The sequence below is a fragment of the Melanotaenia boesemani genome, chromosome 17, assembly GCF_017639745.1.
Source record: "Melanotaenia boesemani isolate fMelBoe1 chromosome 17, fMelBoe1.pri, whole genome shotgun sequence".
NCBI classification, from domain to species: Eukaryota; Metazoa; Chordata; class Actinopteri; order Atheriniformes; family Melanotaeniidae; genus Melanotaenia; species Melanotaenia boesemani.
In genome coordinates, this window is record NC_055698.1 from 2,172,359 (window position 1) to 2,430,552 (window position 258,194).

At 41.6% G+C, this 258,194-nt stretch overlaps 6 protein-coding genes and 12 non-coding genes across 22 annotated transcripts; 2 read left to right on the plus strand and 16 right to left on the minus strand.

Annotated features, from left to right (window-relative positions):
• Positions 1–15,344: 15,344 nt before the first annotated feature.
• Positions 15,345–15,416, minus strand: trnac-gca. Its single transcript has one exon. It is a non-coding gene; the product is annotated as a tRNA-Cys (tRNA).
• Positions 15,417–15,877: 461 nt separating this feature from the next.
• trnac-gca lies at positions 15,878–15,949 on the minus strand. Its single transcript has one exon. It is a non-coding gene; the product is annotated as a tRNA-Cys (tRNA).
• Positions 15,950–16,908: 959 nt separating this feature from the next.
• On the minus strand, positions 16,909–16,980 carry trnac-gca. The gene has a single exon. It is a non-coding gene; the product is annotated as a tRNA-Cys (tRNA).
• A 985-nt stretch (positions 16,981–17,965) lies between these two features.
• trnac-gca lies at positions 17,966–18,037 on the minus strand. Its single transcript has one exon. It is a non-coding gene; the product is annotated as a tRNA-Cys (tRNA).
• Positions 18,038–19,022: 985 nt separating this feature from the next.
• Positions 19,023–19,094, minus strand: trnac-gca. Its single transcript has one exon. It is a non-coding gene; the product is annotated as a tRNA-Cys (tRNA).
• Positions 19,095–23,675: 4,581 nt separating this feature from the next.
• On the minus strand, positions 23,676–23,747 carry trnac-gca. The gene has a single exon. It is a non-coding gene; the product is annotated as a tRNA-Cys (tRNA).
• A 461-nt stretch (positions 23,748–24,208) lies between these two features.
• On the minus strand, positions 24,209–24,280 carry trnac-gca. Its single transcript has one exon. It is a non-coding gene; the product is annotated as a tRNA-Cys (tRNA).
• Positions 24,281–25,239: 959 nt separating this feature from the next.
• Positions 25,240–25,311, minus strand: trnac-gca. Its single transcript has one exon. It is a non-coding gene; the product is annotated as a tRNA-Cys (tRNA).
• Positions 25,312–26,270: 959 nt separating this feature from the next.
• Positions 26,271–26,342, minus strand: trnac-gca. Its single transcript has one exon. It is a non-coding gene; the product is annotated as a tRNA-Cys (tRNA).
• A 461-nt stretch (positions 26,343–26,803) lies between these two features.
• On the minus strand, positions 26,804–26,875 carry trnac-gca. Its single transcript has one exon. It is a non-coding gene; the product is annotated as a tRNA-Cys (tRNA).
• Positions 26,876–27,834: 959 nt separating this feature from the next.
• trnac-gca lies at positions 27,835–27,906 on the minus strand. Its single transcript has one exon. It is a non-coding gene; the product is annotated as a tRNA-Cys (tRNA).
• A 985-nt stretch (positions 27,907–28,891) lies between these two features.
• On the minus strand, positions 28,892–28,963 carry trnac-gca. The gene has a single exon. It is a non-coding gene; the product is annotated as a tRNA-Cys (tRNA).
• Positions 28,964–71,548: 42,585 nt separating this feature from the next.
• Positions 71,549–76,465, plus strand: tac1 (tachykinin precursor 1). Its single transcript, XM_042011754.1, has 5 exons — positions 71,549–71,960; positions 72,771–72,873; positions 72,966–72,989; positions 75,823–75,879; positions 75,955–76,465. The coding sequence occupies exons 1-5, from the start codon at positions 71,847–71,849 to the stop codon at positions 75,999–76,001; spliced, it is 345 nt and encodes a 114-aa protein (XP_041867688.1). The 5' UTR covers positions 71,549–71,846; the 3' UTR covers positions 76,002–76,465.
• A 2,185-nt stretch (positions 76,466–78,650) lies between these two features.
• asns (asparagine synthetase) lies at positions 78,651–90,528 on the minus strand. Its single transcript, XM_042011753.1, has 12 exons — positions 90,420–90,528; positions 86,607–86,863; positions 86,251–86,488; positions 85,986–86,171; positions 85,806–85,907; positions 85,546–85,673; positions 84,875–85,001; positions 81,156–81,262; positions 80,192–80,292; positions 79,727–79,808; positions 79,488–79,643; positions 78,651–78,869 (listed from the first exon to the last, which is right to left on the minus strand). The coding sequence occupies exons 2-12, from the start codon at positions 86,853–86,855 to the stop codon at positions 78,660–78,662; spliced, it is 1,686 nt and encodes a 561-aa protein (XP_041867687.1). The 5' UTR covers positions 86,856–86,863; positions 90,420–90,528; the 3' UTR covers positions 78,651–78,659.
• Positions 90,529–94,209: 3,681 nt separating this feature from the next.
• Positions 94,210–112,705, minus strand: anln (anillin, actin binding protein). Of its 4 annotated transcripts, none has more exons than XM_042011751.1 (24): positions 112,542–112,705; positions 109,848–109,998; positions 109,345–109,770; positions 105,622–105,935; positions 103,002–103,320; positions 102,735–102,937; positions 102,541–102,642; positions 102,192–102,297; positions 100,732–101,039; positions 100,497–100,645; positions 100,261–100,402; positions 99,038–99,173; positions 98,631–98,813; positions 98,372–98,498; positions 98,229–98,277; positions 97,558–97,611; positions 97,430–97,474; positions 97,119–97,151; positions 97,011–97,029; positions 96,801–96,913; positions 96,199–96,285; positions 96,011–96,118; positions 95,473–95,645; positions 94,210–95,386 (listed from the first exon to the last, which is right to left on the minus strand). In XM_042011751.1, the coding sequence occupies exons 1-24, from the start codon at positions 112,557–112,559 to the stop codon at positions 95,272–95,274; spliced, it is 3,480 nt and encodes a 1,159-aa protein (XP_041867685.1). In that variant the 5' UTR covers positions 112,560–112,705; the 3' UTR covers positions 94,210–95,271. The 4 variants fall into 4 exon arrangements, with proteins under 4 accessions (XP_041867685.1, XP_041867684.1, XP_041867682.1 ...); XM_042011750.1 differs by having other exon boundaries at positions 94,212–95,386; positions 100,732–101,036; positions 102,192–102,303; XM_042011748.1 differs by having other exon boundaries at positions 94,212–95,386; positions 102,192–102,303.
• A 2,128-nt stretch (positions 112,706–114,833) lies between these two features.
• si:dkey-222b8.4 (uncharacterized protein KIAA0895) lies at positions 114,834–129,714 on the plus strand. Its single transcript, XM_041967199.1, has 7 exons — positions 114,834–115,147; positions 116,103–116,782; positions 118,267–118,410; positions 121,515–121,647; positions 122,300–122,605; positions 122,697–122,794; positions 128,879–129,714. Exons 1-7 carry the CDS (start codon positions 115,123–115,125, stop codon positions 129,035–129,037), a joined length of 1,545 nt encoding a protein of 514 aa, XP_041823133.1. The 5' UTR covers positions 114,834–115,122; the 3' UTR covers positions 129,038–129,714.
• Positions 129,715–135,550: 5,836 nt separating this feature from the next.
• On the minus strand, positions 135,551–172,204 carry eepd1 (endonuclease/exonuclease/phosphatase family domain containing 1). Its single transcript, XM_042012141.1, has 7 exons — positions 170,842–172,204; positions 153,676–153,727; positions 140,654–140,764; positions 139,676–139,810; positions 138,373–138,505; positions 138,035–138,229; positions 135,551–135,918 (listed from the first exon to the last, which is right to left on the minus strand). The coding sequence occupies exons 1-7, from the start codon at positions 171,687–171,689 to the stop codon at positions 135,728–135,730; spliced, it is 1,665 nt and encodes a 554-aa protein (XP_041868075.1). The 5' UTR covers positions 171,690–172,204; the 3' UTR covers positions 135,551–135,727.
• A 15,410-nt stretch (positions 172,205–187,614) lies between these two features.
• sept7a (septin 7a) lies at positions 187,615–225,820 on the minus strand. Of its 2 annotated transcripts, XM_042011567.1 has the most exons (15): positions 225,661–225,819; positions 222,628–222,629; positions 216,453–216,555; positions 209,219–209,325; positions 200,922–201,022; positions 200,692–200,826; positions 198,651–198,768; positions 198,023–198,115; positions 197,829–197,925; positions 194,120–194,171; positions 192,395–192,520; positions 192,059–192,079; positions 189,199–189,334; positions 188,977–189,122; positions 187,615–188,433 (listed from the first exon to the last, which is right to left on the minus strand). In XM_042011567.1, exons 1-15 carry the CDS (start codon positions 225,713–225,715, stop codon positions 188,397–188,399), a joined length of 1,329 nt encoding a protein of 442 aa, XP_041867501.1. In that variant the 5' UTR covers positions 225,716–225,819; the 3' UTR covers positions 187,615–188,396. The 2 variants fall into 2 exon arrangements, with proteins under 2 accessions (XP_041867501.1, XP_041867502.1); XM_042011568.1 differs by lacking the exon at positions 192,059–192,079 and having other exon boundaries at positions 225,661–225,820.
• Positions 225,821–258,194: the final 32,374 nt, after the last annotated feature.

Consider the following 258,194-nt stretch of genomic DNA (forward strand, 5'->3'; position numbering starts at 1 on the left):
CCAGGCAAAACCACCGCGGGCCATGCCAACGCAACAACAAGGCTAGGCACCCCAGGGACAAGAACATGTCCGCAGGTCCTCCCCCCCCTTAAAAAAAAAAAAAAAAAAAAAACCTCTTTACCCCAACCCTTACCCATTCACCCCCCACCCCTCCCCACCCCCTCCTACCCCCACCAGGGGCAGCCCAGGGAGTCTAGGGTCTGGTGGGCCCCAGACCCAACCCTTTCCACATACACACACCCACACAACCACATACATTCTCCCTGAGGTCTCACCAGCTGCCCGATGCGGCACCGAGGGCAGCCCCCAGGGCAAACGGCGCCCAGTAGCACCCCGCACAGGACTCCAGGCAGGCACCGAACCACCACCCCCCGCAGCCCCGAGTGCATCCCGGGACATGAGGGCGTAGGAAGACCCCCCCCTGCCCCCCAGCCTCAGTTGTGTGTGCATGAGTATGGGCTATTTATAATGCAATTAAAAACTGGAAGGAGCCATGAGATGGTGGTGGGTCCCACTGCTGCCAGGCAGCAGGACCCCCTCAGGATTCCCTCAGTGTGTGTGATGTGTGTTATGTGTGTAGTGCAGTACTGTTAAATGTGGTAGTGTCTAACGTGTAAATAAAATCGGGGGAAGAGAGGTCACAAGGGAGGGGATGGAGGAAGGGCCACCTACAACCGCTGCAGGTACAGGTTGGTATCAAACCCCAGTCACCTGCTTGCCAGGTAAACAGGTTTTCCTCTGGACCAACATGACCAACTGTGAGAATACAGGACTGGTGAGTGAACAAAAGTCCAGGAGACGACAACAGGATAATGTAAAACTGTTTTAAGTGGGTGAGACTCACTGTGATTCAGCCGTGATTCAGATTGATCCAGAGATTGAGCAGGGCTGAGAAGAAAGGCAAGGTCAGAAACAGGCAGGGTCGGAACCAGGGAATCAGACACGTATTCAGATTCAGGACAGAGCTGAGCTGCGAGGTGGCGGTCAGGAGCAGGCAGAGTCGGTAACAGGGAATCAGTCCAGAGATGAATGCCGGAGAGTCAGGTCAGGCATGGGAGCAAAGACAATCTAAGTGAAACAGGACCAGTTACATAGGGAGACTGATTAGGTAATAATTGGCAGGTGGAAGTGGTTGAGTTGATGAGTGAATGGCAGAGCCAGGGAGTAGGAAGTCCCAGCAGAGTGTGACAATTTCCAAAATACTTTGAGTCCATCATTGTCTACAGAGAGAAGTGGAAAACATTTAAGACAGCTGACAACCTTGGCAGGAGTGGAGGCTGTACTTTCCTTTGCACATGACCATATTCCACTCCTATCACCAGCTAGCTGACAATTTGCTTTCCTAAGCATTCGTTTTTTTAGATAAGTGTACAGATTTTGCTTTTGAAATGAAAGGGGAGTGTAAGATGCTTATTACCACTGATAAATGTTTTTCTAATATTTATTTAAAGTATGCTAACACATGCACTTTACAGTCTCTGTGAATTACAAAGTTTACATGATTAATTCAGATTAATGAGCCTTACAATACATCTATCCTCGCAAGTATTTTCAGATCATGTTATTCCTTGTGATAGGCTGACTGTGCTGGACTATATTTGACATTAAGTGCCATGGGTTGGTGTCACGATCATGGGCTGTGTGGGGCTGTGTTCGTGGGTTGTGGTTCTGGTTTTTGTCATTTGTTTCTGTTTTGAGGTCATGGTTTGGGATTTTGGTTTTTGTTAGTTTTTTCCTTGTGTGCTCTGTGGTTTCTGTTTCTGCCTCGTTAGAACACCTGGTCTGATTATTCATCCATTTCACCTGTTCCCCATTACTCCTTCCGTGTATATATGTCCCTGGTTTTCAGTCATTCCTTGTCAGATCCTCTTATGTTGTCATTTGTGGTTTATGTTGTTTGGATTATCCCTGTCTTGTGTGGTTCCCTGTCTAGAGTCTTGGAAAATAAACCTTTCATCTGCACCGATTCTGCCTCCTGCTCTGACTGCCTGCACTTGGGTCCTCACCTCCACCGCAAACTGTGGCAGTAGGATTTGACCAAATATGGACCCAGCAGGCGGTATGATGACCTTGCATGAATACTTCAGCCGTGAGACAGCTAAAAGCCTCCCGACTATGGTGGACCCAGACCCACTGTTTCCTGAGCCTCCTCCCACAAGGTCCAGAAGGAGGAGGTCTTCCAGGCACCAGGGGCGGCGGCCCCCCGTGTTCATCTCCTCGAAGAAACTGGTGGGAAGGCTCCTTGGACTGGACATGGAGCTAGAGCCGCTGGCGTATCTGGATTGGTCTCCAACTTGGGGGTCCAGATTGGCGATGAGCCCAAAACCTCTTGGGTGGGCCACATCTCGGGTATCGAAACCAGCTCCACAGTCCAAGTCACGGGTCCCCAAACCAGCTCCCAGGCCCACGTCTCTGGTGTCGCCTCCAGCTCCAGTGCCTCAGCACCCCACGCCGGCTCCCAGGCCTGCTCCAGTTCTTCAGCGTCTGACACCAGCTTCAAGGTCCTGGCCAGCTCTTCGGCGTCCCACGCCAGAGCCCAAGTCCTGCCTGTCTCTTCTGGTCCCTGTTCCTGAGAGGGTCCACGAATGTGACGCCTCTCTTCTGGTCCTTGTTCCTGAGGGGGTCAACCGATGTGACGCTCCTCTTCCTCTTCTGGTCCCCGGCACCGAGGAAACTGCTCCTACCTCGCTGCCAGAGGTTGACAAGTTGACTATGCTATGCCCTCCGGAAATGTCAGTCCCAGCCAGTTCGCCTTCCAGAGGCGCAGCCTGCAGAGAATCCGTCTGCTCAGCCTCCAGAGATCCTGCCTGCTCAGCCTCCGGAGATCCTGCCTGCTCAGCCGCCGGAGATCCTGCCTGCTCTGCCTCTGGGGCCCCGGCCGGCTCAGCCTCCAGAGCCCCTGCCTGTTCGGCCCCCGGAGACCCGGTTTGCAGAGACCCGGCCTGCGGAAGTCTAGTCTCCGATGCCTGCTCCATGGTCTGTTCTGGCTCTGCCTCCGACACCTGCACCCCGGTCCTGCCTGGCGTATCAGTGTTCGATGCCAGCTCCCAGGTTCACGCAGCCTCTGGTGGTTCCTGTGTCCGAAGAAGTCAATAGTCACGACACACCTCTCCAGCCAGTGGCTCCAGTCACCGGGGGGGGTCTCTGAGTGGGACGCTCCTCATCTTCTGCTGGCTCCGCCCTGTCCTTTGGATACCGGCCCCGAGGGGGTCTCTGTGAGAGATGCTCCTCCACTGTGGTCGGTGGTTTGACCTGCCAAGAAGATGGCTTCTCTTCGGCCTCTGGCACCTGGGCTTGCTACGAGGTGGACGATGCTGAGCTCCCCAGTGCTCCCGTAGGTACAGCCGCCCAGTTGCCCGCCAGAGACGGGTCGCCCGCTGGAATTAATTAATTGTGCCTGTCTTCCAGCATTTCAGCTTCAGTCAGATCTCTTCCCTGTGTTCCAGCTCCAGTCAGCGCGCCTTCCAGAGATCCAGCTCCTGTCGTCAGCGCGCCTTCAAGGGGGAGCAACAATAAAACATTACATGGTTCACAGCATGTCTACCAAAGATAAATAAACCCAAACAGAACATTTTAAGTTGTATTTCATTCATTTCTAAATGTCGTTAACTAAACATGTTTTACAAACGGAATACATTGTATTAAAAACCGTCACACTTGACTCTCGTGAAGTTCATTAATATGTCCGCCTTTTCTAACCAGTTCTACCAACCTAATAGACGCGTCATTACTTCTAACCTTGCGGTGTAAATCATTTTTTGCCATATCGGTTTCTCCACGGGTGTTTGTTAACTCCATTCCTTTTCTTATTTCAATTCCGGCAGTGAAGCAGCGGCCGGAAAGCAGTGTTGGCTTCTGGGTAGTGTAGTTCTTTTTATACTTGGTTACAGTGTAGGTTTATTGAGCAAAAACGACAAAATGGCGGCTGTCTTTTTTTTTTCGTTTGGTTCCCGCTCCCGTCTGCTCCCATTAACTTTTTATCCTGTACCGTCCCAATCATGTGATTAATAGTAACATTGACTCCCATCCCGTGGGAATCCCGTGACCCATTGGATTCCTGAAAAACATGTCAGCCCTTAATAAACACCTATGTCTTTGCACACTCCCGCTCACCCTAGCACACACACATACACACACAGAGTATAAACACACACATCATACGAACCTCCCAATCTCACTCCCCAGCACCTCCCCCTCCCTCCCACCATCCCCAGTGGGAGATGTCCCTGGCGGACCAGAGGACGGCAAGCCCCAAATCCGGCCTCTATTACCAGCCACTCCCCATCACCTCCCACCCAGATGCGGCCAACCGGGCATTGCCCAGAACCAGCAGCCTCCCATCAGCACAACCACCCGGGGTCCTGGCCCCCGGGGCAACCACCTCTCCCTGCCCACCCCCGGCGGCGGCCCAGGAAACATGGGTGTGAGAGGTTCCAAATGCCCTCACCCTTCCCACTCACGACTGTTTGTGGTGTGTGTGTGTTGTTTGCAAGTAAAACTGAGGGGCAGTGACCGCATTGAGCTGGGAGCGAGGCCATATTAGCAGCCCTGCCCTCCATAAACTACATGGCACGCCCCCCAGAAGTTGTTTATGTGTTGTGTTTTGATGTCTAAGTGTAATTAAAACCGAGAAGCAAGTCGCCACAGGGTGCAGCCAAGGAGGCCACTTGGGCGGTCCCCTCCACTATACCCCACACAACGTGCATGCTTCCCAAATCCATACGTGTGTGTGTGTGTGTTAATGAGAGAGAGCAGGGAAGAAGAGGGGTGTGGGGGTGTAGGTTCAGGGGGAAGTGAACTTCCCTCTGGATGGTGAGCTGCTAGCAACACTAGGCATCCCCGCTCCCCGGGAGGCCCCCCAGGGCAACACAGGCCAGGAGCAGCCACTCAGCTATGGTGTGAAATACCTCTTGATCTGCATGGGGAGATTTTAGAGTCCAGCAACAATTTTTTTTTTTTTTTTTTTTCAAATTAAAACCTTTTTTTTTCCTTGTGGGAGAATAAGGCAGAACACAAAGACGTGGGCAGAAAGGGCTGATATAATATCTGAATTCCCCCATAAGAGCTTCCTACATCACATGGGAATGATTTCCACAATGCTGATGCTTTCACATGGGTAGGCGGTCACTGACACGGTTGCATGAAAGTGAAGGGAAATGGAAAAATTTTAACTTAATTCATAATTTGTAAGTTTTCCTCCAGGTCTGTCACTGGTTCTTTTTAAACATCTCGACACTGTCAAAACATGCCCAAGGATGTGCTCCTTCTATCAGCAAAACCTTGAGGGGCTTTCTACTTCCACACTTCTAATGTCAATCCCACACACTCACTGAGTGAAAGCCATCTGTGCTGCTTTTTATACAAAGACCACACAGCCTTGATCCCTGCTGTTGTAAATGGAAAAGGGTGACGGTATCAGAAACAAAATCCATTCATACAGAGGTACCTCTGAGGGCTGGCTGCCTGTTTTCAAGCTAAAATAAATTAAATTCTCTTGAGGGGATGGACCAAAATAAGCGGTTGTGATGCAACAAACTATGTAGTCAAAATATTTGCTAAAATAAACCTAACTCAGAGAGAAACACAAACTTTTCTTATTACCAACAGCTTTAAAAGGATGAACTGTTATTATAAATGCAGATCATAAGTTCAGTTAAAGACTCAGTACCATAAACAAATCAACATGATGCTGACCAGTCCACAGGCTGCTTTGTGTGTTCTGCTTTGTCAAAAGCTGCAGATTTGACGGCTGCAACTTCAGCACGGTTGCATTTAACTGGCATTTATTTTAATGCAAACTAAACCAGACAAGATCTGTCATTGTTTTTGATCATTGATTACTATTACTGGCCCGCACTGAGAAAGTGCAGATAATAATGGCATAATTACAAATACTTGAATAGACAGTTATATAAGGATTAAATATATCAGACAGTTATCATATGATTTAGGTTTCATTTTTGAATTCCTGACTGAATAACACCAACTAAACTTCGTCATTATTTCTTAACTCTTAACTTATGAATAAAATTGTCATGGAAAAAACAGTTTAACAGGACTAAATAGGATTTTTGCAGCAAGTTGGTTCCCAAAGAGCTGTTAGCTGAAAACTTGACATAGCTCAATGTGGTGTGCAGTGTGTCTATGAAACATTTGAAGAAGTAGACAATAATCCTCTGCTGTCTGGAGAACTAAAGAAAGAACAGCCCATGAGACACTTTACAGCAACATCATATTAATGTTCTGAGTAAGCCTACAGGAAATAGCCAAAACATGTCCAGGTAAGCATAGACCTTATTTTCTTAACTGTCTTACAAACTGCAAATTTTGTATGAGGATCTTAAATTGATATTGTAAATAAGCCATTGCAAATCCAGCAAAGAGCTTAGGCCTCCAACTGGACCCTCAATTCATTTGGTAAACATGTCAATCTTCTAAGGGGGACTCAAGCAACAGATGGGGCGCTTGGAGTTGAAGAATCTGGTCAGCCAAGCAGCTGTTAGTTTAAAAACAGTTTCCTGAATTTTTATGATTTCAGGAGAGGCTGAGACCTGTTGACATGTATAGGATTGAAAAGAAAATACTTTCTTTCTCTCAAGATGAACTTTAGGGACATAGAGGGCATGGAGGAACATGGAAGCATAGGGGAGTCTAATGTGAGATTTCAAGTCCCAAGGAAATTAAGAATATGACCTGAACAACCTTGGGCCATTTGGATATCCTGACTATATCAAAGTGGCTAGCTGTTAAAAATGATAGAAAATGATCAAGTGTAGGACAAAAGAAAGTATGACTAAAATCAGACTAAACTGCTATTTAAAGCAGATTAACAGAATTTGAAAGTGATATCCTGAAGAAATAGAACAAAGCAGCAACGATGGATATGGAAGTTTGGCTGATCTGTTGTCATTTGACTGAAACCTTTGTAGAAACAGAGATCTTGGACGTTAGGCGCATTCGGACAGAGAGGTTCTAAGAACCCCGTTCTAAGAACTGTCCTAGTTCTATGAACTACCTTGCACAGGGGAACTGTTTCATGTTGCGTTTGCACGGGAGAACTGATGTGATGCAACCATCGGCGACAATGACGTGTGACTTTAGTCTTACACAACAACAAAACAAAACCTGTGACAAACAAGGAGTGTGTCTCAAACCGCGCACTTACATGAGTGCACTGGAAGGTAGTGCGTAGTGCGCACTAAGCACTACCTTCTGTAGTGCACACTATCGTGGGTAAGTCCTGATCCAAATTGAGCACTAACGTTTTGCACTTACCGGTAGTGACGTACCAGCTTAGCAGCGCCGCTCTGTTAATATACTTTTTTTTCTTCCAAAATCCAAAATCACGTCAACATACGTGTTTGCATGTCATACTTTTATGCTAAAACAGCTTTTAAATAAGCAAAGATATCTTAACTGAATTAAAGTACTTTACATTATACATTTGTTTTCATTGGTGTTTACACTGATACGTTCACGTCTGCAACAGGAAACCGATTATACTAGAAATCATCATTTAAAATATGAAATGCAGTAATGAAGACGCTAAAACAGGGATGCAGAAAACATTTTATTTAAAATTTTTATTAAAACATTTCTCTCTTGCCACCTCCTCTTCTCCACAGCAGCGTCCTAGCCCGCAGGTGGTAAATGCCTCAGTGCCACTGCTGGCTCGGTAGTTTGATGCCACAGTGACCTACGGTGAACACAGAATGGCAGTTTATATAAAAGCAAGCAGTTTTATGTACTTTATGGGTACTTTGTACATCACTTTAGATAAGCGTCTGCAATCAGCGATGGCTTCGTCAGCGGTACCATGGACACGGGCCGGTGTTCTGTCAGTTTAGCATACGCATCAGAGTAGCATACATTACGTTAATGTGCATGCGGGTTAAGGTTAGGGTTAGGGTTAGGGGTTAGGGTTAGATGCAGTTAGTTTGCACTATGCGTATGCTGATCTGACAATGTATGCTAAACTGACAGAACACCGGTTCTCTAACCAGCGGTGTTTCCTAATCAGTTTTCAGATCAAGGACCATTTCGTTTACGCCAGAGACCCCGCAGTGCTTAATTTGGAGGTTCAGCAATCATGAATAAACATACGGAACCTATAGCATTAATCATTTTTAACACTTATAGCCCATCTAGATCCGCGAAATCGACTATAAAACTGCTAACATTTACGTTGCTAACTCTACTGCAGCCTCCAACAAGTGATCAGATCCATAACTGTCATCAGGGATTGAAGAGATAAGAAGCATGCTGCAGTTTATATTAGAATTATGATCAAATATCTTCATACTTACAACAGTAGAAAACAGCCTCCGCCTGCATCGGTACCGCTGAGTCGGTGGCTGCAAGCTCTGAAAAACTGGTTGAAAGTCCCTCCCCTTCCGCTACGTCAGCAAGATGGCGTCCGTTTAGTGCGTGTAGTGTCCATCGTTTCACACTAGATTTTTGGCCGAGTTTAGGGCAGCATCCGGGTACTTTCAGTGCACTGAGCTTTTACTGAAATTTCTGTGTCAGCGCACTAAGCACTTAAATGTAGTGTTCGAAGTATAGAAGTGTGCGGTTTGTGACACACCCAATGACAGCACAAAGCAACACCACCAAGCTAATATGGAGAAGGAAGAGATTGCCGTGTTCATGCTCTGCTTGATGGAGATGTTACTGATGGGTGATAAAATCAGACATCTCACGTCGAGGCTGGAAGGCTCCTGAAAGTCAGAAGACGAAGAATCCAGCGGCAGGAGCTACGCCGCAGACAAAGGAGACGACGTGTCAGTTTCACTTATTAAACATGCAGCGATTGTATGTGTGTTGTACGAGTGAACCTGTCAGACAGTTTTCTACTGTCTGCGTTGAGCAGATTACAATAAGTGAATATTTCAGACGGCAGGTTTATTGTAACTCGTGTTCTGTTTCAGACGTTGCAGTGGGTCCTTAAACAACCCTCCTCACCATCCGGCTGGTCCGGAGTAAAGCTGATGATGGTGGGAAAAGGTTGTTCCCAGTTTTACTGATGAGAAGTGGATAGAGAATTTCTGGACGTCCATTTCAATATCATCTGTGGCCGCCTGGAGCTGCACTGGAGAGAATGGACACAACCACCTGCTGCAGATACTGAAGTAGCTGGAGTGTGTGCAGCCTTGATGCTTTACCTCCCACCTTCCAATTAATTACAACACACCTTTTCATGATAAGATCCTGATCTGGAAGTTCAACAGACAGAACGTACATGTAGACATGATGTACACATTTAAAGAGAAAATGTTCCATAGAAAATGTAATAATTTGTTCATTTTTTTATTTGCAAAATAAAGATCTCATCACCTTTAAGCTTTGTGTGCATTATGGAATCATCAGTAGCATAGGTGAAGGAGTAATCCGTCACTGGAGGGGTTATTTGTGACTGACTTATGGTTTAGAAGAATTATGAGGACATAGTCCCACAAAATTAGCAGTAGATGAAAGTTAAAATGTAGAAAGAGGTGGTGAGATGTTTACAGGTATGTACTTTTCTAAGTGTCCACAAGTAGTTGGTGCCAGATCTTCGTTAAACATGATGAACTTCATCCTGAGATATGCTGCATTTTAAAAAGTTGATAAACTAATGTAAGCACACCCCAGGATAAAGACGTAAAATGTTGCTACTTAACTACTTAATATCTTTATTAGCTAATATTTCATAGATGTGGCCAAACCACACCTAACTGACAAAAACTGAATACTTCTGACGCTTAACAAAGTCATTTATTTGTGGTGAAGTAGATCAGCTATGCTATTTGGGTGGTATCTCAGAACAACTCTTAGGTATACAAAGGCTTAAATGCTTCTTGTCCATTTTACTAACCTTCAAACTCATGTGAAGATGCAATGTTTTCAATTTGGATGATAGCCTCCAGAAGCGACATGCATGCATCGCATGCTCTTTTGTTGTTGTCCATGGCTGCAACCATGGCTTTTTAAATATGGCAGGGACACAAGATGCGAAAATCTGGCGCGGGGCGTAGCTAACAGTCATGTAGCTGTGGAAAATAAACAATTTCAAAGGGATACCTTGTAGAAATAGAACAAACCACCAAAGGCAGATGTGGAACTTTCACTGGTCCATTGTAGTTTTACTCAGACTTTTGCAGAAATGCAGTCCTTGGACACTTTTACCAGAAGATAATCCATTTCTCTCAAGGGGAACTTTAGGAACATAGAGGAGGCCCAGATTGGAACCAACGACATCTTGACATACAGTCAAAGACTCAATCGCTAAGCATCATCCCTATTACATCCTGTCTAATGTGACATTGAGATTCACTCTGAAATTCAGAATGTGACCGCAGCGACCTTGGGCCGTTTGGACATCCTGACTTTATCAATGAGGCTAGATGTCAAGAACAACTTCTTAAGAATATGACACATGCAGAAAAGGTATGCCAACACAGACTTCTTCAATCTTGCTGCTTCGCAGCATGGTGTGCAGTGTTTCCTCAAAGCAACTGAGGAAAATGAACAAGTGGATGACAGAAGAAGATAGGGACACACTAAAATGCTATTTAAAGCAGATGAACAGAATTTCAAAGGGATACCTTGAAGAAATAGAACAAACCACCAAAGGCAGATGTGGAACTTTCACTGGTCCATTGTAGTTTTACTCAGACTTTTGCAGAAACGCAGTCCTTGGACACTTTTACCAGAAGATCATCCATTTCTCTCAAGGGGAACTTTAGGAACATAGAGGAGGCCCAGATTGGAACCAACGACATCTTGACATACAGTCAAAGACTCAATCGCTAAGCATCATCCTTATTACATCCTGTCTAATGTGACATTGAGATTCACTCTGAAATAGAGAATGTGACCACAGCGACCTTGGGCCGTTTGGACATCCTGACTTTAGGCGCATTCCGACAGAGAAGTTCTAAGAACGCAGTCTTAGTTCTAAGAACGGCTCTTCTCCAGGGGAACTGTTTCATGTTGCATTCGCATATGAGTTGGGGGCGGTAGCGGGACTGATGTGATGCATACGTCTGCGACAGTGACGTGTGACTTTAGCGCCACATAACAACAAAACAAAACCAGCTAAAAACAGAACAACACGGCAAGCTAATATGGAGAACGAAGAGATCGTAGTGTTCATGCTCTGCTTGATGGAGATGTTACTGATGGACGATACAACCAGGCGTCTCACTTCGAGGCTGGAAGGCTCCTGAAAGTCAGAAGATGAAGAATCCAGCGGCAGGAGCTACGCTGCAAAGGAGACAACGTGTAAGTTTAACTTATTAAACATGCGCTGATTGTATACGTGTCTTAGGAGTAAACATTTCAGACGGCGGGTTTATTGTAACTCGTGTTCTGCTTTTCAGACGTTGCTGCAGCTCATTGAACCTCCTCACCGTCCGGCTGGTCCGGAGCACAGCTGATAACTAGCGGGAAAAGGTTGTTCTCAATTTGACCGATGAGCAGTGGACAGAGAATTTCTGTATGTCCAGGGAGACATTTCAATACATCTGTGGCCGCCTGAAGCTGCACTGGAGAGGATGGACACAACCACCTGCTGCAGATACTGAAGGAGATGGAGAACAGCCTGGATGCTTTACCTCCTGCCTTCCAGCTAATCACAACACGCCTCTTCATAATAAGCATCATGTTCTGGAAGTTCGACAGACAGAACATACATGTATACACGATGTACACATTTAAAGAGAAAATGTTCCATAGAAAATGCATCTTTTCATTTTTTTTTTTTTTTTTTTTTTTTTTTTTTTGGTGTGTGTGTGTTATGTGCAAAATAAAGATCTCATCACCTTTAAGCTTTGTGTGTTTTATGGAATCATCAGTAACAAAGGTGGAGGAGTAATCCGTCACTGTAGGGTTGGTTGTGACTGACTTATGGTTTAGAATTATGAGGACATAGTCACACAGATATAGCGTACATGAAGGTAAAAAAAATATAAAATGGGGTGGTGAAATGTTTACAAGTGCGTTATTTTGTGTCCACAAGTATTTGATGCCAGATCTTGGTTAAACATGATAAACTTCTTTCTGTGATATGGAGCATATTATAAAGTTGATAAACTAATGTAATTTACACCCAGGGATAAGACTTAAAATGTAGCGACCAAAGATGGATTATTTAATATTTCATAGCTGTGATAAGTTAATAACTACTCAATATTTTTATTAGCTAATATTTTATAGATGTGGCCAAAGCACATCTAACAGACACAAACTGAAAACTTCAGACTCTTTACAAAGTCATTTATTTTTTTATAGTGAATACAGCAGAGCAAAAGTAACGTATACATGTGTGTATATACTCTGCGTATCACACTGGCTTTTCCTGCCACACGCAGGAGTCATTTGCTGCAGCGTTGCCCGAGTAAATATGTTGGTGGTACACGCTGTCCAATTTACTGTTTTATCAGTTCGTCCCACTCCGGTTGTCGTGGTCCTTAATTTATTTGTAGTCTTGTGTGAGTTTTCTACGTGCACTGCTTCACGTTATCCCGCGTTCTCTGACTGAGAGCTGATCGTCAGGAATATTTTTTATATTTCGCTGCGAACATTCAAAACATCTCAGAAAATCCTCTGTGGCGTAGACGGTCAGAAGAGCTTCGACCTCCTCGTCTGTCCATTTATCGCTTGCTCTGTTGTTGTTTTTGTCCGTATGTGCAACCGTGTTTTTTAATGTGGCGGGGACACAAAATGCGGAAATCTGGCAAGGGGCGTAGCTACCAGTCACGAAAAACCTACGTCATGAGGGTTCCTATAGAACCCCGTTCAGACCCTGCCTCGGAGCAGTAGCTAAAATGGTTATAGGAACTGGGGGCTTTGGTCCCTAGTTCCTGTATGTCGGAATGAGCGAAAAAACGGCCTGGTTCCTGAAAAGGTTATAGGAACTGCAAAAGGTTCCAACAGTCGGAAAGAGCCTTTTGTCAATGAGGCTAGATGTCAAGAACAACTTCTTAAGAATATGACACATGCAGAAAAAGTATGCCAACACAGACTTCTTAAATCTTGCTGCATCGCAGCATGGTGTGCAGTGTGTCCTCAAAGCAACTGAGGAAAATGAACAAATGGACGACAAAACAACATAGGGACACACTAAAATGCTATTTAAAGCAGATGAACAGAATTTCAAAGGGATACCTTGAAGAAATAGAACAAACCACCAAAGGCAGATGTGGAACTTTCACTGGTCCATTGTAGTTTTACTTAGACTTTTGCAGAAACGCAGTCCTTGGACACTTTTACCAGAAGATATTCCATTTCTCTCAAGGGGAACTTTAGGAACATAAAGGAGGCCTAGATTGGAACCAACGACATCTTGACATACAGTCAAAGACTCAATCGCTAAGCATCATCCCTATTACATCCTGTCTAATGTGACATTGAGATTCACTCTGAAATTCAGAATGTGACCGCAGCGACCTTGGGCCGTTTGGACATCCTGACTTTGTCAAGGAGGCTAGGTGTCAAGAACAACTTCTTAAAGATATGACACAGGCACAAATGGTATGCAAACACAGACTTCTTCAATCTTGCTGCTTCGCAGCATGGTGTGCAGTGTGTCCTCAAAGCAGCTGAGGAAAATGAACAAGTTGACCACAGAAGAAGATAGGGACACACTAAAATGCTATTTAAAGCAGTTGAACAGAATTTCAAAGGGATTCCTTGAAGGAATAGAACAAACCACCAAAGGCAGATGTGGAACTTTGTCTTGTCCATTGTAGTTTTACTCAGACTTTTGCAGAAACGCAGTCCTTGGACACTTTTACCAGAAGATAATCCATTTCTCTCAAGGGGAACTTTAGGAACATAGAGGAGGCCCAGATTGGAACCAACGACATCTTGACATACAGTCAAAGACTCAATCGCTAAGCATCATCCCTATGACATCCTGTCTAATGTGACATTGACATTCACTCTGAAATTCAGAATGTGACCGCAGCGACCTTGGGCCGTTTGAACATCCTGACTTTGTCAATGAGGCTAGATGTCAAGAACAACTTCTTAAAGATATGACACAGGCACAAATGGTATGAAAACACAGACTTCTTCAATCTTACTGCATCGCAGCATGGTGTGCAGTGTGTCCTCAAAGCAGCTGAGGAAAATGAACAGGTGGACGACAGAAGAAGATAGGGACACACTAAAATGCTATTTAAAGCAGTTGAACAGAATTTCAAAGGGATTCCTTGAAGGAATAGAACAAACCACCAAAGGCAGATGTGGAACTTTCACTGGTCCATTGTAGTTTTACTCAGACTTTTGCAGAAACGCAGTCCTTGGACACTTTTAACAGAAGATCATCCATTTCTCAAGGGGAACTTTAGGAACATAGAGGAGGCCCAGATTGGAACCAACGACATCTTGACATACAGTCAAAGACTCAACCGCTAAGCATCATCCCTATTACATCCTGTCTAATGTGACATTGAGATTCACTCTGAAATTCAGAATGTGACCGCAGCGACCTTGGGCCGGTTGGACATCCTGACTTTGTCAATGAGGCTAGATGTCAAGAACAACTTCTTAAAGATATGACACATGCAGAAATCTTGCTGCATCGCAGCATGGTGTGCAGTGTGTCCTCAAAGCAACTGAGGAAAATGAACAAATGGACGACAAAACAACATAGGGACACACTAAAATGCTATTTAAAGCAGATGAACAGAATTTCAAAGGGATACCTTGAAGAAATAGAACAAACCACCAAAGGCAGATGTGGAACTTTCACTGGTCCATTGTAGTTTTACTCAGACTTTTGCAGAAACGCAGTCCTTGGACACTTTTACCAGAAGATAATCCATTTCTCTCAAGGGGAACTTTAGGAACATAGAGGAGGCCCAGATTGGAACCAACGACATCTTGACATACAGTCAAAGACTCAATCGCTAAGCATCATCCCTATGACATCCTGTCAAATGTGACATTGAGATTCACTCTGAAATTCAGAATGTGACCGCAGCGACCTTGGGCCGTTTGGACATCCTGACTTTGTCAATGAGGCTAGATGTCAAGAACAACTTCTTAAAGATATGACACATGCAGAAATTTTGCTGCATCGCAGCATGGTGTGCAGTGTGTCCTCAAAGCAACTGAGGAAAATGAACAAGTGGACGACAAAACAACATAGGGACACACTAAAATGCTATTTAAAGCAGTTGAACAGAATTTCAAAGGGTTTCCTTGAAGGAATAGAACAAACCATCAAAGGCAGATGTGGACTATTGTAGTTTTGACAGAAACCTTTGTAGGAACCGAGATCTAAGACCTTATTCACCATGATAGAAGACGTTGGACAATGTTACACCTGTATCTCTTAAAGGGAGTTGGTGGAACAAAGGGGGTGCCTCGATTTGAACAAGGGACCTCTTGATCTGCAGTCAAATGCTCTACCACTGAGCTACACCCCCACAGATTGATAGCAATGTTTGAATTTGTGGCCACACTGCATAGAAGTCTGCAGCCTGAATCACCTTGGCCTGTTTGGACATCCTGACTTTGTCAAGGAGGCTAGGTGTCAAGAACAACTTCTTAAGAATATGACACATGCAGAAAAGGTTTGCCAACACAGACTTCTTAAATCTTGCTGCATCGCAGCATGGTGTGCAGTGTGTCCTCAAAGCAGCTGAGGAAAATGAACAAGTGGACGACAAAACAACATAGGGACACACTAAATCGCAATTTAAAGCAGTTGAGCAGAATTTCAAAGGGATTCCTTGAAGGAATAGAACAAACCATCAAAGGCAGATGTGGACTATTGTAGGTTTGACAGAAACCTTTGTAGGAACAGAGATCTAATACCTTATTCACCATCATAGAAGATGTTGGACATTGTTACACCTGTATCTCTTGAAGGGAGGTGGTGGAACAAAGGGGGTGCCCGGATTTGAACCAGGGACCTCTTGATCTGCAGTCAAATGCTCTACCACTGAGCTACACCCCCACAGATTGTTAACAATGTTTGATTTTGTGGCCACACTGCATGGAAGTCTGCAGCCTGAATCACCTTGGCCTGTTTGGACATCCTGACTTTGTCAAGGAGGCTAGGTGTCAAGAACAACTTCTTAAGAATATGACACATGCAGAAAAGGTATGCCAACACAGACTTCTTAAATCTTGCTGCATCGCAGCATGGTGTGCAGTGTGTCCTCAAAGCAACTGAGGAAAATGAACAAATGGACGACAAAACAACATAGGGACACACTAAAATGCTATTTAAAGCAGATGAACAGAATTTCAAAGGGATACCTTGAAGAAATAGAACAAACCACCAAAGGCAGATGTGGAACTTTCACTGGTCCATTGTAGTTTTAGTCAGACTTTTGCAGAAACGCAGTCCTTGGACACTTTTACCAGAAGATAATCCATTTCTCTCAAGGGGAACTTTAGGAACATAGAGGAGGCCCAGATTGGAACCAACGACATCTTGACATACAGTCAAAGACTCAATCGCTAAGCATCATCCCTATGACATCCTGTCAAATGTGACATTGAGATTCACTCTGAAATTCAGAATGTGACCGCAGCGACCTTGGGCCGTTTGGACATCCTGACTTTGTCAATGAGGCTAGATGTCAAGAACAACTTCTTAAAGATATGACACATGCAGAAATTTTGCTGCATCGCAGCATGGTGTGCAGTGTGTCCTCAAAGCAACTGAGGAAAATGAACAAGTGGACGACAAAACAACATAGGGACACACTAAAATGCTATTTAAAGCAGTTGAACAGAATTTCAAAGTGATTCCTTGAAGGAATAGAACAAACCATCAAAGGCAGATGTGGACTATTGTAGTTTTGACAGAAACCTTTGTAGGAACCGAGATCTAAGACCTTATTCACCATGATAGAAGACGTTGGACAATGTTACACCTGTATCTCTTAAAGGGAGTTGGTGGAACAAAGGGGGTGCCTGGATTTGAACAAGGGACCTCTTGATCTGCAGTCAAATGCTCTACCACTGAGCTACACCCCCACAGATTGATAGCAATGTTTGAATTTGTGGCCACACTGCATAGAAGTCTGCAGCCTGAATCACCTTGGCCTGTTTGGACATCCTGACTTTGTCAAGGAGGCTAGGTGTCAAGAACAACTTCTTAAGAATATGACACATGCAGAAAAGGTTTGCCAACACAGACTTCTTCAATCTTGCTGCATCGCAGCATGGTGTGCAGTGTGTCCTCAAAGCAGCTGAGGAAAATGAACAAATGGATGACAAAACAACATAGGGACACACTAAAATGCTATTTAAAGCAGATGAACAGAATTTCAAAGGGATACCTTGAAGAAATAGAACAAACCACCAAAGGCAGATGTGGAACTTTCACTGGTCCATTGTAGTTTTACTCAGACTTTTGCAGAAACGCAGTCCTTGGACACTTTTACCAGAAGATAATCCATTTCTCTCAAGGGGAACTTTAGGAACATAGAGGAGGCCCAGATTGGAACCAACGACATCTTGACATACAGTCAAAGACTCAATCGCTAAGCATCATCCCTATGACATCCTGTCAAATGTGACATTGAGATTCACTCTGAAATTCAGAATGTGACCGCAGCGACCATGGGCCGTTTGGACATCCTGACTTTGTCAATGAGGCTAGATGTCAAGAACAACTTCTTAAGAATATGACACAGGCACAAATGGTATGCAAACACAGACTTCTTCAATCTTGCTGCTTCGCAGCATGGTGTGCAGTGTGTCCTCAAAGCAGCTGAGGAAAATGAACAAGTGGACGACAAAACAACATAGGGACACACTAAATCGCAATTTAAAGCAGTTGAACAGAATTTCAAAGGGATTCCTTGAAGGAATAGAACAAACCATCAAAGGCAGATGTGGACTATTGTAGGTTTGACAGAAACCTTTGTAGGAACAGAGATCTAAGACCTTATTCACCATCATAGAAGATGTTGGACATTGTTACACCTGTATCTCTTAAAGGGAGGTGGTGGAACAAAGGGGGTGCCCGGATTTGAACCAGGGACCTCTTGATTTGCAGTCAAATGCTCTACCACTGAGCTACACCCCCACAGGTTGTTAGCAATGTTTGATTTTGTGGCCACACTGCATGGAAGTCTGCAGCCTGAATCACCTTGGCCTGTTTGGACATCCTGACTTTGTCAAGGAGGCTAGGTGTCAAGAACAACTTCTTAAGAATATGACACATGCAGAAAAGGTATGCCAACACAGACTTCTTAAATCTTGCTGCATCGCAGCATGGTGTGCAGTGTGTCCTCAAAGCAACTGAGGAAAATGAACAAATGGATGACAAAACAACATAGGGACACACTAAAATGCTATTTAAAGCAGATGAACAGAATTTCAAAGGGATACCTTGAAGAAATAGAACAAACCACCAAAGGCAGATGTGGAACTTTCACTGGTCCATTGTAGTTTTACTCAGACTTTTGCAGAAACGCAGTCCTTGGACACTTTTACCAGAAGATAATCCATTTCTCTCAAGGGGAACTTTAGGAACATAGAGGAGGCCCAGATTGGAACCAACGACATCTTGACATACAGTCAAAGACTCAATCGCTAAGCATCATCCCTATGACATCCTGTCAAATGTGACATTGAGATTCACTCTGAAATTCAGAATGTGACCGCAGCGACCTTGGGCCGTTTGGACATCCTGACTTTGTCAATGAGGCTAGATGTCAAGAACAACTTCTTAAGAATATGACACAGGCACAAATGGTATGCAAACACAGACTTCTTCAATCTTGCTGCTTCGCAGCATGGTGTGCAGTGTGTCCTCAAAGCAGCTGAGGAAAATGAACAAGTGGACGACAAAACAACATAGGGACACACTAAATCGCAATTTAAAGCAGTTGAACAGAATTTCAAAGGGATTCCTTGAAGGAATAGAACAAACCATCAAAGGCAGATGTGGACTATTGTAGGTTTGACAGAAACCTTTGTAGGAACAGAGATCTAAGACCTTATTCACCATCACAGAAGATGTTGGACATTGTTACACCTGTATCTCTTGAAGGGAGGTGGTGGAACAAAGGGGGTGCCCGGATTTGAACCAGGGACCTCTTGATCTGCAGTCAAATGCTCTACCACTGAGCTACACCCCCACAGATTGTTAGCAATGTTTGATTTTGTGGCCACACTGCATGGAAGTCTGCAGCCTGCATCACCTTGGCCTGTTTGGACATCCTGACTTTGTCAAGGAGGCTAGGTGTCAAGAACAACTTCTTAAGAATATGACACATGCAGAAAAGGTTTGCCAACACAGACTTCTTCAATCTTGCTGCATCGCAGCATGGTGTGCAGTGTGTCCTCAAAGCAGCTGAGGAAAATGAACAAATGGATGACAAAACAACATAGGGACACACTAAAATGCTATTTAAAGCAGATGAACAGAATTTCAAAGGGATACCTTGAAGAAATAGAACAAACCACCAAAGGCAGATGTGGAACTTTCACTGGTCCATTGTAGTTTTACTCAGACTTTTGCAGAAACGCAGTCCTTGGACACTTTTACCAGAAGATAATCCATTTCTCTCAAGGGGAACTTTAGGAACATAGAGGAGGCCCAGATTGGAACCAACGACATCTTGACATACAGTCAAAGACTCAATCGCTAAGCATCATCCCTATGACATCCTGTCAAATGTGACATTGAGATTCACTCTGAAATTCAGAATGTGACCGCAGCGACCATGGGCCGTTTGGACATCCTGACTTTGTCAATGAGGCTAGATGTCAAGAACAACTTCTTAAGAATATGACACAGGCACAAATGGTATGCAAACACAGACTTCTTCAATCTTGCTGCTTCGCAGCATGGTGTGCAGTGTGGCCTCAAAGCAGCTGAGGAAAATGAACAAGTGGACGACAAAACAACATAGGGACACACTAAATCGCAATTTAAAGCAGTTGAACAGAATTTCAAAGGGATTCCTTGAAGGAATAGAACAAACCATCAAAGGCAGATGTGGACTATTGTAGGTTTGACAGAAACCTTTGTAGGAGGGTTTGCTATCCATAAAGCAATTTATTTTCAGGAAAAAGCGAACGAGCCAAAACCTGTCTCTGTGACATCTGGTCCAGTGGTGCCCGGGGATAAGGTGTACATTAAGGAGTTTTGAAGGAAGTGGAACACTCCTAGACGCCGAGGTCCTTACACGGTGGTCCGTGCCACACCGACTTCGGTCCAGGTCGAAGGGAGCGTTGCTTGGCATCATCTGAACCATTGTTCGTTGGCACCTACGACCAACAACTGCAAAACGGACCCTGGGGACTGGTCGGATTGTACAGTGTTCTCAAATGACCAGTCCCCCAAAAGGGGAAGTATCGCCTCGCATGCATCTGACGAAGATTGTCCTGTCAGGGCAGATTCAGAGTTGCCGCCCGATGATGTTGAGTTTGACATTCCTTTGGTTTCTTCTTCTGGGCGGGACAGGGATCTCGGCAGGGCCAATTCAACCAATCCGGACCCAAAGCAACAGCCACCACGTCGTCCCATCACCAGGGCCTTCTCAAGGAAACAGAGGGGCAACTGCGCAACGAGGGAGCGACCTCAGTGACCAAGGGGAGTACGACTCACATGCCAAATGTCATTATCAGTCAGGTCTCTTGCCGGCATGCACCCGCACACGTCTACACACTGCCCGTGACTCAGTATTTCGGACAGATGTTGCCCTTTTGGCACAACATAGGCGGAAAGTAAGATCAATTAAGGAACAAGATGTAGAGGGGCATAACATTCCAGTAAATCCTGGAATGGATGATGAACACGGTGCACAGGGAGGAGAGGCTTTGGGGTCCAGGCTAGACCCTCTGGGCTCAGACTTAAGTGTTTATGTTACCACAGCTGCAACTGCCAAGAAATGGGGAGTTCACTTTGTAAAGGAGGAGCCCACTCCCCCTCCAGCTGCGGCTCTGGTCCAGGAGCTGGATAAGGTTGGTCTTGTAACAATCACTACTCCACGCCCACAGGCAGGAATAGGTAACCATCAGTCAGTACCAGGAGGACTGGGGTATGAACACTTAGCACGTATAACATCCTTAATGGTTGACCAGGTATGGGCTGCTGCATGGAACACACTGGAAGGTCTATTAGAGATTGGGAAGGTTGTAAGTTCTTACCAGACCACAGTTAACACCCCTGTTGTGAATAAAGTTGATTTTACACCTGAACCGCAGCCCACCGTGGTTACTGATGGCCAACCAGACAATGGGGTGGTTGAGTCATTCACCCTTCCCCCTCAAGGGTTAGATACTTTGGTAAATAGTTATCATGATAAAACATTAAAGGGGGGGGAGGTCAAGAATGTAAAGGGGCAACCGGAAGTACGAGGGTTTAGACCTAGTAAAGATTACTTATGTAAGGAAGCGATGGCCAACACTTGGTATCGCTGGGCTTGGCTGTCAGTAAAGGAAATGACATCGGAAGAATGCATATGGTGCTCAAAGGCGCCTGGAGCCCCTCCGGTTGTTGTCCCAGATAAGTACAACTCTTGGGAGTGTGCCCAGGAACAACGCCGAGTGTGTGAAGAGGAAGCGTTCAAGTCTACAACGACGAATGCTTTCTTCGGGCTCCCGATGTGTGGTATGAAGTGTAGATTACTTTATGGGGCCCAGAGGATGCATGGTTATTTGAATAAATATAGGGGTTACAAAATCCAGGAATTGTGTGAACCTTACCAGGTGGCAAATACCGCCATGGCCCCTCCCACGGTTTACGAGGTGGACTATAACGCCGCATACGAGTGTTTTGCCAGCGGAGGATTTCTCCAGCAAAATGGGATAATGGTGGGGAACACGACGGTAAGATGTAATGTCACATGGGTATTATCATGGTTCCCAGAGTCTGGTATGTCTCCTCTCTTCATAACTAAAGCAGTATGGTTTGAAAACCCGGAGCCCCCACATCAGGACTGTCAGAATATGTCTATCACGGTTCCAACCCTACTTAGGTTCGGAGACCAATCACACGCGGTCGCTGATAGCTTCTGGTTATGTGGAAATAATCTGCTACGTAGCACCCTACCCCCCTCTTGGGTGGGGTTGTGTGCTACTGTTCGCTTAAAGGTGCCAGCTATGGTAGTATACAATGGTGTAAATAATATTCTTCACTTAAAACGAGACAAGGGCGCGCTGCGTAGGAGTAGGCGTCAGGTCTCGGGTTCTCATGGGGTATATCGGGATGCAATTGGAATTGCTAAAGGGATTCCTGTGGAATTTTCGGCCAGGAATGAAGTAGTGGCCGGCATAGAATCTATACTACCATGGATAACTGTGAATAAAAATGTTAACTGGATAAATTATATATATTATAATCAACAGCGGTTGTTTAACCACACCATCGAGGGACTAAGTGCGCTAGGAGAACAGCTGCATGAGACTAGCAGACTCGCACTACAGAACCGGCAAGCACTAGATTGGCTTCTGGCGGATAAGGGTGGAATATGTCAAATGTTCGGGGAAGACTGTTGTACCTTTATTCCGGCTAACACAGCGCCAGATGGTTCCTTTACATCGGCCATGGATGAGATAATACGGGTGGGAAGGGAGGTGCGAGAGCATGCTGGGAAGAGCGACTGGTCCCTTGATTGGTTGGACCAGTTAATGGCTGACTGGAAAAATGTATTGATAAAGGTGGGAGTTGGGTCAGCTTTGGTTCTGATCCTTCTTTTCTTGTTTGGCATGTGCATCGTTCCCGCCCTGAGGAGAGCATGGAGTACGAGTCTCAAGAGACAGACATCCTTCATCATGGCTGCCCAATTGGTCCGTACTGAGTTGGACCTGTGACGTCTCAATAGAACTACAGTCGGAGGGACAAAGGGTCGGCAGCCTGTGACGAAAGGCTGGTGACCCAACACTCCTGTGTGCCTCCGGACTGGAAAAAGACTCTATCTTGTGTTATTCACGTGTGGTTTTTTGTAGTCAGAAATCTTCTGTAATAGGTTATCCTTGTGGAAACAGATTGTAATGGAGTTTCTTTGTTGTGTGTGTATGGTTACTTTCTGTCATAGTACTTAGAAGGTCTCATGCAGGGGTCCACTGGCCTACCCGTGCCTGAGTGTCAAGTAAGATCGAAAGTTACCGGTGCTCGCCCAGAGGGGGGGCACGGGGGAATTTTTTCTCCCTTCGGGGTTTTTTCGCCCTCGTACGGGAGGTTCAGATTGGCTCCTATGTTATGCTTGAGACCTGCGTGTGTGGACAAGTGTGCGTGAAAAGGTTTCCCTATTGTAAGTTTCAGAGTATCGTCTTAGGGACGATTACTCTGAAATATTTGAAAGGGGGAAATGTGGAAGTATTAATACATCAGAGTTGAAAAACAACAGGTGCAGTGGCCCTGGTCAGCACAATATTAATAGTATGACATTATAACATGATATCAAAGTGATGTCAACTAATTACCAGTCAGCCCTAAAAGGCTGTGTGTGTGTGTACAGAAATAGTGACAGGCAGGCTATATAAGCTTGGAGAAATGAATGTACGTGGTCTTTTATCCTGAAGGGGTGTCCCCCTGGTCGGCCGAATAAAGGATCATTAGAGACCTCTGTCTGCAGACTCTTAATATCAGCAAGCCCTTTTGATAAAGAATTTATCTACAATAGGAACAGAGATCTAAGACCGTATTCACCATCATAGAAGATGTTGGACATTGTTACACCTGTATCTCTTAAAGGGAGGTGGTGGAACAAAGGGGGTGCCCGGATTTGAACCAGGGACCTCTTGATCTGCAGTCAAATGCTCTACCACTGAGCATCATCCCTATGACATCCTGTCAAATGTGACATTGAGATTCACTCTGAAATTCAGAATGTGACCGCAGCGACCATGGGCTGTTTGGACATCCTGACTTTGTCAATGAGGCTAGATGTCAAGAACAACTTCTTAAAGATATGACACAGACACAAATGGTATGCAAACACAGACTTCTTCAATCTTGCTGCTTCGCAGCATGGTGTGCAGTGTGTCCTCAAAGCAGCTGAGGAAAATGAACAAGTGGACGACAAAACAACATAGGGACACACTAAATCGCAATTTAAAGCAGTTGAACAGAATTTCAAAGGGATTCCTTGAAGGAATAGAACAAACCATCAAAGGCAGATGTGGACTATTGTAGGTTTGACAGAAACCTTTGTAGGAACAGAGATCTAAGACCTTATTCACCATCATAGAATATGATGGACATTGTTACACCTGTATCTCTTAAAGGGAGGTGGTGGAACAAAGGGGGTGCCCGGATTTGAACCAGGGACCTCTTGATCTGCAGTCAAATGCTCTACCACTGAGCTACACCCCCACAGGTTGTTAGCAATGTTTGATTTTGTGGCCACACTGCATGGACGTCTGCAGCCTGCATCACCTTGGCCTGTTTGGACATCCTGACTTTGTCAAGGAGGCTAGGTGTCAAGAACAACTTCTTAAGAATATGACACATGCAGAAAAGGTATGCCAACACAGACTTCTTAAATCTTGCTGCATCGCAGCATGGTGTGCAGTGTGTCCTCAAAGCAACTGAGGAAAATGAACAAATGGACGACAAAACAACATAGGGACACACTAAAATGCTATTTAAAGCAGATGAACAGAATTTTAAAGGGATACCTTGAAGAAATAGAACAAACCACCAAAGGCAGATGTGGAACTTTCACTGGTCCATTGTAGTTTTACTCAGACTTTTGCAGAAACGCAGTCCTTGGACACTTTTACCAGAAGATAATCCATTTCTCTCAAGGGGAACATTAGGAACATAGAGGAGGCCCAGATTGGAACCAACAACATCTTGACATACAGTCAAAGACTCAATCGCTAAGCATCATCCCTATGACATCCTGTCAAATGTGACATTGAGATTCACTCTGAAATTCAGAATGTGACCGCAGCGACCTTGGGCCGTTTGGACATCCTGACTTTGTCAATGAGGCTAGATGTCAAGAACAACTTCTTAAAGATATGACACATGCAGAAATTCTGCTGCATCGCAGCATGGTGTGCATTGTGTCCTCAAAGCAACTGAGGAAAATGAACAAGTGGATGACAAAACAACATAGGGACACACTAAAATGCTATTTAAAGCAGTTGAACAGAATTTCAAAGGGATTCCTTGAAGGAATAGAACAAACCATCAAAGGCAGATGTGGACTATTGTAGTTTTGACAGAAACCTTTGTAGGAACCGAGATCTAAGACCTTATTCACCATGATAGAAGACGTTAGACAATGTTACACCTGTATCTCTTAAAGGGAGTTGGTGGAACAAAGGGGGTGCCTGGATTTGAACCAGGGACCTCTTGATCTGCAGTCAAATGCTCTACCACTGAGCTACACCCCCACAGATTGTTAGCAATGTTTGATTTTGTGGCCACACTGCATAGAAGTCTGCAGCCTGAATCACCTTGGCCTGTTTGGACATCCTGACTTTGTCAAGGAGGCTAGGTGTCAAGAACAACTTCTTAAGAATATGACACATGCAGAAAAGGTTTGCCAACACAGACTTCTTAAATCTTCCTGCATCGCAGCATGGTGTGCAGTGTGTCTTCAAAGCAACTGAGGAAAATGAACAAATGGACGACAAAACAACATAGGGACACACTAAAATGCTATTTAAAGCAGATGAACAGAATTTCAAAGGGATACCTTGAAGAAATAGAACAAACCACCAAAGGCAGATGTGGAACTTTCACTGGTCCATTGTAGTTTTACTCAGACTTTTGCAGAAACGCAGTCCTTGGACACTTTTACCAGAAGATAATCCATTTCTCTCAAGGGGAACTTTAGGAACATAGAGGAGGCCCAGATTGGAACCAACGACATCTTGACATACAGTCAAAGACTCAATCGCTAAGCATCATCCCTATGACATCCTGTCAAATGTGACATTGAGATTCACTCTGAAATTCAGAATGTGACCGCAGTGACCTTGGGCCGTTTGGACATCCTGACTTTGTCAATGAGGCTAGATGTCAAGAACAACTTCTTAAAGATATGACACATGCAGAAACTCTGCTGCATCGCAGCATGGTGTGCAGTGTGTCCTCAAAGCAACTGAGGAAAATGAACAAGTGGATGACAAAACAACATAGGGACACACTAAAATGCTATTTAAAGCAGTTGAACAGAATTTCAAAGGGATTCCTTGAAGGAATAGAACAAACCATCAAAGGCAGATGTGGACTATTGTAGTTTTGACAGAAACCTTTGTAGGAACAGAGATCTAAGACCTTATTCACCATCATAGAAGATGTTGGACATTGTTAAACCTGTAACTCTTAAAGGGAGGTGGTGGAACAAAGGGGGTGCCCGGATTTGAACCAGGGACCTCTTGATCTGCAGTCAAATGCTCTACCACTGAGCATCATCCCTATGACATCCTGTCAAATGTGACATTGAGATTCACTCTGAAATTCAGAATGTGACCGCAGCGACCATGGGCCGTTTGGACATCCTGACTTTGTCAATGAGGCTAGATGTCAAGAACAACTTCTTAAAGATATGACACAGGCACAAATGGTATGCAAACACAGACTTCTTCAATCTTGCTGCTTCGCAGCATGGTGTGCAGTGTGTCCTCAAAGCAGCTGAGGAAAATGAACAAGTGGACGACAAAACAACATAGGGACACACTAAATCGCAATTTAAAGCAGTTGAACAGAATTTCAAAGGGATTCCTTGAAGGAATAGAACAAGCCATCAAAGGCAGATGTGGACTATTGTAGGTTTGACAGAAACCTTTGTAGGAACAGAGATCTAAGACCTTATTCACCATCATAGAAGATGTTGGACATTGTTACACCTGTATCTCTTAAAGGGAGGTGGTGGAACAAAGAGGGTGCCCGGATTAGAACCAGGGACCTCTTGATCTGCAGTTAAATGCTCTACCACTGAGCTACACCCCCACAGATTGTTAGCAATGTTTGATTTTGTGGCCACACTGCATGGAAGTCTGCAGCCTGCATCACCTTGGCCTGTTTGGACATCCTGACTTTGTCAAAGAAGCTATGTATCAAGAACAACTTCTTAAGAATATGACACATGCAGAAAAGGTATGCCAACACAGACTTCTTAAATCTTGCTGCATCGCAGCATGGTGTGCAGTGTGTCCTCAAAGCAACTGAGGAAAATGAACAAATGGACGACAAAACAACATAGGGACACACTAAAATGCTATTTAAAGCAGATGAACAGAATTTCAAAGGGATACCTTGAAGAAATAGAACAAACCACCAAAGGCAGATGTGGAACTTTCACTGGTCCATTGTAGTTTTACTCAGACTTTTGCAGAAACGCAGTCCTTGGACACTTTTACCAGAAGATAATCCATTTCTCTCAAGGGGAACTTTAGGAACATAGAGGAGGCCCAGATTGGAACCAACAACATCTTGACATACAGTCAAAGACTCAATCGCTAAGCATCATCCCTATGACATCCTGTCAAATGTGACATTGAGATTCACTCTGAAATTCAGAATGTGACTGCAGCGACCTTGGGCCGTTTGGACATCCTGACTTTGTCAATGAGGCTAGATGTCAAGAACAACTTCTTAAAGATATGACACATGCAGAAATTCTGCTGCATCGCAGCATGGTGTGCATTGTGTCCTCAAAGCAACTGAGGAAAATGAACAAGTGGATGACAAAACAACATAGGGACACACTAAAATGCTATTTAAAGCAGTTGAACAGAATTTCAAAGGGATTCCTTGAAGGAATAGAACAAACCATCAAAGGCAGATGTGGACTATTGTAGTTTTGACAGAAACCTTTGTAGGAACCGAGATCTAAGACCTTATTCACCATGATAGAAGACGTTAGACAATGTTACACCTGTATCTCTTAAAGGGAGTTGGTGGAACATAGGGGGTGCCTGGATTTGAACAAGGGACCTCTTGATCTGCAGTCAAATGCTCTACCACTGAGCTACACCCCCACAGATTGATAGCAATGTTTGAATTTGTGGCCACACTGCATAGAAGTCTGCAGCCTGAATCACCTTGGCCTGTTTGGACATCCTGACTTTGTCAAGGAGGCTAGGTGTCAAGAACAACTTCTTAAGAATATGACACATGCAGAAAAGGTTTGCCAACACAGACTTCTTAAATCTTGCTGCATCGCAGCATGGTGTGCAGTGTGTCCTCAAAGCAACTGAGGAAAATGAACAAATGGACGACAAAACAACACAGGGACACACTAAAATGCTATTTAAAGCAGATGAACAGAATTTCAAAGGGATACCTTGAAGAAATAGAACAAACCACCAAAGGCAGATGTGGAACTTTCACTGGTCCATTGTAGTTTTACTCAGACTTTTGCAGAAACGCAGTCCTTGGACACTTTTACCAGAAGATAATCCATTTCTCTCAAGGGGAACTTTAGGAACATAGAGGAGGCCCAGATTGGAACCAACGACATCTTGACATACAGTCAAAGACTCAATCGCTAAGCATCATCCCTATGACATCCTGTCAAATGTGACATTGAGATTCACTCTGAAATTCAGAATGTGACCGCAGCGACCTTGGGCCGTTTGGACATCCTGACTTTGTCAATGAGGCTAGATGTCAAGAACAACTTCTTAAAGATATGACACAGGCACAAATGGTATGCAAACACAGACTTCTTCAATCTTGCTGCTTCGCAGCATGGTGTGCAGTGTGTCCTCAAAGCAGCTGAGGAAAATGAACAAGTGGACGACAAAACAACATAGGGACACACTAAAATGCTATTTAAAGCAGTTGAACAGAATTTCAAAGGGATGCCTTGAAGGAATAGAACAAACCATCAAAGGCAGATGTGGACTATTGTAGTTTTGACAGAAACCTTTGTAGGAACCGAGATCTAAGACCTTATTCATCATGATAGAAGACGTTGGACAATGTTACACCTGTATCTCTTAAAGGGAGTTGGTGGAACAAAGGGGGTGCCTGGATTTGAACAAGGGACCTCTTGATCTGCAGTCAAATGCTCTACCACTGAGCTACACCCCCACAGATTGTTAGCAATGTTTGATTTTGTGGCCACACTGCATGGAAGTCTGCAGCCTGAATCACCTTGGCCTGTTTGGACATCCTGACTTTGTCAATGAGGCTAGATGTCAAGAACAACTTCTTAAGAATATGACACATGCAGAAAAGGTTTGCCAACACAGACTTCTTAAATCTTGCTGCATCGCAGCATGGTGTGCAGTGTGTCCTCAAAGCAACTGAGGAAAATGAACAAATGGACGACAAAACAACATAGGGACACACTAAAATGCTATTTAAAGCAGATGAACAGAATTTCAAAGGGATACCTTGAAGAAATAGAACAAACCACCAAAGGCAGATGTGGAACTTTCACTGGTCCATTGTAGTTTTACTCAGACTTTTGCAGAAACGCAGTCCTTGGACACTTTTACCAGAAGATAATCCATTTCTCTCAAGGGGAACTTTAGGAACATAGAGGAGGCCCAGATTGGAACCAACGACATCTTGACATACAGTCAAAGACTCAATCGCTAAGCATCATCCCTATGACATCCTGTCAAATGTGACATTGAGATTCACTCTGAAATTCAGAATGTGACCGCAGCGACCTTGGGCCGTTTGGACATCCTGACTTTGTCAATGAGGCTAGATGTCAAGAACAACTTCTTAAAGATATGACACAGGCACAAATGGTATGCAAACACAGACTTCTTAAATCTTGCTGCATCGCAGCATGGTGTGCAGTGTGTCCTCAAAGCAACTGAGGAAAATGAACAAGTGGACGACAAAACAACATAGGGACACACTAAAATGCTATTTAACACTAGAAGTCCCAGGAATTTTGATGTCTCCCTAAAGTCCCAGAGAAGGGTCGAAAGACCTTTAGTCCAAACTGACGACTCTGCTGGCAAAAATTAGCATCTCTTCATTTGTAAATGCAGCCATTACCTGAGGAATGCACCCATTGCATCCAGCCCCTCCTTGTTACCTTGAAACGTCTGGTAAATTCTGTGGCAGTGGGGGATGGTGGGCTGAGGGGGATAAATAGTAGCTAGCTTCACCTCGAACAAATAGAAGGAAGCAAAATGCAGAGGCGGCTTACAACTCAGCAGGCATTGGACCTGATCCTCAGCGATACAAACCCTTGTGACTCAGATGGAGAAGAGATACAAATTCAGCTGGATTCGGACTCTGACTCTGAGCAGTCTTCAGGTAAGATTTGAAACTATTATTGAACTTTTTGGTATGACAAATTTCTTTCTTTCTGCTTTGTCCTGTACTGTGAGTTGCAACACTGGAATTTCTCCATTTTGGTACAAATAAAGGATTTTTTTAATCTTATTTCCAAAACATCCTATTTTCGTCCTCTGAAATTGTGAAATTGTTTACCTTGCAGATGATGAGACTGCTCCACTGCCAGAAAAGAGGGCTCGGTTGGGAAGTGAGAGGACAGAGATGGCTAAAGATGGCACAGTGTGGCATGAAGAACAGCTGGGGACATGTCTCAATTTCACCCCAATAGAACCATACGGCACAGATGGAGAGCCAACTGCTAAGGCCAGAAGAAGTATCCGGACTCGTCTTCAAAGCTTCTTCTGTTTTATAACACTTGAAATGCTTCGTAGCATTCAAGAATGGACCATTCAGCATGCACGGCAAAAGGAGCAGGCAGATTGGTTCATGAACCTCCCAGAACTAATGGCATTTATTGCAATTATTATCTTGCGGGGGGTGAAGAAAGTTCCATCACTACGTGACAATTGGTCAGCAGAGCTGGGAAACCCACGAATCATTGCTACTATGGCCCGAAAGCGCTTCCAAAACATCATGCAACACCTACGCTTTGATAACATGTTCACACGCAGTGAGCGAGTGGAGACAAATAAGTTTGCTGCAATTTCTAATCTGTGGGAATCTTTTGTCAATAACTGCATCAGATCTTATAACCCTGGTCGACACATCACTATTGATGAACAGCTTTTCCCGACAAAGACTCGCTGCAGTTTTCTGCAGTACATTGCAACAAAACCGGACAAATTTGGCATTAAGTTTTGGCTGGCTTGTGACTTGAAATCAAAGTACATTTGCAATATCCTGCCATATCTTGGCAAGGACCCCAGTCGTCCCAGTGGAGAGAGACTCTCTGAGAGTGTAGTGATGAGGCTGATGGAGCCGTTCATGGATAAGGGCAGAACTGTAACAACAGACAATTTTTTTACATCGCTGTCCCTTGCGCAACGACTGCTTAGCCGGAAAACCACCATCCTTGGCACAGTCAACAAGATTCGCCGGGAAATTCCTCAGTCAACTAGACTGAAGGACCACACTAAATTCACCACTCGAGTGTTTTCCACCACTGGTGCAACACTCACAGTATATGCGCCGAAACGGAAAAAGACTGTCTATCTTCTCAGCAGCATGCACAATGTGGTTGAGACTGAGAATACCACCAAAAGGAAGCCAAACACTGTCACACAATACAACACCACAAAGTGTGGTGTGGATGTGATGGACCAGATGGTGCGGGAGTACAGCGTGCGTGCAGGAACACGGAGATGGCCAGTCGCCGTGTTCTACAACATGATCGACATGGCGGCACGGAACGCTCATGTTCTTCATAAGGAATGCACCGGAGTGCAGGAGAGAAGAGTGGACTTCCTGGTTGAGCTCGCGAAAGAGTTGGCCAACTCTCATGTGAGTCAGAAGAAGGCACATAAGGAGCAACTGCTTCAGCAGCAACCTCCCACACCTAGCCCTGGGAAAAGGGCAAAATGTCAGGTCAACCATCGATGCAAGAACAATTGCGCAACTGTAAGATGTGTTGACTGCTACAAATACACATGTGGCAAATGCAGGATGGAGATACCATGGAAGTGCCAAGCATGTTTGGACTTAGCACAGACGGACTGCTGAAAGAGCAGAAAAGCCATTCACACAAGGGCATGCCACTGTAGCCTTGTGTAAATATTTGTGAAATTGTTTCATTACTTGCATTATTTTAACTGTTTTGTTGTTTTTTTTATGACAAAAATAAAAAGCATTGGAAAAAATTCACAGTTGTTCTTTTATATCTTTGTCATGTTGACATTTATGCCCTCTTGACTTAGACACTAATGCTTCTGGACATTTTACTCACAGACCCTGCCTGTACCACCACAATCAAAAAATGTTCATTTTAAATATTCAAATTGTTCATTGCTTGGGCTTTTTGGACATAAGGTACATGAACATTGGGTTAGAAAGTTTGAAAAATTGGTAAAAAATTCTGAAAAATTTGTATTTTTTCATTTGTATGAAAAGAGGAGAGCTGGACCTTTTAAAGTGATTTTTTTAAAAAATATGAATTCATCATTTTGTCATATCATTCTAAATTGTTTGCTTTTTTATTGAAGGCCCACAATGATTATCTTTTTTTTTTTCTTCTAAAAGCACACAAATGTGTCGAGGAGGTATATATCATATATCATATCAAATATATTTTTAATTATTTGAAATATACTAGAATGCAGGAAAACCTTTCTGAATCTGTTTGAGGTCTACTCCAATCTCATACTCAGGGGACCAAGCAGTGTCTCAAGCCAAGCTTTGGGCAAAAGTTGACAGTCCAGTTTCAAGAGTCTACAGTGTCTCCCCTAAGTATGCGCCCTCCTGGGGTGTGCCAGTAATTGACTCGTCTACAAACAAAAGAAGCTGTTCGCAGCTTAGGACAGGATTTTAGCTAAAATCCTACTGGTCAATCGACCCATCTCTGGGTTGTAAAGGTAGAAAGGTCAATTGACCCCTCTCTGGGACTTCTAGTGTTAAAGCAGATGAACAGAATTTCAAAGGGATACCTTGAAGAAATAGAACAAACCATCAAAAGCAGATGTGGAACTTTCACTGGTCCATTGTAGTTTTACTCAGACTTTTGCAGAAACGCAGTCCTTGGACACGTTTACCAGAAGATAATCCATTTCTCTCAAGGGGAACTTTAGGAACATAGAGGAGGCCCAGATTGGAACCAACGACATCTTGACATACAGTCAAAGACTCAATCGCTAAGCATCATCCCTATGACATCCTGTCTAATGTGACATTGAGATTCACTCTGAAATTCAGAATGTGACCGCAGCGACCTTGGGCCGTTTGGACATCCTGACTTTGTCAAGGAGGCTAGATGTCAAGAACAACTTCTTAAGAATATGACACATGCAGAAAAGGTATGCCAACACAGACTTCTTAAATCTTGCTGCATCGCAGCATGGTGTGCAGTGTGTCCTCAAAGCAGCTGAAGAAAATGAACAAGCGGATGACAAAAGAAGATAGGGCCACACTAAATATTCAATATCATATTCAATCCTCAGAACCAATCCATTTGCAAAAAAGCAAGACAGATTCCCCCAAAAATTGAATGAAATAGCTTACTGATGCCGCTTGGAGTGCACACTGACGCATTCAAAAAAGGATTTAGGACAATAACAAGTATGATAAACAGCCTAAGTCCACACTTCACAATTGTAATAGCTCAAATTATATTGGCCCATAAATCATTATACACTATAATGTGAAACAACCATGATGAATACGAACAGAAATCAGTGTTTGCAAACAAATTCAAACCTATATTCACTCTTGGAGCATTTCATCACCGCGCTGGCAAACCCTGCCACAGAACAGGAGTGCAGGTTCAACACAATGGAGCTTCAGATTGCTGAAGGGCAGGTGGATGTGTCTCAGACCAGTGGGGGAATGCTGCTGTACTCTCCCAATAATGTCTGCAACATAATTCTGTCCTGTGCAGTCCTGCACACCAAGCTCTGGATGCCTGGGGAAATGGGCACACCACAGCCTCCTCTGGGGACTATATGGAGGAGACAGGAGCTGATCCAAAAAGTAGGAGCTGTCTCTAACAAGTATATATCTCTAAGTATATGTCTCTAACATGATATATTTTTAAATGAGCAAAGTAAAGAAATTTGACTTTAGTTACCAGGCATGGGCTATTATCCAAATTACAAATAAATAAAATTAATAAAACATCATGGGAATATATAGGCTACATATTGAGAATTGTATTCATACCTCAGCCAGAGTCGATTCAGGCTTATAACTGCCTCCGTGATCCTCTTCCATGTAACATTTGTGCCTTTGATTCCATTTTTATGCTGCCAAACAGCACATCTATTCTCTTCCACCTCATAAGTGAGGTTTTTTTCTCAGTCTCTGAAAAGTTTCTTTTTTTGGCAGGACGTCTCCTTTCCTTGGTTTGACCTTACTGGGTGAGGCCTCTGGACCACGAATAATTAGGAGCGTAACATGTAAATAACAATGGATTTCAGCTGCTGCATCTATCGAGACCTGATTATTCGTACGCTGGAATAGATCAGATACAAACGTTTTATGAATCACAGATGGATCCAATTGTAAAATTGTTCCTGCGATCAGATGTGCTCTCATTTCCACATTTTATAAATGAAAAACTTTCCCTCTCTGTCCAGTAAGGCATTGTTCATCTGAAGAGTTTGTTGTGGTTTTTTCAAAGAAAACTATGCCTGATTTATTTCTTATCATTTGGATAAGAATGGTTTCCACATTGTCCAGAACTTGAGCAGGTTTTGTCTGCTTCAGACTTTTTCCGGAAAGCATGTGATTTAACCCATAAGAACCTGACGTGACATATTTGTCACATACAGTTTCTGAGACATTTTGCTTCAATTTATGGTATAAACTTTGATTAAAATCCTGTTGAACACAATCTGATACTTGTCTTCTGTCCCCTAATAGATACCCAGAAGCAGAAAACCACTATTTTCTTATCATTTTTTCATGGGTCAGGCCTTTCTGGGTTAATTCAGTCACCATTCATGATAAACTCTGCAAATCAAAACTGAACATGACAGAACCCATCAGTTACACAGTAAGAGACGATTCAGGAATGAAAATTGGTCGTTATTCTTGTGTTTCAGTCACACATATGTTAAAAACAAAAAACAACCACTGTCAGGTGAAGTATGTGTGGGAACCGATTGTTTTGGATAACCACAGAAATCAAAATCATGATCTGACCAGTCAGTGATGGCATGTTTTTTAAGCTTTCATTTTCCAAAATAATCACTCTAAGACTTGAGGATGGAGATGAGTTTTTAAATGTGAACCCACCTGGTGCTAAAATAAGTACAAAATCTGTGCTTTTTTATTATATATGCTGGGAACATGAGTACAAATATTGCTCAAAGTTGAGTCACATTAATTTAGCTTTAAAGGGGCAAAAAGCTAAATTGTTTCACTGCAAGGTTTGCTGTTATACACTGCCTGTAAACGAAAACAAAGTGTGTTGTGCTCCACACCTCCCGCTATCTCTCATCCCCACTCTCAACTCGTCTCGTCTGAAAATTAATATGCAAAGTGCAAACACTGAGCAAAACAATATACTATTTTGTGGAATATGTCCAAGTAACTTATAACATTTATGCTGTTCGTACCTGTCCCAGAGAAGAGCTAAATCTGAGTCAAATTGTAGCCTCTTTAGCTCTCCGCTTTGAAAATAGCAGGCCAATGTTTATCCACGTTATTTCTCTTTTATCCGGCAACTTCATCAACAACCATAGTTTATAGGCAATGTCAGATCCTGTTTGTCTGCAGGTGAAGGGGGGCGTATCAAGGCTAAATAAAACTTATCGTTTTTGTACTGCTAGCAAAACATGAATATATTTGTGAAAGTACCACTGGGCCATTGGTCTGAGGTTGGAATCCGGACTAAGATTGATGGATGTACCAAAGCTCTGCAGGCCTTTCATACCTGTGAGATGACTTGGGGTCCTTGGTCTAAGTGTATAGCTGCAGGGATTCCATGAAGACAGAAAACAAACGCAGTGGGCAGCTTAGGTTTCGCCACAAAATGGGCTGCTTTAAAAGAAATCTGTCAGTGATGGTAAGGATGGTGGTATTATCTCTGAAAGGTGGTAAGCTGGTGACAAAATCCAATACAATAATGGACAAAGGCCTTTCAGGCACAGGGAGCAGGCAAAGAAGTCTGACTGGGGCCTGAGTGGAGGTTTTTCTTCAAGTACAAGTAGGACAGCCTGCCACATATTCTCTAACATCCTTTTCCATCATGGACCACCAGACGCATCTCTGGGTGAGTGACATGTTGCTGCTGTTCCAGGGTGACAGCCAACTCGGGAAGTGTGGCCCCACTGGATAACCTAAGAGCGGACAGTATCAGGCACGAACATTCGATTTGGTGGGCCTGGACCTGGATCTGGGAGGTTTTGAAAGGCCTCTGACATCTTGCTTCACCTCGCAGGTCACAGCAGCCACCAGACATGAAGCAGGCAGGATGAAGTCTGGATCATCAGGAGGTTCTTCAGGGCTAAACTGTCTGGCTTGACATCCGTGGTACCTGGCCTGAAAGTAATAGAGAAGTTAATGCGACCAAACAACAGTGTCCACCAGGCCTGTTGGTGGTTTAGGCTCTTTGCTGATTTAATATACTCCAGGATCAGTCCCTCTAACCAGTGTCCATTTCTCAAAAGCTAACTCTATTGTCAGAGGCATCCACCTCCACTACCAACTGTTGCGAAGGATCCAGTTGTTGGAAACTCAGGAAAAGAGGTGAACCAGTTCTTAAGTTCCAGGAAAGCATTTTCCGTGCTTTCGGACCACTGAAAAGGAAACTTAGGAAGTGAGTTTAGTGAGAGGTGCTAATCACAGCGGACCAGAAAGAATGAAATTCATCTAGCTGATGTTCTGAGGACCATGACTGATGTACAGATTTCTGAATTTATTAATGCTTAGGTTGTTCTTTTGCTTCTGATTCATGAGAATAATTTTCTTTGCGATACATAAGGCAGTAAAGACAACATGTGCCGTGTCAATTTCCATATTAATATCACCCAGGTGACCTAGTATGGATAGAGTGGGGTAAACTGGAATTGTACATTTGAGCCATGTTGATTATTTTTTGCATACCTCAAGCCATAATTTTTGTACTGGTGAACAGAACCACAGAGCAAGCATGTAGTCATCTGGTTTGTTTTTGATAGTAACTTGAGGGTGCTGAAATTAAGACATCTGCTATCCTAATAGGAAGATGCAAATCTGTTAGGTTCAGATTACATTTTTTAGTTATTATAAACTTGAGTTGTTGATATTCTAAAAAATTGTTGCTGCTGATTCCATATTGTGTAGGGAATATGTCTAATAAAATTAATGATTCATTTATAATTATATCCTCCAAGTACTTTTTTCCGTGCTTGTTCCATTGAGTAAAGTTCAGCATTGTTTTGTTTTGCAGGATGCCAGGATTGTTCCACATGGGTGTGAAGACTGAATCTTGATTACTGTAACCTTCCTATAATGGAAGTCAGGCAGATCTTAGAGTTTTTAAGCTAATACATGGTGGTTTGTTCTTCCAAAGAAACTTAGAGATGTAAAAGTCTAATGACTTAAACCACATAGGGGATGGTTTTATGGGTACCATGATTGATGTAGGGAGTTCCAGCATGTGAGATCGTCTTTGATAGATTTTAAAAACTGAACGTAGTTTAGTTTTGTTAGCTCTGACAGCCTTGAGAAAATGTCGATACCTAAGTTTCTTATATCATAATCTGGAAATGAGTTAATTGTCATTGGATGCCATTAATATCTTTATTTAGCCTGATAGCAGCAGCTAGAGGGTGAATAAAAACTGCAAACAGTGAAGGGATAAATTATGAACTTCCACTTATTGCCCCGTTATTGGGTCACTACTCACATTTAAAAGAGTGTGGGTTTGAAACTAAACTTCAACCCTTGATAACTAAGCTGAAGATGCTATCCACAGAGGGTTTCACTTTGATGAAGAAGAGCGCACAATTCACGCTTCTCTAGCAGCCATTTCATGTGACGACCTCTGTGCTCATGTGATATCTCTTTCAATACTGGCTAAATATCTGTTTTGTATGGCTTCACATTCAGAGACACAACCAGCGTTTTGTGAGGACCTTAAGTACATAAACACCACACAGACTGTGTGAAAAATGACTGCTGCTTTGTACGGAGTTTATAGTAACTGTACATTTGATGCACTGCCTTACTTTGATGTGGAAAAAGTGTGTTCCTCCAAAGGTAATGCATGACTTGCTGGAGGGAGTTATTGCTCTTGTAATGAAGTTGGTCATTTGTAAAAGCTCGTAATGAAAAGCACATAACCATACATGAAATTAATGATGAGCTGAAAACATGTAAACAATGGGATGAATGACAAACCAAACAAATCAGAAATTATTTGAAATTCTAACATAGATGGATCAGCCAGTGAAAAATGGTGCCTATTCAGACTTTTGCCATTTTTAACTGCTCACCATAGTCCACCTGGTAGTCCGTACTGGCATGTGCTCTTACTATGTTCAGAAATCGTTGATTTCATAATGACTACAAACAAGAGAAAACATGAGCTTGCTCATTTAAACTTGCTGATTCAAGAATTCCTTGATAAGACTATGGAAGTCTCTGGAAATGTTTTAACACTCAAGTGCGACTGATTCACTATCCTAGACTGATATTGGTGTATGGTCTTCAAAATTCTCATACTCTGGGAACATAGGAGTGTTTTATTCTTCTAGTTTTAAGTCCTGTGGTTCTGTGGCAGCCTGAGGGAAGCAGTTCAAAGTCTTTATGCAGAGGATTGTTTTCAGTTTTCTATGATGCCTTTAGCTTTCCACACCACCTGCTGCTCATATACAGCAGGTAGGGAGGACTGTGGGAGGCCTCCAAATATTTAAACGTAATTTTTCTGTCCCCATTAAAAACCTGTAACTTTGACTTTGAGGGCTTTTTTAGACAATGCCTCCTCACTGGCATAAAATTTCAGCTTATTATCTAAAACCATACCAAAGTATTTGTACTGTTCCACTAACAATAATCCCAGGTGTTTGTCATAGCCCAGCCATAACCTAAAGCTTTCTCCTCCCACTGCACATACGATTAATGTTGATCTTAGTATCTGAAGTGCAACGCAGTAATAGTTCCACCATTCTTTTTTTTTTTTTTTCTTATGAAAATGCAAAACAAAGCAGATTATTTGTATAGCTGTGTTCTTGTCTTGGAGATTCAGACAATAGATACTATAATTTTCTGCTGCAGAGCTCCACTAAAATCATTACAATTACAGCCCTAATACAGTGGTACATTTTGCTCTGACAGAAAAAGGGCTCTTAAAGACTGCATGCTCTCCACAGCAGGATAATTACTGTGACAAGAAAACATACTGGAGCACCGTGACATTTTTGGCCCTATTGTCTGCAAAAACATTTTACAGTAAAGGTATTTTAACATCACTGAAGCTCCTTCAAACATGTTCACACAACTAGAAGGAATAAACTGGCATATCCTCTCTGAGAGCACAAAAATTAACTTTTGGATAATTGTAATTGAAAAATTTCCTGTCTCTGCAGGTATCTCATTCATTATAAAATGACTCCTTAATCCACTTACTGTTCAGTTTCTGCAGTGACTCCCTCTTCTTCCAAAGACCATTATCGTCCGATGTAATTTAATCTAGTGTAATTCTTTTATCACAATTTGAGTCTGAATAGCAATGATTACACTCACAAGATCAGCTCATCCTACTCTGAAATTAATTTCATGCTAATAGTTTTTGTACATTGAGGTCTTAACATATGTTTACACTTGTATGAGTTTTCTAACAACCCAGTAAAATTAGATTAAAGTCATTTTATTTCTGGATGTCTTCATTTCAATCCAAAAGCAAAAGAATCAACATTACACTAAAATAAAAACTCTCAGATTAGCAGGTAAGTTGATGGACTGGCTCAATCAGCTGTTTAAACACCAGTCCCTCCTTTTGGTCCCTTCAGTTGTCCAAAAAACAAAAGAAAGTCAGCTCAGGACTTTATTTCCTGACCGCTGGCCCATGAAACACATTGCTCAGCAGCCCATTGGTTAAATTTTTTTAACTGACACAGGCTGATCCAGTTAGATTAAACCACTTGTAGCTGACTTTGTGCTGGTGGATGCAGGTATGTCAGAAACAAGACGAGAGGAAGCAAAAAGCAGCTGTGAAGAACATATGATGAAAAAAATAAACCACTGCAAGCACACGCTGGTAAATGTGCAAAACCCACTGACATGTTTTCCACAGCAGAGCCTTCATCAGCTCCAGTGGCTGTTGACGATGATGATGATGATGATGATGATGAATGCAGCTCTGAATCACAGGAGAAGTTGTGATGAGCTGCACAGCTTTCAGATCACTGAGTTTGTCTCATTCCATGAACAAATTCGGGTGAAATTAGTTCATAATGACGTCAATGTTGCCACCAGGAAAACAGCTGGTTAACACGTGTTCACTGGTTAAAACTATGGTTTAATATAGTTTTTAAATTAATCTAATTTATCATCATCAACATTAACAGTGAGTCAGCTGGCTGCTTTCTGACTTTATTATTTATTATTGACTGGATGATAGATTTTAGTCTAATAATGATGTTAGAGGCAGCTTGTGTGTAGGTGTTATGGACAATATGCAAAAAGGAAAGACTTTAAAAATGTATTTATCGAGATTTTTGTCCATATGTCAATACAGAAATGTGCCTTGTTCTCTGAAAATCATTCACTCTGGATCTGATTGGATCATTATCTAGAAAGAAAAAGGAAAGTCCCCCCAAAGCCTAAATGTATATTTTATCCATTCTGAACCTTCGATGTTACAGAACTTTCTGGATCACCCCCGCCACCCCCCATTACAAAATGCCGTGGAGGTGGAGGGGGTATTCACCTGTAGAAATCTAACCAGCAGGAAATGGCTCATATTCTGTAAAAGACCTAAAACTTTCTCTCTTTTTTTAGTTTTGTTGTTGTTGTTGTTATTGTTTTGTGTGTATAAGGGAGCTGAAAGATGGGTGGTGTGATGGTCCATGTGGTGGGTTGGTCTGGGTTAAAACATGAGGGCCACTCTTTTTAACCAGCTAGGTTGAGCTTCTACACACATTTTCTACATTTAAAAAATGGCTTGGGGTTTAAGGGTTAAGGTTTGAGATTTAGGCACATCAGTAATCACACAATCAAATATTTTTTTTCTAATGTATAAAAATTCATATGCAAGAGATTTTTGCATTCACAGAGGAGACACTCACTCTGGTAAACACACTTTTAAACACTTTTAAACACATCAAACTGAACTTTATTTATAAAACACTTTCCATACAAAAGCAGCTCAAAGTGCTTTACATAATAAAAACAACTTTTGAACATATAAAAAGAACATATAAAAACCCACAAACCTTCACGTACTCAAGTATTAAACATCAAAGTTCAAGAACACACAACGGATCACGTTCTTTTTCACGCATACATTATCACACTCACACCCACACAGCACACATATACACCCCCACCCCACCCCTCTCTGCACAAACACGAACTCTGACTTTTCTGTCTATGACTCAATATAAATCATCAATATAAAAACAGAACTGGAGATAAACATCTGGCTTGATGCTGAGGTGAGGAAAACATATCTTGGGGATCTATCCAGACCAGTAGCCACCTCACCAAGAACCACAGAGGGCGTCACCACAGGAACCGCCCAGATCAGGGCGGTCCGGGGCCCACACCACAGCCAGGGCTGCAGTGCAGAAACACCGGACCAGCGCAACCTCCACTGCATCTTTAAAAACTTTAAAAGTAACAACAAGATCAAAATAAAACTAAAAACAATGAAAACAATAAAAATAAACTGATGGAAAAATCTTGTATTGATGATATTGTGACCATTTGTGAAGACACAGCTCTTCATTAAAGATTGTGATCAGAGCTGTTTTTGCAGGACTGTTATCTTGAGAGCCCCTAGGCATGAATACAGTTATAGAAACACATCAAGGGACTTTATTGCTTCTACTGTGGTCAGTCAACATGGACGTCACTCCAGGGGTCGAGCACCAGAGGCCAAGAGGGACCATTGTTCCCTGAGAGATGGGCTATATGAGGATGTGTCCTGGACTTCAGTTCAAACATAATCGGCTGGCCTGTGTTTTTACTTGTCTTCTGGTTGTGTTTGAACTCCTGTGATGGCAGCAACTATCTGTGTCTTTTAACCAATCTGAGTGTCTGTCGTTCATATGAGAATCTGATTTCAGAAATCAGAAATACTTTATTAATCCCTTGCAGGGAAATTCATGTTTTCAGTACAACCCATCCAAGACTAGACAAAACAACATATGACACAACAGGAACAGGCAGACTGACGGAGCAGCCGTTTCTACAGCGCTCCTTGACTTAGATATAGGTGAAAGGTAACATTAGGGGAGTAAGATGAAGCTGGAGAGGATAAAAAAGGCATCTCCACACTGGGCCTAAGGGCCCATTATTGAGATACAAAAACACTCCTCAGTACATAAAGAACAAAACTCATACAATCACAACATCAGAAACACGTGGCGGGAGGGGGGGGGGTCTCCCATCACAGCAAGTCCGGACGCAGCTGACACGAGCGCAGTCCAGTCGACCCGCCGCCAGGGAGTGGAAGGAGCGGGGTAAGGAGCAGCCCAGGCAGTGAATCACGGGGGAATGTATCTGTAGTGGTGTACTTGAGTGTGGTGCATGTATGTGTGTGCGTAGAAGTGGGCATATGAACTTTGTCCCAGTTCTCCCTCACAGTCTCTGCCACCTGATGATAGTGGGGCATCCTTGAGGGCTGATCCAGGTTGAAGTCCATCGCCCGTGAAGAGGGTGAGGGGAGGGTGGGGGACTGAGCGTCCATCAACAAAACATTCCAGGGAGCTTTCAACCAGCTCCCTTCATACTTTTATGTATTTATTTACTGTTCTTTATTTACTTTAATGAACATTTTAACATAAAACACAATAGCAATTATCAACTGTTGCACATTTGCAGATTTGGGCAGAAAAATGAGCATGTTTGCCTTTTCAGGAAGGATGCGAGCTCTTTCAGGACTGAAGATGTCTCCAGCTGTGGTGGCTAGACGGGGTGGAGGATGTTTCAGGTCTGAGGTCAGACTGCTCTTTTCAACCTCATACCAAACAGGAATCAAATGGTTGGTTAAACTCTCTCTGCTTTGGGGGTGGTATATTGAGTTGAGCATCTTTGTCATCTGCCCATAGAAATGTCATGGAAATAAATAATGGTTAAAATAATATTTTGACAATTCCAATTTTCAGTTGAGCCAAAATATCCTACCGAAACTCACAGGCTTCCACTATTGCAAAAGGGAGTAAACCTTTCACCACCTATCTAGTAACGGCTCGGTGACATTCATTTACTCTGGCAGTCCTCATCAACTAAATATAAATGTGAGATGGATGTCATTCATACAGTCCAGCTCTAGCATTATTACACCCAGCAGGACCTGGAGGAGGTTTACGTTACCTGTGACATTTCAGACAGAAGACGCTGTGCTGTTAGCTCCCGCTTCAGCGCCGCCGCCGTTGCTAAGCAGCATATCGAAGACGCTGCTTGGGAGGTGTGTCCCCCTTTGTTGTGATCGAGGCTCTGCTTACCCTAGGATCGTCTTTTTTGTAAAATACATTCATACTTTGGAGTATAATTTTCATGAACTGGTTTAATGAACACAGTTATCATGATCTGGACAATGTGGGCCATAAACTGAACTTGATATAATTGGATTATAATTGGATTATAACTTTGATGGCTGCTCGGTGGTGTGGTGGTTAGTACCGCAGCCTCACAGCAAGAAGGTCACGGGTTCCAGCTGAGGGGAAGTTCAAACAGAGGCTTTACTGGTGGAGTTTGCATGTTCTCCCCATGTAAGGGTGTGTTTACTCTGAGTGCTCCTGTTTCCTCGCACCGTCCATAGACATGCATGTGAGGTAAATTGGTCACTCTCTCTCTATGAGTGAGTGTGAACGGTTGTTTGTCTCTCTGTGTTGGCCCTGCTGGTGACTGGTGACCAGTGTCTACCTGCCTCTTGCCTGCTAAATGTGGGGGTAGGCTCCAGCTTCCCCAGTACAGAAAATAAATGAATACAAGGAATTGGACTGAAACTTTTTTTCTTGAAAACTGGGATTAATTTTGTAGAGATTGTGGAGATCTTGGCTTTCAGACGCCTGTTGGGCCTCACTGTCCTCGTGCCCACTGGGGATGACTGCCATGGGGGGAGGGTTAAGTATGATGTGGGTGTGTAAGAGCATGTTTGTGTGGATGTGTGTGTGTGTGTGTTTGGGGGGCGAGTGAATGATGGTGGCTTGGTTCCCAGGGTGTGCGACTGGAACATTCATGTGAGTGCTGGTCCCCACCAGGTGGTCCTTTAAGGGATCCGGTCCTCCTGGGCGTGGTGTGGGCCTTCTGCCTTGTAGGGGAGGGGCTGCTTTTGGGTTCTTATGGCCCTGTGCCCTGAGCAGCGGGATCAGCAGTTGTTGACCTTGGTCTGCCGAGGCCTGTGCCCAGTGACCACGGGGGCTCTGGCTGGGGTCTTCCTCTGCCACCTTCTTGATGGTTCCAGGATCGTCTTCATGGTGGGGTGGCTAGGGTATGTGCTCTGGGATTGGTGCTGATCGCCCGGGTCTCTGGGTCTGCCTCTAGCCTTTTTGGTGGTGGCATTTATGTGATCACACTCGTCTTCAAGTCCTCATGCTTTGCATGCTGGCACAGTCACTGCGTTGTCCTGTGGGTTTAAGAGATATTTTTGTTTTGGTTTGTGTGTGTGTGTGTGTGTGTGTGTGTTTCTGGTATTCTGGTTTTTGCTGTGATACATGTTTGTTTTTTCAGCTTGCTCGTCTCTTATAGGAGTTCATGATGATTGTCATCATTGTTTTCCTGTAAAAGTTATTGGAAATTCTCTGTTGTGTTTCTGTGCAGGTGTCGCAGCAGGTGTTTGTTTGGGTTGAAGGGCCTTTGCCTGCTATCTGTATCTCTCCTCTTTCTTTTCTCTACTCTCCTTTTTTATTTCTGTTCACGCTTCTCCTTTTTTCCTGTCCCCTCCAGTCAGGTCCAGCAATATTATTTAAATTCTGTAATTCAACACAAATAAACAAACAATCATTTAAATTAAAAAATCCTATTTTAAGAGGAGCCTTAAACCCTTGGCAAATTTGTTCACACAACACAGCAGCCAGGTCATCATTCAGCTGCTACCCTGCTGGACAGGACAAAAAAAATCTTTACTATCATCGTTGTTATTATTATTATTATTATTATTATTATTATTATTATTGTTATGATTACTTTTTAGTTGTTTTCAAACTGCATCTCAACCTTGGTGGATAATATCTGCATGGCCATTTGTTTGTGTAGTCTGGCTGTAAACAGTAAATTTATCAGTCACATAGAACCAGATGTTTACAATCCATGGATGTTAATTCTGTGGTCATCATAATGATCCACATAAAAATAAATCCATAATTGACAAGAACAGTAATTTCCGTAGTGACATGATAAACTTTTATGGGCCCTTGTAGTCCTCATTATAACCAAAGCTGAAGTCTCCACTCGGCCCTCGACCCCTGTTGTCCATATAAAAATCATTTGGCCATAAAGTCAGTCTGTTTGATTAGTAGGTCTGACTCCTGCCTTCTGCTCCAGCCACAATCCAACCAGGAAATGAACTTTTTTTATGTCAACACCCACAAGGAAAACCCCCAGAAGCCAACAGCACTTCATGTTAGAGCTGTAGTTTATGTCTGTGGCCTCCCGTGAAGCAGCGCCATTTAGTCCACTCAGTCATGGCAATCAGGTCACCAAATGAAAACTCATTTCCTGTTGATACTGTTAACAGGAAGTAATGGAGGTCATTTGATAAAATACACAGTTACTAAATTATCACGAGATGCTTTGTTTCGGTAAACAGTGAAGTACCAATGGAAGGTGGCCCAGAACCAGTTAAGTAAGCAAGAAAATTGTTGAATTGTTTTTACTGGAAGCACTTTGAGAGGTGTTTCCCAAATGTAAAGTGCTTCATAAATAAAATGGATTATCGCTATAATTATTGTTGTTGTTGGTATAAATCCTTGGCTCTATCTGTAGACCATCATTAAACTGTGGTGAGGCATAAAACCCCTGCAGAGGTCTTCAGTGTTTAGAAAGTTTGGAAAATATGTGTGACATGAATATAGTTTCGAGCCAACACAAAAACAACCAGTCAGGCCTGATGGTTGAATTGATGGATGTCACTCAATGACAGCTCAGTTCTCTCATCTGATAAAGCAGAACAAACACTGAGCCACCATGTGTCTAGATGATCTGACAGATGTGAATTCACCCAGGACATGTCAACACAGAGATCACTCACTGTGGCATCATCTTGATAAGCTTCTGCAATGTCACAGCTTTTAATTTCCATCCAGTGTGAATTAATTTTTCTCTAACATCTTGTATTGATGATGGAAAGTCCGACCACTGTGCAAAGCCTTCTCCAGCACATCCCAGAGATTCTCAGTGGGGTTCAGGTCTGGACTCTGTGGTGGCCGATCCATGTGTGAAAATGATGTCTCCTGTTCCCTGGGCCACTCTTTCACGATCTAAACCCCATGAATCCTGCATTGTCATCTTGGAATATGGCCGTACCATCAGGGAAATCCTGGTTTTCTGAATTAGTACACACTGAGTAAGTCAAAACTGTTACGATTGTATTAAATCATTCTATCATGTAAACACACAACTGACCAGATCACTTTATCCGTCATCCATGTAAACATGTCAGCTGGAATTTCTGATCTGATTGATTTCAGTACGATAGAATAAAAATGTGTCTTCACCATGAATCTGTCTGAAGAATCTGTCTGAAGGCCGGTCAGAACCAGGTCTTTGGCTGTGCGGATTGTGTCAACACGTCTACATCTGGTTTGAAAGCTCTTTTTTAGTTTTACCTGAGGGTGTGGAGGAGGCTGACCTGTGTTTCAGACATTCTTGTTCTCCACAGCTTGTTTGCAGCTAAGGTGGTGCAGCGGATTGCACATGTTGAGAACTTTATCATGACATGAGTTTGGTCCACATCCAATCTTTTGAAACCAAAGTGTTTCTAGACAACAGATTCTTCGTCATGTCCAACATCTGCTACAGCTTCACTATCTGAACTTTCTCTGTCGATTTTCCCCGCTCAGCATCTGCAATAACGCAGCTGCTCCACTGCAGGTTTAGTGGTGCGACAGTGAAAAAGGTCCCCCCTCAAACAGTTTCCTTTTGCTTTACGTTCCCAACATTGTTTAGGTGGTTTAAACTGGTGTTTGGGGTAGAAGAAACATTTATGATGAAACAACCATCAGAAACTATGTCTTCTAATGCTTCAGCAGGTATGAATTGATGTACCTGTGATTGGATTATATTCTTCACTGGATGCCTGCAGAGGAGCAGCATCTGTCTAGCAGGTTGTTTTTAGATGGAAATTAAAAAGAAAAAACATATGATGACGAAACATAAAAGGACAACTGCTTAAAAAGTTGTCTAAATGTCTGCACATCAAGTAAAATAGCTGCTAAAATAATCAAGCATGAACAATAAAACTGTTCATTGAATAAGAGATGGAGTTATGCTTCAAATCACAGAGCAGCCTGAGTAATGGCACATTTAAAACCTTCAGTCATGAAGTGGGCACAAGGCCTTGAAAGATGAACTCAGAAAAGAAAATGTTCTGAACAGAAGGTGGACAATTCACCTTGAATGAAATGTTCACATTCAAGGCTAAATTTCTTAGAGAGGAAATCATGGTCTGTAGATACACGAAGAAAAAGGTAGTATGAGGATATCACCAATGTGATGTTCTCTGTGTTAGTTTACATTCTCCATTAAGTCTATACTTTAGATTGCTGTGATTTGAGTATGTGAATCCATCCACTATCATCTGTCAATTTATTCAAGTTACATGTCTGAAACCTGGGCCAAGGCTTCATTATCTGTTTGCAGATCATTGTTTACATAAGTATCAGTTTAAAAACATTAATAAAAAGCTAAATCATAATCAGACAGTGTCCAATGCTCTCTGGTTTGTGTTTTGGTTCCTGTTTGCATTTTGCTCTCAACACAACAGTTAACTAGCAGGCAAACAAACGCTGAAACAGGAGTGGGCACGACGTTTCATCACCTCCCTGCCTGTATGTATGCCTGTAAATGTCTGTTTTTACAAAGTCTTCAAATTCAATAAAATTTTTTTCCAGCTTTGAAACGTCTGACTCTTTCCAAAACACAGTACTGTCACAATTCAGGGTTTACAATCATGAGATGGTAAAGCAAGTAGTTACTAACTAAGTATACATTTTCATACAACCCTATCCTTAAACATTAAAATATATTTGACAAGTGAGAGAAAATTAGAAAAGTGAAAGGACTGTTGAAATCTGTATGTCAATTAAGTTTAATTCACTTTTATTCGTACTGCCCCACTTCACAACAAAGTCATCTCAAGGCACTACAGACACTTAAACCAAATCCATCATATGTGAGTGAGTGAAGTGTTCTGTTGGGAAAATCTGGAACTCTGAGATCTTTCAAATTTAATGGAGTTCGGTCACTAAGAGATTTATCCTCTCTCTCCTATCCTCCACCTATCCTATAGATGCTTTGAGTCAGGGCTCAAAGCACCCCTATGATGACGAAAACCTATGGACCCAGGTTTCCCTTGCCCAGACTAGGATCATCCATGACCCACCTGGAGGCCGGCCTTTGCTCATGGGACCCGGTCGGGCTCAGTTAGAAAGGGTGACATGGGCCCCCTCCTGTGGGCTCACCACTTGCAGGAGGGGCCATAGTGGTCAAGTGCAGTGTGAGCTGGGCAGCAGCCAAAGTTGGGGACCCTGGTGGTCTGATCCTCGGCTGCAGAAGCCAACTCTAGAGACGTGGAACATCACCTCTCTGGCGGGGAAGGAGCCTGAGCTGGTGCACAAGGTTGAGCGGTACCAGCTAGATATAGTTGGACTCACCTCAACACATGGCTTGGAACCACTGTCCTTGAGAGGGCTGGACCCTCTTCCATTCTGGCGTTGGCTCTCCTATCACTGGGGCTGAGGTGGATAAAAAGCTCCTCAGTGGCAGGACCACCGGGGTAGATGAGGTCCACCCAGAGTTCCTTAAGGCTCTCGATTCTGTAGGGCTGTCTTGGTTGACACGCCTCTGCAGTATCGCATGGGCATCGGGGACAATTCCCCTGGACTGGCAGACTGAGGTGGTGGTCCCACTCTTCAAAAAGGGAGACTGGAGGGTATGCTACAACTACAGGGCAATCACACTCCTTAGCCTCCCTGGTAAGGTCTATTCAGGGGTGCTGGAGAGCAGGGTCTGTTGGAAAGTCGAACCTCTGATTAAAGAGGAGCATTGTGGTTTTCGTCCCAGTCGTGGAACAGTGGACCAGCTCTACACCCTGTTCAGGGTCTTCGAGGGGGCATGGGAGTTTGCTCAACCAGTCTACATGTGCTTTGTGGACTTGGAGAAGGTGTTCGACCGTGTCCCCCCGGGGACTGTTGTGGGGGGTACTCGGGAGTATGGAGTGCCGGACCCGCTTGTTCGAGCTGTCCGGCCCCTGTACAACCGGTGTCAGAGCTTGGTCCGCATTGCCAGCAGTACATCAGAATCATTTCCAGTGAGGGTTGGACTCCGCCAAGGCTGCCCCTTTGTCTCCAATTTTGTTTATACAGTGCCTTGCGAAAGTATTCGGCCCCCTTGAACCTTGCAACCTTTCGCCACATTTCAGGCTTCAAACATAAAGATATAAACTTTAAATTTTTAGTCAAGAATCAACAACAAGTGGGACACAATCGTGAAGTGGAACGAAATTTATTGGATAATTTAAACCTTTTCAACAAATAAAAAACTGAAAAGTGGGGCGTGCAGTATTATTCGGCCCCTTTACTTTCAGTGCAGCAAACTCACTCCAGAAGTTCAGTGAGGATCTCTGAATGATCCAATGTTGTCCTAAATGACTGATGATGATAAATAGAATCCACCTGTGTGTAATCAAGTCTCCGTATAAATGCACCTGCTCTGTGATAGTCTCAGGGTTCTGTTTAAAGCGCAGAGAGCATCACGAAGACCAAGGAACACACCAGGCAGGTCCGAGATACTGTTGTGGGGAAGTTTAAAGCCGGATTTGGATACAAAAAGATTTCCCAAGCTTTAAACATCTCAAGGAGCACTGTGCAAGCAATCATATTGAAATGGAAGGAGTATCAGACCACTGCAAATCTACCAAGACCCGGCCGTCCCTCCAAACTTTCGTCTCAAACAAGGAGAAAACTGATCAGAGATGCAGCCAAGAGGCCCATGATCACTCTGGAGGAACTGCAGAGATCTACAGCTGAGGTGGGAGAGTCTGTCCATAGGACAACAATCAGTCATACACTGCACAAATCTGGCCTTTATGGAAGAGTGGCAAGAAGAAAGCCATTTCTCAAAGATATCCATAAAAAGTCTTGTTTAAAGTTTGCCACAAGCCACCTGGGAGACGCACCAAACATGTGGAAGAAGGTGCTCTGGTCAGATGAAACCAAAATCGAACTTTTTGGCCACAATGCAAAACGATATGTTTGGCGTAAAAGCAACACAGCTCATCACCCTGAACATACCATCCCCACTGTCAAACATGGTGGTGGCAGCATCATGGTTTGGGCCTGCTTTTCTTCAGCAGGGACAGGGAGGTTGGTTAAAATTGACGGGAAGATGGATGGAGCCAAATACAGGACCATTCTGGAAGAAAACCTGTTGGAGTCTGCACAAGACCTGAGACTGGGACGGAGATTTATCTTCCAACAGGACAATGATCCAAAACATAAAGCCAAATCTACAATGGAATGGTTCACAAAGAAACGTATCCAGGTGTTAGAATGGCCAAGTCAAAGTCCAGACCTGAATCCAATCGAGAATCTGTGGATAGAGCTGAAGACTGCTGTTCACAAACGCTCTCCATCCAACCTCACTGAGCTCGAGCTGTTTTGCAAGGAAGAATGGGCAAGAATTTCAGTCTCTCGATGTGCAAAACTGATAGAAACATACCCCAAGCGACTTGCAGCTGTAATTGGAGCAAAAGGTGGCGCTACAAAGTATTAATGCAAGGGGGCCGAATAATATTGCACGCCCCACTTTTCAGTTTTTTATTTGTTATAAAAGTTTAAATTATCCAATAAATTTCGTTCCACTTCACGATTGTGTCCCACTTGTTGTTGATTCTTGACTAAAAATTTAAAGTTTATATCTTTATGTTTGAAGCCTGAAATGTGGCAAAAGGTTGCAAGGTTCAAGGGGGCTGAATACTTTCGCAAGGCACTGTAACTTTTATGAAGAGAATTTCTAGGCATAGCCGAGGTGTTGAGGGGATCTGGTTTGGTGGCCGCAGGATCTGCTCTTTGCAGATGATGTGGTTCTGTTGGCTTCATCGGGCCGTGATCTTCAGCTCTCACTGGAGTGATTCACAGCTGAGTGTGAAGTCACTGAGATGAGAATCAGCACCTCCAAATCTGAGACCATGGTCCTCAGCCGGAAAAGGGTGGAGGGCCTTCTCCGGGTCGAGAATGAGGTCCTGCCCCAAGTGGAGGAGTTCACGTATCTCGGGGTCTTGTTCAGGAGTGATGAAAGGATGGAGCGTAGGTCGACAGGTGGATCGGTGCGACGTCTGCAGTGATGTGGAATCTGCACTGGTCTGTCAAGGTAAAAAAGGAACTGAGCCAAAAGGCAAAGCTCTGGATTTACCGGTCGATCTACGTTCCTACCCTCACCTATGGTCACGAGCTGTGGGTAGTGACCAAAAAAACAAGATCGCGAATACAAGGGGCCGAAATGAGTTTTCTCTTCAGGGTAGCCAAGCTCTCCCTTAGAGATAGGGTGAGAAGCTTGGTGATCCGGGAGGGGCTCAGAGTAGAGTCGCTGCTCCTCCACATAAAGAGGAGCCACATGAGATGGCTCGGGCATCTGGTTAGGATGCCTCCTGGACACCTCCCTTGTGAGGTGTTCCGGGCACGTCCCACCAGGAAGAGGCCCCGGGGAAGACCTAGGATGCGCTGGACGGACTACATCTCTCGGCTGGCCTGGGAACACTTAGAACAGAATCCTCCCGGATGAGCTGGTAACTATGGCCAGGGAGAGGAAAGTCTGGGTTTCCCTGCTGCGGCATCTCTGGATAAGCAGCATAAATAGGATGGACAGAAGAATTTTAAATTCTATTCGGAAGCCGATTAAGATAAGATAAAACTATAGAAATATGATCTCTGCTGATAATTCCCATCAGAACTCTGGCTGCAGCCTTTTGGATCAAACAGAGACTTTTCACAACATTTCTGGGACAGGATGCTGCTCATTCTGGGAATATTCTGTGGGTAGAAGAAGATGGTCCTGGAAACCTGTATAATGTGGGTCATAGGACAGATCCTGGTCTAGAATAACTCTAATGTTCCTCACAGTCGTACTGGAAGCCAGGGTAGTAACATCCAGAGTAATTACATAGCAGTCCTGAGGTTCTCATAAACACGACATACACAGTTTAAAGTATTTCATATATGAGTTTCATGTTTTCCTTCCTGGAATTCCTCCTACGTGTTTGTTAGTAGGTGGGCTTAATTAAAATGTCATGTCTGGATTTTTCTCCCACATATACAGTCCTGATCAGCTCAGCGTTTGACTGTTCAAAATATTCTTCAGTTAAAGCAAAAGATTAATTCACAAATGCTAAATTTAGCTCTTTGGTCCAGTCAGAAATATCTTCTCAGCCAAAAGATGGACTGCTTTCAAATGTGTTTATGGTTTTGCACAGAGGATGACTAATCGTGGATTTGTGGATCATGTTTTTTTACATCTTGTCCTGAAAAAAACCGGCTAAAACATGGGTTTCCACAAAATGATATACAGTTTACTTTTTGGTAGTCTAATTATAATTTGATATTTCCCTGTGATGAAACTGTACAAGAAACCTCTGAATCTCATCACCATGGAAACGCAGCCTGACATGTATGTTCCCTCCATGAAGGGACCAACTTTTCTCTGCAGCTTTAACTTGGTTTCCTAAGAAAATAACCAAATAATTATTTTAAATAAATGCATGTCTTCTTAGGTTCACCTAAAAAGAAAGTAATTTATTGTTTTCAACTTTATACCTTATTTAAAAATAGTTTAAATTACTCAGTCATTTGAAAGATTTTCTTTTATTTGGTTGATCAGTAATTTCCAAGACAACTAAAGAAGTTGAAAAGGATTTCAATGAGTGGTAAGAGATTTGAACTATATAGTTGTGTACATTTACCAATCACAAAACTAAAATGTCTCTAGAAGTTTTTCTTCTTTTTTCTTCTTGTTTCTTAGTGTGATACTTTAATAAATCAAACCGAGTTATTTAGGAAGAATAAAATTTAAAAAATTCATCATATTTCACCTCTGACAGTCACTACCTCCAAAGGTCCGCATGAGGAAAACACAATACAGGTGTGGAGTTTGCATGTTCTTCCCATCGGGGGTGGAATGGGACAAAAAAAAAAAAAAAAAGACCCAGACCAGCTCACCACATGGATCACGTCCACAACCCATCTTTGAGCTCCCTTATACACACAAAACAAAACAAAGCTTTGAGCCTCTTCCACAATATGAGCTGTTTCCTGCTGGCTCCCTTTCTACAGGTGAAAACCCTCCGCACCAGCATTTTGTTGTGGATGGTGATCCAGAAAGTTCTGGAACAAATGGGGTTCAGGATGGATAAAATAATCTGTGTCCTTCTAGTTCCTGCTCTTCTCGCTGACGAATAGATTGTTTTTTGTTTGTTGGTTTGGGGGGTTTTTTGTTTGTTTTTGTTTTTTTTTTGTTTGTTTCTTTTTTTATTTTTTTAAAATAATGATCAGGTCCAGAGTTAATGTATTGTCTGAGAATGAGGCATAATCTGCATTGACATAACCAATGGACAAAAATGTAAATAAATAAATCTTTAAAATCTTTCTTTTTTGTATATTGTCCATAAACACCGACAAGCTGCTTCTATCATATTTATTCAGTAGGGCGGTAGATAGTATCGATACCAAGGCTAGTATCGTTATCATTTCATACCAACGTGGTGAGATGGATCATTTTCTCACAGAAGACGTTGGGGGCAAAAAGCCAAAGAATGTGAATGAGAGCCAACCAATAGTAGGTTTTGCTTCTGTTTAGCTAATTTGCACATTTTCTCAAACAATTGTGCTATAAAAAGAAATGTTATTTTATTATTTTGTTACATTGTTGATGTTATTTTATGTAGTTTACAAACAAAAAATATAAAATATAGTTATAACAAATAATATTCAATTGAAATGTATAGTTTCTGTCATTCAGTTTGGTAATAAAACATGTTTTGACAAAACTCTTTGTCCTGTGGTTCATTGTGATCATGATTATGATCAATAATTAAGAAAAATCGTTAAAGCTAAATGTATCGGTATCGTGTTGGCGATACTTGTTCTAGATTTACTTGGTATCGGATCGTTAGTAAAATTGGCAGTATCGCCCAGCCCCTACTTTTCAGGCCCCTCAGCATCTATCAGCCCAGTGGAAGCAGCCTGCTGACTCACTGTTAATGTTGATGAATGATGATTAAAGAAGTCACTTTGAATAATGAAATTTAGTTTAGGAAGACATAAAAGAAGTACATTACACTATAGTTTTAACCACTGAACACATGTTGATCAGCTGTTCTCCAGGTGGCCACACTGACGTCATTTCACCTGAATTCATTCATGGAACGAGACAAACTGTAAAACAGCTGTTTACCACAACTTTACAAACAGTTTGTTCATCACTAACTCTCTGAATTACCAGGTTTAATGTGTAATGTGAAAGCTGTACAGCTCACCACACCTTCTACTATCTCCTGTGACTCATCATCATCATCATCATCATCATCATCATCATCACCAGCCACAGGAGCTGATGAAGGTTCTGCTGTGGAAAACAGGTTTTTCACATTTGGCAGCATCTGCTTGAATTGTTTTGATTTTCCTATCAAGCATTTTCTTCACGCCTTCTTTTCGTTTTCTCCCCATCTTGTTTCTGGCAGATACCTGCATCCACCGGCACAAGGTCGCATAAAGTGGTTTCATCTGATTGGATTAGCCCTGTGTCAGTTAAAATATTAAGCAGTGGGGTTCCAGATCCATGTGGTTCTTGGGCCAGTGGTCATGAAATAAAGTCCTGAGCTGACTTTTGTTTCCCTCCTCTCTCTCGCTCTGTCTTTTTTTATATGAAGGAATTATGCAGTCACAGGGGCAGAAACAAACAGGGGTGGTTTTTAAACATCTGATTGAGCCAGTCAACGCCAACTGGCCCACTAATCTGGGCATTTTATGGGCCGGTCAGAACCATGGCGAGTCCAGCTCTGCTCTCGTGACTATTTGTGGGTTCTCTCCAGATATTCCGGCTTCCTCCCACAGTCCAAAGCCATGCATATTGAGTTAATTGATCACTCTAATTTCTTTCTAGGAGTGAGTGTGAGCATTTGTTTGTCTATCTGTGATGGCCCTGCGATAGACTGGCGGCCTTCTAGGTGTACCATGACTCTCGCCTGTAACTGCTGAATTGGAATAAGATAGAAAATGGATAGATCAGCAATAATCCATCTTTCACCATAGACAACATGTTCTAGACATACCTGTTAGAATGATGACTGATAAGGATTTTTATACAAATCCATGTGGTATTTCTATCCGTATAGAAAAAGAGCATCATTGTAGATGAGTTGGAAAGAAAAAATCCAGCCTCGCAGCATTCTGCAGTGTTTCCAGTGGTGAGAAAGCCTCTCACCTGGAGAAACTCCTGCTGTGATGTAAACAAGCAGCAGCTGATGATGCCTGGATGTAATTCAGGTGGCTTTTTTGTTTTTTGGTTTTTTTGGAGTTCAGGTGTTAAACATAATTGGCATAGCTTGTAATGTAGGTCATTGAAGAGCTGCCCACCTAAATTTGTCTCAGTTTGACTCCTACAGGTGTTGTTATAAGCACAGGCATGACTAAACCTAACAAGCACATTGTTTCCCAGCATGCCCAATCAGACTGATGTTTAAAATGAGCTGGAGGAAGCCAAGATGGCTGCTCAGCGCAACGCAAACAGACCTCCTGGTTCACCCCATCAGGACCTGCTGCTGTGAAGGGATGGCTTATCTTATTGTCTTGTTCTTGTTGTCTGGCTGTGCAATTGCTAATGTTTGTGAATGATGATAAAGAGAAGCTTCTTGATGAGGAAAGAGTGATGCTTTCTAATGAGGCTGATGGATTCAACATCCCTACAAACTGTAATATCAAGACAACACCACAAAGGCTTGGACTTGCACTTAAGGTGTTATTGATTCGCTTCAGTCTTCCTCTAAAACAATATGCATAGAAACCGAGAAGAAAACGCTGCTACACATCTGGAATAACATCGAAGAGAAGGAATATGAACAAAAGTCTACAGAAGATGTGCAGAGTGCGAGCAGCCTCAGGTTACCATGATGGTAAAAGTGAGAAGGATCTCCATTCACCAGGCTGTTGTCATGAAACTGGACTGTACTGGAGCAGATTCTCAGAGTTTCAAGAGGTCATCTGTTGTAATTTAACCCTGTAGCACCTTCATTTTATTTATATTCAGGTGAAAACAAAATAAATACAGGAAAAAAATGAGAAAACAGATAAAAAGAAAAAGCCAAGAAATAAAATGCAATTAAGCATTGACCATGGGCGGTGGTGTGGCGGTTAGTTAGCCTCACAGCAAGAAGGTTGCTGGTTCGAGTCTCAGCTGGGGGGAGGTTCGAACAGCGGCCTTTCTGTGTGGAGTCTGCATGTTTTCCACATGTATGCGTGGGTTCTCTCTGGGTTCTCCGGCTTCCTCCCACCGTCACTCTAAATTCTCCTGAGGAGTGAGTGTGAATGGTTGTTTGTCTCTCTGTGTTGGTCCTGTGATGAACTGGTGATAGGCTTCCCTATGAAGCAGTACAGAAATGAATAAATAATAAATAAATAAAAGTAAATAACATCAATTAACTACATTATATACAAATAAATTATTTAGAAAAAAAAAATCTAACTCGAAAAAAAAGGACAAAAGTGGACTGTAGCAAATTTGTGACAAAAACATTGGTACTAAGTACTAATAAAAGGTAAAAATGCATCAAAATATATAGCTGAAATGTGCCTAAAACAAGACATTATTTATACTATGATGTTATTTACACGTCCTAGGATGACTTGGGAAGATAGAAGAGAGATGAGGGACAGATGGGAGGCTGCTCTGAGGTGTAAAGTGGTGTAGGAGTTGATAAATGTGTGACATCCACAACCAAGATCTGGTCCAGCTTTCTTGCCATTTGTGATTTCTTTGCATCATTTGCATCATGGGACGTCCCCCAGCAGCCTCGCCTGTAACAGCAGAACTAGAGGGTTGGAAAAGGGTCACTAAGCCAGACCTGAAAACTTGTTAAAGGAATATAAGAATGAATGAATGTATGAAGTGTGAGTTAGTAGGCACTTCTTACTATAAAAACACATTAAAATCTTGGACTAGATGACTATTTTAAAATGTGAATAGGCACCATAAAGAAAAACCATCCATCCAAGCTTGTAGCCAACAGCTGCTGCACCATTGGGTTCATTATCCAGATTGGACATATCCACTTAGTATGGAGCCGGTATTTCATCCTGACTTGACAGGGTTAAACTCTGAGAGCGCTTACACACAAAAAATGGCCACTGAATACTGTTACAGGAAGAGACACGCCCTCCTTTCACTGTGCCAGTAGAGCTGCCAGCAGAGTTTCCCCGTCTGAGTGTGATGGATCGTGTCTGGGCTTCGTCCTTTACGTCATTCTATGCAGAAAAAACTGAGTGACTTCGCTCCTTGGTGCAGCCGTTCACACTGGCTTGGAACACAAAGTGAAGATTGAGTCACACCCACTCATTCGGGATTTTTTTTTTTTTTTTTTTTTTTCAATATTTACCAAAACTTTATCCAAATATATTTAATTCATACAGTATCAATTCATGACAAAGTCATCTTCTTAATGAGCAAGTATAATCCAATTAAAACAAATCTGTTAAATGATCCATATTAGTCCAGTTTATAATAACTCTGTTCAAATGAGGCGGGATTATTAGAAACAATGACTTTAAGATAAGAAAACTAAGAAACTGATTTCCAGGAATCAGATGCAACAAATCTCTAATACTAAAATAAAACCCTTAATAACACAAATTAATTACAACAGTGTCAGATATTTCTGCACTGGTACGGAAGCAGTTTGGGCCAAAATTCCAGATCCGCCCACCATACAGACACACACACCACCCAGATTTATGCTCTTGGAAATCAGTATATCAACGTATGCAGCTCCTGTACCCTCCTGGAACCCCAGGACCCAATTTTTTAGCCATTTTTAATTTTCCGTATACAATATTTTTGCCTGTGTTGATGCTAATCTTTCAAAAGTTGAAGGATTGGATTAAAGTAAAAAGAAAAACATCAAACTTATATTAAACAGCTTATGTTAATGTAACAGTTCTTTTTTTTTTTTTTTTTTTTTTTTTTTTTTTAACTTGTCCTGTCCAGCATCATAGTAGCAAAATGATAATGGCTCCTCTTGATAATCTGATTCATTTATTTATTTATTTACTTTGAATCAAGGAATCTATGTAATCTTGCTGGACCTGACCGGAGGGGACAGAAAAAGATGGAAAATAGCAAAAAGAGCAAAAGAAGAAGAAAGGAGACAAAAAGATCACAGACAGAAGGAAACGACCCTTCAATCCACACCATCACCAGACAACAAACTGTTACACCTGTACATGAACACATCAGAAAATTTCCTACAACTTTTACAAAAGCAGAAACACACACACAGAAAAAACAGGGCTGCTAGTCATTAAGAGTTTTTAAATAATAACCAAATCAAAAAGACATAACAGCGACCAGATACTAACTCACAGGAAAAATACAAAAAGATAATTATCGCTTAGTATTAAAACCCCACTAGACAACTCAGGGACTGTGTCAGCATGCAGAGCATGAGAAACAAGGAGTGATCAGTGATGAAGAGTGATAAGTGAGATCATGCAAATGCGACCTCGACTCCACGGAGGCCAGAGGCAGACCAGGGCCTGGGGCCCGGGCCCTCAGCAGCAGACCCGGAGCACCAACCCAAGCCACCCCACCACAAAGACGACTCCAGCCCCACCCGAAGGGCGGCAGAGGAGAGCCCCAGCAAGAGCCCCCCACGGTCCCGGGGCACAGGTCCCAGTGGGCCAAGATCAGCAGCGGTCGGCCCCCAAAGGCAGAGGGCCCGCAACATGCCTAGGAGGACCAGGCCCCCCCAGACAGCCACCCGGTGTAGGCCAACACACACCCCGATGTTCCAGCCGCACTATTAATCAGAACAGTTAATGTAACAGTTCTGATTAGTACTGAAGCTGAGAGAAAATTAATTTATATAATTCTTGAAGCACTTTCTCTGCAGGGACCTATTTGGGTCCAAAGTGTGAGTTTTTATGTAAACCTATACTGCTCAAAGCACAACACAACAAGGCTCTAACAACATCACCCCAAACATGCCTCGCTGAAATTCATATTTGAAAAATATTAATTATTAGTACATGGTTTTCTTGCAATAATGTTAATTAGAATAATTATGAAAAAATTGCTAGAAATGTAAAATAATATTTAAAACTTGAATTAAAATCCATTTGGTTCTGAATAGGACTGAAGTTGACAAAAAAAAAATTCATTTAAAATGTGGGGAAAAAAATTTAATTTCTATAGCACTTTTTTCTTCAGGGACCCATTTGAGTCTCAAGGGCTCTAACTGTGAGTTTGTTTTTTTTTCATATATAAACCTGTACTACCTAAACTAATAAATGTATACATCAGACATGCAATTTAAACACTTTTACCTCCAGCTGGTGTCAAGTCTGAAGAAAAAAACACAGCGCAAACAGGAGTTTTTGGAATAAAACTTTATTTTATTCCAGAAAAGGCAACACTGACTTAGAAACTGCTGAAAAAAACCAGCAAACAGCCTAAAACTCCAAAGGCCAACAGACAGGCGAACATCTTAGTAGAAACCTCCAAACATTTGTTCATCATTCTTCAAGACTGGATTCTGACTTGGTTGTCATATCTGCAAAATCCATTCCTGAACAGATTTAATAATAACTAACTTTGCGTGTCTAAATTTAGAGCTTTCTGATCCTGAAATACAAATCAAAACTGGTTCCAAACTTGTGTGCAGAACATGGTCCTGGAAACTCCTATCAAAGAAAAATATTTGAGGCCAAACATCTCATGTCTCCGTCTCCGTCAGGGACATAGGCGTGACCACGGAGAGGGACTGTGCTCACTACTGCCCCCTCTGTCCTGGAGATGTAAGCAAAGTAAACTCGTTAGAAATAACATAAATTCTAGTAAATGTTAATGTTTTTACGTGTTGTGCTAAAACTAAATTATTTCAAACTGTTCAGTTACAAAAGCTTATTTAATGTAAAATACATGTTTGACGTAGAATAATTTAAGTGTGCTTTTTTATGCAGATGATTCATCTCTCTCTTTTGTATTATGGGAACAGCCATGTCTGAATGTTTAAATAATTACTGTTTGTAAATAAATTGGACACTTCTTACCAGATATTACTATAGAATTTTACATACATTTGTTCCTCAATATAAAGAGAACAACAAAATCTAGATCTTGGAAAAGAAAAAGATGTGAGGAGGAGAAAAAGAAAAAGAAGAATATGATCCTGAAGGTTTCAGCATTGATGATGATGAAGTAAATGTCACCTGCTGGAGAAGATCGTAAAATGTGATTGACAGCAAACCTCATCTACTAATGAAAGCTAAGACGACTGATTAAATGCTGCCGTAAAATCCAGTAAACAAAACTTGAATGATTGTAATTAATGCTTGTTGTAAAATAACTAACATGTTTCATGCATTGTAAAAAGGACCAGTAATAACCCAGTAATGCAGCATAACCTCTAGTTTGGAACAAGCTGTGCAACAAGGCTGGAGATCCCTCTCATTTAGCTGTGTTGGCTGGTGGAGATGCCTGCACAGTGGGGGAGGCTCTGACTCGCCTACGTGCTTTGCCCCCCCGGTGAGGCTTATTATGGCAGGTGAACAGAGAGACCGGTGGTGCCATGAGTTATAATCCTGTCTGCAAAGTCTCGAGGACCTGCAACATGCAGAGCATAACTAACTAACAAAGTGACTCACTTTGGAACTGATTAAGAGGTTCATACATCTAGTAAAATAGACATGTGACTTGTAATCTAGATTGTAATCATGACTTGGTTTTTACAAGATGTCTTTTTGTGTAATAAACACAATTTACTAAAATAAAATCAGCAAAGCATATTAATAAAAAATTAACATTAAAGCCCCAGTGTGCAAGAATTACTCCCATCTAGTGGTGCGCTAGTATATTACAAGCAACCTAGTAGTGCTCTACTGGAACCTCACCATTTAAGAGCATTATTACAACTACGGATGCTCCAGAGAGTCATAAATTTGAAGTTTGAGTGTCCCGTCAGGTGATGGGGTGCAGAACGATGCATAATTCTGTTTTTTATGCCAATAATTTATAAGCATGCCCTCCATGTATTTGGTACCAAGCTACTGCTAATAGCTAATGTTATCGTGTGAAATCATTTTTTGTGATTTGCAGACTCAGAGATCATCTGATGAAGGGAGAGGAAGAGGAAGTCAAAGCAGGGGCAGTGGACCTGTCGGCGCTGCAAGAGGAAGATCCCGTGCTGTAACTTTACTCTGAGTTTAATAACATGTATTTCAGCTGATTTATCAAGGGAGGTGGGCAACGTATTGATTCGAAATAATTATTATTTGAGAGATATTTATGTGTCAGAATGCTTGCGGTTCTAGTAATTAAATCACGGCGAGAAACTGGTATTACTTTGGTCTATTTTTCTGACTAGGAGGAGGACAACTACCCCCACCCCCATTGACAAATCAGCTGAAATAAATTATGAAACAAAAAATACATCTGAAAGAAGCACACGGTGGCCTACTGGCATGGCTTCTCTGAAGAGTAACAACAACTGAAAACTGTTGCAGCGGAGCTTTTCTACTGTAGGCTAACTAACAAATTAGCTTTTTCTGCCGTTTTATATAGCAAGTAACAGTAAATGATCCGACTTAAACGGGAGGATAAAGTAGTTGCTGAACTACCTGCCCTGTTTCTAATAGAATGCCAAAATAAACTTCACTGTTAGGTGAAATTAATTCACTCATCCAGCAGAAAGCCTGCAACTTTTTTTTTTTTAGTCAATCTCCTTTATTAATTGCCTCATTCTGGTAAATGCTCCACCGATGTGCACTCTCATTTTCTCCTGGTTATTATTTCTTTTTCTTTTCTTGGCTATTTTTTACTCTGTCTCGCGGGGCAAAGAGTATGGATGGTTCTCCATTATCATAAACTGGCAAGCTGAAGGATCCACGGTCGTCTTGGCTTGTTTACACCACCCCCGCCCCCTCCCCCGAAACAGCAGGGACTCACAGGTAAAACGCGCAAGGCTAACAAGTTTGTCCCCTTTCAGCTACTGTATTCAAAGATGGCGATGCAACATGGCAGCCTCCAGTTGGGTGCGCCGCTACATATGTATTTATAAGCAACTCATTCTAAGCCACAAGAATGCTTTCATTTGGATGCAATTGTGATTAGACTTTGGTAAAATAAGTATTTATGAAAGTGATATTTGATTTTTGCTAACAAAAATCAGAGACCAGAGGACACGTTCCAGAAACCAGAGGACACATCCCAGAAACCAGAGGACACGTCCCAGAGACCAGTGGACACATTCCAGAAACCAATGGACACGTTCCAAAGACCAGAGGACACTTCCCAGAGTACGGTGGACAGGTGGACGTGTCCCAGAGAATGGTGGACGAGTTTAGGAATGCCTCCAGCTGATGAGCTTCTGGCTGAGTGTGGGCTGGATATAAAGGGCAGTTTATGTAGCAGAAGTAAAGATGGCTGCATTTCCAAGGTGTCAGCTGGATGAACGGATGAGGAGAGAACAGGTGAGGTGGTTCACCTGAGAATCCAGGTAGAACGGCTTCCTGCTGCAGGGTTTTACATCTGGATGAAGCTGCATATACAGATGAGAACATGACCTTCCTCCACCAGGCCGAGAGGGTTGTTGTTATCTGGTTTACATCAGTTCACACTGGAACTAATATCAGATCTATCTATCTATCTATCTATCTATCTATCTGTCTGTCTATCTATCTGTCTGTCTGTCTGTCTGTCTGTCTATCTATCTATCTATCTATCTAATTTATTGCTCTTGTAATAAATAAATATAATTCCACATATATTTGCTTGTTTTCATATTTTTATCGTTTTGCATAAACAAGATTTATTAAATGTCCCATATTATGCAAAATTTACTTTCTAAACGTTTTCTAACAGTCACGTTTGTCCTTATAGCCTGTATGAGGCCCAAATAGGAGAAAATTTTGTCTCCTCTTTCACTTGCATGCTCCACTTTTTAGCGAATGTGTGTTTAAACGGGTGAGTCTGAGATCTTTCCCTTTGTGACCTCACAAAGGGACATAACCACTGCCCCGGTAGTGGATACTGCCATTGAAATAAATCCATGGCAGGTGCTACTAGTGAGAAACATGGACGCCGGCGTTCTCCCCCACCGTGGCGGACAAAGCCTTGGTGATGTCAGGTTTATATTCTCTATTGCACTAAAGTTGGATGACAAAAACTCCACCAGCTGCATTTTAATATCACCGCATCGGCAGTGCTCATTGTTAATATGATGATTAGTATCAACCCTTTAAAATGTCTTATATCATTCACTTTTTCTTTGGTAGTTGTGCTTGGGTTAGATCTGCAGGACTGTCAGTTTCAGCTGATCAGCAATATGTTATTAATCTGTATTATAGGAATAAAGTTATTATGAACTGGGCCTGATTAATCACAGCAGGACAATTACATTAGGCAGGAATAATTTAAACATGGTCAGATAACATACTAAATCATAACTACATTGTTCTAGAAATACAATACAGCCCAGATGAGCTCATAACAGTTAATATAAAAGATTCTTTTTCTTCCTTTGCACCCAGCCTGCAGGCTATGACTTCAGTTAAATGATGCAAAGAGAAGTGACTGCGATTGAACAGCAACAACCAGGTGTGTTTTGTGTTTCCAAAGTGAGAGGCGTTTGAACAAACCGATGCACGATTGCCATCTGTACTTCACACCGTCGACTTCAGTTAGCTATTGTTCTCTGCTGAATGTCAAGGGCTCCTATAGAGCAGCTGGTCGAATGCAGCAGGAGAGCGTGTAATTGTGTCGATCCTGGTGGAGTGGTTGAAAAAATAACTGCAACTTTAACAATCACAAGTGGGTACACACATACACACACACTTCACTCTGAACATGAAATATAATTTTATGGTTGAGGGCTGTAAAGATATTGTAGATGCTAGGATGAATCACACAGTTACATCTGCAGGAATCCAGCTTTCCACCATATTTACACCTTCATCCATCCTTCCACTCAGACACGCATGCACACTTGATACCCATATGGTAACAAAAGAATGATTCACCTTTTGGTTGGTACTTAGAGGTGATTGTTTTCAGATTATAAGAATTTCAATCAGGATGGTCCAGATGGGACGCGTCAGCTGTAATTGGCAAATCTGCAAGGGACTCACTTATTTGCAGTTCTCACCTCAAACCGAGCTTCGCTTCAAGTGTGCTGACACGAGCAGAAAGATGCTCCAGGGTTTCATCTGTCAACCACTGCAGCTGCAGTCTGTGTGTCAGAGCTGATGTCTTCATCAAACTTTATGCATTCACCGTCCACTTCATCAGCTCCACCTGTTCAGCTGCTCGTTAACAAAAAATCTAACCAGCCAATCACGTGGCGGCAGCTCATCACATCTAGTCACGTAGACATGGTGAAGATGACCTGCTAAAGTTTAAACCTAGCATCAGACTGAGGAAGAAAGAAGATTTAAGAGACTTTGAACGTGGCATGGTTGCTGGTCTGAGTATTTACTGGGATTCTCACACACAACCACCTCCAGGGTTTCCAGAGAATGGTCTGAAGAAAAGAAAACAGCCAGCGAGCAGCAGTTGTCTGGACCAGGATGCAGCAGAAGACACACCGGGTGCCTCCTGTCAGCTAAGAACAGGAAACTGAGGCTACAATTCACACACACTCACCAACACTGGACAATAGAAGATGGAGAAACGTTGCTGGTCTGATGAGTCTCCATTTCAGCTCCACATTCAGATGCTAGGCTCAGAATCTGCTGGAAACATCATGAAAACATGGATCCATCCTGCCTTGGATCAACGCTTCAGGCTGCTGCTGGTGTAATGGTGGGGGGAGATTTTCTTTATGACCACAGTGGAGCATCTTCTGATGCTACTTCCAGCAGGATAATGCACCATGTCACAAAGCTCAGATCATCTCCACCTGCTTTCTAGAACATGACGATGAGTTCACTGGACTCCAACGGCCTCCACAGCCACCAGATCTCAGTCCAGTAGAGCAGCTTTGGGATGTGGTGGAACGGGAGATTCTCATCATGGATGCAGCCGACAAACCTGCAGCAACTGTGTGATGCTGTCATGTCAATATGGAGAAAACCTCTGAGGAAGGTTTCCACCACCTGGAGAAAAAAGGGGTCCAACCCGGTGCTAGAAGGTGAACCTGTTTAGACTGGTTTGAATGTGTAGAGACTAGGATATTGTTCTGTTGTAACAGAGCAGCAGAATTCAAAAGATGTGCTGTGCAAAAAGCCTTCATTCAAATATGATGGTTTTGGTGTATTTTGTTGTTTAAAATTGGAAGAATTTGATCTTCAGGTTCAGTTCTCCAAAATGAAAAACACTGATTGTTGTCTTCTAGACACAAAGTACTTATAAGTACTTCACTCACTCAACAAAAAGAACATGCCTTTAAGAGTTCGGATCTTTATGTCTTTAAGACGAGCTTGTTGTCTAACCAAGCCTGGTGTCATCTGACTTCATAGATAAATATATCTGAATGTTTTCTGTGTAGCAACTGGATTTTATGATGTAATGTGTAATAATATTACCTCATGGAAATTTATCTAAAGAGAAAAATTCAAGCACAGAACCCTGCAGAATCCATGACGTTCAGTCAAGTGGGGGAGCCACATCTGAAATGACAGCTTAGTTCATGCAGAAGCTGAATGAATGAGAGACAACGTGATACTGTAAATCCATTTATTTTTTACTTTTTACTATAATAGAATTATACTGCAAAATGTTCACAATGTTCTGAAACTGCTGTCACTTCCTGTTTTAAAACATCATGTAAAACATCATAAACATTTTGTTTACGTCTCCTTGGATGAAAAACCATTGCTTGAAATTTATGTTTTTCAGCAAATTCAATATCAGCGTCTATGATGGAACGTGTTTCCTCCTTGGCTCAGTCAGCTATCAATATTCCTTTCACATCAGCCACCCGCCCACCACTGAGTATCCATTATCTAGATGGAGCCCAGGGAACCAACTCCATCAGAAGGTCACAGCATTGTTCATGCAACCAAACTCTCAGCACAGAAAGCAATTCAGCCATGTGGGAAAAACACACACGTTGATCAGAATCAATAGCTGATCATGGCTGTATCTCAAAAACAACATGAGCTGCTTTTGGTTGTTTGGTTGTTTTTCAGATGTAAAGCTGCACTTAGAACATTTTGCCACTTAATCCCTTAATGGGCTCCGACCTGACCTTTTGTATCTGGTGCCAAGCAGGTACAGGTTGCCCAATGGTTTATCCTTCTTCAAACAACTCTGTGTATTCCCAGCTGACCCAGAGTGCACCATGAGCCACCAGGTTGTTTGATCATAACTGTTTTCCTACCAAAGTTGTTTTCTATTTATTCTTGTAAATTAATCCCTGCATCCAACATGCAGACTACTCACCATCACATATCTTGTTGCTTGAAGAGCTTTTGCACATCACTGTGACTGTGTGGTTGTGAGAAAAAAAAAACATGGGAATGGAGATTGATTCAGTCACTTCCATTATTATACACTCTCTCCCAGCCTGTGTCATATCTAAAGAACAGGAGAGGGACGAGGAGAGGAGGCAGCCACAGCGCAGCGAGGCCAGAGTAACTGAGCGACCCAGAAGATGCACAACTTGAGAAAGTGTAGAACCCTCTCACAATGAGCACCAATGACTGCCCTCAGCACAAGTTTCTAAGTTTACAACAGTACAGAATCCACAGCTGGAAAATGCCTGAACGTAAATGAAATTCATGGATGATCTCCAGAAAAATAACCTTGTTTTTGCCTTAGTTGTGATGCATGGGAAGCTCAGTGCATGACATGCAAAGCAGGGTGGTAGCAATCTAGAAGCTCACATCAGTTCTGCATGTGTATACATACACACACACACACACACACACACACACACACACACACACACACACATATATATATATATATATATATATATATATATTACTTTATATTATTTCATTTATGATAATGGACACCTTATCGGGCATTAACCCTTACATATATTCTACTTCTTTTCCTCCTGCTCTCTTCACTCTCTGCATGTGACATTACTGCTTTCGCTAACTGTTTTTCTTTCTCCTGCCTCCACAGCAGGTAACCCAGGTCCGGAGTTGCTGAGTTTGTTCTGACGGTCCTGTGCTCTCCCATCAGTTGACCCTGGTTGTGCTACAAGTCTAGAAAAACTTCCTTCCCACAATTCCTGTTGAAAGATCAGGACGAGATGGACTTGAAGTGAACATTTCATGTGGTCTGTTTTTGATTATCTGCTTTTTAAAAATGGACTTTATCAATTTTGACATATACAAACCCAATTCCCAGAGAACTGGGGCACTGTGTAAAATGTAAATATAAACAGAACGCAATGATTCACACACCTAAAGAAAAAGTAGTTCCAGGGTGGTGTTCAGCATGGTGTAAAAAGTAGTTCCAGGGTGGTGTTCAGCATGGTGTAAAAAGTAGTTCCAGGGTGGTGTTCAGCATGGTGTAAAAAGTAGTTCCAGGGTGGTGTTCAGCATGGTGTAAAAAGTAGTTCCAGGGTGATGTTCAGCATGGTGTAAAAAGTAGTTCCAGGGTGGTGTTCAGCATGGTGTAAAAAGTAGTTCCAGGGTGATGTTTAGCATGGTGTAAAAAGTAGTTCCAGGGTGGTGTTCAGCATGGTGTAAAAAGTAGTTCCAGGGTGATGTTCAGCATGGTGTAAAAAGTAGTTCCAGGGTGATGTTCGGCATGGTGTAAAAAGTAGTTCCAGGGTGATGTTTAGCATGGTGTAAAAAGTAGTTCCAGGGTGGTGTTCAGCATGGTGTAAAAAGTAGTTCCAGGGTGATGTTTAGCATGGTGTAAAAAGTAGTTCCAGGGTGATGTTCAGCATGGTGTAAAAAGTAGTTCCAGGGTGATGTTCAGCACGGTGTAAAAAGTAGTTCCAGGGTGATGTTCAACATGGTGTAAAAAGTAGTTCCAGGGTGATGTTCAGCATGGTGTAAAAAGTAGTTCCAGGGTGGTGTTCAGCATGGTGTAAAAAGTAGTTCCAGGGTGATGTTCAGCATGGTGTAAAAAGTAGTTCCAGGGTGATGTTCAGCATGGTGTAAAAAGTAGTTCCAGGGTGATGTTCAGCACGGTGTAAAAAGTAGTTCCAGGGTGATGTTCAACATGGTGTAAAAAGTAGTTCCAGGGTGGTGTTCAGCATGGTGTAAAAAGTAGTTCCAGGGTGATGTTTAGCATGGTGTAAAAAGTAGTTCCAGGGTGGTGTTCAGCATTGTGTAAAAAGTAGTTCCAGGGTGGTGTTCAGCATGGTGTAAAAAGTAGTTCCAGGGTGATGTTCAGCATGGTGTAAAAAGTAGTTCCAGGGTGATGTTCAGCACGGTGTAAAAAGTAGTTCCAGGGTGATGTTCAACATGGTGTAAAAAGTAGTTCCAGGGTGGTGTTCAGCATGGTGTAAAAAGTAGTTCCAGGGTGATGTTCAGCACGGTGTAAAAAGTAGTTCCAGGGTGATGTTCAGCATGGTGTAGCATCGCTTCTTCTAACATGTCTGGAAACATCTGGGAAGTGAGGAGACCAGTTGCTGGAGTTTTAGGAGAGGAATGTTGTCCCATTCTGGTCTGATGCAGGATTCTAGCTGCTCTACAGTCCTGGACCTTGGTTGCTGGATTTCTGCTTTCATGAAGCTCCAGATGTTTTGTATTGATGAAAGGTCTGGGGTCTCAGTTATAAAGTTGCATACACACAAAAACATTCAGACGTTTTAAAATGCTAAATGGAAATATAAGCAGTTTACCTAACTAACAAACCATCATATGCATAATCTTTCATGTCATGTAAGAGAAGCAATAACAGCATTTTTTATGATTTGTTTTGATGAAACAGGTCTCACACACCCACAAAATTCAGAGCCTTTGTTTGAGCTCGTATCTGTCACTGCCGTTGAGTTGAGTCATGCTGGAAAATGAAATTACATGAGCTCCTGTTGAGAAATGTCTGGTGCACCTGATACACATAGAAAGAAACAGCTGGCAACCCCATTTAAATTATCACAACATCTTTAATTAGCAAAGAATGAAAACAGGAGGTTGAACTTTGAATTTGTTTGCATCATCTTCTCCACTAAAACAAGACCGTCTAACATAATTATAACCACATCATCCACCAGGCTGAGTAATAATGGTGAAGTGGATTGTTTGCCTTCCTCTTGACATTATTGTGTTATATAATATACAAAGGAAGTTCCAATAAAAAGGGGCTTTTTTGTATTTTATTTAAAATGTAAAGTCTGTGTTTATCACAACGGATTTGTTCATGCATGAACTGCTGGCACAGTGCTGCTTTAGCACAGTTGCTCCCAGAGAAATTATCTGATTTGGATTCACTCCATGCACAGAATCAACAAAAGGCTGTAATAACGGCATCATCATGTCAGATTTGTTGTATAAATCCTTATCAAAGTTAGAAGAGCATCCAGAGTGGCTCCTGCTCTTTGCAGCAGCAGTGTGCTGATTTCCTGTATGTCCACTCATAATCTGCATATCTGTTTAGCTGTGTGCCCCAACTTCATCGGCCCCAGCTCTCTCCCTCCTACGTTTTCCTTCTTGATCCTCCTCCTCTGTGGTAACTCCCTCCCGTGGCTGCAAGAGCTCCATCACCTCTATCTCTTCACCTCCCCCTTCCGTCTGTTAATTGGATGAGCTGTCACAGTCGTGAGGATGATTAAATTCCAGTGTGGAGTGGCTCTTTGACCACCGAGCCCAACTCTGTTAAGAATTATTACTACTGTAAAGCCTTCTGCAGGTACTACAAACCAACTGGCAAAGTTCACCATGAATTCTTTATGCTACATGGCTCCACCAGCAGGGCCTGACGGGGAATCTAATCATGTTCACTCTGTTCTTGGAAATAAAAGCAGAATATGAGGTCAAAATCAAGTCAGTTGGTGCAGAGAATCCTTCAGATGTGCTCCTGCTGACATGGATTTGTGTTGAATGCAGTGGTTGTACAGCAGGTTAGTTTACAGCACTTTTATACTACAAGCCACACCGTCAATCAACCGTCAAACTCAGACAATCGCTCATGTTTCTGAGCTACAGACACAATTAACTGTATTAATTAGAGCAAACATACTTAAAGGAAGCAGATCTAGTCCCCAAACTACTGCTGCAGGTTTTGGAGCAACTCTAGAGAAAGTAACAGAGAATACATGAAAGAGTCATTAAAAAAGAGAGAAACTGTGATTGTTCAGGAAAATGAGACATTTCTGTAACAACGATCAAGGACAAGGACATGACAACAAACATCTGGACTCAGCAAACTGATCCAGCTCCAGCAGACTCAGTCATTTATGAGACAAGCAACGTTTAAATTGAGCACACAGCACTGTTTCTGGCTTTTAAACACTTTTTCTTTATTCTAAAGTATTTTTAAGAGTCAAATGGGTTTTGTAGCTCTAGACTATGTTTATTTGGTGGGACAGGAGGTAAAAACTGCTCTTTTATTAGTAAACGTAGCAGATCACTGGTATAGAGGAATAAACCCATTTGCCAGATAACAAAAAGGTAAATAAAAAGTAACTGAAATGACTAAGAGCAAATAAAGACGCAGTTTTAGGTGCAAAATCCAGATGGACAAGCTGTTCTGTTGTTAGACATAGAAGCTATGGACTTTAAATGTGCATAGCTTTTAAGATTAACTGTATTTACATAAAGTCAAGTGCGTCATTCAGTGCTTACGTGAGTGTTACGTTATGGTGAGTGGACCCAGTCCCCTGTATCACAGCATGCCAACAGTCAGCAGTCTCCTCCCAGCAGTCTTAATAAAAAATAAATAAATTAGTGGCAACAAAATAAATAAATAGTAAAGAAAAAATTTAATCAGCCACATAAATAATAATAATAATAATAATAATAATAATAATAATAATAATAATAATAATTAATAAAAACAATAAAATTATATATATATATATATAATTTTATTGTTTTATTGTTATATAAATTTTCTATTATTATCATTTTATTTTATTTATTTGTAGAAGGAGCAGTGGTGATGAGTCTGTTGTGTGACTGACATTAATCATACTGAGGTAATATGATGTCGTTGCTGACCGAGTAATCAGACTACTGTGACTTCGTTACCAAGCAACGCTCCGGCTGCTATATAGGAGCGCCTGCGAGGCTCTGCTGACAGGAGGGCGCACGAGACAGAAGAAGACGAGAAGTTGCTGCAGAGGCTGAGCGCGCGGAGAGCTTGTTCGCAGACAGAGGCGGGACACACGCACGCGCTATGGGACTAACTGTTGATCTGTGAGAGAAGAAGCAGCGCGCGCACAGTTTCAGCTTCGCTCGCGTCTCAAAGCAGCTGAAATCTCTTTGTAGTTTTTGTAGTTTCTGCTTCAGACAACAGATTTTCTTTGTTTGTTTGAGAAATATTGTGAATTTTAAATACTGAGTCAGGAAAAAGCGGCATCATGAAGTTTCTGCTTTTTCCCGTTTTAATGGCTCTCATCGCCATCAGCCAAGTTTTTTGTGAAGATGACCCCCAAGAAGGGACCGACTACTGGACAAGCAGTAATCAGATTCAGGTAATATTTAATATTTATCTCGTTCATTTAAAGTCTAAATATGATGAAAGGATGAAGATGAAGGAAATTTATTTGATCAAATTGAATGAAATGATGTCATTTTAGGGATTTTTCTTAAGATAGAAAGGGATAAAGTAGCAATAAAGACCTGCAGATCTTCATTTTATGCTACTTAAACCTAATTAACATTGTAAAATGCTATTTTATTTATTGATTTTGACTGTTAACATTCATTCTTGTTATTCTAACTTATAAAAAAATCATTTAAAAAGTTTGAGTCTGAAACCAAAATCAAATGAGACCATCACGGTTCCTTGAGAGCTCCACAAACTCGAGCTCTGCAACATGAGATTTATTTGTTTACTTATTTTTCAGTAGTTGGAGCAGAAATCCAAGAAGGAAATTAAATAAGCCGTAAGTGCACAGCATGCTGTGGTCCAAAGCAGCTCCATCGACATGAGACGCACGTCTTATGTTTGACATTGTGAATTGGAGACGCGCCAAGCTGAACCTGCTCCTCCAGAAGCTTTAACTGCAGGCTGGGGCCATTTTGCAGATGAATGAACCTACAATAAATCATTACAACTTGGTGTGCAGGCCATTAGTGGCCCCTTGATCCAAATCTCAGTCAGACTAATGCTTTCTGTAGAAATATATCTTGTGATGGAAATAGAAACAATTAATAAAAGCTACAGATCTGAGCCTTGTGTGGATTATTAGTGTAGTTTACATGCGATGGTGGACAATCATGTGCATAAATTCCAGAAACTTTCCCCCCATTCTTATGATTTTTCCTTCCTCCCTCCTCAGGACGGCTGGCTCTCCAGCGACCCATTCAGAGAAATCCTCCTGAGGAAGACGAGAAAGCCGCGGCCACACCAGTTCATCGGCCTGATGGGGAAGCGCTCCATGGGTGAGAGCTTCTCCCTTTTCTGTCCAGCTTTCCTCTTCTTCTGCAGGTTATCGTCCTAACGACACATTTGCTCTTTTGCTTTGTTTCCACAGCAAACTCACAGATTACCCGCAAAAGTAAGTCCTGCATTTCTGCCTTTCTTTGCTTTCTTTGCTCCAGACATGTAGTGGGTCCGTGCAGCAGTCAGCATTAAATAATTCCACCATGAAAATGACTGAAAATGGAATATGATCATTTATTAATGCCACTGCACCAATTCACAGGGAAAAAAAAGTGTAAGTGACCTCATGCCAGAGTCATGAGGATGAAAACAGCACCTCTCTGGATGACTTGTGTTTTCTGCCAGTATATTAGCCATACTCACACTTTATCCTTTTAAGGAGTTCTTCTTGTTTAAGCTGTGAATTTTAGGATATAAACTCCTCTCCTGTGAAATATTTCTATTTGTAGTCTTCTTTGTCCTCAGTGAAAACCTCGTCTCTGAAATTAAATTAAACTCACTTTGACAAAAACAACAAAACTTTATAAACATAAAATGTACAAGCAGGTCCATGTTTGTGAAAACCAGATAAAGTTGTTTCTTCTTATGTGTAATTTGCATTTTTTCTGACATTAAAGGCATGAAAATATTATTATAGTCCATGTTTTCATCCCCAAGCCTGTGCAGACATCAGCCCGCCCCCTCTAAAAGAGGAATACATCAGACATTTAGACTCAGTACAAGCAAATTCTCTGGCAGTGTTTCGCCCACAGTATTAGTAGTTTGAATTAAATTTTTATTTCAGTGCACAGTGAAGGCGAGGGAGGGGTTTAATTAACTAACAGCCACAGCAGATGAATTCTTTGTTGTTTTATTGGGGGTGGTCCAGAGCACACATCTGTGTGACAAAATAGACAAAAGGCACTGAGGCGAAAAAAAGCCAGAAGGGGATTTTCCTTTTATTTTATTATTTTTTTAATTTATATTTTTTATTTTATTTATTTATTTTGCTTTATTTTAACCTTTTCTTAACTACACCTGTACAGGAGGCAGCATGAGATCAGTGCAGTTGTCTGCAGGCAGCAGGAAGCAGCAATGCTAACATGTAGCATAGCAACATGATGGGGAGAAACTCAGCTAAAGTACTCCACCAAGCATCAGCATCCAAACCAAACAGTTACGGGGATGTAAGAAAACATGAGCTTCTCAAGCAAACCACACGAACACCTGGAAACCTGCTAAGGTTCACTTTTTACTTTGTACTGTAGCACAGTTCCTCATCAAATGTTACTTTACTCATCCCAGGATTACTTTACTCAGTCCTAGGATTACTTTACTCATCCCTGGGATTACTTTACTCAGTCCTAGGATTACTTTACTCATCCCTGGGATTACTTTACTCAGTCCTAGGATTACTTTACTCATCCCTGGGATTACTTTACTCAGTCCTAGGATTACTTTACTCATCCCTGGGATTACTTTACTCAGTCCTAGGATTACTTTACTCATCCCTGGGATTACTTTACTCAGTCCTGGGATTACTGTACTCAGTCCTAGGATTACTTTACTCAGTCCCGAGGATTACTTTACTCATCCCTGGGATTACTGTACTCAGTCCTAGGATTACTTTACTCATCCCTGGGATTACTTTACTCATCCCTGGGATTACTTTACTCAGTCCTAGGATTACTTTACTCATCCCTGGGATTACTTTACTCAGTCCTAGGATTACTTTACTCATCCCTGGGATTACTTTACTCAGTCCTAGGATTACTTTACTCATCCCTGGGATTACTTTACTCAGTCCTAGGATTACTTTACTCATCCCTGGGATTACTTTACTCCTCCCTAGGATTATTTTACTCAGTCCTAGGATTACTTTACTCATCCCTGAGATTACTTTACTCAGTCCTAGGATTACTTTACTCAGTCCTAGGATTACTTTACTCAGTCCTAGGATTACTTTACTCATCCCTGGGATTACTTTACTCAGTCCTAGGATTACTTTACTTGTTGAATAGGGCTGCTGTCCTCTGGTTTCCACTGAAAGTAATGTGGTTTTCTTTGAGGAGGAGATAACGTTTACATGTTCTGTGTGAATTTACTCTGACACAGTAACATGTATGTTGATTGTCACACGTCTTTTCTTTTAGACCAGGATTATTCATACAGCCCAAGTAGTTGTAAAGATAATTCATTTTGGGAATGTCATTTCAGATAGGAGGAAGAGAAAGGGGCCTTGTTAAGAAGAGGTTAAATTAGTCATCCACTCAGTGATGCTACGGCGCAGCATTAGTGCACATACGTCTAATTTATTCCTCTTAAGCAGGCACGACCGTGTCACTCATCATTACAGAGAGGGAGAGTGCTGGGATCAATGCCCCAAGGACACGCGAGAGTTAAATTGGATTGTTTACGCCTGTGATGGATGGATGGAGCTATGCATCTCACCATCTCTCCCTCCACTTACAAGGATGCTCTCTACACTTCTGAGATAAAGAACGATTCTAGACAAGACAGCTTTTAGTTACTTCTGCACGTCAGTGTCAAGACAGGTTTTTACAGTTAACCCATCAGGGTAATGCTAATATTGATTTCTCTTTTGGAATAATATAAAGTATTCCCCAGAGGCTGGCTGTAGTTTTACAGCATCCCAATCCAATACAGCCCCGCCGCCCCCCTCATGATCATATTACAGGCCATTACTGTGATTGACAGGAGCCCCCATCAGTGTGCGGTGCAGCTCTTCATCACATTTTCATCCCTGCAGACCTGATGGGAAAATGAGTCACAACCTGAGCGAAAACGTCATCCTAGAATCCACATGCTTCCAATTAATCCCAATCTCGCTATTTAGATTCCTGTGAGGTTTTTATTATAAGATTACACAAGAAAAAGTGTAGACCTGATACCTTAAAGGCCTTTTGGCCTCCAGTTGACATTTAAATTCTCATTTTTTTCCTTTAAAGGACATAAAATCAACTCATTTGTTGGACTGATGGGGAAAAGGAGCCAAGAAGAGCCAGGTAATTACCATTCTGCTCATATTTTAAGTTTCATGTTTCGCCCGAGCCTTCATGAAAACCGTCTTCCTCCTGCAGGATCCTTCGAGTGGAGCACGTTACAGACGTACGACCAGCGGCGCTGAGCCTGCTTCTCATCTCATCATTCCTCACCCGTTCAAAGGCGGGTACTGATGCTGGCTTTTTCTTTTCTCCAGACTGTGTATAGCTGTTAGTTGAATAAACATGATTGTTTCCACATTGTAGTGATGTAGCGCTGCTCCGTCTCTGTTGTCCCAGCAGCAGCTTCACTGGGACCGTTTCATTGTCATTGTTAAGTGGTTTCTGTGAGTTTTCCACCATCTGCCAAGCCACAAAGACCAAATGTTGTTGTGGGCCATCAAAGCAAGGCTACGCCCAAGGGTTTGCTGAAAACTGCCAACTTCTCTGCATAGTGCCTCGTAACTGTTTAACTGCAGCTGTTCTCGGGTTCATTTTGGCTTTTGAGTGATTTAGAAAAGCTGTCATGTTCTCCACCTGCACATATGGTGTCTTAGGACAGTAAATCTGTTTATTTTAGCCATTAAAATTATTTTCTTTACTGGTTAAACTTCCGTTTAATTTGTGAACTCGTGATTTGTGTGAAGAGGGCGCCCTCTGGTGACAGCTGGAGGTACTGCGACAAACACCAGCAACCAGCCAAAAGATGCTTTTGCTTCAGCAGCAACACATTTGCAACATGGAAAGTTGTCAGAATAGGATAGATTCAAGTGTTTTACTCATGAAGAAAAGCAAAACTGAAAAATAAAACCGACACATTCATCAACATTTCAGTTTACAACCAGTTTGTGTCAAATGAGACGCTGAGGACGTCCTGGACAGACGGGCTGGAGCATCAGTTGAAGTTTGAGGGAAAAAGAAATTAAAGTAAAACCCCAAAATATATAAAATAGAAACTAGTGAGAGTATTTTACCTGAGCCATTTAAATAACTGCATCAGTGCCCCCCAAGAAAAACCAGCTTTTATGAGACCTGCTGTTTCTGGAATAAAGCGGAACGGAAGCTGTGTCCTCGAAGAAAGAGACAAAACTAAGCAGCCAGTCAGCAGAAGGCAGAACTTTATTGCTACACGTGTGAAATGACGACGATCATGGCTCAAATGAAGCAGGGAGAAAAGTGCCTAAATGAAATTACCTTATTTTATCAAAATTTGAAATAAATACGTTAATAAATTAGTACGAAATTAATTTAACTCAAATTTTATTTTACATAAAAACACGATTTCTCTATTTAATTAGCTGTATTGATAAGTATTTTAACACCAAATCTTCTCATGTTCAAAAGTTCTCGTGACGCACCTCAGAAAACATTAAATTATACATAAATTATACAAACTCCTAAATCAGTTCAATTTAAATGACTTAAATTATGAATTTAATACATTTCACATTTTCAGTAACTACAAACACAATTAGACTCATGTTTGTATCTGACGACACATTTAAGTAGTTATTGATAAATTTAGTTATTTCATGTGTTTATTTCCAATTTCAACAAATTACTGACATATTTTAGGAACTATTTATACTTTTCATTGCAACACTTTTCCGAACAGTCAAGCCGATGAGCCGTTTAATGGTCGCCTCTCATCAGAATGATGAAGCGAAGGCGGTGACGGTGGCCAAGCCTCCATCCTTCCTCTCATCCAGGTGAGAGGCAGGACGGAGGGACGGCTTGGTTTGGGATCGTTGTGCTAGCTTCATTCAGGAACCACTGAACGTGTCGGATGTCTCAGAAGGTGTGAAGAGCTCGTTTTTGGGTTTGGGAACAAAGCACCTGAACACATCACCCAGCCTGGAGGCATCTTCTGAGCCAGTCTGCCCCCCCGTTTCAGGCTGAAACCGGTATGTGATGCAGATGCTGCAGATTCACTGTTTGTGATTAATCCCAGACCAACGACGGCGATGCTACGACCAAACACTGCAGCTTTGTTTGCTCCGGCTGAACAGTCGGAGGAGCTCCTCACTTTCCCCTAGACGCTGCACTTCAAGGACTCCTACTTGGGGAACACACCGGCTCTTATTTACCCAAAATAAATAAAACAAACCTTGCTTTCTTTCTCTCTGAAACACCGCTGCCACTCATTTCTTCTGTTCTGTTGCACCGTTTAAATAAAAAGGTTCAATCTCATTTCTTCTGTTTTCATTTTTCTCCAAAAACCTTGTTAGATGTTTAAAGTGTGTTTCGCCTTTCAAACGGTATTTAAACAAACAGCCATCAGTTCCTCTAAACTTCTGCTGGTTTTTGCCTGATTTACCCAACAGACCAGCGACCAGAAGCTCTGCATAAAGTCTGTCGGTAACGACCCGTCAGCGACGCTGCCACTATCAGAGGACTTCTTCTGAAAAAACCCAACCACCAACGCACACACACACTCACACACACTCACCCACCCACCCACACACCTACCCACCCCCCCACACACACACCCACCCATCCACACACCTACCCATCCACACACACACACACACCCACACCCACACACACATCTACCCACCCACCCACACACCTACCCACCCCCACACACACACCCACCCACACCAGCCTCGCTGCTTTACAACAGTATAAATTTGGGACCTGTCTGACAGGCAGCTGTGGACTGTAGGAGGATGAACCCACATCAGTCTCCTCAGGCTGAGACAAACATTTTACGCGTTTCCAGATCATTTGCGTTTTCCTGAATGAATTATTAAAGAGCAGAAGCTAAAGCTAGACAGATTCAGAAGAGGCAGATGAGCGAGCGATCACTGGTCTTTATCAGGTTTGTAGATGGACAGGGTCCGGGCCGACGGGTCGGTGGCCTTGATCCAGCGTGGCATCCAGTAGTGGGGGAGCCACTTGGCCCGGCCCGGGTAACGCTTCTCAAACACCTGTCTGAAGTAGTAGGCCTCTTTGGTGCTGGGGGGGTTGTGGGGGAATGTCTTATGAGCCTTCTCCATCTGGTCATCATTCACCTGAGAGACGGGAAGAAGCTGCCATGAGAATTTCACCAAAATAAAACCACCCAATGTTTTCCAGACTTCCTCTCATTTAACCTCCAGTCCTCCCAGTTTAACGCAGACCACAGAAAACTGGGTTTCCTTTTACTTTTTACTGGCTCCATAAATATTCTAGCATCCCTAATGTAATAAAAGGAGAGGTGGCGCCACCTGGTGGCCAGTCAGTGCAAGTGAATTTTCTCATAAATTGTACATTTAAACTGATTCTATCTTTATATTACACATTTAACTTGCTACGGCTAACATGGCGGACGCGTTGGCGTATCACAGCAACGCGCTGAGCTGGTCAATGCAGCGTCACTGTCAATAAAAACGGGTGTGCAAGTGAACACGCCGCCTGTTCTTAAGTCATAAATAAATAACAAATTAAATAAACCATGACGTTACAGATGTTTTCGTTGGAGGAGGAAATGAATCTAGCTTAACTGATGAGGAGCTTGCACACGTGAGTTGCTTTAAAAGCAAAACTTTTCTCGTCTTTGGTGCCGTTATCAGCGGTTAGCTGGGCTAAGAGGGCCCTGAATGCATCGCGCTGTGCATGAGAGAAAAGCAGCTTCGTCCTGTTTTAGGTACCATGGACTCGATATGCTCCTGGAGGCAGGTGTACCAGGACTTCTTGGCAGACATCATGCCATCACTGAAGGCTTCTTTGCGTCTCCAGAGGATTTCATCAGGGATCAGGTTGAGACCCTTGAAGGCGCTTCTCAGAAGGTGTTTCTCCACTCCGTCCTGCTCACACAGAAAAACCCTGTTTAGAGAAAGTGATGCTGGACCTGTGGAACCAACGCCATGACCGCGGTAGGTTAACTGACCTTCGGGACCCTCATGTCCTCAGGGAGGGAAAGGTAGTATGATGTGAATCTGTGGTCAAGGAAAGGCACTCTGAGCTCCAGCCTGGAGAGAAAGAAAGAAAACGCGGTGACATGATCAACCAGAACTCCCTGAACGCGTCGTCATTCTGCAGAAATCTGCAGGAAAAATACCGATGCACAGAAAAGTTGCTGCTGCTGAACATTACAAATCAGTTTTTACCGTTTAAAGGTTCTTCTTCATGTTGCTGTTGAGGTCAAACGTAAAATTTCTCCTGACTACAGAAAACCAGCCTTCCTAAAAGCTGATGCATTACTAGTTTTCAGCTCTGTCATAAAGGACGCTTTCCGCACAGAATCCCATTTTCAGTCTATAACTTCACCAACTAGTTCAATGAAAGCAACTTTTCAGATCTGACTTCATGTTTTAGAGCTCTGCAGATGTAGCGGTGGAGTGAGGAGTGTTACCCGTGTGCAGCCGTGGTGCGATCAGCCCGGAGAACATCGAACAAGTAGAGCTCCTTCATTAGACGGACGCTGTCCTCTGCTGCCGCTTTAGGGGTCGGAGCCTGAAGGAGGAACACAGCTCTTAACTTAAATGATTTCCTTTGGGTAAATTCTGGCATCAAACAGCAGCTCTCCTGATTGAAGCCAGTTCACAGGCATTAACACAGAAGCTGAATGTGAGATGTTCATTTTAAGCCACAAAAAGCCTTACAAGTGATGAAGATGAGATTCTGTTCAGTTGTGAACATTCCCATGATGGACAGGAAGTTCTTAGTACCCCGGAGCAAGAAACCGCCCCTCTGGTTGCTCCTGTCCTCCATGACACGTCATTAACGGGGTGATTTATTGATGCAGTTATGTCACACTCGATTTTTAAATTGAAGCTAAAACTAGGTTGACGGTTCCCCCTTCTGCTGGACAGTCAAGTTAAACATCTAGAACGAGGCTTCTACGTCTTTTGGGTGATGGACGGGACGTGCAGCGTGGCGGAGGGAAGCAGCAGTGTGAGAGATGAACAACACTGAGCTAACGTTAGCTTCAGCTAACAGTGATGTGAAAACTTCTCATCCAGCCCAACCACAGAAGCTTCTGCAATTTTTATGTTATATCTGACAAATAGGAACAATATCTCGACCCTGCTATCCACCCTCTTAAAGCTTTAGCTGGATAGTAAAATGTAGTTAAAGGGAAACCTGTTTTAGCGAATGAGCAGGGGATGAGAAAGTTTCCTGTCTGAACATTCAGGAAGTCATCTTCAAGCTGCTGTATTGTGGAGATGTATTAAAAGCTTTTATTCTGCTTCCTGGTTTTATATCTAAATAAAGTTGTCAAACTGTTTATTGATGAAAAAGCCACGAGTGGCAACAGAAGATGGAGGATGGGATGGGGCAGTGAAGATGCCAGAACCGGTTCATGGAGGACTTGCCTTGTGGAAGTAGATGTATCCTTGTGTCAGCTCATCAGATCCCTCCCCGGAGAAGATCACCACACTTTCCGTCTTCTCTCTGATGTACTTGGACACCAGGTACATCCCTGTCAGAGAATCACAGATCAGTTCCAGCTCAAACAGCCAGAATTAAAAACAGACGGTGACTGTGAGGACAGACCAGTAAAAGGCATTAATATAGCAAATGTTATGATGGGATGTCAATCTGGGTCCAAACATGCTACAGTCTGGATTTTAGGTCCTTATTTAACAATGAAAAGAAGCAACTGTGGCCCAGTTAATAACCCATTCACCCCCCATTGAACCCTTCAACCATCTAACTGGTTCCACTGGATTTAAGAGTAATTCAGCCGAGTCACTGAGGAGGAAGAGGAATGTGGTGATGCAGCATAAACATTTACGTCCGATCCAACGAGCTCTTCGTTCAGCAAATCATTGAAAGCCATCAAACTTTCAGGCCGTCTGGATGACGGCGTACAGCTGGCGGCCTCCAGCTTTCAGGAAAATCTGCTTTCTAATCAGAATTTCCCTGAAAGCGCCATCGTTGGGGCGGCGGTCTCTGCGGCGCCGTTAATGCTGCACATGTCATCTGGTGGAGATTCAAGCAGCCGCGAGCAGGAGAACCGAGGAAATGATGCCACAAAATATATATAAAAAATCCCTAAATTCAATGACACTAAATGAAATTTTTGGTTGATGGCAAGCAGGAACGCTGCTCCGCTTCCTCCAGATGGTCTCTGATCCAGAGCTTCTCATTTCCATCAGGGAGTCATTGATCAGATCAGCTGAGCAGTTTGGTGCCCAGAAGTCGGCCAGCTCCCAAAAACAGTCATTTTTCTGTCAAAATGTTTCACAAATATCAAACAGGATGAAATTATGACTTAAAAAAAGATCCATTTCCATCTGATCCGGCAGAATGAGAAGGAATTCTGATCCGGAGACGTGGTGTAAACATGAAAAATAAAAGTGTAGCTTCACGGATGTGGTAAATAAAAGGGGTAGAAAACAGAAGTGGTCTGTTTCAGAGGTTCCTGAACGCATCACAAAGCGGCTGTAAAAGGAACGTCGTGGTTCGACGCCGCACGTGCGGCTGGGAATAAAAACTGAATTCATCTCACTGAATTTAACTCTGAATGTTTGGGGAGTTTCAGCATCTCTTGAATTTAAATCAAAATAATAAAGTTTTTCATTTCATTCCTTGTAAAATACTTGTGCAAGCTGGCTTCTGTACAATTTCTTCTTCTGTGGTGCTTGAGAAGTTCTCCAAATACATGAAATGTATTTCTAAAACAGAGGAAAAGTTCAATTTAGGTCAAGAAATATCCCAACCTAGACAACCCACCACCCTGTCGTTAATAAAAGATCAGCCTTGGTCTTTAAAAGAAATGTTTAAATTGTGTGTAATATTGTGAGATTTACAAGAAAACATTTCTGCTGTAATTATTTAAATAAATAACAGAATTAATCAAAGTTCTGTCTCATGACTAAAGTTTATGTTCTGGTCCTAAAAATGTAGTAAAACTCATGTAAACTGGTTTCTGTTAATAACTTACAGAGTGACGTGATGATGAGACAAACTCTGCAGACATTTTTAATCAAATAAAGCATATGTGTCAAACTCGAGGCCCGCGGCCCACATCTGGCCTGTGAATGAATTATCTTTGGTCTGCGTGATCAGAGCTGGCTCGCTGATCAAGTGCACGCACCACCATAACACTACAAGTCCCACAATGCACTGCCAGTGTCGGTAGGTCAGTACACGGGCCTGCGAGCGTGTACCTCATTCGTTCTCTAGCGGCCTGACGGAGTTACTCACCTTCGTGAACGACCCTCTCCCCTCATAAATGGCTAAAAGAAAAGTGGACTTTAAAAACAGAGAATGTGTTTGTGGATGTAAAGGACAAAGACGTGTCTCTGTGTGGAGACAGTGTGGCTGTAATGAAAGAAAACAACGTAAACGAAGCATCACAACAGATTCAAGCATCTGGGGCGGCGTGGCTCAGTGGGTAGAGCGGTCGTCTTGTAGCCTGAGGGTTGCCGGTTCGATCTTCAGCCAAGTCTAGCTCATGTCGAAGTGTCCCTGAGCAAGACAACAAACCCCTACTTGCTCCTGATGGGTCGCAGCTTCTGCCATCAGTGTGTGAATGTGTGTGTGAATGTGATATATGATGTCAAGCGCTATATAAACACAGACCATTTATCATCTGGACAGGAAACTAAGGATCCAAGAGGTAGAAGAGTTATTAACCGTTTAGAAACCAGAGTTTTTAAGGTTTTAAAGTGAAACTGAGAAAAAATGTTGAAAATGAACCAGAGTTTAGATGGTAGTAAAATTACTCATCTAACTTCATCCTGTGGCTTCACAGCTGTGTTAGACTCTCTTGCCATTTCGGATGATTTTTCAGATGGGGAAATTAGTTTTTGCTGCTCTGTAGAAAATGTTTTCGCATGAGTGAGTCTTTAAAAAGAAATGCAACAGATTTTAACAGACCTTTTTTTCCATTATAATCAATGTTTTCTAGGCAGTAACAGACTGTTAGTTCCAGGTTCAGTATGTGCAATAAGGTCATTTTAATAAGTTTGTAATAACACTGACCCAGTCCGGCTCTCAACTAATTCTAGACCATCAAACAGCTCAGAGCCACAAAACCAGTTTGACTCTTAAAAATAACTTGGAATAAACAAACTGTTATCTGCTTTTTATGTGTCATGATTAAAGACCTGCACAGCTTCAGAGCTCATGTACCGACAGCAGATCTGCTGGAGCCGGATCAGCCCAGATGTTTGTCGTTCTAATGCTCCTCAAATCAGAGACGTGTCCAAAATCTAAATTCTTTTGTGTATTCTCCACTCCTCTGGAGCCATGAAGGAAGACCTCCGGTCGCAGCTCCATGATAATACATTAACAATTCAAGAAAATAAAAATGTTTCCTGTAACATGAGAAGAAAATAAGAAGTGTCTCCATAATGCAGAGGCTGGTAAACTCAACTTTAACCATTAAGGAAAAAACAGGGTTATGAGATTATTCTAGTCATCATGCAGACAGAATAATCTGATTTCCTTTATCTGATTATGAGAAATTAGATTAATGCATCTAGATTTCTCCCCAACACTCACGTGGACCCATTAATGCAATTCATTTAGCATGAGCATAAAACTGCATCTTTCGATATTTAGCAGCTCATTAGCTTCCACGTTAGCAGCTAAAGCTAAGGTCGCGGGCGCCGCCATGTTCAACAAAGACAGGAGGTACTGAAAACAGGAAGTTATGTCACCATGGTCGAACTGGAAAATGAAGTCCAGGGTTTTTAGAATATCACATTTCAGAAGTGGAAGCAGACGAGACATCAGATTACAGTAATCCGATTACTTCCAGTTATCAGATTTTGATGCTCATGTAAACGGGCTCAGTGTGTGTGACAACACAGTGCAGCATGGAGGTGGCCGCATCAGAGAGGACCTGAAAATCAATCTGTGGTAACGACTTTAACATCGTTATACAAAACACACCCAACACGGAGCGGGAGGAGTTTCACCACGATGAGCCGTGACCTGATGTAACCTGAGCTGTTTGAAAACATTCAGATCCTCCAGGCACTGATCACCGCCAGACTGACCTGAATGTCTGCTGCGTTTCCTGATCGGATGCGAGCGTGAACAGAAGGAAACCTTAACGTTTACTTCCTGCTGAACTCACCAACAGAGGCACGTATGGTGGTGATGTCGTAGGTCTCCAGGTGGAAGATGACCTCCTCCACAGCCTGGATGCCTTCCTCTGCCGTAAAGTTCACCTCATGGTGTTCGCTGCCGATGTGAGCCGCCACCTGAACAAACATAAACCTGCTGATGACTAAAAACCCTCCAGAATCCATGATGGTGGCTTCATCATCATGTCCAGGTCTAAATAGAGGTCTCTTAGCAACATAGTAGTGATGGTGATGTTTTTATGATGAAATGTGATAAATAATGTTATCATGGATCATTGTGCATTTACCAGATAGAGTCTCTGAATAAAACTACATTTAGCTGTTGGAATTTTAAACCTCCTGGAAGCAGTGATGCCAACCCTGGTCCTCCAGGCCGACTATCCTGCAGGGATTAGACATTTTGCTGCTGCAACACACCAGATTCAAAGTAAATGGATCTCTGACGAGCTCTGCACAGGTCTGCTTCCGACCCAGTAGTTTAGTCAGGTGTGCTGCAGCAGGGAAACATAGAAAGTCTGCAGGAAAGTGCTCCTTCAAGGTCCCTGATTGAAGGGTTAAGCTATCCATTACGATTTACCCCGCAGGGTTACACACTACCCGTCCTGCACTGACCACACGGTTAGGAAACCTATCAGCTGCTCCGTGTTGGAGCTGAACTGACCTTGCGAGCAGCCAGGATGTCTGGACTATCATCTGAGCCGATTGAAAATGTCTGGATGGTGTAGTCCAGCTTCTCCTCTTTGGCCAGTTTAATCAGTATAGAAGCGACCAAACTAGAGTCCAAACCACCTGAGTAATGAACGAGAGGGTTAAACATCATTAAATGACACTTTGAATTCATTGGGGAACCAAGAATACAAACGTTGCTGATGGATTTGCATCATTCTCGCTGATTCTTGCCGTGTTTCACGACAAACTTACCCGACAGAAGACAACCGATTCTCCTGTGAGCCATGAGCCGTTTCTTCACAGCGTTTTCCAGCAGGGTCCTGATGTTGGTTTGCACCGTTTCCTCATCAAAACCTGTGCAAAAACACGTTTTCCTCTGTCAGATGCCATCTAACAGGCTGACACACGAAGTAAAAGTCGTACCCGTCTTACGTCTGGACAGCTCGTCCACGGTGTCGTAGCGAGCGTGAGCCGGCTCCTGTGTGCAGCAGTGAAACTGCTCCAACTGAACGGACTCAACTTTGCCGTTAAGCTTCAAATCAAAGGCCTCAACGTGTCCGGGGAGGAAGGGGACGATGCTGGCTGCGGTGGACATCGAGTGGGTGATGTCTATGAGGCCTGTTGCAAACATGACAAGTTAATCGGTGCCAACAATCAGGTTTTTAAGAAGGAGGCAGATTCAAGTAGAAGTTGGTACCTTTGGCCTCTGAGCAGACGGCAAGGAATCCATCGTCTGTGAGGAACTTGAACATAGGCCGCACGCCGTATGTATCCCTCCCCAGATGGACTTTTCTGTTGGCGGTGTCCAGCAGAATGAAAGCAAAGACACCATCCAGGAGGGAAGCCATCTTCTTGATGCCAAATCTATCGTACAAGTGAAGCAAAATCTCACCGTCCATCTTGGTTTGGTAGTCGAAGTCAAACTCTTTCCTCAGCTGGAAGAACAAAACATAAATAAAACTTTAGAACAAATCTACTGATGTGGGCTTCTGTTCAAAAGCTCCAGCAGCCACAGATGTGTCTGGTTTGAGAAGAAGAGGAAGCAACTCTTACTCTGTGGTGGTTGTAAATCTCTCCGTTGTAGCAGAGCCAGAGGTAGGGGAACTTCTTGACACGCAGCGGCTGCATGCCATGCAGCTGGTCCACGATGGCCAGCCGATGGAAGCCGAAGCAGCAGTTGGTGAAGCCGTTGACGTTTTCAAAGCGGAAGGCGTCGGGACCCCGGTGAGCGATCTTCATGGCACACGTGCACTGAATCGACAGGCACTCGTCGCTGCCAAACAAAGCCCAGATGCCGCACATTTTCACACCTGGAGAGGGTGGAAACAAAAAGTTTGGGTCATCCATGGGTGTCAAGTCAGAGGACGTCTCTGCAGCGCATCTTTCCCACATCCTCCGTTTTAACAGACCTCAGAGTTGCTCAAACCTGCAGATGCACAATATGCACAATATGCATGATACGCTTTTCTGGCTTCAGTGGTCTTCTGTTCATGATGAGTGGGGTGTGTTATAGTGCAGGGTGACGTACTGGTTCATACGGAAAACTTTACTTTCTTCTACCACAAACACTGGTTTAAACGGCCTAAACAACAGTGGGAACCTGGTGCAGCAGGAAACTGTTTGAGGGGGGACCGTTTTCACTGCTGCACCACTAACCCTGCAGATCATAGACATTTATACACATTTGCCTCATAGACTGACGCTGCCTATTGGAGCTGACGATCAACGTGGCCGCCATCTTGGATGGGTCTCCCATGCGCCTCCAAAGCATTTATTTCTAAGGTGTATGCCCAACGACAATCATCGCAACTCCATGAATCTTTACCCGATTTTCTGACGGTTTGCTTTGTTACAAACAGCAGAGACGTCGTTATGATGCAGGTCACATTAAAAACACCTGCTTTCATGCTGAAATCAGTTCTATTTAGCTCTTTAACAAAGACATGGGAAAATATTAATAAATGTATAAATGACTTAATCTGACACTTTAATAAAAGTTTGATCATTTGAATTTATTTCTGTTACACGAACGCACGCACACACGGGCAACTAAAACCCTTGAAGAAGTGTTTTGCACCATTTCTTGGGTGTGCTGGCACTCTGTAACTCCACGGTAGTTTGGCAATGTGGTGCAGCCTTACTTTGATTCTCATTTTCAAACTGGGTTTCAGCAATGTCCTGAGGTCACATATGGCGGCAGAAACGTTTGCAAATGAGGACGGGAGCTCTTCCTCTGCCATTAAAGTGAATGTCGGCAGCTGATCGGGACACAGTCTCATCTTGTGCGGCCACATTGCCTGACCCACTTGGTGTGACACCACAATGTATCAGACCGTGAAAAAAGCCCTGGAACCGCCCTGCAGAGGGATTGTTATTCCAGCCTCCTAAAAAAATAATTATAATAATCAAAAACATTAAGCTGTTTGATGGGGACAGTGAGAGTCATGAAGTATATATCTTTTGAGGTTAAGTAAGGAAACTGTATACCAATTTGTCCCCACAGGTAGGCTATAAAAGGTAAGTATTATATTATATTGCACTGGTTAATGCAACTGTAGGCTACACAATATACGGGCACAGTTGCTGGCACTGTCTTGACTCCGGTTGGTTCTGAAGCTAGACTGAAATGTGGACACTCATCCAATATGGCGGCACTGCTGCATCACGCTCCAGCGTGTGATGAGGCGTCTACGTATATGCTGCAGATGAACATGATGACGCATCTGTTGTCATGGAGATACTTTAGTTTTAAAAAGGTCAGACGTGGACAAAACTACGGTTTGTTTGAGGACGGTCGTTATTTTCACTTCTGAGAGTTTCAGGGAAGAAAATTGTAAGTGAAATCCAGCCACGGTCTGTTTCCTCCATGTAACATCACGGTAGCCAATCAGACGTCATGGTGATGTTTTACTGGTTTAATGCAGGCTCTGAGCCTTACGATTTATTATATTTATTGCATTAATATATTACCTTATATTCCATTTAAGAAACAGAATAATCTTATATCAATCTGTAAAAAGATTCATTTTAATCTTACTTAATTTACTCATTAATATTTTGCATTTTAATTTTTTTCCTCCTCCTCTCAAAGACACTGAACACATCTATCCACAATTCCCAAAACATCTTTTTAATGTTTTGGGAGAACTTGTAAAACATTAAAAGCACTCTTTAAAAGTGTTTTTAATGTTTTAAAGCAATTTGCATGTTGTTTATTTTTATCTAATTTCAATCCTTTATTCATTCTAATTTGTTGTATGTGAAGCATCTTTGAGTACCTTGTAGAGCGCTCTGTAAATAAAGCCTTTTACCTCTATGCCCCTGCAATTATTATATTTATTTTCCTATTAAAAAAAAGGTGCAAAATGTTATCAGTACAGGTAGTGATATTAGTGAAAAAGTACCATAAACTAACAGTATCTCGTAGAGAGGAACAATTTTGCTTTCACCCATAGTGCTTTATAAAAGTAGATAAAAGCAAGAGGTGGAAAGACACAACTCACCAATCCACACACCCAAAGACCTGCTTTTAATACGTTCTGTGGAGAAAGGTCAAGATCTGTGGATGTTGGTCAGTGGAAGATGTAAACACCCAGCCATCCAAGGAGGACAAATTAGTCAGATACTTTTTTTTAAAACAAATTGGTGAATTAATTTATTGGATACGGAGACAGAGCTCTTGGCTGTCCTGTGGGATTCTGCAGAATTCTGGATGTTATGGATGCAAATACCGACAAAAATACTAAAACAGAAGCACAATCTGCTGTGTGAAAGCTTCAGGCCATAATAATGGTGGCATGGAAATCTGATACTCTGAGTCCTTGATCTGAAGGGCCTCTGGGTGCATGTGAATCCCATCTCGACCAACAGAGGCTTGCTGGTAGAAACTTGTTTCTTTATCTCTTTCATTAATGGCACAGTAACAGGATCCATGGTTTGACCCTCCTATTGCGGGACAGGTACCTACGTCGCCATCTGTGAAGAAACATGCTTGTGGTTTAGGGCTTGCTGAGACTTCTCTACATTGTGTAGGAGGTCAAACGAGGACGTCAGACTACACTTTAACTCTGACGTCATCCGTGCGCCGCCTGGTGGAGGTGGCCAGACGGCCGTTACACGTTAATGATAGCACCAGCGTTGTGTGTCATTTATTCATAAAAATAAGGGGAGGAAATCCCTAAAATGAAGTATTCAGTTTTATTAATGATGCTTAAAGGAAGCCGGCTCTGGACCGGCACGCGACATCTCAATTTCCATTACAAAGACTTGCCAGCTGTGACTTTATCCATGCATAATGCTAACAAAACACTATTTAAGTAAACACAGGAAAGATGCGCTACTGTACGGTTGATTGTAAAAGACTGCGTCAGTGTAACGTGTGTTAGGGTGTAGTTTTCATTCACCGAGCGTGGACTCCATCAATGCGGAATCCCACCGGTTTAAACTCTTCACAGAGCTTCAGCTTGTGTCCAGCAGCGCGGTTTGGCAGCTTTCTGGGTTTTTTACCTTATATTTGTTCAATCTGACACAAAAACAGTTAACGTCTTGCTGCACACTTTAAGTGGACGTGTTGAACTGGGATTTCCTGCCTTTATCTTCCTCTTGGTCCTTTCTTATTGTCAAACTTTTCTCCGAAACGCGATGCTCCTCGGTGGTCGAACTTTACGCCGAATCCTTACTAACATCATCCAAAAGCGCCATGAATCTCGAATGAATGCGGTGAATGAGCGTATACTTTTAAATAACCTAAACACATTTAATTTAAATGAGAACAGATGAATTGTTTCCTGAAGGATTCTACAAACAAGTATTTTTTTTTACCACGAACACAACGTTAAACTGTTCAGTTCCAGTTATTTAACTTACCTTCCAGTTGTTACCCACAGATAAATGCTGAAACTCCACTGACACTAGCTTTTTATTCAGAGCTTAACTGATGCAACCGCTGACACCAACAGGGGAGGCGGCACGTGGGAGACCGGAAATGCATCAAGTTTTACGAATAAGCGTATTAAGAATAAGAGCTCCAAAAAATACTGAATGAATGAATGAATGAATGAATGAATGAATGAATGAATGAATGAATGAATGGTCATCATTAACCTTGAAAAAAAATTTACACTAAATTGAAATTTTTATATTCTTTAGTGTTTATCGGATAATTTCAGAAAGCCGTGTGCACATTTTCATTTTCTTTGGTAAAATTATGGCGTTAATAACAACAGAGGGTTTTTTAGTGCTGTAAGTTTCAGGCTACTATAAATCATTTACGATGGTTTTATTTTGAAGGTTACATTGCCCAGCCTTTTATTTCCGGTGACGTACCATCTCACCCCGAAACGGCAGCATAATTTTATATTGCATCATCTGCGTGCATGAAGTGAAACATTTAGCTCTATAATCTTGCACAAACGGAAGTTTAAATGTAAAAAAAAAACAAAAAACTGTCACCTAAAAGCAAGCTGGATAAATACTTAGGACTAAAACCTTTACGAGCTTTAAAAACTGATTAAAAAATTAATGAAAGTATTTTAAAATTAATCTGGAAGCACACATGACGACAATGCTTCCTTTCTTTTCCAGCTTTACACACCAGACTTTAGGTACAACTCAGAGTCCTGCCACATACAGAAGTATTCAGATGATACAATCCCGTGGTCAGGAGGAGGGAACAGGGACCCTGTGGAGGCCTTAACAGACTGGAGTCAGTTAACTGTCCGCACCTAGCCAGCCAGGGAGGGGCCTTATCTATCTGTCTGTCTGTCTGTCTGTCCATCCGTCCATCCGTCCGTCCGTCCGTCCTTCCATCTATCTATCTATCTATCTATCTATCTATCTATCTATCTATCTATCTATCTATCTATCTATCTATCTATCTATCTATCTGTCTGTCTGTCTATCTGTCTGCTTGCCTGCCTGCCGTCTGTTTGTCAGTCTGTCCGTGTAAAGACCTGGTCTGAACCAGCTTTCAGTACTTTTCTGAGTCTTGGGATTTTTAGGGCATCTTACTTCCTGTTCCTGCAGGGTGGAGCTGTGGGGAGGTGGTGGGGGTGGAGCAGCTGCTGCAGGTGGTTTAGGCCCCTGCTGTAGTCCCTGCACCCTCCTCCACTATGGCCACTGCCACTTTGTACTGGGCCTGTCTCCTAACCTTGAAGCACTGCTGCATGCTTTCAGAAGTTTAATTACTGTACTTGACAGCTTGCAGCTCTTCCACATGGCAGCTCCAGCTCAGGCCTAACAGCTCTCATCAGGTCAGACTGGCCCAGATCACCATTACACTAAAAATGTCCGCGCTGCTGTAGGACTCTGTTACCTTTATAAGCACATGACAGTGGTGCTGCAGGATTTTTAGAGTAGGCCACACAATTCCTAATTGTATTGGCAACATTTGTATCACGAGTACAAAATGAACCACAAGTTCTTCATTTCATTGCTTAAAAAGACACGACTGGCAAAAGACACACACACACAAAATCCAAATCTTGTTTTCCTGAAACTTTTCTTTATTTTCTTATTTCCTTTATTTCTTAACTAAATGTAGTGTTATTTAGAGACTCTATGGTAAATGCACAACGAGTGATCCATGATAACACCATTATTTAGCACATTTCTGTATCCACGTTGTGCTTGCTGTTGATGAAGTCTTGTGGACCTCTGAACTCCTCTGCTTTCCATCTTTTATCGGTTCAACATTTACTGTGTCATCCATCTTTTCTGACAGGTCAGGTGCAGTTTTTCTTCATGATCTCAGTCCTCATATTTTCATTATCCCTTTAATGCAAAGACACCAGTGTTTGTGCCACCTTTCCAAGGATCTAGTGGAGTTTTAAGGGTTAAAGCTGGTGGAGTAAATCTGACAAATGGGCAGCTGCAGCTGTCTACTCCACCCCCATCTCATCAGTGGGGGGAGGAAATCTTTTGCCATGGCTCAGATCTGCAGGAGAGGGACTTTTTCCGTTGACCAGATACCTGGTGAAATAATAACTGGTGAAGGACACTCATGTTATTGTTCTTTTTCCGGAGTACCTACTTGTTTCTTATGCTAAATTACATGTTGCTTTCTTGTCTTGGCTACAGCAGCTAGCAGTTGCACTTGTCAGCTAATCTCTTCCACTCGGTCATTCACTTGTTATTTGACAAGTCGTTGATATTGTTTAAAATAACTTCTTGTCTTTCATTCATGGGCTTCTTTGGACAACATACATTTAGCTTTTTTTCCATCTGATTTTCTTCTGAAGGGTCAGTTGTCACCAATCCATTTGTTGGAGGTGGTGATGTCCATTGGCATAGATGTTCACCCTCATGTTCTATTTGTTTAAATGGGAGTTAAATTCAATCAAATCCAACTAAATCCTGCATGAAGGTGGTCCTGGCCCAGGTTTGAGTCACATGACCTCCTCTTAACCTATTCAATTACTATTAAATAAAGACTAGTAGCAGGGTTCTGAATTAACACCCAATAATTTAATTTCAATTAAATTAAAATCAGTTTTATTAGTACAGCACCAATTCATAACAAAGTCATCTCAGTGCGTTTTACAGAGATGAATTCAAGCCCATTCATCGTGATCATGTTAAAACAAAAACACATCATTCCAGTTTATGACTGTGTTCATACAAGCCGGAAGCCAAGAGCACACACGTGTTTTTATTTCTCCTGGCAGCGCCATCACATTTCCCTCAGAGCCGGTGGGACAAACTCCAGCAGGTGTAGAAAATGGATGGATGACCTGTTTCATTTTGTATCCAAGTGCTGTTGGTCATGAGCTACTAAAAAAAAATGCAGCTGAAAGAGGAGAGAAATTTAAAGGAACTGATGTGTGGAAGGAAAAACAGAAATATGGTGGTTGGAGAGAATGAGGCCGGTTATAGGAAAAAAAGAAGGAAAGTGAAGAAAGTGAAGGCTACTCAGATGCAGATGGTTCATGTTCATACAGTCATGCAGTCTAACAGGCAGATTCAGATGGACGTGAATAAATGCATTTATTTGCACTTAAAATTTGGCGAGTAGAAACTTTGATTGGCTGTAACTTTAGGAAACTATCAGCCACATTGGCTGGTGACCACAACTTTATAGAGCTCCGACTACCAGTGCCAGAAAAACGGTTGTAAATAAACGAGTAAACCGAAGCAATAAACCTCAAGACAAAAAAAAACAACAAAAAAACAGCAACAACTTGTAGAAATTTGTAAATGTGCATCCTTACGATGCAGAAACATTAATAATCAGACGAACAATGAAGTTCAGGGTTAGATGCTTCCACCTGTTCCAGTCTCAGACGTCGGTGTTTACCTGGTGTTTGGTGGAAGTTCCTGCTCCTGTCATGGATCTATAATATATATATATACATATACACACACATATATATATATATATATATATATATATATATATATATATATATATATATATATATATATATAAACTACTGATCATTAAATGTTCATGCAGACGTTTTACAACCAGACGGATGAAGACCAAACTTCTTAAATCCCTTTCTGTGCAGTTCTTGTGCTCATGGAATCACCACTGACGTCCAGCATGTAGCTGAACTACAAATCTTTTCTTTGTACAAGAAGATGAGCTCGTCTCACGTCTGGTATTTAGGACGTTTCCTTTCTGTGAAGAACTTAAATTGTTTTGGGATTTGTTTGTTCAACAGCACATTTGGCAAATTAATGTGCAGAAAACTCACTTTGCATTAAGGACCAAGATCATAAATGTAGTAGATTTTACATCAGTCTCTGTAATCTTGGTTAGAAAAAGAATCATTTGACAGTAATGTCGTTATTAACTGTTTAATATTTCATAGTTAAAATGAATCAAAGAGTGTAATTAATTCTGTACCTTTGTCTTATAATCATTGTGGTTGATGCTTCAGAGGATTAACAGGAAGAAAAAAGGACCATTTTGTAGGTTTTTTTACAATTTGTATTCATTGTAAACATTGTGAAAAAAAAGCGCCTTTTTTTATCCAATTACAAAGAAAATACACGACCAACAGCTGCAGGGTTCCTGTAAAGTCTGTTACACACTCCAACCTGAAACGAGGCTGAAACCTGGCAGTGTAATTATCACGTCAGAGGAAAATAAAGTTTATGTTAGACTATATTACTCGTTTGTACCGACATCGGATAGTTTTGGTAAGACCTCAGTGTGTAACAGACCCCCCACTTTTCCAAACCTCTCCATACTAAAACATTTACAGAAAACAAGACAATGCAAAGACAAAGTCTGTTAATAAATGGCATCAAAAGTGTGTGTATGTTATCGTCTCTTGCCACAAAGAAAAGCACATATATATATATATAAAATACAAACTTAGCAAAATGATTACTGATCTGAGCCATGCAGGATAAAATCTAATAAAACTGTTGTGCTTCAGTGAAGTAGTCATCCTCATTTAAACACATTTTATGTATTCACTTCAGCATTAAAGCCACACTTTGTATATCAAAACAACTAAATATTTGGATAAAAAAATTGGCATCTCAATGATATAATCCCAAAACATGAGCTGGAAATGTATAAAATTTAGTGCTGAACCCCGACTCTGGTCAGAAGTGTCTCTGATGTATGGCTTTATTCCCGTCCTCTGACCTGGGCTTCATTATTCCTCTCCGGTCAAACATCTCCAGCTAAAACATCTTAGACATTAGTCGTAATGTATTGCACTAAGTAACTGTGTGTCACAGAGAAAAGTCCAGAAAGGTGTGACTACAGAGACCGGTAGCAGGCCTCGGGCTGCCACATACGCAGGTCCAGCAGGATCTGGTTCAGTTTCTTCATCCACAGATTCCTCTCGTCCTTGGTGTCGGCACTCAGCCAGTTTCTGGAAACAAGACCAGCAGTGTGGGGTCAGGATTTCAACACACACACGTAACGGCTGCTTGTGTGTGTGTGAAGGTCTGAACTTACTTGGTGACACACATGGTGTTCCTGCACTGACTGACGAGCGTCTCTCTGTCGTCCTCTCTCTGAGGTCTCACCGTGACCAGCTCAAACGTGTGCGGTCGGGCACAAAACTCCCGGTTGGCCGGTTCCACCGTCTTACTGGTGCAGCTCGCCAGGTTGAGGCGACCAATCGGACTCTGGAAGGAGGAGCAACAGTCAGGACTTCCTACAGTCTGCTGACAGTCAATATAACTTTATTTGTAGAGCTCTTTTCAAACAAAACTAGATCAAATAAAATACTATGCTTATATTATCCATTATCATCATAATGATAAATAAATGATCAAAAACCAGAAACCTAATACACATTTTTAAAGTGAAATAAATAGCAATAATAATACTAATAACATTATTAATACCAATAATTATAATATAATAATTCAAATTACTTAAAAAATGCAGAAAAACAAGAAACCCCAAAAATAAAAATGTTATTATTACTATTCCTTTATTATCGTCAATGAATCAGTCAGACTGATGCGAGCCAGACAGGAAGTGGTACCTTTCGCTTTTCATCGTCAGGGTAGGTCCAGTAGGAGATGCAGTATCCTGACAGCACACACCATCTTCTGTGCCAAGCTCCGAACCCACTCACGTCCTCAAACATCGTCTAGGATCGAACAATAAATAAACTGGAGAACGAGACCAGTACTGCCTCAGCTTCAGTTATTTGTGGCATGTTCTGCTTACCAAGAAGCCCCTCTCCTCCACCGATGAGCCCACCTCACACTGCAGTTTGAGGTAGATGTTTCCTTCCAGAGGACACAGGAACGGCACCTTGAACATAAAACAGCCATTTTATGAAAAGTCGTCACCAGATGAGAAATTAAACACGAAAACAGCATGTTTGAAGTTTCAGTCCAGACCAAGATGAAAAGTGAAAAGCATCCAGGAGGACCAGTCAGTGAAGATGTTAGAGCCAAATACAAAGTGATCTTTGCTCCGTTTCTCACCCCCAACATAAGTTATGAGAAAAGACAAGAGGGCAGGGAAACCTTGTTATGAAACAAGCCACTGAGTAGTTCTCTTTCATTTCCTTCATATTTCATCTAAAAGACAGATGGAGACACTGTGAAGCCAAAACATGAGCACTGCAGGAGGAACACGGGTCAAAAGAAAAAATAAATGAAAACTATGTTTTCATTTATTTTTTTTTATTTGAAAGACAAATAATTTATAACAGACATGAAAATAAGTAAATAAAAAGGAGTGGAAAAAATGTAAATACCCCAAAAAAACAAACAAACAATAAATAACTTGAAAAATGGGTGTAAATGTAGCATCACGTGTACCTTCTCCAGAGGAAATTTGTTTTTCCCAATCGAGGAGAGACCGAGTGTGTGAGATCCGACCAGGACAAAGTTGCTGGTGCGGACAGCGTTGGGACCTCCTGGACTCGCCACCACTTCAGACGGAGAGGTTCAAGCCATCAGACATGAAGGAGTTGTTTTAGTAAAAATGTATAAAAAGGCTTAAAAAGGTCAAATTTAGGTTTCACATACCTGGTGTTTGGACACTTTTCTGTAAAAGAAGACGAAAAAAAGAATAAATAAGTTTAAAACGGATGAATCAGGCTGAAGCCCAGACATAAAAAATTCAGACAAACTTACAGCGATGGCGAGGAATCTCTTCGGAGTGATGGCCTGAAAAGAGAAACATCATCAGCATGTGGCTGCTGTCTGAGGGGAACCAGCAGGTTCACATCCACCTCATCAAACGCCCGCCTCAGGTGTGTAGAGAACACGTTTAGTAGTGGTGAAGTGTGATGTCAACCAACCCCCACAGTGCACGCCCACCCCCCACAGTGCATGCCCACCCCCTTTACGGTGCCCCCCGCCCGCCTGCCCACAGTGCACGCCCACCCCCTTTACGGTGCACATCCACCCCCCCCATGAGGATCAGAAACAGAAACTGTTCATACCGACATGCAAAAATCATGAGCCTCATGAACCTGTTTCCAGATCACCTGACACACAAACACACGCATTAAACGTTGCAGCTGCGCGTCAGCTGATCTCCAGCTGACAGAAACAAACTGAAGCCAGCTACCTTTGACTTGTTGGGCTTCTTCTTCTTTTCACTGCAGATTTCACGTTTCTGAACCTGAAAGGAAGAAATCGGAGGTAAATAGCTCAAGTAAATAAATAAATAAAAAAAAAAAGCGTTGAAATAATCACAATTTTCCAGATTGTTATGAGTTGATTTCCCAACACTGTAAATGTGTAAAGTGACATGAACTCGCCTCAGAAGCTTTAAGTTTTAATTGGGGCTCTCAACATTAACATGTTAATGCAACAATCTGTAGAGAGTCTCGTGACAGAAGCTTATTTTGGGGCATTCAGGTGCTTTGTCACAGCGGTGAACAGAATCCACCAAAAACCACTTGATCCTCTTTATGTATGAATATTCAATGTTCAAAAGCCTCTGCTAAATGACTGTAGAATAGAAAAGTTTTCCAGAAACCTCTGAGGTTTCTGGAAAACTTTTCTATTCTACAGTCATTTAGCAGAGGCTTTTATCCAAAGCAACTCATATTTGAGAGTAAGAACAACACAAGCAAGAATTCAAACAAGATGGGACGTCATCATTAAGTGGTGGTCAGACTGCTGGGATGAAACTGTAAAAGATGGAAGTTCTGTGGCTTTAACTTCGTGTAAAACTGTATAAAAAGGAGAAAATGTGGCTATGGCTAAAAGAAAAAACAAAATGAAGACACTTACCAAACAGTAGACATCCAACACTATTTTAAAGTCACTGGAGACGTCCGACCTAAAGGGGCCAGATTTTCCGTCACTGCTCAGTCCAAACAGAAATGAATCTATTAACAAACCGTTTTTGGTCACTTCGGGTGTCGGTGACCTACAGAGTGAACTTGGTCGGGAAGGTGAGGGTGTCTCCGCTGAGGCCACGGTGGGTGCTGGCCAGAGGAGTCGGCACCATGTTCTCTGCTCCAGCACGAATCATGATGAAGAAGGAATGTTTAGTCGACTCTGAAAACATAAAAAACAAAACCCACACACACGTTGGTAAAAATCAGTGTAATCAATCTAAAAAAGGCCGAACAGATTTCTGACCCCAAACTAAATACAGTAATTGTTCAGACTTCCCAGAGTAACAGCTACCTGGTTTATTGGCTGTGGAACAAACAAAGTCTGCTTTAAGAGGCAGCCGTAACTCCTGCAGGGTGATGGAACCTTTGGAGGCAGACGAGGCAGCCGGTTCTGGAGCTGCAGAGGCTTTTTTCTGTCCTGCTGGGTCGGCTTTCAGACGGTCCAACTCTGCCTTCAAAGCTGCCCTCTTCTCCGCTGAGAGGAGAAAAAGCAAGTCAGGTCTTCCTACAGCTCGGACTCATAAAATCTAACATTCAGAGTAACTTCAAAAAGTGGAAATGACTGTTATCCTGATTCACTCTTCCTTAAGCAGCTTCTCTGTGATATTTATTTTAAAATTCCTGAGACAGAGTTCCAGATAAAACTAGATAACTGATATTATGTCCAAGTGTGTCAAGTGTACTTGTGGATGAACCCACTTGCCACCAGCAGCAGCCTCTCTGCTTCGGCCTCCACCTGGGACCCTTTGCCGTGCTCCTCGTCGGTGCAGCAGTTGAGGGCCTGGCTGGCCTGATGGATGACCGTCTGCTGCAGGTTCACCTCATTGCTCAGAATCTGCACAAACATGCAACGGTTGGACCGTTTAATCACCAGCTCTACTGGAATGGTTCTTACACACCGATGATGCACCGGTGACCCGACCAGGGTGTATCCTGTCTCTGACCTCGGAGCTGCTGAGGTGGACTCCAGTCTCCTGCAACCCTGCACTGGAACAAGCCGGTATAGATGATAGATGGTGCTGATATGATTTGCCCAGAGGACGGGACAGAATATAAAACTAAAATGTACATTTTCACCTCTCCTACATTCTTTGTAAAAATAAATAAATAATTCCATTCTTATTCGGTCTAAAATGTCCTCAATTTGGCCGTTTCTAAGACAATAGAGAAAATGAGGCGCCACAATATACCAGCAGTTATTAGATAAATAATTCATAATACAGTACCATGATTTTCTCATTTAATGCAATAAAAATAAATAAATGAATGAATGATGGCAATTTATCAACGACTTTGGGACTTTTTTTCCCTACCTACTATTCACAGTGTCATTTTCCAAGAAAATAAATGTAAAGAATAATATATTGTTTATAGCCTTCACGTTTTAACAAGTTAAAACATTGGTATTGATTTTTTTTTGAGTAAAATATTAGATTTTCCCCCTCAAGCTAATCAATATTTAATTTATTTTATATTATTCTACATTTTATTAGAAAATATTACACTACATTAATAACAATTTATTTAATATATAATTTAATTAAAGCTATAATAAAATTAGTAGCTGCAGAGATTTAAAAGAGAGAACTGAGGAGGAAACAACCCAAAAAGAGGTAAACCGGCTCATTTACAACCAAACTGCCTGTTTGGATCAAAATATTTTATTTAATTTGAAGTGAAATCAAATTTTCAAAAGTAAAAAAAATCAATTTAAATTAGGTTTTGAAAAATGTGACCTTCACACATCCACAAGCTCTAAATGAAAAGTCTGGCAGCAGATGTGAAGCCAGTGTTTATTCCTCACCTCACACTCATTCAACGGATTCTTTTATTGGAAGCTGATTTGTTAAGTTTTAAGTCAGAAAATATCTGATAAATCTTTTTGTCTAAGATCATAAAAGACTCAAGTATTTGGTCCAAACCTTCATCTTCTGTTTGATGCTGAACAGATTAGATCCTCGGAGTTCGTCAGCCCTCTGAGAAACGTCCTCTTTTCTCACGATCACCTGCTTCACGTTGGGTCTCTCAGTCTCCTTCACCCTGGTTGACCTGTACGCATCGATGCTGACACAACAGACAGATTTACATCAGGACCCGAGGTCACACAGACGGGACAAACAAGCAAGGAACAAACAACAGGGCCTGCAGGAGCCGTTACCTATAAGGCAGTTTGTGGTCCTCATCCAAAGTGTCGACACTGTCTGAGGAGCCGGTCCGAATCATGTTCGTTCTCTGGAACTTGTTTGGTTTGGAAACATTTTCCGAAGGATTATCTTTCACAAGGAAGGAGCTGGCTGGAGTTGAAGTCTGAAAAAGAAGATGAAGAACATACTTTTAGTTTTAGCTGTGTGTTGTTGTAAAAATAACCGGCCAGAGAAGGTCCATGCTCCTACCATCAGCCTCCTCTCTGGACTCTTCACCACAGCAGCCACCGTCTCAGCCAGAGGGGTGAGAAGGGACATGGAGGAGATATTCAAAGCATCTTCCTCCTCATCCTCATCCTCCTGTTCCAAGACTCCATCAAACAGCTCGTTGATAACTGCAGAGTTGATGGACTGGTCCACATTCACCTCTATCTCCTTGACCACCTCCTTTTCTTCTTCTTCTGGAGTTTCATCAGTCAGTTTCTCTACAGTACGGCCAGCCATCTTCAGAGGGCTGGATGTTGAGGCTGGAGGTGAGGCCATTATCCCAGTAACTACTGTTTAACAGAACAGACAGAATAACTTACTGTAGTCCAGAAGGATCCTCATCAGCTGCAACAAAAACTGCTGCGATTCTTCCAGATAATAAACCAGTTCTATATTACACAATACACAATCACCGTCCACCTCATCAGCTCCACCTACTCAACTGCTTCTTGACACAAACATCTAATCAGCCAATCACATGGCACCCGCTCGAGAAAAAAAGGGGATTTAAGTGACTTTGAACGTGGCATGGTTGCTGGTCTGAGTATTTACAGGGATTTTCACCCACAACCACCTCCAGGGTTTCCAGAGAATGGTGTGAAGAAGAGTAAACATCCAGCGAGCAGCAGTTGTCTGGACCAGGATGTCTGGTTGATGTCAGAGGTCAGAGGAGAATGGACAGACTGGTTGGAGATGATACAAAGACAACAGGAACTGAACTGTGGGCCCCTTAGTACCAGCGTGGCCTGGTTTAACCTCCACAGCCTACCTGACCATGTCCATCCCTTTATGACCACAGTGGAGCATCTTCTGATGCTACTTCCAGCAGGATAATGCACCATGTCACAAAGCTCAGATCATCTCCACCTGCTTTCTAGAACATGACGATGAGTTCACTGGACTCCAACGGCCTCCACAGCCACCAGATCTCAGTCCAGTAGAGCAGCTTTGGGATGTGGTGGAACGGGAGATTCTCATCATGGATGCAGCCGACAAACCTGCAGCAACTGTGTGATGCTGTCATGTTAATATGGAGAAAACCTCTGAGGAAGGTTTCCATCACCTGCTTCATCTATCACACCAGGAATTAAAAAGTTGGTCCGACCCAGTTCTAGAAGGTGGTCCTGATGAAGTGGAGGGCGAGTGTTTATCTTCTCATTAAAGTTTAGACGCATGCAAACGTGTTCTTTTCTCTGTCATCCTAAATTAGTCTCTGCTGAGCGGATACTGAAATGTGAAAAGAGTATAATCTGAACATTAAATACAAAGGGAAGGAAAAAATACTGGCTCAGCTTCAGTCAAAAGATTAAACACCACCATGTTTCTGAAACACATTAGGACAAAGAAAATCCAGGATGTAGAGGACACGGTCTCGGGCTGATGGTGGTTCTGGTGATCAATAAAATGGAGTTATAATTTTTATAAAAGTTTTTATAAATTACCTGGAGGAGTCCACTTGGTGGGGGTGTTAGCCTTCTCATCAGACGGTGCTGTGGGCTCATCATGTAACTCATGAGAGGCAGCTTCCCTCTCCACAGGCTTGTCATGCTGTTCCTGCCAGCACATGACACATAAAATCCTCACTCTGAGCCCATGAATAAGAACCTGCTGCTCAGTCCTTCCTGGTTCAGGTGTTGAACAGCTTACAGAACATTTCAACTGTTTGTTCTGTTGTCTGCATGTTTAGCTTCCACGTGTCAACAAAATTACAGGGATGTTTTGAAATATTTGGTTAATAAAAACCAACAAAAACATGTTAATCTTGTGATCTGTAGACGCTTGTAAGCCAACCTTGCTGTCCGTGTTGGTTTCAGCCTCTTCATCCTTGTTTTTCCACACATTGTTGCCCTTCTGGAAGCGAGTGCGGATCTTAGCCAGTTCAGCCTCGCGCTCCTGAAGTGATTTTAAAAATACATCTAATTTTCCCAGTTTGACATTGAAATGATGAGAGCAGTGAGAGGAGACAGATATGAAATGAAAGCTACCAGCTTCTGCCTCTGGGCGAGCTCAGCGGTGGTCGTGTTGGCAGAGCGAGCAGCCTGAAGTCTCTCCTGCACCCGTCTGGTGTTCGGTGTGACGGATGGCGGTCCAGTAGGCGTGCTGGTCTGTGTGGGAACTCTGGCTGGAGTGTTGTGGTTGTTGCGCTCTTGACATCTCTCTCCAAAGCGCTCCAGGAAAGATTTTACACCTGTTTGGAAAGAAGTATTAAACAAGCGCTATTGATTTAAGTTTCCTGTCACCTCCCAACTCACCAGGAGTTCCAGCAGCAGACTTTTCCTGATGGGCCAAAGAGCTAGAAATGGTGGGCTTGTCACGAAGCTCTGGTTTTTGGGGGCTGGAGAGATGGTTGACACCCTTGGAGAGGGCCTGATTCTTCAGAGGGCTTGGAGGGACTAATGATGAAGAGGAGAAACCTGGCTTCTGAGGACTGGATTGGAAAGCTGCTCCCCGGTTGGAGGGCTGCTGAGGACAGTGTGCTGACTGAAGTGTGGGCTTAGATGCAGCAACATCAGTCTTCTGCGGGCTGGGGAAAATGACTCGACTGGACTTTACTGGAGAATGCACATGCTCCTGAAAACAGACAGACAGACAGGAAGCGCTTGATTTTTACAGCAGGGTTCTGTGTGGGACTGTTACGTTTAGTCAAGTTGCTCACTCAGGATATCATTTTTGCTTCATCTGTTTTTTTGTACATTTAATCTATATTTTGTTATTTTTGGGACTTAAAATGTCAATAAATAAGTTGATTTTTAACTAACTCACTTTCACCAAAAGCTCTGCAGGAGGTAAAAACGATTCAGACATACTTTTCCGTAAGGTCTGATTAAACCAAGCAGTTGGTCAGATTATAAGAGGTCTCGTAAACATAAAGACATAAAGACTGATTTCTCTTCTGAATTCAAAGAGACTGAGGTTGTCTTTAGACCAGAGAACCCCAGGAAGACACCACCTATGGAATTACTCTGGATGGTATTAAATACCATTTAATTAAATACAAATGCAACTAACAAAAAGCTCTGGACGCCCTGCCCGCCCTGTGTTGAAACCATGCTTGTTTTTATGTATTAATTATCTGCTTCTCACCATAAATGATGCATTCTGACAGACTCCTTTCCTTTCATAAAAACCAAAGGTCAGATAGTTATCAACATGTAGCTTTACTCCTCTCCCTAATAAGGACAAATCATCTGCACTGTGGCATTTCTCAGACATGTCTCATTAATGAAATGCTTCTAATAATAATAATAATAATCATAATATTGGATTGGATTTATATATATATTTATTTATATAGCGCTTTTAAAAGGCACCCAAAGCGCTTGACAATATATCCATGATTCATTCACTCCACATTCACACACTGATGGCGGAAGCTGCCATGCAAGGCGCTCAACCACGACCCATCAGGAGCAATTAGGGGTTCGGTGTCTTGCTCAGGGACACCTCAACATGAACTCTCCGGGCCGGGATCGAACCAACAACCCTTGGGTTACAGGACAACCCCTCTACCCACTGAGCCATGCCGCCCCAAAAGTCCTTTCCCACTAGTACACACTCACCCCAGCTTGACACCACCCCTCCCAATTTGTAGGCGCTCCCATCAGGATTTCGCCAGGGCGAGCAGAGAGTTTTAGCAACTACTCCGTGAGCGTTCTGAAGGTGTGGTTCCGGGCCGAAAGCTGAGACCTGTCGAGACAGCAGGCGACTACTGGCCATAATTTGGCATCATGTGGTGAGTCATGACAGCGACTACAGACCCCGCCATCTTTAAAACCCCGAAGCAGTGACTGTTGAACAACATTGGCAGCAGCTGCAGCAGAGATGGTGTTTCAAAAGCAATCGCCGTGGTCCAACACAGGCTGCTTACTGATGAAAAAACCCAGAGCGAGCTGGACGGCGCAGCTCCTAACGAGAAGGTTTTCCAGCAATATGCAGAGGTAATGGCGGCTCACTGGTTTAACGGAGCCCCAAACAGTGCGGGAGAAGCATGGGAAGCAAGAGAGCAGCACTGAGCAGATCTGAGTTCGAGCAGAACGCCGCATTTAATCAGCCACTCATCGGGGTATTGAGGGAGTTAAGAGACTCTCTGACAGGTGGGCATGACCCCTTCGACTTTTGTGAACACCTGTAAAACATTTGTCTTAATAAAAAGTAAATCTAATGCAGTTGTTTGTCAATAAATTTCTACTGAGCCAACTGAAGAGCCACGTATAACATGAAAATAACATGAAAAAATTCCTTATTCAGATAAAAAGTTTCTGTTTAAATCAAGCTTCTCATGGGGTGGGGTGTGGGGGTTAACACTTAAATCTGGTAAAATCCAGTAAAATGCAAGAGAGGCTGAAATTAAAAAATGGTAACAATTCTAGATAAATTCTAAACTGTAGAGTAATTTTACAGTCAATGAGGCATTGGTGACGTCCACCGTATGAGTATCCAGCACAGCTGCGTCTTGCCGCCAACAGCCTTCTCTCGCTTTGCTCGTTTAACCGTTTTCTGATGAGCATTAAACCAAGCAGCACATAATCACGAGATTGATGTCCGCCATTGTTGTTCTGTGTGTCACAAATACTAAAAACAATATATACTTATTTTTACTTACTAGCTGCCCATCCCACTGAACATGGCCTCAATTGCCGTCTATTGTAATGGGAACAATCAAGCCGGGGTGGTGTGGTGTCGGCTGATTAAGGTAGGGCTAAGTGTGGACTTGTCGGAAAGGAACAAACTATTTTGTTTTCAGCCTCCCAAAAGACCGGTCCCATGTGAATGAAATGCCCCCCCCCCCCAAAAAAAGAAAATTACACCTCAAATTGTGGACATGGTCTTAATTTTTAAACAGAAAAAGAAAAGAAACCCCAGGAAACCTACCTGGTTAGCGTTTGTTGTGGCTTTGCTGTTTGCTAATGAACTGGTGACGGCAGCGCTCGGCTTAGCGCTGGTCGCCACGGCAGCTCCTTTGGGAGGAAATCTGGGAACAGAGGGTTTCTCATTAGGCTTCTCTTTGGGAATGTTGGCATGGCTCAGGTCGTCTTCCCAGGATCCAATGGTGGCAGCCAGGTTTGCCAGGCGACCTTTCCGCCCAAGCGGAGTTTCTGAGGAGGTGGATGGTGCGGCAGGTGGCTGGACATCAGCTTGCCTCATCACGGACAGAGGGGGGCAGTCTGGTGCTGCATCAGAAGCTCCTGAGAAGGGAGAAGGATGCAACATTGGTGATGAGGAAAAACCCTAACCCTCCACACATTCACGCACCATGCAGATCATGCAATGGATGTCTTTGACGACGCAACCAACACAGATATACGTGTGTGGAGTTTTTTAAGGATGTAAAGAATCAGAAACATCAGCAAGAGTCAAATAAACCTTAGAAAGTTCAAGATATTTTGGAACTTTCCCAAAGTGTGTTTGTGAAGCTTCAATGCAGAGGCGATTCTCCTGACATCTAACAGAACTCGAATAAAGCGTCCTCCATTTCTGCACCATGTCAGGGTTAAAGGCAGCAGCAAACCGAACCAATGAGTCCAGGAAACTAGCGTTGCTGGCGATGTCGTCAAAAAGCTGAAAACTGGCTGGGAATGTGGATCTCTGAGATAATAACCATCAAGCAAAGAAAAGCAACAAAAACTGGAAGCGTAGAATTAAATGTGTCTGATAAAGCATCTTCACACCAGGCATTTAGAGTTTATTCATGTCTGAGGTGGGAAAAATACTAAAACTAAAAATTCAAGTTTTTGTTCAATGTTTTTGTGCAGTGATACAAATAAAGACAAACATTTAGCTGCACTTTAATTCATGTTTAAAACTATTTACATAACCAACACACTGCAGACTGTAAGAGAAAAACGACCAAGCGAATGAATGACACCCAAAAAGTGGCGGAAGTGGCGCTGACAAACCCCGAAGTTACGACTGTCCTTAAGCTGAAGCCTGGTTCTGCAGAAACGGGACCAGCTGTCGTTTCTTACTGCAGAGATGAGTTATACATCTACAGAAAAAAAGATAGAGTCTACAACTAATGGATCACCCTGTAAATGGGGCCCAATGAAATCTGTTTGATTTTCCCTAAATTGGAAAAATTGGTCAGGAAAGAGACACCCCCTTGGCTGCATAGATGACCGGCAAACAAAGGGCTCCAGGCTGGGATTCGAACCTGCGGCAGCTGCATGGAGGAGCTGTAGTCTCTGCACACAAGCAGTCTGCTCAACCAGCTGAGCTTAGCACATCAACAAACTGCCATTTTTATTTTTAATTTTAATTATTTGTCTGTGGACATGGACCGGTACTTCAGGACAGCCTCCAGCTGCAGCTCAAGCCCTCGGGAGAAGTGAGTCTGATAAGATGCTGCTCTCCTTTTCTGAAAACGCTCCTCCTTGTTGGTAATGCCTCACCAAAAACTGAGGTAGCTTTGTTATTTTGTCTGCAGACACTTAAGGCAGCATTTCTTCATTTTTTGGACAACTTTGGTGTTTCTGTTTCGCTGACTTCCAGGATGAGAAGTCACAAAGACTGGAAGCTGCAGCTGTCATAATACGCTTGACTCTCATCCAGCTTTTTTGTTCATTTGGAGAAAACTACGTGATTAGTAGGGAAAACAGATCACACTGTTAAATGAACAAATCCCAGATATTCCACGTTATACAACAGATTCAATTTTTATCCTCAAATTTCGTGACTCTGTCCGAATTTTCCGCATCACAGAAATCCTGGGGCCCTGTGTAAGGTACTAGATGACATGAATATGCAGTCTTTTCCCAGGTTCACAGCCTCGAGGGGCCGGGTCTGGTGGGGAGACGACGCTGGCCCACATCCATCCATCAGCAAATAACAGTCTGTTTTGACTCTTCAGTTTCATACGTGTAACTTAGGTCCAGCCTTAATGAACATGGTGTAAATTTCAACCTGATCTTTATGTATTCATGAACCTATCCGTTACAGCATCACAGATGGGATATGACATAAAAGCCTTATTTAAACATCATGTCACAGCTAGATTCAGCTCTGAAGTCACATTTCCAAACTTCATCGCCAACCAATCGCTGTGTATAAATGACTGAAAGAAGGTGATTTTAAAAAACATACAATAAAATAAAACACACTACAGAAAACAGTTCAACTTTTTAAATGTCTTGATTTTTTTTTCCAGTGGAGTTGCTCTAAATATTCCTGAAGTCCAGATCTCATAACTAAAAATAATAGTGGATCCATTTTAAGCCATAACAGGACAGGAAATTCCTACAGTGACGGTAGATTCAGCTTGTTCAGCTGTGCGAGTTCCCGTGATGGACACGACGCTCTCGGCCTAACACCGCATCAGGAGAAATACTCCGACTGCTCCTCGCTGGAGAGCAGCTGTTTCCATCTTCATCTTTAAAAAGATTTCTGGGTGATTTTCAGCTGGTTGACATGTTTTCATGCTCACCTGACACATGGGTGTAATAACAGAGCGACAGACAGCACCTATGGCATGCTGTCATACTAAATCAGATACACAACAGGATGTTTAGATCTTAATGAAATAATACAGTTTAAATCTGTTCTAGAGGAAAAGGAACCTGAGAGTACTTCTGTAGTAACTTGGGGCTGTATAGAAAACGAGCTTAAAATAAATGAGCATGGGCTTTTAGTGGGGGCGGTGGTAGATTGGTTGGGGAAACACTGATATCTGTTTGTCAGGACAAAAGAGGACATGAAGACAACTCGCCCCTCTTTTTTTCCTGGAAGAAAGTTAATTAAATGTTGTGGGTAAAGTGAAATATCTAGGTCATGTCATCAGGAATGCCCTTTGTGATGATGATATTCCGATAGTACTGTAAATACGCTGGTGCACAAATTTAGCATGTGCATTATAATCTCAAAATTGCATTGTTTGAAGCTTACTGCACACCTCTGCACACTACCCACTTCGTGTGCAGTTACAGTAAAGCTAAATTAAAAAAGCTGCAGGTTGAATTTAATGAAGCACTTTGATTCTTACTGAAGATCCCTGATGGACGAGTGGCAGTCAGCTGTTCCCACCTTACATGCTGTTATTAGACATTTTGCATATAAATTCTTGATGAGATTGGAGGATTCTAAAAATCATTATGGTTTTAACAATGCCTACGGAAAGCAGTGTAAGACATAACTCTAGAGGCAATAGTGAAAGTGCTTGTATGGATTACTGATGTAATTTATACTCTTATCTGTACTGCCTTTTTTGTGTGTTTTCATTATCTTTTACTTCTTATATAGACCAAATTCTGAGTCTGAAATAAAGATTGAACTGAATTTAATTAGATCATCTTGCATTTGTGCACTCAGACCACATATGAGGACAAGGTGCACGCCTGGGCGTGTCTTTGCAAAGCTTCCCTGCCCACTAGAGGCCTAGCATGTGTACTACATTGCTTCTGGTCCTTTTGTGTTTTCCCCTCCAGAGATAGTTTTCAGTCTGTTGTTGTGTAAATGCATTTTTTTCCAAATACGCAAAGGAAAATGTTTTGCATACAAACGTCGTGTTAACAGGACCTTATTTTGCAGCTTCCTGTTTGTTTACATCTCGATCATGGCAAACTCAAATCATTCTGCTCTTCCAGCCGTACACCATCGACTCACCATCTCCATCCCAATACTTCCTCTGCTCTGCCAGCCTCAGCAGCCGAGACTTCATGCCAGCAGCAGAAGGAGAAGGATCCACCACCAGGTCCTCTTTGTTCCCTTGCAAGGCAGACCAAGTGGGCGCTATCTGTGCATCTCTGCTGCTGGGAGGATCAGGACCAGGGCTGATGGCCATCTTCTCTGGTTCTGGTTGTGTCGTTTTTGGCTGGACAATGGGCCGTGTTGAAATCTTCTCCAAGGATGAAGAAGGTCGAATGGTAGACGGGCCTACTGGGGGTTTCTTGTCCGTGGGCGGGTTGGAGAGCACAGAAGCCATAGGACATGTGATCAGTGGCTCCTGGTTCTCCTCATCTGCTGTAGGCTGGCTGTTTTCCTCTGAGCACCTACGCTTCGAAGGGCACGGTTTGGTGGACACCTGTGGGACTGGACAGGGGTGATGAGCAAATATCAGCAAACAGTTCAGGAAAAAATGGATAAGACATAAAAAGATGGGAAGTTACCCTTATCGATGACAGACTCTGTGATCGCACTGTTGGTGTCAGTCAGAGGTTCTCTGGGCCTTTTGGACATCTGCCTGTTGGCTGCATTCGGTCTCTCTGCCATTTTCTTCTGTAGATTTTCTCTGCGGGCCCGGGTCCGCTCCAACAGTTTCTAGTTTACAAAACAGAGAGAAAGATAAGATGACAAGGTAATTCGTCGAGGAACACTGCTGTGTGGTGCGTGCTGGATGATTGTGTAAAGCCAGCTGAGAAACTAAGAACTTGATGAGCTGCACAAGGAAAACATGCAATATTGACAATATGATCTATAAATTACAAATAAGTACTTCAATATATATGGCGTTAATCTCAGGTGTATTAATGAGGACTGCATACCGCCTGAGCATACTGGTTAGTTGTGGAAAAGCAGTCCTCATTAACACACCCCTGCCTTTTCTTTCTTAGTTCAAAATGCATGCAGTATTGACATTTTGCCTCCTGAAACACTACTACTTCTACAGGAGTTGGGATTAAAGAGTCTTTCATTTATGTGTTCATGTTTAACAAAAAATCAAAGAGGCCAAAAATCCTGACTGAATGACACACAAGTCCTTGTATTTAAATTCAATTCTGGGTTTAAGAAACACTGCATATCTTTGTGACTTTAAATCTCAGTGTTTGACTCATTTTAAAAAGGTACACCGACATTTATTATCTACACTCCTGGAATTGTCATGGCTGAGAAACTACACTTCACAACTTTTTTCCATCTCGTCGAATCACTTCAACGCAGCATTTTGCTTTACGACAATGGGTCACACACTAGCAAGTGGTTGTCAACACAGTGGCCAGTATGAACGCACATCATGGATTTTGTCACCGATTCTGTTCATAACCTTTAAGGACAGAATTTCTAGGTGCAGCAGAGGTGTTGAGGGGATCCGGTTTGGTGGCCTCAGGATTGGATCTCTGCTCTTTGCAGATGATGTGGTTCTGTTAGCTTCATCGGGCCGTGATCTTCAGCTCTCGCTGGAGCGATTTGCAGCCAAGTGTGAAGCAGCTGGGATGAGAATCAGCACCTCCAAGTCCAAGACCATGATCCTCAGGGTGGAGTGGTCCTGCTGCAAGTGGAGGAGATCACGTATCTCGGGGTCTTGTTCACTCACCTATGGTCATGAGCTGTGGGTCGTGACCGAAAGAACAAGATCGCGAATACAAGTGGCCGAAATGAGTTTTCTCCGCAGGGTGGCCGGGCTCTCCCTTAGAGATAGGGTGAGAAGTTCGGTGATCCGGGAGGGGCTCAGAGTAGAGTCGCTGCTCCTCCACATCAAGAGGAGCCAGATGAGGTGGCTCGGGCATCTGGTCAGGATGCCTCCTGGACGCCTCCCTGGTGAGGTGTTCCAGGTACGTCCCACCGGGAGGAGACCCCGGGGAAGACCCAGGACACACTGGAGTGACTACATCTCTCGGCTGGTGAATGTGGCCGGGGGAGAGGGAAGTCTGGGTTTCCCTGCTTAGGCAGCTGCCACCGCGACCCGACTCCAGACAAGCGATAGAAAATGGATGGATAGATCATGTCTGATTCAGTAAAGTAAACCATGAGGACATTATCATAGGAAGAGAGGAAAAAAATGAGAGAAAGGGACAGAGCAAGAGATAAGACAAGAATCAACTTCAGACTGACTTCTACTAGCTTGAGAGATCTCAGAGAAGAGACAGAATGAAGATGGATGCCACATTATCTGTTTTTAGGGGGTGTCTAAGTGAGAAAATCTGCCAAAGTTCAAACTTCAATATTGTTGGTAACTTTCTCCACAACCAAAATGTGACCAAAACAGGTCAAGTTTACAACGTTTCGTTATGCATTGTGGAATCAAATCAAATTGTTGACAAGATTATCTTACTGCCCTACTGTCTGTTTTGCATCAACAAATAGCCTGTCACACTAAAACCATCCTTCCCACAAAAAGCCTTCATTTCCTTGCTCTCCTTCCTCTTTTCGTCATGTTACATTCCCCTCCCCTGAGTCTGACTAACGGTCTGTCAACAGTCTGATTTACTGTGCAGGTCCCAACACATTCCTGCCTCTATACCGCAGGCCTCCGCAAGTTCTCCAAGCAGCATGGAAAAACTGAGTCCACATTTAACAGCATTCCTCAGGAATGAGCCACGCCTGCTTTTCAAATGTCAAACTCTACTGGTCAGTTTGCAGACACACATTCATTATTTACCCACAGGCATGGGGGTTAAAGAAAGACAGACAGACAGAATGAAAGACTGCTCGCTGGAAAATATCCAGAACTGGCACATACTATTGCCCTTAAATGGAGACTGATTAGTGCTTTTTATATAACATTACGTTTTATGGACCATGGTGGCTATTTTTGGCTGAGTTAACGTTAATAACCCACCAACTGATCAAACATCGCCAGTCACATCCTTTTACAGTCGCTGTCAATAAGACAAAGAAATTATACGTGACACTTTTCCAACAGCCTAAATGTTTATATATAATATTATATTACTATATGGTATTATTCTTTCACGTACAAATACTCCATAGGTAAACGCGTTGCCTTCTCGTTGTGTCCCTAAAGACATTATAAAAGCAGAAAATGAAACGTTTGTGTTGTTAGCATTAGCAGGTAACGTTAGCAAAGCCATTTATGACTCTTTTTACCTTGGATAGATAAGTATATTAGCTTAGCGACTCACCTCAGTAAATGGGTCCATTTTGGATACTTTATCCCCACTCGAGAAATTAAAAAAATGACACAATGTGTATTTAAAAACTTGCACACTGCGTACGTGTACAGAAACAGGGTACCTCCGCCTATCTTCTCTGCTCGTCTTCTCTGAACCAAACAGTTCTCTGTTCAAATTTGAATTTCAGAGCTGCGGCTACTGCGCAGACTCCAACAGTTGAGAGAGGCGTGAAAACCAATCAGAATCAACATGGTAGGCGTTACGACTTTTCAGCCAATAACAGCGTGGGTATTATCTCATAAACCAATCAGAATAAATAAAACTAGGCTTTACGATTTCTTTTTAGCCAATTACAACCTAGATTTTTGTAAAAAGTCACTTGTTTCATCCCGAGTTTGTCTCAGGTTCCTTCAGCCTAGACTGGTCTGCCAATTTTTTATTTTTTCAAACAAATTGAGAATTAACAGAGGAAGTTCTGTTGTGTCAATTTCAGTATGTTACATTACCTTAACTGCATTTTTTTTCAAATATGACTAATTCAATATAAACATTTGAACAGTGATAGAAAAGATAAATAAATGGAAACAATTAAATAAACAAAGAAATCATGCAAATAAATACATTTCTAGACTAATATCGGTGACTAAAAGAATACATATCTATACATCAGTTCCTTCAAATTTTCTGCATAAGGACAATTTTTATTTATTTTATTTTATTTTTTGGGGGGTGACATTTGTAAATATAATATTGTATTATTTTGTGAAAATAATTAAATACTTTAATGAAATTCTAATTACTTTACCCTTTGTAATTATATGTAGCTGTACACCTTTCTATGATAATGTATCTATATTTCAAGATACAAGTTATCAACTTATATCTTGAATCTTTTATTTATTAATTCATTAGAGGGATAAATTGCATTCATGTATCCTAATATTAAGGAGTGAGTGGAGGGTGTCGCTTAGTGTCAGAGAGGATTTGGGTCTCCCGTGATGCAGGTTGCATGTCAATTGGTTCCTCAAAAATTGGTTATTACATTTTTATTTCCAAGAAATTTACACCTTATATATGAAGTTTAGATTATATATAGTGAAGCTTGGTTATTTTTAATCCAAATTCCTAAGCAGCAAGTTTCAGTCTTCACAGGTACATTACATAAGGTCACAGCATGGGTGTAGGATTGGGCAGAAACGATAGGGACATGTCCTGACCCAGCTAATATAGTCATTGGTTCTTTTTTTGGATATAGTTTCATTAATTGCTTGGAATAATAAAAGTCTTAATTCAGTCCAAAAGTGTCTTTAGAAATGAGCCCTCAGTCCGTCAGAACCTGGTGAATGATTAAGAGCTAGAATCTTTAATTCTTAGTTCCTCATGACATTTTTCTTTGTAGGTTTCATAGCTGAAATGAGATTCTGTATTTTTTCAGAGAAAGCTGCTGCACCTGTAGCTGAAAATGATGAAGAATCAAACATATTATAAAATTTAAATATTTCTCTTTTGATGTTACCTGGATTTGTAGTTTCATGTCCTTTGATCAGTAATGAGTTGATAGCATTGTATGCCTGCCTACATTTTTCTGTTTGTTTCACCTTCCTCCATTCATTTGACTCTGCAGCTTACATACGCTCTTCAGCTTTTTAAATGTAATGATCTTCTAAATCAGACTGCAAAGCAATAATCTTCCATTGGTCCTCTGCATTCCTAGTTGATCTAGGATATGAGAGAAGTTAATTTGTAATGTTGGTTTCTTTGATTTTTCTTTCCATAGCTAATTTTTTTCTAAACATTATTGTGTATTTTCTAATGTTAAATTTCAAATATTCCCATTTTGAGATAGCTGAGCTCAGATGATCTTTAGTAATCTCTTCTGTTATTTTTTATGTTCTTACAATATTATACACTATTTATATATATATATATATATATATATATATATATATATATATATATATATATATAGATAGATAGATAGATAGATCAGTAACCATACCTGTTACTGTAATAACACGAAGAGGAAGAGAATATTTTATTATTATCATTAACATTATTTAGGAATAATAATAATAATAATAATAATAATAATAATAATAATGACCCGTCCAGGGTGTACCTGCCTCTCACCTGCTAAATGCTGGGATAAGCTCCAGCTTCCCCGCGACACTTAATAGACGAACTTGTGTAGATAATGGATGAATGGGTGTTTGCATTTCCTGTGTGAATTAACGCACGGACTTCATCTCCCATGAAGCACTGCGGGTTTAAATGCGCGTACCGACGAAACCATGGCAACAAGTCAGTCACTGCAGAGCACTGAGTCAGCTCTGCGCTCCGTCGGCTTTATGACTTCTTTAGCTGGTTGTTGGTGAAGACTGGACGTCCAATGTCAACTTAAGTGCAAACCTTTTAAGAAATACACACGAGCTACATTCGCTCGGCTCGGAACACGCATCCACCTTCCAGACGTTATTCCATCATCGGCTTTTTGTTTGGATTGGTTTAGCTAGGTTAACTTTGCTAACTGATAAACGTAGTTTTTCGATCAGCCCCGAGGCTTTTCGGTTTACAGAGACCTTGAAAGAGGATGCCGGAGTCAATTAAAGTAACAGGTAATGTAATATTTGTCTTATATGGGAAAATACTGAAAATATTGTCTTAAAAATGTATATAATGATAACTTAAAAAAAAGTGACTACCATTCTATCACGGTCGATAACTTTAATATGACCTAATACTTCATATAAGCCTCGGTGATCTGTTGGTTAAGATGTTATTACCAGGTAAACGATGATCATCAACAAAATTAATTATATTTTAAATTGAGCTCCTTTTGATATATATCTGTATATACTACATAAACTACATAGTGTTTTGTAGAGCTATTCTATCATATATATACCTTAATACTATAAGAGCTGTATCCCTCACATTTATATGATTTAATTTCCTATATGCATTTTAGTTACGCTCACATTCAGAGCGTAAGTTTATTTTAGAATCAATAATAACCCGTAATGTCAGTGTTAATTGATCTGTTAGGTAATCATATTTGATTTTGTGACTGAGCACACTGATGATGCTCCAGTTTGTTCAATCCAATCTTCCAGTTTAGAGGTTGTGTGGATTCCTCTTCAGTTCTCCTGTCCAAACACAGCCTGTGTTAACTGGGATTATATCCACCTTAAAATTACAAAGCCCTTCACTCTGGAGACTTGATGAGGCTCATTTCTGCCGTTAATCTGGGAAAATGACTTGTGAAAGTGAAAACTGCCTTGTCACATAGCAGCATTAAAAGAGATGGCATATTTGGAGTCATGACGCAAAGAAAAGAGAGAAAAAAAACTTACAGGGATGTAAGGAATGTTGTTTGAATGACACTGATTGCAACTGATGTCGTTATTCCTTTGTTGTTTCTGTTTTAACGTGTCATAAGAATCTAAATTTATCCTGTGTTGATAAGAGGATTAGTCTATCTAGTTAGCTGTTAACGGTCTGCACGTGAGCATGATCCTAAAGCATAAAACAGTTTACTATGCTCCCTTTTTGGTCTCTTTCTTCTTTCAGAAAGACTCCACTGGCCAGAGATGGATATGTCAAAGAAGTACATCTTTAACTCTGCTAATAAAGTGGTGAGTCCAAGTCAAGTGTGCCTAGAAAAGATTTCTTTCTCCGTCCGCAAAGGACTACTTGGCTCTGGCTCTAACAGCTACAATGTCCTGCTGCAAGCTGAGGAGGAGGAAAAGAAGAAGAACCAGAAGCTGTCCCCATGCAAGAGGCCAAAGACATCACTGAAATGTGGTGCCACGTCTAGTAAAAGAAACCGTCCAGGTGTAGCTCATAGAAAGGCTCGTGTTCCAGGTGGTGGAGGTGGTAAACCTGGACAGACAAACCGGGTCCTGACAGTCAGCAACTCAGCTCTCCTTAAGCCGGCACAGAACATTGCAGTAGTTGGCAGCACAATGGACTTAACCCCTCGTGCTGTTCCACAGCTCAGGAAAATCTGGATCCCCAACTTGCATTGTACTAAACTTCCCTCTTTGCACAGAACAGCAATCACACAGGAGGTGGACAGTGCCAAGAAGCTCTGCATTCTTTCAGCCATCAAGCCGTCAAATGTTGAGAAGGAGAAGGAGAAATTCTTCAAGTCTGACTTCAGCTACAATCCACAGTTTGAGTACAGCAACCCTGTTTCTCAGCTAGTCCTGGAACGGCATAACAATGCCTCAGATCGCTTCCTGACACAGGTAAGGACATCAGGAACATGTTTTCTATCAAACATGTCTGAAACTTTTGTTAAAGAAAGTTATATGTCTGTCTGAGAAGAACAAAAACAATGGTCCTCTACAGCTGGAGAACATAACAGTGAAAGCCAATTTATATTTTTTATGTATTTGAATGGTCTTTGAGAGTATTGAGATGAGATGATTTTTTTTGTTATGACATGACATTTGTTATGCTATTGCTTCCTTTCTTTAATAAGTTCAAAATAAACCATTCTAAGGCTGGGCAATATGAACCAAATTACATATCTTGATATTTTATACCTGAATCACAGTATAAGATACATATCTCGATATAATTTTTTTTGTCAAGTAACCAAAGAGACTGTTGTAATTTACGGCCTTGAATGCTAAATGCAACACCAGCTGAGTGAAATGAAAGTAGCTGTACATTAAATTAAATGCTCTTTAAAGAAAACAAATGAAAAATACTTTTCACTGACCATAACAAACATTCTGCACTGCGTGTGAAAAAGTCTCAATATATCTGAAAATCTCGCTATATTGCCCAACTCTCATTCATTCATTCATTCATTCATTCATTCATTCATTCATTCATTCATTTGATAAGGTCTGTTTTAGAAGATGCTAACAAAACCAGAAGTTATCTTCGTTATCTGAACTGTTTGCCACTTTAGTGTGTGTCATACAAAGATAAGGTGTTGCAGCACTACAAAAATAACTCCAAGACCCCATTGTTTGTGCACACTATAACCAGTCAGCACTACAGTCTACTAGAATCAGCTTCCGATGCAGCGACAGGCCATTCATCACGACTACAGCACCATCCCCTGTGCTTACGGTGCTGCTGAGCTGGCTGGTTTGAGATCAGCAACCTTCATGCTGCACGGCAGCTGTGGAAGTTGATGCTGCAGTCGCAAAGACTCGTCTGCCAAAGCTTCGTAGCGTCAGAGAAGATCACAGCTGATAAGTTAAAGCCTGTTATGCAGTGAAAGCGAAATATGAAATATGAGATAAACTGGTTAAGGAACAAATTCACAGTTCTTTGTTTTACAAACACTGTACATTTAATTAAAGCTTCCTCAGTGAAAGGGAAAAGGCTCTGGTGTGCTGCTTCAGGTTATTTTAGTAACATGAGTACTCAGTAAGATAAGGGAAAAGTTAAGTGAGGTCAGCAGGAAAATGCAGGAAGATGATACCTCAGAGAATGTTTATGTTACTGGATTCTGGCTGTGTTTTTATTTATTTTTTTCCGTTCAGAAACATCCAGTCCTGACTCAGAGGGAGGTTTGTGTCCCATGTGTCTTGTGTGTCCCATGTGAGAAAAGAACTGGTGCCATCAGACATGTGTGGCTTTCCCGGCCAACTCCTCTCACAATCACCAAGCATTACATAAGATCATTGCCTCGTACAGCTCAACCAAACCAAACATCAAAGATTGTCCCTGGTCACAGACACATAAACACTATGAATCTCATCTCTTGCAGGCGGTGCACATCTTGGAACTCGCCTTGGGCAGATATGGCAGCTATGAGAAGTTTGAGCAAGTAACCGGGGGCAACCTCCTCTCCAAGAGTCGCATCTGGCACAACGTTAAGAAATACATGGAGAAGGAGGGCTGTATGGGGGAGGTAAGAGGACAATTTTCCTCTCAGTTTCCATTTCATCTCAGTTGGATTTAAACACACAAAACTCATTAAGAGACTGTAAGTTGGGGTGGTATTTTCCCATGGCTGCCTCTGCAGAGTGATAGTGTGTCATATTGGATTTGTGCATTGTCTTTAGAGCGCGGCACACAACCACTCATAGACTGTAAGTGAATTTGCTCCAGGGAGGAAGTAAGACCTCACAAAGAGTTGCTGCTTCACTTCAGTCATTTTTCACTTTGCCTGTGTAGAGCTGATTTATGTAACCAAACCATTCATGTTACATCACCATGTTAATAATGTTCCACTGAACACACGATTCCACATACACGCGTACCTTCCTATGCTAGTGAGTCTAAATATATGAGAAAGTGAAGAGGAAATACACAGGACTGTATTAGAAGTGAAAGCTGCAGATCTGTGTCGCTGTGTCCTTATTCCTATCACAGTTTTATTTGTGCGTCAGAAATGTATCCAGATACTTAAAGACATGCTTCCAATGTACAACCCCAATTCTAAAAAAGTTGGGACTCTATAAAATGTAAATAAAACCACAATTTTATTCCCAATAAAAGATAAACAACATATCAGATGTTGAAAGTGAAATTTTACCATTTTATGGAAAATATAAGCTGATAGTAAATCTGATAGCAGCAACACGTCTGTAAAAAGTAGTTCCAGGGTGATGTTCGGCACGGAGTAAAAAGTAGTTCCAGGGTGATGTTCGGCACGGTGTAAAAAGTAGTTCCAGGGTGACGTTCGACACGGTCTAAAAAGTAGTTCTAGGGTGACGTTCGGCACGGTGTAAAAAGTAGTTCCAGGGTGATGTTCAGCATGGTGTCAAAAGTAGTTCCAGGGTGATGTTCAGCATGGTGTAAAAAGTAGTTCCAGGGTGATGTTCAGCATGGTGTCAAAAGTAGTTCCAGGGTGATGTTCAGCATGGTGTCAAAAGTAGTTCCAGGGTGATGTTCAGCATGGTGTAAAAAGTAGTTCCAGGGTGATGTTCGGCATGGTGTAAAAAGTAGTTCCAGGGTGGTCTTCAGCATGTTGTCAAAAGTAGTTCCAGGGTGGTGTTCAGCATGGTGTCAAAAGTAGTTCCAGGGTGATGTTCGGCACGGTGTAAAAAGTAGTTCCAGGGTGATGTTCGGCACGGTGTAAAAAGTAGTTCCAGGGTGATGTTCGGCATGGTGTAAAAAGTAGTTCCAGGGTGGTGTTCAGCACGGTGTAAAAAGTAGTTCCAGGGTGATGTTCGGCATGGTGTCAAAAGTAGTTCCAGGGTGATGTTCAGCATGGTGTAAGAAGTAGTTCCAGGGTGGTGTTCAGCATGGTGTAAAAAGTAGTTCCAGGGTGATGTTCGGCATGGTGTAAAAAGTAGTTCCAGGGTGATGTTCAGCATGGTGTAAAAAGTAGTTCCAGGGTGGTGTTCAGCATGGTGTAAAAAGTAGTTCCAGGGTGGTGTTCAGCATGGTGTAGCATCTCTTTTTCTAACATGTCTGGAAACGTCTGGAAAGTGAGGAGACCAGTTGCTGGAGTTTTAGGAGAGGAATGTTGTCCCACTCTGGTCTGATGCAGGATTCTAGCTGCTCTACAGTCCTGGACCTTGGTTGCTGGATTTCTGCTTTCATGAAGCTCCAGATGTTGTGTACTGGTGAAAGGTCTGGACTGCAGGCAGGCCAGTTCAGCAGCCGGACTCTTCTCCTGTGAAGCCATGCTGCTGTGATGGATGCAGGATGTGGTTCAGCATCGTCTTGCTGAAATCTGCAAGGTCTTCCCTGAAAGAGACGTTGTCTGGATGGGAGCAGATGTTGCTCTAAAACCTTTTTTTCAGCATTGATGGAGCTTCACAGATGTGGAAGCTGCCCACGCCATAGGCACTAATGCAGCCCCATCCCATCAGAGATGCAGCTTTTCGCCTGTCCACTGATAACAAGCTGGATGCTCCCTCTCCTCTTTAGTCTGCAGGACACGCCGTCCATGCTTTCCACAAACTAGTTCACATCTTCATCCAGGTTTCCACTTTGCCTCCGACCATTTTAAATGAGCTTTGGTCCAGAGAAGATGGTTCTCTTTCTGGATCTGTCCAGTTCTGGTCCTCAAGTGCTGCACTCCTGCAAGTTTTAGATGTCTCCCTGATCAAACATACCTCATTCAAATTAAATGACTCCCTCAACAGCTTGTTGTCAAGTTCTGCCCAGGAATGTTGACTCATCAGTCTGGTTCAGGTCACTATCTGCAGGATAGTGGCCCCGAATACTGACTTTGGTCACACCTGAAATATGGCTTCTTCTTTCCATGATGGAGCTTTAACCTGCATTTGTGGATTTCAGGGTGAACTGTGTTTACAGACATTGATTTCTGGAAGCCTTCCTGAGTCCATGCAGTAATTTTCAGTAGAGAATCTTGTCTGCTTTTAATGCAGTGCTATCTGAGAGCCCCGAAATCACCAGCATCCAGTTTTGTCCCATGCACACAGAGATTCTTCCTGATTGTCTAAATCTTTTGATGATATTATATACTGTATACTGTGGTGGGATCTTCAAAGTCTTCACTATTTTACATTGAGGATATTTTTCTAAAATTCTTTCATATTTTTCTCTCAGATTGGTGAAGCTCTGTCCATCTTTCCATCTGAGAGACTCTGCCTCTCTGAAATGCTCCTTTTATACCCAGCCATGTTACTGACCTGTTGTCAATTAACCTGATTACAGTACGTAGTTGTCAAATGCTCCTCTAGTTGTTTTTGATTAGTACCAGTTACTCTTCCATGTTTTTTGTAGCAACTTTTTACAGATAAGTTGCTGTTTTCAAATTTAAAATGAGCTCATATCTTACATGAAATAATAAAATGTCTCAGTTTCAACATCTGATATTATTTATGTTCTATTGGGAATAAATATGGCTTGATGAGATTTGTAAATCATTATATTCTGTTTTTATTACCATTTGACACAGTGTCCAGATGTTTTTGGAGTTGGGGTTGTAATACTGATCCTCACAAACCAGTGATTTTAACACTGTGCTGTCACAAGAGTGCTTCACATGAAACACGGCTTCTTCTTTGATGGCTTTGTTTTTGATTGTGTTAATAGATTGTTGTCCAGGTGACAGACGACCTTCTATCCAGAGCCTCCATGACGGTGGCGAACAGCAGACCCACACTGACCATCAACATCTCAACAGCACGAGAGCACTGGCTGGAGGGGATGCTGAGGCACGAGATCGGTGGGCGTTCTCGCTCTCATGCACATTTTATATTTGTATATTTATGTGTAACAGTCTTTCCCTCATTAGATTTATCACTTATCTAAATACAGTAAGATTCCACTAAAGAGATAAGATGCCAGTAGAGATGACTTGTTTTTAAACCGAATGATTCAGATTGATTGATTTTATAATGTCTAACATTTCTTTGATATATATGGGGTGGCATGGCTCAGTGGGTAGAGTGGTCGTCCTTCAACTCAATGGTTGCCGGCTCGATCCCGGCCCGGAGAGCTCATGTCGAGGTGTCCCTGAGCAAGGCGCCGAACCCGTAATTGCTCATGATGGGAAACAATCTAAAGCGCTTTATAAATCTAGTCCATTATTATATTTATTTTAAACTAAATTGAGAAAAAAAATCTATAAGTGAGGTTGTCTACCTACAGCAATATATATTAAATGCTGTGATATATGGTGTTTTTAATAATAAAAATGTTATATATTTAAATGGTGTTTATGGGGAATCCTGATATTTTGTCATTAACTAACAAAATAACACTAATTGCACTGCTGCTCCCTCAGAGTGGGTTTTTGATATTGATAAAATAACTCATTGACTGATGATGGAACTGATAAACTCAGCTCCATAACTACTTGTGGTCTCTGTCTTCAGGCACTCATTACTTCCGGGGCATCAACAACTGCCACCAGCCATGGAACAGCAGCCTGGGAAGGAAGAAACACAACCTGAAGCCTCTGAACCCGACGGAGGAGGGCCTGGCCAGCATCCACAGCGTCCTATTCAGGAAAGACCCCACACTGTGGCGTGCCGCCCTGCTCTATTACACTGTCTATCAGGCCAGTCACATGTCCTTCTCTCAGCTCTTCCACAACCTGGGGCGCTTCGTCCAGGACCCCAACACCCGCTGGGACTACTGTGTCAGAGCCAAGAGAGGCCAGACCGACACGGCTCAGCCAGGTTCACCTCGATGATTTAGATGAGAGTTTACTGATATGCAGCCATCTTTGAAAATCATACTTTTCTTACTTTATTGGTCTCCTCTTTTAAGGATGCTTCAGTAAAGATCAGGTCTACCTGGACGGAGTACTGAAGATCCTCAGATACAGAGACGAGATCGACTTCCCTCTGCTGATGGCTCTTGGAAAGGTGAGGAATCGTAACTTTGTTTCTGAGGTGGTTTCATTGTTTACTGTTTATGGGATTAAACACCAAGCACACTGTTCAGACTTGAACCAAACATCTGACAGCTACTCATATTTTTCTAAAACATCTGAAGAGTCTCCTTGTACATTCATGTTGACCATTTCAGCTTTGTGTTTCATGACCTCTTCTATCATAAGACAACATCCCTGGTGGGGCCCAGGTGGTGCCGCCAGTCTGAATAGATAGTCTGTAGGAAACTGAATTCCATCCATTGAAATTGGTCGTGATCTGAATGTCAATGTGATGACAGAGAAAACCCAGAAACTGCTCCAAACAGCATCTTCCAGCTAATTTTGGGAGATTAAAAGGCATCTCCCGCTGGATGGGACATATAAAGACTTAGATGTCCCTAAAAACCTCCACTCTAAAATGTCTGCTCAAACTACCAGAGCTGACTCTTCACTTTACAGTAATCCAGTGTTCTGGACATAAGCACGTGTTTGGTGAAAGTTTAATCTCCACTGGCAGTTTGTTCCACTTGTTTGCAGCATAACAGCTAAATGCTGCTTCTCCATGTTTAGTCTGGATTCAGGTCTGGACTAGTTGACCTGAGTCCTTGGATATAATAACCCTGCTAAATCACATTTATTTATTTATTAGAGCACTTTTCATGCACAAAGCAACACAAAGTGCTGTACATAAAAAAACTCCAAATATACTGCATTTTCTTTATATAGCTGTAGGCCTTCTTTTAATTTAATTTTCATCAATAATCACACCCCAAAACTTCACATCTCTTACTCTACCAATACTGCTGCCTTCTATATGCAATGTCATTTCTAAATTTGTATCTCTGTTACTAAATACCATGAAATGTGTTTTATCTATTTGGGGATAATTGAATTACATTAAACCAGTGTTTCATTTTTTTTTATTTTTTTTTTAATTCTTTTCGGGCCACCTCTTTCATCTGCTTTGTATTGTTACCTGTGTAATAAAAAGTTGTGTCATCGGCAAATAGTATGCATTTGAACAGTTTAGATACATTAACAATATCATGAATATAAAGGAGTAAGAGTTTCGTACAGAGGACTGACCCTTGTGATACCCCACATGTTATGTTACGTGTATCAGATTTGATATTATTTATTTGAACATACTGTCGTCTGTTCTGCAAGTTAGTTGTAATCCAATGCAGGGCCTCTCCTGACACCACATTTACTAAGTTTTTTTAAAAGAATGTTTTAATTTATGGTGTCAAATGCTTTTTTGAGGTAAAAAAAATGACATTAAAGTATTTTTTTCTTATCTACTGCAGTGGATATTTTCTCTGTTAATTTCATTAGTGCCACTGATGTTGAATGATTAGCTCTAAGACCATACTGACTGCTGCTCAGAATATTATGTCAATCAATGAATTTGTCCAGTCTGGCAACAAATATTTTTATCTAATATTTTTGAGAGTTGTGACAGCAAGGATATTGGTCTGTAATTGTTTTATAAAGTGGGATTACTTTAGCCCTTTTCATCTCTTCAGGAAATATTCCTGTTGAAAATGATAGATTACATATATATATATATATATATATATAGGTAAAAAGGGGTCAACAACATATGTTCTTCACTAGTATCATGTCCTTATCATCACAGTCAGCTGATCTTTTACTGTCACATTTATTTATATTTTTTACTATTTCTTCTTTTTCTACCCTATCTAAAAAATGCTGTTTATATTACTTATTATGTTTTCTCCTGCTTTATCATTCGTCACATCGGGGATATCTGTTGCCAGATTTGGACCTACATTTACAAAAAAATGATTGAACTCATTAACTATACTATAAATATTTTTTTGTATCATATATGTCCAAATTTTCTATAACAAAGTAATTGGGAAGAGTTGAAGCTACTTTAACCTTGTTTACTACGTTATTTACTATTCCCCATGTAGCCTTTATATTATTCCTGTTTTTATTTAGTAAGTCACCATAGTATGCTTTTTATGCCTTCTTATTATAGATAGATAGAAATTATAGATAAAAATTATAGATTTTTATGTGTTTTGTACCTGATTTCAGCTTCTCTTGATCTTAGTTTTAAAAAGCTTCTATATAAGTAGTTTTTCTTCTTTCTGGCATTTTGTAGTCCATCCATGGTTTGTTAGTAGCATCCTTCCTGGTCAGTCTCCTTATCTTACAGTCTTTCTCATACAAGCTTATTAATAAGCTCATGAAAGAATCGTAGGCTGTGTTTACATCATTTACATAAACCTCATCCCAGCATCGTTGTTCCAGGTCTCTCTTTAATGCTTCCAAAGCCTTTTGTGATCTATCCCTCACACGTTTTTCTGTTATGACTCACTGTTTATTATAATGGTAGTTTCCAGATGCTGTGAACACAGTAAATGATCACTGACATCAATCATCAAGATCCCACTTTCTCCTGATCCCTCTGTTACATTAGTAAAGATCTTATCAATAGTTGTTGCTCTGAGCAGTGATTCTTGTTGGTTTGGTTATTAAAGGAAACAAACCCAAGCTATACATTGAATTTACAAATTCATTTCCACTTACATTTCCCAGATCGATGTTAAAGTCCCCACATAAAAATACACACTTATTACAGATCCTGTCAAACAATTCAGGGATTTTATCAGTAAATGACTGAACACAGGAGCCGCTGCTCTATAAACACAACTGATCATCATGTTTGTAGTTTTTTTACAAAGGATTTCCACTGTTAGAATTTCCATAATATTGTTGATGGCAGTTGTCATTTTGCCAACGTTACATTTTAAATTTGCCCTTTTTATTTTCTCTATTTAAATAATACATCTCATATCCCTCTATCTGAACTTCATCCATTTCTCCATCTTTTAACCACGTTTCAGTTACTGCAATTACACTAAATCTTCTTTTGCTCTGCTTTAAGTCATCCTTTATTTTATATAAAGTGCATTTCAGACTCCTACTGTTGAAATGTTTGATTGATAAAGCTCCTTCCAACAATACATCATGAAATTGTCACTCAGTATAACATTTGCATTAATTATTTAGAAAAAAGTTTTTATCTAATTCCTTGTCAGAATCATATATTTTGAAATCTATTTCATCTTGTGTAACCGTGTCCATGAGCCTTGTGTAACTTTTTTTGTTTCCACTCTGAGCTTATCAATAACACCATTTCCTCTTCCACTGATTAATCTATACTTTCTACTTTTCCACTTCTTTCAGTTCCCTTATCATCTTTGCCTGAGACCCTTCTTGTTCTTTAATCCAAACATTTTCCATTTCGAGTCCATGCAGCTAAGATTTTTTTCTGTTTCCTTAACATCCTGACATGTTAACCCCCCTCCCCAATTTCACGAACACCCAACCTCCACTGCCTCTGGTTGGCTAACAGTAAAACTGGGATCAGCTGAGCCCCGTCCATACAGGCCATACAGGCGAAACAGGAAAAGCTGATCTAAAGAGATGGATGGAGAAAGACATAGCTAGATAGCTAGATAGATAGATAGATAGATAGATAGATAGATAGATAGATAGATAGATAGATAGATAGATAGATAGATAGATAGATAGATAGATAGATAGATAGATACAGGGTTCCTTTCTGGTTACCATGGTTTGGCCTTTTATTGATGACCCTGCAGAGGGCGCACGCTTAATTTAAAGAGCATTCAGACCACCAGCCCCACGGTTTTCAGGGGGAGGACCACCAGCAGCAGTGGTCTCTGACGTTGTCTTGGTATCTACAGAGCAACATGTTTACAGCTCAACATGTTTAGAACAAACACATTTCTTTAAAGATACCTCCCACTCTGAGATATGTTCTGGTTCTTTATTTCCACCTGCTGCAGGTTCGCTTTGCTGGTAAGATGCTGCTGTTGATGTAACAGTGCAGAGTTAATGTAGGTCGCATGCACACACACACACATTATAATCACAAAGATGATGCATATTGATTATTGGGTTATTGATAAATTGAGCAGGGCCAGTACATACAGAGACAATTCAGCTGCTTTATGTAAACAGATTTATAACAAAAGAAGACAGAAATAAATAAAGAACGTAAAATCAACAATCTACAGCAGTGACGTGTGGTCAGAGAGGCGTCATGATAAAACAGAAAAAAAACATAAAAAGTACATAAAATTAATATTTTCCACTGATCTGTGTTAAAAATGCATTTTCATTATGACTCTACACAAAATCGCCAGATTTGAGGATTTCACATACAGGGCAGAAATCCGGGGTGAGGCCGTGGCGAGCTTTGCCTCCTCTGGCTGGTGATCCAGTACAAACTGGGTTGCATGACGCTTGCCCGTTTCTGTTCCTCAGCATATGGCCAATATGAACGTTGCAGAAATATGTGTAATACACCACGACTCTCCACCGTCTGTGTAATGTCTTTAATGTGTGTGTGAGAGAATTATTCCTGCTGATCTACAATAAAGTGCAGAGAAGAGTCAGCAGGTGAGGCAGGCAGTACTCTGCTTCACCTCAAGGGGGCGTAGTTGCATGATGTTGGATGAACAGTGAAATAAGAAGCTCTTTTCGCTTCTTACAATGTAAATCTGACTCCAGAGGAGTCAGTGCCTCACCAGCCATGAACCCACCGCACATCACTGATTTCCATCAGCATTCTTTGTTCAGCTGCTGAGAAAACGAAGCTCTCGGCTTGTTCTCTTTTTCTGCAGCTCCTTTTTTCCACCAGCTCCTCTTTTCCACCATCCACTCGTCAGGGCTTCCTACGTTCTTTAGGACCTCCCACATAGCCAGACTATGTAAACCTCGCTTGGATTAGCCTTAGCTAGATGCAGCTGAAATGTGTTAGTGGAATGGCTTGAGTCTTAATTCAGAGATGGTGTTAGCTCAAGCGAAGCTTTGCCCACACAGCCTGGCTTTCTGTAGCTACGTTCGTGGAATACCCCCCAGGTTATTACAGCAGAGCGCTTGTACTTATAGTCTGCAGGTTTTGTTCTGTTGCAGTCTTGGTTAATAGTCCTTTGTTGTTGTTTTGAGTTCTGTCTGGTTTCCTGTTTATTCCTTTGTGTTCTGTTCTCTTGACTTCCTGCTCCCTGAGTATCACACCTGAGCTCTTTTGATTGCCTCACCTGCTGCTCATTGTGTCATTCGTTCCATGTGTATTTAGACTTATGCTTGTCAGTTGACTCTTGTCGGATCATCCTTCGTGTCACTCCCTGCTTCAGTTTTTGCAATATCTACAGTTCCTTGTGTTTCATCATTAAAACCTAAGCTACCACTTTGCTTCAGCTCCTCTGTGTTTGTTCTGGATTTGGGTCTTTTGCAACACCTCATTCCCCTTGGACCATGACAGTACTCTTGCAGTTTGAACCAGTTTTGTGCATCTGGGGGCCGTCTTCTACCCTCATTTAACAACCCTGGTCGTTATAAGATACAAACTGCAAGGGTTCAAATAATTACCCACTGTTGAGGCTACAATAGCAGTACTAAAGAAACCACCCCAGTGACAGTTCTTTGTACTCCTACGGTACAAGTAGGTACTTTATTTTCTGAGAGTGTGCACACATCTGAGGTATTGGGATTAAATTAGGTCAACAAGGTCAGTGTTAAGTTCTCATTAGTCAATTGTTTTGTATTAACATTCTTGCATTGATTACCTAAAACTTGTACCACATATCACCTGCTAAGTGAACAACGCCATCACCACCTCACTCTCCAAATACTGTCCAGCATCTAAAAACTCCAGTTGTGGAGCCTCTGGATGCCGTGGGCAGAGTTCAGGTTTCTACTGGAGTCTAATCTTTGTCTTCTGTAACTGCAGAACGTCATCGTTTGTGGCCCCCCGTCACATCCAATAAGAGTTTTTTCTGCTCAGAAGATGATTGCCTTTACAGCTCAGTAAAAGGGCTGAACAGAGCTTACGTAACCACGCTGATGAGGGAACATGCCACGTTCTTCTGCTGCAGAGAGCTGAATGTTATATTTCCAGCTATAGATGTTAGATGTGCTGGTAGAAGTGATATAACTCCAGCTCTACTTCCACGAGGGCCTGAAACAATCAGGTTTCAGAATGATCTACTCTGCTTTTTCCATGTTTCAGGTGTCGTTTGAAGACGTAGATCGTCTGAAAGCCATTGCTCACATGGAGAACGTCCGGATTCCACATTTCATGCAGGACCAGGTCAGATACGCTGAGCAGCTCACGAAAATTATGGTCATCAATCAGCTGACTGACGAGGAGCTGAAGACCATCATCTGAGTCCTAAATAAAACCAGTCACAGCCTGAATTCACCACATCCCCATCCCCGTGCATGATGGCGAAGGCTGAACTAAGTTGTATTTCCTGGTGCACCGAAGATAACCCTCCCCTGACCGGATGTTAGACACTTCCTGTGCCAATACAGCGGATGTACAAACAAAATGAGATTTTTCCCAGATCCTACATGTGTTGCATTTGGTGCCAACTTATTTTTGACCTCATACCCTCTGTTACCTGTGGTAGAGTTTCCTGAAACAGCTTGATAACTTCTACAGCCGTGTTTTATTGTGTTTGACAGCTTTGAATATGAAGGCATCACTTGACCATCATCAGGTGGCAAAGTGAGGTTGCATGGCCTCTTCTGGTGGTGAGGCTGGGGTGGTGCACCTGTCCGAATACAGAGTGTGTAGGAAACCTTAAGAAATTCTGATTTTGTCTTTTCTATGCGTTTTAAACTGGATCCTGATCCTTCAGCGTTCAGATTAACAGTAGCCACATCATGGTTATAGGTTGTCTTGGTACGATTCTTGTCAGATAAATAATCACGATTATTCTGCATTAATTAATTTCCCAACACTAAAAATGTGTAAAACCAGATGAACACTCTTTATAATCCATATAACGTAATGTTCAGAGCATGTTACTGTAAACCATCCGGAGTGTTTTCCAGCTCCTCCTTTAAGGTCTTCCCACGTGATCTTCTCAGCTCGGTCTTCACACAGATGTAACTTCTGGGTCTGAAGAACCAAAGTCAATCCTAAAGTCTGCTTTCTTTCTAATGGTGCGAACACTGGTTGTAAAAATAGGTCTGGTAGAAGAAAATGACCCCACTTGGGTTTACTACAAAACCACAGTGACAAACCAGAGTGAGGCATCACCAGTCATATTACTGTACATAGAAATGTCATCATCACTGGCCTCAAACCAAAGTTTCTGACTGTGGATGAATTTTGGCACATAGATATATTGAAAGTTTTGAGCATCAGTGTGTATTTCTCTCTTAGTCCAGGAGCTGCAGCCTGTAGATGCTGGTTAGAAATAATCTCAAACCACAGCCATGTGTAGTCAGCTGAGTGATGCAAAAGTTCTGATGGACCTATGATCGAAGTGTACTTACCTTGTGTTTTATATCTGTCCAGCCACCTGTGGTTCTTACCTGTGTTATATTTGTGTTAAACCCTGAAACACATCATTTTAGCTGGCAGGAAAGATGAGGAAAGAGATAATTTTCACTGAAGAGCTTCATCAGCATCGTCCCCACAGCCAAGCCCATCAGCACTGCTCTGCAATCTCGTCTTCCTTTGTGTGTGCAGTAAAGATTCATATGCATCGACTCTGAGTCCCTTCTTTCCACTTAGTCCCTGATTTAACAACAGGGATCTCAGCAGTCACTACGTTGGTCTCTAAACTAAACCAAATGCCTTGTAATCCTTTTTCATAACCCCATCACCTCTAAATACCTTGAACTTTTTCTCTACACTGAATAAAATGAACTTCCCTGAAAATCTCCTGAGGTTTATTTCTTCGTTCTATTTATAAATGGAAGCTGTGGTTTCCATGTAGTTTGTAAAGTAGGTTAAATAAGTGTCAAAGATCATTCTGCTGTCATTCAATCTGACTGACCACAGTGACCAAATCTGCCTCAACACCACACCTCTCAGCATCTGCTTTAACTGGGAACTGGACACCAGTGAGGCCGCAGAGTGGTGAATGATAGCTACAAGCACTGACACACTGGACAATGGTGTCGGTATACACACCAGTTATACACCCGTGCACACAAAATGTAATGAACTGGAACATGCAGCGTTGGGTTTGTTAGCGTTTCTTTCTGTGTCATGTGACTATGTCTCCACCAGGGAGCAGTAACAGCAGAGGAGAGCTTTTCTGCTGAAGCTCTCATGAAAAAAAAGTCTGGACAACAATGGGTTCCGAGGTATTGTTCTGGTAAAGGGACATAACCCGGATTAACACTGGCCTTGTATTTTGAAAGAAGAAAGCACTGCCAGAGCTAAAGAAGCTACAGTTTCAGTATTCTTTCAGTATGTTTGCAACACATAACTTATTTCTTCTTCTTTTTTTCCGCTAAGTTGTTTAAAGGTGGATGTTCTGGTCATTCTCAACAGATAAAAATAAATTAAACCTCCGTCCTAATATGTTCATCATCCAACTTCTGCAATCAACAGGTTAAATTTCTCAATCAACTGTTTAATTACTATTGTTCATCTGAAAGAAGGGATTCATCTTTAGAACACATCTTATAAGGAGGACCTGATAAAGTGGCCAGTGAGGGTCGTTACAAAGCCAACTAGGATATGATGTATGGCCATTATTTTGACTGCATGGTGGTACATCAGTTGGCTCTTTTGAGTCTTACTGAAGTTAGCTGGATGGATAAATTCTTATTAATTGTTTGGATCAAAGCATGTAATAGAATTGGTATACTGTAAGTATAAAAATGCATCATGGTTGGATTACTGAAGGATTGATCTAGCTGTGGTTCCTTTTCAGCTTTATATACAAAATGTTACTGAAACATTTTGTATAAAGCTAATGTGCATGTCCAAAGACATGCATGTTAGGTTAACTGGTCACTCTAAATTCTCCCTAGGAGTGAGTGTGAGCGTGAATGGCTGTTTGTCTCTCTGTGTCGGGCCTGCGATGGACTGACGACCTGTCCTGGCTGTACCTTGTGTACCTTAAATGCTGGGTTAGGTTCCAGCCTCCCTACAACGCTTAATGGACGAAGTGGTACAGATGATGAAATTTACTAAAAGACACATAGTGACAACAAATCATCTAACAACCACACACACACACACACACACACACACACACACACACACACACACACACACACACACACACACACACACACACACACACACACACAAAAACCAAAAACAAATAAAAAAAGAAGGAAAAGATGACCACAAGTCATTCTATAACTACTGCAATCTGAATGTTTTTCTCCTCCAGTGGAGACTGAAGGCTTTTTTTTATTTATCAGCTGGAAAATTATGAGGGCACAGATTCAGAGACATTCAAATCTGATTAGACTTTTATCAAGCCATCATGTGGAGGATCATGCATGGCACTGTTTTGCCCACAAGAGGGTGCCCTATAGTGGGAATTTGGGAATCATGGACAATTCAAAGGCAGCAGCAAGGTTGCTCTAACTAATGTAGTGAGGGCCTGTAAAAGTGTATTTAATGTTAGGGTAAAAAAAAAACAGTAACGTTGGCTGGTGATGGATTGTGAGAAAGTTTAACACATATAAACATTTAGTCCAAAGCATCAGTCGCTTTGAGTCACTTAAGTGACAGTAAGAAATACATGTATGTATTATTTCCCCCCTTTGGGCAGCCATTGTGAACACATTTAACAAATGTGAGCTTTTTCTCCTCCAGCGAAGACTGAAGCTTTTTACTCATCTGCTAAACAACAGCAGGAAAACTGATAAGGAGGTAAAGTCAGAGCAGTTGAAGTCTGATTTGACTTTTATTAATCCATGCTGTGTAACACTCAGATTTGGTTCATGCTCTCTCAAGTCTTAGGTTGTTGCTGTACTTCTAGATGACGTAGACAACAGTGAACAAGATCATTTCTTACAGTAGAACTTACAGATGCTGCTGTTGATGTCCATGTGCTTTCATGCTAAAAGGGTATTTTCTGATTATTATCCATTATAAAACATCCTTTCAGTTTCTTTCAAGTTTAGGATCAGGATCTATGGTCTGCAAATCAGCCGGTGCAAAAGATTATAACAGATAAATAATTTAAGTGTTTTCATTTAGGGATTTGGAGATATTTTCATCTTTCCTGCAGATTAAACACATACACAAGAACTTTTATTTCATGTAAAAATGTAAAAAACAATGTCATAACAACACTAACTAAAACGAGCAGAAACTCTTGGTCAGGTATTGGCTCTTTCAGTCTCCAGAGTATCAGTTGCAGAGCTTTATCATGTAAAATCTCTGAATTTTGCCCTCAGGGATCTTTCAGATACAACAAACTCTACTGTCACTTTGTACTGATAATACCTCCACTTACAGCAGCTTAATAAAGGTTTTCTTATACGTATTCCTATACTTAGGCCAGAGAATCACAGCTGCTTTGCCCACAAGGGGACGCCCTTTAGCTGCAATTTGTGAATCAGATTATGGGCCATACAAGTCAGCAGTAACTGAGGTAGTGAAGGCCTGTAAAGGAGTATGTAATGTTTGGGTAAAGCGACAGTAAGGTCAGCATGTGATGGACAGGTTTGTAGGTATTTAGGCATCTGGTGTAGGAACATAATTCAAAGACATTGCAGGGTCAAGAGAAAATGATAATTTCCTTTAAAGTGATCATAGTACAACACAAATCAACTGATCCACACACACACAATGACTGCATTGTTTGCAGTCATTGTGTGTGTGTGGATTATTGCTAAAGTAACCGTATTGTACAAGCAATTATTTATTTTATTAAAGCAAATATTTGTGTCGCTCCAAGAAAACTGACTGTGGTAATGGTAATTATGGCATATACTGTATGGTATCAATCTTGACTGCATGCAAATTATGCTAATTTAGTTAGATAAATTATAATAAATTAAATTGAATTAGATTTTAAGTAGTTTTCATTCAACTTAATTAAACTACAGAATAAAATAAAATATGAGACAATTATTGTCTTAAATATCATCTTTGTTGAGCCTATATTGTTTCATCAAGAATCATAGAAAACTTCTGGAATATGAATAAACATCTAAAAAAAAAATCTTTGCTATTTGAGCAAAAAGTTAGTATTCCAACACACTAAAGTGTGAACAGTAAACATGCTAATAGGCCAACTCATTTAGCAAAAATTAGCATGATAACACACTAAAATGTGAACAGTAAACATTTAATGCATTTAATGCAAGCAACTGAGCAAAGAGGAAGCAATGGCATGCTCAGGATTACCAGTCCCTACTACTTCATCCTCATGATGGAGACTGTTGATAGAAAGCTGACTTTTCCAAGGAAAACTAAAAAATGTAACCTGATGGACAAACACTATGAAGATGACAAACATAAATTCAGGGAGAGATTGGCAGCTGCTCAGAGGGCATCTGCTGGCCTTGACTTGTGGATGAAACAGGGACTGACTGCTTCATGTCTGCCTATTCGCTCATGCTACTTTTGCATTAAACAAAGTAAACCAGAGAATATGTTGTTGGCTCTTAAACAGGTGGTCCACTCATTCTGATTTTAAAGTGCTGATCTGTTTTGTTTTGGAGGTATTTAGAGTTCTGCAGGCCAGGAGGTGATTTTTATGCCCATTCATGTTTAGTAGTTGTGGTGAAAATGTTATATTAGAAAAACTGTCTAACTGCATATGGCTGTCTTTTGGTAAACGGTTTCAATATGTGTGGACAATTATTTTATATATTGTTTTTTGTCAGAGCTCTGGGCCTGTTGGGCCTTTATGTAAATGAACTGTGCCAGTGCTTACAGGTGCTTGGCGGCTGATAGTCTGCCTGTGGCTCCGCCCTCGGTCTCCCAGATTGGGCGCCAGCAGCTCTGTCTCCTCTTTGATTGGCCAGTCATGAAGACACCTGATCACCTTCATTGTGGGCAGCTGTGTCAGACTGGGGCACAGTTTGAGGACGGGGTTTTTGCTGGGTTTTGCTGTCTTGAAGCTGGTTTGCTGCAGACTTACAGATCTCTATCTTTTGTTTATTCTGTTGCTACCTGCCCTTGTGTGCGTGTTTCTGCTGTCACAGGATGATTTGTATAAATTATTTTTGGTTTGGAGATTGTGTTTATTTAGTAATGGGATATTTGGATACCTTTTTGTTTGCATAGAGATTCCTTTGTTATTTATTGCGGATATCCTGTTAATAAAGTTTTATTGTACATGGCAGTCTAGTCTGTGTTGCCATCCCCTTTTCACCTGGACCCTCAACTGAATCTATTGTAGTTTAGTTGACTGTTATGATAGTCAACTAATGAAACTAACAGAATTAAACAATAGAATTAAGATGACTAAATTATGACTAAAACAAACATTTTAGTTAACACACTATGACAAAAACTAAACCAAAGTTTGCTGGTAAAATGAACAGTGCTGGTCAGTGACCAGCAGCAGCAGCATCCTCTGATGGTGCGGTTTCCTGGCGCCTCATTTCCATCCAAGGAAAATGTCGCACATCCACCAGAGGCTTGCTTTAATAATTTAAGAGCACAGCCTTCATTTGCTCTATATTTGAGACCTTATCATCATCAACTGCAGTGAATGAACAGATGAGGTCTATGCAGTGGCTCTGAATACCCAGGTCACTCGAATGAAGCAAATTAGATGAAGCACGTATTTGCATTTATGAGACAGCACAGACACTCTCAATACCTCTTTATTTTATGTACATATAGAAAATGTTTGGCACATTTCTTTTTAAAGTACACTATATATATATATATATATATATATATATATATATATATATATATATATATATATATATATATATATATATATATATAAAATCAACATTTATGGCTTAATTACTTATCAGTCAATATGATACATACTGAAACCCAAAAGGCAATCTTGGCACTTTTTCACATTCATCAGGAAACTGCTCCACAGCCACTGAGACTTAGCAGGATCCAGGTGGGTCAACGTCCCAGTGATGTCCACCATCTCGACTGTGACTGCTGTCACCGCTCATGTTTGGGCATAATGTCTCCTCTGTCCACCACTGCCATTCCAGGTCTGCTCATCTCCTTAGAGGATGAATCTGTATAAAATTCAGCCACCACTGGGCAGTGATCTGACGCTACACCACCCCATGACCAGTTATCTGGTATCCAGGGATTAGTCAAGCCCTCCCGCACTACCATGCAATGGCCTGTCAGGAAAAAAGACACAAGACCAAAAGTCAGAAGATAATGTGGAACTGCATGCTGCATTAAGTACTGATAAACTGAGAATGCTGAGCCAGGTAACACAGAAACTGGTAATTCTGCACAGGAACAGACGTAGAGCCGGTTCTCTCTGGTTTTACTGCCAAAGCTCTGGCTCCTATGTAAATTTATCTAACCAATCAGACTAAAACCTGGACACTTCTTACACAGAGCTAATGACTTGAGTTGCACTTGGCTTAAATTATACGAGTTCATTCATGGTGAAAACAGGGAGCACTTATTGCAAATTTAACCTGGCTTGTACTGTCTTCTTTTGTGATCCTTTTAAGGTGTTCTTTATCCCAAACGGTGATCACGTTGTTTGACCATTCAGAGACACCGTAGTAAATATGGTGGAACAAATATGGCAGCTGTCATGTATGTGGACCCACGCAAGTACATATAAACGGGAATAAAAGAGAATAAAAATATAGCCATTACCTCCGCCAAGGCTGAGACGTTGGTGTCTGTTAGCAACACAAGTCAAAACGTTATGGATGGCTTTTGATTCAATTTTCAGGAAATCTCCAAAATGGCATAAGAAACAGCTGATTAGATTTTGGAAGTGATCCGGATCACTGTCTGAAAATAATAATTATTTTAGGATTCTTTCCAGATGCAGGGCAGGCTCAAACATCCAGGAACTTTGTCATGTAAAATCACTAGATTTTCAGCGTTGATCCTCATAGATTTTGTTTTTATTTTCGTAGATTTTCTTAGATGTTTTGTGGTTGGCTGCTCCACAGACAACACAAGATCGTTCTTCCAACTACCGAAAAGAGACAAAAGCCCAGAAACATGACTAGCAGCAATCAAGCGTTAATGCTGACGACGTTGGATTTCTTCAAAATATTCAATAATCTGTTCAGATCCTTTTCTGACTGGTGAGTAAAACACTATTATGATGTTACTGGTTCACCCAGTATAACCCTGTTATGGTTGTTTTTTTACAGATGCCAAAAATACCATGAAATGGTTGGTTACAGTAACAATAAACACCTGTTGGTGGTTTTTGTGATGTTTCTTGTTAGCAGCTCCATCACAGTGTGACGGTGGAAAGACATCAGGACATCCGTTCAGTCCTAAGGCCACTAGCTTCACCCAGGCGGCAACCTCCACCGGTAAAATGTGAAGCCTATGTGGAAGTGCAAAAAACTGCAGTTCCCCCCTCGTCCACTAGGGGCTCCAAAACAGAGCAAATCCCCATAGACTACCATGTTAAAAAGACCAGCTTCACAGCAGAAATAAACATGTTTAAAGCCTGGTAGAAAAATCAATTTTAGGATTAATAGGTCAAGTTTACCATCATGACAACTGTTTGGATGTTATTTAATCCTGAAATTCTGCATAATTAAGGGTGTGTCCTTTTGATTGACATGTATCCAATACCCGCTTAAAGAAGGGAGAGGGTAGCACAACCGTGGTTTTTAGCCAGCTAACAGTGTGCTTTAGCTTTAGCCCGCCTACATTCATTAGCTGGTTAGCTGCCGTTAGCACCGGGTTAGCTCGGTTAGCTCTTAGCTACAGGCAGCTCGGAGTTTGATGGGTGTCAATTATCCACCCCCACCTTCACAGTCCCCCTCTCAGCTCCACCTCTTTGCCCATTTTTGGATTTTCCGGGAATGACAACAGGCATGACGCTGCCAAGATAGTGATGGTGGGAACCACCCAATACCTACGGCTGATGTCACGGAAGCTCCGCCCATCTTTTATATACAGTCTATGGATTCACCTCAGATCTTTTTTAGCCTCGACACTGGATCAATATACCTGGATGACATTATGGATCATTTTCTATCTGAAACTGATGAAGAAAACTTAAAACTATGAGAACAAGTTGCAAGTTGTCGTTTCACTTTTACATCAGGGATCACCAACTCTGGTGTCCTGATTTAATTGGATTATAATGAACTGGACTGAATTGGACAGCCTGTGAAAGTACGCTGAGGAGGCATTGTCATTGGCGCTATATGAATAAGCTGAATTGAACTGAGACCTAACTTGCTGTGAGTGACTTCTACACTGCACCTCCATCAGGAAATGACGGCATCCTGCCCCCACCTGAGTAGATCTTCTTGACGGAGCGGCTGACCCAGATGTTATCCAGGCAGCGGGTGCCCTGGGGGGTGCGGGTGCTGATGTTGGTGAACTGGATGGATGGTACCAGGGAGCAGAGCTTCTCCTTTCTCAGTATGTCAAGGTCGGAGCTTTGAGGAGACGAACCAAAGTCTCCCAATAACACCAAGTCCTTTTCACCTGCAGAAGAAATGAAATGTAGGACAGAATTCTAATGCGATGCCTGGAGCAGAGTCCTCGTCTGGACCACATGATGTGAATCTGCTCACACTGTTAACACATGTGGTGTGACGTGAGTGCTTTGTGGAAGCTGACAGGCTGACCTTTGAGTGTTTCCTGGATGCTGGGCGACAGGTGCTGAGACTTGGCTTCGTCCGATGTGTGGTTTTTACTGTTGGACTCCCCCATGGAGGCCTGCATGTGCACGTTTACCACCGTCAGCTCGGTGGAACCAACCTGATGGGAGAAGTTTGTTACTTTGCTTCATAAAAGACTATTTATAAGAGATTAAATGTGTTTCATGTTGAACTTTCACATTCTTATTTCAATCCCTAAAACTCCAAGTCATCTTTTGCTATTTGTGGTACAACAGTATTTTTTGTTTTTATTTTTTATTTATTTGTTTTGTGTAAAACTGCCTGTAGCAGCTGGAACTTTTAATCCCAGTCAGCATCAGACATGATGTTTCCAGCCTCAGCTGTGAGATTAGGAGGTAAAATGATGTAAAATGAATGTATGAATAGATATAGCAGCATAAAGTCTGACAGGAAGTGGCTTCATCATCATGTCCAGGTCTAAATAGAGGTCTCTTAGCAACATAGTAGTGATAGTGATGTTTTTATGATGAAATGTGATAAATAATGCTGTTATCATGGATCATTGTGGATTTACCATAAAACTACATTTAGTGGCTGGATTGTAAACCTCCTGGACGGGATAGAAATGTCTGGAAAAGATGTTTTGCAGTAAATCCGAGTGGAGAAACAACTTTATTTTCTTTACTGTATGAATAATCAGGCCTGCTGCTTTACACATTTAATGCCATCAGTTTTATTCATTAACCAGTAAACATACAGCTTACAAATGCATCAATCATTGTGTCAAATTTGAAAGTCTTTTCACTCATTATCAATCCCAGATAAAGATGTTAATTCTTGATATGGAGCCGCATTTTGAGGCTTTTCATTGCTTGTAATGAGATAAGCTGTTGGAATTTTAGATTTTTGAGTTTTGAGATAAATTCTAGTTTTTCTGTGGCCATAAATTTATGCTAATTCTAAGAATTCTTGTCCAGCCAAAATTTCTGACCTCATTAGCAGATTTTGGCACCAGAAACTTTCTAATGACTTGTCTCATTAAAGCCTGATGCAAAATGGATGAAAAAACATGAAACATCTCAGGTTTACACTGTCTGCTGTGAAATTAAAGTCAAAGTAAATGTAGGAAATGTAGTTTATTTCAACTATTGTCCCACCTTCTTCTGGTTGGATGCTGTGAGGGAGGCTTGTTCTAAGCTTTCAGCTTCCTGCGTGTCATTTTTACTGTGTGTCATATTTTTATTCTCTGTGTTTATTATGTCCGGGTTAAGTGACACTATTAGCATGTCTATAATCAACTGTTACTTACTAAAAAGTGAGCCAGAAAGGGTTGAGGATATGCATGATTCCCGTTGCCGTTGACAACAGGTGACTCTAGGACTACAGCATCCTTCAGATCAATACCTGATGAGCTGTCCCACAGGAAGCCGGAGTAACTCCCTCCCTGTGGACAGAGGTTAATGGAAAACAGAGTCAGATAATTGTTCGTAACGCAGCGCTAACATGGAGGCTTCTAACTCAGCATTCAGCCTGTTGATGATCCTGTTTGTGAGGCTGAACTTTGAGTCTTTTACAGAAACTTTTGATCTTGACCTTGACTAGATTCTATTTTTACAGAGCTGTAAAAAACGTTGGTGTGACCTGCTGTTGGGTAACAGCAGAAAACTGTGACAGAAGACGTCTAAAATATAAAAGGTCAGCTGAGAGGAGTTAGTCCCAGTTATCAAACTGCTCCATTTTCTAAAGAGAAAATTACCACTTGTCTGGTTCACTGTGAGAAAACTGCATCCTTGCAAGGTAAGATTTAGAAATGTGTACGATGCAGAAAATGTACTGTTACAGGATGACAGTAACTTTACTTTTAGCCTTTCTTGTTCTAGTTAAATGTCTTCTTCTTGTTTATCATATAAAAACTGAAATGCAAAGTGAAACTGAGTCAGTAACTTGGTTAATGATATAATTTAAGGACAAATGAAAGCAGAATAATTAAAGAAATATAGGAAATGTTACAGGAAAAAGTCAAGTTAATGAAACATGAATTTAGTTGAAGTGAATGATATTCGTTGGTGTTTGTTAGTGTGCTGTATTAAACAAATAAAAAAAATTAAATAAATTAATAAAAAATATATAAATACATAAATGTATAAAGTCCATGTCCATCCCTGACCCCTAAGAAAGAAAGAAAGAAAGAAAGAAAGAAAGAAAGAAAGAAAGAAAGAAAGAAAGAAAGAAAGAAAGAAAGAAAGAAAGAAAGAAAGAAAGAAAGAAAGAAAGAAAGAAGCCGTACCTTACTGGAACATCCAGTAGCTTTTTCAGACGTGACACTTTTCCAGACCCCTCGTGGCCATTTCCACTTCCGTACGCTAGCCAGAGTTCCCTGATTCAGCTCCACACAGAACTGAAACGAGATAAGGGAAAGGACACTCTGTCAGCCCTCTGCACCGACACCACGTTCTCCATTTGCTGTTCTTCACACACATCAATGAAACAATCACACCATTAATACACACAACAAACTGTGTTTTACACCTGAAATGTAGCTAGTAAGAATCATTTTATCACAATCCATCCGGTATGAAGATTTGTGATTCATCCATCCCTGTTCTAATAAACAAACAAAATACCTGAACAGGTGAGGAGCCACAGGAGCAGTAACCCTGCGTAACCCCAGTCTGTATGTCATCATTTCTGAAGAAGAACTTTGTGTCTACTTTACGATTAATTTCCAAACTGTCTGAAAAGCATGACCCTGAGCAGATCACACGGAGCTTGGTGCTTCGTTTTAACACTCGATGGCAGATTAGCTGGTAGTCAGCATGTCTGTGTCAGTAAAAAATAATCAATACAAGGTTCAGTGAACTCAAATAGCCTCCTCTCACTAAGGAAATACGTTGCGAAAGAGGAAGCCGGGTATGATGACATCTCTGAGAACAGAACACACTTCACTAGCAGGCGAGTAAAACTCCGGAGACGAGCAGAGGTCACTCAAGGACAACGGCTGCAAAGAAGAGATCCAGAAAGGTTTAAGCTAATGTGTAAGCTCATTACTACAAATACTTCTATTATTCATTTATATACACGTCATCAGGTCCATCTGTTCAGCTGCTTATTAACACAAAAATCTAATCAGCCAATCACACGGCAGCATGTAGATGTGGTGAAGTCGACCCGCTGAAGTCCAAACTGAGCATCAGAATGAGGAAGAAAGAGGATTTAAGAGACTTTGAACGTGGCATGGTTGTTGGTCTGAGTATTTACTGGGATTCTCACACACAACCATCTCCAGGACCGGTTGTTCAAATGTAATCCGATTAGATTTCTCTTATCGGATAGGATCAAATCTTGAACGTGGGTTGTTCATAAGGGAAATCTGGATTCCGATATCGGCTTGGATCACGTAATCCAATCCTGGTTGTTATCCGGATAAAACCCTCAGTTTGGGTTGTTCAAAACTTCTGAGTAGGATCCGGATAACTTTGATCCAAACAAACAGGATTATCCTGATCCCAGCAGAGGGCAGGATTACGAGGCGGGTTTCAGGAGGAACATGCGGTACAATCTAACAGCTGATAAATAATAGAACTTTTATTCGGTGCATATTCTTATATTTGTATTTTGCACCTGACTTGTTTAACCGTTGCAGTGATAAAGTGGTTGTGATGGGAACCTAGGCAGCCACACACATTGAGCCCGGTAACCTTTTTCTTTATTATAGTTAATTCAATTGATTTACCTTCAGTTAATATGCATTTTCTCTGAGTTACCAGTTCCTGGGGAAGTTACTGTGTGGGAGGCCCAAGCCCGCGAAGAGAGTCCCAGCTGAGGTGGATCTCCTTTGACAGGCTGCAGCCTAATTGGACTCATCCATCTCACAACAAGATAGAGGGAGAGGGGTTTAGATTTTCTATTGTTTTGTATTACTTTGTTTATTCTTTATGTAGAATTATGATTATTTAGATTTCTGTTTCCCTAATGAGTTCAGAGTCTAAATTGTTTTAGTTCTGTTGTGAATTAGTCAAGTTTTTTAGGTTAGTTGGAGATTTTATGTTTTCCCTCTTGTGTCAACATGGTCTGAACAGCCAGTATATAGTTTCCCTGGTGTGTCAGTTTGTTCTGTTTAGTTGACCTCATTTATGAGCCCAGAACATTTACTTTGGAATTTGCATTTTTGTTGTTTTTTTTTTTTTTTGTAAAATGAAATGTCAAAGACTTTTTCTTTAAAAAACCTCCTGTGCTGTCTTCATCCTTGGCCGCGGTCCCTCACAGTGGTTAAAATAGGGACAGGCTCCTATTAAGCCTTTCAGGGTAGTAAAGCAAGAATAAAACATAATCTTGTCCCCATGAAATACACCCTCAAACAAATTCTATAACAAACACATAAAATAATCAATCCTTCTGTCAGTCATCACTGCATAATCAGAAATGTCTAACGATTTCATCCCTCCCTACGCACCCCGTCCGCCCCTCATTCTTACAGAAAGCCAGAGGTTGGGCCAGTGTCATGCCAGAAAAAGCACCCCTGCTGTGAAAAGCACCCCCCTCAAGGAACGCATATTGCAGCGCAGTCTACCAGAATATGCACCCCCGAGTAAATCTGTCCCTGTTGGTCCTGGTCCTATTATTTCTGTGTGACCATATACAGACCATTTAAGCATATTTTGTTTCTGTGTAATATATATTTATATATATATTTATCAGCAGGTTAGTTCAGGCTTTTGGTAAGGCTCCTTGAGAGGAGGGGGTGCTTTTCACGGCAGGGGTGCTTTTTTCGGCACAACACCGGTACCTCCACACGGGGCTCAGGTTGTCATTAACATTGTCACAGAGAAGGACGCTGTGCTTTTTTTTTTTTTTTTTATTTTATTTAAAACGTTTCCAGAATATCCACAATGTAGCTGTTAACAACTTATTTTTTATTTGTTGTGGCTCTGATCTTATACATAGCAGTGGATATTCATGATTTCCTGTGTTGTTGCAAAGGGAAAAGTACTTAAAGTGACCCCATACCGGCTCCTTTATCTGTTATTCTTCCCATAGCCGGAAGCCTACATTGATTTACATGCTGGAAATCTGGAATTGGTGATCCTGACAAACGGGATTCTGGATCAGGGTGATCCAATTCAATGTTGCTTTGAACAGCCAGTAAGAAAGCTGGATTACATGAAAATCCGGATAGCTTTTATCCGGATTAAATTTTTTTGAACAACCATTTCTAGGGTTTCCAGAGAATGGTCTGAAGAAGAGTTGTCTGGACCAGAATGTCTTGCTGAGGTCAGAGGAGAATGGGCAGACTGGTTGGAGATGATAGAAAGGCAACAGGAAGTTGGAAAAACATTTCCTGGTCTGATGAGTCTCCATTTCAGCTCCACATTCAGATGCTAGACTGCTGGAAACATCATGAAAACATGGATCCATCCTGCCTTGGATCAACGCTTCAGGCTGCTGCTGGTGTAATGGTGGGGGGAGATTTTCTTGGCCCACGTTGGACCCCTTAGTACCAACGTGGCCTGGTTTAACCAGCACAGCCTACCTGAGTATTGTTGCTGACCATGTCCATCCCTTTATGACCACAGTGGAGCATCTTCTGATGCTACTTCCAGCAGGATAATGCACCATGTCACAAAGCTCAGATCATCTCCACCTGCTTTCTAGAACATGACGATGAGTTCACTGGACTCCAACGGCCTCCACAGCCACCAGATCTCAGTCCAGTAGAGCAGCTTTGGGATGTGGTGGAACGGGAGATTCTCATCATGGATGCAGCCGACAAACCTGCAGCAACTGTGTGATGCTGTCATGTCAATATGGAGAAAACCTCTGAGGAAGGTTTCCACCACCTGCTTCATCTATCACACCAGGAATTAAGGCAGTTCTGCTCCCTGTGATACAACAAGATGCTGCGTCATTGCTTCTTTACAAACAAACTGATCTCAGTAAGGACATTTTTAAGGCTGACATGTTAATAAACATGGTTGGCTTTGTTTTTTTTTTCCACTGCTGATCTGATGCTGCAGCTCTGACATGTATTGATTGTTTGGTCTGTCTGAGTTATCAGAGGCAGATTTTGTGACCTTTCAACTTGTTCATCCTTTACAACGTCTGATCTGATCACAACAAGCCTTCAGATGGCTAAGAAATAAGCTTTTCATCCAATCATGCTTTTAAATATATTTAATTTAAATCTGAATGGACCTAACCCTAAAGTTACTCAAAGTTCAGTTCACAGCCATGTCATGCAGCAGAGAGAACTATGACCACTTCCGTTCTCGCTCCAGTCTGCATTCACTCTGCCATCACACAGGAAGTAATAGTGTTAATGATGAAGCAATTTTAAGCGCCAGGAGGCCAGAAACCCCCGAAGGGATTTACTCTCAGCCATAATCCCCAGGAGCCATTGAGCCTGTAGGCCATGTGAGGATGAATCGCTTACAAGTACTTCTTTGCCAAAACACCCTCATAATTCAGCCTGCGGGTACCAAAGTGCAGGCACAGCATGCGGTCAAGGTCCTGGCAGGTGGCCCAGGAATCCCTCAGCAGAGTCGAACTGTTCCACGGTGAGACCTGGACTGGACCATGATCAGGACAAACACTCAGTCCTCAATGCCATCAACGTCAGTATGTCATGGTCATCCTAATGGGCTCTTGAGAGGGACCAAAGTATGATTTTTTTGTGTGTATGGAACAGACCTGTTAGTCTGTTAGTTTAAAGGGTTCAACGTTGAGACTATTGATTACTGGATTCTGAAAAATCAGAAGAATTCCCCTGGGAATATTTACTCAGGATGATCTGCAGTAATAAGTATGAAGAAAATCTTTGTTTTCTTTTTACACCGAGTCAGTGTTTCAAAGTTTGTGTGTCATGTTGGAAAGAAATGGACAGAAATGGAAAGAAAAGCACTTTGATACCAGCAGCTGCTGAAAAAAAAAGTGGTGATGTACATCTGAGACATAAACATAGCAGGCCGATAACATAAATATGAGGTTTTTTTCTATTCAGACAATAATAGTAGGATGTTGTAACATACCTGATGGTCTCTGGAGTAGGGAATCCCAGGTGTGTGAGAGCATGCTAGCCTGCTTCCTGATCTCAACTGTCTCCTTTATCCAACTTTTTAATTTATTTCCCTCCGATCTGACTAATTTAAAATCAGCCATATCGGATCACTGCAGGATGAACAACGACATCACGGACTGGGACAGCACAAGGATTGTCGAATCGAAGGGAAACAAATTAAAAAGTTGGATTAAAGAGGCAGTCAAAATCAGGACGCGGGCTAGCATGCTCTCCCACACCTGGGATTTCCTACTCCAGAGACCACCCCATGGTGGAGGGCGTGGCCGTCCCAGCAGGGATGGCCACACCTCCGGAAAACAGCTGAGAGGAGTTAGTCACATGGGTGTCCTCCTGCCATGGGCTCAGACGGCCCTGTTCCCGATGGCTTCAGCACTGGGGGCCACCAGGGCCCTACTTCATGACATGGGTGGAGTGCAAAGACCATTGCTGCTTGCAGCTTTGTCTTTTTGGTTGCAAAGGTTTCTGGCTGTTTTCTAAGATGATCCGACTTATCGGCAGATTTTTTTTTTTTTTGCTTTCTTAGTCAAAGAATGAGGCACCAGGAGTGTAACGCCAGGTTAAAACCAGCCAGGGCCTTCCTGTCTGAAATGAGCTGAATAACTGAGCCGCCTGTGAGCGCCAATATTGATCTCAGTAAACCTGCAGATAACTCTTTGCCAGCCAGTATAAAACCCATCAGAACTGTGTGTCTGTTAGTGAAGCATTTCTAAAGCAAACGTCTGTTTGTGCAGTTGTTTCATTAGTTTTTCAGCCTATAATAATGATGGAATTACAGTCAATTCTCAGGCTTCTTACAGAATGAGTAATATTGACCTAACCATAGCAACAAAACAGAGAGGACAACAGTCCACCACAGCCTTCACACACACTGAATATGCTGTCAGCATATTCAGGAAATGTCTCCCTTCAACTTAAAATTTCCCTCGCTGACTCAGAGGAGTGTTTACTTCTTCAAAGTAGTTAGTTAGCTGTTAATTATCATCTGTCAAAGTGATGCAAGTTATAAGTTTGTTCAGACATGGGAAGGTGGAATAAGCCAGCTACTGAGTGTTAGGGTTTGCAAAGGTAGCTCATAAAAACAGACCTTGCAGTAGTGTAGTTTCCACGTAACCACCAAGTAACCACCAGAGGCTTAAATGACACATTACATAACCAAGCCATGCCAGTCTAATTATAGTAAAATAGAAACATGTGTCATTCAAAAGGCAAGCAGCCTATTTACATCAATAACATATGTCCTGGTACAATCTTCGTAGAGACCTGACCAATGAGCAGCAGTTTGCTTGTTTCCATGGATACTAATATGACACATCCTCTTTTCTTGCAATTTTCATAGGAACTGAGATCGACGGCATCACATTTGCAACAGGAAATACATACTGAGGAGGTCATTCCCTGGTTGATTTGTTGTCATGGGTGACAGTAGCTGGTAAACTGCTGCTGAAAACACCGAAAACAGACAATCCTAAGTAGTAAGTTATGACAACATTTCAGCTCCAAGGTTAACCCTTTAGGTGCCAGAGTTTTTAAATCATACTGTAAATGAGAAAAAAAATCTTAAATATGAACCAGAGTTTATGATGGCAGTAAAAGTAGTCATCTAGTTTCATATTGTGGTGTGTGAGTTTAACACCCCTACGTGTGTCAAACTCACTGTGTCAACATATATGTGCCATCATCTAGGAGGGTTATGTAGTATGAACAGCATTTGGTGGACAGGCCTTGAAACATGGGGTCTGGAAGGGCATAGTCCAAGTTAGTAACAGAACCAATGTGGAGTCAGGACACCCGGGAATCAGCACTGGGTCTAGTCACCTGGTTGATAAAACCACTGACCTCCTGGTTAATAACACCACTGACCTAGTTACCTAGTTAATATCACTGCTGATCTCCTGATTAATAGCATCACTGATCTCCTAGGTAATAACAAAGATGACCTCCTGAGTAATAACACTGCCGACCTCCTGGTTAATAAAACCACTGACCTGGTTAATAACATGGCTGATCTCCTGGTTAATAACACCACTGACCTGGTTAATAACATGGCTGATCTCCTGGTTAATAAAACCACTGACCTGGTTAATAACATGGCTGATCTCCTGGTTAATAACACCACTGACCTGGTTAATAACATGGCTGATCTCCTGGTTAATAAAACCACTGACCTGGTTAATAACATGGCTGATCTCCTGGTTAATAACACCACTGACCTGGTTAATAACATGGCTGATCTCCTGGTTAATAAAACCACTGACCTGGTTAATAACATGGCTGATCTCCTGGTTAATAAAACCACTGACCTGGTTAATAACATGGCTGATCTCCTGGTTAATAACACCACTGACCTGGTTAATAACAAAGCTAACCTCATGGTTAATAACATCCATGACCTTGCTAATAACAAAACTGGAGGTAATTTTCTTTACAAACTGTAGAAGGTTCAGGATGTAAAGAGAGATGAACATTTACCTACAGTGAACCACTTTTCTCTTCACACTTTACAGCACGAGGACGTTTGTTCTGACGTGTCCATGAGACCAGACTGCAGGCTTACAGATACTTTGGTATTCACCAAACTAAGAGGAAAAATACAAACAATCTGATGGAGAGTTAGGATTAGAAAACTTAATATGAACAATTTCAGGACAAAGTGTAGAAGATTTGTAAGAAGAAATTGTTAAATGAGGCCCATTGAATTTTCTCCCTCACCACGATCCGTTTCTAACAATAGACTTGACTATGACACCTGCTCCGATGTGGAAACGCTCACATAAGTCTGGTTTCCCTCAGGATGCTGTAGCGGAAATGCAACTGCAAAGAACAGTATTAGGAATTTTATTAAATTATGTAAACAAATGACAGATTTACCTCTTACATTGACGTGAGGAAAAAGAAGATGGAGGAAAGAAATCTGATTATTTAATTAATATTAATATATAAATACAGTCCTTCTGCACACAATAAAAGGGACTGTATGAATGTATGTGTACGTGAGTGAACGACAGATTCAATAGCACTTTGTAGAACCTAGTTAAGGTTAAAGAGGTGCGATATAAGTGTAGACCACGATGAAAGGAACAGTGACCAGCAGGAGCTAAGGGAACGACATAAATAAACATCAACAGCCACTTCAAAACCTGAATGGGAAATATTTGACTAACATTTAAGAAATATTTCTCCATCATTACCATTAAAACATTAAATGAGGGAATACATAATTGAAAATGGCACCTCACAGACTTCTAGAATCATTGCTAGCTTGCACTGATGCTGTTCTGCTGCCTCTTGGAGGACAAAACACCTTAAAAACCCCTTATTTCCTGTAATAAGTCACTTTTTCTGACAATCTGCAACCCACATTCAGTTTGAAATATGCCTTTTCAAGCCTAAACATAAGTCCTGTCAGGCACCAAACAAAGTGAAAAAGAAAAACTGTAAAACATTTTCCATTCACACCACTGGATGAGGCACTGCAGGGAGAGGAAGAAAATAAAGGAGATGAGAAACAGGCAGATAATCAGTGTTACGAGCTGACAAGAGTTAAAAAGCTGCAACGTGGGCTACCACTTGTCCAGAGGTAACTCATCCACCCACCACCTCCCTCTCTCAGTCCAAAATACACGGCTGCTGACCTACTTCTCTCTCCACCAAGCTCTCATTTCTCTGAAGGAACCATCTAGCTGCCAATACAGAAAGTGACATTACTCACATGCAAAGATGTGCGGAGGATAAGTAGGAACACATAACAGTGCATACAATGGCCTTTTCAACTCTGACATTTTATGGATGCGCCAGTCTGTTCGCATTAATGCAGCTTCCCTATATCTTTGCTCAGTAAGAAAAGATGATCTGGCTGTTCAGAGTTCATCAGATATGAGTCATTCCTCTTGTGGTAACATGTTCACTGATTTCCCATCCACACCGACAGATTGGGATTCATGTCTTCAGGCTCAGTTACACCAGCATTCAGGAACTATACACTGCTGGTGAAGTAGAGACACGAAAATCTTTTGACAGGGGTTATCTTAAATAGTGGCTGCTATTGTAAAGACAAACCATCACCTGTAAGAGCTGTTTGATAGTTTATGGTACAAATACCTCAACAGAATAAACTCTCAAATGGCTAATTAGCAGCAATGCTAACAAAGTTTGTAAGAGTCCATTGTCAAGAGCTATCTTAATTTTGGTACAGTAAAAAGGACCAAACCAAGGCTTCCGAGAAGCTAAAGGCTAGATCCTAGCACAAGCCAGCTAACTGATAACGCACAAAATAAACCGCGCTGGAAAAACAAAAAAATTGGTTGTTTGATGACAAATAGAAAATAATTACTCGTGTCTTACGCAACAAACCATTGGTTAAACCTTGAGTGCTCATTAGCATGCCCCCGAATCTATCAAAGATGGTTAGCAATGCCACATTAGCACAATATGCTAGCTAAATTACTAGACGGGGCTGCTGCTACACAAAACAAATAAATCAAGTCATTTTGTTAATGGGATAAAGAACACCAGTCAGGTTTTCAACAGTGAGAATATTATCCATCCATCCATCCATCCATCCATCCATCCATCCATCCATCCATCCATCCATCCATCCTCACTGCTTAGTCCAGTTATGGGTCACAGGGAAACCTATTTCCGGAAGTTAGCATGTGAGAGGCAGGTACACCTGGACAGACTGCCAGTCCATCACAGGGCCAACACAGAGAGATAAGAGCCATTCTGCCGAAATAGTTAAAATTACAGTCCCATACTAAATAATACATATTAAAAAACAATTATGTATTCAGACCACTGATGTTTAATAATGTCACATTATGATTTATTTAATTAATAAAGCATGAATTCAATTTTTTGTCAGTTTTTGTCAAAAATGCATTTTTTTATGCATCTTCTTGTTTTATTTTAAAGGGAACTTGATATATTCAAATAGATTTTTTGTTTTTTCAGTGCATTCAAGAATTATATATATAAAAATATTGTCCCATGTTTTCACGTCACTACCGAAACAATATGAGATATAGCCCATGGGGGGAGCTTTTGTTCACAAACGCCAAATTTTCACCAACAATAAAGACATACTTCCTCTCTTTGATGGCCACATGGTGAGCACACCAGTAATACCATTTAAGTAGTAGTGTTTCAAAGTCTGAAAATTTAGGCTTTTTTTTAAGACTGTCACTACCGAACATGTCATTTCTGCTAATAAATAACTTTTTATGTATTCATTAATAAATGTTACAGTTTGTTCATGGGCATCTTTTCAAATCTGTAATTGCTAGCCGTTTTTAGCCCAGCATTGCTGAGTTTTGTTAAGAATTAGCTGAAATTGTCACTACCAAAACAGTCACTACCGTAACAATATAGTGAAGTTACGGCTATGAACTGATTGTTTCAGTAATGACAAAATTAATTACTGTCAGTTATTTTTAACCAAAGAATACTGTTAGGTTTTCAAACCTAGAACATTTTTATTTCTGTTTTATCTAGTATTTTCCTAGGGAGAAATGAAACATGAAAATCCCTACCAAAAAAGCAAAAGGGGGGCAGAGAGATTAAGAGCGTATAGGGAACAAGTAAGAAATGACCCAATGAAATACCAAGAATATTTAAAAAGGAAAGAGAAAGAAACCAGAAATGAAAAGAAGGAAAGCTGAAAACCATCAATGAATTATCAGATAGAGAAAAAAGAAGGGTCAGGGTACAAGGGAGGAAAATACAACAGGATCACTGGAGATTTGTGAGAATACGGGCAAGACAGAGAAAATTTCTGGCTTCTAGAGATGTGATGTTCATGAACGAATTGATTCTTTTGAACAGCTCTTTTAAATGAACGATGGGAACCGAGTCACAGCTGTTCTTTTGTGAGCCATTCTTTTTATATACACATTTTCCACACTGCCTTCATCACATTTGTGACATCGTAGAAGTCTGATGTCCAACACGCTCCATTCATGTGAAGCATCTATGTGCAGAGAGTTGTTCAGAAACAAATACTGTGAGTTCCATCCAAAACATTTACTAGAATTTGCACTGATTGCTCAGGTTTATCCTTTTTTAATTTATATTTTTCCTATAATTTTTTAAATCTCGTATAGTAGATTTTATATAGGTACTTATTTTGATTGTCATTCTTACATATTGTGAAGTTTTGTAAGATATTGTAAGAATGAGCCAGTCTTTTGAATGGCTCTTTGAAAGTTACAGCTCTTCAAGATCCAGCTCCTTTCAAAGAGCATCAAATCAAACACCAGGACTGATGTTTGAGACAACACCAGAGCAAACACCGGGACCTACACCAAGTTACGGCTCTGAAAGAGCAAGCTGAAAATCAAAAGATTAAAGAAGAGGGAGGAAAAGTATAGAAAAAGGTGTCAGAGGTTAAGGTTGACATTCATTCATTCATTCATTCTCTACCTCTTAGTCCATTAACAATAACAACAGGGAGACTTGTGTCTCCATTACCTGTCTCCATACTATTACAACTTTTAATGTGAATACAAGCATGGGATATTTTTTACTTTAATTTCTAACGTTAATTATGTTATTGGCTAAAATTTACAGCAACAACAAAAAAAGTTACAATCAAATAATTTTAGTCACTAATGCAACAGAATAGAAACACAGGTAATTTAGCAAAAAATTAAATATATTTTAATACCAACAAACATTTCATGATTAGGATTGTTTAGGTGTATGTCTAATTTCATCTATAAAATATTCTGAACACAATATAACCAAATTTAGAAATTTTACAAAGAAAGATGATATGCAGATTTTATTAAGTCCAAAAATATTAATATTTTTTTTTTAAATACTGACTCAAATTTGTAAAAACCTTATAAATAAATTTTAGAAAAATAGTTTGTACAGGGGAGGATTAAACAAAAAATGCAAAAATAAAATTAAGACTTTTATTCTGAATAAAAATTAAAATTTTGGTAGCAAGAACATTTGGGACAGTTTTACTAAATGTATATCCCTTAGATATAGTGGATCAGATACATGGTAGAAGTTTTCATAAAATACAAACTTTAATCTAATGTCACCTCCTTTCCATGTTAATGGTTTGACTTCCTGCAAATCAAGATTGGTCACTTAATAACCAGAAGAGGGGAATTATACCAACAACAGAGCTGCTTGCCCACATAAGCGCAACCAAAGCAAATATAGTCTCTACTTAAAGCGGTAGCTGATGCAGTGGGTTACTGGGTTATACAGAAAATGATCAGAACCTGACATCCCCTCACCTGCTTATCAGTTACCAGTGCTGGACTGTCAACAGTCTTTGGTAAAGATGGGGGCCACTCATCTATAAAAATGTTTTCCTCATCGTTAATGATTCTTTAATCAATGCATCACAGTAAGTAGGGAAATAAATGGCATATTTCAAGCAAAATAAGGAAAAACTAATAAAGCTAATAAAACACAAAAGGTTCAAGATTCAACATCCATTAGGCTCAATAATATTCAGAAATCCAGGTAAATATATTATTCTACTCATGTGTATGGAGGCCAGAAGGAAGTCTCTTTAAATTTTAGCTCCAAAGAGCAACGCTACGCTGAGCAGTCATTTTACAGTTTGTTATGTTAGAAAGAGCCTTTTCATAAACATGATTTATGTTTGTGTTATTTGACATCTGTTGCAACTTCCACACGTAAAATAAACCGTGCAAGGTGACAGAGGTGGGCTTGGGTCTGAAGAACCTGGGTTCGAGTCCCCAGGCTGGCAACAGAGGTGAACCACTGTGGGCCCAGAGAAAGACCCTAAACCCCGCCAACTGCTCCACGGGTGCCAGAGACTGGCAGCCAACTGCTCCTAGTGTAACTAGTGATGGGTTGAAAGAAGAGGAAAAATTTTGGTTTGTTTCGAAAGATACTGACAAATAAATAAAGATTTCTTCCTTTCTTACTACCACTAGAGACTTCTCACACTCTACGTATAACACGCACTGACATTTTTATTGAAATGACAGCACGAGAGAGGTCAGTCAAACCTGAAAGTGTGTGTAGAAGCGTTTAGATGTGGGAGACGGAGACATGCAGACAGAACAGATAAAAAAAATGAACATTAAAACAAAAAGTCAAACAATCAATTAATGTGACATTTCTGAGAGCATTTCCCTGAATGACGAGTCATTTCATCTGCAGTGCATTGCTGCTAATCAAAGCTAATCAGCGTCAGCTGTGAAGGTTCTTCCAGTTAAACCAGTATGATCTGAGCCTTACTCTACCTTATCAAGAGCTTCCCGCTCCAGCAGGTCCTGGACCGCCAGCAACTTGATGCTGCAATCAGAGAGAGAGGCAATGAGTTTTACAATTTCACATCAGGACTTCACATGCACCGTCATATCAACACCATATTATCAAACCATATTCTATTCCTAATAGAATATAAACCATAACAACATACCACATGTTGCAACTGAGACATTTTACTATTTCATGGAAAATATGAGCTCATTCTGAATCTGATGGCAGCAACACGTCTGTAAAGAGTTGGAACTGGGGGAAAAAAAGGCTGGAAAAGTAATTGGTACAAATGAAAAACAACTGACACTAATTAGGCAACAAGTCAGCAACATGACCGGATATGAAAGGAGCATTTCAGAGAGGCCGAGTCTCAGATGGAAAGATGGACAGAGGTTCACCAATATGAAACAAACTGGATCTAAAAGTTGTGGAACGATTTCAGAAAAATGCTCCTCAACTAAAAGAATTGTGAAGACCTTAAACATTCCACCATATACAGTGTATAATATCAAAAGATTCAAAGAATCAGGAAGAATCTCTGTGTGCATGGGACAAAGCTGAAGGTCAGACTGGATGCTGGTGATCTCGGGGTCCTCAGGCAGCACTGCATTAAAAGCAGACATGATTCTCTACTGGAAACCACTGCATAGACTCAGAAAGACCTCCAGAAATAACTGTCTGTGAACACAGTTCAACCTGAAATCCACAAACGCAGGTTAAAGCTCCATCATGCAGATAAGAAGCCAGATACAAACAGAACTTTGGTCTAGAACCAGAGCCATCTTCTCTGGACCAAAGCTCATTTAAAATGGTCTGAGGCAAAGTGGAAACCTGGATGAAGATGTGAACTAGTTTGTGGAAAGCATGGACGGCGTGTCCTGCAGACTAAAGAGGAGAGGGAGCATCCAGCTTGTTATCAGTGGACAGGTGAAAAGCTGCATCTCTGATGGGATGGGGCTGCATTAGTGCCTATGGTGTGGGCAGCTTCCACATCTGTGAAGCTCCATCAATGCTGAAAAGTACATGGAGGTTTTAGAGCAACATCTGCTCCCATCCAGACAACGTCTCTTTCAGGGAAGGCCTTGCAGATTTCAGCAAGACGATGCTGAACCACATCCTGCATCCATCACAGCAGCATGGCTTCACAGGAGAAGAGTCCGGCTGCTGAACTGGCCTGCCTGCAGTCCAGACCTTTCACCAGTACACAACATCTGGAGCATCATGGAAGCAGAAATCCAGCAACCCAACTCTTTTTTAGAGTTTGAGTTGTAATCCAACCTCTGAAAGGTAAAAAAGCAACATACTTTAAAACATACTTCTCCTACACGGTAATGTTTGGTGAAACTAACCCACAGAGAAATGCAAAATCTTGTTTTAAATAAGCAAAGAGGGGATTTTTTTTTGTTTTGTTTTGTTTTTTTTGTCTCTGTGTCAGAAACAATTTTCTTTAAACCCAGCCAAATGGCACATATTTGCTCGTGCACATGATTAAAATTTATGAAAAGTTGTTTGATTCACAGATGCTTTTTGGAAAATCCAAAGCTGAAACTCTACCAAAGATTAAACTCCAAAACAACAAACTCAACTCCAGAATTATCAAGTTGTGTGAAGTCAGAGTTGGTTTTGTTTTGGCTTCATGGTATCATTCTGACATGGCCTGTCTCCACCCAAGTCCAAACACCCTCCCAGAAATCTGCCAAAGAACATTTAAGGAAACATCCAAGGCCATTAATGACTTTAAATCAATCATTAGCCCAGTCATACTTTGGGTTTGGTTTGTGATACAGCAGTTTATGTTATAATTTTATATTATGCTGAGAACAAGGTTTTATCATTCAGCACAGACTGGTGATATACTGTATGGTCCAGCATTGAGGGTCAGGTAGTGTTCACACAACAGGTATCCATACTGGATTCTTACCATAATAAACAGCACATTTTCCCAGGAAGTCTGGCACAGCGCTGAGAAAACTCTTCCTGAGGACCTTTGAACTGCCGTCCTAGATTCTATATGCCAACAATGTACTGCCAAGAAGGGACCTTTACGGCCCAATAAATCTTACCTGTTTACTTTTGGAATTATTTTCCAGATCAACAGTCAGCACAAAAAAAGCAGTAAATTTGTTGAGGGGCACCACCGCCTTTTCTGCAGCAGCACAATCCGCGCAGAAGTGGGAAAAAGCATTCCACGGTAGGATTTAAGCTTCTACAAATGAGCTCCAAAGATGAGGAAAGTCTTCTTTAGTAATAAGAAGGAAATGAAATAAGTTTCTACATCCTGCTCGCTGACGGCTACAATCTCCCAGAGGTGAAGCAGAGTTATATATTACATTAGAGAAAATTATGCAAGACAACACACACACAAACACACACTCACACAAAGCTCATTGTACAGAACCATATGCCAAAGTGATTAAGTGCTTCAGTGGAACAACAAAATTGAGTTGGGGGCACTTGGTGGCAATGCTTCAACTTCATTCAGTTCTTACCAGCTAATCTGAAACCAGACACAGAAAATCACATTGTGTGAGTTTTTTCTGTTGAAGTACCGTTGGCAACACCGGCAACTCGATGCTCATTAGCTCCAGTCAGGGTCAGAGATCAGGACCAGAACAAAGTCTGTTCTCAGTTTATAACCTTCATTTAAGCAGGAAAAATCTTACTGAGATTGAAATCTCTTTTCTAAGAGTGTCCTGGCCAAGACAACAGCAGGGCGGTTACACATGTTACAGACACACAAAACATTCAAACTGGCTAAAAGTTGTAAGAACAAATTAAGAAATAAATAAATAACCACTTAAAATCCCCAAATTAAGCAGAACATCTAGAGAAAAACGAAAGATTTACATCTACAGTTTAGTCTGCTCAGAGCGTTCCCTAAAGCAGAAATCTACCTTCAGATTCTAGTGAGCTGGTCACACTTTCATCTGGGAGTCAGACTTGTTCACATGCAGGGGGGGAAGGATGGTCTGATGACAGAATATCAGCATGTAGGTATTCCCAGAATGGAAGGCAGAACCTTCAGTAATCAGACTCCTAACTGTGGAATCAGCTCCCAGTTTGGCTTCAGGAAGCAGACGTCCTCTCCACCTTCAGATCATCTTCAAACTTTCCTTCCTCACAAATCTTACAGGTCTGGCTTGGTGACCCTGATCCATCCTTTAGTCCTGCTGCTATAGCCGAGGCTGCTGGGGGACGTCCCATGATGCACTGGAACTATGCTCAAAAAGGTGAATTCTTGCTGATATGAGGTCAACGTGGAGACCAGAACATGATTTCCTGTCTGTTTAGCTGAGAACTGGTTTCCTCACATCAAGAGATCTGGAGGTAGAGACCATCAAGGTCATATGAGATGGTGTTTATTTTTCTCTACTTCTTATTTTTCCCAAATAACTTATTGTTATTCATCATAACAGAGAAACTAGATGAAAAAAGAAAATCAAACAAAAGAAACTTTTAGTTTTAGTTTTAGTTTGTATGACGGGATAATGAACATGACAGTTTATTTCTCCTCTTTTACCTCATTAAAAACCTTCTTATATCATCTGAATGATTGATCAGCCAAACAAATGAAAATTTAAAAAGTACTTTCAAATACTACAGACTAATCCCAAATATTACTAAGCTGCTAAGTGCAAAGTTTCATACAATGAATTACCTCTAATTTGCTGTAAACAGAAGTGAACAGCATTGTAGTTGTATCCACTAAATAAATTCCATTAAAACCAATTTGGCATTTTACGGAGCAGGTCTCGTGGCTGCAAAGCAAGCCCAGACCACCATCCCTCCACCACCGTGTTTGAAATGATGGTTGTGTTTGGTTTTTAACAATCGTGGGACAGGGTATTATGGTCAAACATAGCAGCACTTTGTCTTTTAATTGAGCTTATTAAATAAATAACAGTTATTGTTGTATTTATGATTGTTGTATTATCTGAGGTTGTATTTATGTATTTTTAGGACCTTAGTCAGACAAACTGACTCATTAATCTTAAAAATGAGAGGTCTATTTTCTTTTTGACATTTCTCTAACAGTAGTGTATTTATAATTGGACCAAATTAGTTTACTCTATCAGTTTTTTCTGCATGCTTATTCGCCCCACCCATGCCTGCTGAACAGGCTCGGCGCTGTCGTACAGTTGGTAAGATCCCATGCAGAAACTTCAATGTGACCTTTGTGAACAGCATGTTTCCAGATTGTGTTTTCAGAGCAAACAGGCCTGCAGCTCCAGAGACAATACCCCCTTCCTCTCCTGTAGGCTGGACCCCACTGAGACCGAGCTGCCCTCCTGCTGGTTTAGATCCTGATCCGCCCATTACTGCCGGCGAGGATTCCAGTCCAGCGTTGCCTGAGCTGACCGGAGGTTCAGCAGTGTCACCGGTGCACCGAGGGTAACGCTGAGTCAGTGATGCACATCGCACTGTTAGAGGTCAACTGAAATAACTTTGTCTGCAGGAGGTAACGGCTCCAATACAAAATGCTAAACTTAGAGACTGGGGGCAATGTCAAACCGGACTCCATATCTGCAGACATAAACACAGAATGAAGCTAAATAAAAACGTCTGCTTCAGCAGATTAAAACAAATCTCAGGTCAAACACAAGGCTGCATAATCAGGAGTGACGAGCGGCAGCAGAGGAGATAACCCTCAGCATAAATAACATCTCTGAGGCTTTTCTAGCTATGAATGATGGATAACGAGCTCCAGGCTGCATTCCTGCACATCTACAGATCAGGACAGCCTGACGGTCTTTGACGGTCCGAATCATTCAGTCCTTATCACAGCCGGGATCTCTCTCATGTTCAGAGGTTTCCTGTTTAAACTTCAGCTGTAGAGAAAGATTGCTCCTCTTCCATAGAACCTCTTCTGCTTCTCTGTTCCTTCCTTGCTTCATGTTTTCAGAAAATAACACACAACAACAAAAAAAACCAAACTGAATTCTAGTGAGACTGGATGTAATAAAACTGTCAGACCTGTCAGAATATATATGAGGATGACGGCGTGAGCATCCTGTTGTCAGTCTGGACAAAATCAGAATAATAGCTCTTACCAGGTCTGATAATAACTTCAGTTTGAACATGTTGGTTTTAGCTTCTGAACGTTGGAGAATGTTCATAAGCATTTTTAGGACAATAATGTCCTTGTTTGGGATGGAGAACACAGAGAAGGAGGATATCCATGTTACACTGGAGGAGCCATCTCTGAACAGAGGAGGCGGTCTCAGGTACCATCTTCCAGCACCTACAATCCAGTCTTCAGGTAAATTAACAGGTGCTAATGACTTGAACAACCAACAGATTGGTCAGGTGAGTCAGTAACACCATGTGACCTTGACATCCCTCCATCTTTTCCATCTCTTCATAACTTTTTTACCACATGCTGATTGATTTTAAGATCAGACTTCAAACTTGGTAATTATAAACTGGATAATATAATTTGTTTTAATTGGATTATAATTGGACTACAATGAACTGGATTGAATCTGTAAAAGTGACTGAGATGAATTTGTTTGTTTGGCTGTTCTGCCTATTAGAAAAAACATCACTCCAGCTTTAATTATCAGGCTATTTTAAAACAGGTTCATGTCGTTTGGAGTCCATTACATGAGATAACTGTGATGTTCACATTGGTTGGTTTAAAATGTGTACCATTTTGCAGCCATGTTCAGAAAGAGGAAATATTTTCTATCACAGTCTCTAAAGATTTGACTACAAGTCTGATCTAATCCAATGCAACAGGAAAGGAATTACTCTGAGCTTTCCTCCAAGAAACTAACAGAAGCTTTCAGATGACTTCTCTTTATATTAACTCTGGATTCTCCTCACTCAACACTTGATGGATCTTCTGTGTCCATACTGCTGATTAAAACTTTCCCTCATTGATCGCAGTACGTCACTTGTTACTTAATGTTAAAGTGTTGGCACGAGACAAAAAGAATTGGCTTTGTTTAGCAGAAAGAAAAATAAAAAATAGGTGGTTGGAAAAACTTCATTGGCCCGAGTGGCTGCAGGCTGGCAGGATCTGCTGGGCAATGCTTCTAGCTCACCGATCACCCACAATGAAATGCTGCACCAGTGGAAATTTCCACATGAGCCCCCCCATCAGCTTACCATCTAAAGTTTCTTTGCAACATCCCGTCCTCCTAACCTCAGTCCTAACCTGTCCAGATTCGATTGAATATGAGGAATTTTCAGTGAAATGTTGATGCGTATCATGTTTCTCTGTGTGTCTGGTAGTCAGATGAATCCAGGCTGTCTGTCCCCCAACGCAGATGTTAGATGCATCATCTCAGCCACACCAGGTCATGTACGATTTACAAAACCTGGAAGTCGCTCTGATTGTCTAAACAATGCTTCTTTTAAACCAACTGCTTCCTACCTGTATTACTGTAAACAAATCCTAATATTGTTAACCAAATCCCTGCTGATATCGCAGCATTAACCCTTACAAACTCCAGCAGATCTCCAGCGCCCCTGAGCACTATCACTATTGTCATTAGTGTCTCAGGAGCAGTGGTGTTTAACTCTGTGGGGTAAATTGTGATGGATAGTTACCCTTTAGGTGATCTAAGAAAGTTTCCAGACATTTCTATCCCGTCCAGGAGGTTTACAATCCAGCCACTAATGTAGTTTTATTCAGAGACTCCTATCTGGTAAATCCACAATGATCCATGATAACAGCATTATTTATCATATTTCACCATAAAAACATCACCATCACTACTATGTTGCTAAAGAGACCTCTATTTAGACCTGGACTGATGATGAAGCCACTTCCTGTCAGACTTTCCACCAATCAGAGAGCTTAGATTGACGGTAGCGTCCAATCAGGAGCAGCCAAGATCAACCAGTGAGCAGAAAGTTCTATGTGTGTGTGAAAAGAAGAAAATAATGCTTCCTCTATGGCTGGAATAAAGCCAAGAAGACGTTTCTGATGGCACGGTGGCGCCACAAAGCAGCTGAGCTGGAGTTGGTTTAGTGAGGATAGCAGGTAAATAGTAGCAGGAATAACTGGAAATGAGGAAAAAGTGGAAACATGGAAATAGTTTCTGTTGTGTTTGTTTTAATAACAATATTTTTTCTCCTGGAAGCCAAGACTTGAGAGAACGATGAGATGAGAAAAGGTTTGGTCACTGTTGGTCTGTGTGTTATTTCTACAAAGTTCTGTTAGTAATAAATTCTGCTTTCTTCTTCTGGTCGGCCTTTATGCTGCTTTATCTATTCAAACATTCATTTTACATCCTTTTAGCCTAGTTACAGAACGTTTCACAGTAACGTGAATCCTCACTTTTAAAGGTTTTAATGACCTCTTTCTATTCTGGGAATTCTGCCATTTTAGTCCTCATCTTAGACCTTACAGCTGCCTTTGATACAGTCGACCACACAATTCTTTTAAACCGCCTGAGAGACTATGTGGGTGTTCGGGGGCCTGCCTTGGAGTGGTTTGAGTCCCACCTGCTGAGTAGGTCTTTCTCCATCAGGCTGGGGGACACCTCCTTGTCTGCCCCGCTTCACTGTGAAATGATCTTGTTTGGTAAAGCTCTGACAGATCTCAGACCTTTTAATGACTATGTGTCCCAAAGACACCAGCCTTGGCATCACCATAGACAACGATCTTAAACTTGACAAACAGATTAATGGTGTTTTAAAATCGTGTTTTTATTATCTTCGTCTTTTATCAAGACTGAAACCGTTTCTATCCTCTAATCTTTTTGAGAGAGTTATGCATGCTTTTAATTTTCAGGTGTCCTGACTACTGCAACGCGCTTTAAGCTGATAGCCCCCATGTCAGCACAGCCCCCACTGTGGAGTGATTTAAGTCTCGTTTTATTTATTGTGGTATATTGATTTTGTGCAGCACTTTGGAAATGTTTTGTTGTGAAATGTGCTATATAAATAAAAGTGATGGATTGACTGATCATAATCTGACATCTGAGGCCGTCCTGAAAACATCTTGCTGACGGGGATTAAAAGGGCTGAGCTGCTAAGTGTATTTCTACATTACAAAAAGAAACTATAGACTACCTTTTATGCCAGGTAGTCCATGATTTGAAAGTGGTTTTAAGTATCAGTTGTAAGTTACACAACATTAACAACCCTAATAAAATTTATTACTGTTAAGTTTTGTTTTTGCAGCCACGCCTATAATACACTGCAAACCTTTATGGCTTAATGGTGAGAACACAATCCAACTGCTTTTCATTAAGCAGCAACCCAACCAGCTCTGGATGCACCTTACTGCAAAACCTCCATGATGACTGGCTCATTCTGCTGTCGGACTGCTGCATTTACTGAAGCTCCATCCACACGCAGATGAGCTTAGGTGATTCAACTACAGCTGTTTATCATTTGAATGTTTTGTCAACACACAAGCTGCATCTCTGAAGTCCAAAACCACAGCTCTTCTTTAACGAGTCCCAAGTTAATAGCTCTGCAAATACCAGCCTTTTTATGACCCAATGATGGGGCATTACCACTGCCCCAGAGCCCGTTAACACCACTGTCAGTATTCACACAAGTGCTGTTATATGTTGTTTATATACACACATATATATATATATATATATATATATATATATATATATATATATATAACAAAACAGTGAACGCCACAGTGAACAGAAAGTGAAGAAGGAATATTACATTAGAAAAAACAGTGGAATTGGACATGGTGTCACACTTTGGCAGCTACCACTGTGGAAGCCGACCAATCGTCAACTTCACTCGGATTTTCTGACAGCTTTTAAAATTCATTGAGACATCTGAATGGAAATTGTTGATTTTTAGGAAACTATATGTTATAATGGAGCCTGATTAACTTTCAGGGCAAAATCTAAAAGATGTCACAGAATAAAGTTTCTTCCAGTTCCAGTGTAAAAAGTCTTCTTTAGAAATTAAAGTTTATTGATCTTTGAAAGGGTGTACTTGCATTATTATGGTATTATCATTACATTAGTTGAAAATGGTGTCCAAATGACAACATTGTCGCTCTGCACAATGTTATTGTTTATCGCAATAATTTCTGAGAAAATTAATCGCACAGCAAAATTTGTTATCTTGACAGGCCTACACACTACATGATTTCACATAGAGGTATCCTTTAATCATATTTCAGCCCCTGCTTCATCTGGCTCAGGGTTGCTGGGGGTGGAACTTGGCTTAGTGAGCTTCCACAGGACTTAGGCCCTGTTTACACCACAACGTTTAGACAGTAAAGTGCAAAGTTTTGTTGCGTTCTGGCCTCTTGTTTCTACGGTAACAGACTTTTGAGTGGATAAAAGTGCAAAGATTTGACATCGGCCTCCAGAGTGAAATTTTCTCCCAACGCAAGGCGAGTCCCGTCAGTGAAAACTGGATGTGGAATCTTTTGATGATGACATATCTCACATCATCTTGCACTTGTGCACTCAGACCCTGGTTAACCCGCAAGAAGCACAACAGCAATGGCGGACCTCTGTGTTACGTTTGTATTGCAACATCGTTTTAATTTATTTGGTCTTTTGAAGCAACGTAACGCGTCTGTTGTGTTTTGCAGTCTTATCAGGATGCTGTGCACACCTTGGTGTGTCGTTGCAAAGTTCCACTGCCCACTAGAGGCATGGCGTGCACATTTCTGGTCCTCTCTGTTTCCTCCTGCATGGACGCAGTTTTCCTTCTACTGTTGTGTAAAAGCTTTTTTTTTCGCAAAGGAAAAATATTAGCATTTTTCATGGAAACATTGTGGTGTAAAGAAGGCCTAACAAAGGCACAAATGGGACAAACAACCAAGAATGCTCATAAGGCAGTGGGAGGAAGCCAAAATATCAAGAGGAAGCAGAGACTGGGAGGACTGGTATTCACTGCTGGTGAAACCATGGAATAACTGCGCTAAGTTTAGTCAGCTCTACATGGTAACATCTACTATCTGAATACATCTATGAAGAACACATAAATGCCAAGATGTTGCTAGACTCATTATATTTAACGAGTCTACGTCTTATTATAAAAAATACAATTTTATATTAATTGCAAATTGGTCAGAAGTTTCCACCACTGATCCACCCTCCCACAGGATGGATCATCTTCCATCCTGTGGCTCTTCTCTTTTAGTATCCTGGCCAAGATCGGATGCAGCTCAAGTTAGTAGAACAAAACACAGTAATGAACTAAAACTAACTTTACCCCCTCTCATTGGTAATGCTTTTAATGTTATATGTAAAGCACCTTGAATTGTCTTGTATATTAAAGGCACTAAACAAATAAACTTGTCTTGCCAGTTTCATTTTACCTGTTTCATTCAGTGACAGCAGTGTTCATGTGCAGTGTGTCTTTTCCTCAAAAACTCTTCTTTTTCATTTCATTTCAACATTTATAGAAGTAACATGAAAAAGAGAACTAGACTCCAGACAGCAGATAAATGATAAATTACTCCGGTGGTTTTATAAGCTTTCGGTTCTCTGTCTGGTTCTGACAAGCAAAACAAATCACGAAGTTAATCTGATTAGATGATAGATAATAATTACATAATGTATTAACAAACTAGGAGTATTATCAACAACACTGACTTAATTGGCTGTAAAGTGAACACAAAGGGCTGTTGTACCATCTGTTAACCTCATCGCTAACAACATTAAAGAACGGTGGAGACATGAGGTGAAATTCTGGACAAAGCTTTCCTTTGCTGGTTGCGTGGACATGGATTTAAGGCAGTATAATAGTTCATCATATGATTTTAAATTCTGTTATGTGCCAAAATAATTCTCTAAGATTACATAACAGTGATAAAATAAACTCCAAACAATCTCAAAGGGAGCCAGTCTGGTAGCAGATAACTTTACTAACTTGAAGAGGAAGCTGATTCCTGTTCCCAAGGCCAGGACAGACTAAACACAGGTCTTGTCACTTCGATAGTAATGTTAAAAAATTAACCTTGAAGCTTTGGTTCAGCGTACACACGTCACAAAGGATTTCCAGCTATGTAACACCCACCTAACAAAACTGACAAACTGGCTAGAAATTGTGGACTAATTTCAGAAAAATGTTCCTGAATGTTAAATTGTGAGGAATTGAAAAAGGATGAAGGTAAAACTGGATGCTGATGTGATCTTGGGGAATGCATACATGCATAAATAAACACATTCATACATACTAGGGATGTGAACGACTAATCGACTAATAGATTAGTCTAAACGGCGTACAAAGTCGACAGCATTTTTTAAAAGTCGACGTTTTGTTTGGAGGAAAATACGTCTCAGTTGTGCAGAGAAGGGCTGCAACGATTAATCGACATTAGTCGACAATAAAAATAGTCGACAACGAATTTAGCCATCGACCACTGTTGGCAAAAAAAAACGAACACAAAAACAAAAAAACTACAGAGTGAGACATCATCTTCTAATCCTATCTCTGCTGAGAGTTGCACATGCACAATAAAGTCTGCCAGGGGAGAAATATGGTGGCGAACTAGGGAGCAAAACGGCGGCAGAGAACGTCAAAAGTCTGTGATAACTTCAAGTTTAACTTACAAAATAAATTAAATACATGTGAGGTTTGTAAAGCGGACCTTGTGTACCACGGAAGTACGTTTGCAATGCTCGAACATTTAAAGAGGAACGTCGGACTTCCATAACAACTTCATGCAAAATTTCAAAGCTTAAAGAGAAATAAGATCCATTTATAATAATCATGAGATACAAAATCCGATTGGTCGACTAGTCGTTTTAATAGTCGGTGACTAATCGACAATCAGAATAGTTATTAGTTGCAGCCCTAGTGCAGAGACATGTTGGTGTTTACAGCGCTGTGTTAAAAGAACAGCATGGCCCCTTTAAAGGGGTAGTACACCCTAAAATGATGTAGAGCCTTACTATATATAAATATATATATATATATACATATATACATACACACACACACACACACAAACTATATTGCCATATTGCCAAAACAGCCATCTTTCCGTCTTGCTGAGCATGCTCATTCATGTGAGCAGTTTTGATTATCTTATCTCATGGACATTAATGTTGGATCTATAACACCAGTCATGCCTATAAAAACTGTAAATTCTTCTGTCCCAGCCTCGCTCGTCCATATTGATTCACACTTGACAACAGCTGTAATGATGGTGAGCTCGGCGTTGCTTGGAGAGATCACTTCCTCGCTGCTGCTCTTTCAGGTTTATGTTTTATCTTTCTCTGCTGCTATCCAGGCTCAGTAAAGGTGGGATGTAAAGTGAAGGAATATCAGCTGCCTGATGGAGAGGATGGTGTTGTGATTGTTTCCCACCAGTACTGCAAGATGATATGATCATGTTTTGAAAACAGATGCAGATGTACCCGTGCATCAGCTCACTGTAAGCCACCACTAACAGCTACTGGTGTCTCTTTACTTCCCTTCATCCCACTGTGTGAGAATGACTAAGATCCAGCTGATCACCAACACCAGCAGGTCTGGGAGACTGTGGGCTGAGTGCAGCTTGCAGTCTAACCTCTGGTTAACAGAGTTCACTGAACTCTAGTAGCTCTCTCCATGTGCCTGGAGGGAAGCCAGGAAGGGAATAAACCCAGCCTGGATCATGTGATTGCTCACACAAGAGAGGCCGAGCACCGTGCAAACACACCGTATCTCCCCTACAGCATCCTCATCCTTCTGCAGGCAGTTCCTGCCTGACATTGATCCCTGCGATAACCACCATCAGCAGCATGACTTGGGAACTAGGAAATGAGAGGAACAATATAAAATGGGGAAGATTTCTAAGAGAGGGGAGTGGGTGGGATTAAAATATGGCATAAACCTGGAAGACTTGTTTAAATGGACCGATCATGTGATGCATGGGGCTGTTTACCCGAGACTGTTTACTCTGGGTGTGGTAGAGGTTTATGGACACACTAAGAGAACAGCACTCTGAAACTCCATTAACCAGACCAGACACTAACACTGGAGGGAACAAAAGCAAGATGAAAGAAACCTTGCAGATTTATTATCAGGCTCTTGCTGTGAGTTCATAGTAAATTATTCATTTGGTTTGGCCCTCATTGTGGACATGTCTGTTCAGGGTCCTGGGGTGTCTACAACTCCATGTGGACTAGTGAGAACTAAATGCACCCACCAACCCACGCCTCCCCACTGCAGTAACAGGCCAAGTCTGTAGAAGTTGGAAATGTAGTCACGGTTTCCAGTCGCTTTGCACAAACACCATGAAAGCATTGTATGAAGACTACAAAGACACATCAAAAACATGGTCCTGCAGAGAGATGGGGGACACTGTGTGATGCAAGCAGGAGCTGTTCTTTGAAAAACAAACATCATCAAAACGCCTGAGCAAACATCACCTGGAGGACTCAGTATTGTTGTGTCATCTCCGTGCAGCTACAAGTGGCTGGCTAATGTAAACTGACTGCATTCCAACAATAAACCTGCTGTCATGAGCAGCAGTTCCATTACCTTTTTCACTAAATAAAAGGGATGTTTCTAAAACTTCAACAAAGTACAACTGCAATTTGCAGGTGTTTCCACTGAATGGTGTTCAGCACATTAGCCATAATTCTCGTAAAATCTCATCCTGCGGGACTCCACGTTGACGAGGAAGGAGATTTCAAATTCCCTGTAAAACTCTGCGTTCTATTTTTCTCTTTAATTATTTGTAAAAAGATTTCCGTCTCCTCCTGCATCCACACATGCCGCACCATCTTTACTGAAATGAACCCTACGTCACATCCAGTGACGCGTAAATGCGAAAAAAGTGTTTCCATTTGACTTTTGGCACTTTTGAAAAACCACCTCATGAAAACATTTTAGTGATATTTGAGAGGTTTTTGGAAATATAGCCGTTTCCATTAGCAGGATTTCTTGTTATATTTAGATTTTGCGCAATTCTAGGGGTAAAGGAAACACATGATACCAGTCAGAGCCAATTATGCTTGATTATGTTATCTATCTATGCAGAAAGCAGAGAAGACAGAAGGAACAACTGATGTTTTGCATACAGAGTAGGTAGCATTAAGTAAAGACCTCACTGTCAGCCCTGGTCGGGCTTTTCACAGAAGGAAAAAAGCTTTACAGTGTAAACAGAACCAATATCAAACAGTATAGTAAAAGTATAAACAAACTATATAAAACAATATGTTGGTTATTGCACCAATGAATTGTAATGTCAACAAAAACTCAATTTATTTGCGTTTCTACAGGCATAAATTGTGAAGGGTGCCTGATCGGACCTTAAAGGGTGGAGCTTAATAAGCTGCAATCCACTGATTGGTCGTTCTTTTGGCTTCTGATGAGTTCTGTGAATGCGTAAGACCCTGTTAACGTGATGACGGTGAGGCAGTAAAACGTGAAAGTTTGCTTGAGGTTTGGCCCTCGTTTCCATGGTAACAGAGTTTTTGATGCACTAAACTGCAAAGGTTTGAGGACGGGTTTCAGAGTTGTACTTTCTTGAAGCGCGAGGCGGATCGTGTTTGTGGAAATGAGAAGTCATCATCTTATACCTGCACACTCAGGCCCTGTTTACATCCACAAACAACACAACAACAACAAAGGAGGACTTCCATGTTCTGTTTGTGCTGCTGAATCTTTATTTACTTATTTGGCCTCTTAAAGTAAAACCTGCTTCTGGTGTAACGTTTATGCTGTCGGGGGAAGACACATAGATTGCATGTGCCAGATAATCGCTTCGTCTTAGTACAAGTGGAGGGTTACCAACAGAGGCTTCTGGATAGGCCTAAGACCTGGGAGAACAAGTCCCATGTCTTCCAGTCTGATAAGGATGTAGTGTACACATGTGATGTGTTTCGCCGCCCATTACAGGCCTGGCATGCACACGACATCACTTCCAGCTGTTTCCCGCCTGCATGAAGGTAGTTCTCATTCCGCTGTTGTACAAAATGCCTGTTTAACAAATATGTAAAGGAAAAAGTTTTGGGTTTTGCATGGAAACATTGTCGTGTAAAGGACCTAAATGGTTCCACACTTTCAAATGTTCTAATTTGTTTGCCATTTTTTTCTATTCCAAACGTCAATAAGCAGATTTGCTACATGATTTTGTTCATTGGGAAACATTCTGGGAGAAGCCTTAGTTGCAGTTACAGACATTAACAGCATGAACGTCTGATTGTAACCTCAGCACCCTCCCTCTCTTCCTCCACCCTTTTAAACGGGTTAGGTCCCACCACCCAGCCAGGATCCAGCACAGCTCCAGGCACTTCAACGGGCAGACTAAGAAAAAGGACATGCAATCAGAACAAAGGCATTACTCTGTGTCATCTACTGCTGTGCCAGAAAAAAGTGCATCTGAGCAGCCTGTTGTCAGATCAACACATAAACACACCATCAATCCTGTTAAACGAATCTAGTGATTTACAGACTGAAGCGCTGCCGTCTGAATCTCTCTGAGCAGATTAACCGGGATCCACAGAGGTCTGTCCTCCTGCTCTCGGCTCAGATGCTACTCTCACGGCGAGCAGAACAAGGTCATTTTAATTGGGCTGATACAGGACGGCGTGCACTCTGCTCATCATTCAGTTTCTTTAAAAACAACTCCAAAAGTGTGAGATTTTAGATAAAACCAGCCCCTGAAACACAACAACAGATCTGACCCAGATACCTGCTGCATCCGGATTTTTGTTGGGCTGTTGTCTTGCTGTAATGATTGACTACTTTCACGTTGTCTTTTCTTTCACACAAATTTGTGTGCAGACTGATGTCGGTGTGTGCTTTAGGATTGGAAAATAACAGAAGTTTGACCCCGTCATGCTGAAATGAAACTGTCTGGTCAATTATGTTATGTTATTATTGTTTCAGCCACTTTGACCACATATCCTCCCACAGTGTGAGACTTCAACCTCAGAAAGAGGGCAACAAATCAAGCCCAAATCCTGCATTAGCACAAAAACCAAACGGCGTGCTATAAACCTTCCCTATTTTTGCCTGCTGTCCCACTTAGCTTTCTGCACAGCTGCCATAAATTACAGTTAACTTGTGTGTTATAATGTGATGTGTCTTGATAAAAGACAAAAAAAAAGGATTAAACTAGTCAGAAATGTAAAATATCAAGGTCACATCATGCATGTGTGCCAAGAACTGTCTGGTTTCAGGTGCTGCGAACAAACGGGATGTTTTTGTTCAGGCAGACAGATTTACAACACACTAGTATAAATGGACCACATGTGGCCCTCGTGAGGAAGCCTGCAGCATCAAATATGAGCATTGAGCCACTTTTCTAAGGCCCCATCTCATCCAGTTCAATTTAGCTTTATTTATACAGCGCCAATTGACAACAAAGTCATCTCAAAGCACTTTACGACTGAAATCAATTCACTGCAAGAGTGAGGCCAGAGGGGTGGCCTGGGGGAAGTAAACTGACCACAGATACCAGTGTGTAAGTGAATGCAGCATAACGTACTCTGTGTGATCTTCTACATCAACACCATGTTCCTGATCATCATGCAGCGTTTATACAACATTATCTCACCATCTGCCTGCATGCGTGATAATATTTGTCTGTCCAGGCTGTTCACATTTTACGAGGCTGTAAAAGTCATAAAACCACCAGATGAGATAACGGTGCGAAGTTAAACGCTGCATATGCTGAAGAAACGCAGACAAAACGTGATTTGGATCAAAGTATTTTTTTCTTTCATCATGAACAAAGTGTAAGAGTTTGTGTAGCTGTGATTAAAGCCGTATGATTCAGGTCATCCTTAGTGAACAAATGTTGATTAAAAAACAAAAATGAAAAGCATCACCACATGTCTGCAAAAGAAAAATATTATTTGTGAAAAGATGTGGTCTTGTTATGTTTTGTTTCAAACAGCTGATCCATTAGAGAGTTCAAGCATCTAATTCACATGTACCATGTAACCCCCCCCCCCCCCCCCCCAACCACCAGTTACATTATTTTGCAAACCAGCCCCTGATTCATTGTAGTCCACAATAAATCATCCACATTAATCCTGTTCATAACAGTGTGGAGAGAGAAACCTCCACCAGAACCAGGACCACAAGGGAAAACCCCTAACAGAACCAGGACCAGGAGGAAAAAACCTCCACCAGGACCAGGAGGAAAAAACCACCAAGAACCTGATGTTAAACATATTTATCTAAATCCTGACACATCCATTTGATTGTCTAATTATCTCTACAAGCAGAGAAAAGTTCTGGAAGTTACTCACTCATTCTCCAGCAGGGTCATGCACACCACCTCTTTGACTCCCGGGTTGTTGGCCTTATCACAGGAGCAGCCCTGAAGGCTCCACGTAGCCAGACGCACCACGGGCTTCCCGTCCCGCAACCCGAGCAGGGGCTCCACGTTCGGCCGCACAGAGAGGATCTGAGTCGGTCCACCTGGCGGGAGGTCCAGCTCATCGCTCCTGATACTGACTGAAGTGGGGCTGGGGTGAGACTTGGAGGTGCTGGTCTGTCCCCCGTTGGTGTTGGTTGAAGGCGCCCTGGAGCGCTCAACGTACACCTGGAAGCGGATTTTGTCCAGCAGGGAGCTGTTGATGTGGTTGACCCTCACCAGGTCCTCGATGCTCTTGAAGGGGCCGTGCTCCGTCCTGTAGGCCACGATGTTCTTCACGATCTTCTCCGTCATGCCTCGGATGCTCATGAGCTGCGCCGGAGTGGCGGTGTTGATGTTGATCCCGGTGTAGGACTGGTGCTCCAAGTCTTTGCGCAGCGAGGACGGGGAGTGTTGGGACGAGCTCGTGCGGCTGGAGACACAGATCTCCAGCTTGATCACCTCAAGCTTGGTGGCTCCGATCCCGCTCACCAGAGCCAGGTCCTCTACCTTTTTGAACCCACCGATACAGTCTCGGTACTCCACGATGTTCTGCGCCACAGTTCGGTTGACTCCCGGCAGGGTCATGAGCTCCTCCTCGGTGGCGGTGTTGATGTTGAGCCGCTCCTGGTTCACCAGAATGTGGCCGAAATTGCACGCGGCGCTGAATTTGCGCTTGCCGCAGCCGAAGTCGGTGGGGTCCTTGGGGATGGAGCGGTGGCATCCCAGACTCCCACCCATGGCTCTCGCTGATCTCAGGTCAGAATAAACCGGGTAGGAGGAAGAACAGCAGCTGTTACGGTCATGCACGCGCGTCCTCCTTCTGAATGAAGGCTGACCGATCAAAGCTGATTGAAGACACGCGCTGTGTGTGTCATACGAGACGGATTCCCTCGCCGTCCTCACTGCATGCAGCGCACAGCGCGGAGTGTCACTGCTGTCCGCGTGTGGGTGGGTGTGTAAACTTTGCCCTGCGACACCCACCGCACGCGTCAGCGCTGCTGTCAGTGCACGACATCGGTTCCAACGTGAGTCAATCCAAACACACCGAGTCAGTCAGAGTTCCTCTGCAAAATAAAATGATCCGCAGTGAGAAGAAAACCGGAGCTGCTGCAGATCAGACCGCACAGATCTGATCTCTCACTTCTTTTTTCACCACAGTTTCACCTGTTTCTGAGTCTCTGCAGGTAAAAGTCAAATATGTCAACGCATCATGCGTCAGGGCGACTTTCATTTTGGAAAAAAGACACTGTTTGTCTTCCTTCCTCCAATAGCAACAGCTGGGGCGTGGCTTCAGACTTTCTGTCACGAGGGCTGGTGACTGGTCATGGGCGGTCCGGCAGATTCAGCTTTTTTGACTCGACTCCTTTAGAAGAGTCGAGTCAAGTGATTCTTTATTTATTATCAGTCTCAGCTTCTATTTCAGCTTCATTTAGTAATTAGGATAATAAACAATATTATGTTAGCTGATTTCAAGTGTGTCAAACATGCAGCTCGGGGGCCAAAACTGGCCCGCCAGAGGGTCCAATTTGGCCCGCAGGATAAATTTAGTAAAAATGAAAAAAAAAAAAAAACAAAAAAAAAACATTAGCTGTCAATTTTTGATAAAAGTAACTGTAATTCCTAACTTTATTTTTCTGTGGTTTAATCTTTTTTATGTTTAAATGTAAAACATCTCCAAGGCAGGGGATAACTTGTTCTATCTTGTCTGACTTCTAGATATTTAAAAGTTATTTTAATAATAATGTAAAATACTGTTTTATTTTTGTAATATTTCCAGTCACTTGTGAGACAGGTTTACATATATGAACACATGTGCTGCTGGTCTATTCCAGAATAATTTGAGGATGAAAAAGAATCAACAGCTATCTGTATATTTAAGCATGTTGGCAAAAAGATGAATAACTGTTTCATAGAAAAACATCAGAAGACCAAGAGTAGGCAGATATCTGTCCCAACTATCAACAACTCTCCATTTAGAGAAAATTACCTCTAAAATAAAATACCAACAATGTCACTTCCATCACATCTGGGACAGATTCATTTAAATAACATATGATATTGTTATGAAGTATTCTTTGTTATCTTGCAAAGATATTTAAAAAAAAAGTTTGGTAAAAGAAGTAAAATTAAGTCTTTAGTGCAGATTGGCAGCTCACATTTAACAGTACCTGATCGTTCCCCCAAACTCTTTCTTTAACAACATGATATGATCCTAGTCTGTGATTAGCAGCATGATAGGGGTATCAACACGAAGTCCCACCCCTACCTACATGGATCCCCAGCAGGAGTCGGCTCTTCTCATTCACTCCAAAGAGTCGGCTCTTAGAGTCAGCTCGCTCACAAACAACACGTCAGACTGGTGGTAAACACTGCCAGGCAAAAGAGTCTCCACATGGATTAAAGTAAGCAAATTGGAGGAGCCTCCACTTAGATAATTACTGCAGGATGATCGTTTTTCAGCTGCAACAAATTATTTAAGTCCAACTGATGCAATGAGGAGCTTCTCATTTCTCTAACAACCACGTGGAAAGACACGTCCTATGGTCGTGGAAAAGATGTCCGTCTGTTTCAGAAGGTCCAGACCACTATCATCAATATATATATCTATATCTATATATATAGATATAGATATATATATAATTTCGTATAAATGGAAATGATTAGTTTCATTCTTTAGTCAAGTTCCAATAAAAGGCTGATAAAACTTTCTAATCTAATCTGCTGGGATTCATTCATTTCAGGGGAAACACTAACTAACTAACTAACTAACACACACCACTATTTTAAAGCATCTCTGATAACACTTGCCTGGCTCAATAGTCACATATTAACTGAGAAGATGTGAATCTGCTGTTGGGACTGTTTAAATAGGAGTAAATAATGTGAGTTTCCTCAGCAGTGGAGAAGCAGGTCATTTCACTTGATGTAAAACCACTTTGTTTGGTTTTTCCTTCCTGTTAGATTTGAGAACATTTTAGCCAACAAGTTATTTTCAAAGTGAATTAGAGAAATGATCTGACTTTAAACATCTAAAAATAATCTGACAGAACCACAGAGAGAAATTAGAATTATTTTTACATTTTTTTATTCTTTTAATTTTTTTTACAATGTTAATAATAATGAACAATCTGTAATGATAATAATAAAAACAACAACAACAACAACAATAATAATAATAATAATAATAATAATAATAATAATAATAATGAAAACTAACTGCGGCCTAGAGTGTCCTGGAGCCAGGTGCGCATGTGGACACTCTTATGCCTGAACAAGGAGTTCATTGTGGACAATCCATGACAAGAACAGAGGTTTTTCCTCCAATCACGCCCCCCCCAGGTCTTGCTGTCATTGCCCATGTGAGCATTGAAGTACCCAGAACTATATCTAGCCGGAACCGCTCAACCTCGCGCACCAGCTCAGACTTCTTTCCCACCAGAGAGGTGACATTCCACGTCCCTAGAGCTGGCTTCTACAGCCGAGGATCAGACCGCCAGGGTCCCCGCCTTTGGCCGCCGCCCAGTTCACACTGCACTCCACCCCTATGGCCCCTCCTGCAGGTGGTGAGTCCTCAGGAGGAGGTCCATGTCACCCTTTCAGGCTGAGTTGGACTGGGCTCAATGGGCAAAGGCCCGGCCACCAGGCGCTCGGCTCCGTGGCCCACCTCCAGGCCTGGCTCCAGAGGGGGGCTCCAGTAACCCACGTCCGGGCAAGAGAAACCTGGATATATTGTTGTAATCATCATTTTTACCATGAAGCACTCTCCAGATGCCCTTAATGTTATGTTTGAGTTTTAGCAGCATTTGATTTTTTGTGTACTTTCATAAGAGTTGTCATTTTGTTTTTATATATTTCTTTTACTTGTCCTCCTTATTCTTTGTTCTGTGTGTGATTCATTTCCATATAGAGCCTATTTTGCTTTTTACAGTAAACCATGGTTTTCCCTTCTTTTTTGGATTTTGTCTATATTCTTTCAGTGGGTAATGGTGGTAATAAAACAACAAAAATGTTTCTAAAAATGAATCATATGATTGATTGTTGTCATCTACAGAAACTTCCTGCTAATCATGATTTATAAGGACTGCCTTGAGGGCCATAACGGCCTCTGGTTACTCTGTTCTAACTAAATTACTAGTTCCTACTTCAAACTTTTTCTTCCTTTCTAACACAGCAGCAACAGGCAGCAACGATCACTTACATCAGTCACCAATAATCCACTAACGATTTCCACGTCAACAACCTCTTCAATAATGTTGAAGTCACCACAAACCAAAAATCATTGTTTTTCATATAATCGAGACATCGTCTTTATTAATGTATCAGTACATGACCCTGGTGTCCTAGAAATGCAACTAATTAATATATTTTTGGATCTTTAATCCTCAGTTTTAATGGTTATAGATTCCATAAAATGATCAATAACAATGGTCATTTCCCCAGTAACTGCATTTAAAAGCAGACATTTGACATCCCCCCACTATTCCTCTTCTTCACCATGTTCTTCGTTATTTTCATATTGATCCAGCTCTGTAATGTCTGACTCCCATCACTCCGGCCTGTTCTGGTCTGCCATTTAGTCGGATCATTATTTTGCAGTGTTTTGAATCCGCTTTTCCTTTTTCAGAATTCTAGTTTGTCTTGCAGTTTTACCATCTCTCTAAGTCAGATGCTCATTTGCATACACCCCTGTACCCTTCAATTTTTTGCCTGCTTTAAGAACTCACGTTTGTATTTTCTACTCACAAACCGAATGATGATGTTGGGCCTGCTGTCTCGTCCTCGGGATAAAATGTGGCAAGCAGCTATATTTTGACTGTCTATAAGAATATCTTTGCTGCTGACTTACTATCTGTAATTCACCTCTTGGTGCATCCTCAGCCTCCTTTTCTTTTTTTTTCTTTTTTTTTTTTTTTTTTAACTTGTCCTGTCAGCATCATAGCAGCAGAATGATAATCTGGTTGCTGTATCGTGCTGAACAAATTTGCTCTGCCAAGGGGAGGCCTATGGGTAAGGCTCCTCTTGGTAATGTGATTAATTTAATTATTTATTTACTTTGAATCATGGAATCTATGTAATCTTGCTGGACCTGACCGGAGGGGACAGAAAAAGATGGAAAATAGCAAAAAAAGAGCAAAAGGGAAAGAAGAAAGGAGACAAAAAGATCACAGACAGAAGGAAACGACCCTTCAATCCACACCATCACCAGACAACAAACTGTTACACCTGTACATGAACACACCAGAAAATTTCCTACAACTTTTACAAAAGCAGAAACACACACACAGAAAAAACAGGGCTGCTAGTCATTAAGAGTTTTTAAATAATAACCAAATCAAATCAAAAAGACATAACAGCGACCAGATACTAACTCACAGGAAAAATACAAATTTTTTAATTTTTTTTTAATTTTTTTTTTTTTTATAATTATCGCTTAATATTAAAAACCCACTAGACAACTCAGTGACTGTGTCAGCATGCAGAGCATGAGAAACAAGGAGTGATCAGTGATGAAGAGTGGTGAGTGAGATCATGCAAATGCGACCTCGCCTCCACGGAGGCCAGAGGCAGACCAGGGCCTGGGCCGGGCCCTCAGCAGCAGACCCGGAGCACCAACCCATGCCACCCCACCACAAACACGACTCCAGCCCCACCCGAAGGGCGGCAGAGGAGAGCCCCAGCAAGAGCCCCCCCACGGTCCCGGGGCACAGGCCCCAGTGGGCCAAGATCAGCAGACACCGGCCCCGCCAGGGACCAGCCCACCCAGGGCAGCCCAAGCGAAGGGCCCAGGGCCCCAGGAGCCCAGAGGCGGCCGCCCCACCCCCAAAGGCAGAGGGCCCGCAACATGCCTAGGAGGACCAGGCCCCCCCAGACAGCCACCCGGCGTAGGCCAGAAGACACCCCGATGTTCTCAGCCTCCTTTTCACCTGCTGCAGTCCGTTCATAGGTACGGTGGGTTGTCTCAAGTCCAGATTTTACAAAGTCATCCATCCTGGTGTACTGCTCCAAATCATCTACTCAAGCTCGTCAATTTTCTTGTCCTTTTCTTTAGATAGATAGATAGATAGATACTTTATTGATCCTGAGGGATCATCACGGCCTTTAATCACGGCCTGCAGTTGTTTCACTTCTTTATTTAACACCAGCAGACCCCTCTGTTGCTTTGCCGTACTTAGCTCCTCTGACATGAAGTTCAAAGATTTCTTTTCGTCCTCCATGTCTTTGTAGCTACGAGTTCTTGTTGATTAAGACGGTCCTGGCTGCTGTTGCTGGTAAGTCATGCGGCCTGCAACCAAAATCTTTCAAACCTAAAAAGTAACAGAAAATAATCCCACCAGCTGAAAGGTCTCTTTCTTGTAGAAATGAAATTACAAATCAAACATTTGGATTTCAAGTTATCTTCCTGATGTTTGATGGATTAGAAGGGCCAAGCAACACGTGACTGCAGTGGCTGCCGTCCTGACTCTCTTGATAATCAATAATCGGTAATAAAAAGGGAAATTAACAGCACGAATAATAATAAAAATATCAGCAAAATAAACTGGTGGTGAAGGTCCATGAATCAGGAGCACCTGACTAGAAATGATTTCCAGCCGTCATGTCTACCTGGTTTTCATGTTATTCAAGGAACTAAGAAGAGATTTTCAGACGGTTTCACCACAGATGGAAGAAAGGTTTTCCTGGGAGAAGATTTAACATCATGTAGTTTGGTGCCGAGATGTCTGGCGGCCTTCCTGGATGTTTTAAATGTGTTTCTTCTGAACTCTCCAGAGAGGTGACAGAAGCTGACTTTGACTGTGGTCTAGGAAGGGCTCCATCAGAGTGACCTCTTGGGTCCTTAGATTGTGTCCATTCACACGCTGTTTGCTCAAGGAAACACATTCTTTGTCTACTTAGCTGCTGGGATCTGCTGTGCCATTCTGAAAAATCTCCATTTTCTTCTCCAGATCTGACAGCTCACACCATCCGTTGTGGTGAGGTCCAGGGTCCGCAGACCGTCAGAGTCCACAGGGCCATACAGCAGTCTGACCTGGATCACGGTCTGGGGATGGCTTGATGTGCTGGTTCTCTCTTCTTCTGAGTTCTGGTACTTTCTTGCTAAATATCTTTCTGACAGACATGTCCACAAAGGACAAAAACCTCTTGGTGATGGTTTCTTTGGTTTCAGCAGACGTTCTTTGAAACTAGAGATAATGAGTCGTCCATCACTGCCTGCTCTAAATACGCTGCAGTCACTTCTTTTGCAGAGTTATCAGACATTTGGCAGATGTCTTTGTAGAGTTTTTCTGTTTTTCCTATGAGAACTCTCTCTTGGTGATGTCTTTGAATTCGGTCCATATTTTCTTCAGCAGCCTCTTTTTTATCTGATCAAACTTCACTCGACTCTCAGATCTTTCAATCAATCATGAAATCGTTGCACCAAGAATCATGTTTATGAACAGTTTCTGAGATTCTTTCTCTCTGTCTAGCTGTTCTTCATCCTGTACCACACAGAAGAGATCATAGATCTGGCGGCCTGCGGCTCAACCACAACTTTGTGCTTCTGTGGTAGAAATTCAGTTTCAGACGTCGTGTTTAAAGACTTCTGCTCTGAATCAGCTGTTTCAGGAAATTGTGCCTCTTCAGATGTCTCTGAAATACCAGACACATCTGAATGATGATCTAATGATGGCTCACCTGAGCTTAGCTGGGGGCCCCTGATGCCCCTCCACCCGGAGCAGGTCGTTTTCTGTCATCTCAGAAAGGAAACATCTACAGATACATTTGTAAAATGAAAAATTAACCAATTTATTTTTAATAAACAGTTGTTTACTTGGGATGATCCTAAACTGTGTTGCTTTAATCAAGGCTGTTCAAACATTTCTACTTTATTAATAAGGAGGAAATTGTTATTTGAGCAAAGTCAGCGGTTCTCTTCAGCGTTCTTGGCTGTTTAACTTCAGTTGTTTCGTCTGGTAGTTTTATGACGCTTCTCCCTCATAAACAATTTGGACAGACAGATATTATCTTCATGTGGGCAGCTGGTGAGATGATGCTGTCTGAATGTTGCAATATGATCTAGGACAGTGGTTTACAACCTTTTTGAGCCACGACCCCCAAGATAACATGTGGTGTTCGCAACCCTTGAGAGGTTAATTGTGCGATGTACCAAACCCTTCGGCCATCCTCCAAAACTGAGGCTTTAAAACTGTCAGAATCTTCATAAATACGGAGGATAAAGTGGGTTTTGGTTGATTATATCAACAGATGTGTCAACAAACCTACAAGCACAAAATCAGCTTCTCTCACAGAGTTAATGGCAAATTCAGATTTTTAAATATGGCATGAGTAAAAATGTTGTTGATGCATTAAAAATTATGTTAATTTCACAGATTCATCGCTTTGTATTAACGCAATAATTTTGACAGCCTGAATAAAAATCCTACATTTGATAAATATCGGCTTTTATTTATTTATTTATTTTTACACATGAGTATCAGTCCTGGTTCTGTTGGATCTCAGTGCTGCGTTTGATACTGTAGATCACAGAATCCTGTTGCACTTTCTGGAGCGGTCCTTAACTGGTTCAGGTCCTATTTAGAAGGCCGGAGTTATTTTGTTACGATCGGCAGCTATGAATCTGAGCGAGTGGCCATGACTTGTGGAGTCCCCCAGGGGTCAGTCCTTGGACCTCTTCTGTTCAACTTGTATATGCTCCCTTTGGGTCAAATATTACAGAACTATAGCATTAATTATCAAAGCTATGCAGATGATACACAACTTTATGTGTCTCTGTCACCAGATGACTGCAGACCAATAGACTTATTGTGTCAGTGTCTGGAGCAAATAAACACCTGGATGAAGGAGAATTTTCTACAACTAAATGAAGACAAAACTGAGATTATTCTGTTTGGTAGCAAAGAGAAGAGGGTCAACATTGGTAAACACCTGGAGACTCGGGCTCTTAAAACCATCTACCAAGTTCGCAACCTGGGAGTGTTGATAGACACAGACCTGACTTTCAGCAGCCACATCAAAGCTTCACTAAGAAGCTTTTTACCAGCTCAGAAACATCAACAGAATTAAAAGTTTAGTCTCCCAGAAAGACCAAGAGAAACTCATCCATGCATTCATCTCCAGTAGGCTGGATTACAGTAATGGTCTTTAACAGGACTTCCTAAAAAGAGCATTAAACATCTGCAGCTCATCCAGAACGCTGCTGCTAGAGTTTTAACCAGGACTAAGAGATCTGAACACATCACACAAGTTTTAAAATCTTTACACTGGTTTCCAGTCAGTCACAGAATAGATTTTAAAACCCTTCTGATCATTTACAAATCCCAGAATGGTTTAGGCCCAGAATACATCTATGATATGTTCAGAGAATATAAACCTAGGAGAGCTCTTAGATCCAAAGACTCTGGTCAACTAGTCCAGACCAGAGTCCAGACTAAACATGGAGAAGCAGCATTTAGCTGTTATTGTTACGTGGAACAAACTGCCAGTGGAGATTAAACTTTCACCAAATGTAGACATTTTTAAATCCAGGTTAAAAACATTTCTTTTCTCATGCACCTATGCATGAAATCTGCACGGTAACTTTTTAACTTATCTTGCTTTTAATAATTTTAATGTAATTTATTATTTTATTGTGATTATGTGTTGCAGCCTTTTACTATTCTAAATATCTGTAATGTCTTTGTTTTATGTAAAGCACTTTTAATTGTCCTGTACATGAAATGTGCTATACATATAAACTCTTGCCTTGCCTAAATAAAAAACTTGAATGTGATCTCGTTTGGATTATGGAGATCCTGTAACACAGGGATCCCCGACCTGGACCCCAGGGCCCACTATCCTGCAGGATCTCTGACAAGCTCTGCACAAGTCTGCTAATGAACCATTCATTTTTAGTCAGGTGTGATGGAGCAGGCAAACACAGAAAGTCTGCGGGAAAGTGGGCCTTGAGGACTGGAGTTGGGGATCGTCTACATTTTTACCGGCACTACAGTGACTTCACACTAAGTTACCCACCATTAAAAGAAGTCACTACAAGACAGAACGCCTGCCAACAGCCTCCAACCAAGCAGGTCACACTGCCTGCAGCCTTCAGGGGGAGGACTTCCCAGCAACAAGGTCGTTGGTTAGTTGCAGGTGTCTCTAGTTCAGTCGTTCATTCTCACTTTTAACTTAAAACAACTTAAATGAGCTGAACTAGTTTAAATGGTGAACTATGAACGGGAACTTTTCATTTTAACCGGAATGAACTAGTTCATGGCAACATGAACAACACTGAGGACAGAAACATAAACCAGCTTCTACAGACGTCTCTGAAGCTGCTGTACATGAGACACCATCAGCAGTGGGAAGGAAAACATGGCTTTTCTCTCTAATAGAAACTCTTTTATTAGTAAAGAAACTCACAAATTCATCCCATCTGAGAGCTGAACAGCTCTGGCAGCCTGGCTGGACAAACCTGTTCTCCTCAATCAATGATTAATAATAAACTGTTCAAGACTTTTCCCAGAATAGTTTCCCTCAACAAACAGCAAATCTACTCACATGTTCTTAACATGCATCAAAACATTATTTTTCAGATTTAAAACCAGGACTTCAGGTCTGATGTGTTGTGGGAATTTCATCCCTTTAATGAAATTATAAATCTGGTGTAAAACCAAAACAGGACCAGTACGATCGAAGTGATGAAATCCTTCAACGTTTGAGTCGTTCACTGGAAGATGTAATTACCACTGTGCTTCCTCCCCTCTAATCCTGCCTGATGAGATTATCACAGCATCGTCATAGGTTCATTCATCAGCAAAGCTGCTGACTGATCTTTCTGCTTCTGTTTGCATGACCAACTGGTTACGTGTTCTTTCCAGTTAGAAAATAGAAAAAGAAAACAAAATGGCATTATGACATATTCACCTACTGATGAGCATGTTCACTGCTGTCGTTTCCACTGCAGCAGCATTGATTCACATGAATGTAACAGCTGTAGGAGACATTCCTCACCGCATCCTTACATAACCAGATGCAGAGCGCAGATAACGCAGGAGTTATTCAGGAGGCCGTTAGAAGGACCCAGCAGAAGATAAAACATCCCACAGATCCCCACACAAATGTCTTTTTTGCCCATTTTCAGGAACTTTGAAGGCCGTCTTCGTCCACCCGCTGATGAGCAAAACATGAGGATTCCCAGCTGGGAAATATTTAAATATATTTAATTCTTCTTGGTTTAAGGACAATTTTTTTTTTTAGAGAACTTTTCATTATTTGGAGGAATTATATGCAAACATGAAAACGTCTGTGTTGGAGAGTCCAGACATTTAGCAGACTTTACTCGGCCAGCTCCCAAGTCCAAAGTCTGGGCAATACAAGACTGGGTGCTTTTATCTGCACAACACCGGTGAGTCAGCGTCCTGCGCCTGCGCACATCCTGCAGGCAAAACCCCCAAAACAAATGTAAGAACCAGCCTGAAGCAGACAGAACATCGTCGCTGTTGGTTGGTTTTTTCTTTAGTTTATTTCCTGCGAAAACATCGTAGACAAACGTGAGAAAAAAACACTCGACATAAAGTAGATATTTTTCTGATTTGTTTGTTTCATGTTAAGAAATGCAGGTGAGGCGCCATGTTGACTGTTTCAGTTCAGAGAAACACCTGAAATATTCACACATTTCTAAAATTTGTTGAACGAGTGGAAAGCAGCAAACAAGTCGGCACAAATGGGAATAAAAAATGTTATTTTAACCCCTTAAACCTTGGTATTTTTTTTACCCAGAAGACACCTCAAAGTAAATTAAGAGTAGCTCTAAAATAATCCGCTTCATCTTGGTGTGTGGGGACATCTGCACCTCAGGCAACAGATTCCCAGTTTCAGAAATGAGTAAATAAAAATAAAAGCAGAGCAGAAAGTTGACATTTCTATCGTCCCTAGAGAAGTGGTCAGCAACTAGCGGCCCGTGGACCAAAACTGGCCCACCGCCAATTATTTCTGGCCCACCAGACATTTATTTATATTTGTCTATGTAAAAAGCTTCTTGCTGAGCTGTGAGAAAGCTGAGGTGTTTTCTTTGATTGCCAGATGCTGGAATAAATGGCTAAAGAGATGAGTGATTCATAACGACGCAGAAAAGCTGCTACCCTTGTCTGAAATACACTTTCAGCCCGGTTCAGTGGACATGAGGACCATCGTCTAAACTTTGAGCAACAGTTGAAAATTAACATCTTTGGCCTGTTTTATTAGTTTTTACATAGCTGGTTATGTCAGTTTTCAGCCCTTAAGAGGACAGATGGAGATTTAACCAGTTTATTTATCTTGATTCTCTACCCAGACAATCTGCCAGGACGCCTGCTATGAATGAATAAATTCTTAAACTGCCAGCATATCTCGTTTACTTCACACTTCAATCATCCAATCTAATAAACCACACCAGACAAGAGTCAACAGCAGAATCAGCTGTTTCTCATCCCACAGATACAACTTCCTTCCTAATGTGGCTCCGTTTAAAAGGGGAATAAACAGATTTTACATAGAAGCATTATTACAACAAAATTAACCCACCAAACACTCATTTACTGAATTTTTTTGCTAACTTTATATCTTTATTTGGCCCTTTTTTAATATTTTGAGATTTTTTATGTAATCGTTTGTGTTCCCATCCAGTTGTTGAGAGAATTCCTCACAATTTTTTTAGTAGCAGTTTCAGGGTCTTTGGTGATTATGGATGGGGCATTTCCAGGTCCTACAGAACAGTTATTTAAATCAGAAGTGTGATAGTTATGTGACTTCTCCAGCATGGCCAGTTTGCTCGTCCAGGTGAGCGGACGGTGCAAACAGGAACCGTGAGGAGAATGTGTGACGCTGACACAGCAGGCAGTTGCTGCAGTCAGTCAGCGGTACTCCTCTCCTAGCCCGTCTAACATTACTGCTCTATTTACAGGAAGGAGGGCCCGTGGCACACATACTGGACATTGCCACCTTTGTCTGACCTCACTTTTTGTGCAACGCAGATTTAAATAAAAACTTCTCAAGCACAGGTACAACACTAAGACATGAACACAGACGGGATTCAGAAGTGAAGGGATCAAATCCCTAAAAAGAATCAATGAAATGGAGGAATGATACAGATCAATTAAACAGATTTAGACTGAAATAAATCCAAAGAACGTTATGAGAACTTAGGATTCCTGTTCTGTGATGGCATCTCCTCCTGCTTGTTGTCTAATATTACAAATTCTCTGGGTCTCGTCAGCCACGTGTTGGTGCACTGGACTCCTGTTAGCTTGTGGACCAGAGGACATGATGCATTATGTGGTATTATGCAAGCTGCTGTTTTGCTGTGGTCTACACTTGTCCTCTGAACACTGATGGAACAATACATGTCAAAGTCATACAGGGATTCCAAACATATAAATTCTATTTTAGCTTTTGTGTGTGTTTCAGCTTTTACAGTCCAAGTTACAGATTAACAGTTATCAGGTCTGTTCATCTGCTTATTAACACAAAAATCAGCCAATCACATGGCAGCATCTAGACATGTAGACGTGGTGAAGACGACCTGCTGAAGTTCAACCTGAGCATCAGAATGAGGAAGAAAGGGGATTTAAGTGACTTTGAACGTGGCATGGTTGTTGGTCTGAGTATTTACTGGGATTTTTACCCACAACCATCTCCAGAGTTTCCAGAAAATGTTCTGAAGAAGAGAAAATATCCAGCGAGCAGCAGTTGTCTGGATCAGGATGTCTGGCTGATGTCAGAGGTCAGAGGAGAATGGGCAGACTGGTTGGAGATGATAGAAAGACAACAGGAAGTCCAATCAGCACTGGTTCCAACCAAGATCTGCAGAACATCATCTCTGAACACACAACAAGTACAGTCTGGAAGCAGATGAACTACAGCAGCAGAAGACACACCGGGTTCCTCCTGCCAGCTAAGAACAGGAAACTGAGGCTACAATTCACACACACTCACCAACACTGGACAATAGAAGATGGAGAAACGTTGCTGGTCTGATGAGTCTCCATTTCAGCTCCACATTCAGATGCTCGGCTCAGAATCTGCTGGAAACATGAAAACATGGATCCATCCTGCCTTGGAGCAACGCTTTAAGTTGGTGGGGGGGATAAACTGTGTGATGTTGTCATGTGAAGACAGAGCAAAATTTCCAACTATTACACCAAGAATTAAAAAGGTTCTGATCCAGTACTAGAAGGTAGACCTGATAAAGAGGAGGTGTGACATTGTCAACAGTATTGTTATTTCCCTTCCAGGACTTGGGCTTCATCAAAAGGGTTTTGTCGGATTGGGGCTGTAGTCAAAGTTAGATTTGTGTTTCGACTTACTAAGTGGCGTGATGACCCAGGATTAGGTGTACACGTCTGTTATTGGCTGAATTTGTTTCCCCTGATTGACCTGAGGGAAGGCTGGCCAATGACAGAGAGGAGAGCCCAAAGCAGACCTGTGGTGCGTTCTGCACACAGACGCTTCGAGTCCAAAAGGTCTGGCTTTTGTTCAAACAAGCGAGAGGGGGAAGACCAATCTGTCATGTTTAATCCGATATGGACACAACATGAGCTGATTAAACAGCTTATTGTAGGCCGGTAGGACTTTACTTTGGTCAGATCTCAGTGCAACAATTTGATAGTTAAATTTCCTAAAATCTGTATCTTAGCAACACCATTCATGTAAAATATGCTTTACCAGGATGAATTCTGTACAGAACTGTCTATATGTACACTCTCAGGGAAGAACTGAACCCCTCTAATCTATTTGGGAGACCCAGCTGAAGATATTATTACAGTATATGTTTATGGTTTAGTCCTCATTCTGTGGCTGGCCACTTAAAAACTGGTTAGATATTAATGAGTCCACTAAAACAGAACCATGAGCTGAAAACATATAGGTACAAACTAAAAATAACCCAACACATCCTGCCAAGAAGCCCCAATGTATATTTTCTGGAAACCCATATCTTATAAAGTCACGCAGAAAACTCAAACCTCACAGAAACTCCAGATCCTCCATAAGATCCAGTAAAACAGTCAGGAGTAAGAAATAAACTCATAAAGCGAAGCCCCAACAGCCTGTTGATGCTCCAAGATTCCCAGTAAAGAAAATTCCCAGAACACACTCAAGAGCCCCCTCTCCCCCTCTTATGTAAAAAAAACTTATATAACCTCATAACGTACAACAGTGTCAATCAAAAACCCCAGAAATGCGCTCACATTAATTCACTCCTACAAAAACTCCCACAATCCTCCTGGATCCATTACAACCTAAAGGAAGCTCAACTCCACTGGAGCCCAATAAAGCCCCAAATGAAGATGTCAGCCGGCCATCTCAAGTTAGTCTAGACCTCCGCAAGCATCCTTAAAACCTTTAAGTTTCATGAAAATGATCTTCTTTCCCTAAACCGGTTCCCCTGAAAACCGTCACACAGAACCACATCCAGAATTTCCTGCTCAGGAAATGTTGTTAGGCTGCCAGAAAACCCCGACAGATTCCCTCAAACCCCTCCGAGATCCCCGAAACAACTTCCAGTTCATAACACAGAATCAGGAACATTTGAGCCCACTGACAAGCCAAGTCTTCGGATGAGCATCCTGACAGTCCTCCATTAAACCTTCCTGCCGTCCCGCTAGGAGCACATGGTGCCCGAGATGAACCACAAACCTTTAATACTCAGATGTTTTCCCACCTTTTACAACCAGTTGCTTACTTTACACTTAAACCACCGGTCATCAGACCAAGGTGCACTGTGCTCCTGATAACGTCTCTAATCTGGCCGTTCAGGTGAAAACGGCCATGTGGAGGTTAAGAAAGGAAAAAGTTTCTCAGCAGTTCAAAGGTTGCGGCAGCAGAAGACGTTGGCGAGTCCGTTTGGTCAGAACTATTTAGCTTCAAGTCAAAAACAGCTGGATGAGGATTAAAGTCCAGACTGACAGCGGTGAGGAAGGAAGCCGCTTCCTGCAGTGTCGTGCTGCCCCCTGCAGGCCAAAGTTCAGAAGCCCAAACTAAGTTTACTCATCTGTTGATCCATTTTTAAAAAGCTTCCCCACTGAGATAAGGCTGCAAGTATAATACCAACACCATTACTTGTGCATACAGAAAAAAATCTTTGTGGATTATTTCTTTGTTCTAACAATGCTTCGATGTAAAATCTCTTTATTTCCTTTTAAAATTGAGCTACTTTTTTAAGGAAAATACATTTGTGGGATGAACAGAACAGTTGTTTGAGGCATCAATAAAAAAAAACCTGACTGGATGATTGAAGTCTGAACACACACACACACACACACACACAAACACATAATCCCACCGTTTTTTTCCTCATGAATGTGGCTCATATTTAAAAGGGAAATAAACCAGTTTATTACGTAGAAACATTTCAATGAAGATAATCAGTTTCCTTACTATTTGTTTCTATGCAGGTTCACTATTAGCAGGGAAAAGGAAAGAATAGTGAACAGTAAACTGTGTACCATGGACTGCCAGATGAGATTCAAAGTGTAGCGTAGAATCAGTTTCAGTAGAGGAAGTAGTACATTTTATGGGATAAATGTGAAGTTTAAATCTTTCTGTTATGGAAGCGGTTTGACCTGAACCCCAGGTTTGGCCTTTTCTCCTTTTCTGCAGCCGGGTTCAAACACCTGTGAGGAAGTCTTAAATCTGAGGACAGCAGTTAGTTTTTTCCCATTACAACTTTATTATGTGACTTTGCACAATACAAACAAGACATTAGGAAACAAAGAGCTGCAGTACAACCACTGGTAACTGCCTGAAGCGAGTCGGCTCCAGCTTTCCCGCCACCACCAACACACGACTGCCTGCATCCTGCTCATTTCTACATAGTTTCTGCAGAATCTGCACATAAAGGTCAAATAAAATACAAATCATCCTATGATCAGTTCTTTTCATTTGTTACACTCTGCATGAGTGAAGTCAGGAATACGTTTGGTTTCCAAGAGCAGGACTGGGAAGAAAAAAGCTGATAATACTCCAAAAATCAAATGGAAAACAATATATATACCAAGGCCAATAAAAAAAACAAAGAAAAATATCACAAACCACTGAGGATAAACACTGCAGCTCCTTGTTAGACGGTTTCCATCAGGAGGAGGAAACGGTGCCTGAGTTGAGCTTCAGCTTCATGCTGACCTCTTTGTTTGGGTTTTTTGGCATTAATGGATGAGGTTACAGAAGAGTGCAGCATCAAACGGTCCTAAAAACAGAAAGACAGGAAACAGCAGCTGGACTCTGGAGTCCAGTTGTGACCCAGAAGGAGGGCTGTCCGTGGGGTCGGTGCAGGCGAGTTATTTAAGGTCGACTTGTAGACAGTGCTGCCCCCTGGCTTTAAGATGGTCAAACGGTGGGTGTAGCTGACTGACGGACGTTGTGACAATCGGAGCTGGCAGGTTAGCGGATAATAATACACTGAAACATCGGCGCTGTCCTCCAGAGTTATTAAAATATCTTCTTCTTCTTGTTCTTTTCCAGGGTCCTAAATAAACAAGAGAAGAGACGTGAGGTCAGAGACGGTCAAACGTCGGGCCGGCATTGCGCTGCGCGACCGCCGGACACACGTTTAGCTTCTTTTCATGTTAAACGGCACGTTGAGACTTCAGCAGAGAAAAAGCTGCTGAGAAGTTTAGTTTCTACACATTTAAAATTCAACAGAACAGTTTTTTCTGGTTACAGCATCAGAAAGTTTCACCTATCAGCTCAAGTTTATTCCATAATTCATTTAATGAATCAAACATGTTAGATTCAATTTTTAAATTCTGATGTTGAGATTTAAAAATGATGTTTTTTATTGTTTACATTTTGTGTGATTACAAGCAAGCAGCCAAAATACTTTAAAATTAAATGAAATCAAACTAACGCAAATTAAGTTTGATTACAATAAAAATCCCACAAGAGAAATCATGTAAGAGTTTTTATACATGACCACATTTATTTAGAATAAACAAATGAAATAACAGCATAAAAAATAAACCAAATAAAAAGGTTTATTTCTGGAAGGTCTTCCTGATCATGTGTTTACCTGGAGGCGTCGAGCTTCTGCTGCTCATAAATCCTCTGCTGGGCCTCCCAGCTGGCCTTCTCCTCCTCGTGCTGACGACGTTTCTCCTCCAGTTCTTTGTGTTGAGCCTCCAGGTTCTTCTTCATCTGTTCATGTCTCCTCTGAAGCTGCAGAGACACAGAAATCCAGTTTAATGTGAGCAGATCAAGTTCAGAGGGATAAAATCCTGCCTCATCAACTTACCTCGGCCTCAGAGTCCTTGAGCTTCTGGAGCTTCTCCTTCACCTTCATCTCAAACACCTGCTCCATTTCTTGCTCCATCTTCTTCATCTTGGTCACGTGTTCCCGGCGCTCCTCCTCCATCTGTGCTAGAGGACTCCTGGAGACACAAAGCAGGGTTCATACATGCTGCAACCAGAGGCGTGTTTATTTGCGACGTCCCAGTACCGTGCCAGAAGGAACAGGGAAAGTTTAGGGAGGCAGGAAAAGCTCGGCTTCCAGAGAGGCTGCAGCTACAAGGCAACAAGCAGAAAACAATCCAGGCTCATTTGCAGCATTTTTAAAGCTAACTTAGCCTCTTGCTGAATTTGCAAATATTGGGTTAGAAGGAACCAATGTTTGTGGCATTTCATATATTCTCAGAAGCAAATAACCCAATCTGAAGCATCAATGACCTTTTAGATGGTCAGTCAACAGGACATCAGCTTCCTTTTATCATCAGATCTAATTAGCATGCTAACAGCTAAAGTAGATTAGTCCAACTCTGGTTGCTGATCAGCTGAGTTCATGTTAGCATACACTGAGAGGAAAGACTGGTTTCTTTTCTTTGTTTTGTGGTAAGGACATGAATTGAAATGAAGTACATAATTAGTTTTAATGAGCTTGATTGGCTTAGAATTAGCATTGTATTGGAGAACTTTATTAACCAAGTATGTGTTGTTGAAAAACAGACGACAGCAGTTTGCAGCTGCTTTCCTTCTGCTTTTGTTCCAGTGGAAACACATTTAGATTCACACTGCAGGTCTGAATGCTCAGTAGAGGTTTTTCTTTGTGTGGTTGATCATATTATAATTTAAACGTGGCCTCCAGCAGACTCCAGCGTGAAGCGGCTGATGTGCAGCACGCTGTGTTTATGCTTCCCGCCTCGTCCGGTGCAGAATTCTAACATCTGTCCCATTCAATGACATGAAAGTCAGATAACTGTTCAGAATGAGGTCAGTTTGATCAGATATGGATCTGATTCAGGACCACATATGAAAGTGGTCTAGGTCTGATGGGGGGAAAAAAAGGATCTGTGTTATTTAAACTGTCAGAAATGGTCCAGTATGGAAAAAGTTGTATTTGGGCCAGTTGGACATGCAGTGTGAATGTAGAAAAGGCTGAAGTGATAAGATTACAGAGCAAAAATACAGGGCGACAAAGCTGCTAACATCACCCACTTCAGTCCTGTTTTAATTAAATCAGGGTTTCCACCTGGCTCGGCTAGGAAAAGGGGAAGCACCGGCGGGACCACACAGTCAGATTAATATGTCCAGAGGCCATGGCCCGTAACAATCAGTGGTTCACATAAAAACCTTTAGCTAGCGGTCGTAGTTTCGAACCATCGCTGCAAAGAAATTTTATCAAATGTGAAAGCAAGTGAACAGGATGAAAGGCTGCAAAAGAGTGGTGGAAAAAAGAAAGTTCACCCTTTTTAATTCTAAGGATCCAGATAAATCCAACCTCAGACGAACAACACGATGAAGGACGGCAGCATTAAGAAAAACTGAGTCGACATGTGGAAGCAGAGCGTGAGAACATGCAGCCATCCCTACGGCCTGCACAGGAAAGAAGAGGGTCAGGAGCTGCTGATGAACCTGATTAACTGATCTTCACTTTTCTGCTTTGCAGCCTTCAGGTGAGTTAACTCGTCAGCAATGATCCTAAAACCAATCTGGGAAGGGTTTTAAGGTCATTTACAAACTATTCTGTGTTCATCATTCTGGATCTTTCCTCAAGTGGAAAACATTCAGACCATGTAATATTCAATATTACATGGTCTGAACTCACTTTACCGACCAAACTACCAGCTGCTTTACACTGCTGCCTACATGAAATGCAGGAGAGGTCGGTGGTAAACGTTTGGTATTCACGCTAGTTTAGCACTTATTGCACTTTTGGGTGGATGCTAATTGTGTTTTGTTCAATGTATGTGTGACATACAATGAGTTGGTTTAATCCATCCATCCATCCATCCATCCATCCATCCATCCGTCCATCCATCCATCCATCCGGGAAACTATCAATAACTCTGCTCTCCATGTCAGACTCTCCAGGCCTCAGTTAGCAGGTTAAACATTAAAGATCATGCCAGCCCAGTTAGAAACCAGTACAGCTTGTTGGGAACAGTTGTAGGAGAAAAACTCTTCTCTCTAAAAAGAACATGGCAGCACGACGTAGGCTGGCAAAGCTGCAGCTGAACCAATCACAAGACTTCTGTGGACATGTTCAGTCACAAACACCTTATTGCAGCTGTCAGCACGGTGGTGGAGGGATGGTGATGTGGGCATGTTTTGCAGCTACAGGACTTTGACAGCTTGCAGTCATTGACTGAACCACGAACTGGATACCAAAATATTCTGGAGTCAGATGCGAGTCCATCTAAAGTTGGCCAAACCTGGATCACGCAGATGATTCTGTCATTTTAAGACACAATGACTAAATATAAGAGGAGGAAAACCTAAAGAGAGCTGACAGATGTTTCTACAAACTACTGAATCATGGGATAACTTAGTTTGTCACATTCTGCTTCTGCACTCTGGTTTAGTTTTTGCTGAGTAAATAATGACACTTCTGATGATAGACTTCATCAAAATGTTCTTTTCTAATAACCCTTGGATTTAAGGATGGTGTACTTTCTTTTCCACATGGCGGTTTGTCTTGGAAAATGCTACGAATCGCATATGCTCGACTGTAGAGGTTCATCAAAAGGCAGTTCTTTCCACCTCTAAACTCTAGACTTGTAAACTTCAAACAGACATGAAATAAAGCAGGTGGGAAAAACTATGAGGCAGGGAAATGAAAAGAGGAGAAGAAGTTAATGAAGAAGTGAGATAACACTTACATGCCGTCAGCCGTGTCAGGTCTAAAAACAAACAGATGCACAAACACTTAGTACGCTGACATTAACTGTGCATGAGCTTGTGAAGGTGTGCTGGTGGTTACAGATGGTGGATTAGGAGTCAGATGGTGTCTCAGTTAGTGCTGCAGATTAGTTACAACTGATACTGCTGGCTGGTAAGTGGAGGGTTAGTGCTGGCTTGTTGGGGTCAGGAATGGTTTGAAAGCTGCTTCTGTGACCGCCTGCCAGCTGTAACCTGACAACTTTGACCTGCAGGTTCCTCCAGGGCTGACCGTGGGGGAGCTGCTCACACAACCAGCAGCAGTCTGAGAAACTCACTTGGTTAGCGGTCCCTTGTTTTTGTTGTTGTCCACGCCGTTGTAGGTGACGGCAGCCAGCTTCCTGCTGCGGAAGTTCTCGTAGTGGACATTGTTTGTGACGTCTTTCAGGTCCTGCATGTGGGTCCTGAAAACAGAAATGAAGAGAGAAGGAGCAGCTATGAAAACAACATCCATGGTGCAGGAGACGGGTGCTCTCCTGACCCATTTTCTCTTCAGTGTTGGACTGACTGGTGTGCTTGCTCTGAGATGAACTGATGACCTCAGCAGGGCATGAAAGGCTGAGCAGACTAAAATCAGAACAGACGGATGGACATCCATTTGCTCTGCAACAAATCACACTTTATTCAAATATTTTCATCTCTTTACCAACACTGTTTGCATCCACGCTTCTCTGGGATCTGTACTCCTTAATAAAGTGAATAATTCAGGACAAAACCACAATATTTACAAAATCCTGATTTCAAAACACCAAACGTAACTGAAACCTAATGAGTCTAGTTTGAATGTTTGGTATTGTTTAACTTCTTCATGATTATAGCCCCCTGTGCAGGAGGCAGCATGAGATACTACAGTACAGACGATGTTTGCAGAACATAAAGCAGCATAGCTAACATGTAGCTTAGCAACATGACAGGAGAAACTCAGCTAAAATACTAAAAGCAGCAGCATCCAAACCAAACACAGGTCAAACGTAAGAAAACCATGAGAACATCTCTGTCCACTTTAGAGCTTCTGATCATTTCTCCACACAAACAAGGAGTCAATGAAAGCAGAGACGCTGCTGGTTCCAGAGACGTCCGTCTCATCACAGTGGGACAGAAACTCTGGAGCTAGCAGCCAGAACCAGAAACCAGGTCTTACTGCTGCTGTTTGTGGTGAAAAGTTTGATTCCAGTTTTAAAAACTCTGCTAACGTGTTCTATGACTCTGCCTTTGTTAGAAATTAACCATGAAGGTCCTGCTGGTTTCCATGGAGATGAAGGAGGTTTTATAGTGAAGGGTTCACTCTTCCTATCATAGACTATCTTGGGCTTCACTTCTTTCTGGATCCTTTTTTGTTTTCACTGAAAGTAATGTGGTTTTCCTTTAGGAGACAACATTTACATGATCTGCTGTGTTCCAGGTGAATTTACTCTGACACAGTAACACGTATGTTGATTGTGACACTTCTGTAGTAATCTCACATGTCTTAGCGTTCTGTAAAGACCAGGATTATACATACTGCCTGGGTAGCTGTGAATTTGTACTTCATTTATTTTGGGTATGTCATTTCAGGCTTCATCTGGAAGAGGTTAAAAAACAGAGTCATGGTGACTGAGACAGTTCTACAGTAGTCTCAGCTTTATCGTCGTCTCTGGTTCCGCTCGGCTTGAAAGGAAACATCCAGGTCAATCTCACACTGAGAGCAACACTTTGTGGATGATGAGATTAATCATTTGATCATTTTTTATCAGAGTCCCTTTGCTTCGACAGCCTGCAGGTTGCTGTGCAAGTCCAACCCTGCATGTTGCCATGGTTACAGGGCTCTCTGCTGGCAGCTGGGTGTATTTACTAAAGTGACTGAATATATTTCAGTACATTTAGACAAAAAGAACATAAACACACCACGAGCCATTGGAAAGGATTTATGGAGCTTATTTCACTCCTTTTGGTATAAAAATACCTTTTAACTTCTCACGCACGTTTTTTTTCCCTGTTCTCAACATGATCGGTTCTGTACTCACCTGATTAACATGTTACGGAGGATCGTAAAATCACAATGATCCCCATTTTCCACTGTAAGAAGAGACAAAGAAAGGACAGTTAAGCTGGTACTCCCAACACTATATGTCATATACTACTTATGAACATAATAAATGTATAACAATGCTGAAACAGTAGTGAGTGTGTGTGCAGCTAGAAAACCAAAGAAACAAACAATGCAGGAAATTCAGCTTGAACACGCACACAATTATTGCATGGTTGCATGCCACCGTATCAACGTTGCAGCTCTGGTCAAGGCTTTTATTAGTCAGAATGAACCATTTTCAACTGATTCTGATGTTGGCTGAGATTATCTACTTTGTTTGGAGGGGAAAATCAGGTCCATCAGGAAAATAACATTTTAGATTTCCAATATTTTTAATATGATTTTAGACTGAATGTAAAAAAAAGGCAACAACATACAGTATATAAGATAAACAAGAAGATGGTAAATATATAAAAAACGTTTTCTATTGATGACAAGCACTCAGCAAACAACAGAAGTGTTTGAGTGTGTGTGATTGGCGGTGTAAAGGCGCACTGTGTCATCAACATGTGACTAGAAAAGTGCAACATAAGTACAGCCCAATATATAACAATTTTAAAAATATATAAAACTTTAAATAACTAATAATAAAAGACATCACCTTCCTGGAACAATAAGAACTGATCAGTATTTTCTTCCGATGTTTATCAAAAGATAAGAACGTAACGCCTCTACCTGCGTCTTGTTCCAGACCACCTGCAGGGTTCATCAGAGTTCACGGCTGCAGTACCCCATCCTGCCACTGGGTGGCACAATGTGCAGCTGTCTGTCCTGCCTCTAGCTCACCACAGTCCTCTGAGGTTTCTCTGTGGTGGAGTGACTTGCATAGCTTCACAGGGACCTTGCTTTCTTTCTTTCCTCCCTGCCCGCCCTCCATATTTATGCTGACATGGGGCCAAAAACATTTTTGGTATTCCAAAACTCAACTCCCAACGGTGGACTAACCCTTGTGGAAAACCAGTTTTGTAGAAGCATACCTACAGGACACTTAACTGCTCAAGGACTGAGCTTGAACAGATGTTTTTCCTTTTTCTCCTGGTTAAACAACAGAATCTTTATAAAGAGGAATGTTGCATTTACTGCTGCTATAGTAAAACCTCCGAGCTGCGCCTCAGTCACAGTCCCTCCACTCGAAGCGTCACATATTTTCATGTTTGATGTGTTTCACCACAATGTGACACGACTTCCTGTGTCAGGTCCAACTGTACGTGACTCTCACATCCTCTGCTGAAGAGAAAAACCTGCATTTTCAAAATGACACGAGTTACTTATCAGCCTCATGGAAAGATGTGATGAACACCACCAAGCTGAAGCTTTAAACATCCACCACGACGTTTCCTCCAGGACGTTTTTCCTTCAGCCATGCAGCTGACGAGCTGACAACAAGCATCTACAAGTTCATCATATCTGGCCTAAATCTAAGATATTTAATCAGACAGGTATCATATGGCAAGATCAAGAAACGTATTTTTATATTTTATAAGCATAAATTATTTACACAATTAATGAATGAAAAACAGCTGATTTCTAGTCTGAAACTGTTTAACAGACTTCAGCTGAAATTCGTGGCCTCCATCATGGAGTCCTGCAACCTTGAACCTGAGTCAGCTTCCATCGGACCCTCTGCCAGTCTTTGTAGAAATGATTAGCTTTATTTAGCCACAGTGAGACTAAACGTTCAGACCTGAACTCGGCGGAAGCTGCGGAGCTTTGAATCGTGCTGCAGGGCTCTAGACGGCGACTAACTGATTTCTTGCTCTCTCCAGCACTCCCAACATTTCTCAGGTCTAGATGCAGAACTTCTCTCTCTTCGTCTGTCTGTGTATTCTGGTATTTCAGGGAAGCACGAACCCGTGATTAAAGGCAACAGTTAAGGCAGAGAAGGGGTGGATCCTGTCTTCTGACACACAGTTTGTGTTCTGGTTAGAAACTGTGACAAAGTTCGACAGACGAGTCAGAAATAATTTCTAAATGAGGAGAAATCAGCTTCTAGTTTTTTTTTTAAGACAAGTACAGTGGTCAAATCCACATGTTCCTGATTCCTGACATGACTCTGAAGCACCTTTCCAGGCTCGGTGGGACTTGATTTCAGCCACGTGGGAAACAAACTAAATGCGACAATGAAACTGGAATCAGCTGAAAAACGTGGAATATGGTAGGATGTGGTGGAGTTCCTGAGCCAAATGAAGAAGAAAATCTGGATGAGAGATCAATGTTTGAAGACCTCATTATTATTTTTTTGGTTCACCAGTCCGACCAGGAGAAAAGGTCCGTGTGGAGGCCTTGCTCAGGTGAAGCGTTTACAGATGAACACGTGATGAACACGTGCAGTGATCAGACCTGTTTGATCTTTGGAGCCACTTGATGTGACCAACGTGTTAGCAGCTCTTTCCTCTGAAACTAGCTCAGTGATTTTCTTACCACCGCCCGCCCCAACGAGACCCCCGCCCGCCCCAACGAGGCCACCGCACGCCCCAACGAGACCCCCGCCCGCCCCAACGAGGCCACCGCACGCCCCAACGAGGCCACCGCACGCCCCAACGAGACCCCCGCCCGCCCCAACGAGGCCACCGCACGCCCCAACGAGGCCACCGCACGCCCCAACGAGACCCCCGCCCGCCCCAACGAGGCCACTGCACGCCCCAACGAGACCACTGCACGCCCCACTGAGATCACCGCCCGCCCCAAGGCCACTGCCCGCCCCATTGAGATCACCGCCTGCCCCAACAAGGCCACCGCCCCAACAAGGCCACCACCCGCCCCAACGAGATCACCGCCTGCCCCAACAAAATTACCGCCTGCCCCAACAAAATTACCGCCTGCCCCAACGAGGCCACCGCCCGCCCCTACGAGGCCACCACCCGCTCCAACGAGATCACCGCCTGCCCCAACAAAATTACCGCCCGCCCCAACGAGGCCACCGCCTGCCCCTACGAGGCCACCGCCTGCCCCAACGAGGCCACCGCCCGCCCCAACGAGGCCATCGCCCCCACTAGAAGGTCCAGTGAATTTAGACTATTTTGATCTGGGTTTCTATTTAAAACAGATTTATACTGAGTTCCTTTATTAACAGCCTGATGTTATTGATTTGGTTTCAGTGATGGCGTGTTGTAGCTGCTCTCCGTGTCCACGGTGGAGTTTCACGCCGATACCACACGCATAGACACGTGCACACACACAGGTGAGCACCTTGGAAAACACATCAACCAGCTGAAAAACAGACAAAAATAAACTCCCCCAGGGAGAGAAAGATAGGAACAAAGCTGTGAGTGGAGGAACCGCTGGCTGGGACGGAGATTCTGGTGCTTTGGTAAAGCAGGTCTCTAGACTTGCGAAGTACTTCTGTGGTTTTATCTGGCAGCTGTACATGGGATGGGTCTGAAAAAGGCAGCAACAGTTCTAAAACAAAGGTGGTTTTTCTTTAACTAAGATAAGGACAATGACACATCACTGCACTTTGCATCAGTACAGAAGCCTTAAAGTCCCTTCAGAGACGACACCCCCCCCGCCCCATGTCCATCACACACGTGTATATTTACACCGGCTCAATAATCACATTAGTGTTTTCTCTCGTGTATGAGTTGGACATTCAGTTTCAGTCGATGGGCGTTCAGGCTGGTCAGAGTCGACCTTAAAGCTCTCACCTTCAGCTACACCCCAGGGGTACTGCCTCCCACGAACTCGCTTTCCGTTGACCTCAATGATTGTGTTGCTACCGACAACAGCCAAGGGTAAACGATCCTGCAGAGACCAGGAAGGGACACAACAGCTAAAACCCTGCAGGCTGTGGATGTGCACAGACAATTAACGCTTCACACAGATGTTTGGAGGAGCTGACCTTGATTTTCCTGACTATCTTCATCTCTTCCTCATCGTCCGTCTCAGGGAACTCGTAGATTTTAATTTTATGCTCCTGGATTTCTTTCATGATCTGCACATAGTTTAAAGTGGAGAATAAACATGTCCAGAAACATCAATAATCACAGTGGATGAGGAGGATCTGGCAGTTTATCCACGCACACACACACACACGGCTCTGCGCCATAACATGCACACACACACCATCACCGGATTAATCCAGTTCCTGAAATAAAAGATTATGTAACAACCAACACACACAAGTAAACAGAAGAAAATGTGACTTGAATTTCCTTTTATTTTGTCTGAGGGATTTAATTTGTCATAAAACAAAACAATAAAACAACGATGAAGTTCGCAGAGACGGCAGATCCAATGAGGTTTTATTACTGCTTGTTAACAGCGGGTTACCAGGGAACTACAATTGTAACTACTGAAAATATTCAACCTTTTTACTCTCACTTTGATTTCACCAAACCAGCCAAACGTTTAGCTGTGTGCTGCTGTCATATGAGGCAACCCTGATCTGAACATTGGGGGGCACAGCAGCTAAAAAGGAGAAATGGGGAAAATATAAAGATACCTTGAAAGGAAACTTTCAGACTCACTTGTTTCTTGAATTGCTGACACTCCTCAGGAGTCATTGTGTCGGCTTTGGCGATGAGAGGGATGATGTTCACCTTTTCATGTAACCGTTTCATGAACTCAGAATCCAGAGGTTTGAGTCTGAAGAGAAGAAATGAGGTTGTAAAGTTTAACGGTTTGAATGGAGGCTGTAAACGTGTGTGTCAGGACGTCTACAGTACACACATATCTGACCTAGAAAAAAGCTCCATGTGGTTCCTCTCCGTTACTAAGCGAGCCATCAGGGCTGCAGGCAGCATCCATACTGGCCCAACAACCACTTAATGGTATGCAGTCCTATGTGTGTGTGCATATGTGTGTGTGGCCTCTGTGTGTGTAAATATGTTTAGCATCAACTGCAGTGGAGACACAGATGAGAGGAATGAGGTCTCCAGGTCAAGAACGATTCCACTGCCCGGTGGTCTGGGAGGAGGCCACAGGCTGGTCCTGGTGGGACGTCCAGAGAATCTGCAAACCTGAAGCTGCAACAGCCGAATGTCCCGAGTCTACACGTTACATGCTACATGTTTATTACATGCTACATGTTTATAACATGCTGCATGTTTATAACATGCTACATGTCTATTACATGCTACATGTCTATTAACCCAGGAGACAGTTTTCTCAGATGTAGAGGTTTAACAACAAACTTTTACTCCTTGACTTCAGCCCAGTGGGAGTTAATGTCTGTGGCTTCATTTTCACCTTGTCTATGAGCAGTTTTACAGATTTCTATTCCTCCCACGTTTTAATATGCATCATTAAACTCTTTTATCTTTATTTGCAGTTTAATTCCTGTTCTTCATGTTTTGCTTTTGTACTACTGTTTTACTTTCTCCGTTCTGGTCTCCCAAAGAAAACTACTGTCCCCCTGCAGCTCCTGCAGAACCAGTTGCACGGGTTCTGACCCGGACCAGAAAGAAAACACATTAGATGCCAGCTTTAAAGTCTCTGCATCTTTAAGCTCTCTCTTCCAATCGTCCACGTTTGTGGAACAACCTTCCTGAAGACGTGAGGACGGCAGAAATATTCAGATTAAAAACTCACTTTTTAACCAGACTTTTATTCAACCTGACATTTATCCATCTTAATTTAGCTTTTAAAGTATTCTAATCCGTATACATTACATTTTTAGTTGTATTTTATGTTTTGTTAAATTTTTTTTACTTGCTGTAATAAAATGCTTACCTATTTATTTTTAAATGTTTTTATTCACAAGTTTTATCTATGTACAAATAAATTATTTATCAATTTACTACTTTATTTACTATTTTAAATGCTATTTTAGTCTGTATTAATATACTTGTTTTTTTGTATTTACCTCATCTGTAGTTTTCCTCAGTTCAGTTTTATACTGTAGCCTCAGTCTGACAAACTTCTTTGGTTTTTTTCTGTTGTTACTGTAAAACATGTTATTTTATATAAATAAAGTCTGATTGATTGATTGATTGATTGTACAGCATTCTGATCAGCTGTTATGTTAGTTTTTAAAGTTCTTTACAAATAAAAAGAAATGCTGTGTCTGAATAACGTCAACAGACTCAAACATCTGGTGTCACCGTAGTTTCCATCCAACATCCCATCAGTGAGATTTTACATGTTAATACTTCAACTGTCAAACTAATGTCCGGAGTTGCTTCACTACGCTGAAGAGAACATGTTGAATGACCCTGCTGGTGTATCTGATTATCAGCATGGTGTGTAAGAGGCTCAACAGGTTTAACCTGGACACCAATAAGCAATCACACGTTAGCATGGCGGCAGGAGTTGACGTTTTAAACGCAGCAATCCCGTTTTATTCCCTCGGTTCCTGCCACACAGGACGGATATGTGGTGGAAGTGGTGGGGTTGGGTCGGGAACGTCATCCAGACGTCTCAGAACTGATTTCATTAAGTGTGAAAAAGCTTCATTAGTTGAAACTAATTTAGTTCCAGTCATGTTCACTGTGAGGCCTCAGCTCTAAACCAGTTGTTTATCTTCAGGCTAAACAAACAACCTTGAAGCCCGGAGTAGAGAACACGTACCCGTGTCCCGATGGAGCTATGAAATAGAGACAGCAGTGGACTCTGCTGTCCGGCATCAGCCGCCTGTTGACCCGCGACTCTGCGTTGAGGTAATCCTCAAACTTGTTATCGATGTAGTCGATGACGGGCTGCCAGCTGAGGATCACATGTTACATTAATGTGGCGTGTTACAGGTGTTACAGGGGTTACAGATGTAGGCAGCAGCAGCTGGTAGTAACGGCTGAACTCACCAGTTACTGTTGTCCACAGCATCTCCGAAGCCAGGGGTGTCGACGATGGTTAGCAGGAGCTGCACTCCTCCTTCTTTTATCAGAACCTTCGACTGCTCCACCTGGAACCATTGAGAACATAGAAATGAATCAGAACACGCCCAGTAACGCCATACCTGAACCTGGACTTTATTATGAAGAGCAGCTTCATGTCTACAGGGACAGCAGAGCAGGACTAACACACAGCCAGATTAAAACCTTTTCCAGACACAAACACACTCAGGATAAGATCTGTGACGAGCCTTGGACAGAGAGACGTGGTGGTGGGAGGGTGGGGGCTGCAGATGAAGGCCGAGGTGAACACACATCACCGAGGCTGGATCAGCAGATCAGCGTGGGGTCGAGACAGAACTCGTGATAAGCAGATGAACTTTGATTGAATCAGCAGATCTGAACCAGACCTCGTCTCCCAGTTTCTCCTATCTGAGACTTGGTGGACCGGGTCAGTCCAGGTCAGCACGGCAGTGAATTGACGTTTCCCTCCCCAGGAAAGATGCTGTGTGACACACTTTGATCACAGGCTGACAGAGCGTGTTTGGTTTAGTTAATGAGTTGTTGCTGTTGTCCTCTGCAGCCTTCTGTAGGCACTAAATGTGACGTGGAAAACATTGTTTACTATTTAAAATGAATAAATAAATAAAAAAGACCCCATAACAACTTGTGGACGGTGAGTGTAGGTTGCACTGGCACACAGTAAAAGTTTGGACCGCTTTCAGAAAATGAAATAAATCTGGAGGAAGATCAAAAGATTGAAAGATAAATTTGGATTTTGAAGTTTAGGGTTCTGTGTTTGATCGAGACTCAACTGTCTGACAAAGAACTCATTTTGTGCTTGCTGGTGGGTCAAATGTGAAAGAAAATAATGTGAAGTGTGTGTTAGACGATTTTCCACATGCTCACAACAATTTGCAACGAGTAAAAACCGCTGGATAAAAATCTGAGAAAATCTAAACTTTTCTTCATTGTTGGAAGGTGCTTCCTCTTATCAAAGCAAATGTTAATTATTCACACTGGAACAGTGTATCTGATATTCAAACAAAGGTGAAAGAAGGAAACCGTGCCAAAGGAAATCTGGAATACTTCAAATATCTGTTTATCTATGCAACACTGAAAGAATGATGTTTGCAGTACTAGAAATATCTATGAGACCTCCACGAGTCATACCACACTTGCACAATATCCTGCATGTCTGCAAAAGTCAGATTAAAACAGAAGTTATACTAAATGTGATGAGAGGACGTCAAAGAGGAGGAAGACTGCAGTCTCTTCTTCAAGCTGCAGACATCCAGTTAACCACAAGGCTGCCTACACTCAGTGAGCTCATAGGCAAAAAGACAAAACATGATTTCCACCGAGTGATTTGGGGGCTGTAATGAAGACCCCCTGTCCCACTACTGACTCACATCACAGAAATCTAAGTTTAGTCATTGTAAAACATTCACTGTCCACTCGATCAGGTCCTCCCCATCAGCTGCTGGTTAACACAAATATCTAACCAGTAGTCTCATGTAGTCATGGAGACGTGATGAAGTTCAAACTGAGCATCAGAATAAGGAAGAAAGAAGATTTAAGAGACTTTGAACGTGACATGGTTGCTGGTCTGAGTATTTACTGGGATTTTCGCCCACAACCATCTCCAGGGTTTCCAGAGAATGTTCTGAAGAAGAGAAAATATCCAGCGAGCAGCAGTTGTCTGGACCAGGATGTCTGGTTGATATCAGAGGAGAATGGGCAGACTGGTTGGAGATGATAGAAAGACAACAGGAACTGAAATGTGGCTCCTTAGTACCAACGTGGCCTGGTTTAACCAGCACAGCCTACCTGAGTATTGTTGCTGACCATGTCCATCCCTTTATGACCACAGTGGAGCATCTTCTGATGCTACTTCCAGCAGGATAATGCACCATGTCACAAAGCTCAGATCATCTCCACCTGCTTACTAGAACATGACGATGAGTTCACTGGACTCCAACGGCCTCCACAGCCACCAGATCTCAGTCCAGTAGAGCAGCTTTGGGATGTGGTGGAACGGGAGATTCTCATCATGGATGCAGCCGACAAACCTGCAGCAACTGTGTGATGCTGTCATGTCAACATGGAGAAAACCTCTGAGGAAGGTTTCCACCTCCTGGTTCCACCTATCACACCAGGAATTAAAAAGGTCCGACCCGGTAGAAGAAGGTGGACCTGATAAAGTAGACAGTGAGCGTAAACCGAGTGTTTGTAGCAAATCAAACGACTTGATAAAGACGTGATAAACTGCTTTACATCCAGAGAATGTGAGGTGAGCTCTGGTTAAATGTTGTTTAATGTAACCTGCAGCTGATGTCACCTTCTTCACATCTAGACCGGCACCACGTCATCCTGTACAGGACTGCTGACTGAAGTAGAAAAAAAATCACACTGAAGATACACCTTCAACTTCACTGTTATCAGTTGTATTTAGTTTGAACTGAGCTGAGTTAAGCTTGTAATATTCCTCTGTTGTGACTTTATTTAGGACAGTGGACACAGGAACACTAAGTGGAAGCTGGCTGCAGAGGGGATTACCCTAACAGAAAACCGAAGCTCAGACTCTGCAGGACTCTCCTTCAGGCTGCATCACTTTTGTTTCCGCCCTGGTTTACTAACACTTCTTTGTACTGAACCTGCTGTCTCGCCTGCTGTAGATGTGCGAGTCATTTTTAGGATTGAGTGATTATCGCTGCAGTTGTGTCCCAACCATGCAGCTAACAGGACATGCTATGGATCAGATACCAAAATTCTATTTTAATTAAAAGTTCAGCTCACTGTAAAAAACCCATTAATCCTGTTGAGGTATTTTACTGAATTAAATTCTTTAGTGAAAAAACTTTTCAGATAGACGAAGCTTAAACAGATTTCTGTTTTCTGTGTCATATGATATCAGTGATTTATTTTGTTTTTATTTTAGAATTCCTCTCAAGCCGGAGCTGGTTTCTGCTGTAAAGAGCAGGGCATGTCTGTGCGTTGGCAGGACAAGAATGAGCTCACTGCACATGGCAGTTTGTTGGCTAAACACCAAATCCCTGTCCCTGTATGCTCTCATTAGCCAGGAACAACAGAGACGTCTGCTCCGGCATCCAGCTAACACCCTCAAACACTGAGCTGGGTTATTTACACTCTGTACTCCTCAGAGTTTCATCGCTGTTTGTAAATGAAAAGGGACCAGATTTAAAAAGTAATCAGCTCGTGGTTCTTGGAAAGAGAAGAAGATGAGCTCATTGTGCTCCATGTCACTCATCTCAACCATGTTAAGCCTCAGGACTAAAAACCTGCAGGAATCCTTAAGTATGCAGTCTGTGGGGGCAAACGTAGGCAAACAGAGTCTAAATCTCATTTAAGAGCTGGGGGGTGTGATGGGCAGGTGAATGAATTGGGAGCGGCAGTGGGGTGAGGGCAGACAGAGCCCCTCAGTGTGTTGCCAGGGATTAGACGAGATTTAGCGCAAAGCAGCAGATCAGAGGGAACAGGTGAAGAGAAGATCCTCAACATGCAGCTGATCACTTTCTGGCATTCAAAACCCAACATGTATAATTCCCCACCATAAGAGAGGAGCCTTTAAGAGCGCCGTCACACCAACAGTATCACCTTTCACTCTTCAAAAGGAAGCTCCAGAGAAGCTGTGCAGCTGTAAACTCAGCTTGAGGAAACAGCCAAGCCTTTATCTTCAGCTCCGTTGTTGCAAACGGCATCAAAGCTCAAGACTCAGGCAAAAACCGCATGCCGCGCACGTTGAGCGTCTTTCTGATGGCAACAGCACGCTCTACACAGCCACACCTGCAGCTTTGAAGTCTGCTGTTGCTTCATGCAGCAAGATTCCACCTGCAGAGGGCACGTCGACGCTCCAGCACTGTTTCTGTCAGGATATGTGGGAAAGACCCACGGAAAGAGCTACAGAGCTGGATGACAGTAAAGTTTTATATTTTAAATCAGCCTTAAACGCTTTCTTTTTCTCCCATATACATTTACATCGTGATAAATGAAAGAGTCTCAATTTGAGAAATGGCCTGTAAAAGGTGTGTCGCGATGACACATCCACAAAGAATTATTAGAAGACAATTCGCAGCTGTCATCAGATACTCCAACATGCCGACATGTCTGCCACAGCTACGTCGTCATGGTGCGTTTACAGCATGTTTACAGCCCAGCTTCAACGTTCCCTACTCTCTGTCAGCAACACAATAAGTCAGGCTGCTGCTGGCGTGTATGAATCAGTCCAAATATCAGATGTTTAATATACACACTGCAAAACTAAAACAGAAAGGAAAGGCATGAAACCGGATTATTACCACATTTAAATTAACTTAGCTTAATCTTTACACTCATTAAAATTTCACAAGGCTTGAAACTCCAACCATTGTTTGCCATCTTTGGCCTGCCTGTTTTTTTATGTAAACCAGCCTGTAGAAGCTGAAGCTTTTACTCAGCATCAGACATGATGTTTCCAGCCTCAGCTGTCAGATTATGAGGCTAAAATGATGTTAAAATAGGGATACACAATAATCCATTTTTTAAAACTGATACCCGGTAACTTTCAGCTACTAAACAAGACGTCTCATCTTGTTTGAATTCTTGCTTGTGTTGTTCTTACTCTCAAATGTAAGTCGCTTTGGATAGAAGCCTCTGCTAAATGACTGTAGAATAGAATAGAATAGAATACTAAAGACCGATACCGATAACTAATAACCGATAACACACTTCAGATCATGACATCACTACTAAAAACCTAAAAGACTTTTCACTGTTAATATGATGATACATTGATTTTTTCCACATCAGCAAAGCCGCGGCGGCTCGGCATCGTAAACCGATGAATCAGACGAGGAAAGCCTCGGTCCTCAACGAGGGCAAAGGGCTGGTCGTCAAGCACCATCCCTTCTATGATTAAATCTTCGAGAGCCTTAGCCCGTGGGTCATGTCTGGCAAATTTCATTTCATGTCTCTCACACCTCGCGGGTGTTGTCAGCCCCGGTGGCTTCTTTGTGGTTGGCTTTAAGTCTTTCAGCCTTTAGCAGCCTGGGAGTCCTCATACACTTTCAAAACTCCATTGAAATGATGATGTTTCAGGTGACTGATCTGGTTTGTAGTGAAGCTCGTGCTACTTTTCCCTTCTCGAGGAACTTGTTTGGAACGGTTATTACAAATAACCAGTGAACTGCTGGTGGTGCTGCATTCACGGGGGATGGAAATTCCTCATTTCTGCGTTTGCTAGTCGTGCTTTCAGCCTTTTCATGTTCACGCTTCTATTGTAACATGTCGAAAAACAAACTGGATGTCGGTTCAAGTAACTCAGTCAGTTTCCTGGTTAGACACCAAAACTATTTTATTCTTACATTTTTCCAGTCAGAAAGATTTTCTCTTTTTTAACGTCACATGAACGCAGCATTCACTGCAGACCAATCAGGTCTGCTGCGCTGACAAAAAAATATATGTTATCGGGGCACGTCGTTATGATATTGGACTTATCGGAATGACGTAATAATTTCCTGTTATCGATAAGTTAAGGAAACAGGATAGTTATTGTGCATCCCGATGTTAAATGAGTCTATCAGTAGATATAGCAGCAGGAAGGCCGACCAGAAGAAGAAAGCAGAATTTATTACTAACAGAACTTTGTAGAAATAACACACAGACCAACAGCGACCAAACCTTTTCTCATCTCATCGTTCTCTCAAGTCTTTCAGGAGAAAAAATATTGTTATTGAAACAAACACACAACAGAAACTATTTCCATGTTTCCACTTTTTCCTCCAGCTGGATCTTTACTATTTACAGTTATTTATAAAGACGATTTCAATAAGGGGAGGTAAATAAAAACTTGGTGACAGTGTCTTTTGCTCATTACATAGTAGACTTGGTGTACGTTAGTCAAAGATTAAAATATGATGACTCTGCAGCCGTTTCTGCTCTGAACCAGTAACTAATAAACTCACTTTACTGACTGGTGTCCCAGATACGCCTTCAAATTCCAGATATCCCCAGAGATAAAAGTTTAAAGATGTCCAACACAGCTGTATTTTTGTTGTTTTACCAACGATATGATGGAAACTGAAAGATTAAAGTCTGAATGACATGCTGTAGTGGAAAAGCCTGATCCAGCCTAGCATGTAAGGTAAATCCTGAGCGCTGTCCCTGCTGTGGTAAACAAAGTGTTGAGTAACACTCATGTAAGAATGACCCATGTCTCTTAACAGGTTAATGAAGCCAACTAATTTAACATATCCCACATGTGGGAAGGGTTTCAGAGAAACAGAAACAAGGAGGAGCAATGTCGCATGAAGTGAGACACGTGTCTTGTTTTATCGTCGCATCGTAACAGGAAGTTGTTTGTGGTCTGAAGCGCTCCATATGCTAATGAGGTGTACATGACACAGGAAATCCAGCGCCAGTCAGGTCTAATCTTTTAAAAAATGTCAACTCCAACCCTGAGAAAGTCATTTCTAGCATGTTTATACGTGAGGTCAGTGATGAGGGCTCTAACATTTGGGGCCTTGATGAATGATGAACAGGAAAGAGTTTGTCTGAGGACGAATGTCTACTGTCAAAGTTAATTTCACCTCAAAATCCTGTTTCCTTTATGCAGGCAGTGTGACATAAACGATAATATTTTTCATGGTGTGAGCATCTTCAGCCAAGTGTCAACTAGTGCTGGTTCTTCAAACTGAAAACTGTTTAATTTCTGAGAATGTGGCCCAGCTGTACACTTTTTGAAGGGGGGCCTTTTTCACTGCTGCACCACTAAACATGGATGCAGCAGAAAGCTCTTTTATTGCAGATGTTGAGAGGTGAAAATGGACGGAGAATGTCCACAACTAAGATCAGCATCCTCCACATCCTCTGGTAAAACTAAAAACAAGATGGATGACACTCCAATCAGAAGTAAAAAAACAAACAAACAAAAAAAAACAAAAAGAGATGGATGGAAATAACCAACACATCACAATCCATACAGCCAAAGACTTGGTTCTAATGAGAAAGAAAAAGATTCTGTTAAATACAGTGAAACAGGGAAAAACAGCGTGACCGAACAAACCGAACACGGTGTCATTTTCAGTGTGAATATTTGTCAGTGTTCTACTCTGCAGCTTTTAGCTGTGTGTAACATAAGGCCAAGGAGGAAAGACATCAGCAAAGATTACAGCTTGCTACTCACATAAATCAGGGATATTCAACTTTTGGGAGGAGTTTACGTAAAAGTTGATGCTACACTGACGTTAAACCATCGTCTCTGGTAATAAAAAGTGATTTCCCTGGCTGTAAACACACCAACCTGTAAAGAAATGTTTGCATCTAATCATAAATCCACTGACCATCTCAGGTAAACTTGACTGTTATAAGTCCAGACTTTACACTTTAAACTTCTATTTTATGTATTTTATTTTGCATATTTTATTTGCTTGTGAATTTTATTGACAATGTTTTTCTCTGTGAAGCACTTTTGCCTAAACTGACTTACTCCCTGGATATGTTTTTACTAGAGGAAATAATTCTTAGAGGCTTTGTAATTAATTAATCTTGATTAATTGCATTTTAATACAAAACAGTAGTAAAAGAAATAGAAAATATCCCTGGCCAAAAAATGAACAGACTTAAAGTTAAAGTGTCATTTTAAGTCCTTTAACCAGCAGCTCCAGCTGTTCTCTGGTTAAGAGTCTACAACGTGTTACAGAACTTGAACTTTCTACATGTTCTCCTCCACACGCTTCATTAACAGGCATTGTGTGGGCAGCTTTTTCATCATAAAATAAAATTAAACTGATGATCACATAAGAATTAAATAAACTCAGAAAGGAAAACATGATCAGGACCAATCAAATGCATCTTTTTTGGATTTTTTGCAGGTAATTTTTCTACAAAAACTGTGATTTTTTTTAAACTAAACTTGTTTGTGCAGAAATACAAACCCATCAAGCTAAGTTTAATGTCAAATATGCCATCATTTTCCCTCCTTGTAAGCATCCTGATTTAAAAGCCATCTTAACCCTGCAAATGAACAAAGTTCAGAACTTTAACCAGGATCTGATGCTGTTGGCTAATTTAAAAGTCTGACACATCTTTGTCTTTTGAAAACAAATGACCTCGTCAGAGCAGATCAACCGGTTCTCTAACAAAACCACAGGGATGGTAACAACAGCTCAGAGCGGCAGCCTCACAACATCTCGCACAGCAACTACACACAAACACACACCACCACAGCCATGTACTACAGGATTCACTCTGAGTGAATAAAAACTTACCTGTACAGTTTTTTTTATTCTATGAGAAGGACCTGGATATTCAGAGGAGTACAGGTCTGTGAGGAAGAGCGAATTAATCAAGGTTGACTTCCCCAGCCCGGATTCTCCTGAAAAACAAAGAAAAGATGGAGTGAAAGGCTGGAAGTGACAGTCAGAAGCATTTTCTGCTGTTCTTGTTTTTTAAGCTTCTTCTTTATGCCAAACCGAGGAGCAGATAATCTGCAGATGTTTATCAGCAGCCCTTGTAATACGCTCTTTTTCAGTTTAACATTCTTCACATGTTTCAGATTCAAAACTGCCCCCAAACCCCCCAAACAGGAAATGGCTCCCCTTAACCTTTTTCTTCTTTCTTTTCTTTTTAAAGAGGCGAATGATAACATTAGACAGAGGGAAGACAGACGGGTGGAAGGTCTGCCCTCCCAAATTCTTTTCCTGACTTTGAGAAATCTAATCAGAGAATCACAGGAAGGGAGAGGCCAGGAAGAATCAGCACACATTTTTTACTTCAGCAAAGGGAGGAAATCAGAAACACCAGGATCTTTACGTCTGAATCCACTCCAGAGAAATCAAGTCACTCCATTTATGAAAATAAGCTTGGCAAGTTAGCTGACTTATCCTTTTACACAGAAACAAACCAGTCCAGGCTTTCAAAGACCACATCACATTGTCAGGTGGACGGAGACGCTGAAGGGCTCTTCACCTACATGACAGTTTAAGGTCCAGCTATAACCCCTCAGGTGGGCCACATCAGAAACCCAATGTGTACCTGCTCTGAACAGCTAAGATGGAGAACAGAAAAAACAAAGTATCTGTTGTCAGACAATCTCTCCATGGAGACGTTAACGATGCTGCACTGGATTATTTACATGAACACTGATATAATCACAGGGCGCACGAGCTCAGGCCTTCTGAATCCAATCCCCGTTAGTTTGCTTGGAAAGTCCAGTTTGTTTGAGCTGTAAATGCACAAACTCTGGTCCACCTACCAACGTAGGTCTCAGTCCATTTCAAGTGAAGCAGACAATACAGAGGGCATTGTGGGTAAACACAACCAAAACATGCACGTGTAGAAGGATGGGCAGCTCTGGCCGGAAGACGAGGCTCGAGGTCAGATGTGGAAGAGCGAGGGAAACGTTCCGATAGAAATATGATCACTCCAGGACCGCTAGGATCTGATGGAGCTCCAGGTTTTACTCTGATGTGGTGCAAACAGTCCTGCATTAACCAATAGATCCTCCAGAGCCGCCTCTGGCAAGGACGGAAATACGTTATTTAAAAAGGTCCAGTTTGTTTGTCTAAGCAAGCAACTTTAATTATATAGCACTTTAAACATCCACAGGGATAACCACGGTGCTGTGCTTTCAGACACAATAGATGAAATACAAGAAATAACCATTCAATGAGGTTAAGACAGACGCAGGAGTCAGAAGATTCAAAGCCTGATTAAAAACACGAAGGAAATTTCACAGCTAAATAAAAATAACCACTCTGGGTAAAAGCTAAGGCATAAAATTGTGCAGTGTGAAAGCTGAATGTTGCAACCGTAAATGAACCGAGTCTAGGGGACTCTGGTTCAGAACCTGTTACTTTCTGGCAAACCAGTTCACACCAGTTTAACCAGAACCAACATGAGCTTTTTTCTTTTTAATTCTTTTGTTTTTAACTTTATTGTAATGTGGCTCTAATAAAGTGGACAGTAAGTGTATTTGTATATTATTTTGCTAAATATCTTCAGAGATTTTGTCAGTAGCTGTGTTTGTAGGGACAAGTCACCAAATGTGAAAGACCTGCTATACTGCTATAAAACCTGGAGGGTGTGACTGTGGTAAACCAAATCCCTCAGCAGAGAGCCTGTTAAAACTGGGGGGTGAGTGGAGGGTGATGAAGAGCTGCTGAACAAAAGTTCCAGTGTGAGCGAAGAGGCAGGCTTACGCCAGGCTGGCAGAGCCGCCTCTGACCTTTACAAGTGGTCGTGTCCAACATGGGCCACAGCTGCCAGCAGCTCAACCACAACAGGCCACGAATGCAGAGGATGGCGAGATGAAGAAAAACATCACACAAAGGGGTCTTTCTCTCTACACGCTCAGAGTCGTAAATATTTTCCTAAGCGGGAAGAGCCTCATTTAGTCTGAACTCTGGAATTATAACTCGTCTGTGATCAAACACGCTGTAAACATTTCTTCAAGGCTGAAAAGGAAACTGCGCAGAGACTCTGTGTACTTGGGAAGGCTGTGGTTTGGAGAAAATGTGGGTAAATTTGTGTGATAAAAGCGTCAGCTTAGTTTAGGGCAGTTCAGAGATGACGAGAACAGCAGAGCTGAAGAGGTGGCGAGCTCCAGGTCAAAGTCTCGGCTCAGTGCGAGAAGATGAAAGCCGAGAAGCTCTGGTTCCACAGAAACCAGACTCATCAAAACCGAATTTATGATGGTGGGTTCAGAGGATGCCGATCATGTTTGGCTGAAGCTGTAATTGCCTGTTTGGATGAGACGGGGGTCATGAATCTCCTAAAAACTAAACAACTGTACAACAGAGCCAGTAAAAGCTCTGCAGACTGTTCTGGGTGTCTATACGTTAGAGGAGGAGTTATTCTCAGTCCTCCTTCCATTTAAAGCAATTATCTGTAATTCCATTTTCTTACGTTCTAAAAACAGTCTCGTTCCTCCCATTTCATTCCGGTTTGTTTTCATTCCAGGTTGTCATCGTTAAAAACACACAAACACACACACACACACACACACAAACACCATCCGGATAGAGAGACACTGATTGTGGTTGGATGAGAAATATAAAGATATCCCTCCAACACGCTCGTACCTGTGCATGACAGTCCAGCGAGGACACAACACACACACATGCAGCCCAGTGCAAATATGTCCATGGCAGAGACTAGAGAGCAGGTCGCCCACAGCGTCCCGATTTTAACATTAACATTTTAAACATAAATTATAGTCATTACAGCCTTTAGAATAATGTTTTTTGGGAGGGAGCACTTTAGGCCCCTGTGGCACGGCTTAAGCTTTTGTCCTTTATGGCATTTTTTTCCTTACGTTACTTTAAGTTCACTTTAAGTAGTTTTGAAACCAGTACAAAAGTCTTTTTAAACCCCAGTGTCTATACTTCTACCCGAGTAGTGAATGAATACTTTCACCTCTGGTCGTGTGGAAGCTGAAGCTCATCCCAGCAGCTAGCAGGCGAGAGGCAGAGGACACGCTGGACAGGTCGCTGCGCTACCACAGGATTCCTAAATACGTCCTTCATTCATTCAACATTCTCTCAAACTTAAAAATAATATCTGAACACAAAAAGAAAACAAGATTTCTGCTCTGCTCAACATATCGTCTCTGGTCTGGCAAAGTTGTTTATCTGAGGTTTAATTTATCTCATTTTCTGACCTGGTAAAGACCAGGTGATTATTTTTAGAAACAAATCCTTTTAAATGTTCTGACACAGGATGTGTTTACTTTCCTTTTTTTCCCATGGCTGTATATAATGCCTTGGCTTTGTTGCGGCCCTGGACCTGTAATACTTCTCCAGTCTGCCGCTGTCTGAAGGGAAAGTCCCATTCATAAACACGAGCGAAGATGATGGATTTCAGGCCATTATGTTGAACGCTCAGAATTTCCCTTTTCAAAGATCATCAGACTACTTTCCAAATCACCTGCACACTGGAGGTCCACTGTATTGAAAGACCTGGAAAAGGATTTAACTGAAAGTGGTCGTTCTCTGCAAAGACAAACTTCTCCTGCTTCCCCTCCACCAGCCTCCTGCATGTAGTGGAAGTGAATAAACCCCTGTGGTTTACACAGCTGCTGGAAATTTCCTTTAAAGGAAGTGAGCTGGCTGCTAAGCAGGACTTGGCTCGGTGGTCCGGCTCTAAGAAGAAAATATTAGAAATGCTGGTTAATGAGAAGGTTTCAGGATACAGAACGTGACATGTTCATCATTAGAATTTGAACCAAATGATTAAATTAATAGCTCCATTTTTTATGTGATAAAATCCTGATTAATGGGCTGAATAGTTTTGCTTTAAGATAAAAATACAATCATGTTAAAGGTGTTCCTTCTTCTCATTCTACAGTCTTTGGCCTTTAAATGAGCTAAAAACAACTCCAGACAAAATACTGAGTCAAATGCAGAAGCAGTATCTGAAGCCTGCGTCCACTTTAGCAGCAGTAAGTTGGAAGTAGGGATTTTCTGGATGACATTATCAGTCTGTTTCATGGTTGTAGAGGAATTCTGCTCCACTCTTCTTTGTAGCGCTGCTTCAGTTTATTGGTGTCTACAGCTCTCTGACGGTCCCACCACAGCACTGTAACCAGGCTGAGGTCTGGACTTGAAGACTTGAAGATCTGCTGCTGTGTTTGGGATCATTGTCCTGTTGCATGAGACGGTTTCAGACAAGCTTTAGCTGCCGGACGGATGGACTCAGATGGACTTTAGAATACTTCGGTAATCAGAGAAGTTCATGGTCCATCCATCTGTTCCCCAAGTATTGTGGTTTGTTCAGATGCAGCTTTGCAAACATACAGTACTCACCCATAAAGTGTCATGACAATCAGCTTTTTCATTGTCAGAATGTCCCTAAAATCTTAAAATATAAGCTTTGCATGTGAACTTAAATTGACTTTCTCTAAACTTTTGAATGGACATGTAAACTCCTCTTGTGTAAATATTTATGTCAAACATGCTGTTCTTCAACAAGATCATTAACCATAAAAAACAAAAAGTAGTGTCTGAACCAAAAACTAAATGTTCTGGTTTAATTACAGCTTGTATCAAACAGTCCTCATCATCCTGCTGACATTCAGACATCATCAGACCAAGACCCCACCTAACACATGACAGCTTACTGACATGTTATGTAGTGGTACACCCACCACTGTTTGGTTCCATTAAACTGCTTGAGATGAAGGAATTACCTATGAATGATTCCACCTAAACGTCCTACATCCATAAAAAAACAGTGTAAAATCTCCTCTGTACATTTTCCATTAATTCCGCCCAAAAGTTGAATTTCCCTAACTTTTTGTGAGTAGTGTAGGCCGTGCTGCCATGTTTGCAGAGATGAGAGGCTTTCTCCTGCTTCACTTTCAACCAACCGTACTGGTTCAGTCTGTTTCTAACTGGACTGGCATGAACTTTAACATTTAACATGCCAACTGAGGCCTGGAGAGTCTGAGATGGAGCTCTTGGTTTTTCTTTTTGAACAGTCTGACTTTGGGCTGAACTGGCTGGGACCTTCACTCCTGGGAATATTGGTAGCCGTCTTTAATAAAAGAACGTGAATAATCTTTCTCTCTGTAGAATGATGGACTCCAGATGGTTTGGAAATGACCTTCTAACCCTTCCTGGACTGAGGCAGCAGCAGCTGTTTCTCTAACATGATCACTGCTGATGTCTTTCTTCCTGCAGAGCAGCGAACTGACAAACGTTTGTTTTTATAGATGAGCTCAGACCAATGATGATCAGTTTATCAGTGCTTTGATTAACAGGACCTGCAGGCTACTCACCCTGCTAATTCCTATAGAAATGGTAATGGTGTACTTTGAGTAGTTTTTACTAACTGTTTTTACATTTTGTCTGAGTTTCTTTTAAATAACACAACACTGTACCACATCATGTTAATCTAAGGTTGCATTTCTTAATTTTCAGATCTGTTAAGAACCAGAGGATTTTTTTCATGATCATGATCTGAAAGTTGAACCTTAGAACTGAAAGAAGGGGTACCTCTTTTTCACAGAACTGTACACTGTACCGGAGGGATCACCATCAATTACCGTGTTGGTCTCTGTCTGACTGTGTCTCATCCTGCTATCCTCTTGTTTATGTGAGCCCTTCTGTCCAAAAGGAAAACACAGAGCTCATTAAACTCTGTCGATCAGGACCAACACAAAGAGCTCTGGCTGCAGTGGCCAACAACAAGGTCAGACCCTGCCAACATGGAAATTGCTGCCAAATATTGACTTTGACTAACAAATGGCTCTGGCCCACATTCTCTTGCCCGCTAGCAAAGTTAGCCCCATCCCTCTTCACACACCATTATTCAGGAGCTCTCTGGCAGCATCCTGGTGTTAGTACCATCCAAGATGATAAAACCTGATTAATCTGCTACTGACAGCTATAAAATGCAGTAATACTCACAGCAATAGAAGTGAAATGAACTCTTATGTTTCTGGCTCGCAAGCTGTTTAGAGATTATTTGATAAAGAAACAAGATTTAAACAACTTAAAGCTCACCAAAGCAAGTAAAAAACAACAAACCACCAGTTTTTCTTGGATTTCTGATTTCTCTGAGTCAGATAATTGTACTGAGTATGCAGCAACTGTGTGATGCTGTCATGTCAACATGGAGAAAACCTCTGAGGAAGGTTTCCACCACCTGCTTCATCTATCACACCAGGATTAAAGCAGTTCTGGAGGAAAAAGGTCCAACCTGGAATTAGCAGGTGAACCTGATAAATCTGTAGATGTCAAGGTGAGTCCATTAACAGATTACATTTTTCTTTTTTTTCTAAGTGTGATCAGTTGTGGCTGGGCACCAAGAAGAAAAAAGCTCACACATTAATTCCTGATGTTTCATATTTTCCAGGTTCTTTTAGCAACCTCCACCCGTCCATGTACCATTCACTGAAAACAAAAACCTGTGTGCTCCATATTTCAGTGTCTGGAATATTTCTCTATAAATTACATGGCGCCTCATAAATTCCATAACCGCAGTGTCCTGAGCGAGTAGCTGCATTTTAGCTCTTCCATAAAGGACATCTGATGCTTGAAACAAGTATGCAACTTTGCTAATAGTCCTGCTGTTCTAATTACACACTGCACACAGAATAACCGCCTCTTTCGCGAGAGCAAACAGCAGGGAAACTCCAGCACATGACAGCAGAAACAAGCCTTCCTTGGAGATGGTCTCCTTGGCCCTGGAGGACCAGAAGTGACATGATTCAGGCATTTATGGCCTGTTCAGGTAGTGCTTCACAGCAGAAATGAAAGGAAGGGCTTCTCCACTTAGACCAGCTCAGCGGGCTTTGACACTGGCTGCATGAGTGAAATGCTGAATTTATTGCTACTTGTAAATAAATAACCATACGCCCAATCCTTCCATTAACGTGCAGATGCACCAACATATAAAGAAGAAAAAATGATAAAATGACTAATTCTTGTTTGTTTGCTGGAAACATTAAAATCCTGCACGAGGAGGTACCAAAGACGTAAAAAAACAAAAGTTACTTACCCACGACCATAAGTGTGAACTCGAAACCTCTCTTCACTGATTTTCTATAAACTTGATTGGGAAGATTTGCGAATCCCACGTAGCCCTCCAGGTTCTTCTGTTGCTGTTGATTAAAAATAAACTGAGCTGTTATTTTTTCCTCCAAAAGCAGCAAGACTACGCTGGAAAATAAGTGCAATTCTGAAGTGGATTCTACATTTACTCCTTCATTTTTCAGAAAACGGACACCTCAGTGATTTCTAAGCCATTAAATACGACCTATGCTGAAAAAAACTAAGCACAAACTTTCCCAGAGTCCTGCTGAACCGCATCACAGGACTGATGAAGAAAGAACAAAGAACTATTTTAACACAATTTAATTCTTCAGAGGCAGTTTGGGTGATTTGACAATTACAATCAAGATGTGTTACAGTTGCTCAGAAAACTTAATCGTTCTCCTTAATTCAGATTTTTCCAACAGGAAGGTCGTCTTCCATTTTCCACAAGAAACAGAAAACGGCTTTTCCAAGCAGACAGAAACACGTTAACATCAACATATAAACTTATGTAAGAACCAGTGCAAAGATGGAAAGAACATATGCAGAATTACAGCTAGAAGCACGTGTTTGATTATTACTGAAAGAATCCTCATTAAAACATCATCAAACAAGCTCTGAAGACCCTCATATTTACATTTATGAATATTCTTTTTGTACTTTCCGTTTTAGTACATCCCGCTGTATACTGTAGTCAGACCACAACATTTAACCTGCCAGCAAGGATTAATTCAACTACCTGGAAGAAAATGTAATCCTCCAGGTAACTAACCCCGACCAAACAGGGTTTCTGTCTCGTGTTGACTGGCTGTCCAGGTTGACTAAATATCAGATGGTCTGGTGAAATATTAACTTTGGATGCAAAGACTAATAAAAAGCAAAGTGATATCGACTGTGCCTAAAGTTATTTTAAATCTAAAAATTAGCCTCACACTGTTGGTTTGTACAGATTCAGGACTTCAACCTAAAAACAAGAAGCAAGATTTTTTTTAAAGTATTTTGTGAACAGATAATGAAGATTATGTTGCAGAGGCCCTTCACGCTGATGGGAAATAAGAGGAGTACTTACAGCTGAGATGGAGATCAGAAAGGGCAGAAGTCAAGGTTGGCAGCAGGTCCAGGAGGCAGAAAAACAAAACAAAAAACAGAGAAGAATTAGTATATCCATTTAAATAAGTACAGAATACGTACAAAAAGTAATATACAAACAAGTACAAGCAGAAAAAACATTTAGATTGATAAATAATGCATAAATAACGTTTCCAGATTCAAGTCCGTTCTAAAACAGCACACATGATTTGCAGCGCATACAAACGATTTACCTCCAAATAAAATACAGAACTTGTTTTCAGGAGGAGAGGATGTGCTTTCAGAGGAATTTAAGTGTGCAGCGTGTCAGGGCGAATTTGAAAAGTATACGTTTCATTATCAGGGCTAAAATTATGGAATAACAGATAAATGAAAGCAACAGTTTTAGAGAAAAAAGGTACTAAATGTATAATTTTAATACAGCAGTTTAATGCAGGACGGTAATAACGTCGTCTGAAGCCAGACCTGCTGTTCTTTGGTTTATGGGAGGATAGATCTGTTACCGTGGAACCGATGGAGAAAGGGAAATTAATGTGACGAGGTGAGAGATGTGTTATAGAAACGGGGTAAGTTTATACTTCTGCCTACTTTTCATACCAGCGAGCAGAAGGAAATAAAAAGTGGAAATATTGTAAATGTAAGAACATGTTTGAAAATGTTTCAGTTTTATGGCAAAGGAGACGAAGAGAAAAATGCAATGACTTGGTAGCAGGTTGCAACACAAACTGAGCAGAAACGTAGAGAGGAGCGTTAAACCGAACGCGTGGCGTCTTCCCAAACGGCTCGAGTGGCCGACAGAAAAGGCTCCTCCACGCCTCAAACACGGAAGTGGTTTGGATTCAATAGAAATGAAGAACAGTTTCATATAATACGCAAACTTTGCTGTGGGATGGTGAACATGATTAAAAATAATCACTCCAGAAATAACACTGGAAGCATGAAGGAGTGGATGAGACTCAAAGGCCAAACAGAAAGTCACCGTCTCATCAGACCAGAATATTCAGAACGAAGCAAAAAGAAAACAGCAGCTGGTCCATGTTTCAGAGAAAAGCCAGAGACGTGCGTTACGGTCATTATCAGGACACTTCTAAAACCAGTGGGATCAAACTGTTTTCTGAAACACATCAATATAGAAAACATGGTGATAAGATTTTCCCCATGTGGCCCAGAACTAGTTTCAACATAGAACATGTAATAAATATTACAGCTGCCAATAAGACACATAACTTCTTCTATGGACCCACATACAGATATAAAATGTTCCACTTTACTTTCTACAGCTGGTTGCATTTCATTTCCTTGAAACTGCTGACATTCACCTTGACACATCTCAAATAAATAAATAAAACAAAGGGCTCGTTGTGGAGGAAAATCTTGTATATGAGATGTTATGGCTGCAGTTTGGAAGAAGACATATCCAGCTACACTGAACCAAACAAAGACAAATCCATGTGGTCTCTGCTGGAGATTAGGGCTGCAACTAATGACTATTCTGATGGTCGATTAGTCACCGACTAGTCGACCGATCAGATTTTGTATCTCATGATTATTATAAATGGATCTTATTTCACTTTCAGCTTTGAAATCTTGCATAAGGTTATTAAGAAAGTCCGACTTTCCTCCACTTTAAATGTTCGAGCATTGCAGACGTACTTCCGTGGTACACAAGGTCCGCTTTACAAACCTCACATGTATTTAATTTATTTTGTAAGTTTAACGTGAAGTTATTCCAGACTTTTGACGTTCTCTGCCGCCGTTTTGCGCCCTAGTCCACCGCCATTTTTTTTACCCCTGGCGGACTTATTGTGCATGTGCAACTCTCAGCAGAGATAAAAAAAAAAAAAAAGAAGACGATATCTCACTCTGTATTTTTTCCCCCTCTTTGTGCATGTGCATTGTGCAACTTTCAGCAGAGATATGATTAGAAGGTGATGTCTCACTCTGTAGTTTTTTGCCGACAATAGTCGACGGCTAAATTCGTTGTCGACTATTTTCATTGTCGACAATAGTCAACAATGTCGACTAATAGTTGCAGCCCTACTGGAGATGCACCAGCCGCTCTAACATTGACCACTTTCTGATAATGAAGACTCTGTGCTCGTCAAATTTACATGCATGGAAAGGTTTATGTCACAAAAACATCACAGCGGGCAAACGTCACTGATGAAGGTTGAAAATAACATTTGGTGGTTTTGGTTTGGTCTTTGGTGGTTAAGACTGATTTGTGCATGAGACAAAAACTTTCCCCTGATGAATGACATCAACTACATCTGAGCTATAGCTGGAAAGATATTCACAGGCTCAAACTTCACTAACTTAGAGGCAAATAATGATACAACATGAGACAACTGCAGAGACAGAAAGTGAGCAAAATAAGCAGAAATCCTCTGAACTGGATAAAGAACTGAGGTCTCAGATGGGAGACCGAACGCTGCAGGTTGTTTGTTGTCAGTGTGGAAATACCAGAAGAAAAGGAAAAACCTATTTGTGGGAGGAATAATTCCCAGACACGAAGAATGACTGACCCAGGTCTACCTGACCCAGGTCTTCCTGACCCAGGTCTACCTCACCAAGGTCTTCCTCACCCAGGTCTACCTCACCAAGGTCTACCTGACCCAGTTCTACCTGACCCAGGTCTACCTCACCAAGGTCTTCCTGACCCAGGTCTACCTGACCCAGGTCTACATGACCCAGGTCTACCTGACCCAGGTCTTCCTGACCCAGGTCTACCTCACCAAGGTCTTCCTCACCCAGGTCTACCTCACTAAGGTCTACCTGACCCAGTTCTACCTGACCCAGGTCTACCTCACCCAGGTCTTCCTGACCCAGGTCTACATGACCCAGGTCTACCTCACCCAGTTCTACCTGACCCAGGTCTACCTCACCAAGGTCTTCCTCACCCAGGTCTACCTCACCAAGGTCTTCCTGACCCAGGTCTACCTGACCCAGGTCTACCTCACTGCCTCCTTTAAGGAGGCTTTGCTGAAACACTTTGGGCAGCAGAGTTACTTCATGTTATTCTTTCATTTTCAGGAGCTGCCATCAGTTAATCTAAGAGTTTATGTTAATGCATCCTTCAGTCAACACACTCGTTTTACTGTAACCACACACACACACATTTGTGACAGGCTACCAGCCAGCTGGCTTACATCCTCTCCACGCTTCTTCCTGTTCTCTGGACAGCTGATGAACAGCAGAGCAGTCAAATATTCACACTGACAGGAAGCACTGAAGCAACGTATGACACTGACAATGACGTTTCTGTCCGTTCACAAAGCTTCTCTTTTTATTGTGATAAAGCGCCTTTTCAGAAAGTTTAAATTACTAAGAAATGAGAAGTTATACTAACATACATGGGGGACAAAACACTACAAAACAGGAGCAGGTAAACAAATTAAACAAAAAAGAAAAAAATGTATATATTATTATATAAAGTAAGGAAAAACAAAGAATAATATTAATTTATAAACTAATAGGAATTAAAATAACAGTGATATTATTTTTATCACCAGCATCTCCTTTTCCCTTTCTAACTTACAATACTTCTAAAAAAATGAGAAAGAAATTAATACTTCGTTCATATAACACGGTAGTTTATGGATAAACCACCACTACCAGCGATGTCAACATTACAGATTCTCTTGGTGTAGGGCTCTTCTATATATTTTAATGCCAACATAACAAAATAATATAGAAACAAAGTAAAGTCACCAAGAAGTCTCATTCCAACTAAATCCATTCTGTTCTATAAACAAATAAATCCTACATATTATCTCTGAATTTCTCTCAGAGAAATAGATGAAAAGGCTACAGAACTTCTACCCAGACCTCTACTTAGACCTCTACCCGGACCTCTACCCAGACCTCTACTTAGACCTCTACCCGGACCTCTACCCAGACCTGTACTTAGACCTCTACCCGGACTTGGGAGGCTTCTTTCTGAAACCTCATAGTAAAAATGCTTTTCAAACTTTGGTCAGAAAGCAGGAAAACATCCAGCAGCTTTGACTTCAGCTTTGACAGAATTGCTGCTGTTTGACATAAATAATACTGAACAGTGGAAATAAAGAAACTAGGCCACATAGCTGGAATTAAAAATGCTTTCTTCCACAGACAATTGCACACTGATGATAAAAAAGGTACTGATTGAATGCCAAGTCATTATGTTTAAAGAACAAAACTATCCATCAAAATATTTCCAGACGTTTTCAGGTTTTATCATCCGTGTGACGTAACGTTCAGTGATCGCTGTTTAACTCGTCACATTGCTGTAAGTCCAACCAGAAAAATCAGAAAATCAGAAAATTGCAAATGACACAAAGACATTTAGTTTCAATGTTACGTCGGGTAAATGTTTAACTCAGTTACACATTTACCTTTGTTGGAAAAAGCTGGTGGCTGCTCTGCAGGAGACAGTAAAACATCCATTTCCCAGACCTACTATATCCGATGCAGGGTCGCCAGGGGTGATGGAGCCCATCTCAGCAGCTGCTGCTCTGATCAATAATTATATGTTTTGGACAAAATCTTTTATAGAAAGTTATGATATTAAGATAATATGATTACTTAATAGTGGCATTTAATACCACTATTAACTGTTAAATCGCGTAATTGTGACATCACTAACTACCACAATAATAACTAAAAATAAATAAATGAAGCTTGTTTGCTGAACTGCATCGCAGAAGCAATAACTGAGGTCATTACAGCTGCACTCCACAAAATTATGAAAATGTAGGCAAAAATTTCAGCTTCCTGAATGTTAGTGAGTGTCAACCAAAATATGACAGAGTGTTTTTAAAAACACACTCATTGAAGAGGCGATACGGAGGTGTGGAATGTGAGACGAGTAAAAGCTGCTGTCAGCTTTCTGAGCCATAAGACGCATGCTGCACACTGCTGCTTGCTAGACTACCGGAAACAATGTGGTCTGACGCTGCCGGAAGCCGGGGCTGCAAAGAGGTCCATGCAGCCTGAAGGCAGAACCCTGAGCCCAGACAGCGAATCCTACAGCAGAGAGGACCGCAGACCCCTTCCCACGACCTTAAGACAGCTCAGATATTTCATACGTCATCTGCGCTGGTATTCTTCCAAACTTCTATGTTGATGCATCTCAGCCTCGTTCACACGGTTTCTGAAACATTCCCCAAATTAGATTTTTGTCCTCACATGGGAATAGGCTGAGTTTAAAAGAGGGGGAGAATGTTCCAGTAAATTCCTTTAAATTTCCTGTTTCTGTATTTCTGCAGATTTGAAAGCAAAATGACAAAAAGAGTATCTGATCTATTTAAACAGAATACTGTGAAACTACACCAGCTAGCTCCAGTACTAGACGTTTTATATTGCATAAACGTAGCGGAGCTGTCCAGCCATGCTTAATAAAATGACCCCATTTAATAAGAACCTAATTCAGTTGTGATCCTGAACAACATAATGTTTGTCCCATTAAAAAGGATAATTAAACGAGTGTTAGTTCACAGCAGCTTAACTCAGACAGAAGCATCATCTGGAACAGATTCTATAACAATAGCAGCCAATAATATAAAGCGATACTTAATCATAGTAAGATCAATAAAAGTCTGATGAGGGAAAACTCCCAGATGACAAATCTACATTCACCATCTACTTTATCAGCTCCACCTGTATAAGTTCTATTAACACAAATATCTAATCAGCCAATCACATGACACAACTCAACTTCCTTAGTCATGTAGACGTGGTGAAGACGACTTGCTGAAGTTCAAACTGAGCATCAGAATCAGGAAGAAACTGGATTTAAGTTAAATCAGCTCCACATTCAGATGCTCGGCTCAGAATCTGCTGGAAACATCATGAAAACATGGATCCATCCTGCCTTGGATCAACGCTTCAGGCTGCCGCTGGTGTAATGGTGGGGGGAGATTTTCTTTATGACCACAGTGGAGCATCTTCTGATGCTACTTCCAGCAGGATAATGCACCATGTCACAAAGCTCAGATCATCTCCACCTGCTTTCTAGAACATGACGATGAGTTCACTGGACTCCAACGGCCTCCACAGCCACCAGATCTCAGTCCAGTAGAGCAGCTTTGGGATGTGGTGGAACGGGAGATTCTCATCATGGATGCAGCCGACAAACCTGCAGCAACTGTGTGATGCTGTCATGTCAATATGGAGAAAACCTCTGAGGAAGGTTTCCACCACCTGCTTCATCTATCACACCAGAATTAAAGCAGTTCTGGAGGGAAAAGAGCTCCAATCCGGTGCTAGCAAGGTAGACTTGATAGAGTGATGGTAGGACAGTACTGACAGAATTACCAGAACATACAGATAGGAATAAAACATGTAAATACAGTTATTTAAAATAAAAACAATCCCAAACAAATATAAACAGATCATACTTTAAATTGCAATTATCAATTTCACTAAGGAAAGGGAAGGAAATAACAGACATTAGTTGCTCCAAGTTGTCTATGGTGCTTCTGGTTGTTTTACATCTGTCTTGTATGGATGTGCTACTAGATTTCAACACTTCATACATACACAGCAATTTGTCATTGCATTGTTTTTATTTGATAATAGTTTCTTTGCTCATATTAAAGAAAAATCCTTGTGTGTGTATGGAGCAACAATTTTCAAACAGTTTCTATTCCGCAAGAGGAATGCATTCAGCTAATCAGGGCGTCGCATAGCTGCAGACACGCCATCATTCTTTCATTTTAGGTTTCAAAATCCAGTGGTGGAGGGCCTCATCCCAATTCCTCCCCCGGGCCCAAACGCTCTGCAGTGGTTAAGAGCCACTTTAAGGGATCAAGGAGGGGTGGTCCTCTTGGTATCCAAATCACCACCATTGCTTCAGCTAAACATTATAAGACACTACTTCTTGACACCTTCCCTATTTAAAACAGAGGAGTGGGGCCTTGGTAGTTCCAAGAGAAACAAATGAAATACAGATGATAATACCTCCACCTGTGATGCAATTTTAAACATGACTGTTGATGTACAACAAGCTCAGAGAGGACTCAGCTCAGTCGCATTAGATTGCCATGTCACCTGATACTTGGTCTGGCTGGCAGAAGGCTTGACCTGCCCATCTGTGCTATGTCAATGCCACTATGCAAACAACGCAGACAACATGCCACTTATATCCAGTTCTGTTCCAGTAATATCAATAAATATGTACTCATCTCCATGCTGGGAACCAGGACCACATATTCCCCTCCATTCATGCATAATTTTTTTCTACAATACAGATGAATATAGTAGGCTTAAACTGAATGAACCAGCTTTTTAACACTAACATCACTACAAACCTGACATCACACTGAAACTGTGCAGACAAGCAGCTTGGTGTAATACAGCAGACTGACCTGTTTCACCACATGGGAGATAACACCAACCTGTGCGGGCTTACATGCTCTAACACCCAGTTATACTTCGAGTAAACAGCCAAACTATCTTAGATATCTACGATGGGTTTGTGATTTTAACGGCAACGATTACATTTAGTGACATAAATGGGAAATAAAAGGCTAAGGTGGCATTTACAGACAACTTTTTTAATTTTATTTTTTAGAAATGCTAGGGTAGTAATGATGGGTTAACATAATTTATCCAGCTACAGATACTTACATAAAACTGGGGAACAGTATTAAATGCAGTAATTTAAACTGTGTTACTGTCAGCACAAAGCAATGGATAAATCTAGGTGATTTACACCATTAGATTAGCTTTACTTACGATAAGGTAGCTAGCAGCCTCTATTAGATTTACCTATGTTCCTGTATAAAGGCAAAGTTATAACTAGCATAAACTGGATCAGGAAGCCATGGTTGTTTCCGATGTGTGTAGCGAAGTTGGTGAAGAAAAAATGTAACGACATATCAAGCTATCAGACTTACTTTACACATTGTTTGTTGCGTTATTATTCAGAGAAAACTATTCTACCCACGCTAAGCTAGCACTCAGTGAGTTAAGTCTGTGCTGATTTTCCACTGTCTCTCCAAGCGTTTCGTTACTAAACGTCGACACAGTTTGAAAAGTTTACGATAACTAAAAACAGTTTCAGGACAACAGCAAGGCCTTTTTAAGCTGAGAAAACTCACCCATAATTCCGCCGTTCCCGTCTGCTTCGCTGATCAGCGTTTCTCCGCTTGACATTCCCTCTGTAAAACTCACCACACTTCTCTACGAACTACTAGTAAGTATTTGTGGGACAAACTTCGATACGCACGTTATTTGACGTACCAAACGTCATTAATGCTAGACCGCCAAAGCAAAATACGTCCGTTACGTTTGGAGAATAACAACCTTGAGATTTCGTTTCACTTAATCGAAAAGCCGTTGTAAAATAAAAACAGGTTAAGAAATATGGATGATATGCACAATAACCCAACTAAACTCATCCAATATAAAATAAAGGTTGGCGTCACTGAGCTCACACGATATATTTAAAGGCTTACGTAAAGTCTGTAAATCTGCGGGCTTTCCGTATCTTAAACAAAGAGGTAAGTTAGTAGCGCCATCTAGTGGTCATAAATACGAGCTGCAATTTAAACTCCACAAGCACTTAGTTCCCAACACATTGCTTTTGTATTTTAACTTAACTTTTGTTTGACATAAAAATATATTTATTAAGTAACATGTTATATTAATAATATCAGAGGTTAAGTTGGGTCAGGTGTGTCTGGAGCTGAGCTCCGGAAAGCTGGGTCCTACATAAACTGGTCCTTTATTTGTGGGTGCCTTTCTCATAATTTTCTATCCTGAATAATATAAACAATACTTCAACAATTAAGATAACTAAACTACTTTGCAGTTCTTTCTCTACTGTGAAATCAAGAACATAGAAGTCGAGCGAGGGATGAGCAGCTGAGTGTGCTTTAAATGCAGTATATAAGGGACCATGTACAATACAATTAAAACGTAAATGTTGCCATTTGATGCATTGTACCAGAGTTAGCTTTAGGCTAATTTATATCTGCAGTCCTCTGGCAGGGCACACTAGAGTCAAACATTACCCTATATGGTTTGAATTGAAAGTGTGTCAGGTAAAAGTGGAGAAGTTAGTGATTTTAAAGTATCATAAGGTTCAGACTTTGGCTTTATTCGCTTGATTTGCTTGGTGTGGCACTGTGTTCCGTTGTTTGTTTAAAGGTTTGATAAAAATTATTAAACGTTAACGCTATATATATTATAGTTATATATATATATATATATATAAAGACAAAACTAACCACTTTAATGGCTAAATTATACTAAAACAGAAGCTCTGAGTGAAAGTAAATGAAGAGACATTTGGGAGCCGAAAGAGTCAAAAGACTAGAATCTTAAAAATGAGCCAAACTTCACTATCACTACTTTCCGAGCCTCCTCTATGTTTTACTATAACGACCAAAACATAACCGAGCGAATCTAAATTATCCACACTCCTGGCCATAAAAGAGCTCACCCATCACCCCGTGGCCACAGTTTGGTCATCGCTTCCCACACACACGTAACAAATGGACAAAGATTAATTTATTTTCTATTGATGTTACCAGATGGCTCCATATAAACCAGTCATTTTTTTTAACTCATCATGTCGTGATCTCAGAAGTACAAAGCTCTTTAAAGGTTGTCATAACCAGTTACAGTAAGTGGTTCTCTCTAAAAACCAAAAGGCAGATTTCTCATAATAATGATATAGATCAACTTGGTATTACAGCAAAACAAGAGACAACAGCATCAAAAATAAACGATTGCAGTCATGGCAGCTCTGGGCTCCTGTACCTAACATCATCTGTGTCAATATAAATCTGTCTACAGTTACAGAGAAATGTTGTGTAATTTGGATTTTTTGACACATTTAATCTGTTGAAGCAAAGTATTACTGAAGTTATGGATGTTGTTAATTTCTAGATCGTATTCAATACATCAACACATCACTTAGATCGGCAGTTCTTAGGGAATAACAGTAGCATGGAAACACAGGTGTAAACGTTTTGTGTATTCAGCTGCCAGCTTACTGTGATGCAACAAGCTCATTCTCCTCTTTGCCACCCTCCATTTCCTCTGATTTCACAGCTGGAGGCTGCCATGTTTGTATGTTCAGCAGAGTGAGGCTGCTGAAGCTGCTGGATTGATTTTACTGCTGCATGTGTAGTCTGCTTCATGTCTGCCGAGCTCTCTGATAGTTTATTTTTCTCCCAAACACAGAATCCTGCACAATGCTCTGCAGCACCGTTCTCTCTTTGTTGTTCACTCTGCATGTAGAAATATCTGACACTGATGTTACCATTCATTTGTGTTTCTCTTTATCTTTCCCAGCAGGGATCCCTGGATTGGAGTCATGCTGCTGGTTCACTCCTCTTCCCTCTCCTCTCCACCCCCAGGCAGATGGCTCTCCTTCCTGGTTCTGTTTCTAGTATTGATGGAGGTTTTTCTTCCACAGTTCTGGTTCTGATGGAGGTTTTCCTTCCACAGTTCTGGTTATGATGGAGGTTTTCATTCCTGGTTTTGGTTTTGATGGAGGTTTTCCTTCCTGGTTTTGGTTATGATGGAGGTTTTCCTCCTTGGTTCTGGTTCTGATGGAGGTTTTCCTTCCTGGTTTTGGTTCTGATGGAGGTTTTCCTTCCACAGTTTTGGTTCTGATGGGGGTTTTCCTTCCTGGTTTTGGTTCTGATGGAGGTTTTCCTTCCTGGTTTTGGTTCTAATGGAGGTCGTACTGCTCAGGATGGAGGATTGAATTTAAGAGAATATTTGATCCGATTCATTGGTAATTATTTTGTGAATTAGTTTATATCAGCTATTATAAACTGAACTAATATGGATTATATAATAGATTTGTTTTAATTGGACTATAACTGGACTTCAGTGAACTGGATTGAATTGGCCCATATGATTTTGTTGTGAATTCATTAAAAATATAATTCAGTAGAAATTACTGTGCACTTTTGGGGAATCATTAGTCAAACCAGCCTAACAAAGTTAACGTTGATTTGATCAATTAAAGAAATTAAATCATGTACAGATTTTACAAAAGACCTATTACCAAACAGGATCCAAAGTTTTTTAAATTAAGGGATTGGTTCCAACTGAAATACAAAAAGAGAGAAATTATTAATCAGTCACACTTGAAAATGAGCCTGAAAATCATAAAATTAAGGAAAAAATGTTTTCATAACAGTGTGATATAAACTTATCTTAACTGTCCCACATCATATGTATGATGTTGTATATACACACCATGTTTGTGCAGACTGTATTTATATATTTGGCAGATTTAAACATGTAAATATGTATTTATATTTATTTTTTACCACAGCAGGGGCAAATGAGACATATTACTTTTTAGCATGCAATATTAACATCATATTTATTTATCTCTAATTGCAAATCAGGAAGCCTTCGTCTGTGAAAATGATTCCTGCTGCTGCGGTGGTGGTCCGTCTATGCCAGTGGTCCCCAACCTGGGGTCTGGGACCCGCAAGAGGGTCCCCCAAAGAGCACAGGGGGTTCCCGAGGCTTTGAACATTCAGATTCTTTGTGATTAATGCCCACAAATTGTCCCTATTTTAAGGAAAAAACTGTAAGGCTATATGTTCTCTTACTTTGGCTTTAGGGGGGACAAGACTCAGCCAGAATACATTATTTATCAATCTCACTGAAAATCTCACTTTTGAAAGCATTAAACCAAGCATGGTTTCAGCACGGGGTGGGGCAGGGGGTCCATGGCTTTTTAGTATTTGCATGAAGGGGGTCCCTGAAGAAAATGGGTTAGAAACCATTGATCTACACTGTCTGTCATGGCGTGATGCAAACACAAGGTGTCAGTGTGGGTAAGTAATACAGAAACAGCCTGCTACATTGAGTGAATCATGACATAGTTATGTAGGAAAACATTGACCACATGCTTGATTATTTTTCTGAGAAGTCCAAAATGGGACTGATGAAGAATGACAATGAATGGAAATGGTTTGTGCATTAGACGACCGCCATGATGAAGCACCATTAAATTTAATAAGGGCACTGAGATGAAACGACAGTACAAAACAAAGCCATCAGTCTTCTAAATGGCCTTTTCGATAATCTAATTTCAAATTGGGAAACTGAATTATTACTCAGCATCTTCAAATGGTTCTAATTTCATCATCGGGGGGCCTCTTTTTTCCTCAAACATTTAGCATCTCATTGACTGAGAATGGAAATCATCATGTGTGTATTATATTGGGAAGTGAGTCAGTGTGTGCAAATAGTCTATCAGTATTTTTCTGGTCTATTACTTAGCAGCAAAGTGTTGAAACAAATAGAAGCTTCCCTCTGTTTTTCATTAACACTGTTTGTCACAGTTTAGCAGCAAACAATCGTCTGGTTGCCAATTTAGTTCAGATTCCCCGGTGCTCATTTTATGCACATGTATCTATTTGGTGCCTCTTTTGTTGAGGGGGGGTTCGGGGACCGATTGTGCACATGCACTCGTGCATGAACTACACAGACACGCAGGTGTGGTTGGTATGTATGAGAGTATAATGACTAGAGCTGCTGGAGAAGGAGGTGCCTTTCATCCTTGGCAAAAGCTCATTAAGGATGAGAAGAAAGTGAGCTTTTCGTCTCAGAGCTGAGCCAGGAAACTAAACGAGTACAGTAAAGTATCGGGCTATAAGGTCAACACCAGCAAATCTGAAGCCATGATGATTGTTGAGAACTGGCCTTCCCAGTGAGATGGCCTGGTCTCTTTTAGAAGATCCAATCAAGGTGTTTTTCTTGCATTTACAACCACACAACTATCTAATCACAAGGGAATATATATACAAGAAGGAAATGTCTAAACAACTGCAACCAACCAAACAGAAAAGGCATAGCTCTCCAACCCCCCTGCTACCCCCTCCCCTAAACATCTTTATAAATTTGCTATCAATACATTGAAATTCATATTTTCATCAATCCTTCTCATTCCTTTTTTTTATTTCATAAACATAATATAACGGTGAGAGAGACACATCAAGAGAAAGAAAGCAAGCAAATTCATGTTAAAACTAAAAAGTGACACTTTAATTCCTGAGCTGAACCTGAGCTCACATTAATAAAGCACTCCTCCGACTTCATAGTACAGGATAGTACAGTTTCCTGGTGTTGTTCCAAGGTTGACAACAAAGCCCTCACCATATGTTCGGATTTTAACCATAATTAATCGGTATGATTTCATGTTAAAGAGAAATGTTGGTGTAAAAATCTAAATAAGACAGTTTTCCTCAAACTGAACATCCACAAAGTCACGTTTTCCACTAAAAGAAGCTGTTGGTTGTTTGATGCTCTTCTCTTGATGAAGCAATACATTTTATATAATTCTGATATAACTGAAGCCATAAACAAGCAGCCAAAGCTGCTCAGCAGCAGCCATCACTGACTGACTGGCACTTAAAACTCAACCCCAACATCTCGTGTCAGAATATAATGCTGACTGCTCCTCAAGGTCTTAAACAAATAGGTAGAATCCTGCAAGAATCCATCTGCTTTGCAAGACAAAGCATATGCTTTTACAGAATATCCCATCCAGCTTAATGAGGTCATCACCTGAAACGGTTTTTAATTAACTCGTGAGAATTTTTCTGCCTTTTTAATACATTTGAGAGCATCATTAGTGTTGAACTTGAGTAGCATATGCATATAAAACGCTGTTGTAATACTGTAATTAACTGTGTTATTCTAAGAGCCACTTAGGAAATGTTAAGGATTTAAAAATTTTAGTATCCTCATTGTGATGTTTTCTTGTTTCTTGTAAAAAGTCTGCAAAGCTACAAAGTCGTCACTTCACATCCGAGGGGATTAAATTTGCTTCTGAACACACATCACTTCATAATGCTGGCGTAGTGGCCAGTTTATAGAGTTGCCTTGCATTTCATTTGTCTGATGACAGAAACAGAAACAGAGCTGCAGTTTAAAAGTCCTGTGAAAGAAAAATTATTCAAGTGGAAGAGAAAAAAAAAACTACAATAAAACTGGTTACACTTAGATGAAAGAAAGACCATGGGTTACTTCTTAATCCAATTTAATTCAATAGTCTTAAAAATACAACAAAAAGCTGAAAAGACCACGATAAATTCTTCTGAATAATTGTATCTTTCACTTTTATCTCTTATTGATGTGGCAATTATATTGTTATCATAAATGTTTCGGGCCATCACAAATACTTGAGCTGGCAGGTCTTTCTCTTTTGGAAGCAGCTCCCAGTTGGGGAGGAAAAGACCATCCCTGCCTTCAAGATTAGAAAAAAATAACAATAAAAATAAAACCACATGATTCCATTGCTTTCACATGTGATTACTGGGTAATTTGACACATATGCACTAAAACCTCCACAAAAAAAAAAAAAAAAATAGAAAAACATGTGATTCCATGGGTTTCACAGGGGATTTTATTGTTTCACATGAAATTGTACGAGTTTCACATGATTTTCATGAAAATGTTCCAAAACAATGTTCCCTGTATTTCATATTATTGCATCTTAAACATGTTAAAAAAAATAAAAATGTGACCGCATGCATGCAGCATTTCACATACAACTGTACACAGGTTCCACATGTGATTACACAGGTTTCACATGTGATTACACAGGTTTCACATGTGATTACACAGGTTTCACACGTGATTACACAGGTTCCACATGTGATTACACAGGTTCCACACGTGATTACACAGGTTCCACACGTGATTACACAGGTTCCACATGTGATTACACAGGTTCCACATGTGATTACACAGGTTTCACACGTGATTACACAGGTTCCACATGTGATTACACAGGTTTCACACGTGATTACACAGGTTCCACACGTGATTACACAGGTTTCACACGTGATTACACAGGTTCCACACGTGATTACACAGGTTCCACATGTGATTACACAGGTTTCACACGTGATTACACAGGTTCCACACGTGATTACACAGGTTTCACATGTGATTACACAGGTTCCACATGTGATTACACAGGTTCCACATGTGATTACACAGGTTCCACATGTGATTACACAGGTTCCACACGTGATTACACAGGTTTCACACGTGATTACACAGGTTCCACACGTGATTACACAGGTTCCACATGTGATTACACAGGTTCCACACGTGATTACACAGGTTTCACACGTGATTACACAGGTTCCACACGTGATTACACAGGTTCCACACGTGATTACACAGGTTTCACATGTGATTACACAGGTTCCACATGTGATTACACAGGTTTCACATGTGATTACACAGGTTCCACATGTGATTACACAGGTTCCACACGTGATTACACAGGTTCCACATGTGATTACACAGGTTCCACATGTGATTACACAGGTTCCACACGTGATTACACAGGTTCCACATGTGATTACACAGGTTCCACACGTGATTACACAGGTTTCACACGTGATTACACAGGTTCCACATGTGATTACACAGGTTCCACACGTGATTACACAGGTTTCACATGTGATTACACAGGTTCCACACGTGATTACACAGGTTTCACACGTGATTACACAGGTTCCACATGTGATTACACAGGTTCCACACGTGATTACACAGGTTTCACATGTGATTACACAGGTTCCACATGTGATTACACAGGTTTCACATGTGATTACACAGGTTCCACATGTGATTACACAGGTTCCACACGTGATTACACAGGTTCCACATGTGATTACACAGGTTCCACACGTGATTACACAGGTTTCACACGTGATTACACAGGTTTCACACGTGATTACACAGGTTCCACACATGATTACACAGGTTCCACATGTGATTACACAGGTTCCACACGTGATTACACAGGTTTCACACGTGATTACACAGGTTCCACACGTGATTACACAGGTTCCACACGTGATTACACAGGTTTCACACGTGATTACACAGGTTTCACACGTGATTACACAGGTTCCACACGTGATTACACAGGTTCCACACATGATTACACAGGTTCCACATGTGATTACACAGGTTCCACACGTGATTACACAGGTTTCACACGTGATTACACAGGTTCCACACGTGATTACACAGGTTCCACACGTGATTACACAGGTTTCACACGTGATTACACAGGTTTCACACGTGATTACACAGGTTCCACATGTGATTACACAGGTTCCACACGTGATTACACAGGTTTCACACGTGATTACACAGGTTTCACACGTGATTACACAGGTTCCACACGTGATTACACAGGTTCCACACATGATTACACAGGTTCCACACATGATTACACAGGTTCCACATGTGATTACACAGGTTTCACATATGACCATGAAAATGTCAAGTGCATATTATGTGCTTTACATATTTCACGCTGCATGATGTTCCTTTGACTTGTGAATTGTTTTGCATTTTACATAGAAATGTCGATAAGTTTCACATGTGATTATCTTAAAAAAGTTACTAAATCACCTTTTCCATTTGCAAAATATTAGTCTCACATGTGGTCCCCATATTTCAGGTTATTTTAACATGTGAAAACCAAAAACAAACAAAAAAAAAAAGCAAACTAGCATACAAACAAAACATAGAACAATATTTAACCCCAGAAGTTTCACATGGGTATTTTATTGGGATTCTCATGAAATTGTTCGGGCTATATGTGAGCTGGTGGTTATGCAAGAGTTTGTGTGTTGCAGTAGTAGCAGATTTTAATCTGGATGATGCTCAGATTTTTTATTTTTCTATAATGATGTCTACTGTTACTTCTAAATGAAACCCTTTTACCCTCTGGGAGGTGGACGTCAATAAGTTGTTGCCCTGTAAGCGCTGAGGATTGACATACACGCGCGTGCACACACACACACACACACACACACACACACACACACACACACACACACACACACACACACACACACACACACACACACACACACACACACACACACACACACACAGTCTTGTAGGCTGTGAGAAAGAACTTAAATCCTCTTGTTTTAGTGGGTGTGCATGCCTTTTAAACACGTTACTTTTGGTGTAAACGTGTGGGATGTGTTGGACTCCAATGTGAAGGAAAAGCAAACTCAGAATATGTTGAAATTCCTTCAAGTCTGTTGAAAAACTCACATTTTAATTGATTTCTTGGCTCGGGTGAGAGCTCTGAAACATCTGGTCATTTAGGTACAGAAACGGGAGTCAGAACGAACGTCTGGAGCTGCTCCTGTCCAGGCTTGTTTTTATACGCTCTATCAGATTAGAAAAATCTGGCATTTCCTCCATGACTCCCCCTTTTCACTGTCAAAACTACAGAGAAATAAAAACAAGGTGAGCTCAGCAAGCCCTCCGATTTCTTTGATGCCACCTACACCATCCTACACGAGTCGAGGCTGCAAGTTTTTTTTTGCAGTGGTAGCAAATAGATAAACTTTCCGGATAATAGCATGGAGCATTCACTTTTTACAAAGCACGAAACAAAGGAGGCTTTCAGTGGAAGTCAACCTTGATTACTCTGACCATGAATCAGCTGGAGACTCACTGATCAGAAAACACATCTCGGAGGGCTTTAAAAGACCCAGATTTCCAAACTGTGTTGCACATTTCCAATGTTTTCCTTCCACACTTATGTGACTTTGCTAAATCGGTGATGTCTGAGTAGACTTCACCAAAGGTATGTAAAGAGATTACCAGTATTTTTATAACTGTGCAAACATAAAAGGAGCAAGCGTGTTTTTTTTTCTTAGGAATCATCTGTCGACTGCAAACATTTCCAGTTTGATTCCTCGGGGGTCACGAGATGAATCATTCCCATCTGTGGCTACACATTCTTTGAATCTCCCCTCATTACTACAACACAGAAACAGAAACTTTGATGCTTTGTTCTAAAAATGTTATGAGATAACAACTGCAGGACAGCTTTTATTTCTTTTCAGCCTAATGAGGTTTTGCACCTTTTGGTTTATCTGAAGCCTGGAAGGAGTCTCAGAAATGAGCGCTGAAGGAGTGAGAGGAACAAGTGAGCGTCAACAGTCATCAGGTGTGAAAGTGACTAAAAACAGATTGTCTTCACAGGCGTCCCTGACGCATGCGCCTCCAGGTCAGCCCACGTCTGTACAGCATGCAGGAACAAAAGCTGTGACCTCATATTCAGGAGCAAAGCATGTTTGGAGCGTTAGAAACAGAAGAGGTAAAAACAGAAGCATTGTGGGAGTTATTGTGTCCTCACCTTCTCAGAGTGGACACAGACATTTCCAGAGGGAAAGATCCCCTTAGTTTTATATAACCCTGCAACCAGCATGGCCGTAAATCTGTAGTATGGTTTATGTAGAATGACATTAGAATATCTATTACATGATTTCATATAAGACCAATGCATGTTGGAATGTTTAGCAGGTAGCTGTGAGGGACTTTGTGCTCCTCTTGAGTTCTTCTGGACATAATGAAATAAATGTTAAATGGTTGAATACAGTGGTGGAAAAAGTTTTCCAAGACCATCCAAGTATTTGTGAAATACTGCATTAAGAATTACTCTTAGGTGTTCAAGTGCAATTTCTTTTAGTTCAGTCACAACCAAAATACTAAACACATCCTAAAAAGCCATTCAAAACTTAAACATTTTTATTTTAAAATATTTCATGATAATAGATGGGTGAAGGATGAAAATGTGAACTAGTTTGTGGAAAGCATGGACGGCGTGTCCTGCAGACTAAAGAGGAGAGGGAGCATCCAGCTTGTTATCAGTGGACAGGTGAAAAGCTGCATCTCTGATGGGATGGGGCTGCATTAGTGCCTATGAAGCTCCATCAATGCTAAAAAGTACATGGAGGTTTTAGAGCATATCTGTCAAACTCGAGGCCCGCGGGCCACATCTGGCCTGTGAATGAATTATCTTTGGTCTGCATGATCATATCTAATCACTATCAGAGCTGGCTCGCTGATAAAGTGCATGCACCACCATAATACTTCAAGTACATACCAATGCACTGCCAGTGGCCTGACGGAGTTACTCACCTTTGTGAACGACCCTCTCCCCTCATAAATGGCTAAAAGAAAAGTGGACTTTAAAAACAGAGAATGTGTTTGTGGATGTAAAGGACAAAGATGTGTCTCTGTGTGGAGACAGTGTGGCTGTAATGAAAGAAAACAACGTAAACGAAGCATCACAACAGATACAAGCATCTGGACAGGAAACTAAGGATGCAAGAGGTATTAACCCTTTAGAAACCTTATTTTTTTATTTTTTTAAGGGAATCTATCTATCTATCTATCTATCTATCTATCTATCTATCTATCTATCTATCTATCTATCTATCTATCTATCTATCTATCTGTCTGTCTGTCTGTCTGTCTGTCTGTCTGTCTGTCTGTCTGTCTGTCTGTCTGTCTGTCTGTCTGTCTGTCTGTCTGTCCGTCCGTCCGTCCGTCCGTCCGTCCGTCCGTCCGTCTGTGGCAGACAGGCAAAACAGGCAAAGTGCTGTACACAGCAAAGGTAAAAGACAACAAATACAAGGTAAAAACTCATTATAACAACATAAATAAAAAAAACAAAACATTTAGAGGTAACAATAAAAGCCAGCAACTCAAGCTGAGTTAAAAGCCAATGAGAAATAGTGTTTTAAGAAGGGACTTAAAAACAGGAAGTGAATCGGCCGGTCCAACAGTCAGCGGCAGCTCGTTTTTGGGCCAGTGACTGAAAACGTGTGGTCCCTCTGTGCTTCCTCTTCAACTTAGGGACACCTAACAGTCATTGATCTGCGACCTAAGAGAAGGGGAGGGGGCGTAAGGCTGAGCAGATCAGACAGATACTGTGGGGCCATGGAGACATTTAAAAACAAATAAAAGGATTTTAAAATTAACCCTAAAACGAACTAGAGGCCAATGGAGGGAAGCTCAAGTTGGGGTTGCCACCTCTAATGGCAACATGCAAACATGAGGAAAAATCTGCCGGAAAGGATGAAGACAGGGGAACGGTCTGTGGCCTCCACCTGCAGGACCCTTCCTTTATATGGGTTGTCTTGCTAATTGCCACCTGTCGTCTGTTCCGTTTGTCGAACAGCAGCTGAAATAGATTCACATCAGCGTCATTTCCTAACTGGACAGACTGATATCCCAGAAGTGGGACTGACTTTGAGTTACATGCTAATGATGATTGCACCGTAGTGCAAACTGCTTTCTTGGCTCAGAATCTGCTGGAAACATCATGAAAACATGGATCCATCCTGCCTTGGATCAACGCTTCAGGCTGCTGCTGGTGTAATGGTGGGGGGAGATTTTCTTGGCCCACTTTGGGCCCCTTAGTACCAACGTGGCCTGGTTTAACCAGCACAGCCTACCTGAGTATTGTTGCTGACCATGTCCATCCCTTTATGACCACAGTGGAGCATCTTCTGATGCTACTTCCAGCAGGATAATGCACCATGTCACACAGCTCTGATCATCTCCATCTGCTTGTCATTGGATGCTGTCATGTCAATATGGAGAAAACCTCTGAGGAAGGTTTCCACCACCTTGTTGAATCTGTGGTGGAGCTAATAAAAAATTAAATTTAGTTTAAATTGCTCTGTATCTGAGATGAAATCTGATGTATTTTTATGGACTCGGTTACAGACTTTCATCAGTTTCTCTTCATGGTTTGGATCTTTTCAGATTAACTGCAGGTTACAGTTTTAAGTGCATGCTGGTGGTTCGTGAGGCCGTCTTTTTCTTCAGAGGACAGACAGAATGGCCGTACATTTTATTACCTTCACGGTCACATTGAGAAACAGTGAAACATGATTCACTGCATATCTCTGGACTCCTGCTATCTGAGAGCATTCTGTGTCAGGGTATTGTGTTTTGACATGACCATTATCAAGTCGTTGCCTCTGCTGGAGTCTGCCTCTCTGCACTATCTACAATAATAAATGAAGTTGAGCTGAAAGGCAGCGCGCCTGCTCTGACTTACAAAGAGACAATATACACCATCTGGAAACCTTTTTATGTCAATGATGTAATGAAGCAAACAATTTCTCATTACCTCCTGATCAAATTATCCTGTCCTGACTATGCTGCCTTAGAATTATTAGTTTTTAATACTGAACCAAAAAACTGAGTCTCTTTGTATAATTACCATGAAACACATGGAACATCAATTTTCTGCTCCATAGTGAGATGACAGCCTAATTCTTCCCAGGTGCAGGTGCAGGTGTTGAATAAAGGACTAATGTATTTTGGTTCTTTTTGATACTTGTTATATAAACCAAATTATTGCACAGTGCCTAACTTTCTCACAAGTATTCATATTAAAGTGGACCTGGCATGATCATTTCCACTCATTTAATTCTCTCCAGATTAGTTTTGCACCCCTCATAACTCCAAATGGGTTGTAATTATTTCAGAATGAGCAGAGCTTTCTCCTGAGGGGAGCTCTTCCTAAAATAAGATGTAGGGAAAGTGTCTTCTAATTGGTTGAATTTGTGGAGGTTGTTGAGTGGGTTAGAGGGGTGATTATGATTCATGAATGCACACATCCTTTATAGAAGTTACTGCAGCTTTTAAACTGTTTTTTGCTCAAAACTTTGTTTTCTTAGCATGATATCACCTTTGATTGAGTGGAGCCAGAATCAAATTCAGAATATGTTGCAGCACAATGAACAGCCCTGGCAAAGATTACAGACGGATGTCCCTGTGTGCTCAGTAAATTCAGTTGTGCAACATTAAGGACGGTGTTCCCACCAAATTCTGAGCCTACCATTGAATCTGGAGCTGAAATGGAGACTCGTTAGACCAGGCAACGTTTATCCATCTTGTGTCATGACAAAAGGTCTGAACACTCATGTGAATTAGATATTTTTATTCCCTTACATTTAATACATCGAGAAATCGCTCCAAAAGCTGGTAGCATTTTCTCATTGTGGAGAATTGTGTGGAAATAGTTGAGAATGTGAATTTGTCCAGAGTTGATTCAGATGTATAACAAAATGCTGAAACTTTTAAAACATCTGAAAACTTTCTATATGAACAGCAAATCAGAAAAGCTGTTCCACAGACGTACAAATATATCAAAGTAATGCAGATGCCCATAAAAAACAACCCCAAACCATAATGCCCCCTCCACCAAACTTTACACATTTCAGAATGCAGTCAGACAAGTATCCTAGCAACCGCCATGTCCAGACTCTTCCATCAGATCGCCAGATGGTGAAATGTGATTTGTCCCTACAGAGAACGGGTCTCCATTGATCCAGAGTCCAGTGGCGGCGTCTCTACACCACTGCATCCGACGCCTTGAATTGCTTCTGGTGACGTAAGGATTGAATACGTCTACTTGTACTGAGAATCTGTTGTTCTCAGGGGCTTGAAACCTTCTGTTCCTGAGACTATGCATGTCATGTCCACAATGAGAACACTGTTTGTTAAAAAATATATTAGAAGATAAACACAAAATAACTTCAATAAATACACTACCAGTCAAAAGTTTGGACACACTAGACCTAATGAAGTACCAAGTGACTAATAATCATTGTACTAATATACAGTAAATTTTGTTTTTATTCCATTGTTATAATTTAAAGACACTGTGATTGAAGTGTTTGTGTATTCTGATAACTGCTGGTTGTAAAGGTCAGGGTTTTTGTAGCTTTCATTGTTCACTCTGCGACCTTCATGCAGAGACATACAGACCCTCAAGAATTATATTAATTTGTATTATGTATGTATTCTTAGTTCTGCAACTTCTTCCAGTGGTGCCCCATTGGTAATGTTTCACATGAATGCTGAATGTTAATAATTGTCCATGAACACTTTAGTCATCAATTTCTAATAAAGCTTCATCCTCTTACTTACAGTTATTCTGTTAAACTTGTTTGTCCTGCAATATGTTGTGTGCACATTTCATGTGCAGAAAAATCATATTAGCTAACATAGACAATAATTCAGCTGCTGAAGGCTTTTCTTGGGTTATTCTTTTCAGAAATGATCCTCTTCACACAGTTTTTGAAGCATCTAATTTACACTCCACTAAAAGAGGTTGATATTTAATGTAATAACTTGATGTGCGGTCAGAATCAGACTGGTTCTGCCAGGAACTGCTGTGTCCACTTTCTGAAATCACCAGGGGCTTGCTTCTGGCACTTACAGTGGTGATGGATGGAATCCCGCGGGATTGTTTGGGTGATCTGCTGACAGGACCTGAGACTGTTTGTCAACTGACAGAGAAAGACCTCGGCATCACACCACAGCACAGTCCCAGTAAGCCAGAAAGACTTAAAGTCTATCCTTGGTTACCAGATTTTATACAGCACACTGTTTAAAGGTTTACACAGAGATTGCAAATTTGTTCCCAAAAGCTGGTGAAGTGATGACAATGAGCCAGAAAGTATTCAGTATTACTTTATTAGACAGTTGTTTGCTGCTGTAGTTCTGTGTCAACATAGCTGTGAACAAGACTGTATGGAGCCACACCAACTTTGAAAGCACTTCCTCATAAAAGGTGATTTACCTCCACGTCAGACTTCAGCCCACAGTGAGGCATAAAATCCTCCCTTTTCAAACTGCAAACAGCCAAGAAAATCCTCCAGCTAGATATTACATTTAGTTAAAAACATCTTGCTGTGTAATATAAGCTGCATAAGTATAAAATCATGAGAAAAAATATTAATGTCTGATTTAATATTATTAGTGCCTTTAACTTTAAGGTGTTAACCTCTCTAAGGTTTTGCAACGTGTTGGTTTTAGTAAGAGCAAGTCTAGTAATTAGCTATTATTAATAAGAGTCTTTAATAAAGTTATTGATGTAATCATTAGGGCACCACCTGGAGAAATTTCTAAGCAAATAACAGTATTTATTAAGGTAACCCAGAATGTTGAGAATATTATTACTTATACTTATTATTTTTGAAAAGGAGTTACTTTACTAAGTACTCTGAAAGGGATCTGATAATATAATGGAAAATGTAGTCAATCTTTTGAATGTTGCATTTCAGAAGTTCATGTAGACATGTAAAATCTGATTACAGTAATCAGATTACTCCCAGATATTTGCTTTTGATGGTCATGTAAAGAAGACTCATTGGCTGCAGCAATACACTGGAGAAAGGAGATTCCTTGAAAAGGTCAGTTTTTGTTCCTTGTGCTTTCACTGGATATTTTTCACTTCTTTACAAAGTGGTTAAAGTTGGGTGTTAAAAAAATACATAGAAAACATCATGACAGCAGCAACTGTAATAAAGTACTACATCAATATGTTTTCTTTTTTTCCTGGATTACAGTCCTGGGTTAAACACTGAATGATCTTTTACCAGTTTCAGAAGCATTTGAGCATAAATTAGAGTTTTGAATAAAACATTGTTTCAGCCTAATGATAAATCAGCATTAAAAGTTAATCAGCTGTTATTATAATTCACCTTGATCAGTCCCGTCAATTTTTATTGGAACACTTAACTAAAACCAACCAGCATGATTGGCTTCATTGGGGACCATGAAGCTCAAAGAAATAAATCTATTCACCTATAGTTGTAATCTTTTAGTTTAGAAATAAAAGAGGATCTAAAAGCTGGCAGTGACATTCAAAGAGCTGTGCTGCTACACTGAAAATGTACTTAAAGATTTATGTATGTCCTCTGACATCTATCTATAATAAATTACTTGAGGTAACAGACTGTGAGTGGCTGATGTTTAATTTATCAAATATCATTTTTTGTAAACTCATATAGGATATCATTAAACCAAACTTACTTATAATAAATTATTTATAGTAATATCAACTATGATGGCATATGTGATTGTTTGCGTGTTTATCAAACAACAGCTTTACGTCTTGACAGAATTAAGTCCTGGTATCGCTGTCATGAGTTACTTCTGTTCAATACTCACTGATACTTCAGGGTGATGAAATCCTGTAACACACTGCTGCCATCGCCATCATAAATCAGTGTATAGTAATAAATGTGGCAGTCCTCCATTCACTCAATGCATTCTTCAGCCTCATAGCCAAACCTAAACCATCACAGCTGCTTTAAACTAATCCTATTCATGATCTAATCATAAGCCTGACCCTAAAACTAACGCAGACTGCACCCGCTGAGTGCAGTTTGGGTAGCTAGATCCCTGACATCACGAAATCACAGGAAAATTGGAGAATCTTGTGATTCTTCGCTCCCTGGATAAAACAAAACAAAAAAACCATGAGACACCCTGACTGATTAATGGCGTAATGCTTACATGGTTCAGTGAGTGCAAATCTGCATGGGGGCTTTTATTTTATTTGAAAATGTTACGAGACCTTCTACAAAAGACAACGTATAATTTTTGATAAATATCTACTAAAGGACATCTGTTGTCATTTTTGAAGAAACACATTTTTATTTCTATTTTTAGGTTTTAAGATAAAGAAAAAACATAAAACTTTTGCAAAAACAGGATAAACTGACTTTTACTATGGGATGTAGATGTAGAAAAAAAACAGTTTCCAACCTAATGACTAGAAAAATTGATAAAAAAAAAAAAATTACTGGTACTTTTAGTGTTAAAATGTTGAGGAAATTAAATGCAATTATTCCATGAAAAAACTGAAAATTTCCTAAAAATCTGCATTTGTTATTATATCTATATTTTTCCCAATAAAGTAAAAAAAAAAAAAAAAAAAAAAAAAAAAACATCAGCTGGATGTTAACATCTTACTGTGTGCAGTAAATAGAGGCTCACAGGTGATAGGTGATATCACACATAGTTAGTAATAATAAGTACAGCATCTGGTCTGCCAGGGTATGTACAGTACATAAACATGTATATAAACGTGTAAAGACAGTTCCGTGTGTTCATTGTAAAGCGTGACAGCAGCAGGGAGGAAAGACCTGCAGTATCTCTCCTTCACACAGCGAGGAAGCATGAGTCTGTCCCTGAAGCTGCTCTCCAGAGCAGACAGGACGTCCTGCAGGGAATGGACTTGTGGTCCAGCATGGAGGTCAGTTCTGCCAGGTCCCTTTTGTCACCGACCTCCTGCACTCCAGAGAACAGCCTAGAGTCCAGAGAACAGCCCAGGACATAGGTAGGACTGGGCTGTCCTGATGACTTTGTCCAGCTTCTTCTTCTCCCTTTCTGCTGCAGCAGCCTCATCTCTGTTAATATTAATGCTGCCCAAAATAGTAATTAAATACGTAACTTTACATACTAATTTGATTCAGAAGTGGAAGAAAATACCAAGTCATCTTTAAACGTATTAACTTTTAGCAATTAGCAATAATCTTTTTAACCAGCTATGGTGTTGCTAATGTTGGGGCTAACTTCCAGGAACTATCGCGAGATCGCCATTGCTGTTAGGAAAAAAGATAAGAAAAAACTAAATCAACAGATATGTGCCCACTCTTGATTACAACAGTCTTTTGTTTTTCCCTTTCACCACTCTTTTCTTGTTTAGCCCACCAGCAGAGCCCTCGACCTTTAGGCCTTTGATCGTCATGGAAAGGTTACGTTTTTGTTTTGTGATTTAGCAACTCTCTAAATAGTGGTGCTGATTTTAATACCCTCCATTCAGAAGGTACATTTTGTTAAGACAAACATCAGTTAGATAAAACATAAAATGTTTAAATATTTATTTAGACGAAAGGCCAATGCAGTGTCCCCACTGGAATGTCCCAGCAACACGTATGTACCAAGTCAAGAAAACAAATCAACTGTTTACCAAACAGTGATAAAAACTCTTCTGGATTCCATAATTTCAAAGGCAGTTTGCAAGTCTCACATTCCATTTTCCAACCATGAACTGGAAAACATTCACTCCAAATATTTCAAAAGAATTTGGGCAGAGGTTCAAGAACATGATTTTGATGTCTCACCACAGAGACTGAAAAAGCTAGACCAAGACATTTTGAAGGAACTATATGACAACACAAATGGAAAAGATCTGCTGTTGCTAATGTATCTCAAACGTGAGGATCAGCTGATTGTATCCACGTTTATAAAATTCCTGTTTAGACCTCATATAAACAGAAAACATTGCAAATCACTATTGAACCCGTTAATATATACAGAGGTGAAGGATGTGGGCCCCAATTCAGAATCAGATACGGAACTAGAGCATGAAGAAGCAGAAGAAGCAAACATTTATAAAAAAGCTGTTCAATTAGTTCTTAAAAGATTTATAAACGAAACTGTTCTAAACGCAGACGAAGGGTCAACTCCACAACAACTCTATAAAATATATGTGAGGCTTTTCAAGCAAATCTGGCCTGAAGTTAAGGGTCAAGAGTTTAAAGTTTCTCCATTTCATCTGGCATTGCTTCACAAGGAAATTATTAAGAAATATTACAACAAATATTCAGCTTGGCGTAAAGATATTCTGTATTAACTAATTACCAAATTCCAAGAATTTGAGGAAGAGATTGTCTATTTTTTTTAAAGAAACCCTGTTAGAAAACAAGCCACCTTCCAAAAACTGGTTCTGTAGGAGTAAAAAGGAGAAAAAAACAGTGTCACCAGAGGAGACGTTGCGTACTAGGCTTAAACTCTTCAAGCCAGCATCACAGGATGAAATAGTCCCAGAATTTGTGGAATGTGAGACAGGTCGGCCAATTTTTCTAAAAGACCTCGATTTTACTCAAGTAAAAAATACAAATAACGAAGAACTTCTGCTTGAGATGACCCACCTGATCAGTTTCATAAATAATACTAAAACATCAAATCCTGTGATCATAAAGATGCTTTGGGGCATGATGAAAGAAACTGAGCCAAACCATTTTGTTATCCCCACTTTCAGGACAAAAATGAACATCTTTCAGTCTTTTAGACTGCATAACAGGATATTCAAAACTACAAAGATCGATACGTTTCCGTACTTCCTCTCACACCAAATGCATGCTGCCAGGATGGTGCGCTGTTTCAGAAAGCGCATGGTGAGCTATCAGAGACTAAAGCCACTCCCAAAAGTACTTTTTAATTTGTCACTTGAAAGGGAATTTTATAGATAGACAAATTTATATCGACAAATATCAAAATAACTCTTTAAGCTGTAATGGACAGACAGAAAGAAAGGAAGAAAGAAAGAATGAAAGATAAAATGAGGCTACAGGCTGCAACAAACAATACCACGAGGAACATTCAAGACTCTGCCAGACTACATGGTGCAGCGTCATGGCAGGACCCAGGAATTAGGTCAAAGCAAGAGAGGAGGACCAACAACAACTACACAAACAACTAAATCTTAACACTTAACTCTCCTTGCCTCCAGTGTTGGCATCACTGATCAACATGATCAGCCACTTATACTGAAATAACATTGATTTCTGACATTAAAACCACAATGAACGCGGTCATTATGACTAACGATTGATTGTGATTTATTTCGGACACTTTGACAAAACACAAAAGATGATACATCTGTCAAACAGGGACAGAAAAACAAATCTAACAAAAACAAATTGACACAAATCAGGCCCTCAGGTGTTCCATCAGATGCCCGTTAGGCCTCAGCTTCTAGTCCGAAAACTACTAGGTAGAAGGATAGAATGCCAAACAAAATAGCAATAACTTTGAAGACACCAATGACTTGGATTGCAAATTAACCCCTAATCAAGCGGGGTCTTTTTGGCAAAAATGGCTATAATATGACCTCACAGCAGTAATTAGAATTACTGCTGTTATCGAACCCTCTGGATTGGAAGTACATGCTTGGGCTCTTTGTAAAGGTAACACTCTCTAGTTTCACCCACAGCAATCAGGATCACTGTAAGTATTACTGATAAAACGTTATATACTTTAGAACACACAGAAAAAAATATTTTTTTTGTCCCTGTACGGACAGAATGAAACCAATCTTGATGGAAAATATTGATGTTTGACCTATAGAGAGCCCTCAAAGGTAAGGAAAGTCAACATTTAAACTTTCTGCTTTTCTGTGAAAAAGGCTTTAGTGTTAGCGCTGTGGTTGTTGCGTGTCAAAATGGTTTATATCGTTGGAAAGATGAAACTTTGAGCTTTCATTTGATGTGTATATTGTGGGCATTCATGACGGAGGGGCTTGCACACATGGCTGCTTCGTAAGGGGTTAAGTAAAAACTTAACTACTACACATTCATTACTACACACTCAATACTATACACTCACTACTACTCACTCACTGCGACACATTCACTACTACAGGCTCGCTACTACACACACATTACTACACACTCACTATTACACGTTCACTACTACACACTCACTACTACAGGCTCGCTACTACACACACATTACTACACACTCACTGCTACACACTCACTATTACACGCTCACTACTACACACTCACTACTACAGGCTCGCTACTACACACACATTACTACACGCTCACTGCTACACACTCACTACTACAGGCTCGCTACTACACACACATTACTACACACTCACTACTACACGCTCACTGCTATACACTCACTAATACATGCTCACTACTACACGCTCACTACTACACACTCACTAGTACACACTCAATACTATACACTCACTACTACTCACTCACTGCGACACACTCACTACTACAGGCTCGCTACTACACACACATTACTACACACTCACTGCTACACACTCACTGCTATACACTCACTTCTACATACTCATTACAACACACTCACTTTTACACACTCACTACTACACGCTCACTGCTACATACTCAGTACTACACACTCAGTACTACATGCTAACTACTACACACTCACTGCCACACACTCACTACTACACTCTCTTTAATACACACTCATTACTACATGCTCACTTCTACACGCTCACTACTACAGACTCACTGCTACACACTCACAACTACACACTCACTACTATACAGTCACTGCTACACACTCACTGCCACACACTCACTACTACACTCTCTTTAATACACACTCATTACTACATGCTCACTTCTACACGCTCACTACTACAGACTCACTGCTACACACTCACAACTACACACTCACTACTACACGTTCGCTACTACACACTCACTACCACACTACTGCCCACTCACTACTACATGCTCACTACTACAGACTCACTGCTACACACTCACAACTACACGCTCATTACTACACACTCACTACTACAGACTCACTGCTACACACTCACAACTACACACTCACTACTATACAGTCACTGCTACACACTCACTGCCACACACTCACTACTACACTCTCTTTAATACACACTCATTACTACATGCTCACTTCTACACGCTCACTACTACAGACTCACAACTACACACTCACTACTACACGTTCGCTACTACACACTCACTACCACACTACTGCCCACTCACTACTACATGCTCACTACTACAGACTCACTGCTACACACTCACAACTACACGCTCATTACTACACACTCACTGCTACACACTCACTACTACACGCACAGTACTACACACTCACTGCTACACATGCACTACTACACACTCATTACAACACACTCACTTTCACACACTCTCTACTAAACGCTCACTGCTACACACTCAATACTATACACTCACTACTACACACTCACTGCGACACACTCACTACTACAGGCTCGCTACTACACACACATTACTACACACTCACTGCTACACACTCACTATTACACGTTCACTACTACACACTCACTACTACACACTCATTACTACACGCTCACTGCTACAAACTCATTACTGCACGCTCATTACTACAAGCTCACTACTACACACTCACTGCTACACGCTCACTACTACACACTCACTGCTACACACTCATTACTTTACACTCACTGCTATACACTCACTACTACATACTCATTACAACACACTCACTTTTACACACTCACTACTACACGCTCACTGCTACATACTCACTATTACACGCTCTTTACCACACACTCACTGCTTTACACTCTCTGCCACACACTCACTGCCTCACACTCACTACTACACAGTCACTGCTACACACTCTCTGCTACACACTCACAACTACACACTCACTACTACACACTCACTGCTACACTCCTCAAGGACCACTGTCCTGTCAACTTTCATTGCTTCCCCAAACTCAAATTAATGCATCAATAGTAGACTTCTCTTTGGCTCCCGAACTGCTCTTAATTTAGCATCTTTTGTTGTCCCATAATTTACCTGAACTTCTCAAACATTAATGAATTGCGTTTTGAAAACCCTTTTGTGTTCAGCATTTTTACGTGAAGCTTTATATAATTGCCTCCTTTTTGCATTTATTCTAATACAAAACTACTTACTTTTGTTTAATATTTCAACAAAAAACTTATATTGCACAAATGAACGAAAAACAGCAAACAAATCCACAAAACAACAAGAATCAAGCACATGAAAGCAGCTCTAATGTCCTCAGTACATGTCAGCATTCAGAAAAATAGTCATCTTGGATGGCTGATCCGCTTTCCCCCCTCTGTGAGTAGGGTTTGATGACATGACACACTCACTCGCATACTCCCCTCACAGCTGTCTGCTGCCTCACCTGCAGTGTATGGTATGATCCTATATCCTCACATGTGATTGGCCGCCTGTAGGCCATGCAGGCCAATCCAAACAAGGCAGTGGCATGGGCAGAGCTGGGGCTGAGCATTGAGAGCTAAACAAGCAGCAAAAGGAAAAAAAAACTGGGAGTCAGCTCTCACTCAATGGGAGCCGACTCTTCTGATTCACTACCAAGCATCGGCTCTCAGAGCCAGCTCTTTTGCTCAGGGCACATCACTACCATACAAGCCATCTGTGTTATTCCACCAACAGATGTGTGGGAGTACAGCAATGGGAAGGCTGCAACAGGTGAGTCTTGTCCAAATGCTTTCCGTTCGGTGTGGTTGGTTATTATTTAAAACTCTTTCATACGTTGTAGACGCTGCTAAACCACTGATGACGCCTGGGTTCTCGTGTGAGACGGACTTTTAAGAGGATTGGCCAGATGTGCCCTGTTGGGTACAATCCTTCTGAATGGAGAGCTAGATTCAAGAGTCTAAACCCTGCAACATACAGCAACCTTCTGCAGTCTGATAGGAGGCTGTTGCAAGCCAGCCCACTTCCATCGTTTTGCCCTGCTCACCATTCACATTGACCCCCATTGAATGGCGCCCATATTGACATTTATTCAATTTTCATGAGCTCGGTTTATAATTGGGCAATTCATACATACTGCATTGTGAAATGTGAACAGAGTGATTGTGACATAAATTTGGTGTTTTTGATAGAGCTATTCCAATGGAGTTGAGTTTGCACATTAGTTCATTAAGAATTGGATGCAATAAGTCAACTCTTGAAATGGAATCTTGTGAACATTTTTTTCCATTATTCTGCAGATTGTAAATATTGTACATACTGTTATTTTTTTCCACATTATTATGACATAAACTCACTGAAAGTCAAAATCTTGCATGTGTGGTTACTGTATCTGCACCTCCCTGAGCTGATATCTACATCTTTTGATTATAGCCTTAGAGATTATCCTTTTTTCTACAGCAATCTAAATACATGCTACAATTGCAGTAAAATTACTCATCTAACTTTGTATTGTGACCCCACTTTGGCACTGCTTAGACCAATTCAGGGTTGCGGGGAAACTGGAGCTTCCATCCATCCATCCATTTTCTTCCACTTATCTGGGGTCAGGTTGCGGGGTCAGCTGCCAAAGCAGGGAAGCCCAGACTTCCCTCTCCCCGGCCACATTCACCAGCTCATCTGGGGGGATCCCGAGGTGTTCCCAGGCCAGCCGAGAGAAGTCCGTCCAGCGTGTCCTGGGTCTTCCCCGGGGCCTCTTTCCGGTGGGACGTGCCCAGAACACCTCACCAGGGAGATGCCCAAGCCACCTCATCTGGCTTCTCTCGATGTGGAGGATCAGCGACTCTACTCTGAGCCCCTTCTGGATCACCAAGCTTCTCACTCTATCTTTAAGGGAGAGCCCAGCCATCCTGCGGAGAAAACTCATTTCAGCTGCATGTATTCGCAATCTTGTTCTTTCGGTCACTTCACACTCGGCTGCGAATCGCTCCAGTGAGAGCTGAAAATCACGGCCCGATAAGTCAACAGAGCCACACCCTCACCGGAAACGACTCTGATTTACTGCCAGCGATGCGGACCAAGCTCTGACACCAGTCGTACAGGGACCGGACAGCTCATACAAGGGGGTCCAGCACTCCATACACCCGGAGTACCCTGCACAGGAGTCCCTGGGGGTAAACGGTCGAACGACTTCTCCAAGTTCACAAAGCACATGTAGACTGGTTCAGCGAACTCCCATGCCCCCTCCAAGACCTTGAAGAGAGTGTAGAGCTGGTCGACCGGGACGAAAACCACTCTGCTCCTCCTCAGTCCGAAGTTCGACTATCCGACGGACCCTCCTGTCTAGCACCCCTGAATAGACCTTACCAAGGAGGCTGAGGAGTGTGATCCCCCTGTAGTTGGAGCAAACCCTCCGGTCCCCCCTTTTTAAGAGGGGGATCACCACCCCAGTCTGCCAGTCCAGGGGAACTGTCCCCAATGTCCATGCAATGCTGCAGAGGCGTGTCAGCCAAGACAACCCTACAGCATCCAGAGCCTTAAGGAACTCTGAGTGGACCTCATCCACACCCGGGGCCCTGCCACTGAGGAACTTTTTAACCAACTCAGCGACCTCAGCCCCAGAAATGGGAGAGCCAACACCAGGGTCCCCAGACTCTGCTTCCTCATCGGAAGACGTGTTGGTGGGATTGAGAAGGTCTTCGAAGTATTCCCTACACCACCTCACAACCTCCCGAATCGAGGTCAGCAGACCCCCATCTCCACTGTACACAGTGTTGATGGAGCACTGCGTTCCCCTCCTGAACCACTGGATAGTCGACCAGAATCTCCTCGAAGCCATCCGGAAGTCATTCTCTACGGCCTCTCCAAAATCCTCCCATGCCCAAGTGTTATCCTTAGCGACCGCCGAAGCTGCACTCCGCTTAGCCTGCCGATACCCATCAGCTATCTCTGGAGTCCCACAGGCCAAAAAGGCCGGAAAGGACTCCTTTTTCAGCTTGACGACATCCCTCACTGCTGGTGTCCACCAATGAGTGGGTTACCATCACAACAGTCACATATGACCTTACAGCCACAGCTACAGCTGGCTGCCTCAACAATAGAGGCACAGAACACAGCCACTCGGACTCACTGTCCCCTGCCTCACCCGTGAGGTGGAGATGGGAGTTGAAACTCTTTCTGACCGTGGAGTCTGCCAGACGTTCCCAGCAGACACTCACAACATGCTTGGGTCTGCCAGGCCTGACCGGCATCCTTTCCCACCATCTGAGTCAACTTACCACCAGGTGGTGATCAGTTGACAGCTCCACCCCGCTCTTCACCTGAGTGTCCAGAACATGCAGCCGCAAGTCTGATGATACAACTACAAAGTCGATCATCGAACTGCGGCCCAGATTGTCCTGGTGCCAAGTGCACATGTTGACACTCTTATGCCTGCAAAAGGTGTTCGATGTGGACAATTCATGACGAGTACAGAAGTCTAACAACAAAACACCACTCGGATTCAGATCAGGGAGGCCATTCCTTCCAATCATGCCCCTCTAGGTCTCGCTGTCATTACCCACATGGTCAATCTGAAGTCCCCCAGCAGAACGAGGGAGTCCCCAGAAGGAGTGCTTTCCAACACCCCCTCCAAGGACTCCAAAAATGGTGGGTATTCTGAACTGCTATTTGGTGAATAAGCACAAACAACAGTCAGGACCCGTCCCCCCACCTGAAGGCGGAGGGAGGCTACCCTTTCGTCCACCGGGGTAAACCCCAACGCACAGGAGCCAAGTCAGGGGGCAATGAGCATGCCCACACCTGCTCGGCACCTCTCACTGGGAGCAACTCCAGAATGGAAGAGGGTCCAGTCCCCCTCAAGGACAGTGGTTCCAGAGCCCAAGCCATGTGTCAAGGTGAGTCCAACTATATCTAGCCGGAACTGCTCAACCTCGCGCACCAGCTCAGGCTCCTTCCCCGCCAGAGAGATGACATTCCACGTCCCTAGAGCTAGCTTCTGCTGCCAAGGATCATACCGCCAGGGTCCCCGCCTCTGGCAGCTGCCCAGCTCACACTGCACCCGACCCCTATGGCTCCTCCTGCAGGTGGTGAGCCCACAGGAGGGGGGGGCCATGTCACCCTTTTGGGCTGAGCCTGACCGAGCCCCATGGGCAAAGGCCTGGCCACCAAGCGCTCGCCTCCATGCCCCACCTCCAGGCCTGGCTCCAGAGGGGGGCCCCGGTGACCCACGTCTGGGCAAGGGAAACCTGGGTCCATGATTTCATCATAGGGGTGCTTTTGAGCGGAGCTTCGTCCCATTCCCATTACTTATTGTATTGGAAATAATATTTAAGCACAATTTCAGAGTCCACAACACCTGCCTCTGGAAGTCCATGTATGTGATATTGATGAAAAGTCTATTTTTATAAGTACTTGAGGCTGCATCATCTAGGCTTGACATCCTAGATGATACTGGAAAGATTCTACCTTTTAAATCTTTTTGTTCCAAGTGTATGTTAAAAAATAGAAAACAACAACAGCACAGTAAGGAAACCACAGAGTGTGTTCGGTAAGAAGCTTCTTCAATTTCACTGCAAGACAAAAAGATACAGGAAGTCATACCTGCCAGCAGCCATCATCCTCCAGGTCAAGTCATTTAAACTGTTGATTATTTTTTAAATTATATATATATCTTATTAAATTAAACTCTCCATCTTTAAAAAAGAAAGGAAACTAAAGAATTCAGATATTGCAGGTTGTTTTACATTAGACAAGTAAATTGGCAAACTATTTCTCTAGTCTTATTAGTTATAGTTATATTAGCTATTTAAAAAAATTCTAAACATTTCTAACTTAATTACGGAGTACAGTGTGATCTCAAAGTTTAACTATTATGTTACATTAACAACCCAAAACTGACTAATCAACAAAGAGACAAGCAGTCGTTTCATTCCAGCTTTATTTCATTCTCTGTATGCATCACCATTCAAACACAGCCGTGATAGTCAGTGCTGACGACCTGCTCTGTCTGGGCAGAGAACTGGGATATATTAAGTACAATTCAGTTTATTTTAACAGCTCTTTACATCACTGTGGTTCATTCACTTTTTCTTTACAACTTGCAAAAAATCAAAATGTCCACTAGCAATCAGATTCCTAAACAAGAACTGTTCAGAACAATGACCAGTGGAGCAGAAAGAAGACAGAAATCTAAAAGACAACATGATGGGAGAGATTTTCAGGCACTTAGAAATACTCTCTGGTCCTTGGCTACTGTGCTGTAATACACTCTACATGCATTTTACGTTTTCCAGACTATTCTCATCACTTCATGAGAAGAATGAGGCTGCCTGTACACGACGAGGCCGAGGGCATGGCACATTTAAGAACACCTAATTAAAGGGATTTCAAGTATTTCACAAAACACAAATGCTCTTATTTACATTTGACCCTTGTGTTTTCTACCTACGTTACATTTTCTCAATGGATTTTTTTCCCTAGATCAAGTTAACATAATAATAGTACAAATTCTGACACACAGTCATAACAAGAACTGAAATTATGAGCAGAGTGGTTCAAGGATGTTACCTGAAGGTGAAAGAAATTAGGTAAAAAAGTTTTTTGTGTCTAATTTCCTGCACCTCGTCTTTCCACCCGACTTTCACTGTCTTTCTCTTGTGTTTTGGTGGGCTCCAGCAGTTGTGATGAGAGGGAAGCCGTTTGAGAGAAGACATGGACTTTTCTCCTCAGCCTTTGCTGGAACATTTCTGTACACTGGGTTGTTAGAGTGAACTGATGTGTGCAGCGGCAGCATGGTTTAAACAGGGTTGCTGTACCTGCTATGACTGAGATGCTCACATAGAATGCCATCTCTATGTTTGAAGGATCTGTTTTTCCCTTTCAGAGTGAGCATTAAGAAAGACAATTACCAGTTACAGTAATGGCATTGGAGGATAAAACAACAACAAGAAGAGTCCACTGAAACTGACGTTTAGTGCTGTGCTCAGTACAGACATATAAAGATTCCTTCTGATAGACGACAGCTGGCTAAAGACAACAGAGACAAATACGTTTGCACCACAAAGCAGTTACCTGTCAATGAACAATAAACTGGGACCAACATGAGATTCTGTTTTTTTTTTGTTGTTTTGTTTTGTTTTTTTTACTCAAACCTTACAGTCTCTTCAGATGGCAGAAACTGCTTCAGCTATCATTGGAGAAAAATATTTGTAAAATTTATGTATAACCGTGTACTGTTCTTGCCCTCTGCATGGTATCTATGTATGGTAAATGTAATGAACTATAAGTGTGTAGTTAGATCTAAGGTTGTCAAGGTGGCGCAAAAGTGACTCCTGGATTCTTAAGATTTGCAGGATCACAATCAAAGCAGAATCTATCTTGCCGGTTTCCAGGCAATTCATTCGTAGCTGTACAAACATTCAGAAAAATCTGTTTGTAACTACAGGTTTGATTTAGTACTGACAGCAGTCCATGTCAGAGAAGAAAATAACACACTGGTTGTGTTCTCCAAACTTTTAAGATGGATTTAACTGATATGAACTCAAGGTTGGATTATACTGAGTGAATGGAAGGGCTCCGTTAACATCTGACCAAAAACTATAGATCCAGTTGTTTCAAACAGCTACAATTAAAGGATGAGGGGAAGAAAAGCCAGCCAACACATGACGAAGGGTTGAGAGGCTGTAGTGTCTGCAGGAAGACGTTCACAGCGACACACACACCAACCTCACACCCATTTAAGTGTGAGAGGAGCGTGAAGGTCAGCTTGTCAGTTAGGAAGTAGCAGATATGGCCCTATGTGATCACACCCTACAACATTTGAACCTCCTGACAACTTATTGTTCCAGCTTCTTCCCCACAAATGTGATGGGGTCTTTCTTTCGGTTTGAACAGAACTGATTTTATTTAAGCAAAAAAGTCATTTGATTCTGAATCTAATGAATTTGAGGAGTTATTTCTCCTTGCCGATCAGAGGTGGACCATCGAGACCAACAAATTGTTTCTGCTGGTCTACAGATGGCCTGAATCAAGTAGTTCCACTGCTTCCAACCAACCGTTCATTTTAACAGAAAAACATGTTTCAGCTGTCCTCCCATTACTTATTTAAAAAAGCCTTTCAATGTTCAAGTCAGTACCTTCTGTTAATACCAGCAGTGATGAAGTTGTTGAAATCAATGCGCCTCATTCACCAACATTTGACTGTTATTACTTTAACTTATGAACCTTTTACAAAGATTGTGTTTAAACAAGATCCTCGTTTGTGTTGTTTTCTGTTAAGTTAATTAAAATCTAATAATAATAAAATTACAGTAGTGTTTTTGGCTAATCGTGTGCTACTGAGGGAAGTAATAATAACTACTTCTTTAGATGCTTTAGGCTACGAGCAGCTGTTCTCATGGATAATAATTTGAAAGCAGAGATCGGTCCAACCCTGGTCCCCCACAGGGTCATCTTCTCTCCACTTTGGGCTTTTTGGCCACTGGAACATTTCACAGGAGCTGGGAGGCTGGGTGGGGATAGCACTGCTGTCCATCAGCCGAGCTCTCTTTCAAGTCGTAGAAGTAATAAATCACCTGGTCACACAGTCAAGAGGGGATTTAATCCTAAGGCTGGTCTAACACCATTGGTGCAACAAATTGCACATACATGTGCGTTAAGGAATCCTAGCCAGATCCATTCTCATACCTCAACCATCTCACAGTGACTCATGGCTCACTGGTTAGAAACTCTTAATAATTCAAGTTATCTACAACAATGTGTTTTTATTAAAGTGATTAGTTTGATCAGGAGATGGAGGATATGTCCTGACCTGCTGATTGACCTTTTCCTCTTCTCTGTCTCACCTTTGAGTATATACACGGCCCTATAGTCTCAGAACTTTTTATGGACATTTATCTGCAAATGAGGGACAATTTCATGGCCTAAGAACATTCACAAGCTTTTAAGAAACATCTTTAGAAGATGTTGGTGAATGAGGCTTGTTATCAGATTCAGCATTCTTTGACTTGCTGGAAAGTATTTTTTAAAAACTGAACGCCTAATGGTGGAGAAAATGTGGATTATTGCAATTTTATTAGCAAATATATTTATCAGAAGGGCTTTTTCAGAAAAAAGAAGCCAGTTTTAGGAGCGTGAAGGAACTATGAGAGGTGCATCTGGCTGGCTGCTTCACCAAAGCCAGTAAACTGTCCTGCTGGGAATCTTTGTTATTAGGTACCGATCAATATGATGGTTTGGAGCCAGAGTAAAATTATTGTCTATATTGCTTGATTTGGATCATTTCTCCATGCGTCAGTGATGTTGACCTGGCTGTGCCCTTTCAGGTGGAAGAATGTTCTTATCTGATTGGAAGTTGTATGATTAAAGCAGATGGTTATTGTGAATTTGTACTTGGGTGATGACACTTGTGCTGGAAGTACGCTATGTCATCCTAACAATGTAACAGGTATAGTCCTTCAGGCTCTCGGTCATGAATTCATAGCTTTCCAATTAGTACCTCTGCAGGCGTTTATCTAAATGGCTCCTTTCCATTGATGAAAGGCTACTGTACATTAAACGGCATACAGCCGTATCGTTATAATTTGGTTATTCAAGACCCCTTTAATGACGATGGGGAAGCACTGAGGGCCAAAAATACATGGTCTGACACCACATTCATACAGTCTTGAAAACGCTGATTGGGTTTTAGAGTTCTTAGCAATTAGCTCTTAATATTACCTAAAACAGTTTTTAACAAGGCATGTATGATGACCATATTAAGTACATGAAGCAGAGTTTCAGGGGCTTCAAGACAAACAAAAACCTCAAAATCTTTAGATTAAGCCATACTTGGATGGACTTAAAATAACTAAAGACTTCAAACTTTTGGTGGAACCATCTTGACAATTCAGGAAAATTTCCTTTTGCTATATTTTTGATGAACTGATGGCAAATTGCTACATATAATAATCAACACAAACCAAGGTACATATTAAACTTTGTGGTTTCTGCATGGTAGGACTAAAATCAGTTTTTTGAGGAGTTAAATTACTGCAAAGATTAAAACCACAGGTGTATTTTTAAAAAATTGTACCCCGTCTGGATGCATATTGGATGATTGGGTTTACATGGTTTTACTGAATAATGGTTTTATATTGCAGCAAATTGCTGAAACTTTAACAAATGTGATTATAAGTTTCTTGCCATTTACAATCCCAATTCCAAAAGAGTTAGGATATTGTGTAAAATGGAAATAAAAACAGAATGCAATGATTTTCAAATCTCATCAACCCATTTTTTTATCTCTAGCAGAAGAAAAATAATGCATCAGATGTTGAAACTGAACGTTTTTATCATTTCATGGAAAATATGAGCAACATGTCTGTAACAAGTTGGAACAGGAGCTACTAAAGGCTGGAAAAGTAACTGGTAACAAACTGGTATCAGAAACAACTGAAGGAGTATTTGACAACTTCTGTAATCAGGTTAATTAGCAGCAGGTCAGTAACATGGCTGGGTATAAAAGAGCATTTCAGAGAGGCAGAGTCTCTCAGATGGAAAGATGGACAGAGCTTCACCAATCTGAGAGAAAAATATGGAAGAATTTTAGAAAAATGATCCTCAATGTAAAATAGTGAAGACTTTGAAGATCCCACCACAGTATACAGTATATAATATCATCAAAAGATTTAGAGAATCAGGAGGAATCTCTGTGTACATGGGACAAAACT

What these genes read in the sequence shown, in the direction of transcription:
- tac1 (XM_042011754.1), top strand. Translation starts at nt 71,847, where the DNA reads ATGAAGTTTCTGCTTTTTCCCGTTTTAATGGCTCTCATCGCCATCAGC. An exon ending in CAAGCAGTAATCAGATTCAG is followed by an intron (nt 71,961 to 72,770) that starts GTAATATTTAAT and finishes CTCCCTCCTCAG; the next exon opens with GACGGCTGGCTCTCCAGCGA. An exon ending in AAGGAGCCAAGAAGAGCCAG is followed by an intron (nt 75,880 to 75,954) that starts GTAATTACCATT and finishes TTCCTCCTGCAG; the next exon opens with GATCCTTCGAGTGGAGCACG.
- asns (XM_042011753.1), bottom strand. Translation starts at nt 86,855, where the DNA reads ATGTGCGGCATCTGGGCTTTGTTTGGCAGCGACGAGTGCCTGTCGATT. An exon ending in CGTGGACGAGCTGTCCAGAC is followed by an intron (nt 85,908 to 85,985) that starts GTAAGACGGGTA and finishes GTTTTTGCACAG; the next exon opens with GTTTTGATGAGGAAACGGTG. An exon ending in GATACATCTACTTCCACAAG is followed by an intron (nt 80,293 to 81,155) that starts GCAAGTCCTCCA and finishes TTCCTCCTTCAG; the next exon opens with GCTCCGACCCCTAAAGCGGC.
- anln (XM_042011748.1), bottom strand. An exon ending in GTCCAGAGAGGAGGCTGATG is followed by an intron (nt 100,646 to 100,731) that starts GTAGGAGCATGG and finishes CTTCTTTTTCAG; the next exon opens with ACTTCAACTCCAGCCAGCTC. An exon ending in AACACCATGTGTGTCACCAA is followed by an intron (nt 95,387 to 95,472) that starts GTAAGTTCAGAC and finishes TCTTGTTTCCAG; the next exon opens with AAACTGGCTGAGTGCCGACA.
- si:dkey-222b8.4 (XM_041967199.1), top strand. Translation starts at nt 115,123, where the DNA reads ATGCCGGAGTCAATTAAAGTAACAG. An exon ending in GATGCTGAGGCACGAGATCG is followed by an intron (nt 121,648 to 122,299) that starts GTGGGCGTTCTC and finishes CTCTGTCTTCAG; the next exon opens with GCACTCATTACTTCCGGGGC. An exon ending in TGCTGATGGCTCTTGGAAAG is followed by an intron (nt 122,795 to 128,878) that starts GTGAGGAATCGT and finishes TCCATGTTTCAG; the next exon opens with GTGTCGTTTGAAGACGTAGA.
- eepd1 (XM_042012141.1), bottom strand. Translation starts at nt 171,689, where the DNA reads ATGGGTGGGAGTCTGGGATGCCACCGCTCCATCCCCAAGGACCCCACC. An exon ending in ATGACCCTGCTGGAGAATGA is followed by an intron (nt 153,728 to 170,841) that starts GTGAGTAACTTC and finishes CTCTGATTGCAG; the next exon opens with CATCAAGTTGCTGGCGGTCC. An exon ending in CATCCAGGAAACACTCAAAG is followed by an intron (nt 138,230 to 138,372) that starts GTCAGCCTGTCA and finishes TTTCTTCTGCAG; the next exon opens with GTGAAAAGGACTTGGTGTTA.
- sept7a (XM_042011567.1), bottom strand. Translation starts at nt 225,715, where the DNA reads ATGTCAAGCGGAGAAACGCTGATCAGCGAAGCAGACGGGAACGGCGGA. An exon ending in AGATAGTCAGGAAAATCAAG is followed by an intron (nt 197,926 to 198,022) that starts GTCAGCTCCTCC and finishes TGGTCTCTGCAG; the next exon opens with GATCGTTTACCCTTGGCTGT. An exon ending in CCTGACACGGCTGACGGCAT is followed by an intron (nt 189,335 to 192,058) that starts GTAAGTGTTATC and finishes TTGTGTCTCCAG; the next exon opens with GAGTCCTCTAGCACAGATGG.